The sequence below is a fragment of the Puntigrus tetrazona genome, chromosome 21, assembly GCF_018831695.1.
Source record: "Puntigrus tetrazona isolate hp1 chromosome 21, ASM1883169v1, whole genome shotgun sequence".
Classification (NCBI taxonomy): Eukaryota; Metazoa; Chordata; class Actinopteri; order Cypriniformes; family Cyprinidae; genus Puntigrus; species Puntigrus tetrazona.
Window position 1 is genome coordinate 2,522,137 of NC_056719.1, and position 288,358 is coordinate 2,810,494.

Sequence of the window (288,358 nt, forward strand, 5' to 3'; positions counted from 1 at the left end):
GAAGAGCTTCCCATCAAAGTCTGAAACATTAAAAGCAGTGAAGCACCAACACTATCTATGGTGGCAGAATCCCAAATGGGCATAAATGAAGATATGTCTCAGTCCAGGCTACATATGCTGATGAGCTTGTAATAGCAAAAACTCTCCTGCAGAGACAGGTTTCGCAAATCTGAGGCTTTGAAGACATGGCGGCATGGCCGGCTGATCAAAGCTCTCGGTCGCAGACACTGAATTTCATGGCATTCTTCAAGGGAGACTTGTGCCAGTCTCCTGTTGCAGTTTAACAAAACAATTACAGTGTCAGTGAGCGGGAGCTTAGAGATATCAAGCAGCGCAGAGAAATGGAGAGATTCTCATTATAAAAACAAAATTCTGGCTCACGTAATGGGGTGAAATTCACAGACTTGAAATGTGGGTCACTCAGCTGTGTTTATAATGATGTCATTTTTCAGCATACTCTTCATATCGGTGGCAAGTATGAATAAACAATCAGAGGCCACTAGAGCCTTTTTAGGCTACACTCTGAGACTCAGTATACAAGTGTGTCCTCATTGTGTCTAACAGCACATCTGGAAAACTGCTCTGAAATAAATTACATCAATATAAAAACGTTGAACGGTGTTCTTACAAGTTTAAAACATTGGCACGCAATTCACTCAACGTTACATCGTTTACGCTGGCTTATTGTAAACGTTTTGCTATTACTTTTCTAAGTAATTGGATTTAGAGATTTTAGAGTTTGGCGGATGATAAAATGAGCATAAAAATTCCACAGACTTGAGGGTGGGCTCTTTACACTTGTGCTACTAAGCGACTACCAAAAAACAATAAAGCAATACACTCACCACCACTCAGAATGCCTGAGAAAACTGGAACCGAATGAAACACCCTAGCATCATGACGATGATAACCTCCATTCAAAAGTTCAAATCTAGTTTGAAATGCCCTTTTTCTCTGTCCATAAAAAAACTTCCATTTTACTCACAAGACATGGGACATTGTGTTGACCAACTTTTGGGAATTGGGCTTTGGGACATTTTGACACACAATTTCTTCTAACAAGTACACACCATTGCCCTGTCCCCAAAACCTTTCTCCAATCAATTCAACCCTTAAGAAATGGCACCATAAGAGTATGTTTCTGAGGACAGTGAGTGAAAGCACACTATTTGAAGTTCACAGAAATACTCAGAGCCAGCATTCAAGTTTAAATGTCAAAGGCAATGCAACAGATGGCTGAGAAGCACACATTTAAGGCCTTTGCACTCCTCAGTGTGACAACCATTTAGAAATTACAACCTGCTTTCTTACTCATCACATACATTACTTCAATTATTTGAAGTTCTTCAGTGATGTAGTATTAAATGTCAAAAGGCTAAACCTTTTTCAATCTCTGTAACATATTTAAAAACATAGATGCAAAAAGAGATTCAAATTTGGCTAAAAGAAAAATATTCACAAAGGCTCAAGAAAAATCTCTTTACATGATTGAGTCCTCACTAGAGGTCAAGGTCTGGCTGGCAGACACCATATAGATGTTTCTCCTCAATTTTAAGGTAGTTTTGTTTTCTGACAAGTGACATATAAATGGCAAATACTTCAGCATATTATGATAAATGTTGAGGATAAATGTTATAGCAGTGCTTGAATAAAAATAACTGAAAAAAAAAAAAAAAAAAAAAAAAAAAAACTTTAAATGTTAATATGACTGAAGATATAGTTAAATAGTAATGCTAATGATTAACTTCAGCCAGGTAACGAAGTGAAACGAAAAAAAAAGACAACTGGAGAAAAGCAAGAAAGACAGAAAGAACTACAGACTGAGAAAACTTGTTCCAGCAGAACATCTGTATAATGTGAAACAAAGATTTTTTAGCTTCCAAAACACAGTGTTAAAATCTAGCTCATGCATCCTTGGAAAGTCACGTGACTGCAAGAATCATTTAATCTTCTTAGGTTTCTAATCACACACCTTGTCATGAATGACACCCACAATTTAGAGGCATCTGCTACACTGAAGTTGGAGATTTTAACTTTAAACATGCAGATAATATCACTATTTTTCACTCATTGAGGTTTAGTCTTATGGCAGAAGCCACCATACAACACTGTAATTTAGTAGGCGGAGCTCACCCTGTAGGGTGTGTCCATTTTTGAGGTAATGTGGGTCTCAGTTACCCACCGTTCTATCGAAATAGTAATGGTTTTTGGCTATTCTTTTTCAAAGCCCATCTTAGCACTATCAAAATGCTGACTGTGTTACCACATAACCTATACATAAATAAATACACCACAGAAACTGAGAATAACCTTTATTTACACTAATGTTTTTTAATTGTATTTAATTCTTTTTTATTTTAAATTAATAGTAAATACATTTAAAATAAATATTCCAGTCATCAGTGTCAGTTAGGACTACTTTCAATCTCATATGGATGAGTAAAATAAAGTGCCTGGAGCAGCTGTTCAAAAAGAAAAATAATACGTTTGGATTTGGTATTTGGCTTTTCTAGTTAAAAGTCATGCTTTTTTTTTTGTTCGTTTGTTTTTGCGAATTTCAAATTATTTTAATTCTAACATCTTATATTAACCTTTGCATCTTGTTTGCTCCCTCATTTCAATTTCAGGAGTTTAAACGTAACTTAACAGGCACTTTTCTGTTCAGTTCTGGGTAGAAGTTCACTGAATGAGGACTTCTAGGACTCTTGTTGTTGTGGAAAAAGGGCAAGAGTCTCAATGTGGGTGGTACACGGAGTCGAAAGGTTGAAGGAACCCTCAGTGGGAAGCTCTCAACATGCCATGCCCCAGTTTGTGTGAAACTTGACAAAGGCCAGTCACCGTGCCAGATCAGTGAGCCTTCCCATTCAACACTCGGTGGACAACAATCTGAGGTCTGAAATATGCATCTATACTTAGCCAACGATGAGCGCATGGCCCTTCCTATTTTTAAAGGGCTTCAAAAGGGTTACCGGTTTAGGCAAAGCGACAAAACATTCTGTCGATATTGCAAGTGCATCTGGTGGCTTTAGTGGAGTTTAAAAATATCAATCCTAATCACTTTAACCATTAGTGCACATGGATCTACAGATGGATTAATGTAGACAAATGGAGAGGCATTGACATTCACATTTCTCATTTTAACTGGATTATCTCTCTTGCTCCACTGACTTGCTGGGGCCACCACTCCAGCTCTGTACAGTACAGTATATTGGAATTATTATTTTTTTGTTCCCTTTTCCCCCCTTTCGGTGTCGGAAACACTTTTCTGACCTTCACTGAGTAATGGCGGCCTAAGTGAACGTTAATGCCCTCTCTAGATTCTTCTCACCTCCTCTGGGCTTCCTTTTCTGTGCACCGTTGTCCTTCTTTCTCTCCCTAAATTCATTTTGCTAATAGGCTTGGGCTCAGATGCGTCCATGTGAATGAGTGACAAGTTAAGGGTGTGCCGGCCTCTTTGCATCCATACTAACACTGGATCTATATGGAAAACGAGCGGAAAGGAATTCTGATTTATGGATCTCTACGGTCTGACGGCTAAGCCTTTCAAAGTACTCCATTAATTAGCTAGTAGATCTTTTCGGGAAAGGGGCTTGGTGCTTTTCCCCTGATTACTGAGTCACTGTTGCCTTCACGATCAGAAAATGGGAGTAAAAATAAAATGAGGGAAAAGTGCCTCGGGTCTGTCTTATCTCCTTTATGTTCTTCAGTCACTTTGGTGTGCCAATGTCCACTTTTGTCCATAAAACCTATGCGCAAACACTAATGATCCACTGATTAGTTCAAGCTTACTGTAAATTCAGGTTAACACTGAAAACTAACTGAAGCATATATGGCAGAAATCTGTCAAGTCAAAATGTTTTACATATATTTAATATTAATTTTCTTATTTCAAAGTGACAAAATAAAATACATTTGTCTGACATAAATACTTGTAAATTAAGCCACTGCACCACCATATTGGTATTCCTCACTGTTACATTCCATTGAATTAATAGGAAATTATACGTATTCAATGAAAAACCGTCTAACAAGTCAGCGTTTTTAAGCTTCCCTGTATATTCTTATAATGCAAATAACCTAGGCATGCAAATGGTTTTTTTTTTTTTAAAGTGGGGTTTTCCCTGCTTATTAAAAAGTAATGTGCATTACAGTAGTGAACAGTATTAACATACAGACAGACACAAACTACACACACAAACACACACACATATATACGCTACTTTTAAATCTGCAGAAACATTTATGCCCTCTATACAATATACCTTTGTGTTTTTTTAGTTATTCATTGTTTATATAATTTCTTTTTAGTTTGTTATTTGACTGCAAATGCGTCAGCAACGATTGTTAACAGCATTGAAGCAGTTTGATTTAAACACTAGTTAAATTAATTATTGATTTAGCATAGGCTACATAGTTTTTCATTTAGGTATTGCTAGTAAATATATTTGAGTCATCTTAGAAAGCCTGAAATAGATGTTGGGACATTAAAACATTATATATACATCATAATTTCTTACTACATAACTAATGTAATTAATGTTTTATACAATACAAACATGAAGCTTTATTTCAAGATGACGGCAACGTCAGAAATGTTACAACATAGAGCAACAGATGTTATTGCATTATTAATTTTAAATAAATCCTAATTTACACGTTCATGTTGAAAAATTCCCAAATAATTATAGACTGTACCATAAACATGGCCGATAAAATCTGAAATAAAAATTAATTTACATACACATAACACGAAAATTAATCTTGTGTGACTGATTTGCTTAAAATCGGGTTCTTTTAGGTTAGCAGTTTGCCTCTGACTCAATGGTGCTCTCTGCCGGTAGGGAATAGAAAGATGGCGGATCGAACACTTCCTGTGGCTTCAATGCCTCTCGGCAGTTTAGAACGCAATGAGTGATCCAGTTTATATATAGATCAGTTAATATTGATAGTCCACTTTAGACATTCTACTAACTACAAAAAAACTTTGTAACATGTTAACTAATTCTCATTCATTTGCAACTATATTTCTAACTATAAGTGTAGACTGTTAGGGTAGGTTTATGGTTAGTACAATAGGTTGACATATACTTGCAAAGTTTCTCATATGGCAGTAACGATATTAATCAGACAGTCTACTAATACTTCTATGACTCCTAGTCGACATGAAGTTTCAAAAATACTTAATGTCTGAAGTGGAATATCAAAATAAAGTGTTACCAATATATATATATTAAAATGTATTAAGATATTACATGACACCTTTATTTAAACTTTTCAACAGTTTTCAGCTTGTATGCAATTACTAGTGAATGAGACCCAGAGTTGCAGCTTTCTAACTCGGCACAAAAATACAGGAACATAGTGCCCTGAATTAAACATACCACATGTGGTGCTCGGTTCCGCCCCAGATTTTGTGTGTAGTGAGATAACACCAATGTGAAATGAAGAGAAGCGGAAGATCTGTCAACGTTTGGCAAGCGCTTTCCTCAGACTCTGACTGTACCATTTGAGATGCCATGTAATTTTCCACATGAAAAGAGAGAGCAGATACAGATATTCCCTTGCCAGGCGCCTAGTTTTAGATGAGGCGTTCCTCCCCATATGTTATGTTGAAGAGTACAAAGATAAGATATTAAGTAATCCCATCCCAAAGAAGTCATCATACAACTTCAGAATGACAAGAAATCTGTGTGACAAAATCCAAAACGTTAGTGTGAATCTCTCATCCAGATTGGTGTAACACGGTGTGCATATCCAAGCTACTCATTTGTAGCAGTCAGACGGTTTTCTCTTTCCAGCTCCCATTGTAACATAACATCTACACATATCGTCCGGCGGGTTTTCTGGTGCCAGACGCCTAACAAGACAGCTGCGTTTGACTTATGGCTTTTGCCATTGTATTTCTCTTATCATTGACTCTCTTCAAACAGGCGTCCCTGACAGTCCTACAAAAGGAGAAGGGTAGAGTCTGGCACGGCCGCTAGACTCACACATGCCAGTATTGTTACTCGCTGATCTCTAATTTGATCATTTTCATCAGGGCGCCATGGGACGCAAACAGATGGCTTCAGAGGCAAATTTAATGGAGGTTTCACAAACAAGCCTTCTTGAGAAGTGGACCAATTTAAAACGTCACTGTACTGAAATGAGCAATGTTCCTCTGCCCGGCCGAACACTTCTGATGCTGCTTCTGCGCAGATAAGAAAAAAAAAGAGATTAAAATATTTGAGGAAATCAGAGCTAAAACATGGCAGCATTTCAACTAGAGTCCAAATGCATGTGCAAAGATTTCAGTACAAAACTAAGATTTGATTTATAAGTATAAATTTGTAGTGCTGATTAATTCAAAAGATCAAGACAGTTCCCCTAAAAAGTTTTTCTTTTTTTTCCATTCCCTGTAACAAATATAATTTTTAATGCCAATTTATTAAGTAAAAATTATGTTTCGGTGATCGTGACGAATCAAGATTAGTAACAGCAATGTATCCAATCTCTATGGAATGAAATGTATCTATAACATTAGATTTGTTATTAAATAAGATACATAATTTTAACAGGTACACTTCATGTGTATAATAATACATTTATAATATAATATAATATAAAATAATATACTTACAAATGAGACAACTTTTTGGGCACATACAATACCAATATAACACAATACAATTGTTTTTCTCTGTCTCCTTATAAAGAGAAGATTTGGCTAATTGTGCAAAATATATATAAAAATACAAAACTAAACAACAAAAAAGATGATAAAGAAAAATTAGGAAAACAAGAGAAAAGGAGAAAACAAGCTGAAAATCTGATCTATGAAAATACTCATATTTCAGTGGTGTAATAAAGGTCCAAGGGGCCAAACTGACCCATTAATTTAATACACAAAGGACAGGGAGCTCTTCTTTTTAAGCGAATGAAAACCACCGGCGTTAATCAAAAAGGAATCTACTGACATTTTCTTGGACAGATATCTTTTAATCTGCACCCAAAGGCAAGGGGCCATTGAGCCATATCCAGCAAATTAATGATGAACAATCTGTAGAATGGACCGTGTGGTCAGTGAATAGGATTACGCTGGCAGCTTTGTCAAGAGCAGCTATACATCAAATTAAAGAACAATGACGCAGCAGAAACAGCACAGAAAAATGATGGTGACATGACCTGCTGAACAAAAACACGATCAAACATCAAAAGATAATATGGGCATGGCAGAGGAATAACATTCCTAAATTACAGAATTGCAAAGCAACCAACATTAGATTAACTGAAATCATATTTTCAAATTTTGCATATTTAATAATGTCGCTCGATGGTCCTCAAAGTGTAGTGCTCTTCATCAGCCCTGCTGCTCTTCACATTCATCATCTTAAGAGAGGAGCACTTAGAGTCAGAATCACTATGGTAGTAAACACGTGTAAACACTTAACCACTCACAACCTCATTTCACTGCAACATCACATACCACTAAAACCAGATTAAACCAAAACTGCTTCAAAGCAGAAAAGTATATTTTCAATTTATGAATGTGTCATCACAGCCTTTTTTGTTAGTGGAATCAAAAAAATGCACAGCACGGGTGGGAAAATAAGTCGTTTTCATCCGATTCAAGAATGAACAAAGACTGTATATAAGATAAAATATAAAAGCTATTTGCTCTCTAATTTTAAAACTCTGCAATTAAAGCAGTCTGGTAAATCAATAAGATCAGATAAGAAGATCTGGCACAAATCCAATTCATCTGAGGGCTATCATTACGAGAGAAAGAGAGGATTGATAACTTGTCATTGTCGTAATTTCTCTCAAGAATTCGTAGAAGCTGCCAACAGTCCCTTTTGGTTCATAAGATAGGATTACTTCTCTAATGAAATGTGTGAAGCTCTGAGTAAACATGCAAACACTGGTTTGAAAAGTCTAACCGCAGTGTGGCTAACAATAGCTAATCGCATTCCAGCCGAACCTCTTACGACTGCCATCTGAATCTTGATCCATCATTTAAAAACTTAATAAAATGCATGGCTGAAATACATCGAGCGACTTGAGAATTGCACATAATGCTGCCACAAATAATCACTACAACTCTCTCCCCCTGTGGCCAATATCCATCTATCCGTTACCAAAACGGATGTGCATTACTGGCACATCAGCTCTCTTTCAGGACCAGTTTAATAGCCTCTGTTCTCTCAGGAATGAAAGAGGCAATAAGCTCATGCCGATACTCACATTCTACCCATTATGTTTTGATTGCATTAGCAATTGAAATAGAAATAAAACTGGAAAAACAAATCCATCGCTTAGCACTAGAAAGATAGTGACAGCAAATGCCCAGTTTCAAGTGCACATGCATGTGCCTGTCAAAAGAAGTTCTTCAAGATAATATTCAAAATGAAATGTCTTTCTTTTCCTGAATGCCTTCAGACTACCAGATTGCAGGAGGAGGAATAGGATAATGCAGACACGTCCTTGGAGACTGGTACAGAATGTCATCCGCTGTCTTACAGCTTTGAAACATCACGTCTGGTGAAATTTCCACTAAAATAACAAATGCAGTTTTACGTCAACTCTTTTCACCGGCAATCAAAGTCAATTGTTATAATTACGCCAGTATTGAAACAACATTTGATGCAGGTAACAACTGCAACATTTTGCATAATATCAAGTCTGCTTATGCCTTCGGGTACCTGAGTCATTGGGGAAGTAGAGCGCAATGCATCGGTCCCATGATAGAGCGCTTAAATTGGGCCATTCTTTGAGCACTGAGGAAGCGTCTTTATGCCCAGTCATTTTTTCCTTTGCTCTTTCCTCTTAAGGGAGCAAAGATCCAAAATGCGTTCAAGTGTGGTGTGTAAGACAGAAGACAGTGATTCTCTCAAAGGCTGACAGGCCTAAAGAGAGTTTCTAAGTATCTTGGGAGCGCAGCTCAAAAAAACCTTCACCAAAAGAGACTGAAACCAGGAGAGACTGAAAACACTGATGCTAAACATTTATGCAGAGTCTTGTATTCAATCTAACAAGAACCTAAGGGTTAGATTTCAAAGCCAAAGATAATCCAGAAAACAAAAAGTGTAGCTTTTATGCGCTAATTAGAGAAAGCAAGCAACAAAATAATTATACAGCATACAGCTACGGAAAGATGGAGCTTTTGTTGTTCGAGTTGAAACCAGGCTGAACGAAATTATATTTTTCCACTGAAAATGCACAATCTGTAAGATAAAAGTACAGTGAAAAGTTTAAGAGTCTGAAAACATTTTTGATCATTTGCAACTGTTCAGATGAGTCTTTGTGCATGTGCGTTGTGGAGTAATATGCTGTTAGCTGGGCTGGTCTTTTTATAGGAGCTGATCCATCTAAGCCTAGTTTTAAAAAAAGTCACAAGTGGCTACACATGCTTCATCCACAGAGCCAAATGCAATTTCCTTTTGGGAGATGGACAGGTTTAGAATGCAGTGAACAATGGAGCTGGTTTGTGGGACATCGGGCGCTGAGAGACGGCGGGCAGCTCACCCCTCAAAGCCGCTCACAAGCTACTCTGTAAAAAGCGTTAAACAATGGTCAGTCCCAGAGTCCCACTGCATCTCAAAGCTCCTGCTTTTGTGAGGAAAGAAAAGCAGATCAATTTTTCTGCCTACTGGAGTCCATGCCGTCCAATGTGCCAAACTTTAAAAATGAGAAACGACCAAAAGTGGCTGAGCTCATGCCAAAATATTTTTAGAGAAATCATCCTGAGCAGAAACCCAAATACTGAGATAACTAAGGTAAGACCGAGAACCACATACTATTGTTTCGTGTCATTTAGGGTTTCTCTTAAGATTATACCACAATAACATTAAAAATAGAAAAAAGAGAAAAACATTAGGGATCCGTAGTATTATCAGAAAATATCCTATTGCGTCCGCCATCTTGGAACAATCTACTTGACTTCATTCACCATACCGTAGGTTTGCATAGAGCCGTTGGGTTCAACAACACTATGGCAGATGGCTTACAGATCGCGGCCCCTTAAAAAAAGTTGCATCAGTATTGGCTACATCACACATCCCTAAAAAAATATAACCGATGCAAATCAGAACATCCATGACACATATACATACGTATGCCAATAACTGGATCAAAGGCTTCAGTGGCCCGGACTGTAAAACAGGTGTCAAAGTTCATGCCCCTGTTCTGTAAGGGGCACATTTTAAGCTCAACTCAATCCCCTGTTCACACGCGTCTACATGCATGCTTCCAAAAACGTCCACAGCACATACCAGAGACACTTCTCTCTGAATACACACGCACCAAAGTTTAATGCACAGAGCTGTATGTTTAGAGAGAAATACAAGCTACTTTTGAGGGGCAGATTCTAATTAAAGGCGACGAGGCCTGTTAAACGACAGGCTCTCCCTGTGCTGATATGGCCTTGGCGGCCCCTCTGCAGGGAAACATTAATTTCAGTTTCACTCTGCTTCAGTGGTTCCCCTCCGTAACTTATGAACAGCTCGTGAAATGTCTCTCGTTGGCCTATCCGTTTTAACTGTCACTAGGAGGGCACATTTCAAAACGGCCGTCACACAATAAAGCATTATGAATGGAACCTCGACTCTATGCCAGTAATACTATGAAAACAAGAGACTGTCTGGTTTCAGTGTCACAGAGCTGCTATTTTTCCCCCGTTATCCTTTGCATTAGCGTAAAAGGATTATGCTGTTACAAACCCGATACAGGGTTGAGTGGCAGAGAGGCAATAATGCTGATTAGCCTTGTCAGTCAGCAGAAAGTCCTGACCCTTCATATTTATTTATTTATTTAAAGTAAGGCTTGAGCTCAAGAGGAAATATAAGAACAAAATGAAGGTTAGAGTCAATGTACGTGTTCGGCGGAGGTTTGCTTTGGTATGCTGGAGTAGCCTCCTGACAGGAATGAAATGCTGTTAAAGGATTAGTTCAACCAAAAATGAAATTCTGTCATCATTTACTTGCTCTCATGTCATTTCAAACCCTGTCATGGCCTTCTTTCTTCCTTGGAAGAAGATAAAATGGGGGAAAAAAATGCTAATTGTTAAAAACGAAAATGCTATATTTGATGAAAACCTGCTCTTTAAACTTAAATAAAAAGAAACTAAAAAATGAACTCAAAAGCAATTAAATATTTTAAAACTTGATTGCTTATAGCATATTGCCAGCTCACTAAGTGCCGCGTTTGCAGTGTAAAAAAACAATGAAAACAATGCTTTAAATGAAATCGACCAATCACTGAAAGGGTTTGGAAAAATGAAAAGTTGAATGACTCGTTTGGGAGTCATTGAACAAATAAGGTAAAAATGAATGCATATTATAAGTAAATTAATGGATACATTTAAGTATGTATGTATACATATTTAAATATATCTTTTCATTTACTTTAAATATTAAAAAGGAAAAATATAATATTTTCTTATAATTTCTATTAGAAGAAAATGAAAGGATATATTTAAATATGTACATATAAATCTTATATATAAATATTTAAATATATCCCTTCATTTTCTTATAATATGCAATCATTTTTACCTAATAATACACGGTTAGCAATGTTGCTGAGAAATTTAATGCAATTAAAAATGAATTAATTTATAGCAGCTAGTGCATTAACTTTGACAGCCCCTAAAGGACAGTTCTAAAAGTAACAACACAATAGTAGGATGAGCAAACAATTACATAAATGCAAACCTCATAGAGCAATTTTCTGCCTTTTACATGAATAGAAACTATAAAGCAATAAGGTCAAAATAGCAATATGTCCCCGACTCCCCAGACACCCATAAGGTCAGAGCTGCAATGTAATTACACAAAATTAGACCATATAGCTTCAGACAGACCATAAAATGATCAGATAGTGTCCCTTCTTTGCTAATGTCGCAATTAAATTCAAGCACAGTAATCCACTTAAGTGTGGCTGGATTCTGTTGATCTGTCTTTGCAGAGCATGCAGCTCGATCTTTCCCCACAAATCCCTTCATCTCATTCCCTCCAATCCACGCTCAAACAAGAAAGCAGCATTTATGCATATGAGACCTACTACATTTATAGCAGTAAAAGTCTTGGTCTCGAGCACAAAAAGTGAGTTATAAAGAATCAAAACACTTAGCAGTGTCTGTTTACAGAACCACAGGAGGCCAAAACCTGCATTATGTGATTCCCCACTGAAAACTTGCTCTTTTGAAGCCACTTTCCTCTCCGCAGCTAGCAAACAGCTGCAAAGGCATGATCAAATACGGCCCCTAACTTATAATCAGGCTAAGCCCCTACGGTCCTTCTCTTCCGATGCTTTAAAATAAAAAAATATATATAAATAAATAACTAAAACATCTCAAACAAAAAGCCACGAGTCCAGCTGAGTCCTACAGGGAATATCCTCCCGAATAAACACTTGAACACTACGAAGCAAAACACAATGAGCAATTAAATGAAGTGGATTTTGACCACTCCAGTTCTTTTTCTCTCAGGCGTCTGCAGAGATCGGCCATATGGACACCAAAGTCCACGGGGGGCGCTGAGAACATCTGAAATCCGACATGCATTTGTGAGAAAAAAATGCAGAGACCAAAACCGGGTGAGAAATTTGACAGGGTGTACGAGAAAGAGAAAATAAAAGGGCCGACGTAATGGGAAACATTACTCGCACCGAAAATTATTATGTATCTAAGGGCCCTTCAGCGTAAATGTGGAAGCCAATTAGGTAGAGTACGAAGCTGTTACATTCAGTTTGGAACGTGGATACATCAAGCTTCTCTATGTTACAAAGATAAAGGAACACAATTTTTGATAGTGGCAGCGCCCGAAGGTGAGCTCAATTCGGTCTCACAGAGGAGACGCATGATTTAGAGATGCTGAACATGCCTCATCACATGCCCTAACAAAAAGCCTCTCTCTGAGTGAAATGACACTGTATCTTCCCCAGCTATCCGCCCCGTAGAGTAAGGCACATTCACGCTTGTGCAGAGGCAAGAAAGACGAGAACTGATGAGGCCATTATTCTCCCTGATAAAGGGTGGGTGTATGCCACAGGACAAACACAATGGCACACTCCGCAGGTAAATTACGCTCCTCGCTGCATTGTAATCATGTTGCAATCACTTCTCGTCTCTAAAACCGCAGTTCGCATGAGAGATCACTCTGACCCCATGATCAACTGGTTTACTTCAGTTTTTCTTGCGTTTTATAAGCAGGTTTGCTGTTATCCAAGTCTGAGATCTTCATCAGACTGTGTGAAAACACAGGGCGCCTGCGAAATCAGAACCAGACGCTATGAGGTTAAAATGCTTCACCTAAATGACCTCTCACATCAGTTTTAGTCAACGTACAAAACTTAGCGAACTAAGCTCATATAAAATGCAATGCAATAGTCACATTGTCTTGGGAAATAAAACATGAGCATTTGTATTTTACAAGGGTTTTGTGCCTTCAGTGGTTCTCAGTGGAGCTCAATCTGATCACCTCTGTGCAGAAACGATCCCTCTCATTTTTAGCAAACACTTTTTTTATATTAAAAATTCATTTTTTTTGTAATGATAATCAAATAAATGGATGCTTGGTGAGCATAAGAGACTTCTACCAACCCCAATGTTGCCAAGTCTGCAGTTTTTCCACACAGTTGGGCTACTTTGACACTGGGTGGAAGTGACCCAAATAATGTGATATTTAGCCCCTGAAATACAAATCTTACCAGGGAAATCTTGTAAAAAGAAAAGTGTATTTTACCCACCAGAATGCAGTTTTAACTGTGGGACCCCCCTCAAAATGCCATTAAGGGAGATTTTGTTTTGAGAATGTTGTTTTTGAGGTGGAGTAACCTTTAATGTTCATTTAACATTTACAAGTACATTTTTAAAATCAAAAGTTGTATGTTCACATTATAAAGTTTTTTTTAATACCAAATATCAACTAAAATTAAACACAGCTATTGTTTGTTGCTTGTTGTCAGTTACTGTTAAAAAACGCATTAACTAATGTTAACAAATGAGCTTATTGTAAAATATTAGCAATAATAATTAAATACCACTGTTAAAAGATGTTTTTCATACTGTAAATTATAAAATTATGATGTCTAAACTCACTCTCGGAACATACGATTCTAGTTTTACCATTTAATTACTTATATATTTAGGGAAAAAAGTATTGATTGTAAAATCAGACATTTATCACCCATCATAAAATCAACTGAAAGCTTATCAATACTGGACTGAAGTGTAATATTGGTGCATCCATAATAAAAATCTATTCTAACAAGCAAAAAAATTGAGACTTGACTTTAAACCTGTCCTTGAAAGACATATAACTTGACTTGGACTGAACTCAGAGACCCTACAGTCCTACGACTGCAAAGTAGCCATGAGATAACAAGCCCACATTAAGTATGCCATTTGGAACAGGGCTTCCCTTTTTACATACACTGCACTGCACTCCAAATGGAAGACATGTGAGAAATGCAGTCATATTACTTTTTAAAAGTCCTCCTCATCCAGTCAGCTCTATTACAGAGAATGAAAAAAGCCTATGAAATCTCATGGGTCACCTTCTCCAGCGAGCATCCGCCCATAGGGCTGTGAAAGGCGGTGCAACAAAGCTTGAGGCACTCGTTCACTCTCTCCGAGTTCAATCAGTCTGAACATGCAGCGCTGAAGAGAGCGGAATCAGAGCACCGCAGACCAAACTCAAGAATGTGATCGAACCTTGTTAAACGCTCTTTTCTCTCATTACACAAGAAACACAAAGAGTACAAGATTGAACACATCCTCTCAGGACGCCGTGGGAAGTTAATGACAGAAACAAAGAAATCAAAAGAAAAGCGAGTAGATATTCCACCTCGCTGCGATTCTGCGCACCCCGTGGAGGCGAGCGCTCATTCGAATTCATAAGAGGATAATTAGACAGGAGCAAACTGAAGCTGATTTGTTTTGATTGGGAATTTTTCGAAGGCCGACCAGGCTGCTTGTTCCACAGGTGTCGGGAGCTTTTAGTTCTCTGCTCTCTTGTTACATGCTCCTCTGCTGCAAGGTCATAAGTTAAAATGACATTTAGCAGCATGCTGGGCACACTGGGTAGGAGAATTTATGAGTTTGGTGTTTGGAGGGGGCATTTGATTGAGTCCTCAATCTAGTGAGGTGGGCAGTGCCAGCAGCCATCATTAACCTTCACTCTAGCAGGCGTCCATGTTTAAAGGGACAGTTCAACCAAAAACCAAAAAGCTGTTTACTCCACCTTGTGTATTTCTGAAACCATTGCGGAGATTCTTGGGATGGCCAGGGGGCCTTGCCTCCCCCTTACGATTTAAAGATTTTACTAAATATTTGTTTATTAATAAAATCAGCTCAAAAATAAATATGCACAGAATGTAGTTATTTCAAGATGTTTTATTGACTGACCAAAATCGTCCCCCGATCTCAAAAGTCAAGCTACGCTTATGTCTGAAACATAAATCATATATTATCTTAATGCTTAATAAATGTGTTCTGAGTGCGTCTAGTCTAAAAAAACCCCAAATAAACATTTTAATTGTCATCAGAACAAGTAAGTAACAAGTCTGCCATGTTTGTTCTGACCAACTGAGGAAAAAAGCATTACCATAAATCATTACTACCAATGGTCATTAAATCTAACGGTCACTCTTATCCAATCAAACCGTGCAAATGATTAACCATTGTGAATTGTGTTAAAATAAGGCAATAGTTTTGAACACTGGATACAGCCTGCATCTTTAAGGTCATGTTAAAACTCTGTAATCCAAATTTTTCTATGCAATTCAAATACATAAATATTAAATGTAGGCCTAAATATTTCTGAGTGTAGCTCAGCTATCTGGCCAAGTCTGTTGACATTGTACAGCCAGAGTCCTTGAGCTGTATAATAAGACTTGTATACAAGTCCATAATTCCTCAACAAAATCTCCCTCCTCAAGATTAGCATTGGACAAATGTTGCTTTCTGGACATGGTCTAGCTACAGACTAATAGCACTTCTATAAACAAGACAGGGTAGAGGGGGAGACAGGGAAATAGAGCACTTAGAGGAGAGCTACTTTATCCAGCAGCTAAAATAACAATGTTTCAGGTGTTTAAAAAAAAAATGAGAGGACAGTCTCAGCGCCAGGAATGAATTTACAAGGATTTATGCAGCCTCCCCACTTGAATCAACCCTTTATGAGGTGAAGGACCTTGGGGACACACTTGTTCAAATGCAGTGCCATGTCTCTGCATGTGTGAGAATCAAGGCTTCATTTCTGCTTTTCATAAACACTCTGTAATTGACGCATCAAACCAAATTCATTGATATAACATGAGGCAGAGGTATAAAAGCATCAGAATAAAGCAGTTAAACATTTCCCAGGCAGGATTCCTGCTCTAGTCAAGCCCCTTGATCCCACAGACTATTTGACTTGCAAATGTCCACTGAAACATTTCAGTCAATGGCTTTGATAAAATATTCCCTTTTTTCTCCCATGACCCTACCAACCACTGTCTCAACACTACAAAAAGACAAGATGGCTTGACTTGCAGGTTATGGGGAGCCCTTAAGATGGCCCCAAGAAAGAAGCTGAGATGGTACTGAGAAAACAGTACAGAATCTAAAACCAGTGAACAGCATCTCAGGGGACATTATTAACAGCTGCAATGCATCTCAGGTTTTCAAAAACCCACCATCACATTGAAAGACAGGGATAGACATATTCATTTTTAATAAAGGCGCACTCAATGAGCAACATAGGATTTTTGCCAGCAGTGCTAAATCTTAACAAGCCGCATACTAGGACTACTACTAAGTAATACCGATTAACTAACTGCTAATGTGCTAACGGCTTAACGCAAGAACTACACATGCTGCGATTTGTAAGCATAGTGCCATTCACAGTTCAGTTTATGAACAATTTCAAATAGTCTTTAATGGAATAATTTGTTCCATGGCATTAACGTTTTAGAGAGCCATGAAATATGTACCAATAAGAACAGTGCAGTTTCCAAAAAAACTAACACTAGAGGCAGTAAAACTCTGACACCTTTTATTCCTTTTTACACTAATTAACGGTTTCGATTCACAAAACAGAATTTTCGTACAATTACCTAAAGAATATCATGTTACGACCTCAAAACAATTGATTGGTGATTTTGAACGTTAACCTCACAGCTTTGTAGTAAGTAATACATCGGGGTAAAACAAAAACGAATGCAACAAAAAAATAAATGAAATTGTAACCATATACTGGAAACCAGTGATATCATCTCACAAATCTCTCACATCTGCTGGATAAATCTGCAGACAGCCCAGCTAGAGTGATCACATGGTATCGCCACAGGAGAGATAACACAACCCATTTCCTGAGGCTGTGTGGGATAGAATTGATACTTGAAGGACAAGTGTGAGACTCAAGACAGCCTGCAACACTTTAATCAGGACACCTTAAATATGGTAAACTGTAGACAGAGATAAAGACCAACAGTGGCACTGGATTAAAAGAGAGCTGAATATAGAGAGATTTGATCAGTTGACCTCCACAAACTGCTCAATACCAATGGTCCATTTCATTTGGGTTCTGTGCATCACAAATCCCTCCTTCTACGTTTGTAGGAGGACATAAATAGATAGAAAACGTCTCAAATTACCACATTAAAGCCTTTAACAGTAACACAGCACCTACATCACAAAAAATGATGCCTTTGAGGATTAGGGGTTTCATGCATATTCTTTTCCACTTTTTCCTTTTCCATAAAGGCCTTTCTATTTCACAATATTCAGGATCTATCACAGCTGGCTCCGTTTTTTTTCCCTTGTGGGAAATTCAGCAAAGCTGCTAAAGGAGTTCAGGCCACAACTTTGAAAAGCGCAACAACCCTCTGCTGAATAACCACATCAAGAGAATCAAAAGCTCTCAGACACATGCTTCTGGATTTTTAATTTTACATACTCAATTGGGTCCAGCTTGGATTTCCAACGTGTCGCCGCGCGACTCCTTTCATTCTAGCAGGGTTTCCACTGCGGTGGGAAGTAAAGAGAAATAAAACTTAAGAACAGGCCATGAAACGTCATTACCAAACCAACCTAAGGGCATTCGACTTTTAGATAGTAAAATTGCACATTTACAAAAAAGTGTGAGCCAAATCAACAAACCGTCTGTCTACAGCTTTTCACCGGACCAGAGCGAAGCCGGTGTTTCTCAAATCTCATAAAGTTAACAAATCACCTTAACAGCCTCCTCATTCTGCCCTGCAAAAGACGTCTTGGATACCACACACAGCCATTTTATTTGTCATACACAAAAACTCAGTGGGCGAAACCTTGAATGCAGCTCTTCAGAATGAAATCGATGATGTTATGAGGTGCATTTAATTGCATATAAATCCATTATTTAATGCTATACGAGGCAATCCAGTTATTGGAAGGAATATTGCTGCCATTACGAGCCTGGAATGAGTGAAGCCTTGGCCAAAAGTGAGCTATGTGTTTACTTGCTGGCTGAGCAGATTGCTGGTGTGCAATGATGAACACAGGCTCTCGGGTGAGAAAGAAAAAAGACATCCAGGCCTGCAAGAAGCCTCATAGTCAACTCATCTTCTGCCTACCGGGGCTGACAACAGGTCAATGTCGACGCCAAAACAAGCCTCCAGAGATGGCGCCTTCGGTTTCGTTCCAGCTAACTCGAATCCATTTAATGATTATAATTAGTTAATTGCCTATAAAGACTTGGCCTGGAAATTGCCCTTAACAACCGTGTCACAATGAAATATTGCACTCCAGCAAACGGCGACAAACTAAACTGCCAGTCTAGCAAAGTTTTTTTTATTTCCAAGACTCTGTATGTAGTGAATTCTATAAAAGGATAAAAATAATAAACAGAATAATGGAAAGCTAAAAGGGATGAAGGCCACCAGGAATAGACATTCAAATCTGTTGGAAAGACTTGGCTTTTGTAAGCCTACTGAAATGGACACTACTGCTGCTACTACTATTACTACTAATAATTAAAAAAAATCTATAAAAATAATACACAAAATATTTAAAACAATTAGCAACGATAATCCTGATTAATGGCATTAAAAAAAAAAAAAGGTTTTGCTTATATAATATTCTACCTGGACTCTACCTGGACCATAAATGTGCCTTGGTGCATAAAATACATGAAAGAATAAGGAAGCATATTAAATTCTATTGTTTTAAATTAGTAAAAATATCTGATGGCAAATTAAAGAATTACAAAATTACTATTTTGGGTGAAAGTACTTAATCTTTTAAGGTGTCAAAGAGATTTTTGTTGTAAATATACACAATGACATTTTGGTGGGTAAATTTAGTAAATCTGGGAAAAATGTGATATTTATTTTTGGCTTAGAAAAACAACATTGCAGTGAATTTATTTTGGAAAATACATCAATTTAAAAGCTGTATTATTTTTTATAGTTTCACCTTTGCCCAAAGTTTTCTAAATATATACTGTGTGTGTCTTTTTAGATTCATAAGAAATATACACAGTAAACGGATATCATATATATTATGCACACGTTTTATTTCGGATGTTAATATGTTAATTATTAACCATAATTAATTGATTCCCAGCACTTAAAATATTATAGAATTTGTCCCACATAGTAATTTAATAATTAAAATCATATTTTAATGTATTTTTTAATAATTGCATGTACTTCATATTACTGACAAAAAACATATATAAAAGCAAAAAAATAAAAAAAACCCAAACAACAACAACAACAACAACAACAAAAAAACAAAACAGGAAAACAGGTTATCAAAATAACTGTGCATTTTAAATTGTTAAAATTCAAATGAGAGTGCAATAAAAATGCAGGGTCTATTATTAAGTCTAGTTCAAAGCTGCCCTTTTCAAAAGCACGTCGCATTACGATTATCGTGATTGGTGCAATTATGGAACATTAAGCATCAAATTACAAACAAGAACTTTTTTGATTTAATTGAAATCAAAAATGACTTGAGTAAATTAAGTGCCTTGATGAAATGGTGCAGGTTTAGCTGAACATACAGGACACATTGAACAATAAAAACCCAGATGATCAATAAAAATCTCTCCAGATGTAGATTTGAAATGTATTTTTGGCAAAAAACACTTCCTCTGTGCCCTTTTCCAAGAAAATCCCACTTGAATCGGACTCAACATAATCTGAACATGGGAAAGTTAAGGACCGAACTGCTCCAGGGATTTCTTACCAGGCCATTTTACCAGTCCAAATGAGACTCACCGCATCGCCTCTGCGGGCTGAGCCACCTCAAGATTAAAGGCTCACTTAAAACGGACCATGATTCCCACCGTTTGCTCTCGCTCTCTCCCTCTCTTGAGAACCCCACTCATGTGGACCCTTCAGCAGAACATGGGGCCTAATTACCATGCAGAGTGCATGCTGGGATGCAGTACATGCGCCGACGGTCGAAAGGCCAGAGCTCCCAGGTGCAGGAAATGAAAAACAGACGGAGCAAGAGGCGAACTTGATGAAATGTCGCTTGCGGAAAGTAAGGCAACCACACTCGTGTTCCATAATTCAAACTTTATTGACGGGTTTACAAAGTAGCTTCAAAATTAGGCCTGTACAAACTTAGAAATGAAAAACTGAAGGCCACATATTCAAAAAACAAGAAAGCAGACCACTTCGTATCGAAAAGAGTTTAGGGGGGGGGAGGAGATAGGAGAGAAATAAACAGCATTATCCTTCACAGAAGGATATAACGGCGTCCTTCTGGTAGACACGATATTACAAACACACACACAAAAAAAAAAAAACATTTTAGTTGCATCCAAGGAATTACGCCTTTAATACTTTCTCCTTGTTGTTTTATAGCTAAAACACACAGCAGGGCTGAGACTCCACCATCTGCTGCTGCTTTAGTTTTTTCTACACCTGCTTAGGTTCCACCTGCACCTTCGAAATAAAGGACATCTCCATGCCTAATGCTAATCTGGAGAAAAATGCAAACATCTAACGCGAGGTCCAAACAGGCATACATAAAGGGATAAAAGCGTCCAGCATTGTGCAGCTTGACAGGCCAACAGCGGTCCAGTAGTTAACCTTTTGCTGCTTCGCGAGATGTAGTTGGAGATTGATCCTGTTTGGATGTGGTAGAACTCTTTCAGGAGGGGTTCGGCTGAAGGCCTTTGGAGGCAGCAAGCATTGCTCGCACTTTAGCCATGAGGTCCTACAAGCAAAGAGAAATGGAGGAATATTTAGTACAGTCGTAGAGGTGCAGAGCTGGCAGAGAAACTAATTATAGGATACCTTATAAACACGCAGGACAAGAAAACAGAAACAAATTCATAAGCTTGCAGACAACTTTTTGCGATTTGAAATTCAGATTGGCTTCTGGCTTTGTATGTATGAGAATCTAACATTCTAAATATGAATAAGGATGTCTTGTGGCATCGTATAGAGGAGAAGGCCATGGGCAAACAGAGCTGGATGCCTCCCCTCATTCTACGTGGCTCAGGTTACTTTACCCAAGGCCGGCTGCATGCTAAGAGCCCATAGGGAGAATGTGACACCAGAGAACTCACGGCTTGGCACTTGAATAAACATTTGCTTAATGAATATGCACATTAACTAGTGTCAATTATTTCATAGAAATGCCATTTGCATCAAGGAAACGCCAAACAAAAAAAGCACTAAACGAAATATTGCGGGCTCAGTCGAAGTTAAGGCCTATAATGTAGACTGATTTAAAAAAAAAAAGGAATATACTTTAAATATACTAGTTAATGTGCATATTCATAAAATGTGCAAAAACCTATCAGTTAAACTACAGATACATTTCGCCTTTTTCTGTCAACCAGAGTAAAATCACTTCAAGGTTCTTCAAATTTGAAAGCAGATCAACTTGGCATTACGTTTCAAAACGGTAAAATAATCTTTCCGAACAGGTGGCTGAATTGCACGGTTGTCATAGGAGCAAGGTTTGCTCATTGACGTTTGCTGAATTAAAGTCACCGCTGCCTTCCACCCCCTCGTCCAGTCGAAGGAAAGTTATTAACCCTGAATTTCCAATAAAGCCCCTTCAAAATTAATCATTAAACAAACAATTGGTCAAGAAAAGCACAAACAATGCAGGCAAGGACCAATGTGCCTCTAGAGAGAAGGGTTTGTTGTACTTTAAAGGTTCATTAATATCTTTATTAAAGTCGGTTTTACAAAATTACATTAAACAGTGACTTTGACTAAAAGAGCTTTTCACACCGAACTCGAAAAATTGACACGATGATGCTTTTAAATTTAGTTTTTTTTTTTCCCTCATCACTCCCGTGATGAAACTGACCGTCCAATCAGATTTGAGCTTAGATCACATGTGTGGAGCAGCTGCTGTTGCACGAAAAGGCAAGCTGTTTTGAAAACCAGTATAAACAAACACAGAAGAAGAGTATTTTGAGCGGTTCCGAAAGTTACTAAACATACAAAAAGTGCTTGTCTGCCTACTATAGAATGAACATTATCTATAAATCACATTCCAAATTATTACAAGCAGTCAATAATAGTTTAAAGTGGATTTTAAGCAAATTTTTTCATTTTTCATGGCTACGTCTGTACTTTAAAATGTTTTCTTGTTTATAGTTTGTATATTTTAGGCATAGAACCAAAATTTTTTTATCTAAATTTAATGTTAAATCCATATAAGACATATATCAGAGCGAAAATGCACTGCTCGTTGGCGCCACCTAGAGTGCAGGTGTGCGTTAACAAAGGACTTAGTGTGAAAGCAGTGTTCGTTTCGCCTCACTTTTTCACATCAAGCTTAGAGGGAAACAAACTTAAATCAGACTAAACCAGGGTCTGGGTTAGGGAATCTAGCGCAACACCACCCATCAGGTTTGCGAACCATTCATAAGAAACCTAAAAATGGCTGGATGTATAAATTTTCCTTTCTTTTAATTGCAATTCGAATTCAATACAACTTCCTGTATTGTGACTAATTCACTTCAAATTCCCACACATACACCACTACTCGAACACATATAGATTGCTAAAAGACGAAGAACCAGCGAGAATATGTCTCTCAGATCATAGAGTGTTGATCCAGTACATTAGAGTGACAGGACTAAGCTGGGATAAAGGGCTTTCAAAGCTACCAGCTGACCCGAGCAGATTACTGCAATGAAAGGAGGATATCTTCAGTATGATTAGAGCTCATTACGAGACCACAGCTGGCTGTAGTCTGAGGACATGAATATGGCTACCTAAGTCCTGTTCTCTTGTTTAATGGGAACTTAACAGAGGTTGCTTTCTGACATCAAATGACCAAACAAGAACTTGTAGTAATTGGGACTGAGAAATGCTTTTTGCAGTTGGCTGGTTTCTCTGTAGCCATTTGGGTCCAAACCTCCAACCAATCTCACAGATAACCCACATTTTTACCTACATTCTGAGTTCAGAGGATCACCCCACTTTCAGTTCAAGGAGGTTGCACTTCAATCACAGGCCCGGGCCATTTAAAAGCAATTTTGAAAACTCAAATCCAGTATTGCTATTTCTGAAAACATTCTGACTTATTTAGTCATCTTCTTCAGGGCTCTTTACTCCTGTCTGTTTTAGGGCAGCTTCAGAACGATATGCTTCAATTCTATAACGATATGCTTTCATTGTTCATTTTTATTTATTTTGGTTTCCCTCTGGTTTCTCAGAAAGGGCCAATCCAAGTGATGCCTTTTGATCTCCAATCAAGTTTTCATGATAATGGTATCCATACTTTCTTGCTAGCTGTGAGTTAGAGATGGTTTTGGAGTAGAGAATTTCAAGAATCCCTTAGTTTGTTAAGGGCATTCTTTATCAGACTCCACCATTCTCTTGTACACAACAACAGTAATGTGCTCATAACCTGCCAAGGTGCATTTTGAAACCCGTAAACGACTCCTAATCAAACCATCAGTCACCTGCCACCCTTAACCCACAGCCCATGCTAAACAGTGGAAAATAAGAAAGGAGCACCAACATTTTGAGCATGGGGAGGACAGCACAGAACACTAGAAAAGAAAAAGAGACTATTGTGTTCCTCAGGGAGAATCATAAACCAGCCTCCCTTGTTGTTCGTCTGACAGGCAGATAGAGGGTTTGTAAAATCTCAGGGGAGTAGGGCTAAGATCGAGAACATGCTTCCCTAGCTTTTAATGTTACAGCTTTTTCATTTGCCGGTTGTAAAAAACCCCGCCAGTCTCTACCAGGGCGCCTCATGAGAGCACTTCTTCCTCTATCAATAGTCGGGATGTACATGTCAGAGCTGGACCATTCTCTGGAGGATCTGATATAGTTGCGTGATGTACGTCTATGGGCAAAGGATCAAACTGAGCCGAGCAGAAACCTGCTTCTCTACCGCAGGATCTACGGGTGGTCCGGGCAACCCAGGGCTTTCGTTCCCTGGGCTAGAGAAGGGAAATGGGGTCGAAGGGACTTCCTCATGCAACTGAAATGCAAGCATGCACAGGCCTGCTGAAGTTTCTGCCGGTAGTTATTTGTCAAGGTGAACCGTGCTTCAATTGATTCAAACAGCAGTTGCTGGTTTTAATAAGAGCCAACTCGTTTTTTGTAAGACATTGCCCCCTGGAAGTCCTGCCCCAGTTCTGAGGTGTCAGAAGTGATTTCACTTCTGGGAGAAAAGGAAAGTGAATTAGGTTTCCAAAAGATCTGAAACCATGTCAAAGTGGATGAATAAAAGGCTGTTATCCTGCTGGCTTCTCTTTTTGCTGAAGACCAGATGGCTGCAAGTGAAACGCAGTACTGTGTACTTTATTTATCTTATATTCTCGCATCCTCTTCTCTCTGACACAACTGCATTTTCTTTTAAATACATATAGTAGCCACTTTTCGTCTGCTTTGTATAACAATAAGCAATAGGGAAGGAAAGCAAGCGCACTCTGCATTTCATCCTTGCAGCACAAGGCCAGAGATCATAACAGAGCTGCAGGGACTGACAGCTGCATTGAATCAGCATGCGATAGCGACAAGCTCTCTTTCTCCCATAAACATACACACACCTACATACCCACCCCTGGCGACAGGGTCAGGCAACCAAATCACTGTATTTCTCAGTTTCAGCACGTAAGGCTCTGCAAACAGAGACCACTGAGACCGTCTGGCTCTAAATTACATATATTAAAGCTATACTAAGCGTCTCATCAGCTCTGCTGCACAATTTCGGTCTGTTTTCCCCTTAGGCGCTGAATTAAACGAGAGGGGTAGCAAAAGTTTTGTGTTTTTACAGTGTTTGCAAGGGAGCACCGTATTGATATTTCTGGTTAAGTTTATTCCAAACCCTCAACCTTACAAATTAATTTAGCCCGAAAGTGCTTAACGTACAAAATGCAATCATAATTTCATTGGAAAACATCAGTCCAAGTGGGCATTCTAATAGCTAAATTATTTTAACTTTCAATACGGCAAGAGCCCGAAAAAGCAGCAAGATATGAAGACATAATGGTTAATTACAGCTATCTAGCATTTTCATGTAGAAAAAACAGGTTCTGATAAACCTAGAATGTCCTATAGTCTCAACAAAAAAAAAAGAATAAAAATATGCTTTAATGTTGATGCATAATTCCAATAAAAAATTATATTTAAATAAGTATAATTAAAATTAACTGAAATTCATATACAATGTTTAACCAGCTAAGCAAAGTATGTCAAGCACCAAAAGCCTGTTTTGAGAGATTTTGGAAAAAAAAGGGTTTATGGGCCTATATATTATATTGTATTATACATAATATTACATAAATTATGACAAACTCATTAATTATGGCTGCCTGGCACTTCTACATAGAAAAAAACATATGGTTTTGGTCTAAGTGTGGCACAAATTGCAGTCATGATAAATCTCCAGTGTCCTACATAATAAGGAGAAAATTTAAATATAAATAAAAAATGCAATGTTCATTAATATCTTCATTTGATGATATTTCTCTACAAACATTGATATAAATTCAATCTCTTTATTTTAATTAGGCAATATACTGTAATTAACATTTTTATCATATGAAAGCCTTAGTTTACACATAAGCTTTGTTGCTTAATCACATACCTGAGTGATTTTGCTTTGCACCGAAGAGACAATAGTGGAGGACACTTGCTTGTCTTTCTCCTGAGAGCCACCCCTGTACAACAAACAAAAAGAAAGAGAGTGTGAGACGGTGACAGACAGATAAGGGTCTGCCAATTGGCATGGTTAGTGAAAAACACCTTAATACAGTATTCATGATGACTGGTGACTACGTAACCACCACAGACATCTCAGACTGAAACTGAGCGACCAGAAGAAGGTCATGAAATATTCACCCAATGCCGGAAGAGACACAACAACTGCACAAATAAAACAGAAGTCTAGAGAGAGACACAGCGGGAGGTAAAGAAGCAGCAGTAAAAACAACTGAAGTCCGAGGGAGTCTTTTTGATGAAACTTTAAAAAAAAAAGTCAGTCCCTGTATCCGATAACCCTTGGCAGTTTGGTGTTTTCTCAAGTTTTTTTTTTCTTCAAAAATGTCTTTTATGCTATGTTTTATCAAAATGTCATCATGGCGGATTTGGAGCATCTGAAGCTTTCGTGCTTTGTTCAACAGGTAATAAGTCGGGTTGTCAAATCACACTTAAAACCATTATAACCTCCAAATCAAAAAGCTACAGTCCAGTACGTCTTTGTAACACACACGCAGTGCTGTGGGTGAAGCTTAAATTAATATTGCAACAAAGTGGGGGAAAAAATATGCTCGAAATCTATGATTCTGACTGAAGCGGACTGAGCTTCAGAGGGCGGGCGGCTCTTTCGTGAGGTTCATGCTGACTGAATGTTTAGTAACGGGACCCGAGCGAGATGCCCTTTACCTGGATCTCCCCAGGCTGGAGGTGGGGCTTGTGGCAGGGGAGGGGCTTGCAGAGACTCTGGCCATGGCTCCGCCTCTGTCAGGGGATGCCAAGGGTGAACAGGAGGAACCCTTAAATTGGTGTGATGACTTTGAACCCTTCTTTTTCTTCTTTTCATGAGGTGACCTGAAAAGAGATATTTAAAAAGTTAATAAACTAATAGATCAGCTCAAAACAAATATATTCTCCTGCATTGTTAGTTACAAGAACCACTACCATTTAATTTTTAGAGTTACTCCACCCCAAAATGAAAATTTTGTTATTAATTACTCACCAAAATGTTCCTTTTTTGCAGTGAAGTAGCCCTTTAATAGGGTCATATGATGCAATTTCAAGTTTCCTTTCTCTTTGGAGTGTTACAAGCTGTTAGTGCATAGATAAGATCCCTAAACTTGCAAAGATTAAAGTCTCAAAACAAGAGATACTCTTCATAAAGGTTATGACTTTCCCGCACCCCCCTAAAATATCTCGTTTAAACATTGCCCCACTTTTTTATATCTCAGAGTGGGTTTATTTTCATAACACAGCTCAAATGTTTTTGCAGCGATATAAGGCGACACTATTATTCTGGCTGTCGGTGGCATGTTCAGGAGACGCTGTTTTGTTTTGAAAGTGATACTGCTTTCTTTGTGCTTCCAAAAGAGGACATAACAGTGGTCAAGATGCATTCACAGTTTACGGAGGACTGATTCCTAAAACCTTCAGAACAGCCTATGTTGGCTATAAAGTGAGGCAATTCTAAGTCTGCAAGGAGTTTCTTGACTCCTTTAAATAAGGTACATTTTCTTTTTTAAAGAACATGATAATTACCAATGAAATGTAAATTTTGAGCAGTGTAGAGAAATGGTAGTTTTTTGTCATTTCTCTGATCACAAATGCAGGCATGGTATTATGTTTATGAGGCGTGATGCAACGAGACGCGTCATTATAATCAGCAATTACGTCCCGACTGTCCAATCAGAGCACACCTTGAATTCACTGACATTTACAAAATTCTTCTTTCTTGAATCCATAGAATTTGGAAACTCATAGATATAGAAGAATAATACATAATACAAAGTATTTCATACCAGCTAAAAAAGCCTTGAGTTGTGTGGCTCTGCGGACGAAGCAGTGAAGTGAGAGTTACTGTTTGACAGGAGGTAACACTGTGAAGTCTTAAATCATGCACACAACCCTTCAGCAAGACCCTTAAACCAGCACTGCACCAGTGAGGGGACTGGAAGAGGCCATTCACACATAACAGTCACAGCGTGTGCGCTCTCTCCAGAGAAAAAAAAAGCACACACAGTCCATATCAAGGGGCCTTTATCTCCCAGGCTGTCCTTTATGAATATTTTATTTGAATACCTTGGGCATGTCCTTTAGTTGGAAAAATGCATTTTTAAAGGAGCACCCAACTTCAGTTAATGGGCACAGTGACCTCTAATTACCTGTGGCACTGTAGCAAAATGACAAGACATGTTTGGAGAGTGGATCAAAGCAGTCCTAGGAGACACAATGAGGTTAAAAATGCGCTGCTGCAGACGTGCTAAGAATTCCACCCGAGGCATAAACTATTATGACTAATTGAATCGGTTCAGGAAAATAGATCTAAGTTTATCCAAAAAGACAGAAACACATGTGGTCTCTTACCCTATCTGACTGCCATGATTAAGATTCTCTTGTAGCTTATTGGAAAGAAGAGCAGTATGGAGATAAACAGAGACTTACGAATGTATTTTCTCCATTATTGTTCTCAAAAGGAAAAAAAAAACAATATACAAAGCCATTCTGAGATAAGTCAAAAGAGCAGAAACTTTGAGACAAAAATAAAAATCATAAAAAAGGAAAAGGTTAAACACTGTGTACTTAATGTCTTTTATGAGGGAACAAACTACTCAATTAATAAACCACCGCATGTGATACTCACAGTTGATCATTTCTAATATTATAAATCTATAAATATTTTATTCCATTACTTAAAATAGTATTCATTTTTAACAGTAATAACTGTAATTTTTCATGCAGTATACACACACAATTACAAGTTTAAAAATAATAACATTCTGAAATATTTAAATTATAACATGCAAATTAATATACAAACGCATATGATTATAATTTCTCTGAATACTGAATCTTCAATATCATGGGTAGTGTACTTATGGCTTTTACAGAAGCGTATACCATCACTTAAGAGCTCGTGGCTGGTCTGTCTTGAAAGATTCACATATTTTGTAAAAATAAATTTTCCTACAGAAAGAATAAATGATATTTCACTTCCTGAACCCCAGTGTTATGCTATATTTCCAAGACAACAGCTGCTGCCTGGTCCAAGACAGGCACTCAATCTTCCTCTGCTCGCATGTAAGCGAGGTTCTGCATCCGAGATGCTTCTATCATCACTTTAACAAACCAAACCTCACTAAAACCACCCTGTAAGTGATCCAACCATCCTTCTCTCCCTCTCAATTCTCCTGTCAGTTCCAACCAAAAAGGGTCGAGGGTGTAATGAAAAATGCTGAAGTTTTTTTCTTTTATAGGAGATGTGTAAAAAGCTCGTCTGTGCAACCTCCTCAGCAGCAGAATATGAAGAAACGTCTCAGCTAAGCTTTAAAGAGCACTGGAGAGAGTGGGCTGCCCAGATAAAAACCAATGACATAAAAGCTGGGTGAGATCTGAGAAGTCACCATGACCGTCTCTTTCTATAGTGCTTTGGCACCTTATAGGTGTCGGTAAGAAAATAATGGGAAGGTAGAGGAAATAAGAGAGAGGGTAGGGTGATGATACCGGTGTCATGGAGTGGAGTCTCACAGGAGTCTTCAATAGAAGGATTACAGTGAATGAAAAGATCGTGCTTGCTGCAGACTCTGAGGAAACACCAGGAAAGCACTTTTACCCACTGTGAACAGCAGCATGTATGCTGACAATCAGCCAAACTGCTCGTTGTGATGATATACAGCTAGAGGGTTTACAATGAGGCCATATCACAGCTGCCGTTAATACAAACACTCCATGCAGTCATTATATTTTGTATTCACAGCAGTGTGCCAATGTAAATCTGCAAATGCAAAAATTTTTTAAATAAAATAAAATTATGCGCACACACACACACACACACACACACACACACACACACACACACATATATATATATATATATATATAAAAATTGTAAGCAAACATAAATTGCACATAATGCAGTTCTTAAATTAAATTATAAACACCATTTCTAAATTATTTATGTAATTAGGTTGTTTCGTAACAGATTAATTTAAACATACATTAAATAATTAAGACTAACAGGTTTAGTAAAATATGGTGTAATATTTCATGAAATGCTCCTCTCTAGACTTCTCTTGTAAACTAACGAGCTGTGGACTTGCAGAGGTAAACAAATTGCTATGTGACATTTTATTTTCCACTGTTTTGTTGATGCCTTTGTGCGGTTGAAACACCGATCGTGCAATTACACAAAGCGTGAGATGTTAAGTCAAGTTTATTGGCGTTAAAACAAGTAGTACAGAGGAAGGATAATAGTGTTCACTCGCACTCCACACAAGTCTGCGCGTCACGCCTCAGACACAGAAACCATTGCTGATCTCAGCCTGTCGAATCAATGAGTTTCTGAACCATATCCAAGACATTTATACAGTGATCTGTCATGCCACATCCAAGACTGTCAAAACAGCATTTATTATCTGAATTACCTGAAAAAAAACCCCCAAAAAACAAAACAAACTGTACACTTGCGTAACGAACTGAAATACCCATACCAAAATGGTTCAGTACGGTTATGTCTACCGTAACACCCTATATATATATATATATATATATATATATATATATATATATATATATATATATATATATATATATATATATATATATATATGCCACATTTTTGTATGTGTACACTTGTTCCACTGTTCAAAAGTTTGCGTTAAATATAATTGCAATTTAAAATCAAAACTTATATAACACTTATATTTTTGTGTAAACCATGATACATTTTTTCATGAATAAAAAGTTTAAAAGAACAGCATTTATTTGAACTTAAAACATCTAAATGTAACATCAGAAATGTTATGTTTCAATTTAATGCCTCCTATTAGTTTCTTACTGAATATAAAACCACAACAGTGCATAAAATGAATTTTAGGAAATAATTTAAAACCCTGGTTTTGTTTTTGACACAGAGCAAGAAAACAAAAAAAAACAAACACCAGCAAAACTGTCTTTTTGAGCGCTGATGAAACCTAAGTGCCACCCTACCTCGATCTGGAGCGCTTCCTGCCCAGTCCTGGGTTGCCGCCAATGCGGTAGGTGCTTGGGCCATAGCTCTCCTTTTCTCTCTCATCACGCTTTCTGTCCGAGGAGCGAGCCCGTCTGTCTCTGCGGCTGGGGGAACGAGAGTGAGACCTGAGAGAGGAAAAGAGAAAAAGAGATTGAAAGGAAAGAAACACACTTAACTAAGTCTTGCTCAAGAAATCAACCCTCAGGTTAGGCTTCTTGATGCTGTTGATGGTCTTTCGCTCTTTGCTCTTTAAAACCTTTTTGGAGATGAAGAAAGTTCTAAAAATGAGTAATTGAGGAATAACTGAAATATTTGAGTAATTGAAAAAAAGTTATTGCAGACAAAAACGACTAAATAATGTACAACGCTACATTACTTTTCATTTAAAAAATAGCTTAAATAAAATAGAAAGCTAAACTCATTAAAACCATAAAATAAATATGATACGGTTAATATATTTTAACATTTTTGGGAAAACTACACCCATGAAATGTCCTGTTAGTATCTGGCATAAATCACTGAAACAGCTGTCACATTTTTATCTTTGACAGTCCTAGACTTGTGTGCCATGCACAGCAGACGTCACTGTAAACACTGCAAAGACACTGAAGAAATGTCACGGACCTGGAAAATTTAGGCAATTCAGTGAGCATTGTTCACCAGTGCAAGCTGTCTGGGACTGACACTAGACCTGAGTGGATCTCCAATGGCGAATCATAAATGTCAAGAATGACGGTAGTTACAGTTTACAGTTGTAAATGAAGCAGCAATTGCCACATTAATAGCAGATTTCACTGACAGCAAGCACGGCAGTAGAGTGCGATGCTGTGAATTTGACAAATAAAATTCAGAGTAAGAAAACCCCTTGTGAAACATTGCTCCCAATTCCAAAAAATATCAATTCTGTTCCGTATCAATAAGAATTATGCATTTAATTCTTATGTATTAAAGTTCAATAACAGTACAAAAACGAGCTTCGCTGATCCGGGGAAATGCTTTTAATGTTGACGAACGCATTCCAGTAACAAAACGGATGGGCTGTTATTAAGAGTTGTGCGTAGGTTGAAATGTAATCATACGTGTATATACCCACTCAGAAGGATAATGTGAATTAAAATGAATATATCTTGTATGCGCGTACACTTCAAACGAGTAGAGCAATGAAAACGTGGGGGTCAGGAACAGGCAGAGAGAGAAAAATATATTTATACAGGAAGAAGAAAGTAAAACGGATATTAAATCTAATCATTAATACTCTACTGCAGGGGTGTCGTGTTATTTGATGAAGAGGAAAGTATTTTTCCCCCCACAATAATATATTTGCATCAATTTATTATAATTGTGTCCAGTGCGAATTTCATTTTTCTTTTCTTTTTCCGCTACACTGGACAGATATACTCATTAAGGATAAATGTGCGGCTGGTTCCTGGCGCTGACGCACCGACTGGAGACGAGATGTCAGGTGTCAGGAGGCAGCAAATAAAAATGAGTGAGTAGCTTTAAATACTGACACTGGTATTATTAGCGCTAACAAAATTAGAGGCATAACACTGGTCATGTTTGATGTCAGAAAACAGCCGCATTATAATTACTTCTGGCCTTAGGATTGACAAGTTAATGTCCATGCTCACTGTCGGAGTCACTAACTGAGATACGGGCTTGTTATTAATGAAGGCTATAATAAAAAAACAACAGGCACATGGTTTGATTAATACCGCTTACTAATGCTATACAGTATATGAAAAGCTATCTAATCAATCGCGCCGTTTTCTAGTTTGCTTGATGATGCTGTATTATAATTATTGACTAAAAAGACAGATAATTGGTATATTGTATAAGTCTTATAATATGCTAAATTATTATTATTATTATGATTTTCCTGTAATTTTACTTTTTAGGTTGCATTATTTAAATGCTACTGTTTTTATAATCTATAAATGATCCAATTTTATGCAAAAAACCTTCTAATCTATCAAAAAATAAGAAATAACCTCCAATATTGTTCAATATACACCAATTCAAGTTGTTCTTCTGTATTATTCTTTCCACAAAAATATTAATCAGCACAACCGTTTTCAATAATAATAATAATAATATTAATAATAATAATAATATAATTGCACTGATAATGATAATAAATGTCTCTTTAGCACCAAATCAGCATATCAGAATAATACTAAATTTCAACTTAGGACTGGGCAATATATCATACAATAATCGGACCTCCTTATTTCAACTTTGTAATCAGATGAATAAATCACATTTAAAAAAATATTTTATTAAAAATCTCACAATATTTTTCTTTCCTCCAAGGTAAGCATAGGAGATTCAGTATGCAAATAATGTTGGTTAGATTTTTAAAATGTTAAATATTTGATCAATATAAGTCAAAGTTATGCCAAAAAGAAATCTAATCTAAATCTAAATCCACTTTTTAAAAAAGAAATGCTTCCTTGTACTCAAAAGCTTGACATGCACACTAGCACTTTTCCTCAATATACTTAAGACTACATGACAAACGGTTTATTAAATTCCTCTTAAATTCAAAATCAGCTCACAAAGAATGACAATTGTTGGTGAAACACTTTAATACTCATTTTCTCTACTGAATTGTCGATACTCAGACACACTTGATCAGGACTCGTCCGAATATGAACTGACCTGCTGTAAAACAAACACTCGTGATCTAAAGGCCCTCTACTGCTCAACAGCGTTCAGGGAACAAGGTCAAAAGAATAATGTCACATGTCTGGTTTCAGAAATGTACGTGTTCATGCCCACTAATGACACGGTTGTGGAAAGAGATGATAAACAGGGTGCGTGTGGACAAAGGTGTAGTGCCACTCCAGACACTCATTATCTCAGGTCATCCGAGGAATAATGGGAAAGGGCAACATTGGAAGGCCATGATGGGGCTGTACACGGCGAGAAATTAACTAGGAAATGAGACGATCTGGATTAGATGGAGATGGGATTGTCATCTTAATGCAGACGCTGCAGTCTGCGCAGCGGGGCAAAGCCTATGAAGTAAGCGGATGAACTGCAGTTCAATAACAGAGGAATAAGAAAGCCACCAGGGATAGAAAGATTTCTCATACAGCTCTTAGCTGGAGAACATGGCTAAAGCCAAGGCGATATCTACAGAGCCCCACAGGGGCTCAGCCAAACTAGATTAGTAGTCTAAGAAGAGCTTCTGCCCAAAACTCATCTCAATCTTTCTCTTGCACAGACACAAGATTTATTCTACAAATATATATATGTGTGTGTGTGTGTGTGTGTGTGTGTGTGTGTGTGTGAGAGAATATCTATATATAGAAATACATACACATAAAATAAAAAAAAGAATGAGGCCATTCCTTATCTTGTATTAGAGGAAGCACTTTTACTGCTTTTCAATATTTCAGATATAGGCACACTTTCTGCCCTTGTTTGGCAAGTTTGCTTGGGAATATAACCAAGGAAAAGTGCCAGAGATTGTGAAGGTTGAGAGAGAAGAAAGTGAGGCCTTTTACACACTGTAAGTGATTTAAATGCTGGGGCCGAAATGATTTAATCTCCAGAAATTATATAACGGCGCGTCAGGACGGGCATGATGAGGGGACTGCAATTACTACAACTTCAGCAGCGGATAATGACAAATCGGCCTTGATTTCCAATAAAGAGGACGAATAAAAAAAAGAGGGCGGTAGAAGGGTGAATAAAAGTTTAGAGGTGGGGTATTGCATCCCTGCGTCAAGTTTCTGAGAGTTAAACTATTGACAAGCCACTTTCCCCACATGTATTTATTGATATAGAAGCAAGAAAAAAAGTATGTGAACTATTACTATTGATTTCTGTATATACTGGTCATTAAAGTCTTAAAGTCACAATCTAGCAGATATTCCAATCTGAAAATGAGCTGAGAACATTGAGACCCTATATTTTAAAGAGTTCACCCAAAAAAGTTCCAACCCTCATATTGATCCAAACCTGTATAGGAACATAAAAAGACATTTTGAGAAATGTCTGGGTTTTTGGTCCATATAACGAAGGTCAATGCTTGAGTATCAACAATATTCAAAATATCTTCTTTTGTGAAAAAAGTCAGATAGACGTAGGATGTGTAAATGAAAATTTTTGGGGGATGACCTGTCCCTTTAAATTTCCACATGCTCTTTCCATCCACCTCCAAATGTTTACATTGTGGGTTCTATTACGTCTCAGTGTTAGCCGATCTAAAGTTGCGACTTTGTCCAGATCACAGTTTACAACCATTTTATAAGGAAATCTAAAGTTAACCCAAGGGTTCACATGTTTTTTCCTGCAACTGTATTTCTAAGTTTAACAATTTTCAAATGATTAATTCCAACTTTTAAGCCCTAAAACCACATTTTACATTTAACTTAAAAGGCCACTTAGATTAACACATTTTTGGATGGATAAAGTGGAAAAGGCAGTTTAAAAACGTAATTACATTTCAGTAAATGTAGCCCTAGGTACATGCCATTAGCAATTAACAAGCTCTTTCGTAACAATTTAAATCATTCCTGGAAATATGTTACAACTCCCAAGCCATTACCTGGATCTCCTGAAGCTTCGGTAGGCACTGGGCAAAGAGTGCTTGGTTTGAGATTTGGATGTGGAGTGCGAGCGAGACCTAGACCGAGACCTTCTCTTATGTTTCTTCTTCCTCTTGTCCCGTTCACGATCCCGATCCCTATCACGATCCCTGTCCCGCTCCCTTTCCATCCCACGGGAGGAAGATGAGGAGGAAGAAATGGTCACATGAGAAGCAGAGGCGTTCGCACTCCTTATAAGCGCGCTTTCCAAAGGCTGGTAGTCAAAGCCTGGTATACGAGATGTGTGTTGAGGGATGCCACTCATGGGAAGGGTGGACACCAATGGCTGAAAAAATACAAGAAAGAAAGAGGGATTAGACACATGAGACCTGAAGCTTAACTCAGATGAACGCACATGAAAGAAAACTGCCATTTTAATGAGCAAAATCCAATCAGGCTGCTTTCTCTGGACAAAATTACGGCACATGTGAGATGAAAGCTTGCCCCAATGGCTTTCTAAATTTGTGCATCTGCCCCAATCAATAGAGCCACAACTGGCTTTGAGCTGTCTCGGGGACCGTAACCAATTTAAAAAAGGTTTTTGCCGTCACTGTATGTCTGAATGTAAAAGGAGGCAACGTTACTATGTATGTGGACGGCTCCCCAGAGCAGTGCCTGTGTCTTTTTTATCCCAGGTCTTAATAACTCCACTTCGTTCCTTCCACCCCAGAAATAGCGCTAATTAAAAATACTGGTTGTTTCGCAGCATAATAAGGGTCTGGCAGAAACATAATTGGCCATTCTCTTCTGTCGTAATCACTTCAATATGTGTCTGTCTGGTTAAATGAGATCCCCTCTGCTGTTGGATTCACATCAGAAATGGAATTTCATCAATCAACGCTGCAGCTCACGCAGTCGAAACCACATCTGCGGGTCTCGGTTCATCACACGCGAGGAAATAAAAAGTCTATTTTATCACGAGGCAGAAAAGGCGATGGACTCAATAAAGTCAAGCTCGAAATCTAAGGGCTACAGGTCACATAATACAGCTCTGGAGAGCTTAAATGGAACCAGGACGCAATATCGCCCTGAAGTATTTTTAAACGTGTCCCAATTAATCTACAAATAGTGTTTTTCTCTCTCTATCTAGAATGGGATCGTCTCTTATGTAAAAGACAGTGCATCTCAGGGCAAGAGGGTGTTGGAATAGGTGCTGTAGATGGAAGATTAGAAAAGTGCATTCGATTTGATAACTCTCCAGCTGGAGTTACATAATGGGACACAGGGTTGGGTTTGATTTCAGGGGGTTTTGGTTGACATTTGGCTAGATAAACCCCAAAGGAAAGTGTGGCACAAGTGTCCAGTCTATAACGTCTGTTTTCGAGAGATAGGGACAAAGTGCCCTTCTAAATATCAAGCCTGCGAGAGACTATGTAATCAGGTATATTTTTACATTTTCTAATAGTAAGCTGGCCAGAGCATTGCTAAGCAATTTCTAGCATGTTGTTTCCTGGGTACAGACAAGTGAGGACAGCCTCAAAGCTCTGTGATGTTTTGATCATTAGTAATGGCTCGGATACCACCTTCAACATGGATCTGTGAGATGAACAGTTTTATTGTAATAGCGCAACATTTCACATGATTTGAGCACAAACTTTGTAAAATAAACTGTGCAGGATGATTTAAGAAGTTTAATACTTAGGGTTAGGAGTTTGTTAAAATCCATAACCCAAGGTATGAGCAATAGCGTTGCTTTGCCTTTTAAGTACTACTAAGTACACACCTTCAGAGAAGAGCTGAGAATGCCAGGTCAGCAAAGTTAGAAAGCTTAGTCATTGCGCATATTAAATAAGGAAAAAGTGTTCATCCAAATCCCTACAGTATAAAAACCAGCTGGTGTTCCGCTATTTGGAACTCTATTAAGAAATCCAAGTGAAAGGGAGAGAGCGAGGAAGATTGAGTGTGAGAGAAAGGTGGCAGTGCTAGTAGGAGACAAACGACAAGGTATAACCTTTCATTTCTTTCGTAAACGTTTTCATTTGGTCCTTCACACACAAAAATGGTACGAATCGCAATCTGGAGATTGTATTTGTCATCTATCGATCTATAAATAAGTCAAATGCTGTGTTTGTTCTACCGGAGACTGTGAGTAAAGCAAATATATCTTAGTGCTGTCAAGTGATCAATCGCATTCAAGGTAAAAGTTTTTCTTTACATGTGTGTATTGTGCATATTTATAATGCATGCAGTATATAAATACACATGCATACTGTATATGTTTAGAAAATATTTGTATAAATGTATATTCATAATAAGTGTGTAGAATACTATATATATATATATATATATATATATATATATATATATATATATATATATATATATATATATATATAAATAAAGAATTAAGAATTGCCCCAAATGAATAAAATTAAAAAGAAAAGGCTGATTATTATTAGAGTATTTGCAGCTACTATGAAAAAAAAAAAAAACACGCTCACATACACAAGTATATACCTACACACATTTATATGTATCTATCTACTATAAATATTTTGAGACAATAAGAGACAATGAGACACATCCAAACAGGTTACACATTTAAAGCTGTTCAGGGGTTGTGACAAGTAAAGAAGTGGTACCTAGGACAGCAGAAGAGCAAATGTACAGAGCCATTAAAACCACAATGCTAAATTCATCTGCTTCATCTGCAGTGAGAAGTGTGCAGCATATTTAATCCATCTGTTCTTCATACTTGCAGAGAAAAACAAACGTAAGTGGGGGTAAATTGCTGCTATTTAGTTCACATTCTCTGGAGACACAGTAGTTTTGTTATTTTTTTAAACCATCTCCACTATATTAAAAGTGCTTGGACTGACAGCTTAGAGAAAAAGTCATGGAGGAAGTGCCTCAGGCGGAAGTGTGCAATTACAACCAGCAGCCTTTTCCTTGTATACATTTCTCAGAGTAAATACTCACTCCAGGTCGCAAAGGGCAGGAAAGCGTCATCAGAGACGAGTCACTAGATTTATCTTCGTCAACTTTTGACACGATCAACTTAATTTCCTTAGACTTTTTCCCCATACACTGACTTCACAAGGCAGATTCAATGTGTTATGAGAGCCATTTAAATGCATGAGCAGTGGCACAACATTCTACAACATCTCTCTCTCTCCTATAGCCAGCAAAAGCATTTTCATTCAAATAACGACACCTAGAATGAGTCTCTTTGATCTTCACCACAGTTTACTTCGCTCTCCTGGGATTCCTCGGAAACTAAGGCACAGTGACTCTGGCACAGACAACGCGTTGACACTCAGCGCTGCGATAATTAGCTTGGGCTTCCTGAAACGTACCATTATTTATGATTCTCTTTAGCTTCTCTAAACGAAAGGCTATTGTTTCTCTAATTCTGGAGGAGCATCTGGTGAGCTTGTAGTTTAGGACAATCGTTCCAAAGGTACTTCAGGGAAACAGTAGCAGAATTTATTCCCTATTTCTCTTTAAACACACAATATGTCATGGGAATGGGAGTCTACAACGCTATTATCTTCGTAATTACAGAGGAATGGGCTACATATTCACTTCTCGAATTTCCTTTGCCACAAGAAAAATGTTTTCCTCTAAAACACAAATTCAACACCACACTTTTGAGCTCCAAATCATGGTAGCCAAAGTCTAAGAAGTTTTTCACAGTCCACTTAAAGGTGCACTATAGTGGTTTTAGGGACCACGGGGAAGCTTTAATCTCACCCGACATTCGCATGAAACATTAGGACACTTTCCTTCCCACAAGATCTCTGATTGAGGTCGATGAAGGGATTTTAGAGTATCTGAAAGCTGCTGTGTGCAACCTGACGACTCTGTACACATGGTTAGGTACCTGCCAAATCGCCTTGGCATCTGCTGGTCAGTGAAAATGCAAAACTAAGTAAGTGCTGAAGGGTGAAGAATGATTTGTTGATTTCTGAGAGTTGGAAAGGGAGAGATGTAGTAAGCAGTTGAAAGGAAGCGATAAAGCCATTGAATCATGCTGGATGGCAAGCGAGGGATTATGGTAGGGAAAAACGCAAACGAATGCAAGATGGTTACATTTTTGGATTCAGTCATTTGAGTAATACAGCATATCCTGTCTTTAATAATAGTGACACATGGAAAAACTATGTGAACTCTTTTTGATTAAAAGGATAGTTCCACCAAATTTTTCATTTGGTCACCCTCATGTAATTTCAAAGTTTCTTTCTTATATTGAACATAGAAGATATTTGAAAATATGCTGGTAAATAAACAGTTCAGGGCCCCTATTGACTTGCATGGAAAAGAATGGGGACCAACAATTTTTTGGTTTTCCTGAATTCTTTAAAATACCTTCTTTTGTGTTCAACACCTGTAATGACACGAGGGGCAGTTAATGATCACAAAATTCCTTTAACTTCATTGGTTATAAATTTTAATCTAACTTTGTTTAAAACAAATATCACAAAGACATATTTCCTTATATCCATTGAACACAGTGTGAAAGTACTAACACCACAAGGAGGAAAAACTAGGAGTGAGCACCTAGGCTAAAGGCCACTAGGTAATCTTGGTTTCAACTAACCTCGAGTTCACGCAGAGAGGCGAGTTGTTGGTGGTGTTGGTCAACGTGGCCCTAAAATTTTGGGTCTGCTAATCATAAAAAGCATTGCCTGATATGTACCAAACCTCACGCAAAAGAGTACTGAGAACATCTGAGATTGAGAACCACTGACCTGCAGAAAACTGAAAGGGGTCTCTAAAAGCCTTGATGTTTATCAGTCCTTGGTAAGACAAAATGTCTTTCTAAAAGAACTCCTGGGTGTACCATCACTCTACTGTGCAAAATATTCTGTGAACAGAAAAAACCCAAGTGGAGTTTTTTGAGGAGGTGGGGGGAGACACTATACAGAGGAAAAAAGCATAGCAGTGGAGGAGCCATCCTGGATTTCAACAGCTTTTATGCCTCGGGGCCTGAATCGCATGCTATCATCAATGAAAAAAATTAATTCCCATGTAAGAGACTGTAAGGTCACTTGACTGCCAACTAAAGAATAATGACACAAAGCACTAATAACAGAAAAGCCTCAACAGTACCCAACCTGACTTGGCATGCTATGACATGACCTTAAGAGTTTGATTTCTATAAGATATTCTAATTTTCTATACTGAATATCTAATATCAAGAGATAACTTTTCTAAAGTTTACAAGCAAATATAAGGGTTTGAATTTTTTCCACCCTGCACTGTACAGTGTTCAATAAAGACATGAACTCCTATGTTACTTGTAACAGACTGTGTTTGTCTATTAAATTTCATTAACGCAGAATCTCAGATAAATCTAAAGGGTACACATTATTTTTCCCAGTAAATGTATGCCATCTTCATCTTATAACAACCTTTAATTAAACAACAAATAAATTCAGAATTTCTGAATATGAGAGATTGCAAGCTACTAACTCCCATCAAATAGGGACAATAAACATCAGTAATTTAGATGTAACGGCTGCAGTTCAACAAGTCAAGATGGCTGAATTCAGTGCTCTCAGTACTGGTGGATGAGGAGTGAATGACGGATGTGTTCACATTAATCAAGCAAACAATGAATAATCTACAAAACTGGCAAGTCATTTATGAACAATCCATGAATGTTTCAATGCTGGTGGAGCTCTCATCTTCAGAGGGGTAGAAATACTCCTTTTATGTCAAAATAATTAGCCTGTTTTTCTGCACTATGCCAATATGATGAATGGGCATCTGTGAGGAGCTGCTTGGCAAAGTAACAGCAACACAACAGGTTCTTACTGACGCTCTGGAAGGTTCACACCAGGGAAGTGAACTATTAAAAAACACAGAGATTTTTCTAAATGTAAGGCAATCATGAAGGGAACTATTATAACAATGGCTTTACTAAATAGCAGTTTGCTAGAAAAACGATGACCTGCCAACTTACGGTGGTTAAAAAAACTGTAAAATGTGATTTCAATTATATGTAAGAAAACTAAATTACCATTTAATTGATTGGGCTCTTTATCAGTGTCTCATCTTTTCTATGTATCTCATCTATCATTGGTCAAAAAAAAAAAAACAACAACAACAACAAAAAAGCAGTCATTTAAATTTTAAAGACAAATTAACCACAGCCTATACAATTTCTGCATACTAAATATGAGATGGTTGAACACCAGCTTCAGAAATCTCTGTTCCAGACATGATACACACAAAACGCTTTAGTGACACCACCAATCCCCGCATTGTCGTTTAACACGGACAAAAGAGAAGTGCCACGGCACCGAGTCTCACCTCCCCAGCCCTGCTTTTGTCACTAATCAGGAGCGTGTTCCCTCCTGAGTGCTGACTGTCTTGTTAAAGCAGTACCTGCTGGAAACACCTCTCCCACGAGAGCTTCTTTAAAAAAAAAAAAAAAAAAAGAGCAGCTTGGATAAAGAGCCCAATCAATTAAATGGTAAATCACACATCAGAGGTAGAAAAGCGCCACAGCCCTAGGGCAGGAGTATGTGCAACTGGGAGCGTGAACAAGCTCAAATATACAGACGCACACTAAGGGCACATCAAGCAGGTCCCGACAACAACACATCCAGGGTAAAAACAATCACATATGAAAGACAGTAAATGTGACACTAGGGAGACCTTAGTCTTCGTATGTCTGCTGCCTTCATACTCTGATAAATACTGCTTAAATAACAGAAAAGCACTTTATCCTCCAGGAAAGCTCTAATCTGATTGGCTGACTTGGCAAGAACTGTAACAGCACACAAGGTTTTTTTACTTTGCCTAAAAAAAGTCAACAGATGTTAACAAGGTACTGGGCTGATATAACAATGCTTTTAAGGGTGAAATTTGTCATGGTTTGCCATGCAAATGGAATCAAATCATTTAAAAGATATTCAAAAGATATTTTTTTGCAAGATTTATTTGAAGATAAACATGCTCATGGCACATAAAACATGTTTTTGGTTGTTTTATATATTGAATTAAAAATAATTAAAATTACAGAAGAATTCTATGTTCAATACATGTCCAAATCACAGAAATCAAGTTTAAAACCCTTGGTCTATAAGAAGAGATTCACACCAAGCACACAACCTGCTCTTCAAAAAGAAAATAATATAAATTGGAATCTTACAGACCGACAGGAAATACAAGAATAAGCGAGGTGGGAACTGGCCTGGTTTTATTTTCAGCTGTTGTGAGGTCTGCAGTGGCTTCTGGGTATTGTTCTTTCTTAAACCGTGACAGTTTGCGGTTGACTTGAACAATAGGCACATTCCTAAGCGAAAACACTAAATCAAGAGTGAAGGTCAACAAGGTGGGCATACTGTAAAATCTGATATTCTTCTCCTTTAAAAGGCAATGACGAGGCATCCTGTAAGCACCACTATGTGTTCCACTTAATAATGAAAGGTCAATAATAAGAAACAGGATTAAAGTAAAAGCCATAGTAATAAAGCAGTCAATCTAAGAATGATGACACAAGGGTCGCTGGAGAGTCGGCAGTCCACTGTGAACAATTTACAGTGCATTCCTCAAATGAAAGACGGCGGAACGACCAGCTGGCCCAAAGATTTTCTGCAGGCCGGAACATTTCCTAATTAATCTGAATACACTCAAGGTGAAAAATACGGCTTTAATGATTACACGCCGGCTGTTTATTTAGCACCCAGAATAATTCTTGACAACATACTGAGTGAAAGCCTGAGAAGCATCAACGTTTTCCTGGCTGGTGAGCTGCGAGGTGGAAATGCCAAAAATATGGCATTTTGAGTACTGCATAGCCACTATACAGTTTTTCAGATGGACACGTACAAAAGCATTGACAAAATGCACAAAGACAAACGCAATCATTCAGATACTGCTGTCAGAGCAGTAAAAGCGGTGTGGTAAAATGCCAGTACACCAGGGACTGAGGCAACCTCTTCTAACCTCTCTTTGACATCATCTGCACATGCATGCTTTGAGACCTGTGATAAAACATACAAGAATAGCAGAGGGAAAAAGAAAGAAAGAGAGAGAGACAGAAAGAGACTGAGCAAAAACACTAAAAAAGCGGCACACCACCACTATTAAAGTAAATTAAATTTCATATAAAAACTGGCATTCAATAGGGGTTTAACGATTCACAGACTTCATGGTTCAGTATGGTACATTTTCGATATAGCAAAAACAAAGAAAAAAGTGATATTTAATGGACTTTTTTGTAACTTTATTTAAACTAACATCATAAAGTGTAATCTTAAAAATATTTCTGACTTTGGAAGGCCTTTTTTTGCCAGTACTAAGATGATTGTGCAAGTTATAAAGACCAAAAAGGACCACAATATTTTGAGTCTTCTGAAGTCTTTATATGAACAACAGATAGAAATTTATGTTGTTATTAATTGGGAATCCTACTATTAAATCATTATGTGTGTGATAATAATTTCACAAGTTTCTGTTGATGTTTAAAGTTCTTCACTGAGTCATCTATGCCAATACAGAACAGGTTTTAGGTTTCAAAAGACATAAGGGGGGCAGAAATGACAACAGACTTTTCATTTATGGGTGAACTAACCCATTTAAGAAGTTACTTCTGTCTTCTGAATGACATTTGGGATTTGTGACAAATGGTCCACCAGTAAAAACAAGGTCTTTGTTGAGGTAAAAATTCTTCTTTTCGCTCAGAGCTAATCCGCAGCCAATTTACTCCATTTAGGTCAGGATAAAAGTTATAGCGGGCTCTTAAATCTTTGCTATGGATTTATGTATAAACTAATTAGAGCAAGCACAGGCACAGTGGTGGGGAGACTCAACAGTTTCAGATCGCCTCATTTCCTTAGGGTCTATCGATTCCGTTCCCCTTTTTTTAATTCTGTCGTGACTGCGAGCAGGAAAAAGGATGGCTCCAGTAAAATATTTGGCTTAACCCGAAATCAGGCTCTCCATTTGATGGTTGGTTTCTAATTCATCACAGCTTGTTTTCATCAGTCGCTGACCTAAAACAGCATCACGTAAAAAAAAAAAAAAATATACAAAACCAAACAAAACCAAAAAAAATTTAAAAAGTCTGGTTATTTTTTATTTTACAAAAAGAATCACCAACATGGCGAACCACTAAGCCAAGCATCTAACAGTAATCACAGCTATATAAGCTAGCTTTTCAATTAATTCAATTGGCTGCATGGCAACGGCCCATTAAGGCGTACTTTAGATCCTGAGAGCTGTGATTAAGGTTAGTCGGTTCTAGTCAGAATAGTGTTCTTTAAAACTGTAATCTGTCGGAGCCCATTGATCAATTCTAAGCTAGCGTTTGGCTGTGGGTGTTAAGTGGAGGATTACACTGGGGAGCAAACTATTTGTTTAAAGGAAAAGAGCACAGAGGCTGTGAGGATGCACACGGACACTACAGAAAGTGGCTCCGGCGTAAGCTGCGCTGATACCGTCTCACGGTGACAGACGGATCCATAAGCACAAATCCAATACAGTTTTGGGGTGTGCTCGATTGACCGCTGGGTCTCGCCAGTAAACATGCCAATGTCTCTGACACCAGAACTGTGGCCAGAAGACACTTACTCCAGACCTTATGTTGGCAAGCCGGCCCGCCAGAAGCTGTACTGCTATTGGCAGAACATCCAATGGCAATGAAGCACAGAAAAGCACTGCACTGATTTAGCAGTTTTTTCAAAGTGCTAATTTGGAGCATTTTGTTCTTGTCTGAGGGGAAACACAAATAGACTGATTTTTGGACTACACTATATAAAAACCGTTGCAGTAGGATTACAAAAATAACAATTATTTAAAAAAATTCACTAAATCCTGCCAAAGCTTTGGACATACTGAGATATAGCCGCATATAAACGGCATTTGGCAGATGTTCTTTGTGCATTATTTCAACTCGGCTAACTTATTTTAATTTCCATTAGGTAATGCACTTGTTTTCTAAATAGCATGAAATGAAACTTTTAAAATTAATCAGAATGAAGCAAATAAAATAACACAAAAGCATTCTTTCGAGATACATGACAAGCTTACTTTGTTACGACTTTCAAACCCTGCAGCTATACATACTCGCAAGAAAGCAGGAAAAAAATTATTTTCTTGTTTCACTGAAGGTGCATCTCTATAATACTGCAAATAGCAGCACTGAAAAAACAAAGACATAGGCACTGACAAAGACTCTTTGTCTCCTTTTCCCCAAGTCTTCCGAGGCCTGCCATGTTCTTTCTGAAGATGCAAGCTGACTCACAGCTTCTGTCTTTAGTCTCATTTCAGATCTTGAACACAGAATTGCTTAAGTTAATATCATAATTCTTTCATGACGGCAGTGCTTCAAGCTTCAAACTCAAGTCAAAAAAAATGTTTAGTGGTCTAACAATTACATTTCTTGAGAACTGCCATTTTTTTTTGAATATCAACCACTACATGGAATGCTCTATATAGTGAATTGTAAACAAGCAAACTAGCGAGAGATTGCGGATGCAGCAGCTGTCAGTGCACAAACAGAACTTTTTTTTTTTTGACAGTTTCGAACATGTAGGCTTGTTTTGTTGTAGTAGGCTAGAACGGGTTATATTTATTTTGTAGGCCTCTGGAAATATATATATTAAGTCTAAATCTAGAACTATAGCACAAAACAAATTAAAATTGTAGGCTGGATTCATGGATAAAATATTTGCAGTTTGAGATAAGTTTATACATGAAATGCTGTTTTGTATTATTTCTGATCATGTTTTGCTAGAAAAAAAAATGTACTGTTCATAGGAACGAACCTAAAATGGGGAAAGAATAAAAACGACAACAACATTCCTCAATATTGAATCCTAGTTCCCATTTTCGAAAAGCGGTCCGTCATTTCAATTCAGCTGTACAGAAGCTAAAACATTATCTATCACTCAACCAGATGCAAAATCACAGTACACTATTCCAGTGCCATCAGGAGAAAATGCTGTTTCAAATCACAGCGTGTCTGAAGCCGTGAACAAAATATCACAATGATCATGAACAAACATGAATAAATATTGACTTCCATCACAACATTATGGTGGTCACAGCAAAAAAAAAAAAAAAAAAAAGAAAAAAAGATGTATGTATGAATGTCCTGATCTCATTCCCTCTCCCAACCCGCATTCAATAAATGTCTTTGGCTGCTTCGCTCTCAAATTTTCTGCTCTTAATGATTGAAAGCAATTGCAAAAAATGCTGAAACTGGACCACTGTATCCCTGTATCAGCTTTTATTGATTCACATATTTTCACTAAATCCAGATAAAGCTTTGGACAGACTGAGAAACAGTTGCATTAACTGCAGTTAATGGGCAGATGCCCATTTTTTAAACTAATTTGTTTTTGATTAATCCATTTTAATTTCTATTATGTATTATACTGTACTTGCTGACTTTATGAAGTAGTTTATTGAAGTATTACTTTATTTATAATAAAGAAACTAGTAGGAACACAGAAAGGGAAATGAATTACAAGTATTAGAATGTGACTTACAAAAATAAAAGAAGATAAAAGTAGTTTTTATTACTGGAATTTAAAAACAAATTAATATAATAGCAAATAATCTATTTACTATTTATATATATATATATATATATATATATATATATATATATATATATATATTTTTTTTTTTTTTTTTTATTATTATTTTTTTTTTTTATATAAATATATAATAATATATCAAATAAACTTAATAAAAAATTTAATTCTCAATAAATGATACAAAAATAAAAATGAGCTGAATGAATGAAACAAAAGAGCTAAAAACCATTGAGGCAATATGGAAGAAGTTGCTGATGGAAGCAGAGAGAGACTCAGCTGGGCTTCGCTGCAAAGTGCCACCTGGCTGCACAGATGACTGTCCACATTTCCTGTTTCAAACTTGGCTTTTTCTGAGAGAGACCTGCCAAACAGCATTTAGCGTGACGAAAGGTTGTAGCTAAACATCAAACAATTAGCAGGGTCTTATTTCCACTTTAAAGCGCTCCTGTCTGTCACAACAAATCTATCTTACTAAGCCCTGCGACAGCAGTGCAGATCAAGCCTATTTTATTTTCTCTACAGTTTTTTTTTCTTCTCTGTCTGTGATCTTGTGGCACAATCATGTTCTCCAGCAAACAAGAGATGAAATACTACAAATACGAGCTTTGCCAGAAGCACTCAATGCTAACTCCAGAAGAAACAGAAAATTCTCATTGAACAAACAGGGCTGCAGTCACGGTCGGCTGTGATGGAACGAGAAGTTGTTGGTTCAACGCGGCAAAAATGTATGACCACCCTGGCCTCTGCAGAGTTTTCTGTGAAACACAGCTATTTTCAGTTATTAAATGTATCTATAGTCATTGTAGCACGTCCTTGGTTTGGTAAAAGCAAGGGTACATGACCTGATGCATGCTGAATTGGCTAGATTTGATTTTTGTTTCCATAGCAATCAGTAAAGCGCCGAAGGCTGTATATCTGGGTGGTGGGAGCTGCAAACACAATGGGAGTTCTGTGCATTCTGAATGTGTGTCTCAGCTGTGCCGTTTTCTCACCTGCGGAAAGATCTAGAAAGGAATTAGAGGTGCACAGAACTTGTTTGTATTTTGCAGCATGCACCTATTTTCAAAAATCGACTAGTCAGTGGAATGCCTGAACTAATCAGTTTTCCAGAAGCCTTATAACTATTACACGGGTTGCAGTTCCCAAAATCCTGATGTGACACATCTGTAATGGGCGTTTTGAAGACACAAGCTCAAAACAAAAACAACAAAAAAGAAAAAAAACAGGACGTAATGATATCTTAAAAGTGTAAAAACAGAAAAAGAATACAGTTTACTACTTATATAGCTAATTTGTTTAAAATTAATACATTTATTTTCCATTAAGTATGATGTATATAATCCATTAAGTATATTTACAGATAATTAATGTTTTTTTCTTCCACAATTTAGGCTCCTGTTACACTATATATTAAGACGTAGGAACAATAAGTGGATAAGATTAAAACATGAAAAACATAACATGAAATCATTAACTATATCAAACTATATATGCAATACATGTCATAAAATATGTTAATATCTTATATTAGAAATATCTTAGAATCTTATATCTTATATCTTAGAAATATACTAAATATTTTGAAAATTAAATGCAATTTTTAAACAAATTTAGATGAATCTCCAAATTAAGCTAGTATAAAAGAAGGCCTACTGTATTAGTGTGATGAAAATCCAAATGTTAAGACACATGTTTATACAACAGTTATATTAAAATAATTAGCATAGTTTTTCCAAACAAAGGCTAACTTAAAACAATAATTTCTGATTTTCACCCCAGTCTGCCAAGAATTTTCAGTTTCAGCTTTTCACTTTAGTGCACAACTACTTCTTAAAAAAAGGCAAGGGAAGCAAAGAGCAATGCTGGCAATCGGCTCAATCAAAGATCACATCTGGCATTAAGCTTAAATTGACTGAAATCATTACCATTACAGAGTCACCGGAAAAAGACGGAAAAAGATAATAGCAAGACAATGCAAAGGATGATACAGCAGTCATGAGCAATGGCCGATCCCAACGATTTGCATAGAAGACGCAGCAAAAATCCTTGAAGCCGTGAAGCCTTAAAGTGGGTTCAACGGAGTCCAGTCAGCAGATAAAGGCAGGAAGCATCCATATTTACAGGCCGGCATATAAGCATGCATAAACATGAATTAGACCTTTAGGACATCAAGCAGTAAGACAGGAACAACATTACAAGTTCCAACAAGAGTGATGCAAAGTTCCCAGCAACGAACAATTCATCTGTTTACACTTGACGTGAAACTACTGCACAAGATGAGACCCAGTCACAGACAGCCAATCAGAATAAACTACACCTTTAATATGCAGTTGCGAAGAGAAGTATTTGGACCAATTAGATTTCACAACGAGCCGCAAACAAAAAAGCCAAATTTTTATCATGATGAAAAATTGTTGTAACTAAAAAGTGATTTTATTTCCTGATTAGACTGCAAAAAGACTACATCAAATCGAGAAGTTTTGAGCAAAAAAAAAGACTTTTGACATTGTGGATAGAACTAGTTAGAAATGATTTATATGCAAGAGAAAGTTATTTTGCTCACATCACTTTTTTTTTTTTTTTTTTTTGCATCCTGCCTGGGTAGCCAAATCTTCGTTTCTTTCCTGAGGGTGAATGACAGAACCGCCGAAAGCTATTGGAAGGTGCATCTTAAATCAGGCCTTAGAGTAAAGTAAAGTAATAAGTTGGAAACTAAATAAGGCGTCCCGTGCAAGTAATTGGGTGTCCGAGAGTAAGAAGCAGAAGGGACATTCATAATGGATTAGTTGGTTAGGAACGTACGAGTAGTGTTGTGTATATGTGAGCGAGAGACTCAGGTAAAAGCCCAGAGGAAGCAGTCCTGCATCCACCAGCTGCTTCTTCTGATTTCACGCTTCATTGGCCTCATTAATGTGGAGCTGAACCGCACGCCTGTGGAGACAAACGGCGAGATTAGTCTTCGCCACTCTCCTACTCCTACTGCCTCTCGCTTTTTCTAATGGCGTCTTTCACTCTCACGCTTCTGCCTTTCTCGTTCTCCCTCTGTGGTCACCATGGAGCAAACTTTCTGGAGGAGAAACTGTGTTTGCAGCCTGCGGAGAAGATCAGGGGAAATATGAGCTGCACACAGGCAGCGCTGGCCATTATAGCAAGAGCTGGAGGAAGATCATGGTTACCATCACAAAAACACCTGCTGAGAAACCACTCTAAGCAGACACTGTGCACAATATTTAGCCACAGAGAAGAACTGAATTCCTTTAAAGACCCCAACTAACTCTGGAATGGGTGTCTCTACAAACTTTCGAGATCTAAAAAAATCATATCAGTGTGACTTTTAGCGAATTTAAGTAATTTCTCACTGAAAATGTGCAAAAATAGATAATTATATTTAATTTAAATTTTTTTAAATCTATTTTTTTAATAACTAAAATAACCCAGCTCCAGTTTGATTGAGATTAATTGGAATCCACAATGAAAAAATGCTTTTTTGAAAAAAAAAAAAAAAAAAAAAAAAAAAAAAATAGTACCAGTTAATTTTTGGTTAACTTAATGTTTGGGGTCTGCAAGATTTTTTTTTCTTATATATTTGAAAGAATCTCTTATGCTCATCATATATTGTATATATTTAATAGCGTTCATCAACAGCAACAGTAGTGTACATAACTGGGGAAGCAAAAGAGAAGATTCTAACACATTTAGTCAAATCTTCGACGGGTTTAGAAATGATCAGGACTGCTTCAATGGCTATAAATGCTGACGCAAGATAAAGAAAAAACAAACAAATTCAGTACAAACAGACATTTTTCCTGGGAGACACCAGCTTTGTCAGCACAACTAATTAGGAACAACACCTCTCGCAAGTCCATAAAAATACAACCAAGATAGAATTAACAACGTCTATATGTTCTCATTTCATCTCATCCAGTCTGTCAGCACGCAAAGTCACAGTTGACCCCCAGAGACTGCTGAAAAAACTGTTGTCAGGAATCATTTTGCAGTAATGAGCATTTCCCCAAGATTCTTGATGGATCGATAAACTATGTTGCTTATTTTTACAGGAAGACTTGACTAAACAAACCACAAGGAGACCAGAGCAGCGTTATCGAGTAGGAATCCTGACGTGATGCTGACAAATGAAATAAAAACACCAAAAATCTACATCCGTGACGGCACTGAGCATGATTCTGAAGCGCACAGCAAAAACAGAATTTTTTGTCGGGGTGAGCATGTCAAGCAATGCAATGAAAGCGAAAACGAAGAGTGGGCGGCTCTTTGCAAGTGTAAGCACTACAGTAAAAAAGAAACTTGTCATTTAAAGTCAATGTCAATATGGCAGATAAAGTATATAATTGTACTTCATATCCTAAAACTAGGAATTCAGAGAAAGCCTAGGTGTGTGTGGTGTTGGACAATGCTGGAAAACACACACACATATACACACACACACACACACACAAACAAACCTCAGGCGCAGCAGTGGTTTCCTCTGTACGTTTGACCTCTGCCTCTGGCCCTCGCAGAGTCTGCAGGAAGAGGGCGGCTTTCCTCTTGCGCTCAGCCTGAAGCTGCCTCTCTTTAGACTCTTTGGAGGCCTGGGCCAGTTTCTCTCTCGCTGCGGCTGCTAACCGATCCTCCAGCTTCTGTTTGGCTGGAAGAGAAAAAAGAAGAAAGGTCAGACACACATATTTGTCCTGATACAGACCATATGCTCTGACAACTAAAAGCTCGGGAGCGTGCGTGCGTAAGTGCATTGAGTTTCTGCTGCTAAGCAAATGTAAAATGTTTCTAGACGAAGCTGCTCGTGACTTACCTGGTTTTGTAACCCAGCGCCTCATAAAAACTGCATGGAGCTTAAAAAGCTACAAGATTACAATGCGCTGCATTTTAATGTTTTGCATCTACCGTGATAGAATTATCCTTGCTGACATTAACTCTCTGCCTAGGTGTTAAACGCTGCTTGACTGTGGATTGCATAACGGTCGACGGCGTCTCGGTTTAGGCTGTGTGCTCATGTATAATTTTTCAGGTTTTGTTCACGGGAACAGTAATAACAAAAGGAAAATGGGGGAAAAACAAGTCATTATATTATACAAGAACAAGAAGAGGATCCTTTCGGTGCTCTAAAAATAGGCCCCCTGCCACGGACAATCACGTATAACTCGGGAACAAATGCAACTGGAGAGAAAACGGAGGCTTCTCCTTCATTACATCACTGCGAGTGAGATAAAGCTGTGTGTAACTGACAAAGTTAGTTGGGAAAGAAACTTGTTTGTGATGACCCTCAATCAGCAAAAGCTCATTTGCACAAGTACTTCGATAGACGCAAGTTATTAACTGCCTTGCAACACAAGCAATCTTGAAGCCTTGCCGTCCTGTTACGATTTCACCTAATCCTCTGTTAGTGCAAGGCATTGTGTCCTGGCCTTAATAAGAGAGAGACAAACCGCAATGAAATGAAACAGCTACTCTTAAATTATTTCAGATGTGTTGCTGAAAGGGAAAAGATAGGAAAGTTCCATAATACATAATAAAATCACTAAATTTACAACACTCACCCACATTCGATAGATAGATTTTAGATAGATAGATTTTGACAGCAGTTACGAGAATTCGATTAACTTAAAATGCATTGAAGTTGAAAACGAATATCATTGATCATTTTTGTCTTCTCAAAGCTCTTGTGCGCATCCTTAGAAAAAGGACTGCAATAACGTTATACATGTGTGACAAGCCTTGTCAATGCAACCCACCGCACTTAACACCTGTAATTTACTTGTGGCATTTCTAAAAGCAATGACTAGTAATTTCCAGCATTTTCCTGCAAATTTCCCCTTCTCTCGCATAATTTCTCATCTGCACACTTCAGAAGTCAATCTGCAATTGAGGCAGCAAATAACATTTTGACAAAATCCAATAAGGCTACCTTTTCAGGTTTAATTTTGAGACTACAATTTGCAATATAAACAGGTAAGCTCTCGTAAATACACAAGGGGTGTAAATACTTTGCTGCTTTAGCAACCGCAAGAAACGGGAGCGAGTCGACCCAATAAAACTCTCGCTCATAATAATCACTCGTACCTACACCATTCCGTAAATAAACTAAAGGTAATATACGGACACACGAAAACCGGACTGAGCGTTTGCTGAATCGTGCATCTGTGATTCTTTAACAGCTCATCAATACAGATTATGTTCCTCCGGATGGGTCGATAGTCATGCAATCTAAGCTAGTTTGCCACTGAGTGAGGCCTTCTTTGCTGCAGTGCCATTTATTTCACTTCCTCGCGCAGTAAACTTCCTCTGGGCATCTGGTCTTATTACTGTAATTACCCCTGCGTTCCAGGAGCATTACTGCTCAGCGCTCGGCCGCAGTGTCTGCCCTGTGCAGTCCGGTGTCAGTGATGAGATTTAAATAAATTCATTTTTAATGAGGAACAAGAAAACCGATGCAAAGTCTGCGCGTTCTAACGAAAGGTGCATCTCTTGTTAAACAAATAGTTCAGCCAAAGCGAACATCTGTCATCATTTTCTCTCCCTCGTGTCGCTTCAAACGCTATGACTTTCTGTCTTCCATGGAAAATGAAATATTGAACAATATCCTGGCTCAACCCTTCTCCATATAATGAAAGTAAATGAGGACCGGAGCTGTCAAGCTCAAACATTCCTCAAAAAAGTACCATAAAAGTAGTCCACACAGTAACTGTGTACGTATAAATCTAGTCTTCCCCCTAGCTGACAATGATTTGACGCAATGTCAAATCAGAGAAATCAAACGTGATGTTTTACATATATAAACTGTCATATTTTAATGGATGCATTTGATGCATCTATTAAAACTTGATTAATCTGAATCTCACACAAAATTAAGACCATCATATTTAATAATGACTTCAGACATGATTTTCAGTCATTTTAGAGAGGGATCCTTACTGACCTTCATTACATTGAAATCAGCGACATTCTTCATAATATCTTCCTTTGTGTTTAACAAAAGACACTCATACAGGGTTGGAACTAATTGAGGGCGAGTGAACAATAAGATTTTTTGTGCGCGTGTGAATTATCATTTAAACCCATCAGTAAAGCCTTATAAAACATCACCAAAAAAGTGTTTCTTTAAAAAAAAAAAAAAAAAAAAAAAAAAAAAAAAAAGGTAGAAAAAGTCAGCTGCTCAACCATTTTCTAGTGCTGTCAAACAATTAATCGCATTCAAAATAATAGTTTTTTTTTTTACATATAATATGAAAACTAAAAAACAGAACTCTTCTTAAATATATACATGAATGTATACACAGTCCACACATATTATGTAAACAAAACATAATATATATTAATATTTTTTTTAATGTGTTTTATCACAATTAATTACTTGACAAAACTACATTTCCAACATAGCATTTTAAAATGTAATGGCTGCTGAAAATTCAGCTTAGTCATTAAAGGAATAAAAAAAAAAAAAAACCATTAAAATAGAAAAGCTATTTTTACTGTATTTTGACCAGTATTTAAATGCAGACTTGTTTCAAAAACCTAACTGACCCCTAACATTTGAATGGTAGTGTAGCTGGACACGGTTACAATCTCTCACACTCATCTGCGGATCTCTTTTCCAGTGTAGATGCAGTGGGCATCTTTGATTGAGAGGTGTCCTTCTCGTTTTTATCTGTGTGAAACACTCCCGCTTAATTACAGGGGACAGTTACTGCTGCTGTTGAGCTTGGTCCATATGGACAGATCTATTACATTAGATCCCTGGCCCTCGTCGGAGTAATTTAATGTGCTGCCAGTCATCGTGATGTGACAGCGATCAGATCAGCTCGCTATTTTAAGTCTCCGAGGGTCAAAAGAACAATGAAGAAGATCTAGAAGTGCAGCAAAATCCGGTAACTCTTGGCCTAATGCGATCATGATAAATTGCAGTTTGTTTCTCAATATTTCTTATCTTGTTACAGTAAAAGTCTGGCTTCTAAGCTTCTGGCCAGTGAGAAATTACATTTGGGCTGCAACAATTACGGTGAGGGAAATCAGCATGAGTTATTTGTGTAATATTCCACAAACTGACTCGTTTGCTGTTTGAATTTTTTTTCAGAACATTTGCAAAAGAACTTGAAAACAGCAGACAAGGAATTATTTCAATTATGATACACTTATGCTTATAAATCTTCACTTCTGAACTCTACAGGCAGGGATTCCAGTCTAAAACATAATATGCTTGGCATTTAAAAAGATGTACAATGGTCCTGAAAAGAGTCGTGGTTTTAAAGAGACGGTTCGAAAATGAATAACTGATTTCATGTTTTTCCAACTCCCTTATACTTCATCTTGAGTAATACTCTAGCCACTCTTTTCCACACAATGAAAGTGAGCAGAGACTTTGAAACTTCAGAGAGTATTCAAGAAAGTGCATTTCGATTTAAGTAATACTTCTTTCTTTCTTTACTTATTCTTTCATGCATCTATTCCTTTTATGCTTGCTTTTTTCATGCCCCTGTTCCTTCTTCATTTCCCCCTCTTCCTGGCCTTAATTTCATCTTCCTTCATTCTTCCGTCCTACTTCCTGAAAGACCCTTTTCCGTTTTCCTTCTTCCTATCTTTCTTGTTTCTATTTCCCTTTCTTCATACCTTCCTCTCTTCCTTTATTTTATTCTCTTTTCTCTCACCTTCTGTCCTCTTCCCGTTCTCATTTCTTCCCTCTTTCCTCCTGCCTGTTCTTCTCCTTTATTTCTACTCCTCCTATTTTCCTACCTCTCCTGTTTTTTCATCCATCCATCTTTTATTTCTGTTTATTTGCATTCCTCATATCTTCCATTTCTTTTTCCTGTTTTTTATTCCTTTTATTTCTCCTTCCTTGTATTCTTCCTATCTTGCCTTAATCCCGCCTTTTAGTTTTTAAGAAGAACTTATTTCTTAGAATTAATTAACATTAGAGAAAGTTTTTTGACAGTACATTGAAACGCTATGTGTGTGTGTGTGTGTGTGTGTGTGTGTGTGTGTGTGTGTGTGTGTGTGTGTGTGTGTGTATATATATATATATATATATATATATATATATATATATATATATATATATATATATATATATATATATATATAGAGAGCTGCATTTTCCTCCCAGAAATGTGCATTTTGAAACATTTTGTTTCACATTTGTAGATGGTCTAAAGCAAAATCAGTCATTTATAATCAAAACTTTGCTTCAAGAACGAGCCACACATAATTTTTTCAATCTGAAATAATTCTTCAGTGAACATTCTGACGTACCTTGTTTGGCCTCTAGCTCTTCCTGGGACAGTACAGGTTTCTTCTCCTCAGCCACTGGAGGTTGAGGTGGCTCTTTGGTGGCTGCTTCAACCAATCCTATCGCCAGCTCCGCTCCCTCTTGCACCTCCCCCTTCATCCCATCCTCATCTGAGTCGTCGTCCAGTCGCACGCGGTTCTTCTCCAGTGGCAGTAGGTCGTTTTCTTTCGACTTTATAGCGAAGCAGATGGGCGCAAAGGACGCTGGGAAGTGGGTAATAACAGACATGCTTTTATTTCGTAACTGTCGTTAACCTTTCTTACTTAGCACAAATCAGCAGCGTAAGTACTGTCATCATGGTCAAAGATGTGATTATTACAGTCAAGCACAATAGCTTATATGTATTTACATCAGCAAAGACACAGGGGTCAGCGAGCCATTTTTAAATGCTAAGTGAACCAGCTTGAGCACAACAACAGCAATTAACAGATGGAGAGACATGGGATGCATGAGGGTGCATGAGGACATTCTGAAATGTCAGTATGGCTGACAAGGATGTTCTGAGGTCAGGTGGTGGTGGTGATGGTGGGGAGCACAATCTTGGAGCACAGAGCTGTCTTACCTTTAATGAGCTTGCCCTCGTTCTGCTGCTTGTCAGAAGCGCAGTTCGCCGTGCTGTCCCCCCCACTGTTGTAAAGCAGCGAACCCTGCGAGACCAGGACAGCGGGAACAGAGAGAGACAGGGAAGAGAGACACAAAGTTACTATACTTTGCAGACACAGGTTAAGGATGAAAATCCTGAGCTCTCAGTTTTCAGACAAAGGCAGTCTCAAGAGCTTGACGGTATTTTAAAGGACTTTCTTTGTACAGAATATGTGGTTATTCTGAGCCAGTAATTCCTCTATAATGTTCACAGGTGAAGAAGAGGAGGTACAGGGGGAAATGGAAGGAGAAGAGCCTGAGAGAGAATCCCTCTCTTCCTTTAAAAGCCACATGTGTACTATTTTGATGTGGAGTCTTCCATTTTAGATTCTTTTCTTCAATTTTACATTACTTCCTTCCATTATACATTCCTTCCTTGCTTCCATTTTAGATTCCTTTCTTCAATTTTACATTCATTCTATCCATTTTACGTTCCTTTCTTTAATATCACAGTCCTTCCTTCTATTTTACATTCCTTCCTTCTTTCATTCCTTTTTCCATTTTAAATTACATTTAAAATTTCTTTCTATCCTTCCTAAAATCTATACTATAGGAAAGAAAACAACATTTTTTCACTCTCATATAAATGCGTAGAAACACTAAGTAAGCTTTGTTTGGAAACAATTATTTTTGCAATTATGTTTCATGCCACATAAATGACTTTTTTAACTAATTTAAAGAAATACAAAAATAGCATTATGCGCACTCTGTTCTGAGCTCTGTTGGGATGAGATGCAGGGCTTGAGTATCACTCTGGGAGCTACACTGATGGACGAGTATAATCTCAGGAACGTTCTGCAGCAGGGAAAATCACGACAAGATCCTTCACGGTCATGCAGTATAAGAGCAATGTGGGCCTGATGCTCATTTATCAACCATCTGCTTGGAGATTGCATGTTAAAAAAAAAAAAAAAAAAGTCTGACTCTGCCTCAATGCATGTAGAAAACTGGACTCCATACGGAATGGTAAAAAAAAACTTAATAATGAGCTACAATGTATCCACACTAATGAGATGTTGCTTTCCTTATACTGACCCAAATCTTTGTGTTTTATTCTTTTGTTTGAGTCAGCGGAAGTGTACAAATGAATATTCTACACTGCTGTATGGTAATGGGCATAGCCACTAATAATAAAGAGAATCACACACGCTGTGATAATCCTACGTAATCTCACTGCCGGGTTTTTATGTAACAAGAAGAAAAAAAGATAGAGTGCAAGGACGAAAGAGAGAGATTCTGAAAGTTTAGTGTCCCTAATGGAAGTTTTCAATATTTTACAGCTCTATTAAAGAAGTGTCTGTAGATCCTCACTGTAGCCCTGGGTAAGATGAAGGGTCAGGAGGACATTAAACCCAGTTAGAAATCTCTCGCCCAAAGATGAAAGACAAGATGAAGGAATTAAAGCAGGAGATTGGATCTGTGACCGGACACTTGATAAAAAAAAAAAAAAAAAAAGTGAAGAGAGACACTGTGGGTAGAGTGACTGTTTCAGTGTAGCCTGTATTTCAGCCTAGTGTTGAGAGTTAAGAACTGGTTTTCATTCAGATTTGATAAGTCTTATACATATTCAAATATATTTTTTTTTTTTTTTTTTAAGAATGGATTGAAGAATGAAGCCAAATCCTAAATTAATTAGTAAAAAAAAATAAATTAAAAACATAGGTTATTCCTTTCGAATTTAAATGCCAGTTCATATTTAAAGTTAGAATATTAAGCAGAATCATTCAAATCCTTATGATTCCCATCACTATGAAGAAGAAAACTGCTATTCCAGGCACTCTTCTGGGCAGTCCACTTGTTTCTGCCTGTTTGCTCCGGTTTAGTCTGCTTTGGTTCTCAGAGAAACCTTCGTTAAGGACCTCTGCTGTCTACTTACATCACTGAATTAATATCAAATGAACATTAATATCAAATCAAGGGTTATTTCTAAAGTCTCCCCCTGTGAGCAACATTACTTCTTCAGCCTTGGGTTTTCTTTAAACACATTCTCCCCTGTAGAGATGGTGCCATACAGAATGTCTTCATCTTCTCATATAAAGGCGGTAATCCCATAATCCTGTTTATGGGTAAAGTCAGCAGAAGAAATGCATGCTGATGGACCATGGCATGTGGAAGTAGCTATATAAAAGCAAAACACGGATGAGCATTGTGACTATGGGTGAGTTAGGATGCTGTAATTTTAGAGTATGATGGTAGGTGTCACTCATAGGCTTACGAAGAGACGTGATGCCATGGTAATTATGATTCTGCCATCATCTCTACGAAAAAAAATGATCTGCCCGATGCCCACAATCAAGTAGACTTTTTGATACAAGAAAACACAAGTAATCTTTTTAAATCGGACTACTCGCTATTAAAATTGCTAACTTCATACAATGTAAATTTCAGAAGCTTTTCACATTTCTCAGTTAACATTTCAACCTTATTCCCCTGATGCCACAGATTCCATTTCGCATTGTATTAATTGGTTCTGAACAGCGGCAAGTTTGCATCATTATCACAGTTCAACCATGAATACTAGTGACAGCTGTTTAGCTCTGTAGCTAGGTAACAAATGTAAAGGGAAGGCTCATGTTTTTGTCCTTTTGGGGGCAGTTCTGAAACTTACATATGCTAGGCTAAAGCAAAAATGTGAACAAAAAGCAGCTGAAGGATGGCACATGTGTTTTTTGATCTTAAAACTAAGTCGTTAAACAACAAGAAAGGTTAATAAGGGAGGGAAAGTTTTTACATGATAATAACTGAACAAAACTTGGCAGTCTAGCAATCTTTTAGTGCAGTTTATTTTCTTATTACTGCAATAAAATAAAGCAGATGAAGCTTTTCAAAAATTGGGCATAAAATGCTAATTATTTATTAAGACAAGCATGTTACTTTAAAAAAGTAATTAGTTGTAGGTTATTAGTTACTTCCCACAATTAGTTATCATTATCATTATAAAATTAACTAATTACTAGGGAAGGTAACTATTCATATGTCAAATATCTTAAATGTCCCCGATATAAATACATCAAATGAATGAAAAGGACACTAAATATTATAAAACATTAGACAAGTACAGAAAAAAACAAACAAACAAAACAGTTTAAATCACACCAAGAAATGCTGGTTAAAACCCTTCTGTCACATTAGGTTACTAACGGCATCCGATATACCAACTCAACTTTAAAGATGCTTCAATATTTCAACCAACTGCATAACATTTCAATCCACATCATATGTTGAGAAGTCATACTGAACAGGATACAAATATGTGTTAAAACCTGTCGTGTTGTAAGAAATGTACATTTACAAAAGCAAATGGTTTTAGTCTGCATTACATGCTTATTGCATCTATCTTGCATCAAAAATGCAAAAAACATTAGCTGTTCATCTAAGGCTTTTTTTCTGCAGAGACAAGCAGTAACAGGAAAGGCTTTGGTGCTATGGGACCGATGCCTGCAAGTGCGGTCATCTTAAGTATCAGTTCACTTGGATAAATTAAACCGGAATGTTTTTTTGTTTTTTTTTATCGAATCGAAACTCTTCCGTAGAAAGGTTCCTCATATCCTAACTCAAACCGAACTCAACTTTGATGTCAAACAGACTGAAAACTCCAGCGTATCTTATGCTGCAAGTGCAATGTTCACAAAACAGGCTTTCTTCTGAGCAGTGCCAAAACCACTTTCGGAACATGTAAGGATTCTCTAAAAGTTCAGGAGGCAGAAAGCGCAGAAAGTGACAACAAAAACAGTTTTTAGACAACAAAAGTAGGTTTCTTATTCCAGAAATTCAGAAGACAGACAAAAGTGCATTCCACAACAAATCAAAATACTGCTTTAAAGAAACTGGTGACTGCCCCTATTCTCTTAATTATTTAGTTTAAATGAGCAGTCGGGGGCCTTGTGTACAGTTTGATTATTTCCACTAATCAAGCCATCAATGCATTGGCCCGACGACGGTTGGGTTATCTGCCGAATCCAATGTCGCCCTGTCACAGCGTTCCCGTTCACAGAAAAGCAGGGCACTACAACAATGGATAAAAAAAAACTGACAAAACAAATTGGAATAACAAGGGATGGAGGAGTGAGGGAGGAGAGGTGCAAACGTGGTTCATTTCCCCAAAGGAGAATACAATGAAAAGCGGCAAACAAAGAAAGCAGGGTGACTGAAGCACTCTTTGGCTCTTTCACCTCTTCAAAGGCGAGCTGAAGTACTGCAGACCGAGTAAAAAGAAACGGGCACAAATCAAGAACAATGGTTTAAGCTGCAAGTGCAGAGCTAACTGGACTATAAAGTTAGATAAAATACAGAGAGATAAGGATGACAATGCAAAGGATACGAGAGGAAAGGAAAAAGGGAGAAATAAAGATACTGCATATTCCTCAACTTTTGCAATTAATAAGCTGAAGTCTATGAGGCTTGACATTTACAGTGGATGTCAATGGGTCAAAACATTTACAATGGACATCTATGAGGCAAGGCATTTACAATCGACGTCTACTGAGAAAGGTATTTACAATGAAAGCCAATGGGACAAAGCATTCAAAATGGAAGTCTTGGGGGCAATACATTTAGAAACGAAAGCCCATAGGCCAAGGCATTTGCAGTGGAAGTCTACAGGGCAAGGCATTTACAATGGAAGTCTATGGGAAAAGGCATTTTCAATGGAGGTCTATGGGCCAAGGGAGATTTAAGGCAGAAACGCAAAGCTCATGTTTTTGCTAAAGCAGTTCTGCAAATATTATTTGTCCATAAGACCACTGTAGGTATAGATAAAGTTACATCTAACTGCCGATGTTAAAACATATAGAGTTTAGTAGATGAACTTTAGGAACAACTTTAACATAATAGTGATTTGCATTACTGTAGTACTGTGGCAAGTTAAGTGCATAACATATATATATAAAAAAAGAAAAACCCACACACACACACACACACACACACACACACACACACACACACACACACACACACACAAATAAACAGTAATGTTAAATAAGGTTCACTGGTAAATGTTTTACTTAAATATATATTTACTGTAAGGAAGCTAGAAAAAATACTTTTATAGCATTTATTAATCAATGTTAATTTTTATATGTAATACATTTTACATATATGAACCAATTCGACAAAGTATTATGAATATACATGAATAAGTAATGAACTAATGTATTTAAAAATGTATCTTAATAATAGATGAAAAAATGTAAGCAAGCTAGAGTATTTTAAAGTGTTAAAAAATTAAAGAGTCCCTTCTGTAATTTTCAAACTGAAGGATAAAACTAAACGATTATTTAAAAAATAACCACATAAACACTGGGGCGCTCGTACTGTAAGACTGTAATCATCAAGGCTTCGATTAAACACACTGGATAATTTTCTTTACAATTACAACAGACATAATAAAGGAGGTTATAAAGTGCAAAACGCTAGGATTGACAGTGAGAGATTCTAATTACAGATACAATCTATAATTGATGAAGCAGACGCTCAAAGACAAAGACTCAGCTCCTAGGCTTAAAACAGAGGTTGGGGTTTGCAAATATGCCTGCTTAATCACCACAAAAGTGAACAGGAAGAGCTGCTGTTTGTTCTTGCACTGTCGCTAATGGCCTGCCAGTTGCAGTAATTACAGACTGTGCTTTTAAAGTAGGTACGAGAGAATACGGAGAGTCTTGGGACTTCACAGAAAGCAGATACCCCGGCACCTCAGTTGGTCCTTAAGTGAACTATGTGAGATGTGAGGCAGGACAAGATGAGAAGCAAACACGTGGCAAAAGAGTGTGAGGAGAGACAAACAAAAATGAAAAAAGAATCTGAAGAATTACGTGACACTGAAAAGAAAACGTGCAGTAATGTGATCCGAAAATTTAGCTTTGGCATCACAGGAAAAAAAATTATATTATGAAAGGAAATTCAATCAGAAAACATTTTGCATTGTAAAAATATTTCGTCAGATTACCATCTTTTCAATTTCTTTACAATTGCTTTATTTTCCTTAAAATAAATGCACCCCATTCAAGGAACTTTATTCAAAAACGTCAAATATCTTATGTCCAAACTAAATGCAACTTTACGGAAACAAAAAATCTGACAACTATAGTATTAAAATTCAGTTCTGGTTCACAAATTTGTGACCCTGCACCACAAAACCATTCATAGGGGGATTTCTTTTAACCTGATTTATACTGAATATACTATATTAAATAATACAAGCTTCCCCTTGGATGTATGGTTTGTTAGGATAGAATGATATTTGGTATAAATGCTTTAAAGTTGTCCTTTGATATGTTTTATATATTTACGAAAGGAAATGTACTAAATATATTCACTGAACATGATCTTTACTTAGTATCCTAATTCTTTTTGGCATAAAAGATTTTTTTTGGCTACAGTTACAAATATACCTGTGTGGATTTTTTTTGATCCACACTAACATACACGGTATTCTTGAGGTTAGTCCAGCTAATTATAGACCAGCAACAGACTAAAATAATCCTTTACCAATAAGCTAATTGATTGCTTTACACAAAAAAATGCTTTCTTTCCTACAAAAGACTGACATCCTTTCATACACCCACTATATTGAGCAAAGCAATTTCTGACTCATTTTTTTTTTTTACAAGTGGTCAGTCTCCTCCTCCACATACCGCCTGTAGTCTATATTCAAGACCCTGTGGATTTCTTTCACTTTTTCATGCATTGCAAGTCACAAGAAACCAAAGGGAAGCTGCAGCCTTGGATGTACAGAAAAAAAGAGAGCGGGACACATGATCAAAAATGGTTTAGCTGAGGTAAAAGTGCCCTAGAGTGGCATGCTGCTAGAAATGTGCAGACAGCCTTTAAGCGCCACTGTCGTAGTTGAGATACTGGTGCTCGAAGGCATTTCTCAAAGTCACTGACATGTGTAGCGCACATCCATCTGCCAAAGTAAAACATGGAGAGATTATTGCAGCCCTCTATATATATATATTTTTTTTTTTTACAGGCTCTAGGTAACACCTCTAATCATCGAAAAATATTCATAATTCTTCTGATTAAACAAGAGTAATTCCAAAAAAAGTACATCATTTTCAGAGTAAATATTATACGTGCAGAGGACATGTCTTCCACTCCCTACCGCCCTCAAAAACCACAACAAAGATAATTCCTGTCTTTCACTTTTCATGTTTTTAAAGCAGTCTGTTGGATATGAAAGGGAATGCAGAAACTATGCCAGAGGGGAAAAAATAAACACTTCTAAAAATGAAAGCTTTAATTTACTTTAATTTAAGAAAAAAACATTAAATATTGGCAGAGGCAAAAACTTGAAGAAAGAGAAAGCAGAGGAGTTTTTAAAATATTTAATAATAATAATAATAATAATAAAAATATATATAATCTTTTATATTTTTAAATAAATGTGACATATTTAAAGGATAACAGCATTCATTAACGCAAATTAAACCTCGAAAGGCTGATCTGGATCCCAAAGTGAAGCGGCTTTGTAAGACCTTCAAGGAGTTTGCTTCGTGATAATGACCAAACGACAGTTCATTATAATGTTGCTTAGATGGCTGCTTATAAATACATAATAAAACCAAATAAATAAATAAAAAGGACATGAAATATTGATCTAAGTTAGAAATTTTAAACATAAAAAGAATGCACTGTGCTACGAGAGAGATGAAATTAGCTATCTAGGAAATTGGCTGCCTGGGACAACATTCAAATACATAGTTCAGTAGCCATCATACAAAAATATCAGCAGGATACTTCAATCAGTCAATAAGAACCACGTACTCCAGAGAGTCATGTAATAAGCAGAAGATATGATCTATTGCATTCCAGAAGAAAGCTCTGTGCTGTTCCAAAAAATCCTTTTAACGCATAAAAATAGTTGCTCAAGAGTGAAGGATGGAGGAGAATCATACTGGATCAAAATGTTATAATGTATGTGAGGAAATGGGTGTGTGTGTGTGTGTGTGTGTGTGTGTGTGTGGTATAGATATGTACAACAAATGAAATTCCAACCCGCTCCTTTCCATTATGTGCAATAAAAAGAAAGCGGGAAGGGAAAAAAAAAAACTTCAAATGAAAAGCTCAGTTACACAGAGGTCTGGAAAGGCAGAGAAATGTTTCCACTTTTCATTAAAAGCAACTAAAAGGTCGATTATTTCATTTAAACATGCCTGCGTGCCAAAACCTCAGAGCTGCAGACGTTGGCGGTGCAGCATTTATGTCTTATGCAGAAACTGAAAAGCTGCAGCACAAAAACAATATTGACGATTTAAGAGGTTGAAGAACCAGCCAAAAGTCTTCATTATTACACACGAGAATATCGAGCGAAAATATACTTCCATTCAGGTTTCTAGAATGTCTAACAAGAACAAAAGTCCATTTCATTCAAATTAACTTGGAGGATCTTTAGCCGTTTTTAAAGACTGAAATATCAAACAATTACACCATTAATGAAAGCACAGAAACAACAACATTATGCTATCAATGTTATCAATTCTAGACTTGTTATAACGGAACTAATATGAAAACCTTGTCTGAGAAAAGTCTGATAAGGAGAAATAAAACAAGGCAATGGGTTCCGGAACAACCATTACAGTGTTTAAAAAGACCTTATTAAACATAAGTACATGTTCTTCAAAGAGAACACTTCAAGAACTGTGACGACGGCTAAAGCAGGCGGATTTAAATGCGAGAATGGGTCGCAATTACAAGATTCGTGACTTTAAGAACCTGCCAGCTTTAAGGTCAAACTCCACACCTGACCTTAAAAATAATTCAAAAACGCCTGAACCATCCAGGACAATACATTTCCCTCTAAAAGTCAAGCCACAGCAGTCCCTCAGAGTCTTCTGACACAGTTCTGCCTTGTAAAAGTTTTTTACAGCACAAGTTTAAAAAAATAAAAAAATTATACTGAAAGGGAAAAACACATGAAATGTGGTTAAATATAGCTGACTTGAAGCAGTCAGACGTTGCTGAGATGGAGAAATCTGAACCAAATGTCACTCGCTTTGAAGAAAATCCCAGAGCATCAAGTTTAAATGCTGGCTGAGACCAACAAATTTACAGGAATGCTGAACTTCATGAATCAAGCCAAGCGTTCTAAGTGGATCCTGAATGAGTGAGGTACAACAAAGGAACATCACGCAATCCAAAAATATATTAGATAGTGGTTCTCCTGCTCGTGAGCTTGGTCAATTCTGCCCGTAGTATTAATTTAATACAACTTTTATTCACCCATAAGCAGAAAAAGTTCTTTCAGGCTCTTGGTGGGACACTGGTTTTAATGAGGCAGCGGGTGTTAGAGAAATATGACTAACCACATAAACTTCCATGGCGTAGTATGATGCTCAAAGAACTAGGTTGTGGGATGGTGTCCTTGAGGTATGCGCACAAGTTACAAGAATAAATTGATTTTCACAGGCTTGGGGCTTCCTCTGTCCTTCCTCTGAACCTCCGGATTTCTATCCTGACCGCGCAAATAAAAATCCTCCGAAATTACTTAAATGAAAAAGCACTGAAGTGTGCATGAATGCAGATGCACTGCAAACTCGCTTCATCTGACAGTGCTTAGACATGGTTCAGTTTTTCTATCAGTTCGCTTATCCACTCTAATGACATGATAAAACGCGCAATTTAAGATGATATTAAACAATACTCATGCAGGAAAAGCATAATGTAAAAGTTTTTGTGATACCAGCCATGAACTGAGAAAATTTACTGGCCCTGAAACTCTATTTTGCATAACCTTGTATTTCGAATAAAAGAAACTAGAGCCTTAAGCTATATACATATACATATATACACAAATATATATATACACACACACACATATACATATATATGTATATATAAAAATATATTAGTAATTTTACACAGTAAAATTAGTAATTACTGTGAAAACACTTAAGACCTATTAAACATTTCATACAGCTGACAAATATGATTCAGGGTAATAACTCACTGTGTGATGGAACATAGAGAACATAGTTAGAATGTGTACTTTTTTTGTCTCATATTTACCTCATATATATTTAAGCAATAGGGTAAATGCAATAAAAATTATCTCGAAAATTATCTGCTTTTCTCGATTTTGCCAGATAGAATATAAAGACAAAGCAGAACTGTTTGCCTTAAACCTTGACTGCAAAAATACTTTTTGTGTTCCACTGTCATAGACATTTGGAAGGAACACTGGGTGAGTAAATGATGACAAAACTTTCATGTTTGGATGAACTACTCTCTGAGAGAGTCCAAATAATTCTTTGGACCACTGTATATAACTTGATCACTCTTTCAGACAATGCTTAGCAGCAGTCCAAAATGAGCTTAAAGGATCTCCAAAGTTCTCTACCCAGTTAATTTGGGGAATGCGTGTCGAATTTTGTGCACCCTAAGCGAAGCCAAAGTTTTAAGAGGTTGGGAAGCATTCAGTACATCCGGCAGCTGGAATGATTGCCACCCAGTTGGAAGTACAAATAAAAGTGGAAGACATTCAAAATGAATAAACAACAAAAAAATTGCAGAGCTTATAATGGAAAAAGTTCTGAACAAGCTAGGAAATTAGCTAAAGCCCTAGCCCAGCTCTGTCTCTGGAGACAATATTACTGGCAGGGCAAGCAAATAACACAAGATTCTGCTGTGAGCACAGCATTGTTGCGCTGATTGCAACAATGGAACATTTCGTCTAATTTTCCCACTAAAACACTTTTTCCTACCTCTTCTCCTCAATTTTCTAAGCTCTTATTTCCTTCCATTCCTTATTACTTCCAAGCTCCATATTTAGACGGATGTAGATAGAGAATCTAACATCTCTACTCAGACAGTGATGATAGTATGCTCTTAAAAATGGGTTCTTTATTGGCATCTACGATTCCATTATCATGGAACCATTCCACGCCACAATTATTTGGATTTTTAATAGGTTCTTTACACTACGAAAAAATATTTTAAGCAAAAATATGTATGAGTGTGCTATTTCACACTTCTTATTATTGTTATTTCATAGTTTTCTTTCCACAACTACATGTAGCTGAGGAGGTATTAAACTATATCTTGAGTGTGTTCTGCAGGCACTTTGGCTGCTTTATATATACACATATATATAACCCGCCACAAATAAATCAATGTATGGCAAACATATATGATATTATATATGTGTGTGTGTGAGAGAGAGAGACAAAGCAAAACCATCAGAAGGCGTTAGCAAGGCCCTGTTTAAATGAGTGGTTCACTGAATCATTCATTTAAATGATTCTTTCAAAGTAAGTGACAACATGTGGTCAGCTCAAGCGTCTTTAAAACAACAATTATAAAAATTATGATAGATGATAAACGTCACATCCATAATTTCAGGTTTGTTCAAAACAAGGTCTGTAAGTACATAAAAGTTTAAAATTTTATTAATTACATATGCCTGATTAACCACATTAAATCAGGCTTGAACTGTTAAAAATGAATGTAAATAAATATAGACAAAGAGGCATGATTAATTGATTACATCTTTTAAACATGTTTTTTATAAAAAATTAAATCACACTAAATTAACACGTTTAACTGATGTCCAAGAACATTGAAGGTAGGAATGAGTGAACTGACCAAACCAGAACTCTACCCTCATAAACACACTGAGGTATCAAAGAGCAAGAGTTTGCGAGGATGACTATGCCATGGCAACCGGAAAAGGAATCGATATCATCTGAGCTCCAAAAAGCCTCTGTTTAGCCCTGGATGAAAGCAGTGTAGTGCACACAAAACCGCACATCAGAGCCTGATCCTCACATTTCTGACCTAAACACACACCGAGAAATGCACACAGCCAAAGCTCGCAGCCGTCGGTCTCATTAAAGAAAAGACGATCTTTAGACAAACTGTTAATCATAACCACAAACGGTGGAAAAACATGAACTACGGACTCAACTCAAAATGTGTAAACTTGTGCAAGTGACTAGGGTTGGGTACCGAACCGGACTGAATTGTGTAGGCACTACCGAGCACCGATTCACATTAAATGAATTGCTCCCAAATTTTGGAACCTAAAACGCATTTGATTGTTATGCTGAGAAAGAGAAAGAGAAAGAGAGAGATAGAGACCCTATGACACGATGTTGCCCCAGCAACTCTTTAAAACACAACACACAAAATGTTCTGAAGTGTGATTAAATTTCTAGGGTCACATGGTTCTATGGTTCTAGGGAGTCTATTCATAAAAAATGTGCAGAAAATAGCATCATAATCATGCTGTATACACACAGAAACGTCATAGCAACCTGTCCAAATAAAAGTATACATACTTTTATATAACAAAAATATATTACTTTTGTATTGCCTTTGCACAAAAATATTTTCATATTCCATTTACTGTCAAAAAACAGCAAAATGATACAAATAGTTATCAAATTACATTTCACACTATAATTGGCTGCTTTTTTTGTACTTTCTACCCAATATAAGCAAGTACGTCTTTTTACGTCATGCCAAAGCTCGCGTCAGTGAATTTAAGGTACAGTGAAGATTAATGAAATCATACAGAAGTTGCTTGGCAACCTTCCATGAGAGTCCAGTAACTTAATAAATATTCATGAAAGACACCTTTACAATAATAGGGTTTTTAATTTGCCAGTTGATTAGCACATACTTAATGTCTTCCTAAAAGCCAGTCAGGAAATTCCCCTAGGCAAACACAATTAATATTCAGAAGCACATATTACCGTTATGGTCTTCATATTTACATTTATGCATTTGGCAGATGCTTTTATATAAAGCGGCTTGGATTACATTCAAGTTTTCCATTTTATAAGTTCCATGGGAATCCAACCCATGACCTTAGTGTTGTTCAATTACCTCACCATGTTCTACAGTTGGATGCGTTCCTTAAAAATGAAGCCGCATTACTACACCTGAAAACAGTTGAATTTAGATCACTATGTTGAACTGCACGCATGCAATATCAATTTAAAGCTGAGAATGGGCCCATTAGCATAAGTTTGGTTTACGGAGAGCACAGGTCAATGATCGTTTAAAGCACGTATGTGTTCTACCATACAGATATTATTATGATGAATCCCACCTCCTTTCTACTATAAACAGAATGTCAGTCTATCACTTGCTTACAAAATTTGTATTAGCTAGTGGTATGCGTGGGAGAAATACAGAAAGGCCACTCTGAGCACTTACAGGCAGATGTATCCATAAAACCCCTCTTATTCTAATTCAATTCACTGGAACGTTCCTTATATTCAATAATGCACAGCTGCACAGTTAGTCGATCTTGCCTCTCAATCCATTAAGGATGACCAGTGAGTTAATAAGCAGTAATGACAGGGAAAACAACAAGTAGTTTTAGCATAATGGATTTACAGCATCACACACACCATTAGAGACAGAATACACATGACAACAAATAAAGTAAAAAGACAATATGCCAAAAAAAAAAAAAACATCAAGATAGGAATTAACAACCCTAATTACTCATGTTCTTCTTGACATCTTTTTCAAGTCAAGAATAATTGGCTGATAAATATATCAAGATGTCATTTTCTGGCAGTCAGCGGTCAAGACTGGCATAGTTTGCTGTTCACAGTCGGAGACTGGTTGCTAATAAACTTGGATTAGCCTGAGTACACACAGCGATGTTAAAGCTGAAGTTTGCTATTGGCTTTACCAAATGGATTTCCAAAAATAATCTGATAAATACATTTCTCCAAGCACAAACACAAACTAATACCACTGGCAGAGTGGGATGAAAATCCATTTGAAATATCCACATAAGAAATAGGGATAGGAGAGACTAACTTAAAATTGAAATAATGACATATTTCATTTTGACTGATCAATCAGTGATTTATTCGTCAGTGTTAACTGAATTGATTAAGTTTTAACTGGAGAAAAATGACTTACTTTCTGTCAACGTAATTGGTAACACTTCATTTTAAAGTGTCCTTGTTATTCAAGTAACCCTAAGCCGAACCTAATCCTAACCCTAACCATATAGAAAGTGCATGTAGTCAATAAAATACTACTTAGTACTACAACAAGGACACCTTAAAATAAACATTTTTTAATAACACGAATTCTGTCTGAAAACAGTACATCAAAAAATTTTTTTTTTCATTTTGATTGAAATTTTAGTAATAAATTAACTAATTATTATCAACTAATCATTCATTGCTAAAATACCTGAAAATCTAGTCATATTAAACAGATACAGGTAGAGGAGAGACTGTTTTAGTCCTGAAATAATTACTTTTACTGATCACCGATATCACTTATGCTTTAAGGATTAATCAACGATTGATTCGGTGTTGCATAATTTAATTGAAAGAAATTTATTTTCTAAACATAAGCTTCATTTAATACTAATATTTATTAGAATTAATCAGTAAGAGCTTAGTAAACATAAAAAGCTGAGTGAAAATTCTTTATAAATTTAAGTTAATTAAACTGATTTAGCTATCTAATATTCTTTAACTGATGGGAATCGTCCTGTTTTATATCCGCTGAAAACAGCTGCCGAATCTCTCTCTATAGTACATCAGTGTTAAACTAGACCACGGATCAGCATAAACTACTTCTGCATCTACTGCACAAAACCTCAACTGTTTACTAATTGCCCTTATATTACACTCTTTACACTTTCCTCAATTGCCTTATTGAATTACCATTACACTGAATGGCATCACTGTATTGTATTGCACAGTTTCTACATTACTAAAGAGGACCATAAAGCACTAATCCGCCTACTGCAGTGACTTATAATTTGTCTACATTAAGCTAGGTTTTTCTCTTGAAAAATGATATTTTGGTCCTTGCATCTATATTACAATTGTTTTATTCCCCTGGTACACAAGTAACCATCAGTCACAAAAGTTTCAGTCTTGAGCGGCTGGTAAAACACTACATTTCTCTCGAAATCCATATACTGAATTTTCAATACAGATGATTTGGAAGATTTCTACTGATGCAAGTCATGCAGCAATGTCAAATCAAGGCTCTCCCGCTGAAAATGTGTGAAATTAATGAACACAAATATGCGGGGGTGAATCAATAATGCAGAATCTGCAGAAGTGGCCTTGAAGGAGAGCCACCAAGTATTAAAAACCTTGAAGTGTATGAAACATGATTAAGTTGGTAAACATCAATTTCTCAAACCAAATGAGCCGTTAATGAAATGCTAGATATGCCATATTATTTTATTGTGTTGTTTTAACATGCAGTATCGCTTGTCACGATCAAAAAGCACACTGAATGGCCGTTCAAACAGGATGAGAGGATGTTCCTGTAATAACTGCTCTTTAAAGAATAATTTTCGTAAAAAATTGCAATTTGCTGAAATTTAAGTCAGCCTCAGGCCATCCAAAATGTAGATGAGCATTTTCTTTATCTGAATACAATTGGTGAAATTAACCATTAGTTACTTGCTCACCGCTGGATCCTCTGCAGTAAATGGGTGCCGTCAGAATGAGAGTTCAAACAGCTGATAATCCACATGACTCCAGTTTATCAATTAACATCTTGCAAGGTAAAATGTCTCAACCATCATTGAGACATTTCATATTTAAGCCACTGATTATGGCCAAGATCTGATGGAATAATCCATAACAACGCTTCTCTTATATACATCTTGGATAACTTTATTATGACTACATTTCAGGCAGCGAAACTGTTCTGAACTAAGTCACTTTAGATAACAGCGTCTTCTAAATGAATATACTTTCCTGCAATTTAAATTAATTTAAATGAAACAAAAAAAACGTATTACCTTATAAGGATATCAAACCTTACTGTGAGAGAGGAAAGAAAGAATAAAATTACCTCCTGCATGCTCAGGCCTTCTTTCTGCATGAAGTAGTGCTTTTTGAACTCATAATAGGAGTTGTACTGGTGCCAGGACTGCAGGAAGTCAAACCTTCAGGGTGTAGAAGACGCACACATACACACAGAGAGAGGTTTATAGTTATTACACATTACAGTAATCTAATAGCAGCAGTGAGATCTTTGTATCTAAAGGATGGCTGTAATGAGCAGGAGCATAATTGCTTACCGCGGGTCATTCTTGGCACGCACGCTGCTCTCGAATTTCACCCCGTTTCTGGCCACATACTCAGCTAGTTTGTCAATGACAGGCTGGATGTCGGGAGGAGGAGGGATGATGGCTGCGACAGGGGTGGCAGCCGTCGGCACCGTGGGTGCAACAGTGGTTTGAGGAGGTCGAGAACTGATGGATGAAAAGAAAAAATGAAGCCAAATACAGGATTTTTGAAATACGTCAAGCTCCGTGGAAAGGAAAGAGAGCAGGGCGCACACCTGGAAGTCGGAGGGGCGGCCGGAGCGGAATGCGAGAGCGGAGCCGATGGAGGAGCTGACACAGTGACTGGACCTGCAGCAGGGGCTGATGGGATTGCAGCCGTAGGATCCAACGAAGGTGTAGTGCCTGGGGGAGGAGGAGGACCAGATGCAGGAGGAGCCGGCATCATGCCAGTGGGCAGCGATGTGTAATAAGGGCTGGCATCAATCCCAGGAGGCGGTGGGGCAAGGCAGTATGTCCCATCAGGCAGCATACAATACCCATAGTACATTGCTGCCACATTAGCTGTGTGAAATAAACACACACACAGAGTTTCAAAATCAAACGCACGTCCAAAGCAAGCACTTGAAACTTGGCTGCAATAAAATAACCATTTATTATTAAGATTTAACTATTAAGATTTTTTTATGTTTTTGAAAGAACTCACTGTCACCAACACTGCTCTCATTTCATTCAAAATTAAAAACCATAATATTGTGAAATGTTATTTCAATTTAAAATAACTGGTTTCTATTTTTATATTTTAAAATGGCATTTATTTTTGCTGAATTTTCAGGAGCAATTATTCCAGACTTTAGTGTAACACGATCCTTCAGAAATCGTTCTAACAAAGATTTTAAAGTTAAAAACACTTGTGCTGCTTAATATTTAAAAAAAAAAAAAAAAAAAAAAACAGGATAGATTATTTTTCTGGGTTGTAAGGAGCTGAATTTACTTTATTAATCTTTTGTACCATATTTTTACTGATCCATTTAATGCATTTCTGCTTAACATTAATTTCTTTAAACAAACAAACAAAAAAACAATACAGGATGGTAGTGAATATATATATATATATATATATATATATATATATATATATATATATATATATATATATATATAAAAATCCGCTACCAAACCTCTTTTCCATGCCTTATTTGAAATGTAAAGGCAGAAATTTATTCTAAGTTTTACTTGTCTGAATATTTTCGCTGATATTTGTCGAGCCCTGCATTAAACATTAGTCATCAATAGCGTTTCTACTTTGGTTGCATACCCGGGAAAGTACACTGAGGGAGCTGTTGATGCAAATTAAGAATTAAAATAATCTACGTTTGGATCACTGTCCGCATAATTAAATTTCCTTTTCAAGTAGAAGATAAAAAGCTAGCGGAAGAGAAAAATCGCATTCGTTTGTTCTGCTCTACCACAAATAATTAGGATCAAACTGTCCTCATGTTGAGATGGCAAGCATGTAAAGACATACAGTTCTTGAAAAACACTTAATAAAGCCTAATTACAGTCAAGCGCGGCTCCTTCCCTTCAGTCAACTGTTACAACAGCAAAAAGAACCATTAAACAAAGCAGTTTAATAAGAACCCAAAGAAAACAGAGCTGTGAGCTCAGGCTCTATTAAGATCAACACAGCCAAATCTGTGCTATTAGGCAAATACAGAAAATATCTGTTAATGTGCGAAGTTGTAAGGATTTAGTTCACTCAAGAATAAAACCGCTATCATTTACTCACCCTCGTACAAGTTTACAACAACACGAGGGTGAGTAAATGACAAACCGTACATTTTCAGGTAAAGAATAAAGGTGTTTAGACTTCACAAAGGTAACGGGATGAACCTGCAGCACTCTGACCATGATGAAACACTACAAAAGAAATGATAAAGAAATTTAAAAGCTAGAGGAATTAAAGCAACGCCATCTCCTGGGTACCGCTGAAGTCAGGGCTGTTCAAGACCTAGAAGAGACCAATAGTCCTGCTCATTTAGGCGAGTTTAGCATTCTGTCTGACTCCAGCCACACATCAAAGGGAGCTGAAAGAGGAAGAGGAGAGGGAGGATAGGGGCGGCGGGGATCTGGATACATTTACTTCATGACAGACTAGGATGTGTGAACCCGCATGTGAGTGTGTGGAGAGAGAGAGAGAGAGAGAGAGAGAGAGAGAGAGAGAGAGAGAGAGAGAGAGAGAGAAACTGAGCACAAGAGGGCGAGAGCCAAAAAGAAATGAGTAAAGGCAGAGAAAAAGAGAGAGAGCCACAAAGAGATTCTGGGAGAAAAGGAATAGAAAGAAGAAGAGACGTGTGTGGCATGTGTATCTCCACATTTTATGAGAGATGTGGCAAAAGTAAGGCCGTTACTCGCAATTGTGAACTTTTGAATTATTCAACAAAATTTGTATCTTTATTCATTTATTTATATGGCATTCTGTAATAAGTGGGATGAAGCACAGAAACTCATTATTGCAAAATAGACCTCCTAGAGCACACAGTAAGGTAAATATGAATATATTAACAAATTATGTTAGGAAAAAATATTAAAACGTTAACATTTGACTACATTCATTTAAATGTAATTAAGAAATTTAAGAAATAAAAATAATTTGCATTGCAATTAGATAATTTAGATCTAATTAGATCATTTGACAGGCCCGTTTCCATCATAACATCAAATAATACTGAATGACATCCCAGCTCCATAAAAACCACAGCAGAATTCATATATCTCATAACAAATGAGTTCTTACTCCACCTCCAGCTTAGCAGGCTTCATTTTCAATGATGGGATCTAATCGTTTATGACGTCTCCCTGTGGAGATAAAGAGGCAGAGAGCTGTGGAAGATCCGGAGTCGAGCATGTGCTGCTGGATTTGACTCAAGCGCTATTTGAGAAAGATTAGCCTGAAGAATCAACAGACAATCCTCAACGCCTGAGGGAGCACGTCTCAAACGCAAACAAATTTATGCTTACTCTGGCAAATAAGTCTGAGTTACATCTCGTCAAGGAATTATGCTCTAAATCTCACAAGACACCTCAGCTGGCTAAAACAGGCCATAAAATGTCATTCAGAGGTTCGCGGACAAGTCTAGGGGCGATTTTTCTGATTGATTCATTAAAACTTAATGTTCGTGCAACAAATTTATTTTTCTTTTTATTATAATAATGTTTTTGAATAGAAACATTACCAAATGTTAGAATTAGACGCTTTGACAAAATACCAGTGATAACAGTAAAAAGAAAAATATGATCCAACCATGTCGGTGCACGCAAATAACTCAGTGAAAGACCAAAAGTATATCATAATATATCGCTATGCGCCATTATATAGTTGCTGTGGTAATATAACAACTATAGTAATATTACAATTTATTTACCCAATATTGTACTATGTTTTATACAACTATAAACTACAATATACTATCATTTATTGTATTAAAAACTAAAACACGTTGCAGTATTTATTAGTTTAACTATATTAACTATAGTTAATACTACAGTATGCTGCATAAAGCATTCATTAGCAGCACTGTAAAATGCTATAATGCATACAGGATACACTTTACTACAGCATGTTTCCAAAAACACTACAGTATTTATTATAATTTACTACAGCATTTGTTCATGTGGGCTTGTGTTAGACCTTCAGTCATTTTGAATTTGAATTATTCATTTTTTATTTTAATTGTAGTTACATGTTCAAGTTTACTAGTTAAAAATCGTAAAGAATCGAGAACCTAATTTTTAAATAGATTTTTTTTCCTGCTGTATTGCATAGCCCTAGACACAGCTATTGAACAATTATAATAATAAATGTTCCTAAACTCCACAGATAGGGAGTAGTGTATACAAACAGTATGACAGTGAGTAAGTTCATTCAAAACCCATTTCAACTAATTCAATGAGAGAGTAATCCGTTTTGGACCAGCGAGTTCATCTGTGACTCATTCGTGAGTGGTTTGATTCATTTAAAAGAACTGGCTCAGAAGAGTCATTCAACTGTAAGATCGCAACCAAGCCAAAACAATTTCTTTGCCGTACTGTAAACACTGTCAGAGTAGTTCAGTATGGTCTTCTATAACAATAACACATTAACCCAATTACGCATTCCTACAGACACTGTTCTAACCACCATCATGACTCATTAAATAAAAACAGACAACTTGTTCTACGGGGATTGCAGTTTTGGCAGCAGCTTAGTCCAGTAACTGAGCGGTTCAAAGGTCACATCTCCCCACTGTCAACATATTTAATAAACCGCATTAATCATGCGCGCTGAATGAATGCAGATCACCGAGGTCTACTGAACCCCGATGAAACGAGAGTGTAACTGTTCTAGCGATGTGAAACGGACAGAAAGGCCCGCTCGTTTCTACAGAAGTGACGGGGAGGGTGAGGTTGGCATGGCGTGGGGTGTTTCGCCTGGGGGTTCACGGGCAATGAGCAGAGCATTCTGGGATGAACGAGCAGAACAGCGTGAGTGACGTAATAAATCTGCAGTCTGCTTAAACTGGCAGTAAACGAGGATATCCAAGAAGTCTTGAGCCGTGCGTGTCTCTCAAGCCCACTGAGTGTGCACTTACATGAGCCCCATGACATCCTGCCGCCCGTAAACCAAAGGAATCTGTTCATAAAGCATTTTTGTGCTTTCGTTGCACCACATGGCTGGAATCCGGGCTGGGGTTGATAGCAACCATTTTAAATATATCAAGAATGGGAACTAATTCAAACTTGATTTGGGCAGGGAGCGAACAATGTTTAACCGAGCTTCAAATTTAGTGCCAGGCATCCCTCAAAGACAAATACAGAGCAAACCTCAGATACAGGCCAAAGCCTTGGAAAAATAACCCTCACATTTGGACAGAGATTATAGGATGACTGTGGTTAAGCCTACAGAACCTCTTTGTCACACTGTTAATCCTAGAAAATACATATTTGCAGTCAAAGTAGCTTTTCTTTTGAGAAACTGGCCCACTCAAGCGCCTTCGGGCACTGTAATCCTGTGGCACTTCCCTCAAGAAACCAGTAGAGCTCCTTCAGTCAGGCTAATTGAGACAAATCAGCGGTCCCAGCTTGAGTGTTTCACCAGCTGAGCGCTAAAATTCTCTATTTCCAATAAAAGGCGAATTGTCCTTTCCCCACAGTACCTTAAATCCTTGTGAGTTAAAGTAAGAGGACCAGCTAACGGCAAAAGGTTTTAAAAAGTTTTAGCACCATGAGATTCTAAGGGACAAAAAAAAAAAAAAAAATATATGTTACTCTCCTTGGTCAAAATAAAACTGCTGGCACTTGCACTTGACATCTTAATCATATATATATATATATATATATATATATATATATATATATATATATATATATATTTTTTTTTTTTTTTTTTTTTTTTTTTGGAGAACATAGAATTTTCTTTAACAAAACAAACATTCACTCTAATATAAAATAAAATAAAGTTTGAATAGGCTGGCCATAAAAACCTAAAAATCTGTAACAAAATTAGGAGCAGATAATTATGAAATACCATTTATTAGCATCTATTTATTAATCTGCAAAAATCGTGAAACCAAATAAATGAGCCACTAATGTTGTTTTTTTTCTTTTCACTTTTATTATCACTCTTAGATTGATGGCAAAAATCAACAGGCTTTCCAAAATCCAACATTTTAACTGGTGCTTTTGCATTTAGTTTTTTAAAGCTAAAAAATTAATTACAGCCAAATAGCAAATACAGCAAATAATAAACAAAGTACATAATAACCTTAATAGAATGTGAACTAAATTTAAAACCGAAAATCGAAAACAAAAAAGCTATTTCAAATTGTTAAAAACCCTAACTGATTTTACAGTGCAGATTTTTTTTACATTTACACTAATGTACTTATTTAATAAGAGACATTATGTAGACTAGACGTTCGAAACAAGCAGAGAATTTTGTTCCTAAATTAATTCATTCCTATTTTATCACTAAATCAAAACTTCAAATCGGTCCTTTTCGCAGCAGCCAAAATAAAACAGATTACATTTTTTTTTTATCAATTTACACAAAAGCAGAATGTTCCCTTCCCATTATAATCAGCAAATCTGTTATTGCACGAATCTCTTATTTGCGCTGTTGATTATAATGGGGCCGTACTAGTTGTGGCGTATATCGGGTACTACACTGCAAGCAAGTGCTGCAATATCAAGCAAATCTAATTTTATACCAAATTACCACAAATTACTTTTCGCTTTGATTCTAAAGCTGCTTTCTGAGCATCAGGTGCACTCATTTTGGCAGAAAGCACACATATGTGGATCAGACTGCTTCAAACTCACTCTTTAGGAGCAGATGTTGACTTATAGACTATTTTGAGCACCTCCAATTCGCCATTGAATTCAAGCACACATCGAATGTGTCTGTGATTGGCTATGGTACTCAACAGCTGCAAAAATCAGAGGGTGTAGTCAGAATCAATTCAAGTGGCGAAAGAAAAACTGCCTTTAACATCGTAAAGTTGTTGAATTGGAACTGACTGAATATAAGGAGGTCACAATGGGCAGACTGCCCACTTTAGTCCTTAATTTAATGAACTTTGCTCACATTGAAGGGTTAGCTCCATCGCCATGTTCACTCAAGGATGCCTAGAAAATCAATCATCCTAAAAATAATTCAAGATGTTAATGACTTGCCACAGGAGCTGGCATTGTATCCTCACCAACTTCCATTAAAAGGCTCTTTTTAAATATGACATATGTCTTTGCTCATCAGAAAGAGACAAGAACGCCCAACCCTCCAAAAAAGACAAACAGAACTCCATCAACGCTGCAGTGTCAGTCTGTGTCAAGCTTTATGGTGGATTTTTAAATCTCAGCACACTCAAGCCCGTTTATGCTCCCCATGTGTAAAAACGCAAATCTGTTTTTGTTTTTCAATAGAGCAAATAAAACGATCGCGTATATAAGCGTCGCAGGCAAAATATTTTAAAGCGCGTCATAAAAAAGCATGCAGAAAAGTTCATGAATAAGTTAGTTGAATAAAAAAAGAAAAGAAAAAAAGTTGTCTTAGCGTGCACATTAAACATGTTTTAGTTTTTTTGAGGGGTTGGGGGGTAGTTAATTACTTTCATAAAATATGTTTTATCTATAGCTGCACAAAATAAAACATTGTATGCATTCGATGATCATTATTATTATTATTATTATTATTGGTAGTAGTAGTAGTTGTTTTATTAGTATCATTATTATGCACAGGGCTGCACAATTTATGAAAATACATTTAAAATCATGATATGCACAGTTTTGAATTTTAAAACTGCTTTATTACTGTGATTATTATTATTGTTGTTATTATTAATGAATTAGAATAAGAATGAGCATACAGCTGTAATTAATCATGATATGCATGGAATTGGAATTCTAAAACTGCATTATTATTATTAATATTATTATTATTAACATTATGTTTGGTACAAAACAACAACAACAGCAATAATAATAATAATAATAATAATGACCTAAGATCCTTATTTCTAAAGGTTTTTAGACCTTTTGTCAAATATGTAGATCACATAAGAGTTCATTTGCAAAAATAATGTTTTTTCTTTTTTCAAAAATAAAACCCATTAAATATGACCTAGCTTATTGTGATAAAATGGAATGCACAAATCGAAAAAAACCAAACAGAAAACAAAAAAAAGCATGATTTCTGAGAAGTATCCATTTTTGCTAATGAACTCTTCACATGTTGAATTGTCATCATACTCACGGTCAGATGTGTATTCTGCCTGTGTGGCTACTGCTGACTGATGCTCTTCCGCTGCTTTGGTCGCCATCGCTGCAGCTCCATTTTTCTCCTGTTTGGCTTTTCGAACAAGCACAGCCAACGGGTGATCTGGATCAATGACCTGCAGAGGCTATAACACATCAAAACATAAGGTCAACAGGGTGTGCGACATTAAACTCAGCATATACAGTGAAAATGTGAGCAAAGCTGTTTAAATATAAAACTGTAAAAACACCATAGAATAGAATAGTTTTTTTTAAGGTTTTAGTGTTTTCTGAGGCCATTTAGAAGCAATTCGGTTTATGACATTGGTTTGTAGTTTTCTCAGGTGACTCCGTGACAGTGCCTTTCAGCTTTCTCTGCATTTAAGGATTTTCCTTGTCCGTGTGATCAGACACGGCTCCAATTGAGTATAAGGTAGCCGGTATAAAATTGTATACGGATAAGACGTGTGACATGTTGGAATGTCACTATGAACTGAAGATTTGAAGTCTGCACTCGTCTCTCTTCTGTACTTTCTGCCACTGGATGTCACTCCATGCTTTATAGACTTTTGCATGCTGTCATCCCTTCTGCTTGTTGTCGTCCTGCATGAATGGTTTCTTTCCCTCCCTTCTTTTTAGACGATGTGCTGAACACGCACTTTACTGGATTCCCTTCTGTCCCCTAAGGAGGTGACCTTTTAAGCACCGTTCACCAGATGCAGCTTTTTCTGTCTTCCAGTGCTTTTTCAGTCTAGTCTCTACAAATGTCTACACGGTATTTTGACACCATGCCTTGAAAATCCAATTTGGTGGTCTGTTGCTCTTTGAGTAACAAACTTGTATCTTAAGATGCAACATAGATGTGATGAAATAATGGCCGAATTTTTATATTCGGGTGACAAGCTTATGCAGCTGTAGCTGAAGTACTGTTTTTCACCACCAGGGGTGCAATATTACAAGTATGAGCTTTTTAATATTCATCATATCAGCAGAAATCATTCCTCAAGGGCTCATATTTCAAGCTTATAAATGAATTAACTCTTTGGGCGAAAGGTTCTACCCTATGGGTATGAAACTGGCTTCATTCTTTAGATTTCCATTCATAGACTACGAAAAATGCATGGGACTAAAAAAACAACAAAAAAAAAAAAATAGAGCAAATGTTTGTTGATGGTGTTTTTCTGCTTTACAAACCTAAACATCTGGTTTTGTGTGATATATTAAACATTCACATTGTGATCTCTGATGATTTAAATATGTCAAGAAAGTCATTTAGCTGGCTTACATAAATGAGGTCTTGTGGAAATTGCAAAAATGATTTGTGATAGTCTTCGAAGCATAATTTCAAAAGGGTTGAAAATTATAAACAAACCACCATATGCCATAATTTTTCCAGCAAGTCTGTTTATGAATTTATAGCGGTCTTGGAGTTTCATTAGAACTGCATAATTTCTTGGTAATTTAAAACCTAATAAATGCTGTAACACTTAAAATTAAAATTAATTGCATTATATAACGTTATGATACAACTACTACATTATAAATGTAATTTCATTACATGTAATTACATCACATAGCCTGCAGAATCTTAATTCAAATTTAATGAAAAAATATATGTCATGAGAAACATTAATATAGAGAGTCACTGCACTTTCACTGCATATATATATATACTTATTTAACTATATATAACTACTTGCCTAACCAGACAAACAAAAAAATCTTATATTGATTCAAATTCACAAGCCCTGCAAACTGCAAACTTGACAAAGCTGCTTGTGTCATTAAGAATGCATGACTGGTTACTAGAGCTGCTATTAAGTTATCAATCCACCATAACATGTGGGTGGCATAAATCCCGTTTTCTGGAACAACCAGAACACACAGGTTGACTAAGCCACAGAAAAACATGACACATAGAAGGATCTCAAGCGTAAGACCTGAGACGAATGTTCAACAGTCACTCTTCCTGTAGAATCACAAAACTTAAGTTTAATCATTTCTGACAATTCTGGCAGTACTTGACTGTAATAACCAAGAGTTAGCTCCTTTAAATAAATTAGATGAGTCTTGAAAAAGACGAAAAAATATAGTTTATATAAAGTTCATGATTGAAATGCAAACTTTCTATCGTCAAGGCAAGAGTGGAAGACATCTATTAGGAAACCAAATCAGATAACATTAGTTTATTTTACAGGCTTTTATCTCTAATGTCTCTCTGTGCCAGTCTCCAAAAAAATGACAGAGCAACTCAGATTAAACATACAGAATATTAGATGAAGAAATCAAAGATATAAGCATCTGATGAGAACTTCATACCCTTATTTGAACAAATATTTAAAAAGGAAACACTTTGATGTCAGATGCTTTCATTTCAGGCCCAGTTCTGCCAAGAAATATAACAACTTAAGAGTAATTTGACATTCATTTTGAAATGCATTGCTTTGAACACTTATCCATCGAATTAGAAAATAATAGTAACAGTCTATCAAGTCGGGTTAACTGAGTACAAAAAAAAAAAAAAAAGCACAGGGGGGGTAAATTACATGTCATGGCTGTTTTAGCTATGAACAAGAGTAAAAAAATGTGATCCAGATTACATAATCACAGTTTGAAAACCGTCAAAAGAGTGTATTAATATTTCTAAACAGCATGGGGTATGTTTGAAGCCATACCTTCATTATTTCCTCCAGACGAGAGCTCTTCTTGGATGCAAACAAACTTGGATGCAGGTAGTTTCCATCTCCATCGTCGTCATCGTCGTCATTGTCAGAATTGTCTGACTTTGATTCTGTTTCAACACAGACAATTGACTGGCTTGTTAACTGACTTCAGAAATATCAAATGTGTTAATTATTCTAAAAACTATTGACTCAATTCAACTTGTTAAATTTATGATAAATATACACCACAAAAAGTGACACAAAAATGAGATGCAAAAAGTACTAGCATGTATTCTGCCATTCAAATGTTTGGGGTTGATAATATTTTTTATATTTTTGTTTTTAAGATAATAATACTCACCAAAGCTGCATTTATTTGATTAAAATTGCAGTAAAAATATGAAATGATATTACAATTTAAAATTACTGTTTTCTATTTTAACGTATTTAAAAATGTAATTTATTGCAGTCATGCAAAATTGAATTTTCTGCAGAAATCATTGCAATATGCATATATGGTGCTCAAAAACATTTCTTATTATTATCAGTGTTGAAAACAATTGTAGCGTTTATATATAACAAGATACTATTTTTGTAACAACGTGAAAGTCTTTACTTTGACTAGATGAACTCACTATACACTGACAAAATATTACAAATGCACTTTACAATAATCAAAAACCGATTAAAGTCAAAACAGCTATTTTCTAGAATTTCTAGAACCTATAGGTTTCCTAGAATAGCGTTTTCGGCAAAAAAAATGATGCACACAGAATTATGGGAACATAAGGGAGGTCAGAATTTCATGTCAACCTATTAAACTGTCACACAGGAAAATCTTACCCTGTTGCTGGTCCTGTTTGCCCTCTGATGCCGGTGTGTACCTCCCCTCCTTCATAGCTCGTAAAATATGCTTGTAGTAAGGGTTCAGGTAGTGGTCGAACCGCAGGAAATCAAACTGGGAGTTCCCAGCCTGCTTCGCCTTCAGCACAATTTCAAATTGGGCCCCCTGCTTGCATACAAAGTTGGCGGTGCGTTCGATAATAGCGTGCGTCTTGGTGGTCGCAGGCTGAAATAGATGGCAAAGAAATAGGGTAAACAAGTCTGGAATTCTGATTAAGCTTATAAGAGAATGCGCCATCTTTTAAAAAAAATATATATATATTAATTAGAAATCTGTATAGGGAAAAATGCGTATACAACATTTATCATCAATGACTTCAGGCGCAGGATTTTGTAACTACTGCAGTTTGCACACAAACAATTTATGTGCGAGTGTGGGCTGGCATTCCATGAATCTAACCAGGGACGTCATTAATTCATTTCCAGCTACACATGCAGATTCAAAACAGTCACAAATCTTTCAAGCTGCAGACAAAATCATATTCACGTGCCGAGCTGATTTATGATGATGCTGTATTTTAAATGACAAATGCCACCAATAGCGTTCCGAATGACACATATCCTTCATTAAAAGAAAGCATGAATATTGCATGAGAAGATCTTTTCGAAAAGGCTGCACTTTAGCTCCAATGTCCAGGTAAATAGAGAATCTATTGTATTCGGAGCCCCAGAGAGAGAAATAATAACTTGCTAATTTGAGGATAAACAACCCAACGTTTGTCTTCAAAATCGGATTCTTTTGTTGCTTCAAGCTATGTGCTGTACAATAAGCAAGGTAATCAGAGCAGCTGAAGATTAATAATTCAAAAGGCTCCTTCAAAGAACCTCACAGACTTGAAACTAATTGGGGTTTTCAAGCCTTAGAAACTGAAGGTTTCGAATAATCCTCCAACCTTGAGATGAATATCACTCCCTCCGCCCCGGAAAAAAAACGTGCCGGTTGGGGTACGCCGTTGCTAGTGGCTCACTGGATGGTGAAGTATTTATGATTCTATGTTTCCAGTAGGCCCCGGTGGAAAAGCACTGACAAATCCCTGGTTTAAGAGGATAAAGGAGGGGCATCGGGACTCCTGAGCTTTTAGAAAAGTATCATTTAGTGGGATCAACTTGCTTTCAGCTACAGGCACGGTAAAAGAAAAAAAAAAAAGATCAGTGATTGTGTGGGGCTCCCAAACGAGGGATCCCGTGGCGATAAAAGCCCATGTCTGGTTTGTACAGATTGACGTTTGCATCCCACCGTGTGCATGCTGGTTATACAAAGGAAGATCTTTATAGCTCAATCAAAATCAGAACTATCAGAATAGAAAAGAGCAGAGAATGGAGTCTTTACTTGGCACACAGTCATAAATGGCCTCTTGCAGAGTGCAAATTAACAACCTTTCGATATCCAACAACAGAAATGCAAATCAAGCACATATGTAATTAAAAGATGTAGGTAATGTTGATTACAAGCAGGGACGCACGATATATTGATTCAATAGTAATCTGCAAATATTAAAAGACTTTCAATTTACTTATTAGGGGTTCACCTTAAAATAAAAATAAAAATCAGTAATCATTTACCCATCCTCCAGCTGATCCAAAAGATGATGTTCTGAAGAATTTTGGAGAGAAAAACTAATTTGGAATAACTTTTTAAACATTTTTCATTTTTAAGTGAACCACCCCTTTAATTGATCTGCATATTTAATAGCGTCTTCTTATTTCCCTGATTTTGAACTGCCATGCAACTCACAGTGTCATATGTAATCTTTAGCAAATTTCCAAATAAATATCCATTTTCATGCTATTCTATATAATGCTGTGAAGCCTAAATTCACTTGTAGCATTTAAAATGAATGTTTTAGCTTTAGTTCATCTTTAAAAACAGTTATATATAATCTTAACTCAATCTCCAAATGAATATCCATTTTTATGCAGTACATTATGCATTATTTTGCGATGCCTAATTTACTTGTAGCATTTAAAAATGATGGATTTTAGTTTAGTGCATTATTTTAATTTATTTAGACCAAATAGTATTGAATTTATAGAAGCCAGCAGCCATTCATCTTTTAAAGGCCATATCATAAAAATAATTACTGTCTTATGGGCATCGACCAGAATTTTGTGCATTCCTAAGTGAAACTGTGTAAAAATGGATGTACTTCATTATCTGCTCACCAGCTCTACATCCGGAGGGATGAGGAGGCCAGGGGGCGCCACAAATGGCTCCTCGCTCTCTTCCTCCTGCTGCTCTTGATCTGAGAGAAGGGCAAAGGTGGGAAAACAGTATGAACAGACAAAATCAGATTGGCAAGGTAAAAGAATCACAAAGAATCAGAGTTTCAGGAGCAGGTTGGGGGGAAAAAAAACCACACACTGATGCAACTATGAGGCTTTCTTTAACTTAGGGCACTTTAAAAGAACCGGAGGCACTTTAAGTTTCATCCTGAGTTACTATAACTTTCTGAGAGACCACAAGCCCCGTCAGCTCTGTTTACTGCTGCTGCCTTTATGCACTCTTCCACCCTCTGCCTCCATAAATTGGCCAAGACAGGTAAAAACCAAATTAAAATTTGATGCTGAATTCAGGGTGAAGGGAAATGAGAGCAGAAGATGGAAAAACGCTGCTGGTGGATTAATGGAGGAAATAATCAAATATAGCAGTTACAAAGTGCCACATTAGTTGCATTAATAAATCAAACAGCTCTTATAAAGCTATCCAACAAATGGTAAGACATGGTCATTTTTGTTTGTTTTTTTTTTTTACACTGATGTTTACAGTCAAATAATCTTGCTCAATATTTTGGTCACAATCATGTCGTCTTACGTGGTCTTACAAAGCTTTGAGTAAATGGCATGAGGTCTGATCTACGCTGCAGAGCCAAGAGCCACCCACTTAGATGGAAAAAGATCATCAGTATGTGTTAAGATTATACCACAATAATAGACTGCCATTAAAAATGTCATTCGGTTATACAGTAAACACTGGAGAAAAGAATGAGAATTTATATTTTGCCTATCCAAAATTAACAAGCACAGAATACTTCACAGATATAATTCAGAAATAGGGTTGGGCGGTAATGGGGTTGGGTAAATAATGCTTTTTCCATTTCATACAATAGCGGTATTTATTACAGTATTCCTTCATGATTAATGGGGATGTAAATGCCCCATTTTCACATTTATTAGACAGTAAGAATGAATGTAAATGTAACTTGTTTACACACCCATTTAATATTGGGGCCCTCGAAATGAAATCATAAAAAACAGAACCCATAAAAAGATTTATACTAATTTATCATCAAAAACAATGTTTAATGAAATTCATTAATAAAACTAACAATTTATGTTTTAAAATGTATGAAAATAACATTTACAGCAAAGTGTTTTTTTGTAAACATACAAAAATCATCATATACAAAATAGCATATGAATTAAAAATATATATTTGCAAATGAGGATGCAACCATACCACTTTTTCCACAATGAATCCGATTACAATATTTTTTACATTTTTGTTAAATGCCAGTGTCGATATCTGTATTTTCATTTCATACGTAAAAAAACAAGGAGTGAAAACTCCTATAATCTTAAACTAGCAAATCAGGTTATTACTGCATCTTCGAAGGCTCGCGTTCTATAGCACAGGGTTTCATAAAAACCAAATTGTTTAAATTGTTTAATAATATTACACCTACAAGTATGGCTTTTCTCAACTTCAGGGGTTTCTTGGTGGAACGATAAAAAAAAATAAAAAAAAGTGTGCCCTTATTCTTGAAAGTTGTCTAAGCCAGCCAATCAGATCGGAGCTCGCCACATTCAGAAAGTGCTTTCCAATTTTGTGGGCAATATCAAATGGCCGAGTGAAAGAACTTTAGGGCATGGCGTACGAGGCTGATAATTGTGAATGTGCTGCTTCTGATGCTGAAGGGGAAAGAAAGGCGTCTGGATTGCATTCCGGCAGCTCCAAAATTTATGACTTCATCACAGTCACAGTAAGAAAAAGACATCAATGCCACTAGTTGACTCGGAGTGTGTGCGCAGTGAGTGGGTGGATAAAGACTATGCGCTCTGGGCCAAGTCTTGTTCTCTGTAGAGCGCTGGTGTGAGCAGGTGTGAGCGAAGAGTACAAAAGCATCGAGGGTGATTACTGTTTGTTTTACAAACTCATTTGTCATCGAATTTCGGCTTGAGACGAACTCTGAGGACTCAAACTAATTCCAGGCTCCTGTATTTATAAAGCAATCAGCCGTGGCGTGTGATGTTTTTGCTAAAACCCTAGAAACGCCGGACCTTGCTGGTCATTAACAGTCTCTGCATATCCACAGCCTGCCTGGCTCAGTCTTTAAAAAAAACTTTGAGTTTTCCAGTGCCTTGAGGCTCAAAAACGATACTTATTTGACCGAAGGGAAATGGCCTCTTTTCATCCCGGAGCATTTTGAAGTTCGTAGGCTAAAGTACGCAAGAGAAAGTGAATCTCCTCAGGCAGAATTACAAGCAGCATTTCTAAGTAAGCGTGCGGGTTTTGAAGTTGTGTGTTTTTTAGACTTGTACGGATCCCACCTGCTTCTTTGCTGGCCTCATCTTCCTCAGTGGGCTGGGAGGGGTCGTAATAGTCGGCGCTGTAACGGAAGGCCACTGCGTTGTAGGTGCCTTCATCAGCCAAGGCTTCGCTCAGCCTTTTATACTCCTCCTCTGCGAACGGAAAAAAAGATTCACAAGAAAAGAAAACTTCTGAATTACCTGCAGTGTTCATCATTCTTAAACATTCTCAACGGCTGAATCACAAGTTTTAAACATTGCAAAGTTAGATTAAAAATCATTACTGAAGTAGGCTAATTCAATAGAAATTCTACACTTATATCTTTTGCCTCAGAAAACTCCTAGTTTGCTGCTTATTATTAGTTAATAAGGTAGATGTGCAGATATTAGGAATGTAAATTTGGTCATGCATTATAAGTACTAATAAACAGCCAATATGGTAATAATACTATACTAAAGCGTTACCAGATTTTCTATCCTTAGGAAAGGATTCTATTTTTGTTTTCACAAAAACTATTCAAATGTTTTAAAGTCTTTATTTTAATCGAAAACACTGTCATATTGTCAAAATGATTCAAATTCAATTCAAATAACTGTTTAAGGATTTTAAATATATTTTAAAATGCAATTCCTGTGATGACGAAGCTGAATTTTCAGTTGTTTAAAAATTTAAATCTTGAAAATATAGTATTTTTTCTTGCATACATATAATCTACAGCAAAATTGCAGCACAAAACTGTATTAATTCCTCACTAAAACTTAAAAACTGGAACTGAAAACCTCATATATTCCCACCCACCCACACATCCAAACAGCCAGAGTGAGTTCTCATCTTTAATGATCTCGCTACAGAATCACAACTACTAAAACGGCAATAGAGCACAAGGACAGTCCAATATTAGTCTAATATTAATCACAATGCTTTATTACAGTTTATAGGATGTTAATGCAGACAGATTGCTAAAAGTTTAATGAGGTTAGGTCTCCCCCTGAAGGGCGAATACCCATGATGACTACAGAGATAATGACTACGGCGTACTGACACTATCAGCAAAGGACATTATAATTCACTCTCACTTACTGAGCACCTTTGTTTAAAGATTGTTAAACTGCAAATTGAGCCGATGAGCATAATTTTGAATTTTATACATGTTGATGCGTATACTGAGTTATTAGTAAGTGACATGCGGTTTTATCAAGAAGTCCCGAAACAGCATTCAGAAAATGTTTAAAACATCCAAACACAAGAGCAAACCCAATAGTTCTGACTCTAAAAAGCGATTTTGAGTGAGCCATGACTGATGCCCTTGTAAAATATTTCATACGCACAAATTTGGTATGCTATTTCAGTGCATCCGAAGCAATACATCACTTCCAGCACATATTTGAAATATCTTGTGTCGATCGGGCCAGGCGTTGCATAAATGTGACGCAATGAACATTTAATTGCTAGGTGTAGCCACGGGACAAACTTCATTCTGAACCACATTCTTGATCATAAACATTTCAGAACAAGTTTTAACTGACACAATAACATGTAACATGGTAACAAGTCTGGTGACCTAGCATAAACCAACAGCAACAATACTTTCACATTCTATGCACTTAATTTATGGATTTATTCAAGAAACAAACTCAGCCATGTCCGTTTTACGCTCTTCAAAGTGTAGAAAACAAGCACAAGTGCCTTTCAATATTCTGAAAATGTAATACAATCAAAAAGATATTACAGGAAAGCACTTAAAGCCTGACCGCACCAGTCTGAAGTCGATAGCCATGAAAAACAGTGTTTGCTGAAGAGCTCTGGTTATCCACCTAAGCGAAACAAGCTAGATGAATTATTTTAGACTGAAAAGGTTATGTTTTTTTAACCACGTCCACTATAAAAGGGCAACTTCACGCAATTCTACTTTTATAAATACACAGTATATGCCTACCAATGAAAGAATCTCACACAGGGAAAAAGAAAAGTTTCAGATCAAGATTTTTTCATGATTAATAAAAGAAATTTAAATGTATGAATGCACTGAAAGTTGGTAAAATTGGGTTTAGTGGGTTTCAACTGAGTTCAGTGGGCTTTTAACATTTTTTAAAATAAGTAAAAAAAAAAATTTCAAACGACCTTTCATGCATTAACCAAAAATGTTCATTGTTCTTGAATTTACAGAAAAAAAATGTAATTACATTTTTAAATGTTTAAAGTCAAAAAGTCTGAAGCCGCAAGTGAAAAAGTTTCTATTCTGCATTTAGTTTTTTGCTATCATGCTATCAGTATTTGAGTTAATTTTATGGGCATATATTTTTGGAAAATATGTATTTTTAATGTAAAAAAATATTTAAAAAATATATAATAATAATGATAATAACAATAAGAATTGTTTTATATATACAATTTTGCACTTTTGTGCAATTGAGAAAAGAAAAATGTTTTTTTGTCAACAAAAACAAAAATGTGCTTCATGATGAAAAAAAGAGATAAATTAAAATGTAAAAAGCACTGTTGACAAAAAATATGGCATATATATATATATAAAACATATTTATAACAATATTTCTGAAAAATGATACTTTGAGTAAAGAGTAAAAATGACCAAAAAAATAAATAAATAAATAAAGGCCCAAAGATCCCGCACTCGAGCTGACATGAACTTTTGAATAATGCATGAAGACTGACTGAGCTGATAGATCATTGTGTATTTACCTTGCCTGGCCTCCTCCTCCAGTAGATCAGTGTGCATGGCCAGATACCTCTCCTCATCACACAGAGCCTCTATCCTGGCCTCTTCCTCAGACAGCTGGTAATCGTGATTCCACGAGCCTGCGTCATATTCCGAAAGATCGTGTAAATGACCGCGGCCATCGTACCTGCAATACGAATCGCGTGGTTAAAGGCGAGGAGAAATTAACATTGGATTGCATACAAGAAATACTCACCACACTGAAGAACCCTAAAAGTAAAGCTGCTTTTATATTCGCATATATGCTTTCTTTCAAAATGCTACTTCGCTTACGAGGTATGAGGAGGTGCGAAAAAAGCAGACGGCCTATGTGATGCACTCCAGAAGGGATACGGGTCAACAGATGAGTGCAACAGATGATAAACTTACTAAATCCAGCTAATTCTTCACTAAAACCATGAAAAGACGCAACAGGCCCGAGTAAAGAGCGAAAAAAAAAACAAAAAAAAAACGCAAACAACAACTCTCCTCTTACCTTACCTCCAACTTTTTGAGACTTTTTGAGACAACTGCCATCATCATTCCTAAATATACTGTAAAAAAAGTACATCCACACAAGCCCGAGCACATAAATACCTATCCGTAAGAACCCATATGGAGGAAATTTTCCTGCGCTCGCTCCTGTATTCCACTTCTCAGTTCCAGTTTCTTCGGCAAAAGAGAGAAGTGGGCGATGAGGTGGCAATCGGGGCCTGGCGGGACCCCTTAGCCTTAATTGCTGAGGAAATAAGTTCTGTATTACGTGATAGAGAGACACACACATACACATTGGAAACAAGAAAACAGATCCATGCAGATTAAGGTGGCTCAATGCAACCCACTGCGTTTCAACACACTCCTTGCTCGTTAACAATTTTAACATTTTAACAGGACTGCAGCGGAACTGGAAAGAGTGAGGAGGAAAAAACGAAAACAGATAAAGAAAGCGATATTTAACTGACTAATATGTTAAAAGTACTTCCTGCAAAAAAACAATGTTAGACTTGGGATGCACAAAGACAGAATTCACATAATAGTAGGGGTGTATAGATACGCGTATCATGTACTGAACGATTCACGGGTATTTTCTAAATGAAAGTGATCATCCTACCGCCCTTGTTAGTGGGGACTTTGGAGCGAGCAGGGCACTTACGTCCATTATTTAGTCGTTTGGAAAATGCCCGTGAACGGTTCGATACATGACACGAGTATTGTCAAACCCCTAAATAACAGGGTTTTAATCATACATTATCTGTGGGAACCACCTTAATGCCAGAACTAATTTACAGGAGCAGGTTAATCTAATGCGAATTTGCCTTGGTTTGCATTTGTGACCCTGGAACACATAACCAATCATAAGTAGCACTGATAAAATTGTAGCAATAACCAACAATACACTGTATGGGATTGTTCTTTTATTTTCTGTTAGAAATATATAAAAACCTAATTCTGTATTTGTAATATTTGTTGCTAAATACTTTGTAGACAATTTTTTCAATTCATTTTTGCACTTTTAGATTCCAGATTTTAAAATAGCTGTATCCTAATGAACTAACGAAATAATTAAATATGACCCTTATGACTGGTTTTGTGGTCACATTTCATCAAATAAATGCCTGTGAACAATGCAAGTGGCAAAAAGCAGAGGCCTCACATGACCAGTACACATTCATATTCACATTTCAACATCAATTTGCCATAAATATATGTATTTCTTTTTACATACATTTTAAATTATATAAGTGGGGGCCAATGAGCAAGGACTCTGCTTTGGATTTAAAACATCCCCTAACCTGTTCCAAACACTTAAACCGGCCTAAACTGGTTTGATGGTCTCATGGATGGTTTTAGAGGGGTCTGGGCACTTTTTTTAGCCTGTCAGACTGGGAAACTAGCTTAAACCATCAAAGGCCAGAAAACCGTGTTAGGCTTATCTTTGTGTTGAAACGCTTGTCTGCGTTGTCAGTGCACTGAGATTACAAATGATCACAATCCAAGCACGTTATCTTAGATCTGTCAATGTCAAGTTTCTTTTATTCACTTTTGGCCATGTAAACATCACACAATGCCATCAGCTCCTCCTGCGCTGCAAAACAACAAATACATCCAAGGTCCCTTTGGAAGACATTAAGTTGGTTAAAAATGATTCCCATTAGGTTTGTTTAACCGACCTATCGATCATGATGTTCTTGTCCCCCATCCATGGGATAAGGTGTTTGCCCTGATCGTGGTAGATGGCCCTCTCATCGTCCCGGAACATTTTGCAGGCGTAGCCGAACACCAGCAGCTCCGCATACTTGCTGCTGTCGCTCTGCTCCTTAGTCGCCTTATTATGGTCCGTCTTGCTTCCTCCACGCCGATACATTCCTGATAATATCCGCAAAACACGCGAAATAAACGATAAACTGCTAGAAATATATAACCATTTCTTTAAAGGTGGGGAAAGTGCAATATCATATGTCTGCTAACAACTGCTCAAACACATATCAGGACACACTGAAACAAATATGGCGTGTTGAAGAATGTATCGTTTCAGAGTCGCAGATTCGTTGCACTGTGTTTCGTGAAACTGAAAGCGGTGCTGCTGTTTTTATTTGTAAAAAAAATATATTTGAATATAATATGTGAGGTTTTATAATATTTAAACAGGTTTTGTAAGCAGGTGCAGAGATAAGGGAAGTATTAGCCATATTTAAAACGAAAACCTCAACGTGAAAGTGAAAATAATAGCGCAGATTTAACCCACGCTGTAAATTTGTACTATACACAAAAAGTCAGAGAATCATTTATTAAAAAATAAATAAACAACCGTACATTTTATATAAGATGTTTATTATTATTATTATTATTATTATTATTATTATTATTATTATTATTATTATTATTATTATTATTATTATTATTAATCTTCTTCTTCTTATTATTATTATTATTATTAGCTTAAACCCTCATGTGTCTCTAGCAATAAACAATTCCAAGAAATAAACATCAATTATGATAAGCATCAGTAATAAATATCTTATTATATAAAAGAAAAAATAATTATGTTAAAAAACAGAATGGGTTACACACACACATGGTTTAGCAATCATCTATTTGTTTTTTTAATCTACAGCAAAGTTAATCAAAATAGGCAGAGTGAAACAAAGATGTAATTTCCTGTAAGACTGTAAATCATTCAATGATTCAGCAAACATTGCATATTATTCCAGTGTTAGTGCTTCACTTCTGTTTTAGTGTTTGGTTTTACAAATTAACAGATACTATACATGTAAAAAAAAAAAAAAGATGATACACATTACTTCAGAGCATAAACAAAGCTGTTAGATGAGGGTAGATGAGGGAAATTACATGCATATAGTTATGCAACAATCAAAGGTTTTCCATATGGTTCTGTCATGTGTTTCTCACTTTTTTCATGTTTTCATATCACCAGTAAAATGTGAACTTACGGGATTTTTAAAAAAAATCTTTGGCACCTTGTTCAACTGGCTTTTCATTATGCAGGAAAATGTTTTAAAAAACTGCTCTTTTAAAAAACATTCAGCCTGATCATGTTTATTTATTGCAATCACCATTAATGCAATAATAATTTGCAAAAACAATGATTGCAAATGCTGGTCAAATGCATGCAAATGTTGCCACAAAATTTAGGTGAGCAGTTCACATTCTAAAACAGTCTGTGCATAATATGGATTCTTTCACTGAAACGGTGCAAACATAGTCCACATTCAAACAGGCATATCATATTGCTTTATTTGTTTGGAGACACAATCATGACACACAAACATCTGATACTTAAATTTCTCCTTGAACATAATGTGCATTGTATTGTATTGTGTTTATTTTATTTTTTAACTATAGAATAGTAGAAGAGAAGAGAAGAGAAGGCCTTGTTTAACCTTAAAAAAATCTTTGAAATCCTGTTTGACTTGTCATGTGTTTCTTGAAAGTTTTACATGGGTGTATTACTTTGATTTGCTTTGATGTGGAATGTATGTTTACTTGTTATTTACAATACCTGTCCCTAACTAGTTGTGGTTTGTGTTGTTCTTTGTCAGGTCTTTACTTTCTATTTTCCTAAAGCTACTGTAGTAATTGAATGGAAATCGAATGTGCAGAAATAATTTCATAGTTTATGTCTCATACCTTAACATACAGGTCACATACATATTTTGTACATTTCTGCACAAATGTCAGTGTAGCTTGAGCAACCCAACAGGTTTAAAAAAGATCCCACCCACATTTTACAATAAATATAAAGACTCAAACTGGTGAGAAATATAGTGGACTTGTCAACAATTTAGACAAAACTGGTGTTTAATTACTTTTTAACAATACTTTTTAATGCTTTTCTAATACAATATAACAGGCATCATTTTCTTCCTGAGCCATGTTTCCATTACTGATATTCTCAGGTATGGGATCTTTTTACTTTTTACTTGAATCCTTATCTTGGTTATTTTATATAATATATGTGGGTGTCCGGTAGTCAACCACTGAAAATACTAATTAATATTTTTTTTTCATTTTGTTTCTTACATTTGAGAATAGAGATGAATGAATCCTAACAGTAAGTAACAATTAAAAAAGTATACTTTTTGATTGATATGATTAAAAAAGTATACTTTTAAAAAAAAATATATATATATATATATATATATATATATATATATATGTACCTACATTAACTTGCCTCAGTAATAATAGTCAAATTATTGTTTTGTGTAAACTAAGCAAGAATATTCTAGGCATGCAAAAGCAAAAGTTGTTTTATTGACCTTTTTAAAATGTAGCCAAATGCACTGGCATGCACTGCTGCTTGAAAGAAAAACATGTAGAAACCATTTCACCAGCTTAGTTGTGTCTGGTAGAGAGGAGCAAACATGGGGTGAACATTTCTCATTTCTCAACTGAAGCAGCAGATAGCATGGTAAGAGAGTCGGCTGGAATGGGACACAGAGCTCAGGAGACCAGCGAGTGTGCTGATATAGGGAGCTGGATTGACACAAACAGGTGACTGTGCTGGTGACTGAGAACATGACAAGTGTATACTGAATACGGGAAAGGGGTTGGTTGCTCATGGAAATGATGATCAAGAATGTGCAGATTATTCTTGGCTTGATGAGTGCAGTTTTTGTCTCTGTGGCATATTTGAACAAAAGCTAAAATTGGACATATCATCTCTTTAAAAAAAGAAGAAGAAGCTTGAGTCAGTCATAAACTTGATTTACTAGTTTAGTTGGTGGCAGGAGGTATTAAGGAAGGAACATTGTTATTCTAGAAAGCATTTTATTGAATAAAACTCAATGTGGTTTGACACGAGTCAGCTTTATACAGTTCACAGTTATTTATTTATTGTCTTCAGAATGTGTGTTTCTTGATTATAATTCCAGCATTGTAAATCTTACATTGGAACTACTGCTGCTTTTACTTGTTAACGTGTAACGTGTTGCAACCAGTTAACTTATGTTTATTGTAATTTTCTTAATTTTCAAACAGTCCAAAAGAAGCCATTTTTAAAGAAATTGTAAAATATCAACACCAAAATAACACAAGAACAAACACATAAAACCTTTGTGTTAGGGCTGTCAAGCTTTGATATATATATAATATAAAATAAGGTTAATGTGTTGTTGTAGATCTAAACAAAACATGTCCTATGCCAATAAGGAATTAAAAAAAACTAAACAACTAAATAAAATACTAAATCAAATATTTTTAGTTATCCGGCAGTCATGTCACCCTGTAGCCCAGGACTGATGACCCACTGAAGCTAGGCAGGGTTGAATCTGGTCAGTACCTGGATGGGGGTAACAAGGTTACTGCTGGAAGAGGTGTTAGAGAGGTGAGCAGGGGGTGCTCACCCTGTGGCCTGTGTGGGTCCTGACGTGGACACTATACTGTAAAAAGCACTGTGGGTGAGACGTGAAGCTGAGATCCTGACTCTCTGTGGTAATTAAAAATCCCAGGATGTCTTTTGGAAAGATTAGCATCCTCACCAAATTTGCTTATTACACTTTGACCACCATGGCCTCTACACAATCCCCATTAATGCTGATTGGCTTTATTACTCAGTCTCCTCACCACCAGTAAGTTGGTCTGTGATGAGTGTTCTGGCACACTAAGGCTGTACACTATGTGCCCTCACTTCCACTGAGCAGACACTAAAGCGAGCTCCACAGCAGACCTCTACCTCACAGTCAAAGCAGCATTATATCATAAAAGCGTGGATTTGGGACAGGGCCTCTAGTGTCTGTTAATGGACATTTGTAACTGAGAGAATACTGTGTGATGTGGTCATGCGATCTCAACATAAGACAACTTTTGTGTTTTTAACAGGTTTCTTTAGCCTCACACTGTGTGCCCCTCAGTATGTCTTTGTCAGTGAATCCAAGACTTGGGGAGAAGCTCAGAAATACTGTAGAGATAAATACACTGATCTGGCCACCGTTGAAAATCAACAACAGACGATTCAGTTATTGGACACAGTGAATAATGATTCCATTGATTTGGCCTGGATTGGACTCTATGATGATCTGAACAGTTGGAAATGGACTCTAGAGGACAGTGATTTCTTCGATGTGGGAGAGAAAGACTTTAGGAACTGGTATAATCCAGGACCAATCAATTATGGAGGACAAAGACTGTGTGTTTCTATATACAATGGGATATGGTATACAGCACTCTGTTCTAATTTGATGTATACATTCTGCTATGATGGTGAGATTAGATGGAAACACAAACAAAAATAACAAAAAAAACAAATACACTTTCCTTTTTCTAATATGTAAATAACTAAATTTGATATTCATAATATTTTCAGGAAGAGAAAATGCCACTGCTAGTTATGTTCTCATTTACGAGTACAGAACCTGGGCTGAAGCTCAGAGTTACTGCAGAGAACATCACACAGACCTCATCAGTATCAGAAATGATGCTGAAAACCAAAAGATTCAGTATTTATTACGAAATATTCATTATAACTATATTTGGATTGGACTGTACAGAACCTGGTCTTGGTCAGATCAGAGCAACTCTTCATTTACTTACTGGAGCACATATCAACCCGATTCTACAGAATCCTGCACTGTAGTGTCATTTAGTGACTCTGGGAAGTGGACTTCTACATACTGCTATTACGCCTATCCTTTCTTTTGCTACAGTGGTGAGTAGATCTCAAAGACAAATAAACTAGACGATAACAAACAATAACAATGAAAAATACACAGTGCAACTATAACATTTTTTCCATCTGATAAACCTTTGACAATTAGCCAATCAGAATTCACTTGAGCATTTAAAGTGAGAGACAACACAACTGCAGTGTTCTTAAAATAAACAGTATTGTACAGTGCTTTGGTGTGGATTAAAATTATAATTATAATTTTTGGTGTGATCGGCCTTTTAATAGTTTAATTGTTCACCTGACTTTTTAATTCATCATTTATTCCCCCGTCATGTCATTCCAAATCTGTGCATTTCATCATACATCATTTCACGATGACAGACGTATCACAACACTGTCATTATTTTTAAACTTAACTTAAAAAGGTAAACATAGGTCGTATATGATACTTGCACAAACAACCTAAAGGATAGATTTTTGTTGGAGGATATAGGCTGATTCAATGAGCTTAAAGAGCCTAAGAATATGTTGAAAATCTGAGTTTCAAAGTCTAATGTAAATCTGCAAATAAACTAAGCTATGATGTTAAAACTGATCATGTGAAGTCCTTTGTACAAAATGCACATGCTTTTTGAATCATGTCAAACCAGGTTTGACACAACATGTGAAGTTCATGCAGTTTGATGGCTGATGCCAGTAAACATGAACATATTTTTACATGTAAAAGCTCTCATAAAAAAAAAAAAAAAAACTTTGCTAAAACTTTAGTAACATTCTTTTGATTTTTTTAATATTTTGAATATCAAAAATATTCATCAAAAATATTTAACACAAACACATACACAAACACACGCTTATAAAACTTTTGTTTCCTCTATTGACAGAATCAGCATCATCCCGTCAGTATCACTTTGTGTCTGAGTCTAAGAGCTGGACTGAAGCTCAGACATACTGCAGACAGAATTACACTGATCTGGCCACCATTGATAACATGGATGAAATGAACAGACTGATTAACACAGTTAATGGGAGTTACAGCGGCTCAGCCTGGATTGGACTGTATGATGATATAAACAGCTGGAGATGGTCACTGGAAAACAATGATTTCTATCAAGAAGGAGAGAGAGATTTCAGAAACTGGTATCATGAACCAGACAATAGTGGGGGAAACGAACTGTGTGTTTACATGAATTATAATGCAAAATGGTATGATATCTCATGTGACAACACACTGCCATTTGTTTGCTATGATGGTAAGGGAATTTATTTTTTATATATAAATTAGATTTTATTTAGGTAAGAGAAAATGCACATATACATTTGTCATTTGTTGCTCTATCTCAGGTAGAGAGACTGCCACAGAGAGGTACATTTTTATCTATAGTTTGAAAACCTGGTCAGAGGCTCGTAGTTACTGCAGAGATCATTATACAGATCTCGCCAATGTGAGAAATCAGACTGAGAACCAGAGGATCCTTGAGACAGCAGTTGGAGGAGTCTGGATCGGACTGTACAGAAACAGGATTTGGTCAAACAGTCAGAATACTACATATCAAAACTGGAGGCCACAAATTCCTGGGTTACCGGCGCAACCAGACAATGGCAACTCTCAATATTCTGAGTATGGGTTTCAGCACTGTACTGCTGTATCATTCAGATATTCAGGCAGATGGACAGATGAGATGTGTTTATCCAGCATGCCTTTCTTCTGCTACAGCAGTAAGTTCAGTCTCCTTGTTGGATGCCATTATTTGGCAGGAATGAAAAAGACTTCAATCACATTTCTCAAACATGAAAGATTTATTTTATCCAGATATAAAACAAATTTAATCTGTTTTATAATTAATTGCATTTGGTTTACAATTATGACAGGAAAATAATTAACTTCTAATTTGTATAATTAGCATTGTTTATTGGTACATTAGTGATTAGTTCATTGCAACTATTTTTTTTCTGTGCTGTAAAAATTCACAGGAAGCTGCACACAATCTTCATGCACCCGTGAGTATCACTTTGTGTCTGAGTCTAAGAGCTGGACTGAAGCTCAGACATACTGCAGACAGAATTACACTGATCTGGCCACCATTGATAACATGGATGAAATGAACAGACTCATTAAAACAATACGAGGAACTTACTTTGGATCAACTTGGATTGGACTCTATGATGATATAAACAGCTGGAAATGGTCTCTGGATAATGCAACATTAGAGGGAGGTTTTAAAAGCTGGTATGTTCAACAACAAGAAAATTCAGGTGGACAGAGTCTGTGTGTGTACATGTCAAATTATCAGGGAACATGGAGTGAAGCCTTTTGCTCCTATCAGTATCCTTTTGTTTGCTACGATGGTGAGAACTGCTGTTCAACATTTAAATAATTAGAACAAAATATTTACAATTACATGATTTATTACATATTTAAATTGCTTCCCACAGGAAACGTGAATGCTAGTTCAAGTTATGTTTTGGTGTACGAGTATAAACCCTGGAGTGAAGCTCAGAGTTACTGCAGAGAACATCACACAGATCTTGTCAGTATCAGGAATGAGATTGAAAACTACAGGGTTCAGTTATTACTTCAATATTATTCAGTTGCTTGGATTGGATTGTACAGAACCAGGTCTTGGTCAGATCAGAGCAACTCTTCATTCAGTAACTGGAAGACAGGACAGCCAGATAATGCTGGAAACAGTCAATACTGCACTGCAGTGTCTTTTAGTGACTCTGGGAACTGGACAGACGAAGACTGCAACATTGCATTACCTTTCATTTGCTACAGTGGTGAGTAGATCACTTGTCTGCAAATAGAATAACTTGTACCAACAGTGAAAGAAAGTAACAAGTAAGAGTAGGATAAATGGACCGATTTAAAAAAGGTGTAACTTGATCAAACATGTATCTGTTGAATCATACATTTTTTCTCTGAAAAAACAGCAGAGTCAGCATCACCCCATCAGTATCACTTTGTGAATGAGTCTAAAAGCTGGACTGAAGCTCAGACATACTGCAGACAGAATTACACTGATCTGGCCACCATTGATAACATGGATGAAATGAACAGACTGATTAACACAGTTAATGGAAGGTACAATGGCTCAGCCTGGATTGGACTGTATGATGATATAAACAGCTGGAGATGGTCACTGGAAAACAATGATTTCTATCAAGAAGGAGAGAGAGATTTCAGGAACTTTTATCACGAACCTAATAACAATTTTGGGAATGAACTGTGTGTTTACATGGATAATAATGCAAAATGGTTTGATGGATCATGTGACAGTTATAACTCATTTATCTGTTATGATGGTAAGAGATTATAACTGAAAACTTTCATTCTGTGAGTTTACATAATGAGTTTCCTTTTGGTAAAACAGCTTAGTAGGTTACTAGACTAAACTATATAAAAAACTCTCTATAAACATTAGTATAATTGTGGTAAGACCTCCAGCAGATGTCTCGGCTTGGCTGGCTTCGATAAAAAAAAAAACAATATATCACCCAAAAACATCACATTTATTGAGTGTTATTTATGCAAGCAAGCACAAATAGCACAAGCAAAAGTATTTCAGTGTTCAAAATGTAAACTTTAAAATAATTGTAAATATCTGTGTGTTGTAAATATAAATGTATGCATTTAAATTTGAGTTACATGTAGATTATTTAAGCAATGTACTGTCTTATTATAATCATGTTTTTATTTTAGGCAGAATAAACTCCTCTCAGCAGTATGTTTGGGTAACTGAGGTAAGGACCTGGGCTGGAGCTCAGAGCTACTGCAGAGAGAAATACACAGACCTGGCCAGTGTGAGGAATGAGACAGAGCGTCAACAGATACTAAACGTTATGAGTAGTAATTGGTATTGGAATAATTACGGATTTTCTGTGTGGATTGGTCTGTACAGAAACAGACTGTGGTCAGATCAGAGCACCTCTTCTTTTACATATTGGCTGCAAAACAGTCAAAGCTTTGCTGCACAACCAGATAATGGTGCAAATGTCCCAGGAGAGGAGGGAGCTCAACACTGCACAGCTACGTCTTTACAATATTTTGGCCAGTGGACAGATGAGAGCTGCTTTGACAGTCTGCCTTTCTTCTGTTACAGTGGTGAGCAAATACACCCACAGTATAATCAAATAAAAGAACAAACAACAGCCTGTGGATTTTAAAAAGAAACAGTCTGTATAATGAATGTAACATGATACTTATGATAAAGTTACTAATGCATAATTACTAATACAATTTTTTTGTTGCTGAACCTGATGACCATCATATTAAGCCACCAATTCAGATGCATACGGTATGTTTAAGTACTTTAAATATGATCTGTTTGTTTCTATTGATTTCAATACATAATGCACTGTAAAAGATTTTGGAGGTTTTTGTTTACATGATTTATTAAAATAAACATAATAAACATAATAATAATAATAATAATAAACATTTTTTAATAGCAAGTAAACACAAAATGACATCTAAAATCTTTTCAGTGTGGGTTTAATAATTGTGCATTTCAACACTTTTTTTTCAATTAATCAGTGATGGGAATGCAAATAAAAGTTACAAGTCTTGAAAATTTGTCTGAATCTCAGATTGAACAGCTTGTGATTATGCAGGTAAGAAATAGGACTCATTTACCTACTGTAATGAACATTTACCATGTTTTTACATGCACACAAACATATATATATGACGTGAGCTTGCTTGGAGCCCTGATTCGCTCGCCAATGAAATTCGGCAAGCGGTTATCGAATCCTGAGCCACGCCCGGTCACAAAATAGGCAATAAGTGTAACCACTCATCTTATTTTTGCTTTAGAGCCAAGCGTCTGCAGTGAGAGCATTTCTGCTGGGTCAGTCCCTGCAGACCTTTCCTCCTCCTGCAGCAGCTGTTCTGTATGTCTTCCCAGTGATTTTGCTGCATCGGATTAGATGTCGATGACAACATCGGAGGATGGGCGTTGTCCTCATTCCCCAGGTGGAGAGTACAGTTGCAGTGCACTTGTGCATGCAAACGACACACTTGGAGGAGTAGTCCTCATCTCCACTCCAAGGCCTGCAGGCTGTCACCTGCCTCTGCCCTACATAGGTGCTAAAATGCACGAGAGTAGTACCAACCTGAGGTTGATGCAGGAACTGTGCTTGTCGACTGACATTGCCTTAGTGGTGATGAAAATCACAGCACAGTCCCTCTGGAAGGCAATGTCCACACTTACTGGCCAAGAGTGCCATCTATGGCTCAGCCTGTCCAAGATTGGGTGCCCTTGGAACAATTGTCTGGGCATGTGGTTGTTACGAAATGCAACAGGCAGGCAGACTTGGGGTTCTGGTCAGGGCCTCGTCTGCTTTAGCACATCAATTGCCTAGAGCTGTTGGAAGTGCATTTGGCTTGCCACTGTCTTGGTGTACCAGACCCAAGGGGAGCCGTGCCCTCTGGGAGTGAGGGCTCACTCCACTCTGAGTGTTGCCTCCTCCTTTGCGTGGGGAACAGGTAATTGATGGGAAGAGCTGGCCGGTGTCACACTTGCGGCACCATTCCCCCTCACATAGGACGCCCACACAGTAGGTTCCCCACACAGTGAACCCTGGTTGAGTATCCTCCAGCACCCCCCACTGTCAGACTCGGCGGAGCAGTCTGATGCCAGGCGCTGTACCGGTGTTTAGCTGTAGTTTGCAGGTAATCCCATGTGTATGTTCTTCCATGGTAAGGTTCCTCCCTCAGTAAACCTACGTCTTCCCTTCGACAGTCTGCATTGTCTCTGCTGTCAGTTGCCCCTCTTCCTTGCTTGGATAGGACCTGGCACAGAGGCTAAGTTAGTATGTTGTACTGCCCCAGACTTGGGTCAGTCCATATCAGTGTCTCCACATGCCACCATCCCTTCCAAAAGATGTGGTCTCCGCAGCGACCTTTCTCAGTTACACCTGTTATACCCATGGGACAGTGAGTTGCCCAGGATTAGTTAAACACTTGCCAAATTTCACTGACATTTTTTCTTAATCAGAACGAACCAGGGCTCCAAGCAAGACCCCAGTCTTTTGCCTGAAAATAAATACATTTACTTAATCTGACTGCATTTCAGTGCATGATTGTCATAAAGCTCATATATTTTCAGTTACAAGAGGAGCTGATGAGGCTTGGACTTCCCAGAAACGTCACCATGAATTTAAGAGATTATCGTAAGATTAATCCTTGACAGAGAATGTTTCAACGGACCTGTTAAATCAGTAAAGGGCTTTGTAAGAAAATGAATGCAGCTTTAATTTCAATTTTAACATTAACTGTAAAATTGAGCTTACAGTACAGCTTTATTAATCAACAGTTTAAGCAGTAGCTTTTATGTAAAATTATCAGGCGAAAACAATAACATATTATTGGATATCAATATGCTATGAATATGATTAATATAAGATGATGGGGGATTTTGTTTTTGTTATTAAAGTAAAGTATACCAATGGTAATGAATGCTGTGTCTGTAAAGTTAAATAAAGTTTTAAAACGAAACTGTTGTTATGTGATTTGTTAAGATTTATTAATTTACAACCATAGAGATAAAAATATTACACACAAACCTTGACACTACTGATAATATATATATATGTCAGTGGTCATCTTTTGGACAACTGTCAAGTCAGCAGTGTTCCCCATGATTGTGTAGCATACAGAACTAGACTAAGAGGATGGACAATCTAATAGAATTGTTACTATGAGGTGTGGTACGAGTTCATGTTATGTGTCTATGATAGACTGCCCTTTTGTGTGTGTTGTATATGTATGCTGTGTTGCAGGTGGGTGGGTCTGGGATCTAATTGGCTGGAGGTTGCTATTGGTCTACTTCCTCACCTGACCCAGTTATAGGCCATTCTGAGGGGCGCCATCTTTGTACCATGGCTTGTCGCATACTGTTGCTACCTTGTTTTTCCTGCTACTTTGTGTCAATACTATATACTACTTTTTGTATATAGTGTCGCCAAAAACAACTTGTTTGTTTGTAGTTTTGTAGAGTTTCGTATTAGAGAGACTGAGACTTAATAATGTTCAGTGAAATGGGAATTGTGTTTAGTGCTTTCTATTCTATTTACCCGTATCTACCCCTGAAGATTTTTCCCCTTTTAACGATAAATAGAATTAATTCGTCTCTCTGGTAGTGATTCTCTTTCCATCACTTCATTATTTTTGCTTCTTTCTGTTATGATCAACCCCTAGAGGTAGTTACAAGGTGCATCACATCTCACATGTATACTAAGGACAAACTCATCATGTCTATCTAGTTGTGACGAAGATGTAGGCTATTGATTTCAGATTCAGCAGGCAACAATTTTTACAGCTACGTTATCATTGCAGCCACAACTAGTTACTAGTCCAGGTAACCACAATAATGCCTATGCAATGACACATGATTATATATAAATCGTTATTTGTTGTTATACACACATGCACACAGACATTATTTCAAAAACAACATAGTCGTGAGATGCAATAAAACTAGATGCACGCATAACAACAAAAGGCAATGCTTTTCTGATAAGAAGTGTGCAAACTCAAGCATTTTTGACGATTTTTTCTGTTTAATCCTTGTGCTATCTATCCTTCTCCATTTTTTTTCTTGTTGTTATGGAAATTACAGATCTCACTACTTGTTTGGTCATTGGTCATCTGTCAAAAGGATGCTTGACGTAAGTTTTTTTTTTTTTTTTTTTTTGAACATTTTTGAAAACATAGTTTACTCCATAGGGTTCTAATGATGCTGACAGCTTTACAAAAGATGCCAAGTTTTAGTCTTCCCTTTGTTTTGCATCCAGTTACATTTGATTGGCCTAGTCGTGTGTCACAGGCCAATCAGAATTATGCAGGTCAAAATCGATTTGTTTTTTTCAGAACTCATGAGAAGGAAGCTTTGAAAATATTTTTTGTTAATTATGCCACCAATATATATATATGTTCTTATGGACACACACACACACACACACACACAGAGAGAGAGAGAGAGAGAGAGAGAGAGAGAGAGAGAGAGAGAGAGAGAGAGAGTTAGCAATCATTAATTTCTATTTTAATAAAGCACAGTTAATTATACTCCTAAAACAGGCAGAAGGAATCAAAGATATACTTTTCTGTGAGACTGTCAATCATTCAATGATTCAGTGATTAAGTGAATAACAGTCATTTTTATTCATTTACTAAACCATGTTTGATTTGGTTGATAGGATTACTGTATCTCACACTACAGAGAACTGTTGATTATAAGATGACCAAACATGTCAAATGTCTAATTATCCGATATTAATCAAATGTTAATTTTCAAATGTTTATTTATTTGCAGCTTTAATTGTAATGAATATATAAACATTTAATTATAATGTTTTTAATAGTTGTATGTAATGAAAAACTTTATTCAGGGAACATTATATAATACACGGGTATAAAGGAACATCAGGTGTTAGTGCTTGACTTCTGTTTGTTTTTAAACCTGAGAGATATTTGAGATTTGTCAGGTAAGTCTGCGACAATCAAAAACATGTCACAAATGCTGCTGGTAGAGATTTACCTGTTCTAAAACATTCCTTTAAAGGCATGTTTTTTGAGCGGATTTTTATCTCAACAGACACAAAACTTGCTTAACTTTACACAACATAAAGATCATGTAGCACAATATGTAATGTTATTTTAAAATGTGTTTTATTTGTCACGTCTTTGGACTCTTTTGTTGTTGTCATGTGCTCAGTGTGCCCTACTTTCAGTTCTAGTTCATTTTCTTTCAGCCGTGTCTCGTTAATTTAGTCAATTACGTCGTGTATTTAAGTTCTGTGTTTTGAGTTCACGTTGTCCGATCGTCAATGTCCGTGCAATGTCCATTCGATGTCTATACGTGGTTTTTGCTCGGCCTGCCTGCCTTTGTACATTTATTTTACCCGTTTTGGAATAAATCTGTTTAAGTGTATTTCGATTCTCGAGTGCTCTCTCCCGCGAAATCACGACCGTGACATTATTCGTTGGTGCAACAGATTTGTTAATTGCTACCATACATGCAGCAACAAAAAATGTTTGATACACTTATTACTTCAGAGCATTAACAAAGCTGTTAGATTCAGGTGGATGAGGGAAATGAAATGCATATACAGGTATTTTTGATAAATTTGATATGAATGTGATAATCAAAGGATTCTGACTATCAGTTTTCATATTGCCGATGAAAAAGTGAAACAGGGTCTGTTTAAAATCTCTGACATCTTGTTTGTCTGGCTTTGTTATGCAAGTACAGACAGTTGCTTTCTCTTTTAAAACACATTTAGCCCCATTTTTTTTTTTTTTTTTTTTTTTTTATGGGTCTGGTACTTTAAAAAATAATAATTTATGATATAAAAGTTAAATACTAAAATACTATTTACAGTACAGTAGGTTAGATACATTTAGGTAAGCTCACATTCTGAAATAATCTGAGCTTAATATGTTTGGATGGTTTCTTTCACTGAGCAAACATGGTCTACATTCAAACTGGTATCATATTTCTTTATTTGTTTTATTTTAAAAGGCTTACCTAAAACCTAAAAAAAGTCTTTTGAAAAGAAAACCAGTTCCTGTTTTACTTGTCTTTTGTATCTTGAAAGTTTCATGTGGGTGTGTTAATTTAATTTGCTTTGATTTGTCATTTCTGTTTGCTTGTTTTTTTTAACTCTCCCTGGCTAGCTGTGGTTTGTGTGTGTTTTTTTGTATAGCTTTGGTACACAATTACATTTTTTCATAATGTCAAGTTCTGGATTCATATTTCTTGAAGTTCCATTGCCTCTATTGTATGAAGAGCTATTGCAGCTGATGGACAGAAATTCATTTAATTTTACATTCATTTCATTCTTTAATTTACATCCTGTATCATGTTTTTACTAAGGTCATGAAGGTTGTATTAACGTATAGATCACATCTATATTTTGTACATTTCTGTTGAACTATCTCATACTGGTAGCGACTCAACAGGTTTTGTGATTTTAAAGAAGATCCCACCCACATTTAACAATAAATATAAGGACAGCCTCAAACATAAACTGATTAGAAAGACATGGGACTTGAAGTCAACAACAGTGGTGCTTAATTAATTTTTTTTATTATTACTTTTTCACAGATGTACAGATTATCTATTCAGATATAACAGGCATACATTTTCTTCTAGAGCCATGTTTTCACTAGTAATATTCTCAGGTATGGAACCTTTTTACATTTTTTATGTAAATCATAATTTAAATAATCATCAAAAATGATTAATGATTGAATCATAACAGTAAGTATTAAATTCATTAACTATATATATGTATATATTGTAGTGTTGTCAAATATTTAACTGATTTATCGCATCCAAAACTAAAGTTTTGGTTAATATAATATATATGTGAGTAATATGCTGTGCTGTGTGTGTATATATATATATATATATATATATATATATATATATATATATATATATATATATATATATATATATGACACACACACAAAATATTTTTAAAGCAATTATAGATGTAAATATTCTCAAATATATGTGTGTGTCTGTGTATATTAATATATAAGTAATAAATTTTGGCTGTCATAGAACAAGGTTTCAGGAAATTAAAGAGTAAGCTATTATTTCTTTAATACTAAATTCAAAAGCATCAACACATCATAAAACAACATTAATGCACAACAACAAGGGGAAACTTATATCAATCAGGGAAAATTAAAAGAAGTGAACAAACACAGGTGGGAACTGATTAACTAATAATGACTAAAGGAGGACAGAAACACGGAAGGACCAAATAAGGAAAACAGAAACACAGAGAAAACGAAACCAACAGAAACTGTGACACACACATATATAATTTGCCCACAAAAACTTTAATTAACCGTGATTAATCGTTTGACAGTCGGTGGCAGGAGGTATTAAGGAAGGAACATTCTCATTGTAGAGAGCATTTTGTTGAATTCAATTCAGTGTGGTTTGAGATGAGTCAGCTTTATAAAATTTCCAGTTATTAATCTATTGTTTTCAGAACGGGCGTTTCTTTCAGCATTGTACTTACAACATTGGCACTACTGCTTCTCTTCCTTGTTAATGTGTTACAACCAGTTGGCTTATGTTTATTGTAAATTCCTTAATTTTCTAACAGTCTAAAAGTCATTTTAAATAAGTAAAAGAGAATATAAACTGGGAGATATATATATATATATATATATATATATATATATATATATATATATATATATATATATATATATATATATATATATATATATAACCTTATTTTATTTTTAAACAATAATGTCCTAAGACATATAAAAAAATAATGATTCTTTTGAATGTACAAGTCATTTTGTGTATCTTATAGATAACTTTTTGTAGTTTATGGGGTTGTGGTTTGGACCTTATACTGACACCTATCAGAATAATTAATGGTCAATTTTCACTGCCATTATAGAAATGGATTTTCTTGCAGGCTTCAAAATAGCTGCTGTGTAAGACTGTAGGGTTTCCCAGTCGTCACGTTAGCATCCAGACGGGTGCACACGAAGGCCCTCTTTGCAGCCACTATGTGCCCTCAATGTGCACTTCCACCGAGCAGACACTAAAGCGAGCTCCACAGCAGACCTCTACCTCACAGTCAAAGCAGCATTATATCATAAAAGCGTGGATTTGGGACAGGGCCTCTAGTGTCTGTTAATGGACATTTGTAACTGAGATAATACTGTGTGATGTGGTCATGCGATCTCAACATAAGACAACTTTTGTGTTTTTAACAGGTTTCTTTAGCCTCACACTGTGTGCCCCTCAGTATGTCTTTGTCAGTGAATCCAAGACTTGGGGAGAAGCTCAGAAATACTGTAGAGATAAATACACTGATCTGGCCACCGTTGAAAATCAACAACAGACGATTCAGTTAATGGACACAGTGAATAATGATTCCATTGATTTGGCCTGGATTGGACTCTATGATGATCTGAACAGTTGGAAATGGACTCTAGAGGACAGTGATTTCTTTAAGGCAGGGGAGAAAGACTTTAGGAACTGGTATAATCAAGGACCAGGCTATTATGGAGCACAAAGTCTGTGTGTTTATATAAACAATGGGATATGGTATACAGCAAGCTGCTCCAGTGCATTTTATCCTACGGTCTGCTATGACGGTGAGCTATTCTATTAAAATGTATAAGATGGTTAAAAAACTGAAAACAACTAAAGCATTCTGTCTCTGTTTGATATTCATTTTTTTCAGGAAGAGAAAATGCAGGTACAAAGTATGTTTTCATTTACCAGTACAGAACCTGGGCTGAAGCTCAGAGTTACTGCAGAGAACATCACACAGACCTCATCAGTATCAGAAATGATGCTGAAAACCAAAAGATTCAGTATTTATTACGAAATATTTATTATTACAATATTTGGATTGGACTGTACAGAACCTGGTCTTGGTCAGATCAGAGCAACTCTTCATTTACTTACTGGAGCACATATCAACCCGATACTTCAGGATCCTGCACCACAGTCTCATTCAGTGACTCTGGGAAGTGGACTGATGAAAACTGCAATTATGCCTTTCCTTTCATTTGCTACAGTGGTGAGTAGATCTCAAAGACTGTTCAGACTAAGAATGATAATTAACAACATTAATAAAAAATACACAGCACAACTATAAAAATGATAAGGAAAGATATCACTTTTGAAAGTTCTTTTAGAATGTTTTTTCCAGCTGATGGGTGATAAAACTTTGACAATTAGCTAATCAGAATTTACTTTAATTTAAAGTGACAGACAACATAACTACAGTGTTCTTAAAATAAACATGGTTGTATAGTGCATTGGGGCCAGTTGCATAAACTATTTAGACTGGTCGTAACTTTTTAAATTCAGTTTTGCAAAGGTAGATTGGTCTGATTTTTATTGCTTTGACTTATTACCCCATGACAACTGCTAGTTGGTAAAACTAGTTTTTAAGACACAGTCTTAACATGGTGGCTAAGTTTATGCAACTGGCTCTTGGTGTGGATGCTAATGTACAGTAGTTACCATTATAGTTATCATTCTTGGTGTAAATGGCCCTTTGGACTGGACCCATACAGAATGTGAGCTGCGCGTTTCCCTCGTTTTTTGATTTCCATTTCTTATCGAGTGTTTTGTTTTTTTGCTGGAGGATTTCTTCTGTGGACAAAATCTTGAACTTTGAACCCCAATTGGGATCTGTTTATGCAGATGTGCTCTCATCTGTTTTCAATGCAGCTCCTAGAGTAGCTTCAGGTCATCTTCTAACTCATTAAACAGGTCTTTACTACAAAAAAGACCAACACTGTGACATATATTGTTGACTTGGAAAATATGTAAATACGCATTTACCAAGAAGCCACTGTATCCCTTCTATCCTTAACCACAAATCAGTCAAAGTAGATTAACTTTGGTGTTCCGCAACTGAAATAATTTACTTTCTGATATTTATTTATTTTCATTTTGTGCTTTAAATAAATATGAATAGATAATCAGTTTACATGTTTAAACTGATGCGATAATAGTGATCTCTCACAACATATTAAAAAGCCACAAAAAAATATGTTTGAAGCATCCTCCCTATATGCACGCGCAAAGCATAATGGGTAATTTTGCATTCCTTGAAAAAGGTTGATAATGCATGTCTGCACTGCGTGTAGAGTGCTGTTAATCGAGGATTTTGCTGCGTTTTCGCCATTCCTGACCCACTTCCCAGCCCACCATCTCTCCGCTGTACGGAGCACATGCAGGGGCCCAGCACTGACAAAAGGCTAGAGCCTGCTGTAACTGACAAGCGACTCTATCAGGCTCCTCCTTCCCTCCAGCTCCACCTCAGTCCTCTGTCACTCCACCTTCTGCTCCTGCTCCTTTCTACACCACACTGTGATACTAAGATTATATTGAAAATCTGTGTTTAAAGTCTGATCTAAATCTGCAAATAAACTGCTTTTAAAACTTCCGAATATAAATGATATATTATGACGGCAAATACACTGATCATATGAACTAATTTCTATAAAACATACATGCTTTTTGGATCATCTTAAATCATGTTACACATAAACAGGAGAAGTTCAACAAAAAATTAAGTCTGTAGTAAACTTTGGTAACGGTCTCAGATTGTGGACTAGATAGTTGTATGTAGGCTATTTCAAAAAACACAAACTTAAAAATTCATTTGTTTCCTCTTTCGACAGCATCAGCATCATCCCGTCAGTATCACTTTGTGAACGAGTCTAAGAGCTGGACTGAAGCTCAGACATACTGCAGACAGAATTACACTGATCTGGCCACCATTGATAACATGGATGAAATGAACAGACTGATTAACACAGTTAATGGGAGTTACAGCGGCTCAGCCTGGATTGGACTATATGGTGATATAAACAACTGGAGATGGTCACTGGAAAACAATGATTTCTATCAGAAAGGAGAGAAAGATTTCAGAAACTGGTATCATGAACCAGACAATAATGGTGGGAACCAACTGTGTGCTTACATGAGTAGCGGAAATTGGTATGATCTCTCATGTGACAACATACTGCCATTTGTTTGCTATGATGGTAAGGACAATTTTACACACACACACACACATACATACATACATATATACGTATACATACATACATACATACATACATACATTCTATACATATATATATGTATACACATACAATTTTTTTTTTTCCAGTAAGAGATATTGCGCATAAACATTTGTCATATTTCATATCTCAGGTAGAGAGACTGCCACAGAGAGGTACATTTTTATCTATAACTGGAGAACCTGGTCAGAGGCTCGTAAATACTGCAGAGATCATTATACAGATCTCGCCAATGTGAGAAATCAGACTGAGAACCAGATCATCTGGGGAAAAACATGGGGATATGGAGTCTGGATCGGACTGTACAGAAACAGGATTTGGTCAAACAGTCAGAATACTACATATCAAAACTGGAGGCCACAAATTCCTGGGTTACCGGCGCAACCAGACAATGGCAACTCTCAATATTCTGAGTATGGGTTTCAGCACTGTACTGCTGTATCATTCAGATATTCAGGCAGATGGACAGATGAGATGTGTTTATCCAGCATGCCTTTCTTCTGCTACAGCAGTAAGTTCAGTTTCCTTGTTGGATGCCATTATTTGGCAGGAATGAATCACACTTCAATCACATTTCTCAAACATGAAAGATTTATTTTATCCAGATATAAAACAAATTTAATCTGTTTCATAATTAATTACATTTGCAGTTTGCAGTTTTCATTACAATATCATTGTTTATTGGTACATTAATGATTAGTTCATTGCACTGCAACAATTTTTTTAATGCTGTAAAAATTCACAGGAAGCTGCACACAATCTTCATGCACCCGTGAGTATCACTTTGTGTCTGAGTCTAAGAGCTGGACTGAAGCTCAGACATACTGCAGACAGAATTACACTGATCTGGCCACCATTGATAACATGGATGAAATGAACAGACTCATTAAAACAATACGAGGAACTTACTTTGGATCAACTTGGATTGGACTCTATGATGATATAAACAGCTGGAAATGGTCACTGGATAATGCAGCATTAGATGGAGGTTTTAAAAGCTGGTATGTTCAAAAACCATTGAACTCGTATGGACAGAGTCTGTGTGTGTACATGTCGTATTATCAGGGAACATGGAGTGAAGCCTTTTGCTCCAATCAATATCCTTTTGTTTGCTACGATGGTGAGAACTGCTGTTGGACTCTATAATAATTAGAAAAAAAATTTAATTACAAGATATATTACATATTTAAATTGTTTCCCACAGGAAGGGTGAACGCTAGTTCAAGTTATGTCTTCGTTTATCAATTCAAACCCTGGAGTGAAGCTCAGAGTTACTGCAGAGAACATCACACAGATCTTGTCAGTATCAGGAATGAGATTGAAAACTACAGGGTTAAATCATTACTTCAATATTATTCAGTTGCTTGGATTGGATTGTACAGAACCAGATCTTGGTCAGATCAGAGCAACTCTTCATTCAGTAACTGGAGGACAGGACAGCCAGATAATGCTGGAAACAGTCAATACTGCACTGCAGTGTCTTTTAGTGACTCTGGGAGCTGGACAGACGAAAACTGCAACATTGCATTACCTTTCGTTTGCTACAGCGGTGAGTAGATCAATCTTTACAACGCTATCTGTGCATGTAGCATTCAGCACTGCACTCCATTAGCTGTAAATAAATGCTTAAAAACGTGCTTAAACTTGTTTTCACTACTGTCATAAATCATATTATCTGACAAAAATATTTTGCACCACAATAAAGAAAATAAAGACAAATTTAATCAGCCTATTATATTTATGTTCATATGTGAAGTCGAAATTAATCCCAACTATGCTTTAAAATGGATTCTCAATGTACAAAATTCAATGAACAATTTATACCACACATACGCAATAATCATGTATGCCCAGGGCCTTTTAAGCATGTATAAAAAACCCTACATATAATTAGTATAAAAAATAGTAGTAGTTATTTACAGGGTGAGTGAAAAGTGACCAGACATTAAAAATTGATAATAAAGTATAATTAGAGGTCCAATATTATAAATAGATATATAATTACAATCACCTGATCTATCCTTATATAAACAAGTAATTATTGTGTCTCACTTTGTGTTTTAGAGACATTTACTGCACACTTACTGTTTGAAGACATTTATTATAGACAAATTACAGTTTGAATTGTGAAAGTATAGCTGCTTGAAGAAGGCTTTAAGACACTGATGAATCCTCTGCTGGCTGGTCGTTCCTGCTTCACATCTAGCGACACTTGAACTATTGAACTAATTAAACTATGGCTTACTCCTGGCTTAGGCTAAGCCCTGACTATGAAACCAGGCCTTTATCTTCAAAAAATCCTAAAAACAAAATATCCATGTCCTTAAAATGGACTTCACAAAATAAAGGGCCTGATTTAATAGAGGCGTGCCTTGACTAAACACATTTTTTATATCATTACATTTTTCTCTGCCCTGACAGCATCAGCATCATCCCATCAGTATCACTTTGTGAACGAGTCTAAGAGCTGGACTGAAGCTCAGACATACTGCAGACAGAATTATACTGATCTGGCCACCATTGATAACATGGATGAAATGAACAGACTGAATAACACAGTTAATGGGAGTTACAGCGGCTCAGCCTGGATTGGACTGTATGATGATATAAACAGCTGGAGATGGTCACTGGAAAACAATGATTTCTATCAGGAAGGAGAGAGAGATTTCAGGAACTTTTATCATGAACCTAATAACAATAATGGGAATGAACTGTGTGTTTCCATGGATAACAATGGAAACTGGTACGATATATCATGTAACAACGCTTACATGTTTGTCTGCTATGATGGTAAGACATTCCAGTTGAAATCTGTTAGTTTACTAAACTAAAATAAACTAAACTAAGTCTCTACAAACATTACTGGGTGTGTTTACATTAACACTTTCCTTTTTTTTGGATTTGGTGGACTGTTGAGACGTAATCCAATCCGATTTGGTGTTTTCATGAGCCTGTGCTTATAGTTTTGGGACACACTATAAGTTGTCTAACAGCAAATACAAATCACCAAATGAAAAAAAAAACCTGTATCTGCGTTATTTTTTTAATAGCTGCTTGCACTTGTTCAGAATTATGAACTATTGAATCTCTCACATTCATTTGAGCACACAGTCAAACGGCGAAAATACACAAATCACCACAGAGCCGTCTTCTGTACCACACAGAACCAACATAGCTTGATCTCAGACAGTCGTTCAATAAATATCATACCGCCCTAATTTCTTAATGTTAAAGCATTAAAGAATTAAAATAAGAGTACGACCCTCTATAATGCTGCTCTGAAATAAATTGTATTCTGGTAAGAAAACATTTACTATAGGCTAGTTAAATGAAACACATACACGATTTCTTTGCAAAAGCTGCTTAACAATTAATCAAAAGGTGCGTTGTTGATATCGTGGTGATAGGGCTGTCACATATTACATTTTAGTGCTTTCATACAATAAAGGCAAAATTTTAATTGAGCTATACTTTCACTATCATCATTGTGTTGTTTCTAAACTGAAAAGCAGATCCGTCTTTCACTTCAGCCTTGAGAGAAGATACGGCACTTTATAACACAAAGAGCTTTCTCAATTCTAATGTGTTTTTACTATATCATTTTATTTAACTTCATACCTCCACTATTATCCAGTCTCTACTGTAGTGTCGGTCACAGAATCACAGAATGTACTGTACTGCGTTGCCGACGTCACGCTTACATTTTCATTCAGATTGAACTCCAGCAGATGTCTCGATCAAAAGCCCAATATACCACCCAAAAACATTGCATTTATTAAATGATATTTAAAGTTAAAGAATTTCAGTGTTTAAAATGTAAACTTAAAAAGAATTGCAAATCTCACATGTATGTATGTACTTAAATTTGCTTTAGATTGAGATTAATTAAGCAATGAACTGATTTATTCAAATCATGTTTTTATTTTAGGTAGAGAAAACGCCACTCAGAAATATGTCCCTGTACTTAATGGAAGGACCTGGGCTGGAGCTCAGAGCTACTGCAGAGAGAAATACACAGACCTGGCCAGTGTGAGGAATGAGACAGAGCGTCAACAGATACTAAACGCTATGAGTAGTTCTTGGTATTGGTATTGGTATTACGGATATTATGTGTGGATTGGTCTGTACAGAAACAGACTGTGGTCAGATCAGAGCACCTCTTCTTTTACATATTGGCTGCAAAACAGTCAAAGCTTTGCTGCACAACCAGATAATGGTGCAAGTGTCCCAGGGATGAATGGAGCTCAACACTGCACAGCTACGTCTTTACAATATTTTGGCCAGTGGACAGATGAGAGCTGCTTTGACAGTCTGCCTTTCTTCTGTTACAGTGGTGAGCAAATACACCCACAGTATAATCAAATAAAAGAACAAACAGCCTGTTACATACAAAAATGTGATTGTAAATATAGAAAATAAAATAAAATAAAAGTCTGCATAATGAATGTAACGTGATACTATAATGCAAGTCTTCTTTTTTGTTTGTTGTTGTTGCTGAACCTGATGACCATCATATTAACCCACCGATTCAGATGTATACGGTATGTTTAAGTACTTTAAATATGATCTGTTTGTTTCTGCTGATTTCAATACATAATGCACTGTAAACAATTTTGGACGTTTTTGTTTACATGATTTAATTGCAAATAAAACATCTTTTTTTAGTAATACAAGCAAACATAAAAATGTTTTAAAAAGAGTTTTGACCTCTAAATATCTTTTCAGTGTGGGTTTATTAATTGTTCATTTTAACACTTTTTTTGTCAATTAATCAGTGATGGGAATGCGAGTAGAAGTTACAAGTCTAGAAAATCTGTCTAAATCTCAGATTGAACAGCTTGTGATTATGCAGGTAAGTAAATTTTTCTATGAAACATTTAATTTTAAAATAACTCTAGGCAACAGTGGCATAAATACTTTAAAATCTGAATAATATTTCAATTTAGGCAAGGTACCACAGGTGATTACAATATTCAGATATTTCCATATTTAGTTGCTTGATTAAACAGAGAATTATATACAGTAAATTGCAATAAAACTGTAAATGTTGTGTCCGTAAGTGTTACTGAAGTGGACATTTTTGCCTCAGTGCAGCCTTTAAATATATGTACTATAATAAAAAATATATACAGGCAGAAATAAATAAAGTAATATAAAAACCCCTTAAATGTGTATATTGAATATTTTCTTTCAGTCTTAAAAATAGTTAATGAAAGGCCAAAAACCTCAAAACTGACAGGTGCATTGAAAGATATGTTTTTGCCTGCAGTGTCTTGCCTGAAAAGAAATACATTTACTTAATCCGACTGCATTTCAGTGCATGATTGTCATAAAGCTCGTATATTTTCAGTTACAAGAGGAGCTGATGAAGCTTGGACTTCCCAGAAACGCCACCATGAATTTAAGAGATTATCGTAAGATTAATCCTTGACAGAGGATGTTTCAACGGACCTGTTAAATCAGTAAAGGGCTTTGTAAGAAAATGAATGTAGCTTGAATGTAACATTAGAATAATGTAAAATTGAACTTACAGTACAGCTTTATTAATCAACAGTTTAATCAGTAGTTAATCAATACTTATTATACCAATGAGCTGTGGACATCCGTATGAAAATGAATAATATTAAAATAAGGTGATGGGGGATTTTGTTTGTTAAAGTAATGCATAACAATGGTACTGAATGTGGTGTCTGTAAAGTTTGACGTTATTAAAGGAAGCTGTGGATTTGTGAAGTTTAAGTTTTAGTATATTAGAACCATATGGATGAAAATATCACCCACAATCTTGCCACCAAACCCAGTTTTTATAGCGTCAGATAACCAGTTAAAACACAATTTATAACAATAACTCAATATCTTACTTTTTTGCATCCTCAGATTTCAGATTTTCAAACAGCTGTATCTCTGACAAATCCTATTATAACAAACCATAAATACATTTTTTTAAATATTGTATTAATCTTAATTTTTGAAAACAATGATACACTGTATAAAAGCTTTAATGAAAATTATGAGTTGCCTGTTTCTGCTTTAAACCTCTTAAAAAACATTTCCTCATATTTCCTTTAGCGCTACTAACGACTTGTTTGTTTTTTTAACATCCTGATGGATAAGAAAAAAATGCTGTTAGTAAAGCTTAACCTGTTTTTTTTGTTTTTGTTTTCTTTGGACATTTTTTTCATACAAACATACAGAACGCAGCTTAATCAAAGTAATGTAAATGCATCACGAATACAGACATTTTTTAACAGTTTCAGAGAGTAAACTTTAATAGCTATTTAATATATTTCTTTTACATATTTTTCTGTCATAGTAAAGCATGATTTAGCATAAAAAGCCTGTTTTGGTAAACGATCCAAATTCACCACAATAAAGAATATGCTTTCCTGCTGTCATCTGCTTTATAATCATGCTGTCTAACAGATCTTCTAATGTCAACAGTGAAACTAAAGATATTAATGTCTGCATTTTTTGAAGACCCACAGAAAACAGCCAACCGAAACTGAGCCAAAATCTCACAGGAATATAAAAGCAGCTTTTTATTAAATATAAATCATGCATCTTATTTTTTACTGCACAGCCATGATTCTATTGGTTCTATTGTCAGGTATTGTTTAAACTTTTTATGTATTTTTCTTAAAATGATCCTGGTAATTTAAATCCTAGTATTTTGAATCCTACCATTTTTCCATGCAAATTTTTTAATAAACATTTGGAACAAAATCCTACAGTCATATATATATATATATATATATATATACACACACACACACATACATATATAAATAAAAGTTCTGTCTACATTTGAAATGTTAAAATAATGTTTGGCAGAATACAAACACAAAGACAAAAAAAGAAATGTTGCAGACACACTGTGCTTTTTGATGTGAAAGCAAAACCTCTTTAGGTCAGCTGGCAAATCATCAAAGCATTCCAACAGCTTTCATTACCTTCACAGAGGAGACAAATTATTTCATGTATAGTCATTGTTTTTGTTTTCTTTGCATACAAACATTTTCTCATCGCTTCATAACATTCAGATTGATCCCCTGATGGCAGAGGATCTGGACTTTAAGGGTGTTCATTGGCAGTCAATGGAAAAAAAAAGTCTCCTGGTTTTCATCCGAAGATGAACTAACATGAATACTACTCTTCAATACTAGTTACAGCACACACAAAGAATCATGAATGAACATCAGAAAGTGTGCTGAAAGATACAGTACAGCTTACTGAAATCTGTATCAGATCAGATCAGTCAGCTTTTCAACCACAGAAAGATGTCAGTAAAACAGTATGTCAGTTAATGTTACATTAAACTCAGAAAATCAATTAAGTGAGCATAAGCTCAATAGTAAGCTTGAAAGTAACTATTATAACACGGACTTCAGTTGGGTGATTGCCTGTGCGCAGTCAAACATGAGGGAAATTTTCATCTTTGCCTTGAGCACTCAAATGTCTTGGCAGTCGGAGAGGCCACACTGGAGCACATTCACATTCATTAGACAGGGATGGAATTACAGTTAGACTTTACTAGGGCAGTTTCTGTAGCGGCTATGTCATGTTTTTGACACATGCAAGTAATCATGCTGTACAAAATATTAACATTATTTTAATAGCAAATGAAGATGTGTATTTGTTTAGGATTTTCTGAACAAATTGTCTTCATGGTAATGATCTTCATGGTAATGATCTTGATGTTATGGACATACAGTTACTTTGTCTTGAGTTGATCAGCCAACTGTGGTAGCGTTTTTTTTGATTGGTGTTTATAGCACAGCTCTAAGTGACATTCAGTGCCATCGAGGATGAAATGCGATTGGTTATTAAAGGTGCACTGTGTACATTTTAGCAGCATCTAGCAGCGAGATTTGTAGATATAAATAGCTCATTCCAAGTTGATAAAAACATAACGGTTTGATGTGTAAGGTCTTTGAGTACCTTTGAAAACAATTACAAATATTATATATATTGCATTTCTATTGCACCTTTAAGAGACATATATATATATATATACATATATATATATATATATATATATGTGTGTGTGTGTGTGTGTGTGTGTGAAATGTCATTATGATATATGATTTCAAATGGTTATAAATGATACATTTTTCTAAAATGTAGACAGAGCATGTGAACTACCTAGGCCGTGTGTCTTTCAACAGTGTTTATCAGTAGTGTCTCAACTAATAGCAAAACTATGTGTTCAAGAGCAGCACACCTGAGCAGACTAGCTCACTATTGAGAAATGCATGAGGCTTTTCAGTTGCACAACTTTTTTAATGATAAAGTTGCGAGGCAGCACTGACAACAACTTTCTCTCTAGAAGTGTAAAAGACCATTTAGTGCCTGACATCTTTTAGTGTGCCATTGTTAGATGGAGAGAAACATCCATACGAATCACAATATTAATAAACAATGAACATATACACACACACACACGCACATTTATTCTTTTTTTAGACTATAAATATTGTACGTTTTTTATTCAGTTTTTGATTCAGGAAGAGGGAAAAGTCATAAAGGTGTTTAGGATTATAGTTCATCCAAAAATGAAAAATGTGTTATTTATATTTAAGAATGTTGGCAACTAAACACTCGCTGGTAGTCATGGAGGTCGACAGCGTTCAGTTTGTGTTTGTAAGGTCTTGGTTTTGGTACGCCATTTCATTTTCTGTTTCATGCAAGCCTATTGTATAACAAATTTACTTTTAAATCATTGTCTAAGACAAGATCCTAATGCATGTTGTATGAAAAGCTGGCACAGAAACTGAACAGAAAGCTGCGAAACAGAAAACATTTTAGTTTACGGTCTGCCTTTCATTTTAGGCTTCCAATAATGTAGTCTAACAGGTTTATTAATGTTAAGTCATGTTCACATACAGATCTTATCTTCATCTCGCAAATTTCTGTTAAACAAAACCATACTGGTAGTTTATTAATGCTACCTTGCAGGTTTTTGAAAATGTTCACACCCACATTTTGCTTTTTATTATAAATAGAAAGAGAGCTCCGGTCTTGAACCCTAACTGACACAATGACTTGCTTTTTTATTTTTTTCCTCCACAGGCTGTTACGAGTCGTGGTTGTAGTAATGGGTCACAGTGACGGAGTAAATCAGATATTCTTTCAATTCAAAGAGAAACAGCTTCACCACACATATGACACTTGCTAACATTAATCACTGACAAAATGAAAGAGGCAGACAAGGCTGTAAATACACACAGACACAATCAGGGAGAAATTAAAACACATGGGAAACACGGCTGGAGACAAATGAAACAATTAAGTAATCAAAGTTAACAAGAAAAGGAACAAGACCAAATAAGGACAAACCGAAAGACGGCACAACAGCAAACCCGACACACATATAACACAGATGTGTTTTTACTGTTCCTTTTCTCAGATATTTAATATTTTTACCTATTTTTTTTTTTGTTACCATGGCAGATTGTATATGTATATATATGGCAGAAGGGCATCCACGTTACATTTAATTTGTGACCTAAAGTTATGCAGAATCTTGAATTGATAACTTTCTGTTTTTCTAAATGCTAGCAATTTTTTTTTGCATAAGTATGTTTATGTTTACTTACCGAGGCCACTTTAGCAATGTAGGAATGTAAAGCAACTTCTGTGTATTTTACAGGTTTTCTCACCTTCACATCGAGTGTCCCTCGCCAGTATGTCTTTATGAATGAATCCAAGACTTGGGCAGAAGCTAAGAGATACTGTAGAGATAAATACACTGATCTGGTGACCACTGAATATGAACTACACACTTTCCAGTTAATGGACACAGTGAATAATGATTCCATTGATTTGGCCTGGATAGGACTCTGATGATCTGAACAGTTGGAAATGGACTCTAGAGGACAGTGAAGGTGGGAGAAAAAGACTTCAGGAACTGGAATGAAGCTAAAAGTTACTGCAGAGAACATCACACAGACCTTGTCAGTATCTGAAATGAGAAAAACCAGAAGATTCAGTATTTGTTACAGATTATAATAATTGGTATTATTACTTTATTTGGACAGGAATGTATAGAACCTGGTCTTGGTCAGATCAGAGCAACTCTTCATTTACTTACTGGAGCACAAATCACTTCAGGATCCTGCACTGCAGCGTCATTTAGCGACTCTGGGAAGTGGACTGATGAAAACTGCAATTACGTATTTCCTTTCTCTTGCCACAATGGTGAGTAGATCCTAAGGGAATAATAGTTTAACTAAAAATGTCTGTCTTCTGTCAGTCCCAACCTGTGGATTCAGAACTAATTAATTGGGTCCTTGAGTTTGAGACATTGAAAATCTGGAATTCAAAGTCTAATCTGAAAGTAAATAGACTTAGATCTCCACCTGTGGTAGTTTCGGCTTCATCTCAAGACATATTGAGGGTTCTGAGGTCTTTAATAACATAAACTTGGGGGGTCCTTGTTTCTGTTTCCCTTGATGGAACCCACAGAATGGTAGGATGAACTGGTATGGACAGAGTCTGTGTGTGTACATGTTGTATTATCAGGGAACATGGAGTCAATCCTTTTGCTCTTCTGCACTTCAGTTTGTTTGCTATGATGGTATGGAAATCTGCTATACATTTCTACAATAATGTAAAAAAATTTTTATGATTCCATGATATGTCACATATTTAAATAGTTTTATCACAGCAAGAGCGAATGCTAGTGCAAGTTATATGTTGGTTTATCAGTACAAAACCCGGAGTGAAGCTCAGAGTTACTGCAGAGAACATCACACAGATCTTGTCAGTATCAGGAATGAGATTGAAAACTACAGGGTTCAGTTATTACTTCAATATTATTCAGTTGCTTGGATTGGACTGTACAGAACCAGATCTTGGTCAGATCAGAGCAACTCTTCATTCAGTAACTGGAGGACAGGACAGCCAGATAATGCTGGAAACTGATAGTGATAGTGACTCTGGGAGCTGGACAGACGAAGACTGCAACACTTAAAAAAAATTGGGCTCTTTTGGATCACCAATGACTTTCATAGTATTTTCTTTTTCCTACTGTAAGTGAGCTGTGACCCAAAACAGCCTGGTTACAAACTCTGAAACCATTGTTGTTTAAGAAAAAAAAGCATATTAATGAGTTATTAAACACTGTATCGTTAAAGTTGGCATTATACCATATATTGCTATCATATACTGTTGTGTACCAACATTAACACAACATTTCCCCAAAATCATGTTTTATACAAGATATATGACTTAGGAGCAGGGAGATATAAGATAAAAACGCTATGGACACAGACGTCATGATGACTCATCAGTTCAAATAAGTATGGTACATTTGAGCTTTACTGCTGTTTTCTGTCAAATGTTTTTCAACATAATAACTACTGACCCTGTTTATTTTTTTGCTATCAGAGAGTGGAAATTACAAGTCTGGAAAATCTGTCATTCTCAGATCGAAGAGCTGGTGATTAAACAGGTGAAAAACATGTCAATGAAAAATAAGGGTCTTTCTGTTTGTTCAACAACAATAATATACATACACCAAAATGAAAAAAAAATAAATCACTTTAAGAACAATAAAAGCAATATAATTAATAGATCTTGTGTTAATGTATTTAGCTCATAAATATCTCAGAGAATAAATCACATTTCAGCTCCAGGAAGAATTAATCAGACAAGGCAACTTCCCAGCAACTTCACCATGCATTTGAGAAACTATCGAAAAACCAATTCACGACGGAAAAAATGAGCATTCCAGGACATAAAAAAATAGTTAACAAGTATTATAAAAAGAAAGGCAAATCTTAACATTTTTTTAAAAAATTGTAGCCTATATCCTTCAGATAGTGGTACGTTTTATAATGTTTTAGAGATGCCTTCACACAACATCAAAAACCCCATGTAAGCAGCTGCAGGTGGTAAGGTATTATCATTACACATTTATTCAATCCGGATAATAGACTGTTCGACCACCAAATCTTATCTCCATTAATGAGAGTTTAATATTTAATTTGAATGCGTACTGAATACTGGTTTTGACTTTATTCATATCAATCCAGGAAAAAGAGTTCATATAACAGTCGTCCATGAATAATCCAATATTTTTCCAGTGGACAAATTTTACAGTGGTGAGCAAATATAACTTCTACAGTAAAAAATAAAATAAAAACACCAGGCTACATAATGTATTACTGTGAGAGAGACCAGCATCACCAGAGTTTTGATTCACCGCACATGCTGCAGCCAATCAAGCCCAAAGTTAAAAGCAGTCACTTTTTTCATGTCACCTTCACATTCAGTCATAATGAGGCGAGCTTTCTACTGTTTGTTCTGCCTCTGGATATAGATGAATTTGAGGATATAAACAATAACAAAAGCATTGGAACGCGACTGCATTTTCGGTGGCTGTCAAAACAAGCAAAACGTAACAGTTCAGGTATTTAAAAAAACTTGGGGATTACCCTTTAAATATGACTGAGGAGCAAAGTTTTAATTAGTTCTCTTGACAAACGGTGTCACTTGTCATAGTTCGTCGCTAAGATGATCCAGGGAGCTGATTAGCTTACATTTCGCTTGCATTGCTCAGTCAGTCTGACCACTTAGTCTTAACTATCACTTTTTAAATCAGTTTAAGCTCCTTGCTGAATAAATATATTAATATTCTTTAAAGAATAAATAAAAAAATACTTACCCCAAACTTTTGAGTGCATGTTGTTACAAAATATTTCTATTTTAAATAAAAAGGTTACACTAAATATTAAGCAGCACACTTGTTTACAACACTGATAATAAATCATCATATTAGAATAATTCCTAAAACATCATGTGATACTAAAGACTGGAGTAATTATGCTTATTATACAGGAGTAATTATACAGATTTGATCGCAAAAATAAATGACATTTTAAAATAGAAAACAATTGTTTTAAATCGTAATAATATTTTAGAATACTGTATTTTTGGTCAATTAAATGCTAGCTTGATGAGAATAGGACACTTCTTCCAAAAACATACAAAATAGTAATAGTGCCCACACATTAGACGAGTACTACTGTATGTGTGTTTGCAGTAAATGTGCATAAAAACGTACATATGCATATGCAAGATGCAAGACATCCGGAGAACTAATTTTAATGGGGTTTTTTGTAGGTTCGCGTTTAACTCATATTTAAAGGGTAACCCCAACACTGTTTAAGTTTTTTGAAATACTGTTACGTTTACGCTAGACTAAAAAATCTCTTCTGAGTTAATTAAAATAGAAAAGATTAAGCAGCTTGAATATATGTCAGTGTAAAATTCTCAGTAACTTGTGATAACATTAGCTCAGAAATATGTTATAAACAACAAATCAAATATTTCAGTTCCAGGAAGAATTAATCGGATGAGTACTTCCCAGCAACTTCACAACATGTTTGAGAAACTATTGTAAAACTGGTCTTTGACAGTTCAGAACAGCATTCCTGCACACAAGCAGTGGTTTTAGGCAATGTTTTTTCAAACAGTGTTTGCATGTTCTTGATGTTTAGCAATGTTTAGCATGTTCTTGATCTTAATTGCTAAACTTATTGTTCTTGAATCCATTTGTTCGGTTCTTACGTTTTTTTGATTGCTGATCAATAATTAATGTATGTTGTACATAATGCTAGATTTTACATTCCTTCTTTGTGGCCCAGAGTTGCAGCACATTATTAATGCACTCAAAATGATTCTAATTCTAAAAGAAAATAAATTGTTGGAACAAGTGTAAAAGATTTATTTCATGCAAAATGCGCAACATTTAACACAGCAGGTCACACAGCTGTCAGGTGTGTTTATAAAAATGATCCCTCCCATATTTAATCACTCCCTTAAAAAATATTGTATCCCTCCCTATAAATATTAAGACAGTCGGGCAATCTCAAGCAAAAGCAGCAAGAAAATAGACGAGGTTCCAAATCAAAAGGTAAACTGTTAACCACTTTTAGAACAGCTTCTCATCCTAATCGTATCCTAAGTAATAAGTAGTAAAGAAATACAATTATTGGATTGATTTTGTGAATACTATTTTCCACAGCTATGTATCCATTGCTTCTATTATTTGGTAAGAAAAGGTATTTTTTATAAAATATTTAATCATCAATTAAACTTTTTGTATAAGAGTATGACTGTATGTATTGACTGACTAATAATATTACAGTACATTTTTTGTAATATAGAGTTATTAATGTTGATCCTTGCTTTTTTCCATTGATAAACTAAAATTTCTTACAGGGTTTCTCACCTTCGCTTTGGGTGTCCCTTATCATTACGTCTTTGTCAGTGAATCCAAGACTTGGGCAGAAGCTCAGAGATACTGTAGAGATAAATACACTGATCTGGCCATCATTCAAAATGAACAACAGACACTCGAGTTAATAGCCACAGAGAACAATAATTCCATTGATTTGGCCTGGATTGGACTCTATGATGATCTGAACAGTTGGAAATGGACTCTAGAGGACAGTGATTTCTTTAAGGCAGGAGAGAAAGACTTTAGGAACTGGTATAATCCAGGACCAATCAATTATGGAGGACAAAGTCTGTGTGCTCATATATACAATGGGATATGGTATACAGCATACTGTTTTAATTATCTTCCTTTTATCTGCTTTGAAGGTGAGAGGTTTTATTAATATTGGGCATACAAGACAAGAAAAAAAAATCAACTCTCAATAATGCTCAGTACTGTATTTATATGTTGTAGGAAGACAGAATGCCAGTGCTAGTTATGTGTTGGTTTATCAGTACAAAAACTGGACTGGAGCTCAGAGTTACTGCAGAGAACATCACACAGATCTTGTCAGTATCAGGAGTGAGGCCGAAAGCCAGAAGATCCGGAAGATCTTAAAGAATTATTATTATTATGATCTTTGGATTGGATTGTACAGAACCAGATCTTGGTCAGATCAGAGCAACTCTTCATTCAGTAACTGGAAGACAGGACAGCCAGATAATGCTGGAAACAGTCAATACTGCACTGCAGTGTCTTTTAGTGACTCTGGGAACTGGACAGACGAAAACTGCAACATTGCATTACCTTTTATTTGCTACAGCGGTGAGTAGATGTCTATGTATAGTAGCTAAAATAAACAAAAATGTTAAATGCTAAACTATAACACTTTCTCCAGTGTTATTTTTGACATCATCCCGTCAGTATCACTTTGTGAATGAGTCTAAGAGCTGGACTGAAGCTCAGACATACTGCAGACAGAATTACACTGATCTGGCCACCATTGATAACATGGAGGAAATGAACAGACTGATTAACACAGTTAATGGAAGGTACAATGGTTCAGCCTGGATTGGACTGTATGATGATATAAACAGCTGGAGATGGTCACTGGAAAACAATGATTTCTATCAGGAAGGAGAGAGAGATTTCAGAAACTGGTATCATGAACCAGACAACTATGGTGGGAACCAGCTGTGTGTTTACATGAATTATAATGGGAAATGGTATGATATCTCATGTGACAGCATGGTGCCATTTGTTTGTTATGATGGTAAGGACATTACTTTTTCTTTCTTAGCAATTATTTCTGTGCATTTATATTGTCATACCTTATATTTCAGGTAGAGAAACTGCTATACAGCAGTACATCAGAATTAATAACCTGACAAACTGGTCAGAGGCTCGTAGATACTGCAGAGATCATTACACAGATCTCGCCAATGTGAGAAATCAGACTGAGAACCAGAGGATCCTTGAGATAGCAGTTGGAGGAGTCTGGATCGGACTGTACAGAAACAGGATTTGGTCGAATGGTCAGAATACCAAATATGAAGATTGGAGACCAGCCATTCCGTATTCACAACAGCAACCAGATAATGGAATATATGAGTATGCCCAGTGGTTTTCTCAGCACTGTACTGCTGTATCATTCAGTCATTTAGGTCGATGGACTGATGAGAACTGCTTATCCAGCATGCCTTTCATCTGCTACAGCAGTGAGACCCTTCTTTTATCACTTAAAATTTTTACACAGACAAAAAAACTAAAACTAAAAATACAGCAAGTGGATTTACAATGTATATTTTATTATTATTATTATTATTATTATTATTATTATTATTATTATTAGGGGCCAAGCACTGAAGGTGCGCAGTCATCTATTGTATTTGTTACAGTTATTATTTTTAGTTTCTTCCATTTTTTTTTCGCAACAAGCTATATCACTCAATGTTTTCATACAATATTTTTGCCGCAATTAATCCCACCCTCTCAAATTGGTTTTGGACTTTTAAACTGATTACAATGCTCCATGTAAGCGCACCTATTTTTGCATGTGGTCTGATGTTTCATGCCATGCTTAGGTCCTACTTTTGCTGCTCAAGTGCTTGGCCCTGTAATTGCTTATATTATTGTTATTTTTATATACTTCATATTTTTATATATAGATTTTTTTAAACCATTTAGCAAATATATATTTTGCAGTGAAGAATAAAATATATTTCTCTGTTTGACATCATTTGACATCTCTGTTTGACCAAACAGGAAGCTGCACACAGTCTTCATGCACCCACCAGTATCACTTTGTGTCTGCGAATAAGACCTGGACCGAAGCTCAGACATACTGCAGACAGAATTACATTGATCTGGCCACCATTGATAACATGGAGGAAATGAACAGACTGATTAAAACAGTGCATAGGACTTATGGCAAAGCTTGGATTGGACTCTATGATGATATAAACAGCTGGAGATGGTCAGTGGATAATACCTCATTAGATGGAGGTTTTAAAAGCTGGTATGTTCAGCAACCAGTAAATGTTAATGGACAGAGTCTGTGTGTGTACATGTCATATACTCAAGGAATATGGAGTGAATCCCCTTGCCACTATACATATCGGTTTGTTTGCTATGATGGTGAGAACTGCTGTTGGCTTTTAAAAGATGAATTAGAACATATATGACATGATATTTATATATCACTTTTTTTTTTTTTCTTCACAGGAAGAGTGAACGCTAGTGCAAGTTATGTCTTTGTTTATCAATACAAAACCTGGAGTGAAGCTCAGAGTTACTGCAGAGAACATCACACAGATCTTGTCAGTATCAGGAATGAGATTGAAAACTACAGGGTTCAGTTATTACTTCAATATTATTCAGTTGCTTGGATTGGATTGTACAGAACCAGATCTTGGTCAGATCAGAGCAACTCTTCATTCAGTAACTGGAAGACAGGACAGCCAGATAATGCTGGAAACAGTCAATACTGCACTGCAGTGTCTTTTAGTGACTCTGGGAACTGGACAGACGAAAACTGCAACATTGCATTACCTTTCATTTGCTACAGCGGTGAGTAAGCAAACATACTGTACACTCTCAACTCTATTATTGTATGTGCACCTTTGTTAAGAAATACATGAAGTGGTTTTAGAACATATAATGTTACCTCTGATCACTTCTGTAGTTTTCAAATTAAAACAATGTTGACAAGAGCATTGTTGCTTTTAATATTGGTGTTCTTACAGTACATATGTCACGGTTGCGGTTTAGCGTGAAGGAGCACTGGACGAGAATATAAAATAAACAAGTTTAAATCAAACACATATACAGGGCAGGTAGGTAAACAGGCAGATGAACTAAACCACGTGAAACAGACGAGATCGGACGAACAGAACCACAGAATTTAAATACACAACGTAAATACTTAATAAATAAGACACAGGTGAAAACGCTAAGACAATTAACTAAAGTAGGTCACACAGAACACATGGCACACGACAAAAAAAACAACAACACAAGGAGTCCACGTGTGACAACATAACTGTCTGGCGTTTATAACAGACACAATTGACCATGATTTCGTTTTAATCAAAGCAAGACATTGTATTATTGAAAGCAGAAAGACTCTGAATTATTCAACATTGCCACATTCTAGTGTTTTAGTTTTTACATAGTGAATCTACAGATGATTAATACTTTAAATTCCCCTGTTAGTAAGGTATTTATATTTTAGTTTTTGGAGTCCCAAAGTTAACAAATGCAAAACTGATATAAAACTCATTAGTTGATACAACTGTGCCATTTCAACTACCTTTTATGCAACTACCTTTTGTGCAACTGTAGTTAAACGCAACTCAAAATGCATACAAAGTCAAAAAAGACTTTCTTTTTCTTATAATATGCTTTTTACCTTATTTTTTCAATGACTCCTAAATTATTTGTTCAGCAATTCATTTTTCAAAATACATCCAGTGATTGATTGATTTCATTTAAAGCAGTGTTTGTGAGCTTTTAACACTTTCTTCTGAGAGACAATAACTTTATACACAGTGCACTTTACAAAAATTCATAATAAAGGCACTTTAATGTAACTGGTTAATAAGTAACTGCAGAGCACAAGCAAAAACAAGTAGACAATGTTCATATTTTGATCCTCTTTTATCATCAACAAAAGTTCTACAAAGGTTTGTTTTCATAAATCTCTTTAGAAGAAATCTTTATGATGCAATTAATGTAACTTTTTATCTTCACCTCTTTCTCTCGCACCTCAACAGCATCAGCATCATCCCGTCAGTATCACTTTGTGAATGAGTCTAAAAGCTGGACTGAAGCTCAGACATACTGCAGACAGAATTACACTGATCTGGCCACCATTGATAACATGGATGAAATGAACAGACTGATTAACACAGTTAATGGAAGGTACAATGGTTCAGCCTGGATTGGACTGTATGATGATATAAACAGCTGGAGATGGTCACTGGAAAACAATGATTTCTATCAAAAAGGAGAGAGAGATTTCAGGAACTGGTATCATGAACCAGACCATGGAGGCTATGCGGACAACATGTGCGTTTACATGAATAATTACGGAAACTGGTTTGATACGTCATGTGGCAATTTTTACACATTTGTCTGCTATGACAGTAAGACATTCCAAGTATTTATATTATTATTATTATTATTATTATTTGTTTTTTACTTAAAGCATCCGAAATTAGTCAGAGCATGAAATTTCAGTCCTCTGATGTTAAAGTGTTCAGTCTTTTGCCATCATTTATTTTACTTATAAATGTTTTTTTTCTGTTTTGCTTCATTATATCATGTTCTATATTAGGCAGAAGAAACGCCACTCAGAAATATGTCCCTGTATTTAGTGGAATGACCTGGGCTGGAGCTCAGAGCTACTGCAGAGAGAAATACACAGACCTGGCCAGTGTGAGGAATGAGACAGAGCGTCAACAGATACTAAACGCTATGAGTAGTTCTTGGTATTGGTATTGGTATTGGTATTACGGATATTCTGTGTGGATTGGTCTGTACAGAAACAGACTGTGGTCAGATCAGAGCACCTCTTCTTTTACATATTGGCTGCCATACACTAATTTTATTGCTGCACAACCAGATAATGGTGCAAGTGTCCCAGGAGAGGAGGGAGCTCAACACTGCACAGCTACGTCTTTACAATATTTTGGCCAGTGGACAGATGAGAGCTGCTTTGACAGTCTGCCTTTCTTCTGTTACAGTGGTGAGCAAATATATATACGATAAAATACAAAACATCTCTGAAAAAACAAGCAAATACATTGCAATAAATTGTTGGCCTATTAGTATGAATGCCATTGTTATTTATGTAACTTTATACTATAATTTATACTAATAGTTCTGTCTCCCATTTGCTTTTTGATTATGCACATCATATTGACCCGTCAATTCAGATGAATACGGTATGTGTATGTTTGTGTAAATATGCGATCTTTACAACTGTTTTCAGTCCAAAATATTTTTGTGTGTAATTATGCACAATTTGTTTTTACTGATCAGTGATGGGACTGAGAGTGGAAGTTACAAGTCTGGACAATCTGTCAGAATCTCAGATTGAAGAGCTGGTGATTCAACAGGTGAGAAAATGATCAATGTAAAACATTCATCACAGTCTTACTTTTTGTTATAACTTTTTGTCTTACTATATATATATATATACACACACACACACACACACACATATATAATTTACAAATATTACTGTAATTTATTTAGCTCATAAATTTCTCACAAAGAGTAATTCACATTTCAGCTCCAGGAAGAATTAATTAGACAAGGACTTCCCAGCAACTTCACCATGCATTTGAGAAACTATCGAAAAACCAATCCATGAGGGGAAAAAAGGAGCATTCCAGGATATTAAAATGGTTTAACTAAACTATTCCTGAACATTTGCAGTTTGTGTGTTCTTTGCAAATTCCTATCTTTACAGAAAATAATCACAATAATCACATATATACCCCCACTAAAGACTTTTTTTCAAAATAATGAATCGTATACAGCATATACTGTACTCATTTTTGGAACGTAATATGCTTTGTGATTACTTTGAGTAATTAAACTGATCGAATATTTTGTGTCATCAGATATTATTTACAGTAAACCTCTTAACTTTGCAATTAAAAGTTCTTTGTTAAATGTAGAGATGATTTGTCGATCTGTATGTGTATTTGTAATTCTAATCCAAACATAACGATAAATCAGCTTTTTGGCATTTCAGGAATATGTCTACAGCAAATCTTTGTTCTCTCCTCTACATGGTCACATGGTTTATGGAGCTTTTGAATGGGTTCAAGCAGATAGACAGCATTTTTACTATACTTGCAGCGTGTTGTGGTAAATATGGACAAAGCATATAAATTGATTGTGCATTAGCAGTAGCATAAATTGACAGTAGCATTAATTACGGTAGCATTTTATTCTGAGGAGTAATAAGTGATAACTTGATGACTTCAGTAATATTTACTAAATTTGGTACTAAATAATATGTGCAAGACCAATTAAAATACAACATTTTATAATCTATGAATCTGATTTTAGTATTGTAGTATTTAAGGTTAAAACAGATTCCCTTTTTATGTTATGGTTGAACCACTGATGGCAGATGGATGTTTCTAACAATGTCTTTTATCATTTTCTGGACCTTGAGTGTTCATTACATGGTCTCTGGTCTACAGTACAGTTCCACAAACAGATGAAGAAAGAAATCTGACTTGACTTAAAGATCATTTGTAGTTGTTTAGACATGTTTTATCTGTTTTATGGACTATGTTGTCATTGCCTATTTTATATTATTTTCTAGTTTATCATACACTTGAATAAATAATCATAAACAACTGTGGGTTTCTTTGCTTGGTTTTGACCACCAGTGTCATGTTGTGTCTGTCGTAATGAAACGTCATTACCCATCAAAATGCGTGTTTTGTTTAAATGACTTTTTACACCAATCCCATGGTAATTTGAATGAACACACCTAACACCACTACTCGTTACAAAAATCCTGCAAAATCATAAATTACAGCACATTTACGTTTTATGAGCACTCTTGAATAAGACCACAAACCCACACTGAATAGTTCTGAACAAGACATTTGAGTAATCCGTCTTGTAGGCTAGACGGTGAAGATGTGAAAATCGTTCTGCTTACTTGTTCACAGCGAAACAATATATTGTTTAAAATGTTGAAAGATGTGATTGTGATGGAAAGATTTGAATGCAAGGGAGTGACAATGGCCATTAATGGACCTATTGGGACTGTGTAACAAAATACTTACAATGTAGCTTAAATTTTAATGTCGATGGAAAATCATTTAGAAAACCTAAAGGTCCTCGTTTATAAAATGGTGCACAGAAACCATCCTAAAATTGATTTTATGATTATTCAATATCCAAACATGTGAAACACACACATGCATCTCTTTCAGATGTGAAATATATAATTCGATCTTGAAATTGAAGATCTTTAGTTCTCTGCTTCGTGTTTACAACTGCTAATTAATGTCATCGACATTGGACATTGTTCAAATCCTTTAATTTACACAGCAACCTGCAAGAAGAGTTTACATTTACAAAAGCGTGTGTGTCAGCTCAGACCCTGATATACAGCTAAGCACTTTTCCACGTCAATGCCAGGTTTTACAAAGAGTACTGCTGCATACACACACTAAGAATACTTTTGTTTTATTTATTTATTAGCCACGCTTTACAGTGCATGGGGAGCCTGATTGACAGGATTGTTTGATAGCGGGTGATCTCTGATGCACCGGAGTTAGGCAGTGGTCTCCCCATTGTGTGAGCTCCTTATGAGATGGTGGGGTTATGTTGTTCAGGCCTGGGAAGGCCGAGGATTATAGGATGTTGAAGTGAGTCGATGGCGAAGAGACGGAACGTTTCTTTATGCAGAGCACTGGATTGAAGCATTATCTCTTGAGTGATGAAGCTGATCTCCCCTGATCCTAATGGGTGTCCGTCTAGCTCTCCACTGCCATCCCGGAAACCCATGAAAGGAGAGGGAGATTGTGAGTTCTTGCAAATGTTAAATTCACAAAGTTCCCCCGCAGCCCCAGGATCAATTAAAGAATCTGAGCAAACAGGTCAAACAGGACAGGTGGCTCGTAAGTGTAGCAATCTACATAATATCTTCTTTTTTGCTCAGCAAAGAAGAAATTCATACAGGTTTAAAACAATTTGAAGGCCATTACGTAGACAAAATTTTAGTTTTGAAGTCAACTATCTTTTTAACATAAAACCACATTTAAAAGCTGTTCTCACCAGGAAGAATGTATAAGGTAAGGACTTCCCAGCAACATTCCCACAAGGTATTTCATAAAACCGGTCCATGAGGGACCGCAACATGCTTTTTGTTACACATTGTTCTTGTGGGCTGATCAGTCACACGCTGCTGTCTGGGAAAGATCTGCTGGTGCTGGTATCTATCTAGATAGACAATTAGATATAGGCTAGTTTTTTGTAATAGACACTGGTGATCTTATTTAAGGCAAAAACTGTTGTCAGAGAAGAGGCCGTTGTTAAACGCCCTCTTCCATTCATTTACTTGTGAAAAAAAAGCCTTTTGTGGGTCAATTTTGTATGCACACTAATAGGTGACAAATATGCTTACCGCACAATCTGATGTTTTAGCTACAGAAATACGTAACCAACATAAAATCATCATTTATATTGGAAAACTGAACAGTACCACAGCTGAACTATTATGACACACACAGACACGTTCTTTTGAGTCACTTTGATCCAGAGGCATTTGTTCAAGTTTGAATTCAGTGAATCATTCAGGATAGTGCAAAAAAAAAAGTCTGATGATTGAACGGTGCAGGTGCAGATATTAACAAAAACAAAAAACAGTACAACAATATTGGTTTCCCCTTTTCATCATCCTTTATCCACTGATCTGCCCTTTCTTTGTGCTATCGATCAACTTATTAAGTGTCAAATCAAATGTACTCTATCATGGCAGCCTGCTTGTTTTCCAGAAGTCATCTTGAGCAATGGAGGCAAAACGCTGTCTGTTGTTTATTTCAGCTGATTACTTCGACGAGGAACGCTTTTTTTTTTGTCACGTACCTGACTTACTGTGGATGGGTGAAACACTTCTTTTTTTTTTTTTTTCATGTTTTGTTGACATATGCATACTCTGATCTTGCAGATTAAAAACCGAGCTTCTTAGAAGGAAACAAAAACTGTTGCAAATACACCGTGACAGACAGACAGACGTACAGATAGCCCAGATTGATAAATTTGGAGATACACCCACACGCTCTCACACAAATTATCTCTCACATCTGTTGCCATCAGTAGGGTGCAATAAAATGCATGATGATATGAAATGCAGAAGAAAAACTCACGACAAGCCAGTTGGTGACATTATTTAGACTGACAAAGTGTATTTGCACAACAGATTGGGTGACCCAAAGCAATGTCAAAACCTGACTGTGCCAGATGAGAAATTAAAAATGACAGACTCCAATATGTTGCACAGAAGGGCAGCAACAAATACAAGGCTTTGAGAGAATATGACAGAGGCTCTGTAAAGGAACCATGGTGCCGCTGTGACAGCTTCTTAAAAGTCAATACCACCGCACAAAGACCAGGAGATGCGTCACATTATTAAACCTCTAATCACATGGTAAAGGAGCCCTTTGTGCTGGTGAGATTCATAAAGTGCTGTCGGATTCAATTTGGGGACAATATTTTCTCAAATCTCAGAGGGCAAATCATATAATAATGTGGAAAAACAAACTATTTATAGAAAGTGAAATAATTTACAACGGTCTGGACCTCACACGCACACAATGCAAACAGCAGAAAGTCTGCCAGTGTGTAGCAAGTTGGCAATCTGAGAACTTTTATAATGCGCTGTATATAACGTTGGCCAGATATAACAACACTGACAGCACTGACCTTTTCTCTCATGTACATGGTCACAGGGTTGCTTGGTAAAGACACTTTGACTAAGATTCAAATAAAACCAAATGTATTATGCAATTCCCTTCTGAAACAAAAAAAAACTATTTAATCAGTTCAGTTTAGTTAATTGTGTACAAATAGTACCATAAAATGTAACATTAAATAAAATGAAAAATTGGGATAAAGGATTGGTTCAGTTAAAACAACTCTTGGCTAATGCTTGTTTTTAATGACCTCAACTCAACAAATTGACCAAAATTAATCTCTCTGTCCACTTTTAATTGAACTATAGTGTGGTTTGACTGATATATAGATAGTATATAAATGCACAATGAACCTAGGGCATCTATACAAACCCAAAACAAGATTGCGTTGTCAAACTTTTAGAATGCTGCTCTGTTTTTAGCACATATGTATAATTTACATATGACATGCACTAAACGTTATACTACTTAAATATTCTTTTTACTATTTCTTTGAAATCCCTGACTCATCTCAAATCAGAAGTCATATATGAAGGCTGCTGTCTGTCTGTATTACTTCTGCTTTGCGGTCTCTGAGGGCCTCATTCCCTTTCTCAGACCCTCACTGATTGAATTTGACTTTGAAATATGTTAAGAACTAATGGAAACAAATGGGAGGGTAGGTGGCTCTGTGAATAATGATATTCATTTCCATAGGTTTTTGCTATGGCTGAATGCCCTCAAGAGCCAGGAGGATGACTTTTATGTAAGTAACTAGGTGGATGAAGAAGGACCAAAATGGCTCTCATTATTGCACATATCTCAGGCTTCATCTACTTCACTTATGAAGTGGTCGAATAACACATCATGACCAGTGCATTTGGGGGTCATCTGCCTGAAACGCAACAACAGTATATTGGATCAAATACTAACAATTTCTTAGATGTTTTTGTGCTGTGGGAGTCACAATGGAGCCTCTGTTTAATTAATACAGGTACTGTACACACACACACACACACACACACATACAAAAATTAAGAAGAGTACTTACGCATGAAATGCACCAAAGGCACTAGTATGTTAAAATAGACGAGCCACTAAATTACTAATTAAATAATGAAATTGCTTGCTAATAATTTACTAGTGAGCCTAATTTTCTATGCAAGTTAGGTGTATAATTACACCCCCTTACTGCTGATTGGCTATAAGGGTGTTTTGGGACTCTGGATTCAGTGATCAAAAGCACTCTTCAAAAATTGCTTAGTGCACCTTTAATTTTAGTACAAAACGAATAAAAATAAGAAATGTTACAAATGCTATTTCAACTAATGAAAGCTTCGCTGCAGAGGATCCAAGTGTGAGCAAGCGATGTAATACTAAATTCCTGCGATTCTGTTTTGATAAAGAAATAAACTCTACATACTGGATGGCTAGAGGGTAAATACATTTTCAGAAAATGTTCATTTTCAGCTTGGCTATTCCTTAAAGGCTTTTATTCCATTTTTGCACTGAAGTAATGTTCGCTAAAGATTTTGCCGTTTTTGCTGCTTTCTGCTGTATCCATTTCCTGTTTGCTCCTTTCAATAAGACTGGTGTTGCCTCACCTCTGTTTTCTAATCATTTGTACCTCTTTTCTTCCCCAACTTCTGAAAAATGTATGCTCAGACTGCGTGATTCTCCTGTCTAACACTATCCACAGCGTTACTCTGCTGCCCTATAGGAAGGCTTCGTGTCATTGTGTGCTGCTGCCTGTCTCCATCAGACTGTTAGAGCTGTGGAGTAATGAATGAATCCATCTCGCACTGCAACCATTGGACCAGATTGGGCCATATATCACATTGTGATAGCAGAATGTCTATACTTCTCATGAGGAAACATCTATTCACATACAGTGGGGTCCAAATGTCTGCAGTTAGCTAAAATGCTTCTTTATATGTACTAATTGAATAAAAAAAATATTACCATAAACGTCACAATAAACGTACTGCTTTTTGGAGCACTGGTGGACTTCTGAAAACTACAACCATAAAACACATTAGTTGTTAAAAAAAATTAGAAAGGTATTTGACATGTTTAATGTTTATTTCATTGCAGTTTCATAACGCTTGTGCTGTAAACCAGACGGCAACTGACTAAAAAAAGAATGGTCCCTCAGTTTGACTTCTGGGTGGATAGAGCTGAGTGTTTTATGAGACCAGTCCAGCCGGGTGAGCCTGTTTACCTGTAATTTCCTCCTGCTGGTGTGGAATCTCTATTAAAGCTCTACTAAAGGTCAGAGAGAAAAGGCCAATCACTCCTAAAAAAAGCTTGCATTGATTACTTAAAGTTCATTTAGAGATTGTGTAAAAAATATAAATCCAAACAGGCTCCCAAAAGATTTGCTGTGAATAGGTGTTAGTCCTTATATGCAGAATAGCATCGCCAACTTTTATTTTAAGGACTTCATTAGAATGTTGCATACACATTTATTTAATATAATATTTATTCTCACACTTGTTAAAATATATAGCCACTATATTAGACAGCTAAAACCTAGACTACACAATTACTTTTTTGTATGTAATGTTTCATCAATCATATTACAGTATATACAGTGCACTCACGGATATTGGTAAATATGATCAAAGAAGGCTGTGAAAAGTAATCCTTTCATTGGTTAATACAAATTCTGGGAAAATGTATTATGAAATAAATGTTTTTCTCAAATACACATTGGGCACAGTTATTGGCATCCCTAGAAATTCTTATGAGTAAAATATCTTTGAAGTGTATTCCCATTCATATTTACAATTTTAAGCACTCCAGGGTGATTATGAACATGAAGCTATCCAGTCATGGCTTCCTGTTTCACAGAAATATAAATAAGAGGGAAAACAAAGCCCAAATTCCCTTAATAATCCATCACAATGAGAAAAAAAAATAAAGACTATATTTCTTATGTGCAGCAAAAGATAATTGGCTTTATCTTTGAAGTGGCTTTAAAAAAAGAGCTAGATCAGTGAAAATAACTTTCCATCATCAGGGCAGTAATAAAGAATTTTCAATCAAGATCATTTGTTAGGAAGAGGACGTGTGTCTATATTATCCTAATGCATGGTGAGGAGGACAGTTTGAGTGGCTAAAGACTCTCCAATGACCACAGCTGGAGAATAGTTGAGTCTCGGGGTCGGAATACCAAAACACAGATACAAAATCAATAAGTGACTGGCTCTGTTAGAAAGCCCATGTTTGGATCTTCTAACCCTACAATATTCAAAACACAAATCTTAAAAAAACAATGCAAAATTGGGTCACTGAGCACAAAACCAAGCTTCTGTGTCCATACGTTGGCCATTGTGGTAGAAAATCTGATTTTAGGTTCCTCTAAGACTAATGCAAATATTGCTTTTGCTTGCAGAGTTATTATATGCATTGACTGAATATGCCAACCAACCGATCGAGATGCAACTGATACAAGCTTGAGCCATCTGAGAAAATTCTGGCTGAGCTGACTTTATGATATGTTAAATAAATGTAAGTGCAGTTTTTTCATTCATGTTTTAGTAAAGCCACTGAATACAGAGTTTGGGGATTCAAAGATTTTGTATTATTCAAAGCAAAGCATATCCATTCAATAACTCATTTTAATCTAATAATTTAATCTCTAAAACTATTGAACATGAGGATGGGACGAGCCGACACAATACTTTAAACTTTGATGTGTTCCCTAAACAGTCTGGCGCTTTAATTTAAAATTAAAATAGCAAAAATAACACATCCTTTCTAAAGGTACAACATTTGTTTTGCTAAAAAAAAGGTCCATTGGGTCCATTGGGTATTTTATGACATTGATTTATTATTGATAATTATCCCCTCAGAGTCCGTATCGGGATTTTTTCTATTATTTATTTAAACAAAATACTATAATACTTGGAGGGGAGGTGCATGAAAAAGCAAATAAATTGTCAGAGCTCTCGAGAAGTGAGAAGGCATCTAATGTGCTCATTTAAAAGCCTTTTGATTTTCGTTCTCATGGCAGTTTGAAAGCAAAACCCTCACCGATTCTCCTGAGGCTGATTGTACAGGTCGACATGCTCTGGGCTGCTACTGATCTCAGGTCTTTGATTGTACAGGGTGAGCATGTAAGCTCAGAAGATATAGTTTTTGATGTTTTTTAAAAAAAGAAGACTTTAGAACGACTTTAGTCCTCAAACAGTATTCTCATTGAGACCTTGAGCCTCTCTTTATTGAGAGGAACATCCTCTGTGTTGTGTTCACACTGCCGACAATGGGATCTTTTTTATTTTATCTTCATTTATTATATTAATGAAATTGATATTATATATTTATTATATTAGTGAAAATTTAAAGAAAGAAAATCAAACAGGATATTTTTAATCAATGAGAAACTTCAAAAATACTTTAGGAAGTTCAGATTGCGCCGCTGCTGTGTGGAGGGGTTTCTTCAACTAACGGCACTTTCATATCCCATGGTTTTCCTTTTTGTTATGTAAAGGTCACATTAAAACTTCTTTAAAAGTTTTTTTTTTTTTCAATGCTATCATTAATGCTGCTACTGATACTTGACAAGTGCGTTTTAAGAGTTATTTTGTGTGTCTGCAGGTCTGCCTGATCCTATTGATTTGCTTCACGGCAAATCACTGGTGCACCTCCAAAACATGATTCGATACAGATTTTTTCTTCCATTTAGTATATGAAGCAGATGGCCATAGCTGATGAACTCAATGCAATAAAACAATCGCCTCTCAGATATTACATAATCATTCAAAAACCCCCCTAAGGGCTTTGCGTGAAGAAAAAGTCACGAAGAGCAGATTATATTCAAATGACTTTACTGTTCCTTCTGCCCCCTTCCCCTTTCATTCTTAATCATAATTATCTCTAGCTATAAACCATCAGTGTAAACAAAGCCTTAGCATAATTATTTACAGTGTGTGAATAATGCAGCGGAGAGCTGAATATTTAAAACAAGCAACACATTTCCTGGGCCCAATTCTACACTGTAGTCTTCATCTGATCTAGCAGACCTGGTCTTATCCACGACACAGGGCTCTGATGAACTATACACTGTTTGAAGATACTGGCATTAATTTACAGACATTTCCCAAAACACAACACGACACGGTGCGTTCAAAACACGGCTAAAAATCAATATGGGAAATCACATTAATACAGTACATTGAGCTCAATTTTTACACTTTTCTTCGAGTGCAGATAGGAAATGTAGAATTTCACTTGTGACCATCACTGATTGTGCGTAAAAGAAAAAGATAAGCATGGAAGAGAAAAGAACATCCCACTGAAGCAAAGGCAATTTTACCACTTTCATAACATAAATTTTGCTGTTTCTGGACAGAACCTTATCAAACCAGCCAAGAAATAATTTTGAGTCGATTGAGTTGATTGTCCAAATCACATTACTCTCTGGAGGCTGAGCTTGATGAGCTTTTTTATCTTTCAATTGAGCAAGGAACAAAATCTCATTAATACAGAAGGAGTGAAGAGCAGATGCCTCAGGGTTTTGCATTATAGCTAATATCTGATTTACACCATGCATAAGTATAGTAATTTCAGTTTGTTGATTCGTGTCTCACACCATGTAATGTGACTGGTCTCTTCATCTTTCTACTGCCCTTACTGTAATGATTCACTGTGTAATATTTTAGCATTTTTTCTGGTGTTGATTGAAAGAAATTTGAGTTTCTGTGAGTTTCTCACAGCTACATGCTGTAAGACTCTAGACCAAGATTTTGGTCATATATATATATATATATATATATATATATATATATATATATATATATATATAAACATTCACGACCTATGTCTTGCAACTAACTGAAAAAAGTTACTGTTAACAAATATGGTAACTAATAAATATGGTTTACATAAACATAGCCTTAAAATTGAACTTATCAGCTATAAATGTCGTACTTTCCAAGTCTTCATGCATAAACAGGAGTCAGTTGTTGTTTTTACATTCATGATATGCACTATTATAGATAATGACTCACCCCAGAACATGCACAGTAGCCCGTTGCTGACAACCCAGAATGATTACCCTATTTTTCTCAGACTTGTTCGCTTGTCAATAAGAGTCATTTCAGCATAAAGAACCACTTAAAAGCAAAAACAAAGTAATGAAAACAGGTGTATGAGCCCATATACATACACATACACAAATCACGCTTCCACTGCAAAGAAGCTACATGCGGATTTGCACGAAGGGAACTCGGACTATCATTAAAAAGACTGTTCATTGACTATTGTTTTTGTACTGAGCTAATCATAAAAACAAGCAAACAAACAAAAAAAAAACATAATGGTAACCTTTCCACTTTTAGATTTTCATTATAACATCATTTAGTATCTATTTAACGTCCACAATACTGCCAAAATCTGACCCACCCACACATGTAATTTGTTTAATTTTGTAATAATAATTTAACCTCTATAATCGCTACTAAATCCACGCTTTTAAATAAGAAGACTGAAACGCCATCGTGCTGCATGCTGAGGTCAGTTTAAAATAATTGCAAGATTTCCTTGATAATACAGTGCAAATATGCAGAAATGTCTCCTCTGTGATATTAAATCAAGCGTTGGAAATTTAAATGTACCCTGCAGTCATCAGCTGCTTGTGGATGTATAGTCACATTCATGTGTTTAGCAAACTGGTGGTTTAAGATGATTTCCTTCACAGCTTGATTAATTCATTTAATAAGATCAGTTGTTTTAGCTGGCACGATGATTACGGGCCAAACAGAGATGGCGTGATGAGCTATTGTATTGAGATTCATCAGGAATTCACTCACTTTCAGTCCAACTAAAATGTTGGTTAAATTTAGTTTTTGGTTTTCTCTCTGCAGCGAATGGGTGCTATCAGAACGATAGTTCAAACAGCTGATAAAAACATCACAAAAATTAGTCCATCAATTGATTGCCCATCAACTTGTGACGTGAAAGGCTGCGTATTGGTAAGAAACAAATCTTATTTTGTTATCGTTCAGTTAGTATGAAATCTGCCTCTGGGAGGGATCACAAAAATGATAAATATATTAAATGAAAGGATTACATTTAAAAAAAAGAGTATTACTGTGCAGGCTACATAAATGTAGAAAGCAATGTTATGCATAGAGTCATGTATTTAAACCAGAAGCAACGTTTTTTTAATTAAAAACTTGCAAACTTGATAGATTCGTTTCTTAAATACTCACAGCTTTTCACTTCGCTAGATGTTATTTTGATGGAACGAATTATTGTGATGTTTTTTCATCCGCTATTTGAACTTTCTGCCGGGCACCCATTCGCTGCATCGGTGCGAAAGTGATGCAATGCTAAATTTACTAAAGAATCAAAATGCATCTTGGATGGAATGAGGCTGAGTACATTTTTTGCTGGTTTTCGTAGTTGGCCGGGACTTTAATTTATGTAACGGCTCAGTATACAGGGTATGTTTTGTTATTGCATCAGCCGTCTTGTGCCGTCTCTCATCTTTAAACTTTCAACGCTGTTTACATTGCATTGCTATAAAACAACCGAGATTATTTGAAACGGAGGAGTTCAGTCTTTTCATGATAGTGAAGGGGCAACACAAGTTACAGATGCACAGCCTGGGAAAATTAGTGTATCCCAGATCTCAGACTACTCTTCTCCTTCATCTATCCTAGTCTTCATCTGTCTGACTGATTGGGTGATTTGACAGTCTATACCCATAAGGCACCGCTGTCTTTGACATTATCCATTAGTAACCTGACTGCCCACTCTTCATCTTGATGGTGTCTGTCTCCGCTGCTCGGTTTTGACATTCAGGCTGTTTTATGTCCCTCTGAAACACGGTCTGTCCATCAGTAATATTCAGACTGAAAAAAATTAAACTAAAAAATAGAGGTCTGACATCGAGGTTCATATCCTGCTCAACAGCTGCGCTAAAGAATAATCTGAATTTCAAATTCGTTTCTGATATAAACGGTCAATTGTTATGCTGTTCTGCATATCGTGTAAATTCAGTAAACAAAACAAAATTAAAAAAAGTACTTGAAAACACCGAACTAAAAAGTGTGCTGTGAGAAACTCAGACTCAGCAGCCATTCAAAAGAATTACAGATAATAGATCTGATTTACCACCAACAGGTCAAAACAGGCACTGAGTGATTCGGGGCATTTGCTGTTTATCTCTACACTTTGATTCGTTTCATCTATCAAATATTCTGTGAATATAAAACCGCCTGACTTTATGGTTTTATTTATGCATAATGCTATAAAATCTGAATAACAAAAAAGACTAAATCATCAGCGGGGGCCAAGAGGACAAAGCAGCGCTGCAAAATTACAGGGCTTTCAAGTAGAACAAGGCTATTCTATTCTGTGGCCCGGGTGAGCCGCGGTTCACAACTGCTCAGCAAGTCCATATCATATTGAAAAAATTCTCTTCTTTCTGTCTTCTAGATGCACACGTCTGGGTTTTGGCCTCTACAGATTCACTCCGTGTACAATGTCACACACAGGAGTCTTCAAGATTATTGGCGGCTCTCCCAGTTCCAACAACAGCCTCATAGGTGGATGGTGCGGGAAGCACCTCTCCTTGGCCATTGATTTCTTCTGTAACACCAAAGCAATAATGTTAAGGCCATATTGAGACTTCCAAAATATACACATGACTGGTATGACTAAGTCATCCTGAGCTAGGTAGTTATTGCAGTGTGAAATAAAGAAAACGCATTACTTTTTGACAAAAAGCCCCAGTAGTATGTTATCACACTTTATAGGGTAAGTGTTCATAACCTGCCACAGCATATTATTATACAGGATTTTCAGAAAAATGTAAACACGAAAAAAGAAAGTAAAAAGAAAGTTTAAAAAAGCTATATAAAGTCAATAATGTAATGTATATTTAATATTCATATTCTAAGCTAGTTTATACTTCTTATGCATTTTAAAAACAGCATATGTATTAGTGGTGTCCAAATTAGTGCATTATTTTTTTTTAACAACAACTGTTGTTTTTGTCACTTTTTCTTTTGACCAGTGCCTTAAAATTACGCATGCATGTAATATTTTTTATAAATCATATTTAAAAACATGTCTCTGAAATGGTTTTCAAAACTGTCATCTAACGCACCCAATTTAGCCTGTCCATTCAGTAATGGAAAATTAAAATTCTGTCATCATTTACTCACCCTCGAGTAGATCCAAATCTGTACGGGGTTCTTTGTTCTGCCGAACTGAAAGGAAGATATTTTAAAGAAAGTTCGTAACCATACTATGGAAGTCAATGGTGACCCAAAACAGCCTGGTTACAAACTTTCTTCAAAATAGCTTCCTTTGTGTTCGGCAGATCAAAGAACCCCGTACAGATTTGGAACTACTGAGGGTGAGTAAATGATGACAGAATTTTAATTTTTGGGTGAACTATTCCTTTAAGACCTGAAGTGGGTTGAAAAAATGTAAAAAGAGTTGAGAGAAAATATGACACAATGTGAGATCAGTAACGGCAGACATTAAAGAAATAACAGCCCAAATAACCTAATAACCAGCTACTGCGATGTCTATCAATCAAAGGACAAAAAAGAAGACTTTTTTTCCACTTACATCTAATTTACAATTTAGTGTTTAATAAGTTCAGTTTCTCTATATTTCAGCTGAAAGGCACAGATATACATGACATTTTTGAATTATTATAATCGGTTCATGTCAAGATTGTTTTAAGTTCGTTTAATTTTGAATTAGCATAATAAATGTTAACATTGAGAGTTCTCAATTATACTGTAATGTTGATGTCATGAACTGCACCTCTGTGGCTCTCTCCGACGGCCACCAGAAGGAACCCTCCGGAGTATTAACTCTCAGAACTACAGTTCCCATCATGCCTTGTCCCCAAAACTGATTACATGCCCATGTGCTCCTCATTATGACCCCTATGTAAACACTGTTCACATTCGCTTCATTGCATAGTCTTATCCTTGCCTCAGCCTATGATTCTGAGGATACCTACTCCTCTACTGACTCCTAGTATTGATCCTTGGACTGCCTACTGTTTCTTTGATTGTTTGCTGCCTGCCTATCGACCCCTTGCCTGGACTCTTTGACTTTGATCTTCTCTACCCGCCCGACCATTGCCTGGTATCGTTTATAGCATTGCCTTTGCCTCCTATAGTCCTGTCACTGTTGTTGATTCTCAGCCCATTAGACCTACCTACCTATTAAAAGCTCTTTTCAAATGGGAGGAGTCTCTGACTCCTCCCATTTGAATGGCTATAATCAATTTGGGGAGGAGGGGAAATTTTAGAGAAAAATCAGTGCTGGTATCAGTGATACTGGCCTTCAGTCATTAAAAAAAAAAAAAAAAAAAAAGATGCCATTGAACTAATTTTATAAAATACTGTTTTTATGCTTGTACATTAATTTGAAGACTGAATGTGAATTTATTGCAATAAAGTATATTTAAAAACTTAAATATTAGGTGGGATTAATGGCGATTCAGTTAGTTTGTAATCAATTGAAAGCATTTTCCGTTGTGACAACCAGTACCTGACCACGCATGCCTACACCCGATTACTGATTTGTCAGCATCTTGTGACGCACGCTGCTGTCGACCACCAACGCTGCATATAATTGATTGTCGTAATGGTTTAACTGTCGTTCTTCAGTGTTTATAATGTCTAGAACATTTATGTCCTTGAGTGACTAACCGCTTGCCAGTAAAGGCATTAAATGCCAATTTTGACTGCTGTAGGCTCTGACTTATGCATCAACTAAGTCCATTTGAGCTCAATCAGGGTAAAAACAAATCTCGCTGCCTCAGTTTAAAAAAAAATGTTAAGTGAGGAAGGATACCTTTAAGAAGTTCCTCCCCTCTGCAATTACTTTGTTGCTAAATGCGGCCATTGTGCACATGAAGAACAGCAGGCAATTATTTATCCTAATTTAATGGGATTCTACTACAGCAGGTTTTCAATTTGGGCCTGAGCGTCCGTACATAAAATTTTAATCTTGCCTTAAAACTGTATGAGGTAAACAGTAATGTCCAGGCACAGAGGCGTTATGACACATCAGCTCATAATAATGATGGAAATTTTGTTTTAGCTGACAAAAACAAATCATCAAAAACACAAAATAAACAGAGGACTAACATGAGCTAAGATACTCATGCAGACATGAAGTAAACAGAAAGCATGGTCTTTTCAAAGGCTGAGGTCTTTTACGGTTGTTTTGTTGATGCATGGTTATGAAACAATAATGAGCCCACGTGTAAAAAGATGCTACACGCCGCACACAAAGCACTTACACCTATAGATCATTACACTCAGCTATTTGTATTATAAGCATGACAAAATTAAACTAAAAAAGAAGGCAGGAAGTTTCACCGAGATCTAAGTTACATATTGTAACCAGCAGGATACTCATTAAAACTTCCTATGTGAAAAAAGGGTCTATGCTTGAGCTCCCTGCTTTCATTTCACACATGGTAACCGAAAAGGGCTTGTGTTCATTAAGGAACAGTCAAAATTAGACTACTGGATCAAAGTATAGCTTTGCAGAATTTCCCCAAACAATAAGTTATTTTCATTTTACCATGAAACAGTATTTTAGATAGCACTCTTTAACGAGAATTGATAATATCTCAAACGAAACAGAAGAGAATAGTTGTCACACTTTATACTCAAAATTCTAAAACCATGCTGGCAAGCAATAAATAAATAAAACAATTTTTTAAATTTTTTCCATCATTAATTGTTTGACACTCATTTATGCACGCATAAATTATGGGGAAAAAATGAAGTATAAATATTTTCACAAGGCATTGCGCATATATCGTTGAATCGCATTCAAAATGCATTTCTTTGCATGCTGCATTTAAGCTGAAAGGGCAAAGGTATTTGTTTCTGCGAAATATAATAAAGCGTGCACAAACAGAATGAAAAAACAAACGAGTGAATGAAAGGGTTGGTGGATAATAAATGAAGCTTTTAAAGTTGTTTAGAGAACAGTTGAATAATTGATGAGTAAACATTCAATGTGAGGATGCTTTCCCAGCTGTATCCAATATTCTTTATTGGATCGGTTCAAAAAAAAAAAAAGCTTATGCATTATAATTGTTTGAAATTTACATAGAATAAAGTATATTTATATTGTAACAACCATCTTACCCAATGCTAATGAGTTCTATTAAAACTAAATTTGCCCTGATTTCATTAAGCCTTGTGGGGATCCCTCTAAAACCACTTAGGACTAATGCACATTACTAAGTCTTCTCTAGTACAGCAGTGTCTCTACCGATTCACATTTTATTATTGAGGGAGTTTATTTATCAGATGCACAGTGACTTAGCACTCAGAATAGACCATTTTCTGTCTATTATAAAGCATTATTGATAAAATGACAGCGCACCGCTGCCTCCTGAGAACATGTGTGGCTGGAAGAGGCAGTGTCAGTAAAAGAACATTAGTCTTCATCTCTGCTACATCTCTTCCCTTCTGTCACCAGGCTGAATACAAATCAAGACGGAAAGAAGTGTCCTGTCAAAGCTTGTGGTTAAATTTAGTTGACAGCAACGGTGAGATGATGTGCTGACGGTGCTAACAGAAGTAGACTGTCAATGTTTAGGTGAAACCCAATGAGCTGGGGATTCGACAGAATAGAAAGTTGAGAAAGAAGGGCAAAATGTAGCTACTTTTTAGACAGCTATTTAGAGAAGTAAGTCATTATTATTTGTCCTGTCAATCTGCTAGGGACACATTTCCGTCTAGGTGCGGTGTTCCTCCATTTAATGTCAACCAGGAAGAGTTGGAAAAAAATATGCATTTAAAAACCGGCTTGTTTCAATTCACAAGTTGGAATTTGATTTGAAATATATGAAATGCAATACAAGACAATAGCAACTTTTTCAATCAATCAATCATTTTTATTTATATAGCGCTTTTAACAAACACAGGTTGCATCAAAGCACTGTACAGTATATTTTTAAAGGGTTAGTCCACACCAAAATTACAATTTTGTCACTAATTACTCAACTTCATGTTCTTCGAAACACGTAAGACCTTCGCTCACCTTCAGAACATAAATTATGTTTATAAGTTATATTTCTGATGAAACTTATTTTTTGTAAAATACCACAACCCAACGCATTTGAACATATTTCACATAATCAGCCTTTTTTTCGGGGGAAAGTGGGCGCATGAACATGAATGAAGGCCTTACGTGTTCATTGGCGAGTCATTGAATCATTATCTTAATGATTCATTTTAAAAAGATTTTCTGAATGGCTATCAATTCCAAGAACTGCTGTTGATTTATGTCTACAACACTCTCGTTCATGACATTGCTATATCTATATCAATTGACATATTCAAGCAATATTTAAGCAATGACAACATTTTATGTATTGCGATTGGCCATTTAACTTCCTGTTTTCTACCTCGATTCGAAATGTATTTCTAGTGAGGACGGGAGAGGACATCTCTCACCCTAGGGGAGACTCTGTGATTCAGGGGACGAAAAAAATAAAGCAACCGCTTATCAGGTACTGAAGTGAATGAGGCCAGAGTCAAAGAAGACTATTAACAAATGGATCTGATATGAATGCAATTTTCAGTTCATTTGGACAGGAATCACGATAAAGACCCGAATCATTTGGCAAATAGCAAACTTTTCATTTCCAATCTTTTTTCGCTGAAGGTTTCTTTTTTTGTGCCTTTCACTGCCTTTGAACAATGTGCATGGACACTGCTCCCCAAACTTAGGCTTATTTCATATCCAACAGATAGAGCTCTTTTTCACTTTCTCTGGGAATCAGATAGTCATTAATAAAACATGAGACAAGATAAGATTATAAGCACAGAATTACAATTTGCCAAAATGACTGAAACCTGATAAAACATTAAAACGAAGTGTTTTAAATTAGCATTATTTATGACTGTATTAGCATACACTATGTCCGGAACAAAGAGTCAATATCAAGGGGCAATCAGGGTATATCAAGTGAACGGAAAGTTTTGGGGCCTTTTTAAGGGCAGTATTCTTTTCTGTGCTGACAAGCAACTGTCCAGCTTTATCATTTTTAAAACCAAAACTCCCATATTATCATTCTTACCTGGACGTACCAGTTTATTTGCAACATTCATAAATATACAAATTCAATATTTATAATAAATACATATGTATTAGGAACAATTTATCGTTATTAAGTCAATAATCATGTTATTGATAAAAAAAAGTAACTTTTTAGTCAATTGAATCTGATTACAAATACTAAATGTTTGGAATATAAATACATTATCCAAATCACATGCGATCAGTTACTACCCAGATCTGGTCTGAAAGATTTTTACAATTTATTTACCGCAATTCACACTGAATTCATTTAATTACAACTGAAAATGATGCAATTCCTGCAAAAGTTTGGCAAAAATGAATCCAATTAAAAATCTTATTATTACGAGTGCACCAAAGCAGCAAGAAGGAAAAGATCCTAATGATGCTATTACGAGACATGTAGAGCCAGATGATAACAGAGTTGCAAATTACACCCAAGTACAGGGACTACAGGGATTGAACCTAATCAAAACACTGACTAACACATCAGCGTCGTATCACAGATGGCCACATAAACACAAAATGTGCTCATATTTGTCTTTATATATATATATATATACACACTATATATATATATATATATATATATATATATATATACATATATACATATATATACATATTGTATTAGTGTGTGTATATATATATATATATATATATATATATATATATATATATATATATTATTCTGCAACTTTATTTACAAATTTATTTATTTCCTTTTCACAATTTTAACTGTTTATATAAGGTTACGTTCTGTGAGTGAGCTTTGAGCTTACATCAGACAATTAAGACTTTTTTCCTCACAATTTTATTTTGTGATATAAACTAGTTTACCCCAATTTTGAAAAAAAAAGACATTTTTAAATATAAAGTCATAATCGCAAGGGGAAAAAAAGCTAATAATTGCAAATAATTCTGTTAAAAAACAAACTTTCGTAGATACTTGAGTGTTGAGTTAATATTTAAGCAAAATAAAAAAAATTGAAAAACATAAAAACTAATTTTACACAGAAAACCTTGGGTACAGTAAAGGAGCCTTTCAAAATGAGTCTAATATGACACCAAGAATGCCTACGGCTCTTCACGAGAGTTAGCTGGCACAAGGGGAGCCTTTAGAGCAATGAAGAAAATGCTTGAATAAATGCTTGACATTCAAACGAATGCAGCGAGCAAAGGGGAAAGCGATAGTGTGAGAGGTGGAATACAAAATCTGTTAGTGAAAAACCTTGTGCCTTCATATTCTAACACACACTGAGATACCTTGATGTGTGTGGTGTGTTTGTGATAATGGGATTCAGTGAAGAGAGCGCTTCTCAAAGGGCCTTGTCCTCCACACAAGGGTCTGTGTTCTTGTCAAGCAATACTTACAATTTAATCATGAGCTGCAGCTACCACCATGATCCTCGCTAATGAGAACACTGATTATTCAAATAAAATTCTGCAAAAACGCACAGACGCAGCATTCGGAGCCTTAATGAACACAAACACAAGCTGTTAATTCTGTCTCCTACCATCGTTTGCCTAACAATGTTCGGCGCTACGAGACAGATGGAGAAATGAGGAGGTCAGAGCACTCTCTGCTTGATAAACCCCTCAGCTTGAAATAAAATATCACAAGAAGCTTTTGAAAACTGCTCGAAATGCACGCTTCGATCGGTTTTATGATCTCTTAAGCTTGCATTTAAAAATGTTAGCATTGTTCCAAAACTGCATAGGCAACATAGGCAACTGCTTTCGGTGGCAGCTACAGGCATGAAACCTCATTAGTGACTGATTTGGGACGCTTTGCATAAGCAGAAACTCAATTATCGTATTATGCATCATACAATTAGCACTCAGGAGGTGATACTCACTTGAGGTGAACAGGCAGAAATATGCATAGCATGTGTAGTCATTCTAGTTTAAAAAAACCCAGTACTTTTTGGTATTCAATGAAGCATATTTATGACTGTAATTTAAAGTGTATTGTTTTAAAAATGAAATGCAGATGAAAAAAAAGCATCAAATGACTGCCAAACATCATAAGAAGGCACATGCATTGTCTGTTATATGATATATTCAGACAATTTTCTCTTCAAACAGACTCCAATGCATGGTAGAGGCGACAGGGAGCATTGGAATACATTATTATATATCACTTATGTCATTATGCCTCTAAAAGCGTCTCTCCGGCATTTAAAGTGCATTCTTTTAAAAGATGTATTTTCAACATGTTGATGCAAGTTTAAAGTATAGGCGTATATATCACTATCAAAGACTTTTCTTCACGATTTGACAATAAGTCTTCTTTTAAGATGTTTTGCACATTGACAAAGAATAAAAGCACCAATTTTATATCTACTATTTACTTACAATTAAACCAACATCATAAATAGATATTTAATTACACCTGTAATTCATTTCTTACTAAAATAAATATATACTTCCACATTACAGAGGTACTGCATGTGCTATTCTGTAAATATACATTCATCACAAACCATCAGAACAGTTATATATAGCTTGGGATGTTATTTATCTAACATCTGCTTTCGTGACTGAATTAAGTTACACTAAAACTTAAATGAAATTGACATCGGTAATGATCGCTATTTTATCAAAGATGTGAGCCAAACTTTTAAACTTTTGGGCTAATTTCTGAATAAATTAGAAAAATATTAGCGAATTAAATTAAGTTTGCCTACAATCTAATGGTTTATTAAGAGTTTCGCATATGGTGCATTAGTATACTAAGAGCTCTGAAATCAGTCAACATGGTCTGGTGATAAATTATGCTGGCTTCATTAAAAGCAGTATTCCCAGATTTATTCAAGTGTACATGAACGTTTCCTAGGCTGCGGCAACAATTAATTATTAGCACATGATATTTCAGTGTGTCTTTATTTTCTGCCAACTGTTGTTTACCGTGGAAATGTCAGTCTTATCATATCTGCATAAGTCCCTGGTGTAAATATGTAAACTTCACACCTGGGTTGAAAACCAAATAGCATTAGTAAATGAGCCGCAAGATAATTAATCTTTTCGCCTTGGCATTCTTAACAATAAGCCGTGCAAACTGCTCCGGATCAGAACAGAGGACCAGTAGCACCACAGTCAAGGAGATTTTCCAGAACATTCCAGTTATTATTGGACATGGAGATAATGGTAGAATGATATAAAGCATGCAGGCAAACAAATTAAGAGTGCTCAGGAAACAGCAGGATTTTAACTGGTGCTAATTTTGATGAATTATGAACGCTGTGTGCCTTTAAATGGGCCAGATGTAAGAGTGAGGAACAGATGGCTTGTGACAAACTAAATGTGTGACTTTGGACCGTTAGCAGTGAGGAACTCGGATAAATGTGCAGCATCCAAACTTTCAAACATTATTTAGAATGCATAAGCTTGAAATATTGCTGTTTGAAATGTGGGAATCAAGGAATATCTGATATTTCACTAAACCGAAGTTTCTCTTTTTCAACCGTTCTCAGCCGTTTTGTCACAAGCCATAAATAAGTCTGTTCTGAACAAAAACATTAAAGAGAAACACTGCAAAATGCTAAATAATAAAAAAATGAAGTAAAACTTTGAAACAGGGCTGTTATAGTCAACTAAACAAACATACATACAGAAGTCCACATTTATACATACATATACAGACATATATATCTCAGTAGTGGGCTGTTAGGGCCCAAACACTAGAATCACTGAGTAGTTTTAATATATTTTTCCATGAATGTGTATTAAATCTCCAATAGTCTATTCTCTTTTCTCTTGGGTGCACTTCCAGTAGTGTATATTTATATTGGAGTCTTTAGCCAATCATATTTCAGCATTCGTGTTGCCAGGGTCATAGAAATCTGCCTAAGGCCTTCAGAATTAACAGTGTCTTTCACTTAAAATCAACGGCAATGAAAACGTTGCATTAACCAATCAGATTTCGAGTTGGCAGCACCTGGGCCATCTAGCAGGCTTACGACAACATCAGGATTTTCTCGTCCTTTCATTGGATAATCAGAGAGCATACCAGTTAAAGCTAGCAAACAGCAATGTAGATCATTTTTTTTCAATTTCTTTTTTTTATCAGTTTATGCATTGTATTCTGATGTTATTTGCAAAATATATAGCCAAGTTTAAGTTTCTGTAAGAATATCCGAGCTGTATTAAGCTGGGTACACACCACAAGACAATCAAGCCGATTTTGAGCCAATTTCCCCCCTTCCGGCAATCCTAGGCAATGTCCCGATTATCTTAGTGGCTCTAAATATTGGGACAAAAGAGATTCAGGATCATCTTGTCGATTTGTGGCAACAGAGTGTTTATACAACATGTCCTGGAAAACATATTTATTCTAAAGTCTCGAGAGATTTGGCACTGTGAATGAAAATCTGTTTGTGTGTGGTGAACTGTCTTGTCACATTCCGGCACACCACACACTATGGGAGCAAAACAGTGAAATCTAGGATTTTTTTGTCCTCATCTTTGTGGTCTCTCACATTTTGAAAATCTTAAGATAAAAAAAAAAAAAAACAGATCTCTTCCTGGCAGAGGCCAATGAGGAGACCTGGCGTGAATGTTACGTTACGTTACCCCACATACACTTTTCTTTTTCTTTTCGCCTTGTATGAATCATTTTAATGATACTGTCTCACTTTACTGGCAAAGTAAAGCGGTGCTAATTGAAGACGAAAAGCAGTAGAGTTCGATTAAAGTTTCATCTTTAAAACACACAGCTGTAGAAACTTGTTGAATCGTGTTAAATAAGTAATAGCATTCATTTTCACTACAAGAGATACCTGTCTGTGATGCAATTTCCTGTTATTCTCCATTTCTGTGTCTAATATATGGTTTATATAGCCGTGGCATCATATTTTTAAATAGATTTTTTGTTTTTTTACTACTGGCCAAGACAACATTTTCATTTCTATTTAGTTTAAATACTGAAATGAAAATTACTTAAAATTATATATATACATTTTATCTATTAAACAAAATGACAAAATCTTTAACTAAAATCTAAAATAAAACCTTTAAATAACAACAAAATATAAATGTAAAAAAAATATGTTTGTGTCCACCACAGTGGGTTTTGTGCATTGAATCATTTGCTGCAGATCGCATGAAACCATCAAAACTGAAGGACTTCTTTTTTCTTTCGGTCACACTTTATCTAATGCAAACTGTTGAAAACCCATAGAAACACAGAGTTACTCCTTATATTGTATTCTGGGCAGCACAAAATATGTCCGACTCGTCCTTTATAGAAAAGCCTTTGTGCCTCATTCAATCCATGCACACTTTGTGACTATCTTCAGAACAGAGACAATTTACCTCCGGTGGCTTACTGTTCCCTCACGTGTGTGTGTGTACATCTTAAGGGTTACTGCCATTTCAATCTGTGATACATTCATTTCCTTCTTTTCAAGTGGCCTGCCAGCAGAACATAGCATGAAACCAATCTTCAGTATCCTCACTTCTTATCTACTTAATTTGCATAAATATACAGACTTGGTTTGCAACTCCTGCACACATTTAAAGAAAGAAATTCATTTAAAGTCAGGTCCCATAGCGCAGAGCAACTCTTCTCTTTAGATTATGCTGCTATAGCCATCCTTGAAGAGATTTGGTCTCCATTAGTTTTAATATATGGACTACAATAACTGTATGCCTTCATAGCCAAATATGATTCTTTTGAGATTCCTACAGGTAACTATGTAGAGGAAATCCAAATGGTCTCTAAATTAAAGACCAAAAGCTGCAATATATAAACTTTTTTATTCGTCTCCTTAACTTACCTCGAGGTGTCTGGTCCGATTTCACAGCAAACTGATGTCACCCGTTAGTTTGACGTCATTCAGCGTTGTGTGGTTATGCCACGTCTATAAACAAGAAGGAGAAGACTCGAATTTTAAGCTGCTTTCAATTGCTAAAGTATCAAACCGATGTCATTGTTGATCACTGGTTGTCAACACCGAGAAACCACTAACAGCAGAGAGACAGAAGTGAAGGAAGCCTGTGATAAAACAAGAGCAAATATCGTCACGGCTTTTGAGAAGCGGTAACAGGTCTGAGATCTGAAGGGATTAAAGTCTGATGCAAGACACTTCAGTGGCTCAATGGGTAGCTAGCTATCATTAGAGCACTATATCGAGCTTCCTTTGTTGTTTTTGTCTCATTTTGCTATGGTCAGTGTGGTAAATTACACTCATTTTCTGCTAGCTATGAGTGAGAGAGAAAGCAATTCTGCTCCGAGATCCATGCGAACCGATCTGTCTGCAACTGTTGGAGATAAACACCAGTAACGTGATCGATTCAAAACATGCTTTTATTTTGTGTCTGAAAAAAGCGGCAGGTATGTTAGTTGCTTGTTCTCTGGTGATATTTTTAATTTATATCCCTAGCAGTACAGAGGTGAATGTACGATGACAGAACTGCTCTGATGTGTTGAACAAAGATTCGTCTGTGCAAACCTGTGTAAAACATAAATAACTACGATTTTTTGGGATTCAAACAGAGACGGCAATAGCCTTAAGATTAAAACTGATGTAGTGTAACCTAGTAAAACGTTACTAATCTAACAGTGTACAGTATGTAGTATATTATACAGAGTACTTCACAAAGTAGGCAAATTATTCCCACTTTTAGATTCGTCTTGGATCAAATTGCATCAAAGTTTTGTGCTTTGGCACCACATGAAACGTTTATCAACCCATTAATGCAATTTTGAGGCAGAGATTATGCAAACGATTATGCAGGAGTTCTCCTTTTCTCTTTACAGCACTCATGCAGTTTTGAAACGAGTTGGTGGACTCCGTGTGCTGCGCTTATAAACTTTCTTACAAGTTGATTTAATGCTGCGCTATATTGATCTGACCGTTGTTGGGAGGTTTTACTGAGGGAGCATGATGCTTTGATCTGATTTTCTCCTCCTCACACACACTCCACTAAAGCAGTGAAGTTAAATGCCTTCTGGTAAAACACTTGTAAATTAATAAAATGGTCTGAGTTATTTTCGAATTATTTATAGCTTAATTTATTTATGAACGTAAAGAGTCTCTTGCTTTACTCTAAAGTGTTTAACAAACATTTAAATAAATTATTGTTTACAACCTTTTCTAGAAGGCTTGTCTGCTTTTGGTCAGATATATCAAAACAGTCTGGAGGTTTTCATATAGCTTTTTCTTTAATTGAAGATGCCACTGATAACAGTACAAAGCACTTCCGCATTTCTAGTCGAATGCGCATATCTACCTTTTTGAATTATGTCTTCATCTGGCCATTTGGCTATTTTTACAGCCTACTGCTCCAATTTAAGGAAAATAATTTCATAGCCTCTCCGCTCTATTTATTTATTTGAATAGCCTGTGTGCTCATAGTAATTCTGGGATCTGCTACCCATAAAATTGAAGTGGTGTAGTCAGGTGTGAGCCACTGTAAACCCCCTTCTCTCTCCCTATAGCTGGGCCAAACCATATACATTTCTCTGATAAACCAAATCGCTGCATGTGAGCTTTTTATCAGTTTCAGTACGGATAATAAGCTCCACAGAATATCCATAGATATATAGAAGCATCCAGAAGAAAATGTTGTTTGTATTATCAACATATAAAGTACATGCAGATAGTGGGTGATTTGAAAAACAACACACACACACACATATTTTATATTATATATATATATATATATATATATATATATATATATATATATATATATATATATATATATATATATATATGTGTGTGGCTATAAGATAACATAGAAGAGCTAGCTACAGTACAAAGTTATTAGAAGATGTTTTTAAGTGTTGCATCAGCAGAACAATAGACAGCAAAGTTAAAATGATTACATCTAAATGAGAATATTGTATGCTTGTCCCTTGCAGCCTCATTTTCATTGGTTAAAAAAATCAAATATGGCATCATCCTGACTAAGGCCTACAAAGCTCCCTTGCCCACCCTCTAAATTCACTCCTCATCAGTCAGACTGATTTGTCCCTGAGGCCTGGTAGAATTGGGCGAATAAGTCACCGGAGCAGCCTGTAATGCATTCTATTAATTACTAAGATTCATGGGGGGAAATGAATGGGGAAACAAGAAAAAGGGGGCTCGCTAGTCTTTTCAATTAGATTGTTTCTCTCCTCCGGAAAATTGAGTGTTGATTTACACAAATGAAAGGCAACAAACAAATTATTAGATTTTTCCTTTCCTTTCAGTTTGTGAGCTGCAAAATCTTTAAGACGGGTTCCATTACAAGTAATAGAAGACATTTGTAATGAAATAGCATTTTAGAAACAAAACAAAAGGTAAAGCTGGTAATGAAATCATAAAGGCATTTGTTTTACAAACAAAGAATAATTATATTTTCCATCTCTTTCATGTTGAATATCACTTTATGTAAAACAAAACATCATTCTGACTCATGGGTCAAAGGTTATAAATCAGTTCTACAGTTCAAATCAGAGATGAAAGCTGAATACATAAAGTATATGTGTTGTCAAATGTTCATACTTTGCAGACCAGAGATGAATGAATCCTTTGGGTATGTTTGTGGTGCCATTCGTTTGACTCACATTAAGCCGTTTTTACCAAAGTTAAAGGTTTATTTCGATGAACCAAGGTCAAGCTAAACATAGTTTAATGCCCCACTGAGGTTTAAAAAGTGATTTAAGAAAAGCAAAAATGTCCTTGACCTGCACTTTCTAAACCTAAGTTTTAACATTAAGGACAAAAAATTATGAACTCATTTGTTCAATAGCTTGTCCCAGTGGAGGAGCCTTCTCTTACGCTTTAAGCCTAATATTAAAAACATCCATGTCCTATATTAATAGGCAATTACCACTGTAGGTCAACCTCATTCATCAGGTTTATGGCAATGGTATTCAATGCCATGTTCAACAGCTTCATAATTCAAAAGGACAATAAAAGTTTAGAAGCACACATTAAATCAGATTGTTGAATGTAACCCTCTATTGTTATTAAATCACTGGTTGGGCTTTAAGCATTGTAGGCTATAACTGCAATTTTGCCTATAATCTGCAGACCTCCATGACACCCAAATTGGTAGAATCAGTGTAAAATCACTTCTATTGTTGTTTGTTCAATTCAAAAAGCTGTTCAAAAGCCTCAGTATCACTTATTTGCGCAGCCATGACCGTGGCGTTCATAAATGGCATGTTCCAGTCTAGATCGTTGTCCTCAGCCTGTTACTGTATCACTTTTACTTATCAAAAAAACTCAAGGATAAACTTCATCATTGATTGTTCTGCCACATGCGGTTGCTGTTCTGAGGGAGGAACGGTGTTTTATGTTAACTTACGTAATACCGAACTTTATTTCAAAACACTTTAATGAAATTACACAATCTATGCTGACAGCTTTTTCTTCACAGTAGACAGAAACTCATTTTAGAGAGACAGATGGGATATTAGCTAACGGTAAACAGAGGATAGGAGGATGTTTCATAAAAAGGTAATAAACGTGTGTCAGCCCCAAAAGATAAACAGGTCACATACTGCATAGTCGACGATGCAAATATGAACATCACCATACAGGCTGATAGCAATTCAAAATGCAATTCATGATTTATGACAGGCTGGACTGGAGACATAACAACAGCACTACAAAGCCGAGAGACACTGATACTAAATCTAACCAGATCAGATCTGAGAAACCGAAACAAATGCATTTCGAAAAAACAATTTTCTTTACTAGAACAAAAACATTCAAGTGGTCACGGTATTTCTAATTTCTGAGATTTTTCTGACTGAGATGAAATCAATGATGTCAATCATAACGATTAATAGGAGCTCTTTCAATGTTGTAGTCTTTCACCTAGAATTTGCATTAATTAATGTTAAATTACTTTTTTTTCTCTCTCTCATGTCTTCAACAGAAGCCTATACCATCTATTAATAACCTTGCTGTAATTATCTAAATTGTTTGCCTACTGATATAAAAGTAAGATTAAAGCTTGACTGTAGAGATAATTATGGGGTCTCGGCCTTATGGATATCGAACGCGACAAAGATAGAAAAGTTTATGGTTTTCTTGGAAACGAACCTAGATTCAAGGTCGAGATATTCAAGTTTCACGATTTTCTTCACGTTTCGTGTAGAGCTGGATCACACAAGCTATTTCTGATTCTCAGTAATCCTCTGCTCTAATCTTTCTTCAGAAGAGATGCATTTAGGTCTGTAAGAAGGAGCACGGCCCTGATAAGACATTCAAATTCAAATAAGCCTCATGAGCAGGCTGAGACGGAGGGTTTCACAGGAATACATAGGCTGTTGAGTCCAATCACATGCAGAGTGGCGTTCCATCAAATCTCTTAGGATGTCTTTGGCTGAGCTTTTCAAAAAAAAAAATAATAATAAAGGTAATTTAAAACATGAGGCAGTTTTCAAATCAATTTGAAATCCAAAAGGCCCTCAAGGGCCAAAAAGATACGAAAAACAGGGATTGGCATAATTGCTCAGAATTACAAAGAAGTGAATTGAACCTATGTACTGCAGTAGTATTCCTCTAGGCATCGTTGAGAAAACACCAGAGCATTATACTAACAGCCTACAGTCTTTTTTTTTAGCCATATACAGCAGTTTCACAAACATAAATGGAAAATAATTTTCATGATGTCAGAGTTTTACTGAAAGGCCATGTTTGAATCTTGTTTATGTGCGCACGCCCCTGGAAAGTACATAATAATAAACAGACAATTTCATTTTAGATGAAAAGTTCTCATTAGACATGAATGGCTCGCTATTATCAAAAGTGCCAACCACTGACAAAGAACAGTGGGAAAAACATCTTTGAAATTCGTTCTCCAATTTCTATAAAACATATGTAGTCTAAATTAGACTCTAAATGATTCTTTGATATCTTCTTCAATGCATCTGGAAAGATATCAATTTTCATTCACAGTTTCTCTCTAGAGACTGGGAGTGGAGAATCATTTGAAGAAAAAAATATCACAAATCAAAAAAGGATGAGCAAAATGATAAAAAATATGAGATACAGGGGATATTGTCTCTCAAGCTTGGGAGATAAGGTAAGGGGCTTTTCTGCTCTCTTCTCTCGTCCCATATTTTCATTCTGCTCACATCATATTGATGTCTGTATGTTGGCATTACCAAGAGGATCTTCAGATGTTTCGAATGTTGCCTCAAACAGGACAAGAGAGGAAATACAACAGTAAAAAATTAAACCACAATAAAGTGGCTTGAAAAGTACAGCTTTGTTTCTTGTGATGTATTTTTGGTGTATTTCAGACTGAGGAAAGACATGCGCGAGGGAAATACACTTTCTAAAGGCCCTCCTTCGTTGAAAAGTCAAAGGTCGCAGTCATAAATAATGATTTGCTACACTTGTCAGTCAGTTGCAGAGCTAGGTATTAGGGGGAAGGTCGTTTTTATTCTGTGGAGAACATTTGATAACAACACAGTATTAAGAATCAAGGGAATGTAAACATTTGAACAGGGTCGTTTTTATTAATTTAGCTATTATTTTCTGTTGTGGACCAAATAAACAATAACTTTTTTTTTACCTTAACTGTATACAGTAGATGCAAAAAAGTGAATTTAGTTGACAATTTGATTTTTAATCTGAATTTGGAGAGTTCTAATCGATTAATGAAGCAATCAGAGATAAAATTGTTTAAAAATCAAAATTATTCTATATATTATTGTACATTTCATTATAAATATCGCACACTTAATTATGTTTGTTTAATTAGAAATATATGTATTCATTACCAGAGATCTCAGAAGCAAAGTTTTACCTTCTGTAGCAGTAAACAAAAATACTCCAGAAATATTTTAGTATTACCATGTAATCCATTTGTAAAAGAAAAAGAAATCCACAACAGTGTTTCTTCGATTTTCCAAAATAATTTAAAAAACATACAGGAATATCTGCTATCATTTTTATTACAAATATACATATTTCTAATACAGTCTTATACTTTTTTTCAATTTTCTAAATATAAATTCGCCACTACACTTAAAGTACACGAATAGCCTTTATATTTTTGGCAGTCATTTGGCATCAAAAATCTGAATATCAAAAAGTCCCTGGTCTAGCATATATGACCGCACAGTGAAACATGAAATGCATGACTTAAATCTACACTTACAGCAAGTACACTTAATTCACACACCGGTTAGTAGATATATAGTTTTCAAGCAAATATTATTGGACGGGAACAGGCAAGAGCAAGCACTAAGGTCAGACTAACACATACGTTCAGTAAGTCGGGGTAAGTGCTGGATGCTAGAGAGCACAGCATGACATTCAATCTGTTCTGTCTCCAGCTCCAGGGGAGCAACTGCCTCAGTAAATAAATGTCTAAACATTGCTGCATGCTTCTGCCGCCGTGCCACGACTTTCCAGCCACATGGGGACAACCGATGACTTTTCATTCTCCCAACCGGCGTGAGAAACAGCAATTCATTGCCATCTTGAGCAGGCTAAAAATACTTCCGTCCAGTGAAAATTAATTAAGAGATTATGCCAACTGCTTTCTGCGGGAAGTGAGCTGTGCTGGTATTTTCAAAGACGTGAACCAATCCTGCTGCTTCACGTTAACGGCGTTTCACTTCATCTATTTGTAAGCGCAAGATGCTGCTGAGGTCAAGTTAACTGCCCCCCAAAAAAATCGGAAATAGAACCTGTGCAGGGAAATTTTAAGGTGTACCGGCAAACTTTTCTTGTTTGATGGATGTGAACTTGATGTAAAGCACGATTAAAAAGAAATTTAAAAAAATGTACGCTTTAGGGTTCTTATGCGTCACGTAGTGTGGAAATGCATTGCATAAAGAAGATCTGGAAGCCCGCCTGCTTCAAAGACCTGCACAAATTTCTTTAGCGGAGTTAATTATCTCTCAAGCGTCCTTCCTTCTGTTTTACAGTCTTTCATAGAAAGGATGCATCGCACCACTGTGTGGATGGAAATTACTCTCAAAGATGTGTGGAGAAATGTGTTCTCCGGCGCTATTTAAAAACTCTTCGCCGAACCCTTCATACCACTCCATATGCTAAAAGATTACAACACAGCTTCGAGAGCACGTCCTGAGAATCTATGTAATTTACTAAACTCACTGGTTCCTGTGGTTAACTGCCAGGTAAACAGACGGTGCGCCCAGACCAACGCAAGTGTTACACAGTTAATCCTTGGCACGTGTTTAATTAAATGTTCCTCAGAGAATCTTCACACTGCTAACAACAGCCTGCTTCACCTGCAGCTGAATTCTTTACACGGCATTTAATGAGATGCAAAATTTCAAAAGGTCAAAACAACAGTATAATACTGCGAGTACTTTAATGTACCACTGTCCACTGTAAAGATTCGAATTTGAGTGTCTGTTTACACTTACTGCAAACAGCCTGGCTTGTTGGCAGAGGCTATTGAACTGTGCCTATCAAAGTGTGTTTGGGCTAGACAACACTGCAAAAGACAGCTGCCAAACAGAAAAGAACTTGTTATACCATATACTTGTTATACCATCATATAACATTTGAATTGAAAATACAATAACGGGTAGGGTTAGTGTGCGAGAAAGGAGGGATTTATTGTCCCAATAAGGAAGCGTACTTAGAATAATTTTACTAAAAATGTTCATTTACACTCAAAACGTTATACTATTTTATAATGTACTGCAATACTAAATTGCAAATATTTGTGTGCAATATTGGCCAAAAATGATATCTCTATTTTCTTGGATTTTTTCAATAACAATAATTAGACAATATGTTGCTATGTGTTATTATTGTGCTGATATCTTGAGGACTACCGTGGATAGCTGACTCCTAAAGTTTTTGATATGCTGTGTTGAGGTCAGTTCACACTAATAAAAAAGTATTTTTAAAAGGTTTAAATCCTCAATTAAGTATTTAAATAATGATTTGATATTAATTGCATATCGTTAAAACTACTTTTACGATATTTTAACCGCAGACTATGTATATCGCACATCCATAAAAGCATATATGACTATTTTTCACTTGTAAACCGTGTAAACCGCATCTATCACTAAGAAATGATGCTGTTTCGTGCTGACGCAAACCATACTTAAGACATGCTGTGAAAAATCAGTGCTGAAAAGGCGCGGGCAGTTATTTTTGCACCTGACCTTACTGAATATGCATTTGAAGGAGTTTCGCGGAATTGCTGGGAGAACATTATTAAAATGAATCACGCAATGTGATTATTTATGGCCTAAAACAAAATCACGCCTTAAAGCAGGTGCTAATTTTCTCGTCTCTTGATAGGTCGCGGATTTCGTTATGGAAATGGCCCTTCTGTATCTTAGGGTTGTGTCATAGCTTATCATCTCCAATAATATTGTAATTGTCATTTTAACGATGTGCGATTTGACATTATCGAGTACGTTGCAAACAACTATCAAAACACCTATACATAGTGCATTAATACATTAAGTCTAGGCTAGATCAGTGTGCATTTAGTGCGTATTTATCGTAAAATATTCTTTAACGCACGCATTGTAGTAAATCTGGCCCTTACTGTAAAAAGCATCTATCGCAGTTTACACTTGCTGCCTAATCATCAGGGTTTTTTTCACATGAAAATACCATTTTAATCTTCCCACTTCAATGTTTACTTGACATTTCAAATTGTGAAGTGTACTAGCCGCTTCTGAGTGAATGAACAAGCAAGTTCAAGACCAGACAACAGACTCATTAACAAGATTGTGAATCGAAAATTACAGCATTCGCTGTATTTGCAGGAAAACCAAGGAAACACTGGCATACACAAAATCAAATATAAACGAACAAAATGTTTTCTTGACTTCCAGTAATGACTAGATTTTAAACTAATATCACGCTATTTTATTTTTATGCGCTGCATGTATGACTGTTTTAATTGCAGTCCGGGGCCCTTTTTTTCCTGTCACTTGTTGACAGCAGAAAAAGACGGTGCATGTGCTGTATCTGCCTTCTTACTCATTCTGTTACACGCTAGCTGAATTTCAAGTCGTTAATTAATACAAAGGTTTGTTGTTGACATATCTTTGGTGCTCTTTATCCACAGCCTGGGGCTAAATAAAGCACTTCTGAAACCTGAAAATGCTGCCAGTTCAACTGGACTGTCAGACCAAATTTGAGAAGATACCCTTGACCGAGAAAAAGAGTCGACGGAGGGGTGTTATTATCAAAGGTGTATTGACATGAAAAGGTAGTGATGAAAAATTAAACATGATAGGAACCAAAGAATTTAAGATGAAAGTATGCGCTACCGCTCCTTGCTGAGAAGTAAAACAAAACTCGATGGTTTTAGATGGCTGCTCCTCTGAATTGCAAGTGAAGTGTGTTTTAAAAGTGCTTAAAACCCTTCCCAGATTATTAGGCTTTAGTGGCCGCCTTAATGTCAGTCAAATGTTTATTTTTTTTCTCAAAAGTATGCATCGCGAGCCTGTCTGACAGTTGTTTTGCCGGTGTTACCTTTGCAGGGCAGATCTCAGAAGCCTTGATTACTTTTACTCAGCAGTGCAAATAGAAACAAAGCCGTAGACACGTCGAAAAAAAAAGGAATCGCTCGCCTCACGTCTCAGCGAGCACTTCATTATCTTCCTGACTTCCTTCATTTTGTTTCAGTGGCCTTGCGATGCATTTCCTTCAACCCGCAGAATTTCTCATTGCGCTAACGTTCCAACTGAAACACGATTAATAATGCATGAAATACAGAAATTAACAACAATAATATTTTTACTTCTTTCTCACTTGTTTTAGGGAAGTTGTTTTTCAAGCCGGTGAAAGACAGTGATGTGTAATGTACCGCTACATGCTGCAGTGAACAAAGAAAATCCATGGATTTCAGTTTTTTTCTTTTTTTTTCCCGCCCTCATATCTGACAATTGGTTACTGCAAGTTCAAATTTAATCAAAGCTTTGAGAGAGAAGCCTGTGCCCCTTTCTTAGAGAAATTATAGTTGATATTCTTCCGCTCCCGCATTTGACCCCGTCTCCACATGCTCTATAGGAAAATATCATTTTATTAAAGGCAAGAAAGGTCTGGCGTTGTAATTGGTGTGTAAATGCAATCGCTTCAAATAAAAGGCATGGTAATTCAGAAATGTAATTCAAAAGAAAGGAAAAAAGCAGGAGACAGAATAAAGTGGAAGGCATCTGTTAGAAAAATAAAGTCTGTATATTACAGTTGTTTCTGTATAAATAAAATCATTTATGACATGATATACAGTATGTGATATTATTAAATTGATCAAATGATCAATATATTTATTTTAAACCGTCTATATACAATATCTATAATCCTGAAAAAAATGCAACGCTATTTCAACAGACATTAATCATGATACGTTTCTTGAGCACTATATTAAAATGGTTTCTGATGGACCAGAAAACTGCAGAAAATTCACCTTTCCTTCACAGGAATAAATCACCTTTCAAATTACATAAAAACAGAAAGCTATTTTAAATCGCAATATAAATATAAACAGCAAAACTGCAACTGACCCTTACAGTCAGTGACCATTTATTGTCATCATATGCATAAGAGCAGCTGTGACATTTCATTCCACATGAAAAAATCATACGAATGACATCAGAGTGACATGAGTGAGGCTAGATAATGACAGAATGTCAGGAGTTCAAGAAAGCTTGCTTTTGCTTTCTCTCTTTCTTTGCCAAGAGAGATCTTCCACTGTATTCCACACCTGTCCACACGACACTTCATATACTATTCACTTTCATTTTTCAGAAAAGTACTTTCAGATTACCCCAGCATCCCAAAATGCAATGAGAAATAGAAAGCTCTCTGTTTGATTTTTATCACACATAATCAGTTCGTTTTTTGTGCTATTGCTTGTGATATGAACACCGCAGAGAGGAAATAACCACTTCTAGCCTTCACATTTGTCTGTTCCAGACAAAGCTGTCAAAAAGCGATTTCATTATTCCTCAGTTTTTTAAACTTTTATCACACTCCGGATATGAACCTTGCGAAGCAGATTATTCGCTATTGATATGAATTGACTTCTATTGTGTTCGGCCAAATGTTTGAAGGAATTAATCACAATAATGAGTAAATTAGTTCGTTTTCGTTTTACTTGATGGTGTCCGAAACTAAGTCTAATTATTAGTGGTACAGTGCTGACATGTTAATGTCTGTGAAACAGCTTTTGAGAGCAGAATCATGTTTGATAAATTAAATTGCATGGCAAACCGTGACCTTTCCTGTGGGTTTTTTTTTTTTGTTTTCTGTTTTCTTGTGACTGCAATTAACCACCAAACATCTACAAGTGCAACCCTCGACACAAGACACAACCTTTCAACAATCTGTTCCATTTCAACATTAATGGGGTTTAAAAGGTCATGTTGACTTGTCCGGGACATATTGTAAATCTTTATATATCTAATCTACTTATAAAGAACTGTGCATGGATGACGCAAAATGAAATAAATCACAATATTCAGAAAATAAATCTTCAGCTGTGAACGTATTCAACAGGTTCGGGTCAAGCTCTGAAATTTCCAGTTCTAAAAATTTGTTCTTGCTCTTTTTCGAAAATAAAAATCTGAAAATGTCTGTTAAAGTTCTCAGTGCAAAGCTCTTGAGGGTGCATTGGTGGAAATTGCATGTAGTAATTGCGTTTCCATTCACCTGCATCGGTTGCCTGGTAATTGGACTGAACTATGGAAAATGTACCTGAGTGGCAATTCATAAGAGAAAACAGCAGGCCAAATGGGTGTATTCTCAACAGGGGCTCACACAGGTAGCCGTCTGTGTTTAAATGAGAGGGCCAGTCTGGGTCAGTGCACAGGGGAGCAAAGAAAACCAGTAGAACAGGAGTTCAGGTACTGCATCTGGACCTGATAATGAAGCTTATGCTAAAATGAAGAGCCATTACAGTTCCGCTGAGACTGTACTAGCAGAGCAGTCTGTCAGGTCTTGTAGCCTTAACACAGAGTTTTAGACTATTTCCACATTCCCAAAACATTCTAGGCCAAAGACTGAAGCCTACTTCCCTTGGGATCCCTCGATGAGTGACCTCTTGCTCCCATCCCGCTGTAATTCGTACACATACATACACACACATTGATATAAAGATGTTCGTCTGAACTTCAGAATGTGCACTGAGGTCAGGGAGGAAGTAATTAGTGGTGGAAAGGAAAGAAAATGCATTTAAACAAACCACCAGAGAGAAAACCAGGAACGGGTAGTTAACGGCGTGAGCTAAATCAATAGTAGTATCGAATACAGAGACACAGCAGTACCCACATTCCTTCAGGCTAGAATCACAACCACATTTTTGATGGTACCATATGGCACAGTGAATGAATGATTAATGCTGATTAAGGCTATGATATATTCTAAAGGAAAATGTTAGATGAATCTGCTTAGTGGAAACATGTTGGATTCAGGTGAAATGAAGCCAAAAAAAGCGACCCTTACACTCAATTTATTGATTTAAACCACCTAAAAAAAAGCAATATGGGTCACTGCTTACAGGGTGCTGGGGTGAACAGCTACAGCATGTTTTAAAGCACTTGAGGGGGTTAGGAGCTTTACATCTGAATTCATTTTTGGCAGATGTGAAGAAAAGGAGAAAATGGATTGGGGAAATTGGAAAAGACTGCAGTCAAGCATGCTGTGGCTCTAAACAAATCCAGCCAAGAAAAAAAGGCATTTGCCAAAACTGTCATGGCAGTGATTTAAATGCTTTCTGAAACATTAAAGGGATAGTTCATCTTAAAATGAAAATCATTTACTCACCTTTATGCACTGCAAAAAGTGCTACACCCACAAAGTAGGTTTTACTTTAAACAGTTGCAGTCTAGTTTATTTTATTTGTTTTATACTAAAAAGTATCAATATACTTCCTCTTTACTTAAAATATATCAGTTTTTATATAACAATATAGTTTAAATAAAACTATTGCAACTCATTATTAGCATTTACAATAACAAGCAATACATAACAAAACAAAAAATAGCCCCCTACATTTTAGAAATATTGTTTTTTCGACTCAAGTCAAACTAATGGCACATAACGCAACAAACCTGACTAAGTATTAAATTTCATTCATGCTTTTTTCATACTATAAAAATAACTATATAATGAATATGTTCCTTTAAGGCTTGACTCTATGATTTTCATTTGATTTAAAACTATTCTGTATCCAAAACTGTCATGTTGTTTAAACATAACACTTTGGTATGTAACTAAGATGATATACTTCTCTTTACAGATCTGTAAAGAGTTCCTGAGAATCAGTGGCATATCACTTGAGTCGACATTTATGGCAAACTCCAAAGCTGTTGTCACTTTTCAACGCAAAAGTAGGAGCTGTCAGTTAAAGAATCAAGTCCAAAATGATGACACTCATTCAGGTTAGAGGAAAAAAAATTGTCTTATGTAAAACATTTTCCATACAAAATGTATTCTCTATTATGTAATTACCGTAGTTATCATCAGTATTTTACCGTGTTCCTAATGGGAAGTGTGGTGGTCTCTGTGTATCTGCTGCATGTGTGGAACTACTGGATCTACTGAGACATCTAGAGACTAATCATAACCTTTTACAGCAATAGAATGGTTGAAATACAGAGGTTCTGTTGTTTGCGCATCTGCCTCTGTAGAGAAAAGGAGAGAAGTGGTCCTGAGATGCCTAATCGAGTACATGGGGAGAGACAGGAAGACCAAATCCATGTCCACTACGTATGTATTGGGTTTAAAGCTACTTAAACATAAAGTTCATAAAACTTAATTGAAATGAGTACAGGCTACTTGTAGCAACCCACAAATAAGTTAGCTGTACCAGGAAAAATAGGTTTATCTGGGTAACACTAATAATATTAGTTAATACAAACGCGACAAAATCAAGTTGAGTTAAGTAATGTTAGTTTTTATTATACTTAAAAAAGGCTGCAAGTTGACTTCAAAAAGTCAATTTGATGCAATTTTACACAGAACTTTAAAAGCTTGAAGAATACAAGGTACACAAAATCAAAACACAGGGAAAACTAGGAAAACTATGGCAATGCTAGGATAATGGCTCTCTAAGGTAGCTATCAGTAAAACCAGTCTTGTACAGCGCAAGGAGTATGGGAAATATAGTTCAGGGCGGTGTGCAGCAGTCTCTGTGGTGTGAAAATCAATATTTTGGAGAGGACAACCTAATATTAAATGGGCAGAAGATCATGGACCGGATTTGTAACAGTTGTGAACAATAAAGTAATCACGCTTGTAACCAGTTGAAATGGAGAAAGTTGGCTGAACCTTTCTGCTGTGTCACACTGAGCATGGAGAAAAGAATGAAGTGTAAAGATTTGTCTGTGGATTTAAGATATAAAAAATGTGGAAAGACACGAACAATCCAGATCTTAATGTTCTTGTGTCCACTGTGCACAACATCATCAAGAGGTTTACAGCCCGTGGCACTGTAGCACTGTAACCTCCCTGGATGTGGATGGAAGAGCAAAGCTAATGACAAATTATTGTTCGAATGATGGAAAAAGAAGTAATTCAAGCATTGAATGGTTACAAACAAAGCGCTAGAGGGTTCTGAAATGATGAGTTCAGATCTGAATCCCATTCTGAATCCCATCTGAATCCCATTCAGATCTGGACGCGTCATTTCAGAGATCTCAAAACAGCAGTTTGGAGAAGGCATCCTTCAAATCTGAATGACCTCGAGCAGTTTGCAAAAGAGTGCTCCAAAATTCCAATAGAGAGGTGTGAGAAACTTTTTAATGCTTGGGGATGCTTAGGGATTGATTTTAGTTCTTTTTTCCTAAGGGGGTGCTGCTAAATATTAAGTTAAGGCTGCCAATAATTCTGTTCAGTACATTTTTTGGATTCTTTGTGCAATCAGATTTTACATTTCTCCTGTTTTTTGGTGTTGTTCCAGTGCAAACAATCAAAAATGCAACTGCAACAATTTTCTGAGAGATTATAATGTGTGTGCCATGGCCAAAAAACTTTTTTATTGGCCAAAAAATATATATGTATTTTTTATTAACAGAATTTTACAGTAAAGAGACATATAAGCACATCACAGAATTATGTTTTATATAATAATACCTTTGTCTAATAAGTTATTCAGTGTGACGTTCACCCTAACCTCGCTGTAGAGGTTAGCTTGATTTTTTTTTTTTTCGCCCCCAAATAAACCTGCCCTACAGTGTTGAAGTGTGAAGTTAATGGCAATGAAGTATGCCAGTGCCTCTCCTGAATAATTGAGCTATAATGAGAAGCATTTTTCTCTCAGAAACAGTAGGAGGTGGAGAGAAGAGTGCAGCAAAGTGGACTTGAGCCATTACTCATTGAGAGGAGTTCAAAAGGGGACGGCGGTTAAAGAATTGAAGGCATACGGCACACCAATCACCACATGGGGTGTGTCACAACATTCATGAAAAAAATGGTGCAACTAATTCTAGCATGGATGACGGTTTCATTCGGTATATTGCTTTTGTGCTTGTTGTGTAGTTCAAAATGGCTACCTGGTGAGAAACTGACATGTAAGTGAAGCCATCTGACAAAGCTCTCCGTCAAAAGAGGCACCGGCAGAGCTCTGTGGCTTATTAATGTGTTCGTGTCTAGATGCATCGGGCATAAAAATGAACCACTTTGTTCCTAGAAAGAAGTGGAAAACACAGCCACCCGTCCCAGTCTGTGGGCTATATTGTTTAATGGCTTTGTAAATACATTTGTATGGAAAATTATGCAATGCCACTCACCGTGGCAGACTCTGAAGATCCCGAAGGGAGTTAGGGAAGTCTATTTATAAAATGCAAAGCTATCTTTGATTATTTTGCTGGGCTGAGGTGGAGTGATGAAGTGAAAGGTAATTGAATGCAATGGAAGTCACCTTGGATAAGTGTTTGTGTGACCATTAATGAGACCAGACTCTTCAGAATGAGAGAGGGGGATATCATCTGATAATAATGCATTCATGCACTGATGACAGCTCATATCTTAGGATATGACAACAAACTTAGCACTCATTAACTTCAATTGGACTCCAGTCTATCTAGGACACAAAAGACAATATTTAGAAACAAACTTATTATCAGAGTGATTCCAAAGAAATTGTTACTGATAATATACACATTATTTCTAATGCATTCTGATAATGGGCACATTATTACAAGAAAATGGACTCGGCTTTCAGATCTTTTAAACAGTAATAGGTAGTGCAAAATGCAGATAACCATAAAACCTTAGCTCATACAGTATACTTAAAAAGTTATTTTCATTTTTATTTTTGTTGAATTCATTATTAAATTAAACTTTGAAATTACAGGGTTCATCTTAAGTCCGTATAGGCTACATTTCACCAGTTATTAAGTGAATCTTGAAAATATGCAATCTTTGCCTTCTTATATGAACTATGCATTGGTACAGTATCTATGATAAAGTAAATATTACCCATTTTCAATAATTGCTTTCATAAAAAAAACACTGTCCAGATGGCATTCATCATCTTCCTTTCCAATTCTAAATCCATAATATGTGCAATAATTTATAAAAAGAACAACAGTATAGTAGAATTTTATATAAAATGTAATAAGAGGAGGAAAGAGAGGTAAAAACTTGAATATTCCCCAGCCTTCATTCTAATAAATATTACAGCCAAATAAATGTCATGTAAGGTGCAGACACCCCATTCTGCTAACCAGAAACCATTTTTAAGTATTATAATCATTACTGATCATATTAAATGTATTAATGATTATATTTAAAACATAATTAGCAGCTAACAACAACAGTGTGTTATCGCTGAACCATATGGAGAAGAAACAGTAAATCCTAAAATCGTATTATTTAAGGATACCATATACCATAACATTTCTTCAATAAATATGTGGAACTGCTGTGCTGTAAACAGCGATCCAGCTCAAGTCTTAATTATAGATTAAGATCCATCAGCTAAGCTCTAATTGTGCACTTTGCCCCATGCAGACCAATGTAAGCCAGCTTGGATTTAAATTAAATGATGCAGCTCATTCCTCGGTCTTTATAAAGCCACATATGTCATGATCTTATGGCCCCTCCAGCCCACCCTCCAATTTATCCCATTTTAATTGGCAGTAAGAGAAGATGAAACATGCTTTTAAGTTTCCCTGACCAATTGTCCCCTTCCCGAGCTGAAATGCGAGTCTTCCAGGGCCTAGAGAAGACAGAATTTGTTGCAAAGAATAAAAATACAGACTTTCAATTGTTAAAAGAGGGATAGAGAATTTTAAAGACGGTAGTAAGGAGTAAGTAAGGAGACAGGCAGGGGTCCACAGCGCATATTAAACAACTGAAAAACATATTTCTCGTTAATCATGTCTGACTTTTTGACTCTTGAAGTCTGATATGCTCGTTGGAAATAATGTGCCACCTTGAAGTGAGGAGACATTAGCTGATTACAGAACTCTCTTTGCAGATGTTGTTTTTTTTATTGTTTGTGAGAGAGCGAGAGATAGAGACGGTGGTGGGATGAAGTGTCTTGAGCAGACCAATTAGTATGTCCTTTACCGCCTCTCATTATCCTGATAAATCAGTCCAAGAGGCACCTAATTCTGCATTCAGCTAGGGATGCCGGCCATAAATATTTACATATTCACTATTGTACCATGCAGAAGAGATTGCAGCAGATTGCATCTTTTGTTTACACTTCAAAAACAGTGTGATTAGAATTATTAACAAATACAAGCACTGATCATTTGAAAAAGCTTGTTCGTACACATAAAAACACAATATTTTTTAAAGAATGTTCATTAAAGACAAATTTTACTGTTTGAAATTTTCATTTTATTGTAGGCTCTTTTAAATAGTCGCTTATTAGCATGCATGTTATTGAAATATTAGCCATTTTTTTGTATCAATTAAGCTGTTAATGCCTTATTCTACATCCCTAATCTGACTACAACTACAGCAAATTAGGAATTCGTTTGAGAGAAAAGTCGTAATTAATAGCTAATAAGTGTTCCCTATTCTAAAGTGTAATCGTAATATTCCATGAAAGTCCATTTTTACCTTTCACAATTAATTATGCCTTTTTTGAGGCCATAATTTAGCATTTTTATATATTTTAAACAACATTCAAAAATAGCTCCAGTCCATGGTTTAAAAAAATATTTTAAAAAACTGATGCAGTATATAATAAGTAATACATAAATCATTATAAAATGTTCTAATGTACTGATTTGGTAGTGGAGAATCCTTTTTCATCCCAGTTATCCATGTTTTCCCCTATTCACCCATGTTTTGGCCTATTTGACCCATTTATGTTTGAGAAAAGTCTCAAGAGCATCCGAGTCAGACAGTAAAACAGTTTCTACCTTCAGGCTATTTGACCATTTTACCCGACTCTAAATCCATAATCCCAGCTGCTCATCTTAGACATGCTGTTTTTTAGTACAATCTTACTTGTGTGCCTTGCTGTAGAGCGTATCCCATTTCTATATATACACATTGTTTTGTTTTTATCCTATATATTTTGTTAGACATTACTTACATTGGAAAAGAAATACAGATCTGGTTACAAATGCATAAGCCTAAATTCAAAGACTTCATGCAGAGACAGACATTGGGTATACACTGTCGGAGGTTTTACAAGAGGATTTGATGGAATGGTTAGGTTTCAACAGAGACACCGAATCTAAAGAGTTTCTTTTCAACAAGTAAGCCAACTCGAGTTTTTGCCACACATGAATTCTTTACTGTGTAGCCCTGGATACTGCAAAGGACACGGTGAGTCTAAAGAGTGTTTCCAAAGGTTTGAAATATGCTTTATTTTTCTAGTCCAGCAGCACAAAAATGGCACACTTTACCTTTAACCCTTCCAAATTCTAAAATTTGGTGTTTCCAGTAAAACGAGTGGCCTTTTAAAAATTGCTTGGAAATCTATCACTATGCTATTTCGGCAAATTTTAGATTCATTCTTTTTGTCAAATTGCATCTTAATTAGCAGTTTTTTAATTGACTGTATGCCCACTTTCTAAATGAAAATGGGCATTATTTGTGGCCAATATGAAAACAAAAAAAAAACTATTAGTTTTTAAAATGATATATATTTAACATCTTAAAATCTTCCCAGATGATGAATACTAAATCTGATATTTCCCTATAATCAATTGCAATTCTCTATAATCAATACACCTTAGATAACGCTGCGCATTTTGCAGATTTTTATTAATCCTGCAGTTCTGCGATGATTAATTAATGCAGTACAGTTTAATAAATCCCGGCATCTCCCAAGATGCTGCAAAAATCACAGAGCCATAAAATACGCGGTCATATTGCTGCATGATTTTCAATCAATCTACAATCAATTCCCCATTCACACATCCCTGTTTCTTGATTTCCTAAATGCGCACCCTCGCCCACCCAGCAACGCCTCCCATTACCCAGAATGAGTTTGTTCTTAATTAAAAATGTCCTATTAATACGACCTCGTAAATCAGTCCGACCTGATACATGGCCTGCCATCCACGCGTGCCTGGAGAAATCTGAGGAATTACAGCACACCTGAAGCAGCTGACAACCAGCTGATAAGTCTAGAATACATGGGTGATGTGCTGCATGCAATGAGGGCATATCTCATTTTGAAGCTGGTCTGTATCTGAGTAAAAGCAAGCATTCAAACTTTTTCTTTGATCAAAATAAACACTGGCTTCTGTGCTCAAAAAAAGGCTGCTGTGTGGGACTATGTTTTTTTTTTAAGTGCCATATGGCAAAAGAAAAGTTGCATTTATCTGCAAATGTACAATTACAGATTAACTATTGGCCGTTTGTCCTACGGAAATCACGATGTCAGCGTCTTTGCAGGAACTAATATAAAAAATAAAATGCTAAAATCGTACGCAGTGAACAGAGCTTAGGGTATCGAGAAATTTCACAGTGCCGGGCAAATACCATGTAATAGTGGGCCAGATAAAGGCAGAAATTATTTAAGCATGAAATTAATTGTAGAGCTTGATAAAAGACTTTTGTGTGACAGGGATAAATGGCTTTGATATATTTAATAAGGGTACCCGCTCTCATAATACTCCATAACACAGTAAGAGGTCTGCTACGGCTTATTGCTTTCCCTGATCTAGAGATGGGCTCAGATCTACTCCAGTAACACACCGTCTCATCCTGAAGACAGCAGACATAAAGAAAATCTCATAACAGAGACACTTTTAATATATATCCCCCTTATATTGCTGTATGACTTCACAAACATAACTGCAAACTAGACTAGTGCTCAGAAACTTTTCCAAGCGCACACTTTTTTAGCATATTCTTCTTGATTTGTAACCAATCGATCAAGACATCTTAAAAAATAAATAAAAATTGCATTACCAAATTTTTCAATGTTTTTTTCAACCAAGCTGATTTTATCTTTTAATTTATAAATCAATTCCGATTAAAAAAATCGATAATAATAAAAAAATAAACTTTTTTTTGAGGCAGGGATGTAACAATATTATGAATATTTTAGTGGTCAAATAAGACGATAGGTCTTCAGGGCACAAAAAAACTGTAGTTTTTAAAAAACATTTTTAATGAAGATCTCTCAAAGTGAGAGACAAACAAAATGTTCCTTTTTTTCCCAATTATTTTGTAAAAATCACAGTAAATAGTGTATTGTGGACTATCACTAATATCACAATATTATCGTATCATAAGATTTTGATATTGTTACATCCCTACTCTTCAGATCTATTTACTTTAAAACAAGACTGATTAAACTGAATAAAGTTATTTTCTTTAAGCATAACTATAAAATAAACTATAAAATGACACATTCCTTTGGTAACATACAGCATACCGACTTTTATTAACCATTTATTTTAAAATTTAGAACATTATTCTTCTAAAGGCTAAATTGCATTTTAGTCCAGTACAGAGTAGGTCACTGCTTTTCAAGCGGATTACATTAGTAATGCCCTTTCTCACCAATTCAAACTAAACTGACTTGCTGTAATTTCATGCAAGCAATCCAGAAAATGGACCATAGCATTAATATGTTCAGCCTGCTTAACCAGCAGAAATTACATTATTGCCATTTCATGTTTTACGCTTTGTTTTTGACAATAAAGAACAGGGAAATGGGACCTGAAAGACACAAAAACAGACACAAATATTTGTTAGCGTCTAATTTACTTTTTATTTCCAACCTGGCATTAAAGTCTTGATGATCATTGCGAGAGAATACTGAAGGAAAGCTAAATGAAATTTAAAGGAGCTGCGCATTTAGTTTTAATGCATTCAAGACTCCAGGGCTATACCAGGTTTATTCTCATCCAATCACACTGAGCTTTTGATCCATGACCAGCCACATCAGTGCCATTTTCAACCTCAACCATCCATCTTAGGCTCACCTGCTGTCTCCCTTTCAGATTACCATGGGTTTCATCTGCTCCAGTCCTGTCCAAAAAAATACAGTCAAAACCCAAAGAGGGAGTAGCAATGACTCCCAAACCAGGCCATCAGCCCTGTTCATTTTCAAAGGTCTTCAGGTGAATGGTCTGGTCCAATGGCTTTAAAATGAATAATTATTCACCACTTTAAAGGTCACCAACTCTTGCCCTGCTTAACATTTATATAACTCTCTTTATCCTGTCATTCTTACTGTATAAAGTTTTAATAAAGGTGACTCAACTTTCAGGTCATTTAGATTATTTCTTGGCCTTTCATGTCCGTGTGGTGCTGAAGGAGAAGTGACTTAGTTAACAATGAGGAAATTGAAAACGACAGATAATAAACAATTTTTCATGTTGCTTTTTTCTTCACACTGATCATGTTCTGCTATTTATTAACTGAACAGGAGAAGAAAACTGTAGAATTTTGGTAATATTCAAAATTTTGAATTCTATTAAGTAATTGGAGTAGTTACTGCTTGCAAATCTGAATCATACACTACTGGTCAAAAAAAAAAATATTTTTTTTTTATAAAATTATACCATTTTTAATTCTAGTCCTCAGTGTCACGTGAGCTTTCAGAAATCATTCTTATACATTCTAATTTGCTGTTTAGAAAACATTTCTTCTTATTAAAACAGATCAAAACAAAAAGAAAATTGATTTTAGTTAAGGATGCATGTTTTAAAATATTTCTATTCCAAATAAATGCTTGATCTTCTTATTCCTGAACAAATGTCACCGTATCCAACCTTTCCAACACGGATAATAATAGGAACCATTATCAAAAATGGTACCAATAATAATAATAATAATAATAATAATAATAATAATAATAATTGAAAAATTGCTTTGCAAAAACAGAAATCAATTATTTCAAACATATATTAAAACATATTTATTTAAATGTATTTTTGTTTTACAATTTTATTTTTTTTTCCATGCACATTTCAAATATTATGATTAGGGTAAAACATAAAAATAATAGATTACAAAAATAGTCTAGTAAATCCACAGAGTGCGATCCAACATGAAGGGAAGTAGCAAAACACACATAACATTGACGAGGCCGAACAGACTAACACTCAACAGAGTCCGACTTATAAGGGGAAGGCAAGGACGTTAATTAATGAAACACACCTGAATGATCACATTAGGTTTGTTCGACTTGAAGCGGCGCTGCATCAACCGATCGGTGAGTGTCATCAAAGTACAGCGAGAGAGTATATACGAGCATATGGAGCCATCAGCTGTCAAATGCTCTCACGGTACTTTGATGTCACACATTGATCAGCTTCAAGGCATGCACATCTAAATCAGACAATGACAGAAACTAGGTCACTCACAGGGCTCATGGGGAACGAAAACAACAACAGCAATGTCCAGAACCGTTACAAAACTCTTCATGCATATTCATATATGAGGTAAAGAGCGATTTCTGCACCCTTAGTGGCACCAAGTAGAAGCGCAATACAAACATTTACAACAAATATATGGCACTGGTTGAGCAAGACTAGACCAACCAATTTTAACCTTTAACCATTACACCCCGGCTGTGTATTTTGTCAAATACATGACCAAGGGAATATAAGAACATGTAGCGTGTGACTGCATTAGATCCTGAAGGCATTCTGGCCCCTAGGTCACCGGTGCTGCCAGTGTGTGAATGGCACGATTAATCTTGCACAGCCCATTTCAGACATGCTTTCAGACAACAGATTCATTAATCAGTCCAAGCTAACGCCCAAGAAAGCATGTGATTATTCAACATGGACAGTCCACATTTTATCAAGGAGGAAGGCAAGGAACACAGAGTGATTTATCAGCTATGCCGGGCACATACTGTGTGCGTCCACATATGATACCCTTCAAGTCGAGTGAGACCGCTAATGGTTTTGCATCTTAAAAGAACGATAGGGTGACCCTAAAAGCAAGACAAAAATCATTAATGGAACGATGATGAAATCAAAATCAAAAGTGTACTTACAGCAAAGACGCAACAGCTGACAGATGGAACCAAATGAAAAACAAAGAGTGACTAAAATGAAAGAAGTTTAAGCCGATCATAAAAGGAAGTCTTTTCTGGCGAGACATAAAGAACATTGTGTCTCATCTGTCTTACATATGCTGGCAGAGTTTGATGCCCCATCAGTGAATGGCCCCCAATTAATCTCCAAGACTCATTATCTTGTGACAGATGCTATGGACCATTTACTAGATTTCAAAAGTATAAGACTTTTATGGCGATTAGTTTTCCGAGCAAGAACAAGAAAGTTTCTGCCTTTGTTTGTTACGCCTTTGATTTGTTCTACATCACTGTGTTAATACATCAGGATGCGGGAACTTTTTTTTTAAATTTTGTATCATGGTGAAATAAATCAACAATATAATAAGAAAATTAAATATATACTCTACTGCGCAAAAGTCAGTAATATTAATAATGCAGACAGATCCCAACCGGGCTTAATCAATGGCTTCAATCTGAGGAGCAACTATCTGTTTGGAGAATTTCAAAACCAGCTATTATTATGGAGAAATCACACTATTTACCTTCACGTTCCAAAGTGTTTCATCATATCTCGAACTGTGATATTTCTCGCTTACATCAAACCTCGCACAGTTCTCACACGAAATCTCGGGGGTTCCCAGAGTTTACTTTTCATGGTAATAATTACTACGGCTTCTAGAAAATCAGTTTGCATTAGCTATGAATCTTAATGAGTCCCTCAGGGTAAAAGCTCTCCTTTACAAAGATTTCTCTTTCCAAGACCTAGGCTGACCTCAAAATTTTTTTTAATAATAGCAGATATTACCTACAGAACCACAGGGAAGCATTATTACAATGAGGGGAAGAAGACTAAAATAAAGTGTAAAGCCTGGGTGCCTCCATTCTATAAAAGAGAAGGCAATTTGTCAAATTCACACACAGATGCAGTGTGTGTAATTTCTCAGAGACAGCCACTGAAAATCTCACACTGTGTACAGTATATCCATCTTCCTAGCTGTTGTGCATTTTATGACAGATTTTACAGCACATACATTTTTCATCAGCGCATATAAAGGTAGTCCGCGAAACTTGCCATGGTGCGTCTTCTAAAGCAGACCCAGAGGGAAAGATCTGGACTGTAAAGAAGAACCGAGGGAGAATCTAAAATGTGATGAATATATAAACTAGAGCCGTTGAGCTGTGGAAATGATAAGCACAGACACTGTCCCGTGACTCTAACGTTCAGCATCGATATTCTTCAGGAACATGAAAATCTGGTCTACTGCGCTACAATATTTACACCAGACCTTAGCACAACGTCTACACGCTTGACATCTCTTTCCAGAATCCTTGGAAATGAATGACAAATGCTGTCACCCAGAGACACACGCTTCAACACAGAGGAGCATTTGCAATTCTGAGAGTGATAAATATATATGAGAGCGAGCATGAGCTCGGCTTTCAGTCAAAATGTTTTCCTGCGGCTCTACCCTCAGAGGAAATCGCGCATCTTGAGTCATTAGCCGAGGTTCCTCTGGGGCACGGGCAAAACGTTCCTATCGCCTCACCCAGAGAAAATAAAATCCCAGCAATGGCAAAAGATTAGATAGTGACGGCTTCAGAACACAGCAACATCACTTTAAAATTTATGTAGATGTAGTACATCACAGAGCTAATGGAGAGGAAAACATGCAAAAACTAGATCAAAGGTGTCTGAGATGATTCAACTAGATTGCACAGGAAATGGACACACTCCGGCTCTTTCTTTCTCGCATACACACACACACACACACACAATCCCTTCACTATAACCATAAAGCGGAAAATTCAGAGAGATATGGATGAAATGGTGTGATAAATGTACTCGTCCTTTCTTTTTTTCTTCTTTCTTCCCACAAGTTCTCCAACTGACTAAAATGTCAGCACCCAATGAGGTGGAAATTACTGACAGTCCATCCAGATCTCAGGTTCAGATATGCTACAAAAAAAGAAGAAAAAAAGGAAAGCAGGAAGAGTTTCTCTCTATGGAAACTTCATTAAACAATTCCCCATATTAAATGGTCTAGAAAGAATATATTTAATTTAAAGAACCCCAATAATGGAGTTCACTTAAGAGTAAAATATGCTTTACATACGTTTTTTTTAAAGCTGAAGTGAGCAGTATAAACCCATAGTATAAAAAAATATATATGCCATAATTTATTTAAAATATTTATTTTATATTTATATATATTGAAACATCACTTACAACGTAAATTATAATACAAATTTATTTGAAGTATTTCTTTATTGCACATTTCTTAATTTTCATATTTTTTATATTAAACGTGAATACTATGCTTAAATGTGTTTTAATATTTTTAATATATTTTAATGTTTATCAGCACATGCAAACTTGCTATTGTTAAATGGTACTGTTAATAAAAAATGTTAATAAAATTGAAATGAAAAAGAATGTATATTTAAAAAACGTTTTCTTGGCAACTAAACCATATAAAATATGTATTAGTTAAAATACGTATTGTACTTGTAAAATTATATACAAACCTGTAAAATTGAAAAATTACGAAAACTTAAAATAAATCACAAAAAAAAAATTGAATCTAACCTACTGACTAAAATAGACAACGGATGTTATTAAAAGAAAACTGTTATACTCCTAATCCGTTAGTAGATATTTAAAATGTACAGTGTTAATCCTCCTGGAAAGAAAAGGTTGTGGAGAAGAAATGTTGATGACCCATCTTCACAGATTTATCCAATCAAATGACCTTTAGAATGGTAATCGTGCCTCACCACCTAAAACTGACTAGCAAGTGCCAAAACTAAAAAAATGTCATCCCAAATATACAGCCTGTTGGCTAAAAATACAACATGCATCATCCCAGAAAACTAAGTTAAGCTACTTCATGGTAACTTCAATACGCAGAGACAACTTTTTCTAACCAATGGCAGACAGAGGGAGTGTTCAGAAAACAATTTTAGTTTGGTGATGCAGAAACTATACTTCAGCTTTAATGTTCAAGTGAACTTTAAAAGTTAATGCCACCGAACTGTTTTGAGTGACAAAAAAATAAAGGAGTAATACAGTGTAATACTTTGATTTAGGAGCAGGCGTGGGCACAGGCATGCTAACACATTTTGCATGCATTATATACTTAGAGAAGGCCTCTGAGGCATAATGTAATACTTCTGTCAACCTTTCCTCTGTTGTCGGTAACCTTCTATTTTCTCCCAGGTGAAAGAGTGTGAGATCAACAAATTGTTTCTTCAAATGGGGTCACGAAGGTCCTCCGCTGGAAGTGTTATGGATGTGGTCAGACTTTCAGCAGGGTACACAAAGAAACTCTATCAGACTCCAGTGGTGGGATAATAGCATTTGCTACCGGGGTCAGGCTAACAGACTGAAGACTCTCATATTAAAGTGTAGTGTGTCCAAGTAGAGTTAACGCTCCCATTACTGCAGGATAACGCTTTAGGAAAAAAAAAAAAGAGGAGAAAAACAGACACGTCAAAAGACTTTGCTATATTAAATATTAAGATATTAAATCATTTCTTTGAGTAGCAATGAGTTAATAAATGGGTGATCCTTCACTTAAGACACTTTTGACTACTTTTAACCTTGAAAAATTACACATATATATTATACAGACGTTATACAGACTATATGTAAAATAGTTTGTTAGACGGTAATGATAAAAAAAAAATGTTAACAAAAACTTCAAACTAAATAGGAAAATATGTTGTGCAAAGCTTGGCAAAAAAAAAACAAATTAGATAGCATAAATAAAACTATTGAATTGATTAACTACAATAAAATAAAAGATATATATATTAGAAACAGTTTTAGTAACAACAGTTTTAAAGCTTTTATCTATCCCTAACAACTACTAATAAAACGTTTAAAAATGTGTATTTCTTTAAAATCATTGACAAACAGCTTTGCTAATTGAAGAAAACACACACACACACACACACACATACATAATATATATATATATTTAAAAAAACATTGCTCAATTCCAGACCAATGAAAATTATATTGGGGGCATAGACTGAATTTCTTTGCTCAGTTCTCACAGGACAATCCTTCTGCACACAAATAAACACTAAAGTCTTATTTTGCGGAGAATATATTGAGAACTATGGCCAATAATGCTATTTGATTTGATGAACAACTTGGCCCGATCTACTGGTGCCTTGATGTGGCAGACGCATTTCTGAAGGTAAGCACAAGGCAGAAAGAGAGAGAGGGGAAAGAGATGAAAGCAAGCAAGCGCGTCTCCTCTCCTATGCACTTTAAGTCATGCAAACAGACAAGAGATTAATCCTTTGTGACTCATCAGGACTGCATCGGGTGTTTCTTCAGCTCACTTGCGCCCTGTTGCGTCTGACACACACACACAAGTTGCTTACATTGCTTTTAGGTTTAAGGATTAGAGCATTTGTTTCCAGTCTAAAACATCTATATATATATCTACACATACATAGTGTGTATGTATTATGCACATGCATCAACCACCATAAAATAGTATGCACTTGCTTGCGCTTACAAACAATCACACAATCCCACAATCATTTGCATTGTAATCTAAAATTGCCCGAATATTTCATTACAGCTTCAGAAACAATGACTAATCATAACAGCTCATACCTTCAACCAGTAATGATTTTACTTCAGAAAAATCGCGTTGTTTCAGAATCATTCACAGCAGTACTTCAAAACATCATCACATTCGTTATATAACACAAGCAACAATCACATTAATTTCTGATGAGAGATGAAGCGAGGGGATTTAAATTAGAATGAACTTTTCTTCATCTGAGCATGATTCACATTTAAATAGTGTCAGACTTGTAACTGCTCTGACTCATCCTGATTGATTTTATGATTAGACAAAATAATAATAAACAAAAAAACATTTTTTCTGTAGACTACGCGATCTCATTTGTAGCATCTACCACGAAAAAAAAAACACGATTTATCCATAAAAAAATCTATAATTTACTATTAGGAGCGACTTCAAACAAAAACTCGTTGACAGAGCACATCTAGCTGGAAAACTTTTAGATTGCAAAACACCAATGAAATCACCACAGTGCTTTTTTGTATTGACAGCTGATTAACTTTTAATAACCCCATCGTTTTGACTGACAGTCGTGCTATAATCAAAAATAGCCTTACATGTTTCAATAAAAAATAGAACAAAACAGTGTGTGGCCTCTTTGGTTGGAGTCTGAACATGGATTTTTAACAGAAGGACCAAATGTCTTTTGCTTTAGTGAAGAGTTAACATCTGTCATTATTTATCCTTTTTCCTTGAATAACAGATACTGAAGGCTCAGTATGATTTATGTGAATTCTTCAAGGTTGCATGTTCCACAAGCTAAACTCGATCTAAATTTTTAGTATCTTAAGTGAAGATTACTGTAAGTGGCATCCTTGAAACACCAACTTAGAGTCAATATCTTCAAATATATATATACTGCATATATTGGGAATAACCGTCTTAACATTGATCCAAACTCTTCTGTAAACCAAAAATGAACCGCAGAGAATCATGTCAGTTGATGGACCTGCACAAAGCTGTCAGTTCTGAAAAACACCTCTCAAAACCCATTCAATAATCCCTGTAGTCAGTTAACTGCCTACACTCTCATCTAGCATGCAATAAAAACGGAAAATACAAAGAATGCATATTGTTGGAATTAATAGTTTCAAAAAACCTTTCAGCATGTCGTTACATTAGTAGGTGGTGACAAGAGTGAAGAAATGACTCAGTCATATAAAATGAGTCATTCGTTCATTCAAACAATATCAAATCAAAGATTCAGAAACGTTTTTATCAGTGACTTGTTGAATTATGCACTCAACCATTTCATTTAAACACAAACAATGCAGAATGAAATGCACCAATTACTATGTACTGTTTAGAGATGCATATATATATATATATATATATATATATATATATATATATATATATATATATATAAATCAATCCCAAAGATATTCTGATAAATGAAGCATGAATCATAAAGACATGCCATAACTCCTTTCAAATTAAAGTATTGATTTAAATTAAATTAAACGTCAAATAAAACCTAGCTATATCTTTTAACTGTCACCTTACGCAGGCTTTTGATAGTTGGCCATTTATGCAGAAATGTGTTATAAAATGAATGCAGTCTGAAACGTCACCTGTGCATTGTATAATTGCATAATGGCTTCTTGCCTACCTTGACTCAGCCCTGGATGAAGTTTGCCTTTGGCATTGAACAACCTTGTTTATCTCAAAGATAAGCACAGCCAGCTTCATGTTTTACCTTGCACCCACACATTCACAGCTATTTTTTCTTTTCTCGAGACACATCAGTCCACTGCATGCTAATTGAATTTCTGATTAAATCTTTACATTGCATGACTCCTGACCCCCCTGCGCCGACAGGGAAAATCAGATGTGCTCAAAGCATCCTAATGTGCTGTTTATTTTCCCATTGTTCTCTGCTGATATGTGAAAGACTAAACTTCATTCACACGGCTCCCTGTGAGAGAAAAAAAAAAAAAAACAGCATGCTGCCATGAGCCATTACAGTAATTACCGACATAGCACACTGGTGCACTGTGTCATGGTGCTTTGCATTGAATCTTTGCTCAAACTGCAATGTGTCACTTATCATACTGTGAAATGTACCTGCTTGCTCAAATGACTGGTATCATGCTAAAGAAAATAGGGGCAATTGTATATACATCCAACAATTTTCCAGTGATGTATGACAGAATGGAACAGAGTCAGCCTGTCGTTCCAATCTGCTCCACCTCTTTATATTAATGCTGGACAAAAATCTACTGCGGCACGGTTACTGTTTTTTTAAAACTTGTTTGTTCCAAAGGAGAAGGCAGGAGAAGTCAGACTGTATGTCATTCTCAGTCAATGCTCTAGAGAGCTTTTTTTTTGGCGTATATGCAAAAGCAACATTACTTCAAACTTTAGCCATGATCTTTAATGAAACTTTGTAGAGAAATGAACTGGGAGGGTGAGAAAGAGGTGAAGTGAGGTAAGGTGAAATGAGGAGAAATGGGTAAGCAGATGGTGAGAGACAGATCCTATCTGATACAAGTGATGGTGTTTGCAGCAAACAGAATGCAAATTATTTACAGCTCAGACTTTCATACTTGTATTGTTTCATCAATGGTGAGAACTCACTAAAAAGGCATTTCCTTTTACTCTCTGAAGGATAAAATTAACTGCTGTTTAAAGCAGAATGACAAGGTTTTAAAGTGAATGCGTGGTTTCGTCTACAGTGAGTTTTCAGTCAAATAAAGACTGCAAAGAGGACCTCAGTTCATAACTTGTCTTTGTGTATACAGGTCATATACACCGTATAAGTACATTAACGTTTTAAAAAGTTTGGGGTCAGTACGCTTTTTGGAAAGGAATTACTTAACAAAGATGCATATATTTTAGAAAAAAAAAAAGTTCATTGCTTCATTTAGTAATATTTTAATTATTTAGGTCAAAGTAGTATTAAATATTGAATTAACTTGACTGGATTAGTTTAAATATGCAGTTCTCAAAATTAAGTTGCGCTTCCCAAAGGGGTCTAACTTCTTTAAACTCACAAGAACAGTTTTAAATGCCTGGAGACCAACCAGAAATGGAGACCAGCCAAGCAAACGGTGGAAATGTCAGCAGCACACACACAGTTCAGATGTCACACAAACCATTTATGGTTTCAATTAATGGATCGATATGGCATCGCACCTGAGCACAAAACACACTAGTTTATTTGTAGATATTTGAAATGAGAAGGTAGATGATCCACAAGCATTAACTGGAGTTAAAGTAAAAACCGTTTTGTTACTACAATTAAGGACACATGAATTATTTACATCAAATATGCTTGAATGGTGTATAAGTTTAGGGTCACTTTTCCATCATGACAAGAAATAATTTCCATGTTGCAATCTGCAAGCAGCTTAAGAAATGTTTAGTTCTACCAACAGAGACCCAATTTATGGGTAAAGTCGAAATAGCGTCTTAAGAAAACCGCTGCACATTTTCATTTCCTACAGTGTGTATACTGCTTTTGAGGCTCAAGATGAAATTTTTTTCTCAAATTAGGCATAATTACAAACATGGGGAAAACGCTAAAGCGACTTGCTAGGGTGAATCATTATACAGCTCTGAGCTCTATAAACACAGAGATCCATCAAAAAGAATATGTAACAACTTCCAGGGTGCTCTGAAACGTAGCCATCGGCAATTACAAACTTTGCAGTCTTTAAATGCATAACCTGTTTTTGAGGTTTCACCAGTCTTAGTCTCTTGCTGCCTCTGTGTCTGATCTCTGTTCCCCAGCAGAATCATGGAGATCTGAGAGTTACTCTCATTTAAGGCTCTGCAATAATACCAGTTTGTAGACCACTCTGATGAACAGTATAGAAGCCCTTACACTGTCCTTGAATAGTTCCTAGTTTCCTGATTATCAGTCGTGCAATACTTACGCTTTCAGACTGCGCCTTAAAGGTCAGGAGATGGTTTGGGAAAGAATGGATCTAATGAGACGTATAAGATGAAATCATATTGTTTAATTTAAACGAGTAATCCTCCCCAAAATGTCCATTTTGAACATTCATTCGTCCTCATTGTTCCAAATCTTTCCAAATGTTCATGAAATGTTTTCAATACAACGAAAACTGTATTTAACGTGATCACAGTTTGATAAAACTTGCATTAGACCAATTAATTGCAATGATTTAATTTCCTTGGTTATTTAAACAGCAAATAAATTACGTAGAAAGCGAGTGTAACCCCCCTCTGTTCGTGTATGTTTATATTGATTGTTTTGCTGAGCACATTCACTGTATAAGATCTAGAACAGACATAGAGAGCACCAAACAGACAATAAATACTGCTGGTCTGGTCACAAGACATCCTTCTCAACAGCTTGAGTGAACTGAGCAACTTAATAAACACTTTTTGTTACATACGAATACGACATATTTTGATGTTCAAAAATAATCTCAGAATCGATGCTGAATCATTTCTCCATTCCATTGTATCATCCTAGTCCTGACCTATTACTATAAAGAAACTCTAGCTCTCACCTCATTTTTAAATACTCAACGATGTACAAATACACAATAACTAGAAATACCAATTGTACATATCTGGGTTTTGGACAACTGTATATGTATTATATTTATATGCAATAAATCAAAGCAACACTACCCACACGTTGCGTTGTGATGAATGGTTCTGCCTTGCACAAACTTAAAAATGTCACCCTACAATATTCTGTTATTAGCAACTGAGATCATGCGGGCTGATCATCTTTAAGAAACACTTGAGATATGTTGTTCCACGCGGTACTTTTTTAGAATTCATTTCATGCCTTTGGGAAAGTAACTCCAAGTGAATGAGATACAAAAAAAAAAAAAAACAGTTGAGATTAAGCTGAATAAATTACAAACATATTTTTTGATCCGTGAGTAATTACTTACAACCTGAGTGAACTAATAATCGCATAATGATGATGAGGGTATTTAGATGACTGTTATTAATATGCATGCTGAACTATTTGGATTGATCATAATTGCTGTAATCAGGGCGAAGTGCAGTGGGATTTACCAAGGGGAACATGCACACACACACACACACACACACACACAAATGTCTCCATAGGAATCGCTTTCCTCAGTATGCAATCACTGTACCGGAGATAAAGCACCTGCATGCTTAGACACTGAGTATAGACACCGACTATAGTCTACACACAGTACACACACATATCAATTCATTTACCACCTCGTGCAAACTTCAGTCTGCGCTGCTCTCTATAATCACATTAGCCAGACACACAAGGGGTGCAGTCATGTTGTATTACACAAATGAGTCATGAAGGCTTGTGAATTTCACACTGACATCTGATTAAGACTCATTTGCAACGCGACTGCGGTGCTTTAATAACTGAACCTGGGGCAGAACGGCATATAGAGGAACAGTGACCTCCATTAATACAAATGGCAAATTAATTGACATCCACAAAGTAAAAAACATAGAGAACGTTAAAACTATGGTCTATCCATCATTAAGCCATAGACCAGCGGTGTCTCGTTTGCTTTCACCCCTAGCTGTCTTTCCCCGAGCTTAACTACTGAGAAAGATGGTTTGGCAGCTCAGAAATTCAGACTCATTACTCATTCCAGCTAACGGGGGTGTAAAGAAAATAGAAGTTTATTGTATGTGAATGAGAACCAGACAGGAAGAAACACATAGAGATTCCTGCTGATATCGGTAGCAGGCCAGAGCCATTGCGGATTGTATTTGTATCTCACAAAAACAACTTTGTTAAAACAGTATAATTTTATGCCTCACTATATGACTTGATATCTAATCATATGAATTCCCGTCTCACAGTATATCTTAGAATGTGACCTTTTACTGTAGCAATACACAATACATGCCTTTATTTACCACAATAGTTTCTTATCTCATAATTGCAACTTCATATCTGGCAGTGATGTTTTTAATATGTTTGTGTCCTGTGTATATTTATTATGTATATATAAATCGACACACATACAGACTATATTTTGAAAATATTGACATGTATTTACACACGTAGCCTGTTTATATTCACATAATATATATTGTGAATAAATATATTTAATATATACACATTTTTCTGAAACATATAAATGCATGCGTATGTATATACACACAAACACAGCACACATGAATATAGCAAAATATGACTATATCTCACAATTGCAATTGACATTATATTGGACATTTGGGTATATTGGATATATGACTTTATCAGAACTATGGATCACATTAGCAACTTCATACCTCATAATACAAATCTCGCTTACAATGTTGCTTTTTATTTTGCAATATGAGTTTATACTGTCTCAGAGATGCTCACAATATTATCGTATCTCATGGTTACTTTTCTAATATCTGACATTTCCAACTTTGTTACAATATGACTCACAACTTTCTCACAATGACTTAACATCTCACTTTGTAACCTTTATATCTTACATTATAAATTTACCATTATTTATTTTGATATTATGAAACCGTGAGTTCAAATCGTGAGCTACAGTGAAAAAAGCGAAAAAGCTAAATTGTAAGATCTCACTTTATACTGTAGAACTTTTTATAATATAATAAATCATTTTATATCTCACTAGATATCACTTTTTTTGTACAAATATGTCCTACAACACCTTAACAGTGCATCTGCGCATGTTTAAGCACATCCATTACACGAACCATTACATGAAAGCAAATTACATAACTGAATGGCATTTATATTTACTATTAATTCTGATAAGTGTACTTCCAGCCTCCCATTGAAAATAGCTGGAGGACAAGTACAGTGCTTCTTCTAAGAACAAATTCAGAACTGTCCTTGAAGAGAAGGACACTATTGAAGAAACATAAGGGTTTTTTTTTTTATGATGACAGATTTCCTTTTATTTTTTCAGTCCATTTAGTCTGATAAAATAGCTGTCAGACTTTATTCTTCTTGTATGTTTTTGAAACGGACGGTTTAAGCATTTAGTCCTAGGGAAAGTCAGATAGATCACTTCTGAAACTTTTCCAAGGATATGAAGTTAAAAAAATGTCCCCAGTAATCAGTATCAAAGTGTTATAACACCCAAACCAAGGCACGTCAGATTCAGTTATTTCAAGCTATCTTCAATTCTAAGAAAGTTCTGTGTAAAAACTGTGTGGCTCATTAGCAATAAGAGATTTGGGATGCACTTCAAAGTTCTAGATGCTTTATAAGATGGACTTAATGGCATTTACTGAGCTATGGCGCTAATGAGAAAGTTACCCAGTTCTCACAGAATTATCGTTTGAGCTAATTAGTTTACAACATTCGAGGAACAACTGTAGCCTGAGCCTCAATTAATAAGTTTTATGTGGGAAGCAAGGACTAATTGAGATAATAATCGTATTAAACAGATTCATCACACAGAACTAATTTTCCCAAATGTAATTGCAAAATATTTCACATTCAGCTTGAGCAATTAAATGGGCCAAGCTTACAAATAAAGCACATATAACGTCTTGTGCTCTTGTCTGGCTCTCTTTTATCGTCGCAATAAAAGCCTTAAACTTAATTACATAACTTGAAATAATACAAAGCAGGCATACGCGAGTCATGCTTGAACGTCCCTTCCTTTCAGGCTTGATCAAGCTGACAGTCTTGTCATAACAAAAGAAGACCGTTTGTCTCCGTCAGTAAATGCAAAGCCAATAGAGACTGCTGTATCTTCTTTTCTGTCTCTCAGGAGCAAAGACAGACACTGTGATTCAGAAATGTACTGTGAACGTGTCTCTGCTTTGCCACGAGCCAGAACTGAGCTTTCATCAAAACTCCTCCGTAGCTATGCAGCGGCTGCATGAATTAAAGAGATGAAATGTTTGTATTCTGTATTGCATATACCCACTGCCTATTGATGTTTTCCTCACAAACACACGGTTGGACTGCTGACTGTATCTCCTGTCTGCGAAGCGCCTCTGTGAGCAGTGGAACGGGCCGCTTTGTGCTCGGCACACAGTGAAATCCTTCCCACTCTTCCTCAACCGTTTCTATTTTTCAGGTTTATCAGAACTGGCTTTACATAAGGGTTTGCCATTTCACTTTCACTAGAATTAATGCATGTAAAATGCTCTATTACGCGTTCTGTCAGATTCTGCTGTTTTTCAATGCATGGTTTTCTTCTCAGGGTTTCTGCAAAACAGTCAGGAGAAAACTGTAGACTTAATAAATGATTCATTGATTTGCATTCAAATGATTTTGCAGATCAGAAATTTTAAAAACTCCCCTAGTAAAGTAAAATAAATCCCATTCCATTAAAAATAAATATTTAGGATGATATTCAAAAGGCAAAGAAGTAAAAAGAATGGACAATTAAATATACATTCCATTATATAAATCAAATTAAAATTATAAAATTAAATCATAATGAAATGTTATGCAATGAAAAAAATTATATTATTAAAAAGAATGAAATTAAATAATAAAAAATAACAATGATTTATAATATTATTCAAAAATATGTAGTTAATTTAGAAAATACTTTTAAATATAAATAATATTTAGAAATGTTACATTTCATTAAATTAAACATATAATTAATAAAGTTCTTCAAAAAATGGAAAATTAATACAAATTATTTTTCTCAGCTTAGCAGGCCACTATATGTGCAATTAGTATGGAGAGAATATTTTTTACTGTTATTACATATTCAATTCAATAAAGGAAAGGAAAAAAAGAACTATCCTAACTGTTAGCAGTCCTAATTTTGGTGAGCAAATAACCAAAAAAATAAAATGTAAAGTTGGTTTTACAAGGGTTTTAGGCACTAATTTCACGGCGTCTAGAGAGGGTCAGCGCTGCGGATCATTTCATGAAGTTAACAGATAACACCGCTGTTAAAGACTCACTTTAAGATAGCAGCGAGTGTCTGAAATCACTTCTGTTTAAAATCCTGAAAAAAAATCTGGATTTTGTAAATAGTTATTGTAAAAAGTAAAAAAAAAAAAAAAAAAAAAAATTGGGGATTTAAATCTAACAAAAGTCAATGCAAACAAACGGCTGTTTTTATCATGTTTGTTTTGCCATCCTGCTAGTTCCTGTGGCTTATTTCTGATTAGTTTTCTGATAATTGTGTGACATTATACCCATTATACTGTAAAGGGTGTGTTTCCAGACAATGATTTTTTTTTTTATCTGTGCTACAGGTCTGAAGATATTGGTATGCACTAGCTTGCCAGTTGAAAAGCGGCTATTGACTTCCAACTAAATACACTGTCAAGGTCTCAAAAAGTATGAAAGACATCATCAGAATACTCCATCAGCCATCAGTGGTTCAACTGTAACACTATGAGAATTGTTTTTGTATGCAATAAAATAAAAATAATGACTTTATTTAATGAAACAGTACATAGCGTACGCTCTTCTGCGTCAGTCGATCAATCACACAGTCTGAAAGAGGACTACTGAACAATGTTTCAATGACGACTGTGATTATTACTTTTAATTTATCACGCTTTGCTCTGAAAAAAAAAAGCACTCTACAATGGCTCATTCCTGCAAAATGAGCGTTATCTACCACAAACATTCTTCATCTCTAGTTGGGCTCAGGCGGTAAAAGTGTCTTGATGGATAGCTAACATTCCTGCTAACAGACCCGAGGCTGTTTGGACACCATGGGGTTCCTCTCAAATAAAACCAGTGTGACATATAGTTCGCCTGAAGGGACGTACTTCAAGCTGAAAATCTACATTGCATGATTCAACCATAAGGTCTGGCACAGAATCTGCAAAGCTGAAGCCCTACGGGTGCTCGTTCATAGTCTCGCAACCAACATGATCTTACTATCTCTTTAAAAAGTGTCTCCGTCTTTAGTTGGTCTGCCACAGGGAATGTATATTATGAAAGAAACAAAGCGCATTTAATTTCAATCTTGAAATGTTTTGAATTGCTGAATAAACAAGGCTCCAGGTGTTCCTAACACATGGTTCTTGCATCACAATGGTTTTGTCTTGCCTGCTGCCATATAATTTTGTAAGGTATTGACCACAACTTTGCTTTAAGAAACATTCCTTTGAATTTACCAGCCATCATCCTTTTTTTGGAAACGCTACATTATGCCGTTTATTCTGTTTTCTGCAATTTAATTATACTATTTTTCATGCAAAAAGTATAACCATGTCAGTCATCTCTCCTGGAGGAAGAAAAGCTATTATGCAGCAGCAAACAAAAGTAACTGCATGCTGAATGACGTGCAGTAACACAACCTGCTTATAAAAAAAAAAAAGAAAGAAATCTAAAATAATAACGACCTTCACTACAATTCTAAAGGAAGCATAACACGTTCTACAAAGACAAGCAAACATCAATTAAATTTGAAAAACAGAACAACATACCATTAAGCGCCAGAGTTCATTTAATCTTGTTTGCATTAAAATTAGTCTCTGGATAGTCTCTTTGCGCCAGGGGAGAAACTGGATTTCAATAATTTATAGGATGGCTAAAAGGAGCGCTTGGGAAAAGGGCCTTTTGTGTTATTTGAAGGTGTAAATAATTCATAAAGTGTGAGGGAAGAACGACAGGTTAAACAGAGACGTAATGTTGACAAGACTGCAGGCTATGTAGGCAAGACTGGGAAACCCTGAGAGAGATTTAAAGGAAATATTTTCAGGACGTTTTCACTATAGGTGTAAATGTTAAAGGAAATATTCATGCCTACATGTACAGTTTATTTCACGCCAGGATGAATTATCCCCACTACTAATCACAGTCACACTTTGAAATGCCATCTTATCGCATTGATCCATTTTTAAAGAATTTGTGAGCAGTCAGCAAGAACTGATTCAGATACGGGGGTTTTCAAGATGAAAATAACTTTCTGTGGTCATACGCAATGGATCATTTGAATCAAAAACCTGTGTTTATATGTAAGCAACGGCAGTGGTTCACTTTGACTGTAAATCACAACTTTCTTCAGTGGATGAATTGAGCTATGAATAAAATAAATAAATAAAAACGGTAAATAAATAAAAATTATACATATTTAAAAAGATTTTAATGAAATAAAATTGTACAAATATGAATATATATATATATATATATATATATATATATATATATATATATATATATATATATATATATATATATATATAAATATTCATATTTATACCATTTTATAAAAAATATTAAATATGTATAATATATTAATATATATTATAATAACATAAAAGGTCTGTGTTACGCTATCAAATAATACCCAGAATGAACAATCAGAATCTCTTCCAGTCACATCACATTCCACCCCTCACATTTCAGGAAGGGAAAAGCTGTTTTTATCCCCTAGAGAACAAAAACGTGTCTCGCGTGATAAGCTTACAATCAGAAAGACTGAGGCAAACCGTATAATTTAGTTTATTTCACAGAGGATTGCAATTTGTAGTGCCATCAATGTACTGTTGTGGAGTCCTATAAGACTGCACTGACACCGCTTCTTTTTTTTTTTTTTTTTTTATGAAGGTGGAGGGGGTTTCACAGCTTGACCTCACATGGCAGCTATTTTTACATTCTTCAAAGTCTCTTCTGGTAAACAGATAACTTCTAGATTTGAATATTCAAAAGACAGGCTGGCTTAACATGCCAAAAGCTGATGGAAAAAAATGTGTTTACACTGACACAATACAACTGACAATGGCAATATCACCCAATAATATGCATCAATGGCCAGGGTCCAAAGTTAAACCCTCTCCAAATGCTAAATTACAGTAAAACAGACCATTTTTAATAATCATTTTTATAAATCTTTATATCTACATGAACATGTTTATTTCTTTCTCTATTCATTCTCTGAATATTATAAGATTAGTGAACATTTTAAAAAGCTTGAATCTGCTAAATAAATCTAGACAGCTGACTGGCAACAACATTAGATGCACTGTGTCAAAGAGAAAACAGTTAAATGGCAAAAAAATGATAAAAAAATGGTAGGGACATGGCCTGGCATGTAGTAAACAACACAACAAGTCAATAATTAATCTCTGTTCTGTTCAAATGGGGTAAAAAATAATAAAAAATACACAAAACTGATTGCTGAATGATAATCAATATTTTTGACACTTACATTTTCTCAATTTATCAGTCACTGGCAGCTGTAGCAAAAAGTTTATTTGGACCCTGAATGGACACACCTGGCCTTTTTCTGAACCTCTCCAACCCTGCTTATGAAATATTATTTGGATACATCATTTACTTCATTTTCTAAATTGCCGCCTGGGATTTGCAGTTTAGATATAAATGACTAATTGAACGGAAAGACAAATCACAACATCCAGTTAATTTCACTAATTACATCAGTGGGAAATGAGATGGCGTTCATTTGCACGGTTACCGACCTACCCTAATGTGAGCAGGCGGGACTCTCTCTATTTAGTCAACAGGGATCCCCACTCTAAATCAGTTCATATTCAGCTCACTATGGAGCATAATTACTATTTAAATAAATCCAACTCAACATGCACAATTCTGAATTCTTTTATGAATCCTCTTATTCTGTTTTTCACCAATTTGCTTCTTGTTACAGTCAAATCAGTAAGGGATTTTCTAACCCATTCTGAATCTGAAGTTGCTTCCTTCTTGCTGTCCACTGTGGCATGATGGACAAATTACTCACCCCCTCCTTTCTCTAAAAACACGGCACAGCAAACACAGACTGCCACTCACCGGAATTAGTCCTGACAGCCATGTCATGGGCCCTCTCATCTCTCCAGAGTGCATAACGACTCTAGATGAAGTTAAGATTTGGAAATAATTTGGCAAAAAGGGCTTTAAAATTGAATGACACGGGTATAATTTGAATAACCAATGCCCGAGGAAAACTCCAGCACTGAAAAAAGTTTTTCTGATTCAGGTGACAACAGAATAAGAAAATATATAACAATAATTGCCTGTATAAATGAAAATGCACTCATAAACGCAGTATTATAGTGATGTTGTCATCCCTGCAGTAAAACTAACCTAATAACGCATTATCATAAAGGCCTCGTAACTGTGGGGTATGGCTGCATCAAAGCTTTTGAATCAGTATTATTGTCATATCTCGTTTCATTTACACTTATCCAGCAGGATATTAAAAAACGTAGGGGATGACCTTGCAAAACAAACCTTTTGGAGGTCTCAAATGGCTGTGTCAGAGGTAAATTAATGCACCGTTATCATACAACTGCAGTCAAATGCTCGTTCTATTCTTGTGCAGCCACGAGTCTTTTACAATAATACCACAAACCAGAGCCCTCGATATAATTTGTCAACTAATAAACCCATTCATCATTTGATAGCACTCTTAAAAATATGCATCAATCTTTGCCGAGACGAATTAGGTGTTCCGTTGGGCAAGAAAAAAAGTTAACTTTTGGCACAGCTGCCATTTTTTTACACTTAATGAAGCCCTGTAATCAAAGTAGATGGACTTATATTGCAAATGCACACAAACGTTACCTTTTTTCACTGCTTTGCAATCACTCAGCTAATGTGATAGTATAATAGTATCCCGGAGAATCAAGCTTAATTTTCTATAATTCAGAACGCAATGAGTTTTGGATCCAGGTTTGTGCAGATAACTGCAAGTAAAAATGAAAAACAGCAGTGAGCCTCCACCAGTGTTTAAAGGAAATGAAAATGGAATAAAAGGAAACTTCACGAAATGATCATCCAACAGTGCCATTAGCTTGCTCTGCTTACTCAAACAGCAGAAGCTCCCTGCTGAACAGCCCAGGCTAGATGAGCTGCCTTGACCCAGAATTCCTAAGGGTCTCGAACAGCGAACGAAGCCTGTGAGCAGAATGAGGAGAAATATTACGAGTTAGCAAGAACAATGTTTTTTGTGTGTGTTTGTGACATGTGGCTTTTTTAATGTGCAGATTACAAATCAACTCTTCTTCGATTAGCCTGTTAATGACAAAAAAAGTCAAAAAACTAACAGTGTGACTGTGTTGTTAAATTCACACTGAGATAGAGCCGTACTTAAATCTTCAAAAACACTGCATGGGAGTTAATTATATCCTGCTCAGCCATCTCTAAAAATATGATCACTTAATCGCTAAATTCAGAGACATGTATGAGAAACAAAGCACTAAACTAATATGCAACTGCCCATTCAAGTAACACTTTAAACAATATTATAATCCTCTCATACATACAGAATAAAGCCACCCACATATACAAGCTGACGATGCTAAATAAGCTCGAATAGCCTGTAAAATCACAGAGGCGTTACTTTTTTTAGAAGAAAATTGAAAAACAAGCAGGCAAACTATTTAACTGTCAGTCAGCAACGTACAACTACAGGAAGCCACCCATAATCAAAGCAAATTATAGCTCAATGTTCTGTTTTAGTATTACTTTTATTTAAGCAAAATTTCTTTGATCCCTTCGGGTGTAAGAGAATAAACTTATTAGGAGCTATTAAGGGAAAATAGCATGAGTTTCAAAGGCTCATTAGCCCACATCCATATCAATTCACAGCTCTAACAATAACACAATCAAAAACTCAATCATGGGTTTTGAGGCTATTAAATGCACCATTCTGAAAGTAGATTTGACTGGAAATTATAAAACTGACATTTTTAATTGAATACGAAAGTTAAAATTAGACGTTCATTTAATGTGTATTTAGCACAGTTGTAGATGAGGAATGTGATAAAAATTGTAGACTATACCCATAACTAATATATGTTTTATATATATACCAACATTGAGCTCGATATGAGATGCCGATAAATGAAATATTGACCACCGCAGGGTTTCTGATCAATTCAAGTCAAGTCTGCTTTATTGTCAGTTCTTCCTCATGTACAACACATACGTAGAGGATGGAAAGTGTGTTACCATCTGACCCTAGGTGAACAATCTAAATAATAAAATGTGAAATTACAGATAAATGTAAATAATTTTATATATAAAATGTAAATAAAGAACTGGATCCATTAGAAGATAAATTCAGGAAAATGCTATTAATCATTTTGTTAAAATTAGACAATTTTTTGATCATTTAGAAACCATATTAATACATAAATACAAATTGAATTTAAAAAAGAAAAATACAGATTTATTCAAGAGCACTGCCTCATAGCATGTAAAAAAACATCAGGCTGAACTATAGATGTGCCTTGTAATAATAACAAGCATCACAGCATGCTCGCATAACACATGTTGAATGTTAATACATGCTACATCCAAAATACTAAAGCAATACTGCAAAACATAACATTTTCTTTTACACATATGCAGTCCATATGCAAGAAGTTTGATGTGGCTTTTCCACTGATTAGAAGAAACCTACATCGTCCCAAACAATCAAGTACAATAAGAATTTGATAACAACGTTCCAATAAACAAGCCCATATTTCAGCCCAAAATATTCTTAACGGGACCTAAACAGAGCACGCTAGCAGGCAGAAAATAAACAGGGCATTCGTGTTCAATTGGTTCTGTGTCTGAAGCAGACAATGCTCTGAACCAGACTTCAAACGGAAATTCACAAAACCAAAGTAAATTCTCGCAGGGAGTTGCTTTCACTTGAATGGCAACTTGCCTTTAAAGCGACAGCCACTCTGAAGTCTGACTGCTTTGCGGTTTGGGAGTGGAGTGGTTTGGCTCTGAAGTGCAGGTGGGCAGGAGAAGAGGTCTGGAACAACAATAGTGGTAAATGTCCTCCTGACGAGGAGGTTGAGTACGTCAGTGACTGGCTTTGTAACTAGGACTGCACCTCAAGACAAAGAAACTTTTCAAAAAAATCTTTTCAGAGATTTATTCAGGCCATTTAGGAACAATACTGCATGTCTCAGCAAACCTTAGTAGACATAGACTGCAGCATTTACAGTCATACAGACATTAGAGTATATAGAGCCTCAACTGAATAAAACAACAAACATTATATTCTAATGTTTTTGTGTTGTCTGAATATGGTTGGCTCCTTTTAAGTTGTTCGAGCTTACACTGTAAAAACCAACAGCACTGAAGCTGGTTGCAACTGGTTCCCTGTAAATCAACTGGGTTTGGTTCATTTAAATAGTACTAAATGTGAAAATACTCTATGAACACATGCAAAACAAATGATTCAAGGCCTCTGGTCAATGAGCCCAAGCAGCTTCGCCTAATGAGAGGGACTGCTGGAAAGGATGAAGATACTCCGTAAACATCTACACTTGGAAATATATTCTGATGCCAGCTGTGAAGTCCCAAATAGGGGGAGGAAAAATATGAATTCTAAAAAAAAGAAAAAGATATTCAGTGTGATAAAACAACTCATGAATAAATACAAATATTTTCAGTCAGCTTCTGTCGGTTGAGTTTATCATATTTTCTTCGCACCATCTCAAATTAGATTTAAGCATAAATCTAAAAGAATTTAGTGGTTTATTTATAAAGAAAGCAAAAGAAAAAATTTGGATAAAATGAACAAATCTAAACTTAACACGAGTAGTATGCTCCTTTTTCTTAAGCCTTACAATATAAATGACTGGTGATTATATTCAATAATTCCTTTCCACAGAAAAGAAGCTAAATTTGTTTTTTTGTTGTTGTTGTTTTTTTAAATGTTGCCAAAGTAAACAGCTTGTACCATATTATAATTATTGGCCTAAGTATACATTTGAGCATGTACATGTCAGGTTATCATGGGATATTAACATCTCTGTAAAAGGAATGGGATGGGTCTAAAACTGAGATTATAAATATATATATTCCGCGTAATCCACTCTCATCCAGAGGATTTTAATTATGGGATGAACGCTATCAGTCTTTGCACCTGCTAAAAGAAGCCTCCTTACAAAGACACAAATTCTCCCCTTATCACAAGAGAGGTTTTATTTATTTATGCCTATTTATTTATTTATTTATTTGATTATTTTTGTTTGCAGCAAGAAGCAAGTGCTGAGCTGTTACAGCTCATTAAAATAAAAAAAAAAATAGTAAACGTATTCAAGCTCCTAATATTAGAAGAGAACGTTCAATACAATAATGTGTTTTATATATCAAAGGACCAAAGCTTTCTTTAAACTTCCTCTGAAATTTCTCTGATTTTTATCACAGTGATTTGTTTCATCAGATGTTGCTTGTCCATCACAATTATTTCATCTCCCCCTTTCATCTGGTTTTATTCCAATCCAATTATAGATGTGTGGTTGTTTACATTTCCAAAGCCGAGATGAACTGACTTTACTGCATTATCGCACTAAAATATCTTATTTCAGTAGGAAAATATTAACTTGTTTGGTATGAACTAGTATAAAATAAGACTGCATAGATAAAAAAAAAAAAGAGAGAGAGAGATTTATTATCCAAAACAGCATGCTATGTTTTTTGGAAAATTATTTACTTCTGTCCAAAGTTTCCAGTATGTGGCTTAAACCGACACATAAATTGCTGCATATCCTATTTTTTTTTTTTATTGTTGCATTGTTTGCACTGTTGTTTCAATTAGTTTTGGACTACAAAATGGAGCAATTGTTTAAAGGGTAATCCTACTCTGATTACCTGCCTTTAATCAGCTATGCTAAATGAGTTGACATCTAATTAATACTGATGAGTTAGTCTGCTAAGGTTTATAAAGTGCCCCCCGCCCTTATTCCTATGGCCCTGCTTAATCATGAATGTTTTGGATGGTACACATAATTAACATAAATGTTTAGATCCTACACAAAGAGATTAAAGAGAAGCGCATCAGACAAGATGTGTGCAGTGCCCCACCATTCACCCGACTAGACTGACTCCCCTTGTAATTATTCAGGCCATTACAAGCATACGTAGTCAGCACAAGGCTTCCTTCATCAAACACAAAGCGTTCAAAGCTTGTGATGAAGAAGAAAGAAGAGGTTTTTCCATTACCTTGATTAGTCAATAAAACAAATCAGAATGCTGCCCTCTGATCCATATGCATGATATAATGAGAGGGAGAAAATGTTAATTTCATAGTCCTACTTAGTATGAAGCTAAGAATAAGAGGATGTAAAAAGGGGGTTTATTATCCTTCCAAATCTTTCTTCTCTTCTCCAGGTTTTATCTAGATTACAGGGTTTACTGTAAAAGAAAATGATGATTGCTATAATAATACGAAATTACAAAAGGTATGCAAATGATTGCGACTGGCTGCATACCTTAGATAAACGTGCAATGCTGAAACATTAGTCTCTGTGCAAAAACATCACAGTAATAAAACATTTCATTTCCTTGTATTTAATTGCATGAGTTTGTGTGTGTATTAAATTCTCAAACTAGTTAGTTCAATCCCTTTTTGTTCCTTTCACTCTGGATTGTGTTTAATTAATTTGCCAACATTTTGGCATCCCATTGTTGACTTTTTCAAGCATTAGGGACATAAATCCTATAGTTTCCATGGGAACTGTCAGATTTATTAGATAAGAGTATTTAATTCATATAACATTCAGTTTGAATGGTTTATTTTGACCTGTCTCCCCTGAAAATGCTATAAGTTCATGGCAGCAATTATTGGAAAATGCAATCATTTTTTGTTATATTTCCAATTAATGACTAATTGTATTGACAAAAACTATATAACTATATAATAACCCTGTCACCACTGTGATTTGCATAATGTGATTTGTCTACTTCACAAAAAAAAAACACCTTAGAAGTGACTATTTCTTGTTCCATTTTTCAAATATTGTTGTGCTGAGTGGATTCATTAAGTTTTAAAATAAAAAAGTAGTTCTATATTTATTTCATTTCATTAAGTAGTTCTACATTTTTCAAAAACTAACAGTTCTAAAGTTCTGAAACTAACAGTCAATCATTTCTGAAAGATCACACACTCTTTTCACTGTCGAAAAGAAAAAAAAAAGTCATTAATTTTTAAGTTTCAGGTTGTTCTGCAACCCATTTGTAGAAAATGCCTTGTACTTGTCAAGTCAAACCCATGCTTCATAACTATGCAGAGGGTGCCTCAGTGAACAACACACTAAAATTGGAGAACTTCATGTGAAGAAATAGGTAGCAACATAAAAAAGAAGAGCAGCAACACACAAGGACAAATACGGTCATCGTTTGAATACCTGCCCCTCTGTCCTTTGCGCCATCTCACGCCTCCATGGTAACAAGTGGAATAAATCTGAAGAGATGAGCAAGGCCACAGAAGCCACAAAAACAAAGAGAAGAGACTTTTTTACAATCTCAGGTTTCCAAACAAAGAGGAGACTACAGGAGAAAAGACACTGACTGTGAGAGATAAACAATAGATAATAATAACAAATATGAAGGAAGTAAAAACAGACATTTGAAAGTGACATTTTTCATTACCCACTCAGTGGGAAGATGCCACTAAAGAAAAGTGAAGTAAACGAATGATTCAGCCCCCCTGAGATGGCCTGCCAAAAACGGGGAGCTGGCAGGAGGAGATACAGCCCAAGTATTCAGCTCTATGCTCATTTCGTATCCATAAACGACAGTGATGTACTGCCCTCGTAAAGACGCATATAGAATAAGATTCCTGCTAATTGGCCAGAGTGTGAACGAAGATCTGTGGAGTGTATGAAAATTCAAACAGAGAAGTTTCCTCTCGAATGTGCTCACTCATTGTATGTGGGTTTCATACTCGCACACATCTCCTTGGATAATAATTTACTGCTCTTTTCTGCTAGGCACAGAAAGATAAATGGATTCTGATTCCATACAAGCAGGGAACGAATGTAGCAGACGAAGGAAAAAGCACCTGGAGCTTCTCGTCGTTTATTATTCCTCAACCCAGAGTGAAAGTACAACTGCCAGATTGAAAACTTCTGCAGTTAATTTTCAAACATACAAATAGCCTACCAGAATTTGGTAATTAGAAATTTAATTTATTAATTATCTCTGCGGGTCTGCTGGGATGAAGCAGTGGGCTTATTATGAAGTAATTGCTCACAGTTTAAGGTCTATTTCACAGCTGAGCGGCCTGCTAAACCCGCAAATGCAGCATCTAGAACTTTTTGTTGTTTATGGCAGAACTGCATATTGGGAGGGATTAGCTAGAGGTCACCAGTGATGCTCATTATGGCAAACTAAACTGCCTGGGATGGATGATTAAAACACACACACACACACACACAACAGCTGACAAAACTGTGAAAATGAGCAATTATGCTTCAACTTAGCACAGTTGTGCACTCAGATGTTTTATTTCTGTCAGGAAATAAGTATTTGATAATGATGATTTGGACCTATAGTGGATAATCATTATAATGGTGCTGTCCACTCTTCCTGACAGGTTTATTCTAGAAATTCGGGCTGTTAAAATGGCGCACAACATCTCAGAAAGAATAGCACTGCTACAATGCCACTCATGTACTACAGCACTTCATTATAAGTCAATAACAAATCTTAAAACGTACGTTCAAGTGCATTCAAAACGAACGAAGAACGAATATAAAGAAGAACGAATATAAAGAACGAATATAAGAAGCAATTAGAATGAAGTAGAGAACAATGAGTAGAAAAGGGTTTTTTTTTTTTTTTTTTTTTAAAGTGTCAAAAACTGAAAATAAAATTTCATGGCAGAACTTTTAGGTCCTTGAGGCAAATTGTTCCCCCATGAGGAGTGGAATAGTTGTATGAAGTCTCCAGCTCAAAGTAGTGGCTCTGACGTTTTGAATATTACAAATTTAACAGCTAGTTGCCAGGCAACCATACATTCCATCCCTCCCAAAATTACATGAAAAGCAATTAGCTGTAAACGCTTCACGTATGCGAAGTTTGGTAAGTTTCCAGCATAAGGATAAAAAGTTATTGCAGTTCAAAACAAGAGTAATAATAAAAAATAGCAGCAAGAAGCAATTAGTGAAATCCAGCAAGCATATAAAGCGGTGATATGGAGTTTTTAAAAGACCAATGTACATAATTGAATACATTCACTCTTTACACATGATAAGGCTCAAGTATTTAGAAGTTGGCTTCAATTTGTTACAAACTGCTTCTTGACAATTCAGGGAAAGAAAGAAAGAAAGAAAGAAAGAAAGAAAGAAAGAAAGAAAGAAAGAAAGAAAGAAAGAAAGAAAGAAAGAAAGAAAGGCGCAGGTCATTAGAAAATCTTGAGATATTCCTCAATATGCACATTAATGTTCCAATTAAATGTACGCTGTAAAACATTATAAATTGATTTTTTCTACTAAAAACTGCACAATTAACAATATTTTACTGTTAAATTACATTAAATGTCAGTTGCACAGTTTTACAGGAACTTACTGTTAACCTATTAAGTTTTCTTCCTTATCGTTTTTACAATATTTTACAGTTAAAAATCACACTTAAATGCTACAAACCAAAGGCAGCGGCCAAGAGATTTATATTACTATACTCAGTGTTTTTTATTGCAATTCAATGATGGCAGAGCTCTGTGACAAGTCCAGATGTCAAGTCCCTCGTGAACTCTTTACAGCATACCAGCAGACGCTCTTCAGAATTCATCCCACTGATGTTACACAAGAGTGTCTACATCACAATGACAGGCCAGATGGAAAAGAAAAAACCTGTTTGGTTGAGAGCCAACAATGCTCACCTCCCACACCGGCTGAATGGGGTGCTTGACTTCAAAATAACACTGGCATAAGAGCAGAGCGCCATCCATCCAAATGCCTGCAAGCCCCCCAAAAGAGAAATGAATGTCTCGGGGTTTGAACAACAGTTGTTGCTTGTTTGCTAAGCATCTGGGCTGTGACCAAAACGGTTTCGGATTCTCGTGTTTAGGGTGACATTGAGCAAGGCGCTTAAAAGGACAGTTAACTAAATTTAAACTGTGACAGATTTTTATTTTTGGATAAACTACCCCTTTAAAAGAACGCGTGTGGGTTTCTAAAATACTTTGTTCTAACAGGTTAAAAAATATTTTGTGTGATTACCTCAGAAAAGCAAAAATAACCGATTTCTTAGGTTTCACCTCATATCATAACCTGATATATAAATGAATGCTTTGCGTCTATTTATTTATTTGAAATAGTCTGGAAGTAGATAAAATACTTAAAAATAAAGCTTCAAAAAGGTGGTTTACACACCACAGCTCCCTAAAGACCTATGTGTGAATACTTCTTAAATTACTGTTTTTCTTAATGTGAATAATTTAAAGAACCTTAATTCATTATTGAGAATATTTTCCCACTATGTATAACTTTTTTGCACAATGGAAAGTTTCCATTAATATTAAAGGTTCTTCGTGGAATCACAGATGCCAGTAAAGAAACATTTTTTTTTTCTAAGAGCGTATACTTGGCTTAGCGATAAGCCCATCTGTGTTTATTTTGTGACAATGATAGATGGCTTACTTATTAACCGTGAAGCAGTGGGAGATCAAACAAGTTACTCCTGTCAACAAAGTAGGTCCCTACACTAACAATAACTATCCAAACGCATATTTTCAAAATCAAATCTCAGATAAAGGCAAATAATAATCAAGCTTCCTTGCATCCTTTGCGCCCTTAAGGGGCTCAGTCAAAATTGAATTTGAATGGGTAAACAACAAAAAGGTTTGTTCCAAGAAAAACAAAATGTAACGTTAGTGAACACAGAAGTATAATGAACAATTTCGGGACAACAAAAACATGAATTTGGCGTGTTGCAAATAGATGTTTTTTCCACAATGAAAATGGAAAAATGGAAAGCATTCCGATTTACGGGCATTATTTTGAGTCGCTTAATCTGTGAAACAACGTTGTCGTCGACACAGATGTCTATACTTCTGTAATTGTATCGAGAAGTGAAACGGAGAGAACGCAACTGAAGTAGTCTTATCTTGACGGGAAAAAAACGCTTTAAAAAAAGTCACGACACTAGCAGCCAGTGTTGTTAAACTAATTTGTAGGTCTCTCTCACACGTAACACACACACAAAACAACTTTTGACACATTTCTACAAGATAAATTTACCTGTCAGGCAGAAGCAAAGCGAGCTCTGAAACCTTTCAAGCGTTTTAAACCTCACAGCTCCCTCCGCCGATGAAACGCTTGACAAACGTTCACTTTGTCAAGTTTTTATGTCTTTAGATTCCTCTCTCTTTTATATAATCTGTTTGATACGTTTGCCAGTGTACATTCTTGTTTCCAGATGAGAAATTAGTAATATTTCACACACACACACAGCGCTATGAATGTATCTATAAACGTTAGCGCTATCAGCTTCTTACCTCAAATGGCGCGAAACTCTAAAAGGGACTCAGAAAGATGGCGACCAAACGCTGCACACGGGGATATTTAATATCGTTTTCTATCGCGCATACACCTTCACTGCCATTTGATCAATTAAAATTTAAATTAAACTAAAAGACTCTTTCCTATTGGTTTTAGTGAATCCCTTCGTTCTAAACGGTCATATCGGTAAAGACCGATTCAATCATCCCCAACAAGTTTAGCTCCATCAGAGTGGATTATGAAAATTAGTATTTTTAGACTACTATAATACTTTAAATTTGGGTGCAGTTCATAAAGTGACCATAAGAGGGGACTGTGCCATCATATATAGGTTGTTTTTATTTTTTTTTATTTATTATTTTTATTTTGTTTTTATTTATTCTTCAATCTGAGTAAGAAAAGCTGTTTCTCTGTTCTCTCTTTTTGAGATTAAAAACACTCACCATTTCAGAACGCTTCTTTGTGATAACTGAGCACTGCACCACATATTCAGTTGTCGCCTCTATCTATCCATCTATCTATTTACTAATTGTTGCCAGAAATATTTGGTTTTGAATACATTTTGCTTGTGTAATCGAATTATGAATATTTATTTTTTAAAAACGTTTTCTCCTCAGCTTCAGTTAAGAATACTTTCCAAGTTCAACTGCTTCAATTTATGAGCGGTTTCAGAGTAGATTCTCTAACGCTGTATGAGCGGAATAATTTATTCAGGACCACTGAATTATTGGAAATTAATTCTGACCTCGGGTGTAGCAGCCACTCAGGTGTGCGTTCATTTTCAGAAATTCACTGGTCTGCTGTCAATTATTCCATCCATTTTCCAAGCGGCTTGTCCGATATGTAGGGTCGCGGGGTGCTGGAGCCTATCCCGGCATTTTCGGCCACATCAATTATTCTGTACTGAAAACAGACAAAGCAGTGCTCCAGTGCAAACATAACACATCTAGATATCAAAAAGATTTGTTATATTTGTGCAAATTGTGTCTCTGGAGGAATCTCTCCAGGAGCTCACAGATTACATGCTCAAACAGGATGACAGGTGGACAGAATGTGTAAAAGATGCAATCATATTTTTGTTGAGCCTTACGGGACGTCCAGCATCAAGAGCCGGGAGAGCTCACTAGGAAATGAGACTGGCGTACAGCTATCTAAATTTCATTTGAATTGAATAGCTGAGCAGGTTTGCATGTCGATATTGTGGGGTGGCTGCAGATCCGTGCGCCGCATCCCGTAATCCTGCCACCTACGGAGATTTAACCACAACCAACATGCTTTCCATTAGCCAACCCACAGGAGCAAGCAGGGAGAGGATATGGGAAGCTGGAGATGGAATGGGGGCTTTGTGAAGGACATGTTCAGGTGTGACTGACAAGCAGACAAGGAGAGGAAAAAGCAACTGATAGAGTGACAAAGTGCAAATATTATTCACATGTACTTGTGACTCTTTCCAAAGGTAAATATTACTTTTCTGCAGTTGAAAACAAGTACGTAAGCCCATGGATTTATTATAAATTTCAATATTTCACCAAAAAATGAAAATGTACTCACCCATAGGCCGTCCAAGATGATGTGTGATGAGTTTGTCACAACAGATTTTGAGAACTTTAGCATTACTTAATGTGATCACGCATAAATCCTCTACAGTGAATGGGTGCCGTCAGAACGAGAATTCAAAAAGGACCATCAGTTAATATCTTACCAAGTGAACATCTGTGTGTGAAAGTCATTTTCCAGTCCATAATCCATAATAACGCTATATACAATATTGTTATGTTTTTGATGCCTGATCTAATGGCATAAACATATCTTGGTGCACTTTTTAGCGAGACACAAAATACGTACCAACAAGGAGTCCACATATCACTGGAGGCAGTAAAACTCTGACACTTTTTATTCCTTTTCTCACAAATTTACAGAGTTTTCATTAATAAAGCATCATTTTTGCACAATTACTTGAAGAAAATCGTGTTATGACCACCGGTCCACGGATATTTCAATTCTGAACTTCTGCAATACATACCTATATCAACATAAAAATGTGCCAGAGTTGGCGTATTGAACCTGTTTTTAGCGCCACTCAGTGGACATTTCTCTTTGAGAATACAACAAAAAGTGGTACATATTTTTATGAGACCAGGTTGTGTGTTTATCAGCTGCTTAGACTCTCATTCTGACGGCACCCATTCACTGCAGAAGACCCATTGGTGAGCAAGCGATGTGATGCTAAATCTCTCTAAATCTGTTCTGATGAGGAAAATAACTTATCTACATCTTGGATGACCTACACAGTATGTTTATAAAAAAATCACACAAATAATGATGCATTTTCAAGCCTTTATTGAACTTTTAATGCGTTTGATATAAAAAAATATGTGAACCCTTCAATTGCCTCAGTCTCCTCTTTATAAAACTGATTGTCCTGATGCATCAACCATCTTCTGCTGAGCTTCAGGCCCTACACTTCCCCAGTAAAATCTCCTCATAACCTTTGAAATTAACTGTCCCGTCAAGGATTGCAAGCTGTCAAGGCCCTGAGGGATGAGATTTTGGTGTTTCACATTTTATGACCAATTAATAACAGACACTGAAGAATTTATAAACATTTTCTTGCAGGAGCATATATCTGCAGAGTGCGAAGATCGTGACAGCCCATATTTGCAAGTGTTTTTCTTCTATTTAAGCAATCATATACAAGATTGTTCTTGGACCGTTCTTATTTACTTTCCACATATGATAGGAAGGCTTACAGCAAGATGAATTTGCTTTATTTTGTATCCTCACAAGACAGAGACAGGTGATAATTAACACATGCTTGTGTGTGCAAGTGAATCTGTAGGCGTTTTTACGAACTATTAAATGCATCACACCAAGCAACAGTTTCTAGTGTATATCACCTTCCCGACTGGCCCTTATTATCCTTTCATCTACCTCCCAGGAAGCGCCAGGTGCCACTCCCAGCCAGTCCCTTAATGCCAAAACGATGCCATTTTTTTTTGCTGACAATAACAAGCAGAACGTAGCATTCATTATCAGCTCCGACAAGACCAGGCTTCCCTGGAGAAAAAGTAAACTTGCTGCGCTCTCACTGACTGCTGCGCATCTTTCTTCAAACTTTTGTCTGCTCTGCTGAACGCAATTTGCATCTGTACTGAAATTCATATTTCAGTACCATTCACAGCTCACAATGGCTTTAGCTCTCATGCTGACCTTGCGAAAGGTTCACGCATTTGCATGCCAGGAATTGTGGCCTCCAGAAGGACGGCCACAATGTACTTCGATTTAATTCAGCATCTTTTGAAAGCAGCTCTGTCGTCAGCCGTCTGGATTAATTTGAAAATTACAGAGTGTATCTTCATCTCTAACTAGTGTGGAGAATGTGACTCAACCCCCTTTGCAATGATAATAGTATTTATCTGAGCTACTTAGACAGGGAGCTTTTCAGACTGATATGGATTCCCATAGGGGCCTCTATATTACCGGAAACTTGGGTTTTAATTATGAGTTTTACGGCCACTGTTCTGAGTTTGCAGACTCAGCTTTATCGTTCATAAAGTTGAATGTATAAAGCGTCTTCAAATAATTTAAAGGTAAAGTGTGTCGATGTTAAAATATGTATTCTCCTGTCCTAGATTATCCCTTTGCTATTTTTGAGCGTTCACAACCAGCATGATTCCCTTCCGCGCTGAAGATCAAGAGATCATTATGCATGAGAATTGATATATTTTCAAATTTATGTTGCTCCAACAAGCTTAACAGAAATAAAGCTTTAAAATTACAGCATTTAAGCTATCGTTCATTTCAGCCAATGACAAAAAAAAAATAAAGTAAAAACAAAAACAGCAATACTGTGAAAAATATATATTATATTATTAGCATCTCATCAAATTAGTAAAATATTTCAAATCACATTTACTTTTGTGGCAAGAAACCTGTTGGATGTACATTATCCCTTACTCACATTATATTATGTTATATTGACTATTTCAGTATATTTTTAAATGTAATTTACTCGCAATGTCAAAGCTGAAAATTAAGCAATTATTTGAAATCTAAATCTTTTTAACGTCTTTAACTGTCACTTTTGAATAATTTAATTCATCCTTTCTCTATCAAAGTATTAATCTGCCAAAAAATATTCAATATTTTCTTGCCACGTTTCAAATGAAAACGTGTCTATGTTGGATTATGATGCTTATGAAGGGTGAAAGCAACTGTATTCTTAATAAGCCTGTAGGGTATTTACAAGCCTATACCCTGAACTACTTTGTCTAGCTAAATGAACAATCTTAAACTAACAGAACTGTTTTCATCCTTCAGGATATGACTGAATTCCTGCACGTAATCAGTCGTCTAATAAGTGTTTCAGAGAGAGACGCTCGTCTTGCTACCTGACTGGTTAAGTTAAGCCCTATGTGTTGTTTTCCATCACACCAATCATCGCAATAACCAGCTCTGGCACAAGTACAAATGCACACACACCTGTCTTCACATTATGTGCTTTATTGTCTTGTCAGTTACAATTTAAAGCCCCTGCTACACTTGATCAAAGTGACATATGGAACATGGCAGCCCTATGCTTTTTTGTTTTACACGTGATGTGGCTTTTTGAAAAAACCTTTGTGCCTTGCATTACCCATGCATCTCACCTGCCTGTGACGCACGTTTTCTGAGTGCCCTTGACCGCTCTAGCCACTTTTCACATTTCGCAGTAAATTAGAGCGTGTTGCACTTTTAAATGTGTGAACAACAAATCCTACACAGAACATCTCTAGAAGCCTGAAGTGGAAACGCATAGATTGTTTATGTCATCCTCTGGCTGCCTCATGCATACAAAAGCAATGTAAGCGGGGGGGGAGAAAAAAAACACAAATTCTATCGCACCTCTGCTCACTTTTCATTCTCGTTCATTTCGTTTACTGATACGAAGTAAAAAAATAAAACTAAAAAGACATAAATCTCATGCCTCTGAGGTAATTTTCATCACTGAAGTCAGTGGTCCACATTATCTGATATTACTGTCAACAACAGCCCGGAGCGTGACACTTGCATTCCATATGCAGAGCATATGATTTACAGTGTAATATGACCAAGACAAAACCTAAAGAAAAAAAGCAGTTATCAGCAGCCACGAAAATTATTATGGAATACATTACCCCTCTGAAAAACACGAGGGCTTATAGTAACAACCAAGCCACATGCTATGTGTGAAATTAAAATAAGACAAGCTGACCGCAGCTGTGCTGTTTTTAATCCGTTCCTAATGAGCCAAACGCTGTCCAGCATTAGCCCTTTGCTGAAATATCGTCTCTCTTTTACCTCTTAGAAGCCTCATTAGCTAATCAGGACCCTGTTATTTAATAAAAGTGCTATAGTTTTGTCCAGGCTGCACTAATCAGCATTATTGTCAAAAGCCCCTCGACCTCAATAAGAGTGAATTTGGGTAGAACACACAAGCCTATGTGAACTTTATGAAGTACTGAGACAAAGAGGCACATTTAAAGAACAATGTGCGACCGATTGAATCTCCAGAGGGTTGTTGGGATTGCCAGAGCCCAGGTGTAAAATGGGAAATGGGCTCTTTCTGCGATAGGCCCCTCTGCTCCCATCATTTTTCAAAGTAGGGCAGCCGTCACAGCTGCACCTTGAATCAGAAGTGAAATTTCCATTGGAAATGGGGAGCTTAGCACTCTGGCGTGACGGAGGAGTGTTGCAGGTGGACGAGTGAGACGGCATGAAGTAGCCTGTAACCATCCTGAAGAGAGACATTGCATTCTGGGAGGAGACGCAGGGCATACAGTATCAATCTGGCTGAGCTGGGTGTCATCACAGCATGAGAATAGGTGCTTTTGAGGATACCTGTGAAAGTCAAGCAACTGGAAAACATGGCTATCCTGACATTTCTACAAAATGATATTGCATTGGTTTTTGCACTTTTTGCAGCAAAGTAAAGGGATAGTTCATCCTAAAAATGAAAACTCTGTCAACATACTCACCCTCAGTCTGACAGTAGCTATCGACTTTCGTAGTATTTTCCCATACCATGGAAGTCAATGGCTACCATCAACTGTTTGGCTACCAACGCATACAAGTTCGGAACAAAAAACGCATACAAGTTTGGAACAAGTGGAGGCTGAGTACTTGATGACAGAAATTTAAATTTTACATCCCTTTGAAAATCCAGTGAATGGTGCTAAAATCAAAATTAGATTTAAAATGAAAAGATGAATGTCAATGATTATATTTTAATAAGTTGGAAATTGCAGATTTGGGGGCATATTCGGAGTGAAATGACTAGTGACTGGTGCTTAAAAGCGTTCACATTCATCCAAAAAAAGAACATAAATGGTGACATTTTACCACGTCGATTTTAGCATTGCAGCACCTTCAAAGTTCGAGACTTATTACAAGATGCAAATAAGAAAATGTATTAGTTGCACTATATTAAAAGTGATTTAAGGTCATGTAATAGTATTATGCAAGGATTTGTGTGAAAGGAAATCTTTAGTAATGAATATTAGGGCATTGTAATTATAAGTTGTGCGAAAAGAATTAAGTCTTTCACAGCCTCTGAGGATCATTTCAGCTGTAAACTGAAGTGAATTGTATTTATATACATTTTGTAAAAAAGTTAGAGGCATGTTTTTTTTTTATTGAGCCTGTGGGTATTTATTTTTAAGAAAATGGTTCTGAATGACAAATTAACTGCAATTTAGTAGCACAGGGTTCTTGTGCATAACAATATACCTATGCTATGCACAAGCCCTCTAGTATCTTTTGTTCATTGTAGTGTGCAGCGTAGAATTCAAGTTTCATGCCATTTGGCAGAGGTTCTTTGGGGAAATGAAGGATTTTTTTTTCCAGTGTAATCATGCTAATGGTTTCCAAGTCCACAGCGGAGTCGGTGCGAACTCTGGCATGGCTTCACGCTTTTAGACACGGCAGGCTGACGAGTGCTGCCTAGATTAACATTTCATTTTCACGGTGCCAATCAACTCAGGTAAACAGAGCCACTCGCTGTTCAAACCTCAGGCAGATATATGTGATCCATGGAAAGGATACTAATGCTAGCAAATAGTCAAGATGAAGTCCACCTCTAACGGCCTCCCACTGCAGGATACAGAACCCAATGCATTCTCGACCGCTGAATTGGATGCATTTCTGTAGATGTAATTTAAACATTTCTAGCAGTGTATTCTAATAAAATGCATTTTCCATGTCTAATAATTGACAAAAAATATAGCAAGCTGTTTTTCTACATTTTTGCCATAACAGCACTACCAGCATCAAGGTCATGGGTTCTGTTTCCAGGAAAAGTAAGAACTGTTCAAATGCAAATGTGTATACCTTGAATGCAGTATAAGTTGCTTCGGATATAAAGCGTCCGCCAAATGCAAATGTATAATGTAAATGTAAGTATTAAAAACCTTCTTTAAGCAGAATCTAGCCTGTCTGCAGCAGTACCGTAATTTGCTTCCGCCATCCCGAGCTGACATTTCACTAAATGCATGCATTTTAGACGCTTTTGGCAAAGCTCTGTGTAACCTTCACTCTTGTTGTTCATCCAAACGTAAACCGTATACACCTAAGAACGAGAGCAAACATGAAGGGGCTGCCATTTTCCCTGATGACTCCCAACTGCAAAAAAAGCCGATTGTTTGTTTGATTTCTAGCTTCGCTCCTCAGAGAGATCCAATGATTTAAATCCCCCTTTTTCACTCTCAGGGACATCTATTTGAAATTGAATTGAAGTGTTCGAAGTTGTGATTTGAATGTATATAGAAGGATCAGACGTTGAGCGCACTCTTGTCTATTCGAGTTAGTCGGAAACATTTGATGAAAATCCCATCCTCATCCTGTGGATTGTGCTCAGTAAAGCAGTGGAAAGACAGGATTGTCAGAAACATGACAGTAGCGCGAGTGGATTTGGCAAGCGAAACATTCACAAAGCTCTGTGTGTGTGCTGAAAATTAACTTATAATCGGAAGATTTTGCATAGAGTTATGATACATAAATAAAGCGGCGTCTCCCATTTTTGACTGATATGCATCTGCTCATTCATCTGTAAGCGGTTTTGTGCTGATATTAGCGGGAAAACCAACTTTTAAAATGCAAATGCAATCAACTCGATCTGGTAGTATCTGGAGGGCATCGGCTGTGCTTTTTCATGTGAAACCTCAGGGCAACTGTCCAACCTATGAATAAAATAATTTTCTTATCATAATTGCATGAATGCGTTAATAATAAAGGAAAACAAGCATGGTACAACATTTTTATTTTGCACGCTGCTAAATAAACAATGTAAAAGTTGTTTTGCAACCAAGCTTGAAGTAATTAGCATAAATGAAAATAAAACCCACTGCTCCAAATCAATTCTTAAGGGTGTTTATACCAACTTTCCATTGCCACAGGCAGTCGCTCGTGTTGGTTTATTGCTTTTGTTCTGCTTTCACATTTGCAAACAGTTCTAGACTCAGCATGGAACACATTTGTTTCGATGCGCGCGTGCCTATTATTTGTTTTCCTCAAAATGAAGATTCAGTGGATAGATAGATCAAAGAAAAGAGCAGAGCGAGCATTCTGCAAAGCATCTTCCTTTTCTTTCCACCGGAGTGTTCAGGACGACTTGTGAATTAATAAATAAGAGCATTTCCATTCCGAGTGAACTATCCACTTCATGGTGACATTTGTAAAGGAACCACACACTTACGGTCTATCGGCTCATGCAATTTTGTCTCATTCTCATCAATGAGAGGTTCAACACATCTTCAGTGGAATTACACTGGGATTTGGGAGTCCATAGCGGCATCATCAGGATAAGGCAAGGAATCATTTCTACTACTAAAGAGTCACTTGAAAGTGAACCATCCCAAATGACTTATTAAAGTGCCTGCCTCTCTTCCTTCTCTTGCTTTTTGTCACGCTCTCGCTCTCTCTCTTAAAATTCATGCCTTGTATGCTCAGCTGCACTCAAGACAACAATGCATCAATCACTGGCAGTTGTAATTAAAAACATAATCATAATCTTCTGGATGGGTTCCTGAGTAGCAGTCGCATTTCAATGTTCAAATCAAACCCAAACCTTCCAATATTGCGGGTAATATATATATATATATATATAAATTAGCTATATACATTTCTAAATTAAATGTTTTATTAATAATTGCATTTAATTCTAAATAGCAGATTCTCATGGCAGGTTTGAAATGCATTCGGATATCCACTTACACTCAATAGAAGCACACAAACTGTAGCACAGAAAATCGATTACCGGGAATCTGCAGTGAAAAGGATAGAAGCTCACAGCTGTCTAAAATGCTAAAGAGTGGAGCTGAGAAGTGAATGGCATAGCAGGCCAAAACACTGACAAAAATGGAACTGGAAAAGAAAGGAACAGAGGAAAGAGGAGGAAAGATTTCTGGCGGCTTTCCAGGTCCATCTTCAGAATGTCAGCAAGATCAGACTTTGGAAATATACACAGATGATATCATGGGAAGGGGCAGAAGTGTTATTGATTTTTCTTCTTCATGGACGTTTATGAGATTTGATGTTAGCACCTACACTAAACTACACTAAGGCTGTAATCCCATCTGGCTTTCACAGAAAAGCAACTGACATTTCAGAAAAAGCACGAAATGCCTTGCATGCATAATTTTGGCTTTAATAACTCCCTTGCGCAAGGCAAAAAAGCAATATGTCATTGTTATAATTGAACTTTCAATATATAACTCTACCCTGGTGTTCAATTAGTGAACGGTCATGAGGGACAGTCATGTTGACAAAGAAAATGGAACTGACCACTAATTAGGGTGTCACGAGATTAAAATGCAGGTTATTTCAAACTATTGTACCAAAGGAGTAATTATTATACTACATTCAAGGTGGGGGGGGTTTTCCAGACAGTTTCCACAACAGCTGTACTGATTAAAAGAGCATGCATGATACAGAGAGGACATGATACAGATCTATCTCTCTCTCTCTCTCTCTCTCTCTCTCTCTCTCGCTCTCAATATATGTGTGTGTGTGTGTGTGTATATATATATATATATATATATATATATATATATATATATATATATATATATATATATATATATATATATATATATATATGTGTGTGTGTACCTAGGCTACCAGTGTGACTGATACATAACAAAGATTCCCCAATGCAGTTTTCACTGTGGTTTCAAGTAGATAACTGCTTGGTTTGAAATGAAAGTGACTGAAAGTAAGTGTGCATCATATATTGTACTATGAAAGACTACTGACAATTTTTGGAATAATTAACTGGAATAATTGGTTCCATAAAGAACATTTAGCATCCATGGTACCTTTCCATTCCCCAAAAGGATCTTTATAGTGAAAAGTGAAAAAACAATGCTCATTTAACAATTTTTCTTCAAAACGTTCTATGTTTTCTATGTTCCCTTCTACTTCTAATATGTGACTAGAACTTTAGTACCTGGTTTTTCAGTCTTTTGCTTCAATGATCGCAGCTGTTAAGCTACATGAAATTTGCGTAAAAACTGAATAATAATGTTCTCCACAATGATTTAAGATGATCCAAAGATCATATTTTGCTTAAATGGAACATCTGATTGTATATGTGTGTGATCAGTGTCACAAACGTGTTTCCCTCAAGTTAATTTGATTCTGAAAGCCAGATTTTTTGTGTGTTCTCAGACATGTATTTCCCGCTATATAAGATTTTTTTTTTTTTTTTTTTTTACTTGAAAATGCTTGGCAGCACTCTAATGCATTTCTCTAATAAAGAGTAAAAGCTTTCTGTAGGGTCAGAAACAATCATTCCAGCGTGCATGGAGCCTGGTCATGTGTACTAAATTATTATGTCAGGAATCCATAATTCCATTCAGGAAGACATTTTTTTTATGTCTGCGGTATTGAATGAATTGGAAGTCCTGTGGGCGTTGTTAAGTTTATGGCCGGTGAGAGTACTGGATTATGACCAGAAGGAAGGAAACAAAAAAATGATTTACCGGATATGCACTTACGCACAAACATGAAGAACGAATATAACAATTTTAGGCAGGATGCATTTAAAAATACGCACAGTATTACAATAGTGACAACAGAAGGTCACCTGTATGTAAGCAATGCATTACACCTGCGTTTTATTTCATCGCCTGTTTTGCAGGCTTTGTACTGTATCATTCTCAAAAATAAAAAACGTTCAAACTGAGCAGTGAATGTGACTAACTTGTGAAAAAGATGAACTTACAGACTCCAGCACCATCTCGACGTTATGAAAGCAACAACAACAAAAAAAACGCGCGCGAGTTTTGGTTGAGGAACATCAATACAAGATTGCCATCTAGTGTTCATAGTAGGAAAAAAGACAAGCGTCTAAACCGGACAAGACGTACTTAAGAACAGAGATGCTATTGAAGCTTATCGTTTAAGTCTCATTTGCATTTTGGCGGTTAGTGTTTAACTCCAATAAATACAGAAAAGCAAAGATGTATCATTCATAAGCTATGACTAAGCCACTGCGGATAAAGGTACCTGCTATTCAAACAGGCAATGAAGTGTAAAAACTGCTTTAGATCTGTGGGATTATCCCATCATTTCATTAGGATTACAGACCAGCATGAGAGCAAATTGCTTGCAATTCCAAAGACCGGCTGAGTAAAGAAACGCATATAATGAGATTGAGGTTTCTTGTTCCTCTGAGGCTCAGTTCTGTCTTTTCTATTATCTTCCACTATGTCTGAATCTCTAAAGCGAAACTATCTAATAGGAGCGCTCTTGTAAAATTATGATTTCCTTTATTAATTGACTTCAGAGATTGACTTTTTAATGGGGTCACATAACACTCAGGGCTTGTTTCACTTTGCGGAAACACTCAATTATAGAAGTACAGTGTCTCTTATGTAACAAGATCTAACTCAGTGTACAAAACTCAGACTCATTATAGGCAATAACCTATTCTTTCTTACAATCATTTTACAAATCGCAGTTAGACCGAGTTCACCAGGATAGTAGTTTCTATTAAAAAAAGTTTTTATTTTTATTTTTGATGTTTAAATATAACTGTAAAATTTTAGCACATTTTTTTTATGTGAGTTTTAGTTATTTATTTTTAGTTATGTTGCTTTAACTTTATTTTAGTCAACATCCCTTTATTTCTTTACTTATTATTTATTTTGAGTAATCTAAATGTTTTATAGTTTTAATTTTAGTTTTAATCTGGAAACGTACTTTCAGTTCTTTGCAATATTTTTACCACAAAATCTGATTTTGATTTTGCCGTTCGACTGCACGTGGAAATACTTCAAAGATACTAAGATTAAATATTTAACCTATCAAAAGTACAAACAAGTTTCGGTGAAGCAAAGACAAACTTTGCGAGAATAAAATATTCATCTCCGAAAAAAAGTCTAAAGCAGAGGTTGGGGATCCCTAAACAAGATATCCATTTAAACAAAAAAAAATAAAGTTAGTTAGTTAGTTAATCAGTTTCATGGGTATACATTTATTTTGAGTGAATTATTTATTTAGGTATTGTTGGCAAAAATTGTATTATTAGTTCATCACATGCATAACAAACATTAGTTCAGTCGCGTATTGATTTTTTCCCTTGAAGGACACCAAAGAATTAAACCACTTATAGAGGAGTATTGGAGAAGTAATGTATGATTATTAATGTTCCATGCCAAAGGATAATGTGAAGTTTAATGCAGCATGTTTAATGAAAATATGCGTTTGCATTGATAAAGGGAGTTCTGGCTGTGCCCTGTGCTAATGGTTTAGATCAGCTTCTATCTATCAGGAGCATATTTCAGGTGCATTTAAGTGCTGCGGATGTAAGATTTTAACCACCTTTTTAGGAAATAACACCGCAGGAATGTAGAATGAGCACATTTCTTCTTTCTAATGGAGATGTCACACCTGACTGCCATTTTAAAAGGCCTCTTTTTATGTTTGTTCCCTTTAATCCCAAGCACATTTCCACACAAACTTTTCAATCTGATTACATAATTGCAAATAAATTTAAATAATTTGGCTTTAGGTCACGACTCGTGAATCTCACGCAGGATGTTATTCAGTGAAACCCTGGGATTCATGGCTAATGCTGGTTTAATTGTATAGTAAATATTTTTAGCATGAGCACAAAGTCTTTCTTTCAGCTTTGCGTTTTAGCTCCCAGTAAAATACAGGGGTGAACTCTATATTATGAATTAGAATGTGTAATTTATGTAAGTTATCATGTGTAAATCTAGATTTAATGCATGTGTGCAATTCCAAATAGCTTAACAAAAAACGTTGCGTTAACATTAAATTTGATTAAATCTGAATATCAGAATATTACGATATCAGAATGTTGATCGAAAATAAACTACAATATGTTAAAGATGTGACTATAACAACCAATAGGCAGAAGAAGAAGAAGAAGAAGAAGAAGAAGAAGAAGAAGAAGAAGAAGAAGAAGAAGAAGAAGAAGAAGAAGAAGAAGATTTAAAAACATATGTAAACATAAATAAATAAAGTAGTCCCATTTTAGAAGATTGAACTGAATTAGCCAGTTAAATATTGATGAAAAGGCCATCTTGAGGCTGTTACTGTCAGATTTGAAAAAGTACAGAAAAACGTAGTTTCTTTTATAATTAAAAAAAAAACAACAAAAAACAATTATATACAATTTTCGCATACATTGCAGTTTTACCGGTAAAGCATATGGCAAATACATGATGATACAATGTAAACCGCATATAAAATATACAGCTAATATACCAGCCCATTTAAGCCAATTCTAAGTTATTACAATTGTTTAATTGGATTCACAGCGTTTATTATAATTTGGTTCCCTCCAACGGAAGGCATTGCTGCACGCCTGCAGAGCGGCGCCCCAGAGCGCGAGCGTTTCCCACTTCACGGCTTCCTTTCGTGCGCATGCGCGCTGTCGCTCATTGTGTTCGCAAAGATGGCGTTGAGTAAAACATTTGGACAAAAACCAATAAAATTTCAACTCGAGCAAGATGGGGATTTTTACATGATAGGTTCAGAGGTACGTTTTCTGTCTCGCAGATAATTTCGCGTATGTTTACGTCTGATATGCTTTAATGTAGGCATCATGTTAAGACTAAAACATCATCTTCGACTTCTCTTTGTTGGTTGTTGCCTGTGAAAGATGCTCTTATCGACGTAATAAATCAATGATTAAATGATCGGTGCAGCTTGCAAGTATCACCGCTCTTCTGCAAAGTGAAACACTGGTTTTTAAAACTCAGCGATTTTGTATTCGGGACAATAAGTTGGCAGGTAATGTTATAGTATTGCAGTTTGTCATGTAAATGCTCCATAAACATGTTAAATGGATAGTTCATACAGAAAAGAACATTTCTGTCAGTGTTTAACCATTCTCTGGTTGTTCCAAACCGTTATGATGTTTTTTTTTCATTGTAACACAAAAGGAGATGTCAGACTCAAGTCTCCATCCACTTTCATTGCATCTGTCTTTACAGTGAAAGCTGAGACCATTATACCTAACATCTCCATTTGTGTTCCACAGAAAAAAATATACATATATTAACGTGGAAAAACTCTTTTGACTTAAACATTAGGCATCACAGGTGATCTGTACAAAATAGTAGATATCAGTATGTTAAGGTATTAAACCATTTATTGTTTTATTTTTTAATATGGAAATATCGGATTAAATGTGCATGAAATTACAGGACAGAAATCAGAACTTGGATATAGCCAGGTTCGAAATGTTTGCATTTAGCATTTTTTACAAGATGCTTTTGTTTTCTTTTTTTTCATCCTTCCATAAATCAGAAATGCTGTCAACAGCCAGAACAAAATCCCCATGTTTTTAGGTGTTCGATCTAATATAAACCAGTTAAATATGATATAAACAAACCACTCTGTAAAAACCTTCAGAATATAGACAGGAATAAAATTATAAAGTTTGCTGTATGTAGGTGCCAGTCAGGTAAAGGTTTATAATGCAGGTTTAAAAAAAACAAACAAACAGGAAAATTACCTTTTATAGATATGTGTCGAAATGAATGCAAATACATACATTCAAATATATGACGAGCAATATAACAAACACTTAAATGTTTATATTGAATGTTTTCAGGTTTTTTTTAACTAAACTAAAAAAAATCTCAAAAGGGTCCAGTGCATAGAAAAAAAACGTTTTGCTTAATCCTGCTCTTTAGGTTGGAAATTACCTGCGTATGTTCAGAGGCTCTCTGTATAAGCGGTACCCATCACTATGGAGACGTCTCGCATCTGTGGATGAGAGGAAAAAGATTGTAGCTTCATCACACGGTAAGTGATTACTTTCCTTTTAAATGGTCTTAGGTCCAGAAAGCACCCGTAAGCAGCACCTACCTCATAGTCTCCTAGTCCTGCTTCTGGACAGCGGTTTGTGCAGTGTTCTTTTTGCGTTTGTTCACGCTTACTCAAAATTTAGCCACCAGTGTGACCCTGCTGAAGGCGTCTGAATGTGAGGAGATCTTCGAGGGAAATGATGAGAAGTACAAGGCGGTGTCCATCAGCACAGAGCCTCCAGCATACCTCAGGTAAGGAGGCTAGTGGTTTGCACTGATGTGTAATATAAGTCTAAAAGCAAAGCAAGAAATTAATCAAAATATAATTAATACAGTAATGTTTTTTTTTATTACATATATGGAGACTTCTAGGCAATTTTATGAATCGAAGGTGCCATTTTATGTCAATATTATATATAATATCTTGACCACTGTATTTTCTATCAATTATTTAGATACAGAGCATTTCTTGTTTTTAAGTATTTTTGAGTGCTTTTTTAAAATTTTAATTCAAGGACTTTTTGGAGGGGTTATTTGTATATTATCTAGTCTAAAAGAATACTTTTTTTGGAGTTTACATTGTTGTAACTCTGTATCTGAACATAGGGAGCAGAAGGCGAAGAGGAGCAGTCAATGGGTGCCCACCCTGCCCAACAGCTCCCACCACCTGGACGCAGTGCCTTGTTCCACCACCATCAACAGAAACCGAATGGGACGTGACAAGAAAAGGACTTTTCCTTTATGGTGAGATGCTTTAAAAACATACACTGCCATTTACGAAGTTTGGGGTCCATTGGGATTTTTTTTTTTTTATTATTATTTATTTATTTTTTTAATGAAATTAGTACGTTTATTAAAAAAGGCCACAATAAATTTTCACATTAATGTTTTATGTTAGTATTAAGCATTACAGCTGTTTATTAACATAATAAAAAAGTAAAAATGTTATGTATTTTACTTAACCTCAGTTAGCTCCAAATCTGTATGAATTTCTTTGTTTTCAACAGAACAAAGAAATTCATACAAATTTGGAACTACTTGAGGGTGAGTAAATGATGACAGAATTTTCATTTTTGGGTGAACTATTCCTTTAATACTTTATTCAGCATGACCTTATTCTACATCCCTAATCCCACCCAATACCTAAACCTAACAACTAACTTACTAACTATTAATAATCAGCAAATTATGATTTTTATGACAGTTGTCATCCATTTCAAAGTGTTACCTAAATGTTTCTTGAGCACCAAGTGAGCATATTGAAATGATTTCTGAATGATCATGTGACATTAAAGACTGTGGAAATTAAGGTTAAGGACAAACATTTTAAATTTGATTAAAATATAACACTTATTTTAAATTCTAATCTAATAATATATTATAATCTAATTGCAGTGCTACTGTTGTTACTGTATTTTAGTCAAACAAACACAGCTTTCAGGTATTCATAAAAGACTTCTTTTGCAAAGTCTTTCCCACCAAAGTTTTTTTTAACGCTCTTTTACGATCTTTACGATCTTTCCCTTCAGAGAAAACCGCACAAAACTATTTATGGCATAATTTTGTCTGATATGACGCTGCTAGAAATAAAATGCCCCTTTTCTGCTTCTGCATGAAATCTTTCAGTTGGAACGAAAATGAGCTCATCGAGCTTATTTGATGGGTCTTTAAACAATTCTTAAGTTAGACCTGTCAGCAATCATCAGTGTGTTACTCAGGCTAAATGCAATTAAGACTTGTAAAAACCCTGGGTAAACATTTAGGCCACGGTTGATTACAGTGGTTGATTGTTATCAGGGCAATATCAAACCAGAGGATGTTTATTAAGAAACAAAACCACATTTCCGCTACATACTTCCCATGACTGGGTTGTTTTGGGTCAGAGGATGAAGCAATAGTCCAGAACACTGGCTTGTTTTTGCTAAGAAGTTTCAGATTATGTTGTTTATCGCTGACAGAATCTGTTCTGATTATGTTATGAAATACTCTTGATGGGGCTCACTTTTCGCAGGACATACTGAAGTTCCTTCTTCCTGACCTCCCACACGAGTAGATAACCTGATGCTCAGAAAGTCCCATTTTAAGTCAAACAAAAATTAGCCAGATGCATCTGTGGTTTTAGGTCCTCAATTGACCCAACATCAACTTACGCCAAGTGGACATCCTCCTGGGACGTTTAGCTGAATGTAATGCTCCTTGCAGCATTGTCAACATTTCCATCTGAAGACTTTGGTGAATGTCAGTGATTGGTTTTAATGAGACCGTTCGGACTGGAATGCCGCCAACCAGCTGTTGGTTTCAAGTGTGTTCAAAACAACTCTATTCTGCTGTCATTACTTACAAGACAAGCATTTTAAATCCCTCGCATAATCACATATGCAGGTTGTTAAACATCGGGCATTTGTTGTGTCAGAAAAGGGCAAGAAAAATGTAGGCTGTTGTTCAAAACGTGCAGTTTAACACCACATGTTGCGCACATGGTGCTAATTAACGATGGAGTGTGTTTATGGGTCTCTCTTTTTCTTCAATGCATAGTTTCGATGACCACGACCCTGCAGTGATCCACGAAAATGCTTCCCAGGCAGAGGTCCTGGTGCCTATCCGCCTGGACATGGAAATTGATGGGCAGAAGCTCAGAGATGCCTTCACCTGGAATATGAACGGTAAGGTGGAAAAAAATATAGAGAAATGGTTGTTCGCTTAAGGCATTTCAGAAAACTCCAGACATTGTAAAAAAAAAAAAGAAAAAAAAAAAAAAAAAAAAAAGTAAAAAGTCTCAAATTGCATAAGAACAGCAAAGAAAAACAAGAATCAATTGTCCCCCTGGACCACAAAACTAGTCATAAGGGACAATTTTTTGAAATTAAGATATATACGTCATCTGAAAGCTGAATGTATAAGCTTTCCATTGATATATGGTTTGTTAGGCCAAAACAATATTTAGCTGAGATACTGCTTTTTCAAAATCTGTAATCTGTGGGTGGAAAAATTATAAATATTGAGAAAATCATTGTCCAAATGAAGTTCTTAGCAATGCATATTACTAATCAAAAATATGTTTTGGTATGTTGACAGCAAGAAAAGTATAAAATATGTTCATGGAATGTGATTTTCAATTAAAACTAATGTTAATGTGATTAATGTGATTTTTTTTTGGCATAAAAGTAAAATTTATAATTGTGCCCCATACTTTCTGTTGTTGGCTGCTGCTACATTTTTTTAATTTTTTAAACACACTGGTTTTGTGCTCCAGGGTCACATTTAATCACAGACGTGTTACACTCTCTGCGTTTGCATCTCCAGAGAAACTCATGACTCCAGAGATGTTTGCTGAGATCCTGTGTGATGACCTGGACTTGAATCCTCTTACCTTCGTCCCTGCCATTGCCTCGGCCATTAGACAGCAGATCGAATCCTACCCTACCGACAGCATTCTGGATGAGCAGACGGACCAAAGAGTCATCATTAAGGTCTGTTTAACACTGGTATCCAAACTCAAAAGAAGGGTTCTTTTTGATCATGTTGGATTCGGATCTTTTCAGTTTGATTTTTCCTATCAAGGCCTTATTGAAACTGGTCTTTTTGCCTTGAAAACTGTAGTAATGCTTGTGATCAATTCCGTTGCTGGCCGGCATTGTGCTTTCAGCTAAACATTCACGTGGGGAACATCTCTCTGGTGGACCAGTTCGAATGGGACATGTCAGAGAAAGAGAACTCGCCAGAAACGTTCGCTTTGAAGCTCTGCTCTGAGCTGGGACTCGGAGGAGAGTTTGTCACCACCATCGCCTACAGCATCCGTGGACAGCTCAGCTGGCATCAGAGGACGTACGCCTTCAGGTGGGCAACATGCATGAGCTTCCAGTAATGGCACTTCCAACGGGTTAACGCTTAAACATCAGTTTGAGTCCAAGTTTGAGTCCAAGTTTGAGTAGAAAACCCATGTGCCTTGGGCTTTTAGTTATACGATGCTCCGACAGTACATTTTAATGCAGTAGTCCATAATTGAAGCCAATGAGTGTTTTTGATGTAAAGTCCCTTCCAAAACATTGCATTCCCTGTGGAGTCGTTTTCGAACAGTTTCTTGTTTTCAAACTCCAAATGATTTATACATGCTGACATGATCTCTAAACCCATTTATAAGCCGCACGGTGGGCGTAAAGGACGATCCGCTGTGGTTTTGTCTTTTTGTGGCTTACTGTTGAAACATGATTTATTCTTTAGTATATACACATACCGCCACCTCACTGTCACAAGGCAAGGGATTAATTATTTCCCCTAGCCTGTAATATTGACTTGGAATTTATAATAAGTAGGTATTTTGTAAACAGACTAAAACCTCTTTACACCAAAAATATGAAGCTTTACATAGCTTTACAATGATTCAGCTTCTTTCAGTGCAGGCTGAATTTTTTTTTCCGCTCGCCACAAAAACTGACCAGCGAGAAAGACGCTTGTGGGATTTGTATTCGGGATGGCTTTCCAATCACTGTCAAGCTAGGAAATACTATGATAAAATGTGGATCGAAAAGAATTCAAATGGTGTTTTCAGTCGCTAAAAAATGGTCAAGCAAGGAAATAGAGGTTCAAATTTATTAAAACATTTTTGGAAGTAGTAGGAATAATAATAATAATAATATTTGTCTTGTAAAAATTCAAATCTTTTCAACCTGACCCCATGTTTTTAAACAGTAGTGTATGTCTCGTATGTATATGTGTTGGTGTTCTTGCATGTGATATTTATGTTGATATCTGTGCTTGTTGGTGCTTTGTTTTTTTATTGTTTGTCTTGTATCTGTATCCTGTGTCTGTAGAGATGTCAGCGACCGGATTCCATGATTTACTGTGTCCTAAGGTCATATCGAGTGGAGTTTCCTTTACTGTCTATTATGTGGTCACACATACACTCGCCACGTCTTGTTTACGCCACTAAATTGAGACCATCTTTAATGCGGTCTGGCCCTTACACTGGTTCTTTATAATCACATTTATTTGTCAGAAAGCAAGCAGACAACCGTTAAAGTGGTGCGTCTTCTTTTTATTGTGCCTTGAAGTAGTTTCATGCGTGTCTTTCATCAGTTGGTTGTAAAATAACTCTAACTCTGTACAGTTATTTTTTTCTCCCTGTAGCAGAGCCCACATCGATTTCCTTTACTTCCATAACGTTTCATAATTCAGATGCTTTTTTTTACTTGCATGGCTTGCAACCCGGCTTACCTTTCAAGGGTCGAGATGTGTGGGGCATAACGTATTAGCGCTACATTGTCTGTAAAAATGGTGCATTTAGAACAGTTCAAATGTTTTGCATTGCTGTTTGTTTTTGCTCCGCTGTAACCTTTCTAATGGTTTGCTTCTCCCACTGTCTGTTCCAATAGGTCTGATTTCAGGTCAATATGCTTCAAAATTTCTTGATCTTCTCTCCCTCTTACCCCCCCCACGTTTCATTCCCCGGGAAGCTGAGTACTTTCATCTTTTCTTATTTTTTTTTTATACCTTTGCAGGACTTGTCCCTGTACGTACATGTTTCTAACGTATAATGCAGGGTTTTTTTTCTAGAAATGACAAAAATAGCATAAACCTAGTGATACCAGAACGGACAGTGGTTCGATGACTGTTCTGTTTGACCCCTGCATGTGCTGCCACAGCATGGCTTTTATTGTTTTAAGTAAATTGTATTAATATAGAAATACTTTTTTTTTTTTTTTAACAAAAGATGTATTAGATTTTATTCATCACCTTTGTGCCTCAGTGGTCATCAGTTGAAGCATCATTGGGATTCCATGATGTTTAAGCAATGCTGTCCGCTAACGTCATGTGGCTCGTTTTCTGCAGTGAGAACCCATTACCAACAGTGGAGATTGCCATTCGTAACACAGGGGATGCCGATCAGTGGTGCCCTCTGCTGGAGACCCTCACAGATGCAGAGATGGAGAAGAAAATCAGAGACCAGGACAGAAACACAAGGTGAGAAAGATTAGGCACCATGTTATTTAATTACTAATATTTTATGTATGAAAAAAAAAAAAACATTGGTAGGTGTTTATATTTCATTCCACTTTTCTTTGCGTGAATAAAATGCATAATTGATTTGTATCATTATTAGTATCGCACATGAAAAATGCGTTTCTTTATTTGACAGGCGTATGCGACGACTTGCTAACACGGCCCCTGCCTGGTAAAGATGGGATGTTACCGATGCTGCCACTCAATAAGCTCACAGTCTCTCGAAGGGCCTCAGGGTTGCTGGAGGCCTTTGCACAGATCCACACAGCTCTAGATAACATTCCTCCAGCCTTCTGACCTCCTCAACCCACACAGCATTACACACTTTCTTAATACCAGGCCTTTAAACTCTGATCTGGCATCAGCCAGGCTTTACAGTGCTCTCGAGGGCTGTTCGGATGTCTTATTAGAATGCCTGTCATTGCCGTTTCTCTGGTCTCCGGTCGTGGAGATGTCTGTATAGTCTGGTTGTAAGAACAGGATGATTGAGTATTGTGTTTTTCGTTAAAGGTGCTAATGCGAACTATGAACTTGACTTGCTTTTTTTTTTTTAAATAAAGACAATGGTAAATTGTATGCCCGTGGTTCTCTGTTTTTACGTAACTCTTGATGTCGAGATATTGCACTTTGAGTCACGTCCGTTCCTTGCTTAAAAGCTGTGGGAAGTCGGAACTACAAATTGAAATCGGTTTATACTAGTATGCTCAAAAAATACCAATAATGTTTTAATATCTGTCTCAGAAGTCATAATGTTTGACTGGTCATTTGCGGTCTTGTTCTGTGCATTAGCTGATCAGCTGGGTCTAAAATCTGTTCTCCTAACCACATACGACATGCACAATGAACCGCTCGCTTCAGTTTACAAAGCATTCTTTTGAAATGTGAGATGATGCGTCTTTAATGCACATGGAAACTGGAAGCAGTTCAATCAAAACCCAGAAAGCCCTCATTAGCCGAAGCCTGTGATAGATTATAGATTCCCATAATGCTGTGCCAGTCTATCACAGCACATGCAACTGATGCTTCTATAAAACGTAATGGAAATACAGTAGAGCTCCAATCCTCTTGACATTTGTTGTACTGAAATTCTACCGGTCTCTAAAATGACATCCGGGGACATTGAATAGGATACTTTATTTATTCTTTCTGTTCACAGCATATTTGTTAGTTATAGAATAGAAGTAAATGGATCATACCGGTTTAATGAAATCACATTACCTGATCATCAGTTTTCTTTGCTTTATAATAATGTTTTTTTTTGCTTGTTTTTTTGCGCTTGATCATTAAAACCGAAGTACAAAATTATGTCCTCGTGACAACTGAGTAAAATAAAAAAATGGAAACTAATAGCTTATTATTGTTGCAGGCCACTGAAGAAGCAATACTACTTCGAAGAAAAGGATACACGACGATAAGGACACAGCTTCTCAGTCACACTTAATAACAGTTCGCTGAAAGTTCTGTCTGTAAATAAAGTAATAAAAATGTGCCACGCTATTAAACTTAATTAGCTGACAGAATTGTTATTTTAAAGCCGAGATGACGGAGGGTCAAAACAACTTTTTTTTTTTTTTTAAAGTCCCAAACTTAAGTATGCAAACAAACTCTCTCAGGACAGTGTTGCCATCTTAACGGTTTTGTTGCTAAATTTAGCACATTTTCAGTCTAACCTTGCAACTTTCTCTCCCAAAAGCACCTTGCAACAAATGAAGCTATTGTTTAAACTTATTTAGCAACTTTTGTTGTGACTCGAATGATAAAAAGGCACACATTTTCCATTTAAATATGGCTACAAGAGGAAGTCGCCTGCTGTTTCCAATTGTTCAGTTAAGTTGTTCATTTATGATACACATTGCTAGTAGCTTATACCTGCGAGTGTTGGTCAGTTAAAGTGAGTAATAAAAATATATGGGGGAAAAAAATGGAAAAGCTACTAGTAATTTTCCGGGGACTTTCCATTTTCCGTTGTAACCCCATAAAACACCAAATAAAATATGTAATTTAAAATGCAGGTTGTGAAAAAACAATACGTAAAATGTGTTCGTGTTATATTTTAGATATTGTTTATTTTTACACATTTTTTATAAGTGTGTCATACTAACTACACTGTTTAAAACAATCATGGTTCAGAGTGTGTAGTTTTATAAGTTTAACGTTATTAGTAGCCAATAAAAAAGCTTCAAATGTTAAACAGTGTTCGGTAATTTAATGCATAGTTTATGCATACAGTTGTTTATATTTTAATATCATACTATGTGTTTTTGCACAAACAAATCTAAATTAGCATATGCCCTCTTTTGCTGAGATCTGATGCAGTGACCCAGTTTTTCTCTGTGATTACGTAATTACGTCGTTGCGCGATGACGTCACGTCGCCATTCAGCAACTTTTATCAACAAATCGATTCTACTTTAGCGACTTATCATGAACATTAGCTGAAAACACTGCCTCGGGAACGCCAATTAACTTAACGTGCATAGGTAAAGCGATTAAAATTAGAACGAGAAAAAGGCAGCCTAATTTGCTTATTACATTTCGCTATATGAGACGATTTTAGCTGTTTTTCCATGTCGCTAAGATTCATATTCAACACAGTAGGCTATTTCTTGCGCTCTCTACTTCGAGTGCACTTGGCAGTGAGTAGGGCACAGTGGAGTTAAACGGAATTAGCCTAGAGAGAGTCAGAAATCTAACTTTTGAACACACCTTTGATCTATTATTGAATAATAATACAGCTCTGTGGATGTATATATGGCTCTGTATAAGGGAAAAGCAAACTCTTCCAGCACAAGTTCAAGCAATTCTGTCGGGGCAAATGAAGTTTGACAGATGAATATGAAATCTGATTTACATCTTAATAGTCTTTCAAAGAAACATAAAATTAGTGTCCCATCTTTCATCATCTGTTTGTCATCGCTCGGGCAAACAATTTGAACATTATAGTCTTATGAAGATCAGCTATCTGCCTGAGGGACGTTATAGTCGGCGCTTGAACAACAAACTTGAAATCTGACTCTCCGCTAACTTTTAATCAGATCATGATTTAGGCCCGATCGGGACCAGTCGCGATTTTGAAAAATGAGGTTTTATTCTTCTGCCAAAAGCCACATGTTTTTAGTCGTACTGTTTTCTGCGATTTATGGAAAATATGCCAACAAACAAACAATCCGCTTTTTAATTTAATGAGAGAAATATTGCGGGGGTCAGCTGTGTGCGCATGCTTGTGGTTGAACCAGTGCAGGCTTGCTTTGCCCTGAAGGCAAACGTCCTTCTTCAAGTTTGAAATGTAGACATGTGTTTTACAACGTACTCTTAGAAGTGGTACACGTGTATGCGTAACAACAGCACTTTAAGACGTCTGGCACAGCATCTGCCATCAGCGGCTACCGATCGAGGAAACGGTGACACTTCATTAATCATGCAAAAGCCAGTCATGACTTAAGAACAAAAACACAAAAGCAGCTCTTATGACCCCGGTAAACCCATTCAGCAAGCGTGAATATGAATGAGTGCTGCTTCAGGTTCTCTTGATAACCGAAGATAAGGGCCGCGCTTCACCCATCTGCAGCTGCTAAAGCGAAGCCCTGCGAAATGTGTTAACTTAGCAAAGGATGGCGCCAACAGATGCTTCGCATAAAATGGAACTGAGATGATGATGTCATCGTGTTACGATGTCATTGTGTTACAAATTTGCTCCGTGTGATAGAAGCTGGGAAGCAGAGGGGAATTACAGTCTGTAAACAAGCCAAGACGGCAGGACTCTGGAATTGTCTCGGCAGGAGGGCCTGCAGAACAGCCGTCTTCCATTTCCTCTGTATCAAACCTCCGATAGGGCATATTAGAACCAGACGCGAGAGTCTCTAATATGAGAGCGCTTCTTCAGCCGTCAGCATGTTTGGCCCTTTTCATTTCATCTCCGTCTCGTGTAATCATTATAAATCCAATAATATGAAAAGGACATTCAAATATGTTTAAATACAATTATCAATTCCGTTGTATTTTAAGTCTAATTTACTAGCTTTTTTTGCATTCTGAAGAAACGTAAATAACATTTAGACTTTTTTTTCCACACATAAACAAAATTACAATTTTACTGTCAATTATGCGGAATTGCAGTCATTTTTATTAGTGCTGTTAAACAAGTAATTGTGATTAATCACATACAAATTTTAGTTTTTGCTTGCATAATATATGCATTCTATGAATGTTTATTATGTATATATAGTTATAAATACACACAAAATATATTTGGAAAATATGAATATAATTTTTATTATAAATATAAAAACATTTCTGAAATATATGTTTTTATATATTAAATTTATATATGCAGAATAAATGAACAGCACACACACATATATATATATATATATATATATATATATATATATATATATATATATATTATTATCTATTATTCATATAAACTAAACCTCTTGTCAGCATTTTCTGAATAGACTACAGATAACGCAGAGTACAATAAACAAAGAGAGGTTTTTTATTGGAGCTGAAAATATAATACAATTCTTTTTACAAAATATTTACACAGCAAATAACATAATAACAACAGAACGAATCGATTACATGACAAACATAATAACAGAGAATGAGAAGTGTACAGTTTCCCTCGATCAAAAGCCATCATTATCATGCTATAAGGATTATATTCCTCAGTAGCCACACTATGCAAAACATTTCATTAGATACACGTGAACAGCATCAGTGACCTGCACTGTAAAATATACATTATCACTATTGAAAAACAGGTCTTCATAAGTCTCTGACGGACTTAAGTTAAGCCTAAACGGACGTTCACATTAACAGCTACTCCCAAAGGTCACTTGTGTCACGCCATATTGCCATTTCTCATTTTAAAAAAATGAAAGAAAAGTCCCTAAATGCTGAAAGTACAGCATCATGGTTCTACGCTTTAAAATTCAGACCCTTCAAAGATTCAAACACAGTATAAAATGTTCAGCTATCTCTAAAACGTTCAGTAAAAAATCATTGCTCTGAGAACTAAATTATTGTTTTTTTAGGATGCTTTAATAAATGATGTACATGTTTACCTCAAGTTTTTGTCACCTACATTTGTACTAAAAGTTATTAGTATGCGCTTCAGGTTCTGATTTAAATTACTTGCCTTAGAGATCTCCACTGTAAGTGCATTATGTTTAATGCAATTCTTGCTTGTTTCTAAGGACAAAAAAATGGTAATCAACGGCACATCATTAATTGCACAATATGGTATAAAAAAGGCCATTATGCTTTCCTAACACTATCAATACTGCCAAAAATATACAAACAATAAATAACCAAGTACACAAAATATATACGAAAAATATTTCAAGGCCAGAATATCCTGCTTTTCCTGAGAAATGAGAGTCATTGTTTTGCAGATGAGAAGATCCTGCGATATGGTTAATTGGCGCAGATGTAGCATCTTGAGTAGATAAACAGTGTCTGCTTGAATCCACCAAAAAATTGTTTGATCCAGTGGCGAGATTTAGAAACTGTACATCTGACACTTTGCGTGATATAAATAAAAATACTAGACCTAGATTGGTTCAGATTTAAACATGGTGAAAACTGCCTGTTGCATTAGGTTGCGTGACAAAGATCAGCAATACATTTGGGATAAATTCCGTCTAGTTGTACCCGAGATTCATCGATACATGGCTGCTGAACAATCAAAGAAATCCATGCCAATATATCGTGGGTATCCCTCCAGCACCCTCACTTCTACTGGGTCGAACTTCCAGTACTGCTTCCCTCTCAAGAAGTGGGCGAAGCCTGTGGAGTAATAACGAACAAAGAAACATTCAATGACTTCTTGAATTCCCTCCGTCCTTAGACTCAAAAGCATGCAAGAAACAGTGAGAATGTACCGAATCGGTCCTGGAAAGCAGCGTCGATGTCATCCGGTATGCCCCTCCAGTCTCTCATGCTGCGAGGGTGGACTGAGTCTACGCGGTTTTCCTTCAGGTTGAATCGCCAGTAGCTTCCCTTTTTGAAGAAGTAGATCTTCTGGGCCTTGTCTTCTCCCCACATGAGGGCGGCCTGAATGTCAGTCACTGTTAGACCTAGTCGTCGTACAGAGTCCGGCCCTGTGATCTGCCTCTCTGCATCAAAAACCCAGTAACTCTGGCCTAAAGAGAGATGGGTGAAAGAGGTGCATGAATTTTCGAGTTGAAGGCTGCTCAGGTTACTGGATAATTAGACCACCAAAAGACTCTGGGTGATAAATATATGCCATATATACAGATGTTTTATTAATATATATTTTGTTTTATATACTGTGTGTGTGTGTGTGAGAGAGAGAGACAGTTTACCTTGGAAGAACCAGATATTTCCAGATTTGTCCTCAAAGGCAGCATCAATGTCACCTGGGATTCCTCTCCAGTGCCTGGACGCCAATGCAGGATATCCAGTCTGGAGTTTACCATCACGGATCCGCCAGACATAACCCGACTTAAAGAAAAACAGCTCGCCTCGGATCATAGATACAGCATCGAAATCAGTTTGGCAAGCATCAGGCTGAAACAGCAGGACATAAAGAGAAAAAAGAGAACGAGAAGCATAAAGAAGAATCGCATTCCCAAGATCAGATACGATCAGGCATGTAACTCACCACTGTGCTTTCAATCTCATTAGTTTCTGTGACTTTGCGAGTCCTCTCTTCCGTCTTTACTTTATCATCTGTATTTCTGGATCCATACAAAGACTGTATACCTCGCTTATCATCTTCACTCAGTTTGAGAGGGTAGGAGAAAGTGTAGAAAGGTGACATCACTGCGCCTGGTGCCATGGAGTGCTGCAATCCTAAAACATGACCGATCTCATGAGCAGCCACCTGGAGGAGGTCAGTACCTAGCAGGATTAAAAAAGGGTAAAAAGTTCAAATTACTTAGAAAACCTAATAGTATGGTATGCAATCCATGCATCATATATTCATGAGGAAATCTATTTGTACGTAATAAAACTTTTTGAATATTTTTTTTTTTTCTGCAGGTTGCAAAGTTGCAACAGTAGCAAAAGACAAGCATTTTATGAGTGAATCGTTGAGTGATGCAACCGACAGGTGTCTGGCTTTATCCTTGAACAATTCTCTCAAATGATTTATTAAATACACTGATTTATTCAAATATAAAACAAGTGACTGACTTTATGAGTTTTGAATCATTTAAACAAATTATATATATATATATATATAAAAAAACTGATTCACTCAGGGACAATACATCACATGTTGCTTGGAGATAGTCAGCACAACAAAACGGACAAAATAACATGCAATATTTAAAATGCTAAATAATATTATATTAAAATAAAGTTCAGACATTTGATGAACACTCATACAAAGCAATATTATGTATTCATTGCAGTTGTGTGTGAATTTAAGCATATTTGGAACAATAGTGCTCTTGTTGTGTGATATGGCTTATTTATAAGAACTAGATTAACTAAATTTGATTCAAACTGAAAGCAAATTACACCGTTATACCGTTATAGCAATTTTTGAGATAAAAATCAGAACTGTGTGATACAATGTTTTTATTTTTGTATTCTGTGTCGAAATTGTGTAATGTAAAAAAAAGCTGAATTTTGAGTTGCAAACTCTCAATTACTTGCAAGATATAAACTGGCAATTCTGAAAAAAACTGAGATGTAAACTTAAAATTCAGTTCAAAAAAACTAATTGTAGCTATTGTAGCTAAGTCCAGAACCCCACTCACTCACCCATACTGTTCCCCACTGTCCAAGTCTCATCGTAGTCAAAGTGAATGTCTCCCTCTCTGTAAGTTCGGGGAAAGAAGGCATGAGCCAGAATTCCTCCTGGGCCGTCAAAAGGAAGATTGTCTCCATGCCAGTACCTGAATGTGAAACACAGTCTCTCAGATGACAACACAAAACCAATGATTCCCGTTCTCTCGTTTCATCAACATGCCTGATAAACTGATCGCTGAAAGAATTTTATAAGCACTCTTCATTACAAAGTATGATTAAACGAGGGTGAGAATAAGGACCTGAACAGACACATTGCTGCACCGCATTCTAGTCTACTGTAACTGTCACACCTCAGTAACGTTCCTGATTCCCTTGTCTTTAATGGAATGCCAAATACCACCCTGGCTGAATGGCACTGAATAAACCAAATCCTACATTTTTCCATCGTGAAATGCTGAGAGGTTGAATTACGCCCTGCAGGATAGTATATCTTTAAACCTGGCAGACCTGAAAGGTCAACGAAGACCACTGTTCTGGTTAAATCGAACCCAGAAATGTCCGGTCCGCTGCTATCCCATTGATGAAATCTTGGATTGAGTCAGAACAAATGAAACTGGCATGCATAGAGTCCCAAACTTCACTGAACAGACCTCCAGATGTTTCGCTTTATGCCAGATGGATCTAGATATTTCCCTCTGCTTTGAAGAAAAGTGGTATCCCTCATTAGAGCTTCATACGTGCGTATCTCAGAAGCATAAAAACTGTACATTAAGCGCTTTAACAGGAAGCCAAGTTTTTAGAGGGACTTTAATTTTTTTAAACAGAAAAAAGGTCACTGGTTTGAGTAAGATTTCCTGTTGAAAGAGACATGACATTAATATGGGTCTGGTGTTATACTGTAAATCAAGCACTTTTCTCCGATTATGTTTTTTAGAAAATGGTCTCTAAACATTTGAACCAATTTTCCGACATTTGTTGTACTGTATCTTTCAACATACGGTACCTTCTGATTTCCATTCATGTCTTATTCCACTTTATAACTAGTAGTAAAACGGAAAATACAATGATGGGAACGCCACAATAAAATTACATTTATCCCTTAAAGTTAGAAATTACAAATAAAAACTGTCTTATTAGAAAAATACACAAAACATACACTAAAGTTTTCGCCACATACAATGTGCAAAATGATAGCATGTGTCACATGTTCAACAGTGTTATGGTTATTTTTACAAAAAGAAAGGGATTTTGTGCCACAGTGTTGCATGTCTATATGTGGAACTAAACCATGCAGGTGTGACTTTTCTTACTATGGGAATTTCAGACGTAACACGTGCATGAATGGACGTGCAGTGTAAATTTTCGACCTATAATCCTAAAGCGACACCCTCTCTAATCTCCAGCTTCTAGAGGAGATGAAAAGCGTCTGTGTTTGACTAGTCAAGTGGAAACTTTTCCTCTTTGTGTCAATGAACACACATCTCTGAACTGACAATATGGTGTTACAAGCTCTGTCAAATAAGACGCCAGAGAAACAGTATTCATAGATGATATGCACAATATAAAAGACCAGTCAAAGTGTACTAAATATAATACAAAAATGATTACGAACAGAGGACAAAGCTTTCATTTACTATAAAACATAACACTGTAATCAGTCTTTTTCCTCCTAATCCAAAAAGGATCCCTATTATTAAAATTACTGTACTTATTATTTAAATTATTCTCATACGCAACATACGCAACATTATAAGCCAAATCACAAACAAAACGCATTTATATATTCCTTAAACAAAAAAAAGCGTGGATGAAACAGGGTGAAAAATGGTCATATATGACCTCTTGCTCAAAGAAACCCCTTTAAAAAAATATCAGACACACCAAACAGTTTTGTTTGTATTTTACCTGTTAAAGTCAATCATGATATCCGCCCGGCCATTGGTGACCTCAGTAAAGGTGAGAGGGGTGACATCACTCCAGACCCGCAGTGCCTCTCTCAGCACTTGTCTGACTTTCTCTAAACTCATCTGCCAAGGCGTCCGCATGATCCTGTAACACGAGCGCAAACACTCATAAACGCTCATTACAGACCACCCGTGTGATTTTTATTTGGTCTCCGGTGCATTACCCTAATAAGTCCCTTTATTTGAACATGTTTGCTACCCTTCTTGGTAGTGAAGAGAATGGATTAGAATCTGGCTGTTGTGAAAGGCAAGCTCAGTCTGAATGGATTAGACACGGTGCCTAATATTACTACGCTCTCTGACCATAATAACAGAACACATGTGATACTTGATATTGTGAAAGTGATGGTACCCCTATCCGGGTTCCTTTAATGCATATAAGCCTTACATTCACAACATACTGCATTACTGACAATTTTAGAGGCTTTAAAGAGATAGTCTAACCAAAAATAAACGTTCATTTCCTCGCCCTCGTGTTGTTCCAAACCTGTATGACTTCTATTCCTGCGTGAAACCCAACAAAATAGTTTCAGAGATTTCGTTAAATGAACAGTTTACGCTATCATTGACTTCCAAAAACACGATGCAAGTCAATAGTTATTCAAAATATCTGGTTTTGTGTGAATTATAGCTGAACTGAAAAAGATTTTGTACGCGCTACTGCTTACATAGCATTCTTTTTTAGGCTGCATTTATCTTGAACTTTTTTGGTCCAGAGTTTACTATCACACCACCGCTGCTTCCTCCCAAAAAACTGCTTTTTTCTATTCTAAACCAGCAGTTTACCCATTTTGAATGCTGTTTATAAATTAAAATGCTACTTTCATCTCTCATAGAATGAGCCCGCAGGTTTTAACTTCTCTCAGATCAAAGACGAGCTACGTTATAAAGCTTGCTGAGTGATGAAGGCATGCATGCTTATTTTCACGAGCAGAATCCCCACTGAGCACATTTAAGCCGGTGGACCACAAATCTGTATCATGTTCCACAAAGCTTCCTTTTAGAGCATTTCATAAAAAGGAATAATAAAATGTCTTCAAGCACCACATCTGAAGTATTGTTTAGCTCTTGACCTGCAGCTATAGTGACTGGCACCTCTGCTCTGTGTTGTTTTCATGCTTGGACACCTTCATGCTTTGGTCATTATTAGCTCTGTGGGACAGGGATCGCTCTGGGGCTCCGTGTTGGAGCCACAGACTGTCTCAGACTGTGAGGCCTCTGCAGTCTGCAAGCCCAGACAGGAGCTGTGACAGCAGGAGAGAGCCCAGTGTGGTTGTCTGTGGCTTATTCGCTGACACAATCAGAGAATTCCTCCCTGTTTGCTGATCTAGGACTATTGCTGCTACCACAAAAGAATAGATAAAACGTTAATTAGGTTTAGATTAGTCACTTTAAAGTGCCAATACAGCGACCCCAAAGAGGTTTTAGTTACTTTTTATCTTCAAACTGGGGCCTGGGGACTCTCAGGGAACAAGAAAAGGCATCTTTGGGTTTGTAGCAACTTTTCAGCTGTAAGTGAAAACCAATAGTCCTATAGTGACTTTAATGGCCAAAAATAGTGCACAGGTGTCATTCATTATACTGAATGACTTTAAACATGCAATATTACCTTAATCCTTGATCATATTTCTAATTTGAGGCTGTATCACATCGATTCTGGCATCCAACATCACAAGAAGATGATATTTTAAGCTCCTTATGTTGCCGAATCTGCTTTGTTTTGAAAGGACCGCCTAAGTCTTCCCTTTGTTTGCATCCAGCTACCGCTGTGACATAATTACTTTTGATTGGCCTGGTCGTGCATCACTCAGAAAAACAGTCCAATCAGAGGAGAGGCTCATGAAAAGTATTTTGGCAGAGCTTCTGTGAAAGGAGCTGTAAAAACATATTGAGATGGTTTTCGTTACTTATACCACAAATATACATTCTTAAGGATATCAATACTTAAAATAAAAGGTGTATGACATGGGACCTTAAAAGTAACTGAATTGACAGCATGGTGGGGGTAGGAATTGGGGGGGGTTGAGCTCAGTTTGCACGTGTACAGTCCATCATTAAGTGAGGGGACAAATTACAGAGGACAGCGAGGTGCTATAGCCCATAAACAACCTTCGGAGACGTGAGTCACGACAGCTCATAGTGGCACGGCATTAGAATGCTGCTGACTGGGTTTTGCTTGGGATAAAATATCTGCAAGCGTTGCTGTCTTAACATCAGATTCTGATGAGGCAGCACTTAGTATACAAATTGTACAACAAATTCAGTTTTGTTTAGTTTTTTAAAGGAATCATTAATGGTGAATAAAGAGCCCTGCCGATAATATGCTAGTCAGAAAAGGAAAAGCAGGCTACATTTGGCTTACATCAAAATTTTATGACATTTTTCATTACAAATTTATAGGGATATGAAGAGTTTGGATCCATGATTTTGTAAAGAAAATTTTTTTTCCGTTTCGATTTCTAGTCTGCATGCCCAACAGTGTGACTTGATTCAGATGGAGAGCCATGGGAGATTTATAGGCTGTGATGTTTTATGGGAAGGGCCATAAATCAAGGGACAGTTTTAATCAGTGGTTGTACCACAGGTTTTCTTTGTCTGGATCCTCATCTCACCCCCCACTGAGCACCGAAGAGAAAACTAGAACCATTTGGGCCCCGATCCTATAATGCACATGAATGCTCTGAAATGTAACATCTTCTCCTGGTCGGGTCATGACCCCACTGACTTTAGATTACAGAGAGATGTCCGGTGGAAACCATTTTTGACAAAGATATATGAGGCAAATAAGTCAAAACATGAAGTGGTGACCAGACAAATACATTTTAAAGGCTTCTTAAAGTGATATTTCACTCAAAATGAAAATTCTCTCATCATGTATTCACCTTCATGTCTTTCCAAACTGTGTAACAAAAAAGAGGATATTTTGAGTCAATGAGTCTAAGTAGAAACAGTTTTGGGAGTGCTATTTTCTGTAGAGGAAGGACAGTTGTACAGGTTTGGAGTGATAAGGGTAGGTATATGGTGGAATAATATTCCTATTGAATGAGCTATCCCTTTAAACTATCCCTATCCCATTAAATTCAAGTAACAACTGTGTGTGTGTTTAAGAAAATGATTTACTGTTTTAAATCAAAGGGGGCTTGATACATATTTCTTGCTGTGTTCTGGAGCCATGCAGTCCCGGGTCTGAGACAGTTTATTGCTTCTAATTAAGTGGGTGTAATGGTGGAAAGAGTGTGTGGTCTTTTTTTAGAACCGATAACAGAAATGTGAGATGATAAAGAGAGAAACATTAGAAATGAGTATTTCCTTTGTGGGCTTGGGTTTATGTCTGTAGTAAAAGGAGGAAGAAGAACTCCAAATGTTTAATTTAAACACACTCTGTAATAAGAAAAAAACGTTAATGTATAGATTCAGTCAAATGTGTGTTGACTGGCAGCTAGGATACCAAAAATAAGCTGTATTATTTGTCACAGTGTGGTCTTTGTTGTGTAAGGCTCAAAATAGTACTTTGGCAATGCATCAAAGTTATTTTCTCACATTTACGCTTTAATGTTTAATTCATTTTATGTCTATCATATCATTAAGTGTAGACACAGCAACCAGATACAACCGCAACCGCCATCCGCGCAAGTCTTACTTGTATGTGAGGTCTGGTTTGTCCCAGCGTCCTCCGAACAAATCAAAGCGTTTTCGGCGATGACGGCCCCCAAGCAAACTTCCTTTGAGGGTTGAGTAATTAAGGACGCTCCCTTCCTTCTGTGAGGGGTAGTCTGGGACTCCACAGCGAGGTCTGTTCCAGAACTCAGTGTCATTATTGGGAAGAGTCGAGTGTGGATGTACTCTTTTATTGCCAGAGTCTTCACTCAGGGTGTCCTGAATGTGATGAAGTCGGCCCCTCTTCTTCAGGCCATGGTGATGTGTCTTTTGAGTCCAGTCCTGCCAACACACCAAAAAACTGCCAATCAAATGTAAAAGTAAAAGCTTGAATATTAATAAACAGTATGAATGGTACTAATATAACACTGGATTCGATGTAATTTCTAGGGCATTGGTAAATGGCTGCTGTTCTGGATAAACTGTAAAGTGATGGTGCAAATAAAGCCTTGCTGTCTAAATTGGGAGCAAAATTAGAGTTGTGCAACAGTTGGTCTTACGTCACTGATAATTTGCAAGAAGCATTATCACAGTCAATTTCCTCACCCAAATTTCAAGGAAATGGTTCTATTAATGGGCTGGAAGGTTAGCTGCCTGGAGGGGAAAGTTAGATTGCCCCCAATTTCTCCTTCCTCGTCGCAGTTCTTTACTCCAGCTGTGCGGGTGCAGAAGCCTCCTTCTCACTCTTTTTCCTTCTCTACACCTCCTTCTTTCTCTCTAATTTGTGCTTGGTTAAGAGGCCAGGGGTGGTATAGGGTGAACTATTTCTTTTAAATGCTTTTAAAAATCCTGCCTCCTCTCGTAGCCATAGGGAGTCTTTTAAAAGCTGTAATTTAAGTACAAACTATATTTAGGCAAACCATAAAACATTTATAAATATAAAGCAGGAAGTCTGAAAAAAAGTCTCTTGTTTAAACGTTAATGTTACTTTATCATTGAAAGCAGGCCCGAAATATAATATATCTTGTGTAAATAAAGCGAGTGGCTTAAAAACCCTGGTTCAAAGAACAATAACTATAAATATAACGATATTAGTATCCACACCAGTGAACAATATAGTCCGTTTAAGAGCGTGTGCGTATGCCACTTAAAATTATCCAGCTAGTGATAGCCGGATGGATTCTGATTGGCTGTCAATGTTTTTAGCGTTCATCAGCTAGATAAAAAAAATAATTCTGAAAATGATTAGAACAATTTTAGAACTAAATCTCTATAGATATCATGCTTAGTGTTCGGTGCTCAAAAATGAGTAGCAAAACAGCGAGGCATGACAGGAAATTTTGTCGATCTCATTGGTTTAAAACACCAAGCGTGATAACTATATAGATAACAAAAAACATAGTTTTGATAAAGAAATCGTTCTCTGTATTAAAGAATAGCCAATCGATATTGTTGGAATCATTTTCCAGCTGATGGACGATATAAACACTGACAGCCAATCAGAATCCATCCTGCTATAATGAGCTTTTAAGCTTTTAGCTATTAAGAGATAACAATATTAACGTTCACACCGGCAAACAATATCGCCTGTTTATCTACCACTTTAAATTCTCATGCTCATAATTGGGGATTAGGATTGATTCTGGTTGGTTGTCAATGTTTCTGTCGTTCATCGGCTGGAAAATAAATATTTTTATTGGTTTTGTGCTTGGTGTGAAGGGGGCTTTAAACAGACTATTGTTTGCTGGTGTGGATGCTAATATTGTTATCTTTATAATTATCTTAATAGCTCTCGTTCTTGGTTTGAACAGGGCTTAACACAAATTAACTAGATGCTTATTAGCATGCCTGCATATAACATGCATAAATATATTGGCTGTTTATTAGTACTTAAAAAACATACATTCATGACCGTATTCCACCTGCCTAATCCTATCCAATACCTAGTCAAAAGAAAGAGTTACTCATTTGTTAATAGCAAGAATTGGACCTTAAAACAAAGTGGGACCAATAACAGTTTCATATTCGATGTGAACATGCAAAGTGCTCATTGCTGGAAACTTGTTGCGTAGCATCTGGTTAGAAGACAGTGTAACTTAAGACAAATTTTAACAAATAAAAGGAAAAACAACCAAATTTTTGTGGGCAAGTCGAGACGTAGTACCTTAGTAAAAATCCACATGTGAACTTGATAGCGTTGCTAAAACATGACCCCACACCCCCGGCAATGAGGAACCGAACAAATTCCACAGATAGAAGTGAAGAATTCACTGCTCTTTATCTACTCTCAGTTTGTTTCTCTCAAATCTGCTGAGTGCGCATGGACTTTCCATGGGCTGAACCACCATTAAATGGTCATACATGTTGAAAGCGTGTAATTTAAGCAGTCTCTAAACAACCTGGAGACAGGCAAGTTTTTTGTGCAACAGTCAAGATCGTCAAGATTGTTTATTGTAGAGCGGTGGAACCTCTCAGCGATGACAAACTGGCCTCGAGTCTACTTAGAGCGACGGAGGTGGAAGAAAAACACCCGGGTGTCTCAGGTTCAGCGGGAGTCAAGGGTTAAAGGTTAAAGCCTAAATCAACAAAACAGACCCCTTGGGCCAAAGTAAACACATATATTCACATTTCATACTCAGTAGACAGCCATCGTTTTTGCCCCCTTTTAATAGATCAATTCTGTATAACGCACACATAATTTAAAAATATTTTTTCTAAATTAATATGCAATGGAAAAGCTGAATTTACTCCAGTCCTTCAGAAACCAAGCTAATTTGACACTTAAGGAATAATTCTATCTTATTAAAACAGTTGTACTACTTAATATTTTAATAGAAAATGTGACCTTTTTCTCATAATTCTTTGATGAATTGAAAGTTGAACGAGTTCATTAGCATTATAAGCTAACACTTTTAATAAATTTAATGTCTTAAAAAAAAGAACTTACTGACCCCGAATCTTGGCACCAAAAAATGTGTACATAAAAAATTTACTTAAAAAGTCTACATTAGAAATCATAGAAATAATATGAACTCATATGACCCACTTTTGTAACCACTTTTCATAATATTGCTGTCAGTATTTTATAAGAGATGGAGGTGCTAACCGCAAACAAGACGGCTCAGGTTGCTGTACATATTAGCAGATGAAACTGCTATAAGCATGCAGAGTCAAAGCCAAGTCTCAAAAGAAAGCCAAAACATCATTAATTTCTCCACAAGCAACCCAACTATTATTCTACAATTAGACGTGGCTCCATAATTATGGCAGCTCTAAAAGCTGAAACCTGCCCGAAAAGAAATCTATTATTCAGATCAATTAGTCAGGTATTTTCATAGGACACTAAAGGAGAGTTTTAATTGGCGAATTAATATTGGGTGAACTGTTCCTTCAAGACTAATTAAAAATGATCAGTGTGACTGCACTATTGAGGGACTACGCTGAGTAGTCTTTGCTTGTAGTATTATTATCACAACATTCAGGCACACATCTCACTTTAACAAAAACCCAAATCAAAGAACTTTTTCTTAACCAGACATTCCTGAAGCCTGGGCGTATTTTACAGCATCCACCTGCATGTAGTGAAACATGTGAAAATGGGAGTCCGTTCAGAAACCCACTGAAACGTCTTCGAAATTACCACTGTAGTCACACATGTTCCATATAAAACTAAGGTCTCTCTTCCCAAGCCTCATCATGTTGTGCAAATGTCTGACGTTTTTATGATACCTTCCTGACAGATATATGCCTCTCATCAGCTGACAATCAAAAACAACTGAGAATTATTTTACCTTTAAACAGCAGTCACACCTTTACACATTCAAACATCAGGCATTTGCGCCTACGGGAAGATAAGCTATGTTCTAAACAATACAGAAGAACTATTATTATGAACATTATTAATTAATAATGAGTAATATCAAATAGCCAACAATTGGACATAGAATAGGAACAAACTGAAATGGAAGAAACACCATAAACAAACTTCTATTTTCACAGCATGTGCATCTTCAGGTCAATAGGTCAGTGGGTAAAAACTCTAACGTGATGCGGTATGTTATGCTGAAATAAAACAAAGAGACCCAGAGCCAGCGAGAAGCCTTTGGGGGAAATCCAGAAGAAAAGAACTGACAAGTCAGTGCAAGAAGGAAGTTTGGAGAGAATTGGAGTGCCTGGCATCAGGCCATCTCTATAGGGTTTCTGAGGATAACCTCTTTGTTGGCAGCCAAATCTTTCTCTTTTGGGCATCCGGATGATGTCAGCAACTCCTGACAGATCCCTTACACTCATCAGCCCAGCCGGCATCAAGAGCAGAGCATCACGCATTTCCAAAATACGCCCCAAAATGACTTTCTACATTTGGATGACTGTTTACTACTGACTCAGCAATCCATAGAAATAATACAGCCAAGAGCACTTCCTACCATCCTGCTTTTTTGGCTTGCCGTTTTATTTTCAGAGCAGCCCTGATCCTAACATCCTGGCTGCATTGGTCTTATTGTCTGTCTGAGGCATGCCTTTGTCAAGAGAAAAATGACAAACAAGAAATTCCAGTCTGTTACATAGACATTTTCTGGCACATTAAAGTAGGCCACAACTAGAGATAATGAATGAGCATGCCAGAGGAAATCGGACTAGGGTAAATATTTACCCGCAAAACCCTCCAGAGGTCTGCATGCTATGGGGTTGTATACACAAGTGATTACGCTGAAAAGGAAGACTGTTTAGTGGAAAAATGATGTTGATTGAAGATGTTCATGCAGAAAGAGAGTAGTGCATCTAAGGTAGAGCATTAGTGTCTCTAAGCCTAGGGAGGCGAAATACCACTCTTCAAATAGTTTCCACTTGTTCCACCTGAAGCGAAAGAGGTGACATCTAGGCAATATTACTATGGAAGACAACTGCACTGAAATGTCTGATGCATTGCCAGGAACAACAATGAAACTTGAAATAAAGGTACAAGAGCAAGTTCTTTTGCCTCCTAATTTACTTAGAGATAGGAAACAGCTGTCGAGAGGTTCTAGATCTAAAGGTCAGGTGACAGGAAAAACGATGGTTTGAATCAGAACCAGGTACGTCAGGGTTTCTGGTGTCAGTCATTTCTCCTTTGTGCCTAAAGGCAAGAAATCTAAACCAAAGGCTCCACAGGTGGTGCGTTGCAACTGACCCTGACCTTATATGCTCTATCCTCTCTAAGCTTTTGTGTCCTTTTTTTTTTTTATATGTTTAGACTGGGTCATAAGGATAACCCAAACTGAATAATTGGTGCTGATTAACAAGGGTGCCTAGAATGGGTAAGAAAATCCGTTCCTTTCCTCCTCCTTAAATTTATGCTGCATGGTGGCTTAGATTTGTGCATGATTCAGAAATGAACTGAAAGAAAAACTTTTACATTGCAATTGTTTTTCTGAATATGAACAAACTAGGTGCAATTAAAAACCTACCGAAATTCAAAGACAGGCGGATGGACAGATGAATGCATAGAACTGTACTAGACAGATGGATAGATACACACATAGAAGGGTAAATAAATAGACAGTTAAACACAGTCTCATGACCAATTCATAGGTATTTATGAGGTGGCTAATTCATATGAATTCGTATAACCTCACTCGTACGATTTTGTACAATTTGTCTGAAACCCAGGGACCCAGGGTAGGTTTAGGGGTGGGGTTAAGTGTAGGTCTTTTGTACAAAACTATAGGTAAGTAGATCTACAGTAGATGCATATGAGGATGGATAAATAGACAAATGGGTAATTGATGGATGGTTGGATAGAACAGTAGATGGATGGATGGATGGATGGATGGATGGATGGATGGATGGAAGGAAGGAAGGAAAGATTCATAAAATGGAAAATAGATGGATACACAGATGCATAGGTAGATGCATAAAACAATAGATGGATAGATAGATGATGGCTAGATGCATAGAACAGTTGTTAAATAGAAAGACAGACATAGATAGATAGATAGATAGATAGATAGATAGATAGATAGATAGATAGATAGATAGATAGATAGATAGATAGATAGATAGATAGATAGATAGATAGATAGAGCTGGATCATAATTTGAACATTTCGACCAACCCTGTGGACTACATTAGTCATGTTATTATGTTGAGTTGTTTTGGCAAGTCTTCATGGATCTTGTGATGCCCGAACAATGCCTTAAAGAAGGACATCAGCATTTCGTTTCTCAGGGGGGTCAACAAATGCAGTGGTAGCTATCTGGATCCTTCCATTTTCCCCTCTGTCAGCAAACAGAGGGTTTGTTATCCTGCTCAGCGTGCCAGATGACTTGCCCCTGCCTGCATAATCTCCTGCTTCGGCTTTGTCAACATTCAAGAACAAATTGACAGCACATGCTCCGCATCAGCGCTGCCTCTCTACATTCAAGCATGTACACAGTTTGTCTTTAAACACGTCTGGAGCTGGTTTGATTGCAGGTGCCATTCCTGTTTGATTGGCAAATTGGGTCAAGGCACACATACAATAAAATTAAGCTGCTCTTTATAGCCAGATGCTTTGATAGCATGCAATGTTTCATTGTCATTTTGTGGTAATGCTTTGCGTGTCTGTTCAGCATTCTAAGAAAGACAAAGACAGCGTTCAGTTGTCCTCAACTCTGTTACAACTACTCATTGCAGCTCTTTTATTCACAGATACGTGTTTTTAGCCTGATATTTTCCCTGGCAAAATCTCTGCATGGATCTTTGCCAACTGGGTTACAACAGCCATCTGTATAGTTCTTCTTTGTCCACTTCCTCTAAGCCTTACAAGCCTTCTCTTTCTTTGTTCAGAACAAAGTTCTTACAGCCAGATTTCAGTTCTTCGAACATCAGCAAGAAGTTTAAACCATAAAGTCTATATCACAATTTTTTGCTTTTTCTAAAACCAACTCAATATAAAGAGCCGAGTGGATTCAACAGAATGACATTGAGCTATATGGATTATATGACATGGCAATAATTCATTCAAAAAGGGTCTGCTTTTGAATGCAGTGTTTGAGTGCAATGTGCAGATGCCTTCATTTGGTTGCTTCCGAATACAACAATAACGTATGCTTAATAATCCAGTAAAAACTTGTGTGGCAGGTTAAATTATGAGAAAATGAATTTATACATGTCAGTTTTAATGTTCTATATTTATCCTCGTTCTGTTATTCCACTTAAATTGCATTAAATATTTACTTGGCCATTGTTAAAGTTGACTAGGATTTATTTTAGACCATTAGATGGTATGTCACTGTGTTTTCGGAAGCCTGTTGGAAACAGTTTCGGCACCATCATACATAAAACGCAGCCATGCACTTACTAGGCAGCAATGCAGTTACCTTTTTACACACCTTAAATGACTCACTGACCCAAACACATACCTGGAAAAATCCAACCTTAGGTACCACCCCTTAAAATGCAAACATACTGAACACCAGCTACACTAATCAGTTTTGCTCTTTCAAAAAAGATGTATAGCAATGTGACAAGATGCCACATCTTATCATATTTCACGTATGTAAATATAAATGAGCTATCTACTGGTGTCTTCCTACACAGGTTTTGTTTATTTCTAGTAGCACATCTTGTGTAGATACCTGTGTAACAGGTGAACGTATTGGTTGCATGCAAATTTGAAATCATTACCTGTTAATGTTTTTATATTTTATAGTCATATCTAACAAAGTAATAGAGATGCTTATTTGTTACTGTTTGCATAGAGCAAAATTACTTTCAATTAAAATTAATTTGCATTATTTGCGTATGCATTTGCTTAGCAAAGCAAATCTAAAACAGGCTACTTTAGTGGATCTGAAGCCATTTCGTGTTATTCTTAGACTACTTTTCTTGTTATTTCCTAGTTGCTTGCAATATTTTTAAACGCACTTACCGCTGCAGGTTTGTACCTGTGGCCGTTTCCGTCCGGTACCGGCAGAGAATGAATGCACACTAAGCAGCATAAGACTGCAGCGAGAAACTGTGCAGATCGCATCATCCCGATCGGATTCAGAGCCGCACGCACCACCTGCGCGCGGGGCACTTCACGAGCGCGAGGGAAGGCGGGGAGAGAGCGCGCGCCTGTCTGTCGAGCTTTAACTCTGACCGAGTGCAGACTAGCCGAGGGATTTTATACTCTCTGATTTCTTTGTTCTCTTTTCTTCAAATTACACTTTTCTTTTAGGGGCTGGAGTGGCAAGTTCACCGGCAATCACGTGATCCAGCCCACCATTCCTCTGTCGCGTTCCGTCGCGAGAGGGGAGACGGTGGGTAGAGAGTAGGATTGGTTTTCAGTGATGTGAGTTAGTAGGAGAGGTTTAGGTAGTCAATGTCCTGTTTAACAGTTGGATACGGCAACGATACATTTCGCCAGTCGCTGTATTGACGACGTGTCTGCCTGCAAGTGTTTATAATTTGTGATTTTGTGCCAGTTTTTGAAGCGCACCTGTTTCATTTATCCCTCCTGTTCATTTGCATATATTACTAACTAAGCGTTTGACTATTCAAAATATGAATTTTACTTCGTGAGTTTATTTCTTCTTCAAAACAGATTTAGAGAAATTAAGCCTCACTTGATCGCCAACGGATCTGCTGCAGTGAATGGGTGCCGCCAGAATGAGAGTCCAAACAGCAGATTAAAACATCACAATAATCCACAACATGATTTACTGTATGTATGTTCTGTATGTTCATCCATCATTAAAGTGTTTTAAATGATAAATGGACAGTTCTGACCAAAATACGTAATAACATGACCTCCAGTGAAAAAAGTGAATCCCCTCTCATATCGAATTCTTCAAAGATATCTGTTTAAAACTGTTTTGGAATATTTTCACGTGTAAGCAGTGCTCATTCTGTGCTTATTTCTCTCCTGATTCAACTTTTTCACCGGAGTAAACAATACTATGGGTACAGAGCTTGTATATCCACAAACAGCATTATTAATGACGTCTTAATGATGAATTAGTTTATTACAAATACACAGATTGATGGGCTGAAGTGTGAATTATTAGTGTATTATTGTCATGTTTTTGTCAGCTGTTTGAAATCTCATTCTGATGGCACCCATTCACTAGAGCAGGGATCCTCAAATCTGGCCCACAAGATCCATTTTCCTGTACAGTTTAGCCCTAGCCCTAATCAACCACACCTGAGCAGGTTTATTTTTAACACATAAAGCAATAAAGTCTATTTTATCTCTTAAATTCATCAAATGATAAACACTACTTGATATGCACAATGCTAAATTTACATCATAGTGAAAATACAGACTGACTTTTTCATTGAAACAAAGGCTGTGTTCTGGATTTGGCACCGGTCAAAAACAGCCATGCTTGATTTATCCACCTGACCTAAAAGCACCTGACAATGAGAAGACACATTTCTCAGATGCCTCTGGTTAAAGCGCATGAACAGTATCATTAGTGTTGAGTCCATTGTTGAGGAAATTGCTCGGGAAGGATCTGTAAATTAAAGGGCCTTTGCTGAACTCTTTTGAATCTCTATGTCAGCTAAGGAAGTTGTAATTTTGAGGAGTGGTCTTAAAGTACATCCACACTCTGAAAACATCAGTAAAAGTTGGAACAATATACTGCATTAATATGAAGGAATATTCCATATAGATTTTTTGTAATGGTTTTACTGGTATTTAGAATTTTGCACTGCATTTCTTCAAGAAATGTCAATAAAATTCATGGATAATAACAAGTTTTTTTTTATGTGAAGTAAAGTTGCTCATTTCCACATAGAACCAGATATAAGAGATTTTGATTTGTTTAACATTTCAATCACTTTGTAACTCACACTGTCATGTGTTTTTTCATAGTTTTATCATGTTAAATAAAATAACAATAAAAGGAGTTTGTGTGTGCATACACCTACAGTAACGTAGTTCTGATTTATTGCATCTTTAAAGTCTACACTCGACTGACTCATTATGACTGATCTGAGCTCCATGCTTCATCTTTCCTTTTTGCTGTGTACCAACAATGGACTACTGAAAACTGTTGAGCTTTTTTTTTTTTCATTTTGCTTTGATATAATCACCATATCACAGATGAGTAGGATGGGGAAAATGCAGAAACTGTATCTATTTCTCGTTTTAGACCTCCTGCCAAATGAGTCAGACGCTTCTTTGTCTCTGTCACTGCAACAAAGAGCCTTGTTTAATTTTGCTCCACGCATTTGGATGGAAACCAAGTGAAAATTTGCTATACTCAGCAGTTTTCCTAATCGTAGGCTGATGATGGCTTTCAAAGGGATATGCATGCTACTTTGATTAAAAAAAACATTTTCAATTCTAAACATCAATGGAAATAATCACAAATGGTTTTGTTTACGTTTCAATTGCCCATTGAGTATTTTAAGCAATTTCAGAGAGCTTGAATCTTAGATGTTACTTTATTCTCAAAATATTTTTACCCTAAGATCTCCTCCTGCAGCTGCATTTTCCCTTCACCTCCAAATCGATCAGAGCCATTCATCTATTTTTTAAGATGTATCTTCTGCGCTGTCAAATAAAATCTTACTTAAGATGTGAACCGTCCAATCCTTCTAAAACATTTTAGCACCATCCCGTGGATAAACATCCAAACATCCATCCCTTCATCGAGAACTCAGTCTCCTGAACCCACTGACCCTATACTCTCAAACATAAAAGTTATTTATTGGCATCCGTGGTTCCGTTCCAGTTCCTTTAGCATCCATGGAACCTTAAAATGCTCTTAAAAGTGGACAAAGTTATGTTCTCCATATTAAGAAAGAAATGTTTTTGCACTGAAATGAGATCCCAAGTGATTCTTCAATGGCATCACTGCCCTCTTGGGATATTTATTCATCTGTAGCCATTTTTCTCAAACTAAACGATAGAGTTTGTTAAACCTTTGACACCAACAGAGGGACCGACTGCAACAAAGCCAATGAGACACATGTATAATCCATTATGTCATGAGATAGCTGTTAGAAAACAAAAGAACACTGTCCAGACTTCCTTTTAAAACCATCAATCCTCCTCACTTTAGTGGAGAGAACCACAATGAGGCAGACTCATCTCAAATAACAGCGTTACTTGTAAACCCACAGTAGATGGGGCAGGGGGTAAAAACACTGTTTATTTATCTTGTTTTTAAGCAAGAATTGCTTGCTGTTTTGAAGAAGAATTTGTACGAATATCCTCTACTTAACCTAAAAACGCCCGGAGTCTAGACAAATGATACAAATGAGATGGTAAGGATCTATAGATGTTAAAGGTTCTATAAGGAACCCAAAGATGCCAGTGAAAGCATATATATTTCACATAGTGAACTCGCTTCTGTTTGCACTCTCGGCTCAGTGTGAACGCAGTATAACATGTCAATAGACGCTACCGCATCTACTAAAGGTACGTCCGTCTTAACAGCACCTAATATTTACCTCAGCCTTACTCACACTTTGCTGCGACGGCCGTTTTGTGAGCTTAACTGTAATACAGAGAACCGTAAAGTTAAGGGCCTCCTTGCTGTAAAGTCTTCGCTACTAAACATTCAAAGCGCATTTACGGCGGGGGCGCATCAAAGTAAGCAAACAGGAAAATCTCCAGAGATGCTTTCAGATTTGTCTTTTTCCGTTTTGCGCCACGGCTTGATGTATTAGCCGTAAACATAGGCATGCGTACTCTCTCTCTTTCTCACTCTTTGTCATCTGCACACCTGCAAAAATCAAAGTCAGCATCTGCGAGGAGTCATTAGGAAGGAGATCTTCAGGCTTCCCATCACTGCAATAATCTGTGGCTGAATCACATAATCACTGACACCCAGCCACATTGATCCATTTAAGAGAGCGACTCTCTAATGATACAAATCGTGCTATTGTACACGCTCCCACAGCTTTTCCAAAGTCATAAACATTTAACGTATCAAAGGACATTTCCAGCATCAACCACTAGCTCATAATGTAACCCTAGCCTGTAATGTTTAGAAGTAAATGGAATACAAATGTGCCTTTTGACATACAACACTTGAACTCCATTTTACAAGGTGTCTGGTAACACTTATTGTTTCGCCCTTCCATGAATTATAGTGCTTTTTTTATTCCTCCAAAAATCAGTCAGGTTGAGTCCAACTAAATGCATTGAGAGAGACAGCTTTGGGTTATTTTGGTAAAAGACAGATTTGAAGGGGTCTGACGGGAGACCTTGGTGTCCTGCGAATGATTTGTGTATCATAAAACACACGATCTGAATTCGTACCTTTTCCAGCTGGTTCTCTTCCACAAGGGATATGGTGTGTGTCGGTGCAAGACCTGAAATGACACTAAAGCACATATTAAACATATGGAAAAATAATATATGCAGTTACACTACTGCTCAAATGTTTAGGGTCAGTATAAGCAACTTTTTAAAATTACTTTTATACTTTTATTCAGCAAGAATGCATTAAACTTTTAATGCATTAAAAGTAAGAATGTTTACTTTTCTACTTTCTATTTATTCTATAATTTTTTCATATATATTAATACTGAATTTATGACTTGCTGACCACAAACATATTTACACATTAATGTATGGTTCGCATTTGCTTTAAATTTTAAATCTGGGTGAAAAAATCTCTTTTAATAGCATTTGCCAGGATCTGCTGTGACAATTATAATATAATATACCAACAAGTCCCACTGTTAGGGCATGCTGCCATGCCTTTTTAATTAACGGTATCTTTAATTACGGAAACGGTAATAATTATAGAAATGGTTAAAAAATCAAATTTTAAAAAAGCTAGTAATAATAAGAGTTTAAAAAGTGTGACAAGTAGCCCTGTTTTTTTCAATACGGCACATCTGAGATAAAGTTCATAAATCCTCTGCTTATATGCATTAAATTTAGATTTCCTCGGGGTGAAATTCCTCCCTAGAGAGTTTGAGCTTATTTAAGTAATTATCCCTTAGACAGGGTTCAAAGCAGAAAGATAGTCTGGCTCAGTTACTCGTTGTAGTTTTCCTACCAAATTAGTATTTTATCAGCAAAAAAACACCCACAGCATTGTGAAATTTGATTACAGAGTAGAATGAACTTGTGTCTGCGGTTATAGGTGGGTTAAACGAGTGTTACTGATGGAGACAGGTTCTTTGTTTAGGTGCCAAATGTTTAAAGCCTTTATATTTTGGGAGCGCAACTGTTTAAGATTCAGTGGTTTGTAACAGGTGGGTATCGCTAATGACGCTTACGGAGAGAAAGTTAACAGTGGAAAAATATCATACAGCCACAACTACCCGAAGCCTCCATTTTCTTCCTCTGTGCCCCATGGGACTTTTCAATAATAAGGAATCCTGTGAAGAAATTACAATGCTGGAACCCTCACATCCCACCAGGATCACGAACCTTTGGGGTAAGAACGGCATTCGGAAACCTCTAACAAACAACAAAAGGTTAGTGAATGCACAAGTGTGTGCATAGTTCGTATTTGCCGCCTGTCATGCCGCAAATAATAACCTAGCGCTCTTTATGCTTTTGCATTTATGCATTCGATCGTATATTTGATTAACGCCATTTTTTGCCAGTCAAACAGCAGGGGTCCATACAGGTTTCCGTACCGGCGCGCGGCTGTTAATGACGTGTTTATTTGCGAAAACTACGTTGATTGAGAACAATAAAGCTAAGATTTCAATCACGAGGACGAGGAGGTTCAAAACAAGTTCTTTTGTGCTGCTGTCAGCCTCTTTCTCGGGTGCGGGGCCCCCTCAGTCTGATAAAATGCAAGCCAGACTCCTCAAACACTCCACCATGCAAGCAGCTTCAACCAGACCCCCGAGGCTCTATTAAACGTCACTCAGTGGCAACATGAAAGAAAGCCCCGTGGAAATGAATCATAGCCTCTACCCCTCCTCACCCTGATCCCTCCATCCCATGTGCCGGTGACCACAAGAAAGAGGATGATGGAGAAGCAGTGGAGGTTATAAAACACACGCTGGCTTTGTGCAGTTTGTCGTTTAGGAGTGATGCAACACGCAAATGTTGGCATGCGCAGCGGTATTTCTGTGTGGTAATACATCCGTCTTTGTGTTTGAATCATCTATAAAGACATATCGCAAATATAACCTGACTGTTGACGGTATTAACTATCATTTAAAAAAAAAACTACCATTTGACAGAAAAATGAAATCCACTACACTATACTAAAAAGCATTAGTTATATTAGTGCTGTACTCATATAAGGTGATTGTAATGGATGACATTCACGCAATATGCACCAGATGTGTTTGTATGAAATGAAAGAGCTGTGTAATATGAGAGATTTTAAAGTACTGATTCGGATAAGCATTGCTGGATCAGAATCATTTACAGAGCTCGTGTATCAAACAGATCTGACGTCGCAATGCACTACATGACTTATGACAGATTTTACATATAAAAATATATGGATGTAAGGCTATTCATTTGTACAGCAAGAGTTTTGGGGGCCTGAAAATGCAAACTTTTGAAAATGTGTTTTAAAGTGTAAACTTTTGATAAATAATACAATGATGTCATGCATGCATATACACATGCATATATTACATGTTTTTAATGAATACCTAAGCATGGGTCATTTTGATGATGTTGATGTCTGAAATAATAATAATAGTAATAATAATAATACATGTTATTTTTCATATAACATACATCTCTATAAGGAATGTGTTTGTTGTTTCCTGAACAACGTAAAAAGCTTGGTAGTGTGTGATCCTCAGTGGTTTAGCATTTGACTTCCTCTGTAACCTTCTAAAATTTGGCATAATCAATCGTACGGTGTATTTAAAACTTATTTAAGTATTTAAAACTTCTGTGCACTTACAAACATTAAAAGTCACTGTGGCCAGGTAATTCCCAGTTCCCCTTGGTTTTTGGGGTCTGGGATCTTTTATTTTTAACTGCTTTTAGACCTTGTGAATCATTCCGGAATTGACCAGGGACGCCTGTGGAGATCAGATGCACGGACCATATGGACACAGTATTTCTATTGAGCCCTAATGGTTCTTTAAGTTCAATCTCATATAAAGTCACTAATACAGAGGTGCAACAGACCGCCTATCATGGTGAAATAAGGCAGAACCTGCAAAGCCTAATGCGCTGTGAATCACTGCCTGCCGTCTGAGATCGGGATGTGAATCATGCCGATTTAAGTAAATTTGAGCTCCCCCGCACCACACACTAAGCAGAAATTATCAGGCCAGCTGTAACCACAGCACAGTTTTGGGCATTATTTGTGCTGTTTTTATCAACATGTTTACGTCCCTGCAAAGCATTTTAGTCAAATTGCACTTTTGCATTTCAGATCACAATTTCTTCTCGGACAAAAATAGGACTAAGATGCCATGTGTGATTTAGGAATTTAAAGTGATAGCTCAGCTAAAATTGATCATTTCTCGCCCTTAAATTATTCCAAAACCTGTATGACTTTCTTGTCTAGAATATAAAAAGGTTATATATATATATATATACCTTCAGAGCTTTTTCAGGCTTTTGCTGCAAAGAATGAATGTCTCAAAACATGTATGAAATGTTAACAGAATAATTGTACATGGCATTCTGGGAAAAGGGTAAATAGTTAGTATTTCTCCAGTTATTTATAGCTAAAAAATAAAACAATAAAGGAATCTCATATAAAATATCTTTAAAAGCAGATGTTGATGTTGAACAGATTTAAAACAGACGCATTTTCTCCTCTAAATAATGTCTGCTAATCTTGCCCCATTTCGACAGTTCAAAAGGCGATGCTTCCGATAATACCGATATTGTAGTGCCATCTAGTGGGATGCTTGTGACATAAGATGATTTAGCGCCTTGAAGCTGCACGCTCAGACCTGCACGCTCAGACCTGCACGCTCAGACCTGCACCCTCAGACCAGCGCTTCCAGACCTATCGTTTTTCCGGACAGTGCCGCCTGCTGTTTGGATAAACGTTTGTTTTGTAGCGTGTGTACCGCAATAATTTCCAACATTATTAAACTTCTAGCAAGTAGCAACATCGGACACGTAAGTAAAGTTATTAATTTTTTTAAAGCGATTACTGAAAATGACCAGGTTTTATAGCATAAATGAAAGTTTATCAACTTATTCCCCCTACAAACTTATATACTATTTTAGTATTTAATTGTAGTTTAGACAGATAGTTTGCCAAAGTAAGGCGTGAATTTTGTTCTCCCCAGTTATTTTTAAACATAATTATTATGTATTATCCTATTATATATTGTCCTATTATAGTAACCTATTATCGCTAACTTAGTGATTGATTTGATCAAAATTACTGTCTAAAGATGGCATTATTCTATAATATTTACAGCTTGTTCTTATTTTCTGCGTTATTGCATCACTCTGGGATACTTAATATGTTTTCTAACAAAATTAAAAACGCTAAAGTAATAATGTTAAAATGTTAAAATAAAATACACATTATATATATATATATATATAATTATTGTTTATAATATATTTTAGTACTATGTAGGTCTACTGTACGTATTACTGTATTACCTACTATTATTTTATACTAATATTGCTAAAAACGTTTCTTTATTAAACAATAAGGAATGCTTTCGGATTTGCAAACCGATGAGTTTAGAAAAAGAAACGGAAAAAAAAGACATGAAATCTGGCTTAACGTCACAAGAGAGAATATTCTACCATGGTAGCTTTGAACATTTTAGAAATCTCATATGGTTACTTATAATACTTTTATATGAAAAAAAAAAACAGTAGCATATGTAAAAAATACAAATAAATAAATAGCATAAAATGAAATTCGCTGCTCTTTTCTAGAACACTGACGCGCGCATGCGCCCCGAGTGTATTACCACACAAGGTCAAACGCACGTGCGTCTGCCGGCTGTCATTCAGCAGTCTCTGCGTGGATAGAGTGGATTTAACTACCTTCGCGCTTGCTTGCGGCTTCATAATAATAACTGGGGATTGATTGCAGTTACGATAAACTTTTGGAATGGCAAGAGGAAGTCGCAGTCGTCCTTCATCGGCACCAGCGAGGTATCTGACGCTTCGCCTGATAGTTTTGTAACGCACTGTAAACCTGCGTTAGCGAGATACAAGCTAACTTTTTAATTAAATGTATGGGTAACGTTAGATATGCCAGCAGTAATCAAGAAAAACACTAGACCGCTCATAAAAAAAAATATTAGGCTGGTTTGCTTATTCCTTTTGCGTATGCCAAATACTTCCAGAGCAGTAGGTGAAAGGTCAAAACAAAAACATGATATTCTGAGTGGAAAACCTTTAATAGCTGCTTAGTATTTATTTATTTAAACGCATTTGTTTATACCTAATGTCCATCATTTGATAGCCTATGACGCAAACCAGGTTTAAGGCTTTATCTTCTTTCCGTCTGAAGTTGCCAAAAGCAGCTCAAAGACATGTCTGCATCACATGGTACTGACTCAGGTTAATGTAACATGCATTCTTCATATCCTGTTTTCTGTGTACATCCTTTACAAGCAAAGCAAGATGAGTCGTTCTACTTTTGTGATATTTTATAGTGGTTTTATACTTAAAGTTGTAAGTATTTCACTTTGTTTTGTTCTCAGTGCTCCTGCCCCATCCTACGCTCCAGCCCCAGCATCACCTCCACCGGTGGCAATGGCCCCTGCCACGGCCCAGCCCAAGCAGCCAGGTCTCATGGCCCAGATGGCCACCACGGCTGCTGGAGTGGCAGTCGGCTCAGCCGTAGGGCACGTGGTGGGCGGTGCCATCACAGGTGCTTTCAGCGGAGGCAGCAGCAGCTCAGAGGCACCCAAACCAGCACCCACATATCAGGTGATGCCTCAAAAATCATCATCATCATCACACTTTTGGCACCGAAAGATGATTATAGCATGAGAGTGGCAACATCCCCTCATCTTTTAATTACGCTTGCAGGAGCCCTCGCGACTTCCACCCTCTCAGTCTGGCCCGTGTCTCTTCGAGGTGAGGCAGTTTCTGGACTGTGCCACGAATCAGGCTGATCTGAGCTTGTGTGAAGGCTTCAATGAAGCTCTTAAGCAGTGCAAACTCTCACATGGTAAGCTTCTCGTCAACGCAGGCATTAGACACGATCCTCATCTATGACTGTACTTACATGCGACTTGTTGCTTGAATCTCTCAGAAAACACCAAAAAAAAATCCAATTTGTATATTTGATTTTAAGTAGACGAAATTACCACAAAAATATTTAGTTGGGAATACTGAAGAACGAGAGCCATGCATGCACTGATGTACTATTACTAACAAAAACCTGTTGCACTTGGAATGACCTTTTGATGACCTTTTGTCCCTTTAGGTGTATCGTCTCTCGTGTGATGGAGAACATGGAAGATATAAACACTAAATGTAGTCAAATATTGGTCCTGAATATCAATATTTCCAGTAGTCAATGTGAATTATGTATGTTTATAGTTTTGAAATACACATTCGTACTTCTGAATGTCTGATCATGTTAATGAGATTGTACAATTAAATACTATTACAATACTATATCTCTTTGACTGTTATTTAAGCATGCATGTCTTTTATAAATCATCACACTGCTCGGTTGCGCATCTTTTAGTCACATTACAGTTTTTTGTCCATTTTGTTAGTCATGGTAATGATTAACAAGCATCTGATAGTTCCAAAACAAAAGCCTGATAACTAGTTATCACTCTTTTCCAAACTAAGTTAAACAGCAGATCTCGATTACGCAACCTAACTCCCTTTGTCACAAATATTGATAGCATTTTTTACTTCACACAAACAAGAAAGAGCAGATTATTTTAATATGCAGCACAAACAACACCGTTTTCTCAAGTTTAATTTACAGTAACATTCATTTTGATAATCCTTAGATCGACCTATTTACATTTCATTCATGCTATTGTCAAAACCTCAAGAGGCGTGAAAGGAATTCGGCACGTTGACCAATCACAGAGCTCGGTGAACAGGCGTCTCTGTCCTTCAACCAATCAGAGGAAGCGGTGTATCACAAGGAAGCAGAGCCACAACGGGTCATTCTCACGCTAGTCACCAGCAGCAACTACTATAATGCCGTTCATAAACGTAGAAACCAATTTACCTGCAAGCAAGTTTCCAGAAGACTTGTTGAAAAGACTGTGCACTACATTGGCTGCAGCTTTGGGGAAACCGGAAGACGTGAGTATTGTAGCATAGGTTATGCAATTGTTCTCTCCACGTTAAATGTCTTGACCTTGATCACAGATGTGTAACGCAGTGGTTAATGTCTTCAGAGGATGAATCTGGTGGTGAAGGCTGACCTGCCGATGATGATCGCGGGGTCCAGCTCCCCGTGTTTGTTGATGTCCTTGTCTGCCATAGGAGTGACTGATACCGCGGAGAAAAATAAGGAACATAGCGCCAAAATCTTCCAGTTTCTAACAGGAGAGCTTGGTCTTAGCGATGATCGGTAAATTAAATCAAATAACGGGTTGAACACATTTTGAATGTACTTGTTACTTACCTACCTCATCATTTGGAAACCTGTTTGAAACTTACAGCGTAGTGCGTAAAATCTAGTACACAGAAAGTAAACGTAAACATTTGAAAGTTACATTTTCTACCAAAATATTGTTGATTGACGTCGCGTTAATGGGCGTGTCTGCTTTCATCCAATAAACTGCTTCCTGAAATGATAATGTCCCACCCCCTTGAAACTTACAATATAGTGCGTAAAATCCAGTACAAAAAGTAAACTTAAACATTTGAAAGTTAGTCTCTACCAACATATTGTTGATTGACGTCGCGTTAATGGGCGTGTCTGCTTTCATCCAATAAATGCTTCCTGAAATTATAATGTCCCACCCCCTTAATTATAAATCCCACCTGGCAGCTTTCATTTTGCATAGAAGCATTGCTACAAAACGGTCTAATTTGGTTTAAATGGGACCTTTGATCAAGCCATTATTTGTGCATATAGCATCTCAATGTTCTGATGTTCTTTTGTTTTATCTTTTGCAGTATTTTGATATTGTTCTACCCTCTGGAACCATGGCAGATTGGAAAGAAAGGAACAGTGATGAGCTTCTTATAAGGCTTCTTTTTTTGTGTGTGATTCCTGTTTGGGATTCAACTAGCTGGACATGCGTTGCTCCTGGGCGATAGGACCGGTTGTTCTTAAGAATACGAATATTTCCTGATCTTCTTGAACAGTAGACTGTGATTTAAAAAATAATCACTTTACTAAGATAAATATAAAATGCATTCAGCGTTTTGATGGGAAATCAATATATCGAATGTCTATTTTTAGACAATAAGGAAAATTAAAGTTATATTGTATAACTAATTGTATGAACTGCTCGTTGTTAGTCAACTTTCCTGAGAAGGTGCCATATTCAACACATCTACGGGTCAAATCAGACCATAGTATCCAGCTTACAAAAACCATAGAAATATCCATAATCGTGTAGTCGGCTCAAAGAGTGAGTTTTGATTTGTCGCATTACTATTTTGATTTGCATAGCACAGAGTAAAAGTGCACACAAAATGTCTTTTTCTCACCGAATTTATCATCAGCTGTGTTTGTCTAGTACGTGGATTTAGAAATTTGATAAAAAATTAAACCGAAAATAAACAAACATTCTTGAATAAAGCAGTTGTGTAATTCATTCGGGTGTATTGGGACAATATGGGTAGCATTTGCTTCCAGGGGCTCTCTTTTCTTGAACACAGATAAACATGAAATGCATTGTAGCTGTGAAATCACATTTACTAGTGACACTGTAGGAACAAATTCTTTAAAGAATACAGGATTATGATTTAGAAGAACCATTAAAAGACTGTGTTTAATTCAGTGTCTTCCTAATATATATATTTTTTACCACCAGCTAAGAGTGCTGAAAACAAATAGCTTATTAGTCTAATATTTCTGCATGGAGGCAATATCTAATTAAAATATGATATTTGAAGAGATTAACCTTTTATATGAACTATCACGATTAAAATACCCTCGAGTTCCGACAGATGGCGCTAATTCCAAGAGAGAAGAATAAAGAAAATAAATTGGTTCGAAGTGTATTACTAAACAAAGTTTTTACATTTTACAGTCAAATTACAGTGCTTGATTTTATGTGTTAGCAATATTAAGGCATTCTGTGTCCTTCGTGATAAGATTTCCAGCATTCAAGATTAGATCGAGCAGTTTCTCAGTTCCCTCAGTTGGCAGAGGGTTTTAGGAACAGAGTTCAGCGGGGTGTGGTGAAGCAGTAACTTATTTGTGCAACGAGGCTCTGTCGTTTCGTTGCAGTTTTCACTGTGCCTTGCTTTAATAAAGAAGACAAAATGTCTTTGGAAATTTACTTGGATCTGTTTTCGCAGCCGTGCCGCTCTGTCTACATCTTTGCCAAGAAAAACAACATCCAGTTCGACTACAAGAAGATCTCGCTTTTTGAAGGTAGCCTGCGAAACCGTGTGTTTTACACTGATTTAGCAGCATTCACAAAACTTCTTCGTAGGAAGGAAAGCTTACAGACGGTATATTGGAAGTTGTTCGCTTTATAATGAAATGCAACAGACATTTCCCTTTTGTTAGATTCCTGTTAGATGTGAGGAAGTCGTGGTTGGACTACAGAATGTAATATTGATACATGCAGATGCGGCTAAAACGAGATTTAAAGCCGTGCACTAATCTGGCAGACAGTCATGCGTTTCCTCCTCGGCTTTTACTTTGTGTCAGTTATGAACAGTGTTCATATCTTTTCCAAAACGTAAATCTGAGATCTGTTCCTCAGGTTATCAGTATAGTGAAGAGTATGGGAAAATCAACCTGCTAAGAAAAGCACCAGCAATCAAAGATGGAGACTTTTGCTTGGCTGAAAGGTATGTGGTCCATGTTTGTTGTTATATATATATATATATATATATATATATATATATATATATATATATATATATATATATATATATATATATATATATATATATATATATGTATATGTATATGTATATATATATATATGTGTGTGTGTGTGTGTGTGTTAGTTTAATATTTAATATTTCAAATTAAAATAATTATGCTTTTATTGTTTTATACAAATTTAATTAAAAATTGCCTTACCGGCATCATTAAACCATTTTAAGTCATTTTGAGGCCCTTTGGAAATTTGTTCTCTGGTTGGAAACCACCATTTCACAATGTAAAAATCAGAGACCTCTGTTTGTTTAGTGCTTCTTGTGAAACTGCTCATTGAATAAATAAGCTGTTACCTCCTGTAGCATTGCGATTATGCTGTACCTGGCTGAGAAGTTCCACACTCCAGACTACTGGTACCCCGCTGACCTGCAGAAGCGTGCTAGAGTGAACGAGTATCTGTCATGGCAACACTCTGCCATACGGATACACGGATCCAAGATTCTCTGGTTCAAGGTGAGTGAAGGATATTTATTCTGTACTGTGGCAAAAAGTTTTAATTTCAGCAGCTCCCAAGCTTATGGTTCACTCCTGTTGTTCTGTGGCCTCGGGATTGAATTTCTACACACTTAACTCCTAGCTTTTTAGTGTAATTGTTTAAAATGGAATTAAGTAGATATCCTGTTTTGCTGCAGCTCTTGATTCCGAAAGCTTTAGGAGTTGAGATCCCTAAGGAAAAGATGGACAACGCAGAAGAGGATCTTAAAACATCGCTGAACCTTTTTGAGGAAAAGTTTCTGCGAGACAAACCGTTCATTGTTGGCGATCAGATCTCATTGGCTGACTTGGTTGCTATTGTGGAAATCATGCAGGTAGGTTATGTATGCAAATTAATATGTTTCGGATGAAGCAATATTATGATCTGAGAACTGAAGGCAGACGATGCCTGACAATCGGTTTATAACCGATAATGCTTTTTGTTTTAGCCTGTAGGTGCCGGTATGGATGTGTTTGAGAACAGACCCAAACTCAAGGCGTGGAAAGATAGAGTCAGAGCCGAAATTGGGGCCGAGCTGTTTGATGAAGCCCACCAGGGAATTCTTTATGCCCAGGAAGCGGTGAAAACCATGGACCCCAAAAAGATGGAGCACTTCAAACCCAAAATTCTGAGATATTTCCTCTCATAAACAAACTGGTTATAGTGTCTGGTTAAAACAAGTCGGTTATTCAGGAAAAAAGTACTTTTATAAGTTTCTAACTACACATTCCATTTTGTAATCAGTAAGAATGAAACCAATTAGCTTAAATTACATATAACATATAGTTTCTAGAGTCTTGCAATCATCAATTTTTCTGTGTGACCTCAAAGAAAAGCAAACTGTGAAATAGCACATTTCCAGCTGTGTTCTCTAAAATTTTGAATTAGCGCTCACACTGTGACCTTATCTTTTGAAAAACTGAGCAATAACACGCAGACACTCAATACAGCATTGTTTCAGAAAATCACTTAACACCCATGGGAAGGAGCTGGGAGGAATGTTTCCTACCTCTGTTTATGAAATGCTATCAGATATTATAACGTTTCCTGCAGAATACTCTGCGCGATAAGGAATAACACGTTTTGCTAATTTCTTGTAGAGAAACAGAGTACATTCAGCATTTCCATCTCTCCGGTATTGTCAATAAATGTATGGTCTGTGATCAGTCTCTGCGGTGTATTTACTTCACCCTCTTCACTATAAGAGTTACTAGATTTAATTCTCTAATTTCTTTCCTACTACATTCAAATGAACTTGTTGGGGTTTGCGGTTTTCTGTTAAGACGAACAGATGCGTAAAACTGGAAAAATAACACGTTTTAGCTCATTTTTCATACAAAGCTGTAAAGCTGCAACATCGGGGAGGAGTTGTAATAGTTTGATTTTATTTTTGTTATTTAGTTTTGAGAGGATCATGACAAACCTTCACTTTATACCTTTAGGTAAGGAATAAAATGCCATACAAAACGGACCTAATTAATTCGTGGGCAGCTATTTTGCTGTAAAATAATAATGAAGAGAGGGGCTCAGTGATAGGTTACTTAACTAGATAAATCAAAACGTGTTTCCTCTGGACACCGTTTTTTTTTATTGTGCGGAAAACAGCAGCGTCGCCATTCCACTAAAAGCGGTTCTTGGCCAGAAGGGAAAAAAAGGGAACCACCTTCTTTGCAAATCGTGAAAAAACTATTAACTATCCCTTTAAAACGTCTTAAGAGGTGCGTGATCTTCAACCTCAGAAAGCGAAACGACATTTCAGCGGGAAGCGTGTAAAGTTTGGGTCGCGTTGAGGCGTCTTAGAAAGTCATTAACTCGCCGAACGTGTGCCTGCAAGTGAACGGGAAGAAAAATAAAAGCGTACTTTTTAATTCAAGCGATCATAATGAGCGAAAAAGGTTGCTGTGATTCAGTAGGTCAGTGTTTTTTCGACTACTACACTTCAAAAATACTGGTGATAAGAAGCAGGAAAGTGGGAACGTTGAATCGGTTCACTCAAGCTTTGGTCATAGCTTACGTCATCGGGTAAGTTCATTTGTTCGTATAATAAATACATGAAGAGCGCAGTTTATACTCCAGTATAATGAAACCGTATTCTTAAACAACCTCGCTGTTCGATTGCAGGTATGTGTGTGTTCTTAAGAAAGGCTACCAGGACACGGACACCGTCCTCAGTTCTGTCACGACCAAAGTGAAAGGCATTGCTCTAACAAACACCAGTGAGCTGGGAGAAAGGGTCTGGGACGTGGCTGACTACATCATCCCACCTCAGGTAGTCCGTCGATTAGACGAAGAGGAGGTACAGGCGATTTAAATGCCCACTTCCCTCACTGGTTCCACCGCTTTCATGGGTCATGAAGAGGATACGGTTGCACCTGCATGCTCACACGCTGTATTGGGTTACCTCTTAACACAATGTGTGTGTGTGTGTGTGTGTGTGTGTGTGTGTGTGTGTGTGTGTGTGTGTGTGTGTGTGTGCGCGCGCGCGGTCTTTTGGAATGTAGCCTACGCGGATTTTGAGCAGCGTCCTTTGGGAAATCGGTGCTGTAAAAAAATATAAAACCTGTGTTTTTCTTAAACTTTATAGGTCCAAAGTCATTCAGACTTTAGTCAATATTTTACTTTTACACATACTCAGTCATAGAGGCTGTCAACCACACACACGCATGTATGTGTGTGTGTGTATATATATATATATATATATATATATATATATATATATATATATATATATATATATATATATATATATATATAAAAAACAAACTTGTAAGCTATTTAGAACCTATACTCATTAGTAAACATTGTGAACAAAACAACATTAGTAAACATTGTGTTGATTTGATTATAGAAACCACAAAATTTGACTATACAAATTTGGTACGCATTAAATAATGTCAAATGAGAACTCATTGCTGAGTTTCTATTAATATGAAGATTTTGTATTTTAATTATTACTGATTTAAATATAATTTATTGGATATAACGTTGATATAACAACTACACAGTAAACATTTGACCATACTCTTTACTGATGGTAGTAAATATAATTCTGCAGTTACGCTGTTTTTAAGGAAATTAAGAGTTCTTGCTTCTGGCATTATGTATTTGAGGAAGTATATTTTTTGGTATCACTTGACATCACGTGTTTTTGAATGTTTCAGGAGGGTGGATCATTCTTTGTGCTGACCAATATGATCATCACCCCAAATCAAACGCAGTCGAAATGTGCTGAGGTCAGTGATTATGGGATGCATAGTACTCTTTTGTCACTAACCAAATAAAACAAACGCTGCTGGTTGAAATCAAATACAAATAGTAATTGTACAATTAAATGATTTGAAACGATAGATAAAAAAAAAAAAAGATTGGAAAAATTATTGCTCAGATTTTGCTCAGACAGTTGCTCAGATCTGTCATTGTCTTGAATCATGTATTTTAATCTCATTTTATCTTTTGTGACTAGAATCCGACCCTAGCATCCATATGCACTTCTCACAGGGACTGCAAAAGAGGCTTCAGTGATGCTCGTGGAGATGGTATAGCTCATACGTTAAATGACATTAACTGTGACTTATGATTTGTGCAGTCCCATCTGTTTAGACAGCCAACATCATTTTGTGTAAATAAAAGAATGCATTCTATTAATTTTTTTCCAGGTGTTCGGACTGGCAGATGTGTCCGTTACAATGACACAGTGAAGACTTGTGAAGTGCTGTCCTGGTGTCCTCTAGAGAAGACTGTTGATCCCCCAAGGTGTATATATATATTTATTATTATTATGGTGAGCGTGATTTCACCAAGTACTGGAACAACATTCCAATCACCCATTTAAATTTTTATCATTTATCATTTCCCACTGATTTTAGGAATACGCCTCGGGTAGGGTGAGGTTTAGGGGCAGGGATTTGGACAGAAATGCTGATCCAGGATCACGTCTTGCTTGGCAAAATCACCGTGTGCGTGTGTGTGTGTGTGTGTGTGTGATTTCTTTTCTTTAGATTTATAACTACATAATGTTGGTAAAGTTGTGTTGTTGTTTTTTTCTTTTGACATTTCAGTCCCCCGCTTCTGGCAGATGCTGAAAACTTTACTGTTCTCATAAAAAATAGCATTCGTTTTCCCAAATTTAACTTCAACAAGTAAGCTTTTTAAATGCATTATCGTTTTTGCTTGGATAGCACAAAAAGCGAATCAATCCTATGCCAGTGTTTTAACTGATTGAAACGTGCTTGTGTCTTACAGAAGGAATATTCTACCAAATATAAATAGCTCCTACTTGACGCAGTGCGTGTTCAATCGTACGACAGACCCTGACTGCCCTATCTTCAGACTCAAAGACATTGTTGAAGAGGCTAAGGAGGATTTTCAGACCGTGGCAGTCCATGTTAGAGACTTCATTTATGTTTGCCTGACATTGCTGAATTAAATTGGCTAACATTTAACGTTTTTTTTCTTTCTTTTTTTTCTTTTAGGGGGGAGTGATGGGAGTGCAGATCAGCTGGGATTGTAACCTTGACATGCCGCAGACCTGGTGTGTGCCTCTCTACACGTTCCGCAGATTAGACAACAAAGACCCTGAAAATAACGTGGCCCCCGGATACAACTTCAGGTGGGAGGTGTTTGCACCTATTAAAAGTGGTTTCTGAGAGGAAATGAGATTTGCATTTTAAATCAGTTTTTATTGAATCTAAACAGATTTGCTAAATATTACAAGGACAGTAGTGGCGCAGAGACTAGGACACTTATCAAGGGTTATGGTATTCGCTTTGATGTCTTGGTATTTGGCCAGGTGAGACACTTTATTCTTTCTAAGTTGTGCAGGTTAACAGTAATTTAGCCATTTAACACGTATTAAAGTACTTTTGTTTCTAACACAGGCAGGAAAATTTAATATCATACCAACACTTCTGAATATAGGTGCTGGCTTGGCACTTTTAGGCCTGGTAAGTATGTTTGTCCTTCATCTCAATACAATCATTTTTAAAATTAGAGCTAGCATTAAAATAAAATTATAATATAAACGCAGTAAAACCGTTTTAAGTGTATATTTCAGCGACATCTCAAACTATGAATATTATAATGATTTTTAAAGAGACATGACATTTTACTGAAGACACGAATAATGACTGCTGCAATCAGAAATAAATTACACTTTAAAATGATAATAATTGTGTTTATAATATTACCAAATATATGCAGCACAGATGAGTGTGACAGATTTGTGGCCCGTTTCAGGTGAATGTTATCTGTGATTGGATTGTCCTGACATTTATGTCAAGAAAGCAACATTACAAAGACCAGAAGTATACATATGTTGATGACTTTGGACTTGTGAGTATTAATAGGGTATTTTAACATACACCTCTGTAACTTTCTATAGTTGGATATTTAAAGTACTTCTTGTGCCTCGTAGTATTTGTTTTGTAATTAAAAAAAACTAACACGAGCTTTCTTTCAATTAGTTAGCCAACGAAGAAACATAGAAGATCTTCAGGCTACAGATTCAACACTAATTATACGCAAATGTAATCAGGAAGTTAATGTATTTCTCAGGTTTACAAAATGAACAGTATAGTCAATGCAATATAATGAATAAAAAATATATTTGGATGAAATTATCTGTGTGGGCTTTTTTTTTTTTTTTTTTGTAGTTATTCGCTGGCTTTGGGTCACGTGGGTTGTGCTAGCTTCCAAAAGGGCGGGAAGAAAAAGGCAGATAGAAATGTTTTAGATCCACTGACTGTCAAGTCGTCGTTTATTAACCCTTGGAAGTTTACCGAGGACCCCTAGTGTTGGTCGAGAAGCACTACGAGTAAAGCTTGCATCCAGCAGGGGTCAGTAGAAGAAACGCACAGCTCAATGTTCCTAGTTCAGGAGGAAGATCACGGCGACCTTTTTCTTCCTCCCGTTTAATGCATGATGGCGGCCGCGTTGAGAGGAGGACTTGTAACATTGGCCAAGGTGAGTCTTGAAAAACGATTCTGTCGCTTCCTCATAGTTTACAGTGACATGTGCCTAATTTGTTTTGTCTGAGGCACACGGCCAAATAAAAAGCATTGTTTACGTGCGACGAGGCAAGTCTGGACTGGAACGCAATGGGTGTAACAGTAAAACAAAAAAAAGTAAAATGACTTCACAGGAGAGGTCTGTTAGAAGTTGTCTAGATGTAGTGATTCAAACGACGTGCCTAGACGTCCATTATAATCCTTACAAGGTGCACCAAGGTAAATGATGGTATACGGTAATACTTTAATATGTCATTGAACTCGTTAACATGGATTGTTTTAATACCTCTTTGCATATACCTGAATGAGCAGAAATGTGCTCATTATGTTTTTAGGATTTAATGTCATGAGGATGCTTAAAAACAGGAATCGTGTGTGTGTGTTGTCAGGGCTGTCAACAGTTTTGTGAATAGATACAAGATGTTTTCTCTTAGTAAACTTATGATTTTAGAAATATCTGTATATTGGCCGATTAATTTGCCTGACTGATATATTTTGACCCGTCACCACCTGTAATGCACTTTTTTTTTAAGCTATCCATCATAAGTATCTGTGACACTCCAGAAATAAGAACCATCTTTATGATATAATATGATATAACTCTCTCAGGGACTGAGTGGTGCCCGGCTGCAGCCGCTGTGTGCCCGCTCTCTGAGTTTGACCTCCAGTCAGAATGTTTCAGAGAGTCCCCCAGCGAGGGCTGACAGCACCTTTAAGGTCACGATGGTCCCTGGAGATGGAGTCGGGCCTGAGCTGATGACTGCTGTCAAAGAGGTTTTCAAGGTATTCGTGTTCTTTCTGGTCTTCTTCTGGTATTTATTTTTTCCCAGCCACAAGTACCCTGAATATGATATAGGGTTAAACTTCTAACCTTTAGTGTCCTTTTCTTCCTCCGTCCCGTGTTCCAGCTCATTCCTCTCTCGTGCCACATTTGCATCTAACTTGTTCCTAATGCCCTTTTTTTCACCTCCCCTTCCAGGCAGCTGATATTCCTGTGGAGTTTGAGGAGTTTCACTTGAGCGAGGTGCAGAACATGGCCAGCGAGGAGAAACTGGAAGAGGTGTTGTCCTCCATGAAGAACAACCGAGTCGCCATCAAGGGTAACGTACCTAACTGCTGATCGTGTCGTGATATTTTGGCTGACAGTTTACTTACTAATTTGGCATTTAAAATAAATTTTGATCAAATTCTCCCTGTGCTTAGGAAAGATTCACACTCCTATGGAGTACAAGGGTGAACTGGCTTCATATGAGATGAGACTGAGGTACTTCTTTGATATTATTATTAATGCTTTGTGCTGCTCCTGGTTCTCCTGCTAGTTTTTGATTGGTTATTTTTGTGGTGTGTTGTACAGGAGAAAGCTGGACCTGTTTGCCAATGTGGTTCATGTGAACAGCCTGCCTGGATACAGCACCCGCCACAATAACCTGGATCTGGTCATCATACGAGAGCAGACGGAGGGAGAATACAGCTCTCTGGAGCATGAGGTACTTGTTGTGCTCGCATGTTTTATTTCTGATTGAGATATAGACTTCTTATGGTATTTGAAGTGTTGATAATCTTCTCCTGTTAAAAGATATTTGAGACAACCATTGTTATTCACACCAATTGATCTCGATGAAATAGCTCATCTGATTCACATATTGGATTAAAAGAATCAACGTCTGGAACAGGATTTAAATTTAGGTCAGTTTCTCACACAGAGCTGACATATTTCTTAAGAATATGATAAACATCATATACATTTTAATGAGGCTTTTTGTTGTCTGTTTATATTATATTAAAAAAAGAAAGTGTTTATTTTTTTTACTAGAAATAGTACAGGGGTTTAGAACAACATAAGGGTGATTTAATGAGATAATTCACCCAAAAAGTAAATAATATTCATTTAACATAAACATCTTAGTTAGCATAATCAAAATTGTCATGGGCAGTGTAAAATCCTTTCTACCACTGAGCTATTAAAGAAAAAAAAGATATAAATAATATAAATATAAATAAATATATAAATTTATTATTATTATATATTTTTATTATTATTATGATATGACATGAAAAATATCAAGTTTGTGTCTTTCTGATAACGAATCTGCAGAATAACTATTGATGAGATCAAACTGCTTAATATTTTTCTGAAAACTATAATTTTTGGCATCATGTTTTTTTGCTGAAAGAGCAGTGTTCATTTGAAATAAAACTATTTTGTAACATTATAAATGTCACTATTGATCTAATTTTAATTTTTTTGCATTGGTAACATTTTTAAAATGTGTGGTGTACATCTGAATTGAACACCTCTGTGTTTGTAGAGTGTTTCGGGAGTGGTTGAGTGCCTGAAGATCATCACCAGGGAGAAATCTCGCCGTATCGCTAAATTTGCATTCGACTATGCCACCAAGAAAGGCCGCAGCAAAGTGACCGCTGTCCACAAAGCAAACATCATGTAAGCATGAAGGGGTTATTTTTCCATACAGTTTTAAATCTCAACACACAGACTCGCTCATCTCTGAATGTCTTTGCAGGAAACTCGGGGATGGTCTCTTCCTGCAGAGCTGTGCAGAAGTGGCTGAACTTTACCCCAAGATTAAATACGAAAACCTCATCATTGATAACTGTTGCATGCAGGTATAGTTTCCTGTATTGTATTATTATGACCACCAATTAGAATGGCATAATGGTATATTTAATGAACACATTGTTCTGTGGCCCACAGCTGGTGCAGAATCCTTATCAGTTTGATGTGTTAGTGATGCCAAATCTCTACGGCAACATCATCGATAACCTGGCAGCGGGGTTGGTGGGCGGAGCCGGCGTAGTCCCAGGCGAGAGTTACAGTGCAGAATATGCCGTGTTTGAAACGGTTGGTGTTTAAATCTTCTTGGTTTCAGACGCAGAAGTGCGTGAAGACTTCTTTTAATGAAGCGATTCGTGTCTTTTCGTGTTTTCAATCAGGGTGCCAGACATCCCTTCGCTCAGGCTGTCGGCAGGAATATCGCGAACCCTACTGCTATGCTTCTCAGTGCATCCAACATGCTGAGACACCTCAAGTGAGTCTGCTGTTGTTGGATTGCTGTTCCAAAGTGCATTTAAATTATTAACATTTATTTGGGAAAACGATTTGTCACGCAAGTCATTTAAAAACCCATTCCAACTCATCAACATATTTTTCTATGCGATTTGTGTACATCGCGATTTCCAAATAAAGCACGCTCGCTTTGAGTTTGCGTGTGGCCAAATATTAAAATCACAGAAAAGTCTACGAATCACTCGGTAAAATAAAACATCACAATAAATCAGCATTACTTGATTACCAAGATAACCATTAGTTGCTTTTGCACACTTTGCATGCGCTGCACTGCGTGTGTACCATTTTGCTTTATTAGTTTATTATAATTTTGAGAGATAATAACAATATTGTGATCTCTGATTTTAGTCCTTGGAAACAAAAGAATGAGTGCCTGATCCCTGTATACCTTTAATTGCTATGTTTTAACATTTTTGTTCACATTAAACTTTGTTTTCAGATTTAAGCCATTTAATTTAAAATGCATTATTTTACATTTTGTTTACATTGGAATAAATTACTTGTTTAATATCTGTTTAAATAGAAAACAGCAACTTACAATATACTGTAATATTACTGATTTAACTGTATTTTTGATCCGATAAATGCAACCTAGGTGAGCGCAAGACTTCTTTTGAAGCTGTTTGAAACATTAAAATTCTTTTTAATGGTCTTGGTGATTGTATTGATGTTTCTTTCTTTCAGTCTTGAGTATCACTCAAACATGGTTTCTGAGGCCGTCAAGAAAGTCATCAAGCAGGGCAAGGTAAGAGATGGGGTGTGTGTGTGTGTATGAGAGTGAGTGATTAAGTCTAAATGGGAGAGAAAGGTGTACTGTGGTGTTGAAGGAACAGCTTACATACTGTAGGTGTGATTCAGTGTTTTTATGAGTTCAAGATGCACCGTTTATTGCTGATGAATGTTTATCCATATACGTCTGTATATTTCTGGTGGTATTGGTTTTCATTCTAACTGGTTGGCTTTCCTTTATATCTGTCTTTGAACTAATGACCCTAACCTCAACACAGCACTATAACTTTAATCCTGAAATAAACTGAAAAAATAAAGCATTTTAACCTTTGGCTTTATGTGGACAGGTGGGGCTTCCTAAACATTTTTTTTTTTTTTTTTTGACGTTGTTGTTGTTGTTTTTATTGAAAGAGTAAAAGTTTGTTTGGGTGGAAAATATCGAAGTGTTCACACCTTTTCTTTTTTTTTTAAATTGGAAATCCATTAGTCTTTACAGTAGATCTCAGTTATTACAAATAAAAAATAAAATTGCATTTTTTCTTATTTATCATCCTTTCCTATAAATATACATGCTACGGATGTGAAACACAAAATCAAACCCGATCCATTTTGGAGAAATGTGTATGTATTTTTTAATGTGTGAACATTTCGGACTCTGTGTGCCTTAATGCACCTTAACAATATAATGTTTTAAAACTGTGTTAAGGAACAGCAAGGATTAATAATATTAATGTTACTATTAATGTTACCTTTTTGTGACGTGTTACCAAACAAATAAATAAATAATGCTCAAGCATTCGCACAACTGAAGACATTTATGGTTGGCGCTTGCTATTTGAAACGCATGGCATTTGCACTGAAGGAGTTGCATTAACACACAGGAACTGAAAGCTGCAAAATACCAAATCTGATATCATGAGGTCTTGAACTGATTCTTACCATACCTTCAGTTCACTGTTCAGACGCTCCTCAGTGTATGTGTTCAGCTTCAGCTTCGGCATTTGAAAATTTCCCTCCCAATACAAGCTCAGTCGTGCAGTCAAGTTCTAGGCTTCATGTTTGTTCTTGTCTAGCTATTCTGATGTGGTCTTGACCCTCCTTTTCTCCTCTGCCATCACATCCCGTTCTGGGTGTATGTGACTGTCTGTGTGTGTGTCCCAGGTGAGGACGCGAGACCTAGGGGGTTACAGCACCACTGGGGACTTTGTCCGGGCGGTTGTGGACAACTTGCGCCATCGGACTGTTTGAAGATGCTTGCCATTTCTCTATCCTGGATCACACTTTAAATGCAACTTCTGATCTAAATATGTTCAAATGTTTCTAAAGCAGCCCTGTCATATTCCCATTTCATTTTTTTCTGTCTGGTTACTGATTTGTTTTTTTTTGTTTTTTTTTTTCTCTCTTTTAATGCATCCATGTATGTTTTTTGTTTTGTTTTCCCTCCTGTATTCCACCTATATTCACCCCAACCCTTTGAAAGGAATTTATTTTTGACATTTCTGTGCTTCTTTGTTCACTCCAGTTCCGTTTATATGTAGGTTTCAGTTGGATAGATAACTTTAGTTTCTTATTCCTTCTTTTCTAGAACTTCTGTTTGGGGCTGGTCCTCGTCAAATTGCCTTTTTGATTCCAGGACCCTGATTATCAGCAAGTTTGCAAAAGCCGTTTGACCTTTTGAGACCGAAGTGCCGGCTGTGTTTTTCCGTTTGTTAATGTTACTATTGTAAACATCACTAATCAAATCTGCTGCTGTCATAACTGCCATAACATAATGGGCAATTATTAGTTTCATTTCATGATGCAAATGTTTTAAGCAGGAAGTCTGCTCCGTGCCATTGCTGACTAACTCTGGAAATGATGACTGACTGATATCAAAGGCAAATGATATCTCTCTGCCTCTCAGGCATTTTTAAACTTACCTCAGTCAATGCAGTACTGATAGTGGTGTTCATATTTTCACTTTTACTTCTTACCGTGTCTGGGAAGGTGGAAACCACACATTTTAATATACACAAATTTCTCAAGGTTTATTCATGCTTCAAATGAAATGATCACGTTTTGTCAAATGTGAATTTTTATTCTTTTCAATGCAATAAAATAAATATCTATTGAGAAGTCTCCCTTTGTAGTCACTGGTATTAATGTGGTTTGCTCGAATTGTTTGAATCCTCTTAACGTTGACAAACTGGAAATCTCTAAATGCCCTAAAGGTGTTGAATGTTGAGAAGTGTGTGTAAATTTTGTGTTTAGGTGCGCTACATATCCATGTGGTCAGACAGCAGAATATATTATATTTTAAAAATGATGTATAATATTTTATTGTTCTTTTTGGTGTAGGTTCGCACCTCAGACCTGGGAGGCTACGCGACGTGTGATGAGTTCACCAGGGCTGTCATCTCTAATCTGGCCGTCTAAACCCAGCACTCTACAAATAACATCTTAAGCACAATCTGCAGCACTGGTGGTCCTGTTCAAATCTGTTGGTCCAGCATTTCACATTTCCTTGCCTCAAGCCTCGTTGGTGGCTTTATTTTTAAACTCCCATATTCTACATAGAGCACAGCTGTTGTTAGATTCATATATTGTCTCTATTCAGAACCACTGATGTAACGGACTCTATTGCTTTATGATGCTGCCTAAAAATGTATATTTATTCGGCTTAATTATTACTTATTTATTTAATTGCAATTGTTACTTAAGCAGCCTGTTCAAACATTACCAATAATAAAACGTTATGAAATATTCTGCCAAGCATGTTGTTTTTGTTCCGGTAATATACTAAATAAAAACCGCTGTGTATAAATGATGCCAAAGGTTATAAATGCAAGTATAAATATATTATGCAGTTTAAAGTAATGGTTTAGAGACAGAATTTTTTTTAAATGTTGAACATCGTTATTGTTATTAATAATAAATATTTCCCACCAAATATTCACACACTCATACAGGTAATAAATCACTAAATCCATATTTTTATTTATGCATATAAAAATATAACTTAAATACATGCAAAAATACAAAATAACATTTCATTTTAGATATAAAACATAGTATGACTATAAAAGAAAAAAAGGAGTGCATGTGTAAAACTAAATATAAATAAAATATTACATGACAAAAATAAGAACATGCATAAATTAAATACTACAATAAGATGCTATTATTCAATAATAATCATTATTATTTTTGCACCGCATTTATGTTACTTAACAAATAGTTGATGGTTCATTTATGTTAGCTCAGTTTCATTAAATAATGGCAACAGATACGACTTTGGTGTTTTAGCAATGCATTATATGTTGAATTTACCATTAAGATTAATAATCTTGAGAAGAACTGGATTTGTCACCATAAAGTTCTGGAGCGGGCCCTCAAAGGAGACTGCTCTACTCTCAGTCACTGAAGCCTTGATTCCAAACCATCAGTCTTATTCTCCTGGATCTGTCTGCTGCTTATGTCACTGTCAGTCATCAGATCCTCCTGTCCTCCCTCTCATCATGGGCATCACTGGGATTCCTCTTCACTGCTTTGAATCTTGTCTCACCGATGATCCAACGGCTCAACCTTGGCTGATATTGAGCTTCTCGTCTTCCCCGCCGCACCAACTCTACAGGTTCGTCTGCAATTAGGTCACAAATCTTGGTCAGATCTTCAAGTGAGCGACGCCTCGTGGTTCTGTCACAGCGGCTCAGTCGCTCTCCGGTACGTTCTCGTTCACCGTTCCTAGCTGTTGGAACGAACTTCTCAGTCCTATCCGGAACGCTGGATCCCTATCAATCTTCAAACAACAACTGAAATAGTTAGCAAATAGCTTTGGAAACAGGCTTTTGCAAAAGGACTAAAATGTAAATGTAATAAGGTTTAATTCGTTTAATAATAAAACTAATACAGTTAACAAATGGAATAGTTATTTTTTTCCTATATATATATATATATATATATATATATATATATATATATATATATATATATATATGTGTGTGTGTGTGTGTGTGTGTGTATGTATATATATATATATATATATATACACATGTATAATGTGTGAATATATATATGTGTGTATATATATATATATTTCTTTTAACACCCTAGATGGTTTGCCAAATTGGCAGATAAACGGAAAAACGCCCCGACAATGACGTAATAACATAATGTATCGGCTGTTTGTTTTGTAATTCACTCAAAATCCCTAAATCCCTGGCCTGAACACCTGTATCAAGGCTGTTCTCTAACGCGCGATACCACAGCCGACCGCGGGGCGGCGCGCTGCGCCCAAGAGCCTCCAGTGCATTCCGCTTTCCTGGAAGCAAGTCGTCCGCCAGATGTCGCGGCGTCTCTGCGTGGGAAGAGGAGAGGAGGGGCCTGGCCTGGGAATCCGCTGCTTCCCATTCCAGGCGCAGGGGCACAACATGGCGGATTAGGAGGCGAGCGACGCGCCCGGATACAACGAACAAATTGTGGGATACCGATTCCCCGTGTCGCTGAGAAGGCAGGACTGTAGGCTTTTCGGAAAGCTAACGCACACCTTCAAGGCTTCCCGAGACATGCATTTCGGATACCAGTAAGCGCCTTCGTTGCTTTGCCCCACTCCAAATTGGCTGTCTGTCCGAGATCATTCCTATCACCCAGGCCCCCCACCCCGAACACACTCTCGGTTCCTGGGGTGTGGAGACAGGGGCCGGGGAAGTGGAAAACAATCGCACTTTATCGGGAACATCAGGCTCCGTGGCGCGGGACGGGGCTGTCAAGGTGAGTTACATCGCTGCTTCTCTCAGTATATTAACGGCGCAAACTTCTGTTCACCGCCTCAGTTTGTCCTGCTATCTATCTCTTGTGTCACTCAGTTTTTTTTTGTCACGTTAGTAGGTCGTCTATCCAAAGAAAGCGAAGCCCTTTTGCGGCACATCCGAGACCCAGGCGCGTGGTTTATGTAACGTTTACGCACCGCGCAAGGATGTCTCTGAAGCGCACCCAATAATGTTTGAAGCAACGCGAACATTTGCCGAACTAGCTGGGAGGCAAGGAGGGAAAAATGAGGGGGTGGGGGTCTGCCGAGAAAAGGGAGGGGGAGAGGAAGAGAGACACGCATAGCTTTTAGTGGAAGTCAGGCGGATTGTGCGCCAGAACGCAGGCGTGGATACAATTAGACGTTATCAAAGATACTTCACTTGATACGACGTTTCGGTGTGGGTGCTCTCAAACTGGATGCACGCCTGACTTTGTGGAAAAAGAGAAAAAGCCCGAACAGTCTGATTTCTGACTTGATTAATAGTTGCGCCCTGAATGCTTCTGGATTTGTGAATGGCTCTAGGCAGGACGCATAGTAAACATGAGGATGTTATTTATATTTGAGTTTCAATATCAGTTATTTCTGGATCCCTAGCAATACCACATTTCACAGACTGGATATATTGCGGATTATACGGATGCTTTTTCATATCAATAAGCCATTTTCTTATTTAATATACATTTAATAATTAAATAGTATGAATCTCGTAATATAGCACACACTGTAACAATTTGGATTAATAAACAAATCTGACAAAATTATAATCAGACCAGATAAATGATGGCTATGTCTGACAGCATGCGTTGTTTTGACTTATGATATTAATCAGATTGGATGCATATGCATTCTGAGTGGATATATTGTGGCATTTTGAATATTTTTGAAGTGTACGTAATATCTTTTTCACCGCATATATTTTAAAGCGTGTAAAGATCTCAGCGTGTACGGCAACGTTGCTTTATTTGTGAAAATATGATTTTCTGACCGGATAAAGTGCGATTATTAATGGTCAAATGCGGTCATGTCAAACCCGGACGTAACGTTGTTGTAATGTTAGGAGTGAGCGAATGACCGTTTACATTGTAGCAGTGTAAATGATTTCAGACTGGATGAATTGTAACTATTAGTGGTCCCAGACGAGATACACGCTAGATATGGGTATTCTTTCTGTCTGTATACATTGCAGCGATATTAATCGTCCCGGACTGGATACAATTCTAAACACTGTAACAATAACAGATGGGAAGACAATGGGAGTCCAGTGCGTTCGCATCACGCGCTGTGGGCGCTGAAAGTGAACATATTGATCAGCGCTTTGTCGCTACGTGTTTTTAAAGGGTGGACTGAGAGGAGGGGGGAACGCGAGGGAGCTGGTAGATCGAGAGATTTTGTGGATACAAGCACAGGAATGATATGATCCACGGTCTGCACTTGCTAATAAGCAGGCGTGCAAATTTGCCAGTTTTATGCTTCATTCATAAGAGTTCTTCCACTAGCTTTCACTGGATATGTGCCTCCAACGGCCACATTGGTCAGATGAATTAAGGGACTGTATGTCTGTATAAAGTGACTTGTATTGTTTTTTTTATTATTTGACCGCGTGAGAGAACGTTTGGTTGGCTGATGCAGTGCACCTCAGAATTTATGATACTTGCTGGTTATTGTTGAACCACGGAGAGTGTATTGCACAGATAAAATTTCAAATCTTAAAACGTGAATATAGCTACATTAATATTGAGACTGTCAAGTTGGCTTTGGTGCCGTATAGCGGCTTTGCTGAGATAAACAGGAAAAACAACGTTAATGTTGCAAAATCACTTTCGAAATTTGGATTTTAGCTGCAGTGAAACTCTACAGAGATTAACAGTATTAACAGTATTCGGCAAAAGCAAGTTTGCAAAAGACGGTCATATTGTTATTATCTAACTCGGTTCAGTTTGAGCTTTTGTAATCTCACGTCAGTAGTCAAATAAACAATATTTCCGAAATATTAATTGTTTTAATCCTCAGCTGAGTAAGCCAAAGGCGACAGTGGCACGGAATCCGTTCTTTTCTATATGGGCTACCTACTGTGATGTTTTAGCAGATATGAACAAGCTCGGGTGAAATCCTGCAATGCTTTTAGTTTGCTCCAAAAAATATTTCGTACATTTTGTTCTCCGCATTCTTAACAATTCAGCGCGTGTCGTAGTATATTTGATGTCATCGCTCTAGTCTCACCTTGCTTGCGTTTCTCTGACGTCTCGTCTTGTTTGGGCCTGTTATTACTTCTCCCTGCGAGCAACGAGGTTATGAAATAGACCTGCACCTTTGGCAGGCAGACGAGCCAGAGATGACACCCTTTAGCTCTCCCACAGCTTAACCTTTGCGATGATCATCCAACCGTCTTAAGTGAGTGGTTAGATGGCATTACAGCAATACCTGCAGCTTAATTATCGGCGTAATCCCGTCATATTTTTTGAAACAATCCCTGCAAAGTGCATTCCGAATGCTTTTTTTAAAAAATCACAGACATGTTAATTCCCGAGAGATTATTTTGCAGTGGCGTGAACGTGCCCGTTTTCGGCATGCAATCTCTGTGTAGCGTCTCCATTCCGGTCATAATGCGCCCATTTAACATGCGCTGTCAAGTAAAAAAGAATAGACATGAATGCACGTGCTCTCTGATTGCAGAGATTTGTTTTGCAATAATCCAGTCGCAGAGCCTTAAAGGAATAGTTCGCTCAAAAATGAAAATTTCCTCAAAATTAGTATCCATGTTAATTAGTTAAGTCCCGTATTTGTCCATTATTTGTTTTTATCAGCTCTTCGGGCTCAAATTCCGACGGCACCCATTCACTGCAAAAGATTCAATTGTGAGCAAGCGATTTAATGCTAAATTTCTCCAAATCTAAATCTCGGATGACCCGACGGTAAGTATAGCGTATAACAAGAGCGATAATGTATTCTAACAGACCCGAAGGCTCTTTCTGACTTGATGAACTTCTGATGCAGTTTCTATGATTAGTAATATCTAATCTGCTTTTTGAAGAGAGACTTCTGAAGTCCTGTCTTCAGCCAAGTACAGATGTCAGAGAGGATAAGCCACTGGATCAGTGGAGAGGGTGGCGTACTGGGCGTTGTTTTCCTCCTAACTTTCAGTTAGCACAAGGGCCCAGGCGGACTGCATGCCAGTTTATATTAGCAAAGAATCCTGGGAGATTTTGCAAGACATTTCACCGAGGCTGTTTGGGTTTGATGACTTGATAGGAAGTGAATTCTGTTGCTTTGAGTAACGGAGTAAATGAAGATTGTCTTCTTAAAGGCGCAGTTCACCCAAAAATGTACTCATCTTCATGACGCTTTAAACCTGTGTGACTGCCTTTCTTTCGTGTAAAGCAAAGAGCATTTGAAGAATGAAAATGAATGAAGTTTAAATCGGGTGATGCACAAATCAGACAGAAATCACTGGAATTGAAGAATAGCAATGAATGACAAAAAAACAGTTGTAAGACTTCAATAGACTTGAAATATAAATCCTGGGAACCACTTTTATGATATGATATATGGTCGTTTTGCATCCCCTTTGAAACTTGACAGCCCTAGTTCTCATTCACTTTAATTATGATGAAAACTGAGCCAGGATATTGTACCTTTTGTTTAAGAAAGAATGTCCTACAGGTTTGAAATGACACGAGGGGGAGTAAATCATGACCTTTTTTTTTTTTTTTTTTTTTTTTTTTTTTTTTAAATGTTGATGTTTTTTTTCCCTCAGTTTCTGTTAAATCTGAGTGAGAGAAACCCACACGTCGTGAGAGCGCTCTTTCGGACACCCACTGTATGTGTGGACTCACTGTGTGCTAAATACTGACCTCATCTTTGCCACTTCCTGCCCTCTGTGTGTGATGTGGCTAGACCAGAGCATTCTCTGGGAAACCCTGACACAAGACTGCCGGCAATCCACCACACCACCCCCTCTCCGCTAGATGGGTTAAATTGAACCATTTACCCTGATATCAGTACTTTATACAGAATTGCCGAACTCTAGCTACCATATGTGACTCACATTATCCAACATACCAGTTTTTTTTTTTTTGTTTGTGTTTTTCCTAAGTCTGCCTTTCCTAAATTGAATTGACTGTTAATGGCTTTGTTGTTAAACATGCATATGAGCTAATATAATCTCAAATGATACATAAAGTTGACTCAAAAGTTTGTGGTGAGACAAATTTTTTCACTGTTTTTTGGTCTTCGTTGAGATATGATTTATCAGAAACTGTTGTTATATGCTGATTATTATAAAAGTCTTTACTGTAATGTTCGATCGTTTGAATGAATTCTTGCTAAAAAAAATTTTGTATAACTACAAACCTTTGAAATTACCTTTAAAAAAAAAAAAAAAAAAAAAAAAAAAAATATATATATATATATATATATATATATATATATATATATATATAATTTTATTTTTTTAATTTCTAATATTTTGGTCTTATTTTACAATACAAAAAATATGTAAGCAAATGTTACCATAACAATGGAATATAATTTAACTTTTCATGTACTGCAATTAGTTTTTATGAAAGAAAGTGATATTTAAAACGATATCATAGAGCTCAAACTAGGCCTAGGAACTAGAAAACGGTTGTGGGTGAACCTGTCAAAAAAGTAGGCATAGCCAGGCCAAGGCAGAACCTCAGTTGCGTTTTCGGTGGGAAATATGCGAAGTGAACATTTGTTTATCGCAGTCTGTTTTAAGTTTCATGAAATCAGCATTTTTTGGTGTGCGTTTACTAGAGAATGAAAATTCACCTTTAGCTATTTTATAATCCGGTAACTTGAGCGATCTGAATGAGTCGCCGGAAGCAGTGCGCGGGAAGTTTTGCAGAAGAGCGTTGACGGCGACGGGTGCAGTGTCATCTTGCCTGTCCGCTGGGCCGTCCCAGTTTGAGGGAGATGAAGAGGGGCATTGAGATTATTCCTGTCACACTGCACACTCCTCCAGGGTGCAGAGCAGCGTATTAATAAACTGTGAATGGGGACAGACAGATACCCATTATCTCTCCTTAGGAAATGCTCTCCAGCTACAGAAAGGACCTCCGTTGCGTTGATGTAACACCAGTTTTCCCTGACCCCCAACTCGGCTGCAGTGTACGCTGCCAAACAAATCGGTGCAGAAACTATTTTCAATCAGAAACGTCACAAAAAAAGTGCATGAAGAATTAGCCAGTAAAAAAAACAAATGAAATATTGTAACTTCGGTGTGTGTTTGCATCTCTTTATTTTCTGAAAATTGTGATTTCAAAAGACTGTTCGCTACACCTGTTCGGCGCCTGGCAGCTTGGTAGTTCGGTGTAGCAGCTGTACTGTTTATTGTGATAGTTTTGCTGTACTGTGTAAAGGATGCAGTCTTATGACTGGTTTATTTTCTTTTCATATGCCCACGGGCTCATGACTTAGACGGATAAAGAGAGCAGAAGTGTGTTAGTGTAGCCGTATTTAAAGCGTGACTCTTCTGGTATGCGTTTCGGACTCAACAATTAATCATAGTCATCGTTTTATTCCAGTTTTAAAATAGAGGAAGTACCCGTTCAAGTTCATGGCATGTTTTTAGAATCCCGATTGGTTAGAAAAGGAATATCGCAGCGACGTTCGGCGAGCTGAATGAACCGAGGTTCGGCGGATGCATGCATCACAAATGAAATGGGAAAAGTGGCGCACCAGAGGGATTTTATTTTATCCATTTAGATTCAAATTTAATTTATCTAATATGATTTTGCAATGTATTTTGCAGGGTTTTCTTTCTTATTTCAACTGTTGCCAGTGCCTTCATTTCATAGGAATGTCGTACCAAACCGGCGTGCCTGCTTACGCAAGACGCAACATTACGCTACGAGTAAACAAAACTACACCAATTTTCGCGTGAAGCGTTCCTTTATCAACAAGATAACTTTTCTTGAACTTTACAGATCATCCCTTCAAATCCGCCGCATCGTTTAACAGGAACAAGTTTGTGCAAGAGATAAACGCGCAACCTCCACGGTAGTGCATTTTCATGTTACGAAACCCCTCTTTCACTCCGAGGTGCAATTGAGACGTAACTCTCCCTATAGGATGCAGACGTTCTGCACACGTTTGGAGTTTGCCTGGAGAACGTGAGACTTCTGCAGCCTCGTCCTTTTAGGAATAAGCCTCTTGGTGGAGCTGGAGAGAGGCCATTTGTGCACTTAAAAATAAATGATGTCAGATCTCCGAGGAAAACCCCTATTATGGGTGTCATCTATTAGAGGTGTGCCATTTCCTCTATAATTCGCTGGGAGAGTAACCGTGCCTGACTCATCAAGTCGGACGGGGGCAGTTTGCATGTGCACATTTGACCGATTGAACACAAATGTGAAATTATGCAACAGCCTGGCAGTCTCCCAAAATGCTGTTTTGCTTTCCGTGATGTGTTAGTTAGGTGAGGAGGGTGTGGCGGCTTTCGGGCTGAATGACGGGTCTGGCAGGCAATCAGACAGGCGGCGAAGGAAGGAAGGAAGGAAGCAATGTGCTCTCTTGGGTTTACGGCTTTCCTGCCAAAAGGGAGATGGGAGCAGATAGAGAGCGACGGTGAATGTATAGAGCGGGAGAGGAGAAACGAGACCATCTGTCCCTCCCATCTGAAAGGTTTCTGCGGGCTCAGCCAAAAACGGCTCGAATCGTTTCGGATTTGCCCTCCACCTGAAGAATGCTCAGCCATGTGCATGCTCAGCCTTTAAACAAATTATATTTGACAAGGACCTTCTAGAATTCATGTGGTTTGCAGTAGAATAACAGGCCTGTGAACGGGCACTGTGGCGAGGCTGATTTGATTAAATTGTCAGAGATGGATGCGGCCGTGAGTGCAACTGCTTTGTATGGAAATGGTCAGCTGTTTGCATTACCTAACTGCGGATTTCCATCCGAATTAACGCGGGAGGGACACAGATTTACATGCAGCCATTCATAGCTCAAAATGAGCTAAATCGGTGCGACAAACTGAAATGATAGCCAACAAACGACAATGACAATGTTTGAGAAGAATCACCGGCATGATGCTGTCGCGCTGTTTGTGGGAGCAGGGTGTCAGTGCACGGTTGCTAAGGTGTTTTGGGTGTTTTTCGCGTCTGTTCGGCGATGGCTGGGTCACTTCAGGTTACTCGTTCAGTATATACTGAGGTTTGGGGTTAGCATGTTTTCTTTCCTAAATGAAATGAATACTTTTATTCAGACTGTGCGCATTTAAGTTGAACACGGCTGTCAGTTTCAACATTCTGTTGATGAGTCTCGAAAAATATTAAGCAACTATTTAACATTGATGATAATAAGATGTTTCATAAGCAGCAAATTAGCATATTAGAATGATTTCTGAAGGATCACTTGACACTGAAGACTCAACGTTGCACACTGAGACTTCATTGCAAACTTTTGTCTGTTGTAAAGTTTTTTTGGATTGATTTTCTGCCTTTTTGCATTCGTAGTGTGAAGGAATAGGATGATGAATAGGAAAAACCGAAATTTTATTTTAATAAAATAAAATCAATTTAATAAAATAAAATCAAAATATGTTATTTTAAAATATTATTTCACAATTTTTTTATAATACTGAGACTTTTTCCAAACACAAATATATTGATTTCTCTCTTTTTATTTTTATTGTGTAGATTGTAGTTTATAGATTTTTCTCGCCATTTTTTGTTTTAAATCCCTAACCCTAAGTAAGAACGAAAACCAATAGTTTAGCAAGCGCCACAAATGAGTAGGAAAAATATCATGGTAAGAATCAAACATGGTTTGAAATTTGGCATCACACAATTAACCAAGACAACCAGTTAAGTTGTTTGGTTTACATGGCTTGTGCCCCAGAAAGCAGGGTTGTAATTGTGGGCATCTTGACACCAGTGATTATATAGATGTTATGTAGATGTGGGAGGAAGTGCAGCTGAGAACAGTTGCAAA

General features: G+C 36.5%; 11 protein-coding genes across 18 annotated transcripts in view; 9 read left to right on the forward strand and 2 right to left on the reverse strand.

The window, feature by feature from the left end:
* Nucleotides 1-20,962: 20,962 nt before the first annotated feature.
* LOC122326247 (splicing factor SWAP) lies at nucleotides 20,963-94,301 on the reverse strand. Of its 2 annotated transcripts, none has more exons than XM_043220976.1 (18): nucleotides 93,962-94,301; nucleotides 91,775-91,938; nucleotides 89,095-89,226; nucleotides 86,710-86,789; nucleotides 84,487-84,712; nucleotides 83,656-83,771; nucleotides 80,979-81,126; nucleotides 73,468-73,753; nucleotides 73,205-73,378; nucleotides 72,976-73,069; nucleotides 57,101-57,185; nucleotides 56,502-56,741; nucleotides 51,704-51,888; nucleotides 35,703-36,028; nucleotides 31,123-31,269; nucleotides 26,827-26,991; nucleotides 26,030-26,102; nucleotides 20,963-21,172 (listed from the first exon to the last, which is right to left on the reverse strand). In XM_043220976.1, the coding sequence occupies exons 1-18, from the start codon at nucleotides 94,153-94,155 to the stop codon at nucleotides 21,107-21,109; spliced, it is 2,901 nt and encodes a 966-aa protein (XP_043076911.1). In that variant the 5' UTR covers nucleotides 94,156-94,301; the 3' UTR covers nucleotides 20,963-21,106. The 2 variants fall into 2 exon arrangements, with proteins under 2 accessions (XP_043076911.1, XP_043076912.1); XM_043220977.1 differs by having other exon boundaries at nucleotides 92,388-94,104.
* Nucleotides 94,302-96,098: 1,797 nt separating this feature from the next.
* Nucleotides 96,099-105,217, forward strand: LOC122326565 (C-type mannose receptor 2-like). 3 transcript variants are annotated; one of them, XM_043221537.1, is made up of 12 exons: nucleotides 96,099-96,208; nucleotides 98,133-98,513; nucleotides 98,617-98,958; nucleotides 99,804-100,172; nucleotides 100,264-100,638; nucleotides 100,894-101,268; nucleotides 101,356-101,700; nucleotides 101,854-102,225; nucleotides 102,623-103,024; nucleotides 103,197-103,217; nucleotides 103,457-103,533; nucleotides 105,030-105,217. In XM_043221537.1, the coding sequence occupies exons 1-12, from the start codon at nucleotides 96,184-96,186 to the stop codon at nucleotides 105,108-105,110; spliced, it is 3,165 nt and encodes a 1,054-aa protein (XP_043077472.1). In that variant the 5' UTR covers nucleotides 96,099-96,183; the 3' UTR covers nucleotides 105,111-105,217. The 3 variants fall into 3 exon arrangements, with proteins under 3 accessions (XP_043077472.1, XP_043077470.1, XP_043077471.1); XM_043221535.1 differs by lacking the exon at nucleotides 96,099-96,208 and having other exon boundaries at nucleotides 98,028-98,513; XM_043221536.1 differs by lacking the exon at nucleotides 96,099-96,208 and having other exon boundaries at nucleotides 98,028-98,513; nucleotides 103,209-103,217.
* Nucleotides 105,218-108,959: 3,742 nt separating this feature from the next.
* Nucleotides 108,960-134,624, forward strand: LOC122326563 (C-type mannose receptor 2-like). Of its 2 annotated transcripts, XM_043221533.1 has the most exons (17): nucleotides 108,960-109,105; nucleotides 110,681-111,064; nucleotides 111,154-111,495; nucleotides 113,114-113,479; nucleotides 113,652-114,029; nucleotides 114,264-114,638; nucleotides 114,723-115,067; nucleotides 115,940-115,946; nucleotides 128,654-129,015; nucleotides 129,086-129,460; nucleotides 130,008-130,379; nucleotides 130,467-130,811; nucleotides 132,017-132,388; nucleotides 132,580-132,990; nucleotides 133,181-133,189; nucleotides 133,287-133,363; nucleotides 133,540-134,624. In XM_043221533.1, the coding sequence occupies exons 1-17, from the start codon at nucleotides 109,081-109,083 to the stop codon at nucleotides 133,618-133,620; spliced, it is 4,626 nt and encodes a 1,541-aa protein (XP_043077468.1). In that variant the 5' UTR covers nucleotides 108,960-109,080; the 3' UTR covers nucleotides 133,621-134,624. The 2 variants fall into 2 exon arrangements, with proteins under 2 accessions (XP_043077468.1, XP_043077469.1); XM_043221534.1 differs by lacking the exons at nucleotides 133,181-133,189; nucleotides 133,287-133,363; nucleotides 133,540-134,624 and having other exon boundaries at nucleotides 132,017-132,311; nucleotides 132,580-132,766.
* Nucleotides 134,625-222,750: 88,126 nt separating this feature from the next.
* Nucleotides 222,751-230,717, forward strand: smarcb1b (SWI/SNF related, matrix associated, actin dependent regulator of chromatin, subfamily b, member 1b). The gene is given in 10 exon segments (XM_043222163.1): nucleotides 222,751-222,770; nucleotides 222,772-222,865; nucleotides 224,028-224,139; nucleotides 224,285-224,393; nucleotides 224,748-224,885; nucleotides 226,677-226,804; nucleotides 227,445-227,611; nucleotides 227,788-227,978; nucleotides 229,971-230,102; nucleotides 230,278-230,717. Coding segments are annotated over 10 exon segments (1,131 nt in total). The 3' UTR covers nucleotides 230,318-230,717.
* A 3,898-nt stretch (nucleotides 230,718-234,615) lies between these two features.
* mmp11b (matrix metallopeptidase 11b) lies at nucleotides 234,616-251,617 on the reverse strand. The gene is made up of 8 exons (XM_043220804.1): nucleotides 251,318-251,617; nucleotides 243,473-243,771; nucleotides 239,774-239,917; nucleotides 237,881-238,014; nucleotides 236,772-237,010; nucleotides 236,473-236,677; nucleotides 236,029-236,289; nucleotides 234,616-235,933 (listed from the first exon to the last, which is right to left on the reverse strand). The coding sequence occupies exons 1-8, from the start codon at nucleotides 251,420-251,422 to the stop codon at nucleotides 235,806-235,808; spliced, it is 1,515 nt and encodes a 504-aa protein (XP_043076739.1). The 5' UTR covers nucleotides 251,423-251,617; the 3' UTR covers nucleotides 234,616-235,805.
* An 8,594-nt stretch (nucleotides 251,618-260,211) lies between these two features.
* On the forward strand, nucleotides 260,212-261,889 carry chchd10 (coiled-coil-helix-coiled-coil-helix domain containing 10). The gene is made up of 4 exons (XM_043220869.1): nucleotides 260,212-260,413; nucleotides 260,968-261,196; nucleotides 261,299-261,440; nucleotides 261,699-261,889. The coding sequence occupies exons 1-4, from the start codon at nucleotides 260,370-260,372 to the stop codon at nucleotides 261,716-261,718; spliced, it is 435 nt and encodes a 144-aa protein (XP_043076804.1). The 5' UTR covers nucleotides 260,212-260,369; the 3' UTR covers nucleotides 261,719-261,889.
* A 447-nt stretch (nucleotides 261,890-262,336) lies between these two features.
* ddt (D-dopachrome tautomerase) lies at nucleotides 262,337-263,999 on the forward strand. The gene is made up of 3 exons (XM_043220870.1): nucleotides 262,337-262,546; nucleotides 262,642-262,817; nucleotides 263,369-263,999. Exons 1-3 carry the CDS (start codon nucleotides 262,439-262,441, stop codon nucleotides 263,439-263,441), a joined length of 357 nt encoding a protein of 118 aa, XP_043076805.1. The 5' UTR covers nucleotides 262,337-262,438; the 3' UTR covers nucleotides 263,442-263,999.
* A 508-nt stretch (nucleotides 264,000-264,507) lies between these two features.
* Nucleotides 264,508-266,957, forward strand: gstt1b (glutathione S-transferase theta 1b). The gene is made up of 5 exons (XM_043220867.1): nucleotides 264,508-264,800; nucleotides 265,138-265,225; nucleotides 265,622-265,772; nucleotides 265,952-266,128; nucleotides 266,243-266,957. The coding sequence occupies exons 1-5, from the start codon at nucleotides 264,689-264,691 to the stop codon at nucleotides 266,441-266,443; spliced, it is 729 nt and encodes a 242-aa protein (XP_043076802.1). The 5' UTR covers nucleotides 264,508-264,688; the 3' UTR covers nucleotides 266,444-266,957.
* Nucleotides 266,958-267,370: 413 nt separating this feature from the next.
* On the forward strand, nucleotides 267,371-271,409 carry p2rx4a (purinergic receptor P2X, ligand-gated ion channel, 4a). 3 transcript variants are annotated; one of them, XM_043220862.1, is made up of 12 exons: nucleotides 267,371-267,816; nucleotides 267,916-268,090; nucleotides 268,956-269,027; nucleotides 269,258-269,330; nucleotides 269,451-269,547; nucleotides 269,853-269,933; nucleotides 270,037-270,178; nucleotides 270,267-270,403; nucleotides 270,490-270,583; nucleotides 270,672-270,737; nucleotides 271,030-271,125; nucleotides 271,261-271,409. In XM_043220862.1, the coding sequence occupies exons 1-12, from the start codon at nucleotides 267,677-267,679 to the stop codon at nucleotides 271,321-271,323; spliced, it is 1,236 nt and encodes a 411-aa protein (XP_043076797.1). In that variant the 5' UTR covers nucleotides 267,371-267,676; the 3' UTR covers nucleotides 271,324-271,409. The 3 variants fall into 3 exon arrangements, with proteins under 3 accessions (XP_043076797.1, XP_043076799.1, XP_043076798.1); XM_043220864.1 differs by having other exon boundaries at nucleotides 267,372-267,816; nucleotides 271,257-271,409; XM_043220863.1 differs by having other exon boundaries at nucleotides 267,372-267,816; nucleotides 267,916-268,063.
* A 142-nt stretch (nucleotides 271,410-271,551) lies between these two features.
* idh3b (isocitrate dehydrogenase (NAD(+)) 3 non-catalytic subunit beta) lies at nucleotides 271,552-278,364 on the forward strand. Of its 2 annotated transcripts, none has more exons than XM_043220866.1 (11): nucleotides 271,552-271,755; nucleotides 272,409-272,582; nucleotides 272,779-272,899; nucleotides 273,003-273,063; nucleotides 273,154-273,286; nucleotides 274,109-274,242; nucleotides 274,322-274,424; nucleotides 274,513-274,659; nucleotides 274,752-274,846; nucleotides 275,569-275,629; nucleotides 277,951-278,364. In XM_043220866.1, the coding sequence occupies exons 1-11, from the start codon at nucleotides 271,711-271,713 to the stop codon at nucleotides 278,026-278,028; spliced, it is 1,152 nt and encodes a 383-aa protein (XP_043076801.1). In that variant the 5' UTR covers nucleotides 271,552-271,710; the 3' UTR covers nucleotides 278,029-278,364. The 2 variants fall into 2 exon arrangements, with proteins under 2 accessions (XP_043076801.1, XP_043076800.1); XM_043220865.1 differs by lacking the exon at nucleotides 277,951-278,364 and adding an exon at nucleotides 276,775-277,731.
* Nucleotides 278,365-280,009: 1,645 nt separating this feature from the next.
* ptpra (protein tyrosine phosphatase receptor type A) overlaps nucleotides 280,010-288,358 on the forward strand; it is a 24,764-nt gene continuing 16,415 nt past the window's right edge. The window contains exon 1 of the mRNA XM_043221448.1: nucleotides 280,010-280,362. The gene's annotated coding sequence lies outside the window, so the exon portion shown is untranslated. The remainder of the gene's footprint in view (nucleotides 280,363-288,358) is intronic.

What these genes read in the sequence shown, in the direction of transcription:
- chchd10 (XM_043220869.1), top strand. Translation starts at nt 260,370, where the DNA reads ATGGCAAGAGGAAGTCGCAGTCGTCCTTCATCGGCACCAGCGAG. An exon ending in AACCAGCACCCACATATCAG is followed by an intron (nt 261,197 to 261,298) that starts GTGATGCCTCAA and finishes TTACGCTTGCAG; the next exon opens with GAGCCCTCGCGACTTCCACC. An exon ending in GCAGTGCAAACTCTCACATG is followed by an intron (nt 261,441 to 261,698) that starts GTAAGCTTCTCG and finishes TTGTCCCTTTAG; the next exon opens with GTGTATCGTCTCTCGTGTGA.
- LOC122326563 (XM_043221533.1), top strand. Translation starts at nt 109,081, where the DNA reads ATGTTTTCACTAGTAATATTCTCAG. An exon ending in TTCACTAGTAATATTCTCAG is followed by an intron (nt 109,106 to 110,680) that starts GTATGGAACCTT and finishes TGTTTTTAACAG; the next exon opens with GTTTCTTTAGCCTCACACTG. An exon ending in TCCTTTCATTTGCTACAGTG is followed by an intron (nt 111,496 to 113,113) that starts GTGAGTAGATCT and finishes CTCTTTCGACAG; the next exon opens with CATCAGCATCATCCCGTCAG.
- idh3b (XM_043220865.1), top strand. Translation starts at nt 271,711, where the DNA reads ATGATGGCGGCCGCGTTGAGAGGAGGACTTGTAACATTGGCCAAG. An exon ending in ACAGCTCTCTGGAGCATGAG is followed by an intron (nt 273,287 to 274,108) that starts GTACTTGTTGTG and finishes CTGTGTTTGTAG; the next exon opens with AGTGTTTCGGGAGTGGTTGA. An exon ending in GTCCACAAAGCAAACATCAT is followed by an intron (nt 274,243 to 274,321) that starts GTAAGCATGAAG and finishes ATGTCTTTGCAG; the next exon opens with GAAACTCGGGGATGGTCTCT.
- p2rx4a (XM_043220862.1), top strand. Translation starts at nt 267,677, where the DNA reads ATGAGCGAAAAAGGTTGCTGTGATTCAGTAGGTCAGTGTTTTTTCGAC. An exon ending in AAGACTGTTGATCCCCCAAG is followed by an intron (nt 269,548 to 269,852) that starts GTGTATATATAT and finishes TTGACATTTCAG; the next exon opens with TCCCCCGCTTCTGGCAGATG. An exon ending in GCCCCCGGATACAACTTCAG is followed by an intron (nt 270,404 to 270,489) that starts GTGGGAGGTGTT and finishes GAATCTAAACAG; the next exon opens with ATTTGCTAAATATTACAAGG.
- LOC122326247 (XM_043220976.1), bottom strand. Translation starts at nt 94,155, where the DNA reads ATGTATCGGCGTGGAGGAAGCAAGACGGACCATAATAAGGCGACTAAG. An exon ending in AAACCACTGCTGCGCCTGAG is followed by an intron (nt 36,029 to 51,703) that starts GTTTGTTTGTGT and finishes GTATTTTTTCAG; the next exon opens with CCATTGGTGTCCACCCTTCC. An exon ending in AGGAAGCGCTCCAGATCGAG is followed by an intron (nt 26,992 to 31,122) that starts GTAGGGTGGCAC and finishes ATCTCTTTTCAG; the next exon opens with GTCACCTCATGAAAAGAAGA.
- gstt1b (XM_043220867.1), top strand. Translation starts at nt 264,689, where the DNA reads ATGTCTTTGGAAATTTACTTGGATCTGTTTTCGCAGCCGTGCCGCTCT. An exon ending in GACTTTTGCTTGGCTGAAAG is followed by an intron (nt 265,226 to 265,621) that starts GTATGTGGTCCA and finishes TACCTCCTGTAG; the next exon opens with CATTGCGATTATGCTGTACC. An exon ending in CTATTGTGGAAATCATGCAG is followed by an intron (nt 266,129 to 266,242) that starts GTAGGTTATGTA and finishes TTTTTGTTTTAG; the next exon opens with CCTGTAGGTGCCGGTATGGA.
- mmp11b (XM_043220804.1), bottom strand. Translation starts at nt 251,422, where the DNA reads ATGATGCGATCTGCACAGTTTCTCGCTGCAGTCTTATGCTGCTTAGTG. An exon ending in ATGAGATTGAAAGCACAGTG is followed by an intron (nt 236,678 to 236,771) that starts GTGAGTTACATG and finishes CTGCTGTTTCAG; the next exon opens with CCTGATGCTTGCCAAACTGA. An exon ending in TGCTTTCCAGGACCGATTCG is followed by an intron (nt 235,934 to 236,028) that starts GTACATTCTCAC and finishes ATTACTCCACAG; the next exon opens with GCTTCGCCCACTTCTTGAGA.
- LOC122326565 (XM_043221535.1), top strand. Translation starts at nt 98,093, where the DNA reads ATGCGATCTCAACATAAGACAACTTTTGTGTTTTTAACAGGTTTCTTT. An exon ending in ACCTTTCATTTGCTACAGTG is followed by an intron (nt 101,701 to 101,853) that starts GTGAGTAGATCA and finishes CTGAAAAAACAG; the next exon opens with CAGAGTCAGCATCACCCCAT. An exon ending in GCCTTTCTTCTGTTACAGTG is followed by an intron (nt 103,025 to 103,196) that starts GTGAGCAAATAC and finishes CATCATATTAAG; the next exon opens with CCACCAATTCAGATGCATAC.
- ddt (XM_043220870.1), top strand. Translation starts at nt 262,439, where the DNA reads ATGCCGTTCATAAACGTAGAAACCAATTTACCTGCAAGCAAGTTTCCA. An exon ending in CTTTGGGGAAACCGGAAGAC is followed by an intron (nt 262,547 to 262,641) that starts GTGAGTATTGTA and finishes TAATGTCTTCAG; the next exon opens with AGGATGAATCTGGTGGTGAA. An exon ending in CTTGGTCTTAGCGATGATCG is followed by an intron (nt 262,818 to 263,368) that starts GTAAATTAAATC and finishes TATCTTTTGCAG; the next exon opens with TATTTTGATATTGTTCTACC.